This window comes from Oreochromis niloticus, linkage group LG3 (assembly GCF_001858045.2).
Source record: "Oreochromis niloticus isolate F11D_XX linkage group LG3, O_niloticus_UMD_NMBU, whole genome shotgun sequence".
Lineage (NCBI taxonomy): Eukaryota > Metazoa > Chordata > Actinopteri > Cichliformes > Cichlidae > Oreochromis > Oreochromis niloticus.
This window is the reverse complement of record NC_031967.2, coordinates 728,302-1,016,659: the sequence shown is the minus strand read 5'-3', so window position 1 is coordinate 1,016,659 and position 288,358 is coordinate 728,302. Positions and strand designations below refer to the sequence as shown.

At 42.2% G+C, this 288,358-nt stretch overlaps 5 protein-coding genes across 19 annotated transcripts; 2 read left to right on the top strand and 3 right to left on the bottom strand.

Moving 5' to 3' along the window:
• Nucleotides 1–33,603: 33,603 nt before the first annotated feature.
• Nucleotides 33,604–39,072, bottom strand: LOC100695893 (high choriolytic enzyme 1-like). The gene is made up of 10 exons (XM_005465203.2): nucleotides 39,028–39,072; nucleotides 38,709–38,808; nucleotides 38,412–38,439; nucleotides 38,269–38,319; nucleotides 37,829–37,960; nucleotides 35,932–36,049; nucleotides 35,083–35,261; nucleotides 34,675–34,756; nucleotides 34,313–34,437; nucleotides 33,604–34,225 (listed from the first exon to the last, which is right to left on the bottom strand). Coding segments are annotated over exons 2-10 (771 nt in total). The 5' UTR covers nucleotides 38,763–38,808; nucleotides 39,028–39,072; the 3' UTR covers nucleotides 33,604–34,223.
• Nucleotides 39,073–71,089: 32,017 nt separating this feature from the next.
• Nucleotides 71,090–167,361, top strand: LOC100695450 (calcium/calmodulin-dependent protein kinase type II delta 1 chain). 14 transcript variants are annotated; one of them, XM_013267229.3, is made up of 21 exons: nucleotides 71,090–71,246; nucleotides 71,323–71,481; nucleotides 74,315–74,409; nucleotides 124,246–124,305; nucleotides 130,720–130,774; nucleotides 133,967–134,032; nucleotides 139,353–139,425; nucleotides 145,056–145,158; nucleotides 145,967–146,050; nucleotides 146,661–146,755; nucleotides 147,962–148,084; nucleotides 148,170–148,253; nucleotides 148,368–148,410; nucleotides 150,184–150,224; nucleotides 155,283–155,342; nucleotides 157,750–157,794; nucleotides 158,966–159,014; nucleotides 164,418–164,493; nucleotides 164,585–164,679; nucleotides 165,361–165,589; nucleotides 166,001–167,361. In XM_013267229.3, exons 2-21 carry the CDS (start codon nucleotides 71,420–71,422, stop codon nucleotides 166,002–166,004), a joined length of 1,542 nt encoding a protein of 513 aa, XP_013122683.1. In that variant the 5' UTR covers nucleotides 71,090–71,246; nucleotides 71,323–71,419; the 3' UTR covers nucleotides 166,005–167,361. The 14 variants fall into 14 exon arrangements, with proteins under 14 accessions (XP_013122683.1, XP_025755652.1, XP_025755653.1 ...); XM_005465205.4 differs by having other exon boundaries at nucleotides 71,100–71,481; nucleotides 150,187–150,224; XM_019348648.2 differs by having other exon boundaries at nucleotides 71,100–71,481.
• Nucleotides 123,770–165,593, top strand: LOC112846512 (calcium/calmodulin-dependent protein kinase type II delta chain-like). Its single transcript, XM_025906063.1, has 18 exons — nucleotides 123,770–123,791; nucleotides 124,246–124,305; nucleotides 130,720–130,774; nucleotides 133,967–134,032; nucleotides 139,353–139,425; nucleotides 145,056–145,158; nucleotides 145,967–146,050; nucleotides 146,661–146,755; nucleotides 147,962–148,084; nucleotides 148,170–148,253; nucleotides 148,368–148,410; nucleotides 150,184–150,224; nucleotides 155,283–155,342; nucleotides 158,966–159,014; nucleotides 161,048–161,434; nucleotides 164,418–164,493; nucleotides 164,585–164,679; nucleotides 165,361–165,593. The coding sequence occupies exons 1-18, from the start codon at nucleotides 123,770–123,772 to the stop codon at nucleotides 165,591–165,593; spliced, it is 1,749 nt and encodes a 582-aa protein (XP_025761848.1).
• A 2,819-nt stretch (nucleotides 167,362–170,180) lies between the features above and the next one.
• LOC100696152 (ankyrin-2) lies at nucleotides 170,181–251,550 on the bottom strand. 2 transcript variants are annotated; one of them, XM_025899688.1, is made up of 53 exons: nucleotides 251,133–251,549; nucleotides 232,346–232,447; nucleotides 226,963–227,061; nucleotides 225,896–225,994; nucleotides 225,647–225,745; nucleotides 224,458–224,643; nucleotides 222,238–222,261; nucleotides 220,871–220,879; nucleotides 220,238–220,336; nucleotides 219,617–219,715; nucleotides 218,299–218,397; nucleotides 217,537–217,734; nucleotides 217,306–217,404; nucleotides 216,277–216,375; nucleotides 216,025–216,123; nucleotides 215,733–215,930; nucleotides 213,807–213,905; nucleotides 213,357–213,455; nucleotides 212,605–212,802; nucleotides 212,194–212,292; nucleotides 211,990–212,088; nucleotides 211,817–211,915; nucleotides 211,535–211,633; nucleotides 210,916–210,988; nucleotides 208,157–208,298; nucleotides 207,808–207,819; nucleotides 206,740–206,827; nucleotides 205,855–205,958; nucleotides 205,574–205,612; nucleotides 203,976–204,200; nucleotides 202,799–202,897; nucleotides 201,603–201,757; nucleotides 201,308–201,519; nucleotides 200,823–201,027; nucleotides 200,642–200,738; nucleotides 200,311–200,539; nucleotides 199,992–200,117; nucleotides 199,719–199,841; nucleotides 198,265–198,297; nucleotides 198,009–198,030; nucleotides 194,491–196,056; nucleotides 191,485–193,515; nucleotides 190,914–190,991; nucleotides 190,649–190,780; nucleotides 190,414–190,551; nucleotides 189,881–190,115; nucleotides 189,455–189,515; nucleotides 175,747–175,839; nucleotides 175,085–175,168; nucleotides 174,830–174,994; nucleotides 173,778–173,966; nucleotides 173,509–173,600; nucleotides 170,181–172,483 (listed from the first exon to the last, which is right to left on the bottom strand). In XM_025899688.1, the coding sequence occupies exons 1-53, from the start codon at nucleotides 251,259–251,261 to the stop codon at nucleotides 172,255–172,257; spliced, it is 9,606 nt and encodes a 3,201-aa protein (XP_025755473.1). In that variant the 5' UTR covers nucleotides 251,262–251,549; the 3' UTR covers nucleotides 170,181–172,254. The 2 variants fall into 2 exon arrangements, with proteins under 2 accessions (XP_025755473.1, XP_025755472.1); XM_025899687.1 differs by lacking the exon at nucleotides 175,747–175,839 and having other exon boundaries at nucleotides 191,485–196,056; nucleotides 251,133–251,550.
• LOC112842657 (uncharacterized) lies at nucleotides 175,846–189,448 on the bottom strand. The gene is made up of 3 exons (XM_025899684.1): nucleotides 186,948–189,448; nucleotides 178,271–186,758; nucleotides 175,846–177,881 (listed from the first exon to the last, which is right to left on the bottom strand). The coding sequence occupies exons 1-3, from the start codon at nucleotides 189,386–189,388 to the stop codon at nucleotides 176,937–176,939; spliced, it is 11,874 nt and encodes a 3,957-aa protein (XP_025755469.1). The 5' UTR covers nucleotides 189,389–189,448; the 3' UTR covers nucleotides 175,846–176,936.
• Nucleotides 251,551–288,358: the final 36,808 nt, after the last annotated feature.

The following is a 288,358-nucleotide window of genomic DNA, read 5'->3' as shown; positions in this document are numbered from 1 at the left end:
TTGCACTGAAAAGAGGTGAATGAGCTGAATTTCTGATGAAAAGATTACTTTTCTGAAAAGAGCTGAAAAAGCTAGGATTTGTGCTGAAAAGGGTTGAAAAACTAAAAGAATTTAGCTGAAAAGGGGTGAAGAAGCTGGAAATACAGATGAAAAGGGGTAAAGAAGCTTTTGAAATTTGTGTTGAAAAGATTTTAAAATTTTTTTAACTGTTAACTGAAAAAACTGTTGCCATAAGCGAGATTTGAACCCGGGCCTCCCATACTTTGAACATAGTATTTATACTAAAACATAGTCTTTCTTCTAAATCATAATATTTAAACCAAATGACAGTATTTCTGCCAAATCACATTATTTCTGGTAAATCACAGTGTTTGTGCCAAAGCACAGTGTTTGTACCAAATCATAGCATTTGTGACAAATCATAGTATTTAGCTAAATCATACAATTTGTGCTAAAACATTATTTATGATTTAGCAGAAAAACTGGGACTTGGTAGAAATACTATGATTTACATTAAATACTTTGACTTAGCAGAAATACTATAATCAAGCAATCAGTACTATAATCAGTACTACAGCATAGCAGAAATTCTATCATTGAGCAACATTACTAGGATTTCGCAGAAATACTATGTTTTGGCAGACACTATGATTTAGCAGAGATAATATGATTTGGCAGAAATACTAAACTTTGGCACAAATACTATAATTGAGTACAAGTACGATAAGATAACAGAAATACTATGAATTAGCAGAAATACTATGTTTTTGCAGAAACACTGTAATCTTGCTCAAATACTATGAAATAACAGTAATACTATTATTTGGCAGAAATACTACATTTTAGTACAAATACTATGACAAAGCAGAAATGCTATGACTTAGTAGTAATACTATAACATAACAGTTATACTTCAATTTTGCAGACATACTATGTATTATCACAAATACTATGATTTGGCACAAATGCTATGATTTAGAAGAAATACTATGATTGGGTACAAATACTGCTATTTGGCAATGATACTGCGTTTTAGCACAACTACTGAGATTTGAATGAAATACTATGACTTTGTACAAATACTGTGCTTTGGCACAAATACCATGATTTGGATAGAATATTATAATTTGAAACAAATAATATGATTTACCAGAAATACTATGTTTCTGAAAAAATACTATGATTTGGCAAAGAATACTATGCCTTAGTTATAATACTATAATATAACAGATATACCATGGTTGTGCAGACATTCTATGTTTTTAGACAAATATGGCAGAAATACTATGTTTTAGCACAAATACTATGATTTGGTATAAATATTATGATTTGGCACATATACTATATTCAGCAGATATATTATAACATAACAGAAATATTAATTGGGCACAAATAATATAATTTGGCACAAATACCATGATTTGGCAAAAATACTATGATTTAGCAGAAGTACTAAGATGTAGTAGAAGTACTTTGATTTAGCAGAAATACTGTGATTGAGGAGTAATACTTTAACATAGGGCAAATATTGATACACATATACTATATTCAGCACATATACTTTAACAAATGATTTAAAAGAAATACTATGACTCCATACAAATACAATGGTATTGCTATAAATACTATGATTTGGCACAAATACTATATTCAGCAGATATACTATAACAGAACAGAACGTCTACGACTTAGTAGTTATGCTATAACATAACAGAAATATTAACTGGGCACAAATACTATAATTTGGAACAAATATCATGTTTTGGCAAAAATACCATGGTTTGGCACAAATACGATGATATGGCAGAAATACAATGGTTTGGCACAAATACTATGATTTGCTATAAATACTATAATTTGGCACATATACTATATTCAGCAGATATAATATAACAGAACGGAACGTCTACGACTTAGTAATTATGCTATAACATAACAGAAATATTAATTGGGCACAAATACTATAATTTGAAACCAATACCATGTTTTGTCACAAATACCATTATTTGGCACAAATACAATGATATGGCAGAAATACTACGATTGGGTACAAATACTATGATTTGGCAGAAAAACTGCATTTTAGCACAACTACTGAGATTTGATTCCAAGTACTATGATTTAGAAGAAATACTATGACTTCGTACAAATACGATGCTTTGGTACAAATACTGTTTTGGTTTGAATACTATGATTTGCAACAAATACTATGATTTGGCACAAGTACTGTGATTTAGTACAAATACTACGAATTGGCAGAAATACTGTGCCTTAGTAGTAATACTAAAACATTACAGAAATACTGTGATTTTGCAGACATAGTACGTTGTTGCAAATATAGTACGATTTTGCTCAAATACTATGAAATTGCAGTAATACTATGATTTTGAAGGACTACTATGATTTGGCAGAAATACTATGCCTTAGTAGTAATACTATAACAACAGATATACTATGATTTCTTTGTTTTTGCACAAATACCACAATATGGCAGAAATACTATGTTTTAGCACAAATACTATGATTTGGCACATATAATATATTCAGCAGATATACTATAACATAACAGAAATATTAACTGGGCACAAATACTATAATTTGGCACAAATACCATGATTTGGCAAAACCCATGATTTGGTACAAATACGATGATATGGCAGAAATACTATGATTGGGTACAAATACTATGATTTTCAGAAATACTGCGTTTTACAACAACTTGTGAGATTTGATTGAAATACTATTATTTAGAAGAAATACTATGACTACATACAGATACGAAGCTTTGACACAAATACTATGATTTAGTACAAATACTATGATTGGGCAGAAAAACTGTTTCAGTACAAATACTATGATTTGGCAGGAATACTATGATTGAGCAGAAGTACTAAGATGTAGTAGAAGTACTTTGATTTAGCAGAATTACTATAATTGAGGAGTAATACTTTAACATAGGAAAAATATTGATACACATATACACAGAGCGTACAAATCAGTACAAATACTATGATTTAGCAGGAATAGTATGTTTTAAAATAAATACTATTGTTTGGCAGAAATTTCTGCTAAAAGGTACTATTTCTGCTTTTTAGCAGAAATACTGTAATTTGGCATAAATACTGTGATTTGGGATGAATACTATTATTTGGCAGATATACTATATTCAGCACATATACTATAACATAACAGAAATTCCTCCACTTAGTAATAATACTATAACATAACAGAAATATTCTGATTTGGCACAAAAGCCATGATTTGGCACAAATACCATGATTTGGCACAAATACTATGATTGAGCAGAAGTACTAAGATGTAGTAGAAGTACTTTGAAGTACTATGATTGAGAAGCAATACTTTAACATAGGAGAAATATTGATACACACACACATACACAGAGCGCAAAGTGAACTGGAGCTGTTAAGAGTCTGTGCTTGGTATATCTAGGTCAGTTAAATTAGCTGCACCTGCTGTAATCAGCCCTTACACACGCAGACACAGAGAGAGGTATGAGTTTTCTTCAGTGTATTTCTGACATTCAGGATTCCCCTCGAACAAATGGCCATAATTTCCTAACCATACACTGTAAAATATAACTTGTTGTTTCAACTTAAAAATATGAGGTAAAGGGCTGCCTTAAAATTTTAAGTTAAGTCAAGAAATAGAGTTTGTTCTTATAACACAACCAATTGTTATCTTAATGAAAAATCACATGTTGTCTAAACTTTCATCTTAGTTTAGTTGACTGAGATTTGTTAGTCAGTTCAACTCCTTTAATTGTCATCTTTACTTGGGAAAACCCTTTCAGCTAAATTAAAATAATCTATTGTTTAAACTCTTGTCCTAGTTCAGTTGACTTGGGTTTTTTAGTTAATTCAAATACTTTAGTAGTTCTTTTAACTTAGGAATCTATTTTAGCTTAACTAACATAATCTGTTAGCTAAGTTGATTTAAGTTTATTAATTAACTGAGCTCCTTAAGGTAGCTGAGTGAACTTGTAAATCAGTTTCATTTTAATTATCAGAGTTGATTGACTGGATGTAAAGAAAAATGTGTATTAAACATCTTAAGTTTTGTTTTGTTTTTTTTGGCTTTCTAACATCCATTTCAGCAAAACTACCTGTTAGGTTTATCTTAGATCTCAGGTTTAAATATCTACATTCCTTTAAATTAATTTTCTGTTGTTTACAGAAAAAAAATAAAACCCCACAGATTCCATTAAAGTCTATCTGATCATTTCATACAGAAAGTTTGTTTTAAGAACATGACAAGACAATTACTAATGAGCACCCAACATTCACCATTTATTGTGCCATCTTAGTCATCTGAGAAACAGAAAAATCAGTGACGTAGCTCATCAGGCTCACAATCCATCAAAACTCAAAGGCTGCTCCCTGTGAAACAATAAATTTGAACTTGGTCTTGAGCCCAGTTTGGGTGAAGATTAAATTCTGACCAATACTCTAGGAGCAGTAGTGATTCTTGTGAAGTAACAACATAAAGTCTGCATTAATGTAATGTATCAACGGGACACTTGCTATTTTAGAAAAGTTATTCTTTACATTTACAAAATTTTTAAACTTCATTGTGCTCAGTCACACCTGTTAGCATAAAACTTGAAATATTAAAATAGTACAAAACCTTTGATAAGTGACAGTAAAGATCAGTTTATAATAACTAAGACATCAAACTCTTGTATTTGTCTTCGTTTACAATTGCAACAAATTCCACAGAACCAATATCTCTGAAAATGAGTGCATGCTTCTGAAACATTTGATAATATGGATATTTCAGAAACATTAGTTTGAGTCTGCTCAATTGCAAAACAAAGGAAAAACTACTGACTTGCATGAGATAAGCATCTGCAAAGTCCAGCATTATATTGTTGTTCACATAAGTTTCTTAAACCATGAACAAATGAGTAATTGTCTAATCTGGAATGTAAAGTGTAGTCATTTAGTGACATACAAAAGTGAGAATGAGAACTTGCAAGAATAAAAAAACAAACAGTAAAATAAAAACTGTCCTTAACACTAAGGATCATACAATTACAGTTCTGCATGGCTTTCTGCAAGAGTCTGTTTCTTAGACCATGCACTAGTGAGATGCACTGCCTTCCACCAATGTTCATTAGGATGTTCTGAATGACTTCAAAGATGTCCTTAAGTTCCTTTGGATAGTGTATGTTGAGGGCAAAAAGAAGGCCCATCAGCATGGAAATGGCACTTGAGACATCCCTCAGATTAGACAGGATTACTGCCGCCTCAAGGACAACCAACACATCGATGATGTCTTCTTCTTTCACCATCGCAATGCCAACTTTCATCCTCTTAGAAAACGTGTCTTCAATACCTGTCGGCTATAAAAGGGTTCAAAGACATAAAAAAAATAAAAAATTACACAATTACAATTACACAATATCCCTTGTGCTTAACAATTCATGTCTTTCCAAAGAAGAGCCATACTGATGCTTTGGATGATGGTGATTGGCTTTGGGTAACACTTATTAGTTGTTAAAGTTTTTTCAGAATGAGATATGCACCCCCATGTTACAAATCCATTTCTTGCTTTAAACAAAGATCATGTTCATAAATAACTGAGCATGTCTTCAATTGCAGAATTCAAACAAAATTTTCAATTTAAATGGTAAATGGCCTGTATTTGTATAGCGCTTTACTAGTCCCCTAAGGACTCCAAAGTGCTTTACACATTCAGTCATTCACACACATGGGTGGATGACTGAATCGTGACTCAAGAGTTGACAGTTCGTCTTATAATTGGAAGGTTGCCGGTTCGAGCCCTGGCTCCGACAGTTTCAGTCGTTGTGTCCTTGGGCAAGACACTTCACCTGTTGCCTACTGGTGGTGGTCAGAGGGCCCGGTGGTGCCAGTGTCCGGCAGCCTCGCCTCTGTCAGTGCGCCCCAGGGTGGCTGTGGCTACAATGTAGCTTGCCATCACCAGTGTGTGAATTTAAATCTACTTATGCTAAATATTGGCTGTGCTCTAAACCAAATCTGGCTGAGAATACATGAAATGTGCAAACTGCAGCTACACTACAGGATCAGATTATGGCTCCATAGACAATGCTTCTTTAATCAGTTTATTGATTAAAGTTTATTTTTCCCCCTATATTAACAGCATGAAAAAAGAGCATATAGACATGGCTGAACAGGTTGCATAATTGGCACTGAATATCAACATCCACCTTTACCCAGCTGCCCAATGACTCTCGGCCAGTAACCTTTAATTGCTTACCCAGTCTACACAGTCTCTTTTCCAGGGTCCAGGACATTTCACCAAAGTATTGCCCCCCACAGCTGTAGCAGCCACTGCAGCCCCTTAAATATCCTAATATCTCTGCCATTACAATATACAATGTGAGAAATCAAACGTAAAGCTGAAGTGAACAGTACAGCAGCAAAATGTCAAAGACCCTGGTGATGACATGAATAAACACAAGACACTAATAATATCAATGCTAGCTTGCCAGTTAGTTTCTCTGAAACCCAGACCAAATCCAGTGTCAAAGATCTTGTAATAATACATTTGGTGAGGAAAAAGTACACATGTACTTTTAATTTAAAATCCACTGTGGTGCGTTAAGGAGATATGTCATTATTAAATTTACTAAAAGAAACAATGCTAACCTTCACAGTCTTGAAAGTGTGTGAGGGATCTTCCTTTAGAAAATGAGGTCCTCTGTCCTCTTCCTTTGTGTAGGGCTCTGGTCAAAGAAGTCAAAAAGAAAACAAAAACACTTTTTAAACAGTGTTTATGAAGCATGTAGACAGCTCCAAATTCACAGCTTTTTGATGCATAATTCCATCAATATATGATTATCATTGGAGATTTTGAATCAGGCTTATCAGGACATTCAAGTAGAATATGATATCCAACCTACCACCAATATACACAGATTCTGTAAAAGTTACCACACTAAATGTCCAGTTGTGAAATATGATGACAGACTTTACTTATCAGCTTTCTTTCAATGAGTTCATCAGTTGAACTGGATAACCTAAAACTTAAACAAAGGATTAGATTTCGCAGTTGAACACTTACATCATCTCCGAAGCATCTTATGAGCCTAGTTAGCCCTCCTATGCCGCTCTTGATTTTGTACAGCTCCACGAACCTCTCCATAATGGTCAAGCACAGCAAAAAGGAACCCTTTCAGGTCAACAGATGTAAGACGGGCAAATTCTGCTTCAACCTGAGCAATAGAAGAAGAGGGGTGGAGAGTACAGGCAGAATTAAAAAAAGATTCTTTGAGACCCAAATTTAAGCAAACAGTCATCTGAGGCCCATTAGAGAAAACACAAACACACAAAAGCAAACAAACAAAAAGATGCACTTTACCTGCCGTTCAGCAAACAAGGAAGTTCAGAGAACAATAAGCTCTGTCTTGAAATCTTTTAAAGTAGAATGATTGTGAAAATGACTTATGTGATGTAAAACTTTAGTAAACGTGCGATTAAAAGAACACTGAGTAAAAGGACAAGTAACAGTTTCCTTATTCCTCAGATGTTTACCTTGATGAGCAATACTGTTTTAGTCCAACTGCCTCATTAAAGTTACACAACAGGCTTTTTACATTAAAGCCAGCAAGTCCATTACATACTCCCTTTTTAGATCTGAAATACTGTGCAGATTCTGTGTATATGTAGTGGACAGCAATTTATCCCAAAGAGCGCAAAGTTTGCAAGTCCACCTCATTTAAATGACAAAGTCAGATGTGATCATCTAGACCTGTGAAAATAAATTAATGACAAACTTGCAGTTATGGATGTTATTACAACCACAAGAACCTAAACAGTCTGCTCCATTGCTTTTGTTAATGAATCATTTGTTGGTAACACGTCTGAATATTTAGTTTATGCCACCTGCATGTGATCATCAATAGTGCCATATTACTTCTTAAGAAGTACCCTGACACTACAATCTTTATATCATTTGTTCTACAGAGCTATTAAATTACAATATAATCTGAGGTGTTTCCAGTATGACAAAATGCACAAATTGTAACTTACCATTTGACTCCACTGACAAAAATAAATCCCCAGCATCAAGTTTGGCTTCACAGACCTAAAATAAGTAAAATAAAAATATATGTTATAATTATATTGTTTTCGCCATTTATTCATGTTTGCTAATTTTCTGACATATAAACAATGTTAGTTTTGTTACAATACAGAGAATGCAGTTTAATTAAAAGGTAAATTATGCAAAAAAAAACAAACTTCTGCAGTATACCATGCCAAAAATCAGTGTCTCTGATGCCAATTATTTTATCACTACAGCTCTTTTAGTATGGAAACTCACACAATCTAGTCATACTGATCACAAGAGTTCAAAAATAAGTTAAAATAGTGAGCTGTTGTTAAGCATAAAGCATTTCAGGGTAACAAATAACTGCACAATATAATTAAAGCAAAAAATAAGCACACTGGAGGACTATCTGATAAAAACTAATATAATGCTGGTTTGTAGACCATATTTTGTCTCAGTCCTCAGTGCACTCTTGCAGCTTAGCATGCAGCAGTTAATAACACCTTAAGTGATTACATAGGGATAAACAGATGACAACAAGCATCCGAGTCCTGCCAAAAGTTCTTTTGAACCCAGCCAGTTATTGGAAATATTGCCAAAATGAACTTCCACCAAAATACAACAGCCTGTGAACTTGAAAGAAATTTACAAGTACAGAGACAATATGAAATAAGCTTTATTAATTAGCTGAGTTAGCTTGCTAATATCGCAACAGGGTGAGTGCACAACCTTAAAGCTAGCGGCACAATACTTGTGATTTGCTCAGCGCCACATTAAACCCATAAAAAAGGCCATGTGTCAGTTTATTAGGTCAAGTTTGGTCATGACACACAAGCTGGACCTTGTTGGCTAAAGCTACATTAGCTAAAGCAAACATTTCGGTAAAAGAGAAAAACACACATCATGCCATAAATTCAAAACATGTTCCAACTTTTGTAGCTCTCTTTCCTTATAGTTATAACCAATGTTACTCACCTTGAAAGCATATTCCAAAGAAGACGATTAGAAAACGTCCAAGTAAAGTGAGCATGTCGTTAACCGCCAATTCCCCATGATGCACCTCGGTAGCAGTCACGTGAGGCAGTTTTGAATCCTGCTGTGCTCAACTTACCCGCATTGTCAAGTTCACATAAGTTTCTGATTTAGCTGGACATGAGTTTTCAAGTTAGCTTTTTTTGGTGTAATTGGGACGTTTTTAACTTGTAATTCTATGTTATAACAACAACTTCAGTCATCTATCGTCAAACTGATATAGAATAATATGTTGAAATAACAAACAGCTAGAATTACATTTTACAGTGTAGGGGCTAGAACATTCATTCTGACACCGTTTTGTTCAGAAGAGATGGGGGAATCTGCAGGTCTTCATAATTCAGAGATAAAATATAAATTATTAAAGATATATGACTTCTAATACACTGTAACTGAGTAGAGGTGAAGCAAAAACTGCCTTGACATGTCCTCAAACAACCTTTGCTAACTCTAAATGTATATGGAGCATCAAAATCATTCTTTCACCATAAGAAACAGCAGGCTTTGGTGAACAGTCATGGGAATTTTCAGGGCTCTGTTGCAATCCATCAAAAAGATATGACGAGAGAAAAAAGTGCCTCATTTCCAGAGTTTGAAATCTGAAGAGATCTGAGCGAGGGACAAATTTCCTACTCTCAAATATATGCAATTCATGGCCAAACGGTAATAGGTGAGAAAAAGATTCTTGAATTGTGAGCATCAGGTGTGTCTGAAGATATATTGGCACAAGCCTCATGTCTCAACTTTGTTTCGTTAAGGAGATATGACGATTTGAAAATGCCTCTCATTACAGAAATCCAGTGGTGATTTTGACCAAGCTCTCCATTGACTTTCTATGGAGAGTTTTCAGACTTTGTGTTGCTCTGAGGAGATTTGCCAAAAATCTGTAACTCCCACAACAATGATAGTGACATTTTCAGAACGCCAGCAAAGATATCTACGTTTTGATGTATAATTTGAAAAGTTTGAATGGAGTTTCTAGGTGAAAGTATAAGGAAGTAGTTAAGTTTCAAAAACAAGCAAGTTTTAGCAGAATTGTGGAAGTTTCCCATTCATTTCAATGGGACAAATTAAAGGAAAAAAGTGTAATATTTTAAAAAGTATAATAGTAATAAACACCAAAAGTCATAGCACCCATAAGCAGAAAGAGCAGAACAGTATAGAGTTTGAACGGAGAAAATCGGCTGAAAACTGAGGCAGTAGTTAAAGTCCAAAAAACGTACGGAAGCAACTTGAAAAAGAAAAATAAAGAATAAAGAGAAACAGGAACTCAATAGTGTGGAAGCCCTTTGAGGGCATTGAGGGCAATAAAGAACTAGAAAAATTTGCATTTCCTGCGAAAATGCAGTGTGGATGCTGGAACGCTGAAGCTGTCAGCTGAAACTAGCTGAAAAAGCTGAAAAGTTGCAGAAATTGTAAAAACTTTGCAGAAGCAAAGGAACGTTGCTAAAATGTAATAACTTAGCAGAACTGCAATTTCTTAGAGGAAACATAATACTTGGCAGAAATACAATAGCATAGCAGAACTTAGCAGAAATATTGTAACTTACCAGAAACACGATAACTTCCCAAAAATACAAGAATTTAGGAGAAATAGTATAAGATAACAGAAAGAATATATTTAGCCAAACATTCTTAAACATTACAGAAATACTGTGATTTAGAAAAACAGTACAACATAGCAGAAATGCTGTGATTTACCAGAGACACTGTAATATACTATTAATATTGTAATTTTAAATAAATACTATGTTTTAGCAAAAATACTCCAGTTTAGCATAAATATTATAACATAGCAGAAATACTACTCTATAGCAGAAATGATATATTTAGAAAGAAAAATATAATATAGTAGAAATACTATGATTTAGCAGAAATCCTACAATATAGCTCAATAACAATGATTTAGAACAGATACTATGATTGAGCAGAATAGTAATAACTTAAGTGAAAATATTGGAAAGGTAAAATGACAAGCTGAATAAAAAGGAACATGGTTAAGTTTGCTCAAAACTAATTTTTGTTCACCTGTGAAAAAATAAAATAAAAATACATTTAGAAATACAAATAAGAAAAGCCAACAGATACACACAAAATCAAATATGGATACACAAATGTACAGAGACAGAGACACACGGAGGGTCTATGCCAGTCAACCAGTCTGAATATATTATATTTTTATCCAACAATGAGATGCTGCCCTAAAAAGGGCTTTGTGTGTGTCTTTCTCTCTCTCTCTCTCTCTCTCTCTCTCTCTCTCACACACACACACACACACACACACACACTCAAACACTCACACACACACACACGCGCGCACACACACATAGCATCAGCAAGTGAACAGGGGCTGTTAACAGCATGTTTCTAGGTCAGTCAAACAGCTGTGAGCTTCTCAATTTGAATCCACCAATCAGAGGGGCTGTGTGCTTTTTCCTGCCAAAACTGGTGCACCAAGTGCAGGCTTTTACAGCACAGAGAGAGACAGGATTTTTGCAGTCTATTTCTCATAGTGAGGACTCCCCTCAAACAAACAGCCATAAATTCCTAACCGTAGGGGCTAAAACGGTCATTCTTAGACCGTTGTGTTCAGAAGACATGGGAGAATCTTGAAATGTTGACCATTTAAAATAAAAATATGAAATATCATAGATATATGACATAGATGATTGGTTGTCTTAGAAGCCATGAAGGTCCCAATATGCAAATTTGAATGTGCAAGGCCTAAGATATGATTGGCTGAATGGGAAGCCATGAAGGCAACAATATGCAAATTTGAATGTGCAAGCCCTCGGATATGATTGGTTGTCTTAGAAGCCATATAAAAAGCAGTAAAACTGTACTATGATTTGGTAGAAAAACTATAATTAATCAAAAATACTATATTTGGCAGAAATACTATTTTGTAGCAGAAACACTATATTTAGCACAAATCTGATGAAATAGAAGAAATAGTATGATTTAGCAGAAATGCTGTATTTAGCACAAATACTGGAAAGCAGCAGAAATGCTATGACTTAGCACAATAGTAATAACCTAAATAGAAAAACTGGAAAAGCAAAATGGACAGCTGAAAAAATCCTGAACATGCTAAGGGTCCCTCAAATGTAATTGTTAAATGAAAAAAAATCGGCAAAAAAATATATAACAGCCACACAACCACAAATATGGACACATATGGAAACACACATGCACAGACAGACACACACGCACACACACACACACACACACACACACACAAGATCCAATTCAGTCAACCAGTCTAAATATATTGAATTTAAATCTTACAATGAGATCATCCCATAAAAAGGCTTTCTCTGTCTCTCTCTCTCTCTCTCTCTCTCTCTCTCTCACACACACACCCACACACACACACACACAGACACTCACACATACACACACAGGGAGAGAGAAGTAAGTTTCTAGCTCAGTCAAGCAGTCTGGGAGCTGCTGAATTTGAATCCACCAATCAGAGAGCCTGTGCACTTTTTCCCGCCAAAAACAGGTGCACGCAGGACAGAGAGACACAGGATTTTTGCAGTCTATTTCTCATAATGACGACTCCCCTCAAACAAATGACCACAATTTCCTAAACGTAGGGGCTAGAACGGTCATTCTTACACCATTTTGTTCAGAAGAGATGGGGGAATCTTAAAGTGTTGACAATTTATCATTAAAATATGAATTATTAAAGATATTTGACTTCTAATGCACCATAACTGAGTAGAGCAAAGCAAAAACTGCCTTGACTTGCCCTCAAACAACGCTTTCTAACTCTAAATCTATTTGGAGTATCAATATCATTCTTTCACCGTAAGAGACAGCAGGCTTTGGTGAACAATCATGGAAATTTTCAGGTCTCTGTGGAAATCCATTAAAAAGATATGACGAGAGAAAAAAGTGGTTCATTTCCAGAGTTTGAAATCTGAAGAAATTTGAGCGAAGGACGAATTTCCTACCCTCAAACAAGTCTAACTCATTTCAGAACAGTAATAGGTGAGAAAGAAATTCTTGAATTGTGAGCGTCAGGAGTGTCTGAAGATATACTGGGACAAGCCTTATGTCTTAACTTTGCTTCGTTAAGGAGATATGGCGATTCGAATATGCCTCTCATTACAGAAATCAAGCGATGATTTTGAACAAACTCTCCATTGACTTTCTATGGAGAGTTTTCAGACTTTGTGTTGGTCTGAGGAGATTTGCCAAAATTCTATAAATCCCACAACAATGATAGTGACATTTTCTGAAAGCCAGCAAAAATACCTACGTTTTGATGTATAATTTGTGGAAGTTGAGTGAAAATTGATCAAGTAGCAAGAAGTTGTTCGGACATGAAGAGAAGACTGCAAAACCTTCAGTGGCACACTGGAAGCCAAGTGCATAGCAACCATAACAACGCATGTATTTTGTGAAAAATCACAATTTTGCAACTCAAAACTTTAAGAGGCATAAAAGTAAAACGGTAGAAGATTTGAAAAAGCTGATTTATTCCTGAATAGCCCAATAATTTGAGAACATTTTAAAGTTTGAATGGTTGTTCTACGTGAAAGTAGGAAAAAGTAGTTAAGTTTCAAAAACAAGCAAGTTTTAGCAGAATTGCGGAAGTTTCCCATTCATTTCAATGGGACAAATTAAGCTTAATATTTTAAAAAGTATAATAGTATAAAATACCAAAAGACATAGCACACATTAGCAGAAATAGCAGAATAGTTTAAAATTTGAACGGTGAAAATCGGCTGAAAATTGTGGAAGTAGTTAAGTGCCAAAAAGCGTACGGAAGTCCCAAGAGGAACTCAATAGTGTGGATGCTTAACCAGCATCCACACAATAAAGAGAAACAGGAAAACAATAGTGTGGATGCCTTAAAGCATCCACACAATAAAGAGAAACAGGAACTCAATAGTGTGGATGCCTCCAGCATCCACACAATAAAGTATAAAGAATAAAGAGAAACAGGAACTCAATAGTGTGGAAGCCCTTGAGGGCATCCACACAATAAAGAGAAACAGAAACTCAATAGTGTGGAAGCCCTTGAGGGCATCCACACAACTAGAAAAATTTGCATTTCCTGCGAAAATGCTGTGTGGATGCCTTAATGCTGAAGCTGTCTGCTCAAAAACTGAAAAAGATGAAAAGTTGCAAAAAGTTGTATGGTGGTGGAAAAAAAAATTTTGCCCTGAGCAGGATTCGAACCTGGCCCTCCACGTCTCAAGGCAGCCACTCATCTCACTGAGCTAAACTCACTCTGACAAAGAAGAGGTGGAGAGACGGACCATTCTGGTGAAATGAGCAGAAGCTGCTGAGAATTGTGCTGATAAGAGGAGAAAAGGCTGAAAATTTTGCAGAAAAGAGGTGAATCAGCAGAATTTCTGCTGAAAAGAGGTAAAGAAGCAGAAAGTTGCGCTGAAAAGAGATGAATCAGCAGAATTTCTGCTCAAAAGAGTTTTTTCTGAAAACAGCTGAGACTTGTGCTAATAAGAGGTGAAAAGGCTGAAAATTTTGCAGAAGAGGTGAATAAGTAGAATTTGGCCTTAAAAGAGGTGAAAATTCTGCTGAAAAGAGTTCAATCAGCAGAATTTCTGCTGAAAAGAGTTCTGCAGAACTCTTTTTAGAATTCTGCTGAAAAGAGGTTTTTGCTGAAAACAGCAGAAAAAGCTGGGATTTGTGCTGAAAAGTGGTGAAAAAACTGAAAATTTTGCTGAAAAGGGGTGAAAAAGCTGAAATTGAGTTAAAAAAGTTTAACTGTTAACTGAAAGAAATGTTGCCATAAGCGGGATTTGAACCCCGGCCTTCCAGTCTGAGAACGGATGCTCATCTTACTGAGCTAAACTCACTCTGACAAAGAAGAGGTGGAGAGACGGACAACTCTGCTGAAATGAGCAGAAGCTGCTGAGAATTGTGCTGATAAGAGGAGAAAAGGCTGAAAATTTTGCAGAAAAGAGGTGAATCAGCAGAATTTCTGCTGAAAAGAGGTAAAGAAGCAGAAAGTTGCGCTGAAAAGACATGAATCAGCAGAATTTTTTGCTCAAAAGTGTTTTTTCTGAAAACTGCTGAGATTTGTGCTAATAAGAGGTGAAAAGGCTGAAAATTTTGCAGAAGAGGTGAATAAGCAGAATTTGGCCTTAAAAGAGGTGAAAATTCTGCTGAAAAGAGTTCAATCAGCAGAATTTGTGCTGAAAAGAGTTCTGCAGAACTCTTTTAGAATTCTGCTGAAAAGAGGTTTTTGCTGAAAACAGCAGAAAAAGCTGGGATTTGTGCTGAAAAGTGGTGAAAAAGCTGAAATTGAGTTAAAAAAGTTTAACTGTTAACTGAAAGAAATGTTGCCATAAGCGGGATTTGAACCCCGGCCTCCCAGTCTGAGAACGGCTGCTCATCTCACTGAGCTAAAACACAGCGCAACCGGGCAAGGAAAACTAGTGACCAGACTGATAATGTGGCAGAAATGGGCAAAAAATATTGCATAAAAAAATCAATATCTCAAAAAGTATAGAACTTATGATTACCAAAAGATATAGCGCACATTAGCAGAAAGAGCAGAATTTTTTAAAGTTTGAATGGAGAAAATAGCATGAAAACGGAGGGAGTAGTTAAGCGCCAAAAAACGTACGGAAGCAACTAGAATAAAGTAGAATAAAGAATAAAGAGAAACAGGAACTCAATAGTGTGGAAGCCCTTTGAGGGCATCCACACAATAAAGAGAAACAGGAACTCAATAGTGTGGAAGCCCTTTTAGGGCATCCACACAACTAGAAAAATTTGCATTTCCTGCGAAAATGCAGTGTGGATGCTGTAATGCTGAAGCTGTCTGCTGAAAATAGCTGAAAAAGCTTAAAAGTTGCAGAAATTGTAAAAATTTGCAGAAGCAAAGGAACTTTGCTAAAATGTAGTAACTTAGCAGAACTGCAATATCTTAGAGGAAACATAATACTTGGCAGAAATTCCTCCACTTAGTAGTAATACTATAACATAACACAAATGTTATGATTTGGCACAAAAACCATGATTTGGCAAAAATACTATGATTTAGCAGAAGTACTAAGATGTAGTAAAAGTACTTTGATTTAACAGAAATACAATTATGGAGGAGTAATACTTTAAAATGGGAGAAATATTGATACACACACACATTCACATAGCCTAAAGGGAACAGTATTTGTGCCATGGAGTGTTAACAAGAATTTGAGGTCCATATTAGAAAAGCTGCTAAAAAGTTTGCAGAATTGTAATAAATGATGAATATGAATTAGTGGTCTGTGATAGTGTATTAATTTGTAGGGCAAAAAAGATGTTGACCAAGGTGGAATTGAACCCACAACCTTTGGGTTGCAGACCCGTGTCATTACCAGCTGCGCCATGGGAAAGACAGTGAGTTCCTGGAAAACAGGGTGATGAGCAGTCAGAATTAGATCGCGGTGAGAGGCAGAGAATGCCGTTTTTTGGAGTTACAAAATGTCGTGTAACTCAAAAGCTAGGTGGACTAGAAGCGTAATTCTTGTACTGGGTGAATCAGCGGACTTTGGTGTACTTTGACTGGGATTTTCATTGCTCTTTGTACATCCGTCGCTGAGATATGACGAGAGAAGAAAGGGCAGACCTCAGATATGATTGGCTGGCTGGGAAGCCGTGCAGGCCCTGATATGTAAATTTGAATGTCTCAGTCCTCAGAGGATTGGCTGCCTGGGCACCTGGCAGAAATATATAGTAATAGTATGATTAAGCATAAATACTACATTTAGCAGAAACACTGTATTAAGCACAAATCCTATAAAAAGCAGAAATACTATATTAAGCACAAATCTTATAAAAAGCAGAAATACTATATTAAGCAATATAGATATCCTATATAAATCCTATAAAAAGCAAAAATACTGTACTATGATTTGGTAGAAAAACTATAATTAATCAGAAATACTATATTTGGCAGAAATACTATATTTAGCACAAATCTTATAAAATAGAAGAAATAGTATGATTCAGCACAATAGTAATAACTTAAACAGAAAAATTGGAAAAGCAAAATGAACAGCTGAAAAAATGCTGAAAAGAGATGAATCAGCAGCATTTCTGCTCAAAAGAGTTTTTTTCTGAAAAACTGAGATTTGTGCTAATAAGAGGTGAAAAGGCTGAAAATTTTGCAGAAGAGGTGAATAAGCAGAATTTGGCCTTAGAAGAGGTGAAAATTCTGCTGAAAACAGTTCAATCAGCAGGATTTCTGCTGAAAAAGAGTTCTGCAGAACTCTTTTCAGAATTCTGCTGAAAAGAGGTTTTTGCTGAAAACAGCAGAAAAAGCTGGGATTTGTGCTGAAAAGTGGTGAAAAAACTGAAAATTCTGCTGAAAAGGGGTGAAGAAGCTAAAATTTGTGTTGAAAAGAGTAAAAAAAGTTTAATTGTTAACTGAAAGAAATGTTGCGATAAGCGGGATTTGAACCCCGGCCTCCCAGTCTGAGAACGGATGCTCATCTCACTGAGCTAAAACACAGGTCATCCCGGCAAGGAAAACTAGAAAAAGTTTGCATTTCCTGCGAAAATGCTGTGTGGATGCCGGAAAGCTGAAGCTGTCTGCTGAAAATGACTGAAAAAGATGAAAAGGTGCAAAAAATTGTATGGCATTAAAGAAACTGAAAAATTATGCTGAAAACAAGTGAAGAAGCAGAATCTTTTGCTGAAAAGAGGTGAAAAGGCAAAATTCTGCTTCAAAGGGGTACAGAAGTTCAAATTTGTACTGAAAAGAGGTGAAAAGGTTCCTTCTGAAATGAGCAGAACATACTGAGATTTATACTGATAAGAGGTGAAAGGCTGAAAATTCTGCTTAAAATGGGTGAATCAGCAGAATTTCTACTGAAAAAAGGTAAAGAAGTAGAACGTTGCACTGAAAACAGGTAAATCAACAGAATTTCTGCTAAAAAATAGATTTCTGTTGATATACTATAACAAAACAGAATGTCTACGACTTAGTAGTAATACTATAACATAATACATATACTATGATTTTGCAGACAGTCTATGTTTTTGAACAACTAGCACAATATGGCAGAAATACTATGATTTGGCACAAGTACTATGATTTAGTACAAATACTCTTATTGGCAGAAATACTATGCCTTAGTAGTAATACTATAACATAGAAGATAAAATGTGATTTTGCAGACATAGTATGTTTTTGCACGAATAGTACGATTTTGCTCAAATACTATGAAATTGCAGTAATACTATGATTTTGAAGGAATACTATCATGTGGTAGAAATACTATGCCTTAGTAGTAATACTATAACAAAACAGATATGCTGATTTTGCAGACACAGTATGTTTTTGCACAAATACTACGATTTTGCTCAAATACTATGAAACTGCAGTAATACTATGATGTTGAAGGAATACTATGATTTGGTAGAAATACTATGCCTTAGTAGTAATACTATAACATAACAGATATACTGTGATTTTGCAGACATAGTATGTTTTTGCACCAATACTACGATTTTGCTCAAATACTATGAAATTGCAGTAATACTATGATTTTGAAGGAATACTATCATGTGGTAGAAATACTATGCCTTAGTAGTAATACTATAACAAAACAGATATGCTGATTTTGCAGACACAGTATGTTTTTGCACAAATACTACGATTTTGCTCAAATACTATGAAGCTGCAGTAATACTATGATGTTGAAGGAATACTATGATTTGGTAGAAATACTATGCCTTAGTAGTAATACTATAACATAACAGATATACTGTGATTCTGCAGACACAGTATGTTTTAGCACAAATACCACGATTTTGCTCAAATACTATGAAACTGCAGTAATACTATGATGTTGAAGGAATACTATGATTTGGTAGAAATACTATGCCTTAGTAGTAATACTATAACATAACAGATATACTGTGATTTTGCAGACACAGTATGTTTTTGCACAAATACCACGATTTTGCTCAAAAACTATGAAACTGCAGTAATACTATGATGTTGAAGGAATACTATGATTTGGTAGAAATACTACGCCTTAGTAGTAATACTATAACATAACAGATATACTGTGATTTTGCAGACATAGTATGTTTTTGCACAAATACTACGATTTTGCTCAAATACTATGAAACTGCAGTAATACTATGATGTTGAAGGAATACTATGATTTGGTAGAAATACTATGCCTTAGTAGTAATACTATAACATAACAGATATACTGTGATTCTGCAGACACAGTATGTTTTTGCACAAATACTACGAATTTGCTCAAATACTATGAAATTGCAGTAATACTATGATTTTGAAGGAATACTATCATGTGGTAGAAGTACTATGCCTTAGTAGTAATAGTATATCAAAACAGATATGCTGATTTTGCAGACACAGTATGTTTTTGCACAAATACCACGATTTTGCTCAAATACTATGAAACTGCAGTAATACTATGATGTTGAAGGAATACTATGATTTGGTAGAAATACTATGCCTTAGTAGTAATACTATAACATAACAGATATACTGTGATTTTGCAGACACAGTATGTTTTTGCACAAATAACACGATTTTGCTCAAATACTATGAAACTGCAGTAATACTATGATGTTGAAGGAATATTATGATTTGGGAGAAATACTACGCCTTAGTAGTAATACTATAACATAACAGATATACTGTGATTTTGCAGACATAGTATGTTTTTGCACAAATACTACGATTTTGCTCAAATACTATGAAACTGCAGTAATACTATGATGTTGAAGGAATACTATGATTTGGTAGAAATACTATGCCTTAGTAGTAATACTATAACATAACAGATATACTGTGATTCTGCAGACACAGTATGTTTTTGCACAAATACTACGAATTTGCTCAAATACTATGAAATTGCAGTAATACTATGATTTTGAAGGAATACTATCATGTGGTAGAAGTACTATGCCTTAGTAGTAATACTATATCAAAACAGATATGCTGATTTTGCAGACACAGTATGTTTTTGCACAAATACTACGATTTTGCTCAAATACTATGAAACTGCAGTAATACTATGATGTTGAAGGAATACTATGATTTGGTAGAAATATTATGCCTTAGTAGTAATACTATAACATAACAGGTATACTGTGATTTTGCAGACATAGTATGTTTTTGCACAAATACTATGATTTTGCTCAAATACTATGAAATTGCAGTAATACTATGATGTTGAAGGAATACTATGATTTGGTAGAAATACTATGCCTTAGTAGTAATACTATAACATAACAGATATACTGTGATTCTGCAGACACAGTATGTTTTTGCACAAATACTACGAATTTGCTCAAATACTATGAAATTGCAGTAATACTATGATTTTGAAGGAATACTGTGATGTGGTAGAAATACTATGCCTTAATAGTAATACTATAACATAACAGAAATTTTAATTGGGCACAAATACTATACCTTGGCACAAATACCATGATTTGGCAAAAATACTATGATTTAGCAGAAATACTTTGAGCAGGAGTACTAAGATGTAGTAGAAGTACTTTGATTTAACAGAAATACTATTATGGAGTAGTAATACTTTCTGCAATCAGAGGTACTGCTTCTGTCTGCTTCATCAGGCTGTGTATTTGTATGTATTTCTGCCATGGAGCGTTAACAAGAATCTGAGGTCCATATTAGAAAAGCTGCGAAAATCATAAAACTTTGCAGAATTGTAATAAATTAGCAATATAAATTAGAGGTTTGTGATAGTGTATAAATTTGTAGTGAAAAAAAAATGTTGAACAAGGTGGGATTGAACCCACGACCTTCAAGCTGCAGACCCGCGTCATTACCAATTACGCCACCTTTCCAGGTGGCGGGCGGCTGGAAAAAAAGATTGATGAGCAGTCAGAAATAGATCGCGGTGAGAGGCGAAAAACGCCGTTTTTTGGAGTTACAAAACGTCATCTAACTCAAAAACTAGGTGGGATAGAAGCACAATTCTTGTACTGGGTGAATCAGCCGACTTTGGTGAACTTTGACTGTGATTTTCATTGCTCTTTGTACCTCCGTCGCGGAGATATGACGAGAGAAGAAACAGCTTCATTTTCAGAGTTTGAAAACTGAGAGGAGGACTGATTTCCAACCCTCAAACAAACGTAATTTATGGCTCAACAGTAAGATGACAGTAAAAACTGCTCACACTGTGAGTGTCAGCAGTGCCTGAAGATAAATTGGCAGCATGCAGATGAATCTTACAAAGAAGCTCAAAGAGAGGCTGAGCTTGTATTTACATCCCAAGCTGGTAGGGGGTGCTCTTTATTAAACACTTGCATGTGCTTCAAGGGTCAATAACAGCATAACAGAACTCACTTATGGTACTGCATTCTTCCTATAAACCAATAACTGTCAGTGACTTTGTACCGTAGTATAAACACAACATTCAAGACAACAGTTAAAAGTAACGTAACCAGAAACAATGAAACAAGAACATCTAAACAGCAGCACATGTCCCAAGGCATGATGGGAGAGAACTAGCTGCTCCCCCAACATGCCACATTATTTATGATTTATGATTTGGCAGAAACACTGGGACTTGGTATAAATACTAGATTTACATGAAATACTTTGACTTAGCAGAAATTCTATAATCTAGCAAAAAGCACTTCAGCATAGCAGAAATTCTATGATTGAGCAGAATTACTAGGATTTAGCACAAACACTATGATTCGGCTCAAAAACCTTTATTTTGCAGTTATATTGTGATTTGGCAGAAATACTGTGCTTTGGAACAAATACCAAGATTTGGCAGAAATACTATGAGCAGTAATAATATAACATAGCAGAAATACTGTTATTTTGTGGAAATAGTATGCTTTGGCACAAATACCATGATTTGGCAAAAATACTATAATTTAGCAGAAATGCTATGATTGAGCAGAAGTACTAAGATGTAGTATAAGTACTTTGATTTAACAGAAATACTATTATGGAGTAGTAATGGTTTAACATGGGAGAAATATTGATACAGACACACAAACATACACATACACAGAGCATAAAGGGAGCAGTGGCTGTTAAGAGTCTGTGCTTGGTATATCTAGGTCAGTTAAATTGGCTGCACCTGCTGTAATCAGCACTTACACACACAGACACAGAGAGAGGTATAAGTTTTCTGCAGTGCATTTCTCACATTCAGGATTCCCCTCGAACAAATGGCCATAATTTCCTAACCGTAGGGGCTAGAAAGCTCATTTTGACATCGTTTTGTTCAGAAGAGATGGGGGAATCTGCAGGTCTTCATAATTCAGAGATAAAATATAAATTATTAAACATATATGACTTGTAATACACTGTTACTGAGTAGAGGCTAAGCAAAACAGCCTTGACTTGCCCTCAAACAACGTTTTGTAACTCTAAATCTATATAGAGCATCAAAATCATTCTTTCACCGTAAGAAACAGCAGCCTTTGGTGAACAGTCATGGAAATTTTCAGGTCTCTGTGGAAATCCATCAAAAAGATATGACGAGAGAAAAAAGTGCCTCATTTCCAGAGTTTGAAATCTGAAGAAATCTGAGCGAGCGACAAATTTCCTATCCTCAAACAAACCTAATTCATGGCCAAACAGTAATAGGTGAGGAAAAAATTCTTGAATTGTGAGCATCAGGGATGTCTGAAGATATATTGGCACAAGCCTCATGTCTCAACTTTGTTTTGTTAAGGAGATATGACGACTCGAAAATGCCTCTCATTAGACAATTCCAGTGCTGATTTTGAACAAACTCTCCATTGAGTTTCTATGGAGAGTTTTCAGACTTTGTGTTACTCTGAGGAGATTTGCAAAAAATGTATAAGTCCCACAACAATGATAGTGACATTTTCTGAAAGCCAGCAAAAATACCTACGTTTTGATATATAATTTGTGGGGGTGGAGTGGAAATTGAGCGAGTAGCAAGAAGTTGTTCAGACATGAAGAGAAAATTCAGAATGGATGAGTGTACACTCTGAGTTAATTGCATAGCAACCATAACAACACATGTATTTTCTGAAAAATCACAATTTTGCAACTGAAAACTTAAAGAGGTATAAAATTAAAACGGTAGAAGATCTGAAAAAGCTGAATCAGACAGGAATAGCGCCAAAAAACGTACGGAAGCAACTAGAATAAAGTAGAATAAAGAACTAGAAAAATTTGCATTTCCTGCGAAAATGCTGTGTGGATGCCTTAACGCTGAAGCTGTCTGCTGAAAAGCTGAAAAAGATGAAAAGTTGCAAAAAGTTGTATGGTGGTGAAAAAAAAATGTTGCCCTGAGCAGGATTCGAACCTGGCCCTACCAGGCTCAAAGCAGCTACTCATCGCACTGACCCAAACACATTCTCACAGAGAAGAGGTGGACAGACTGACAATTCTTCTGAAATTAGCAGAAGCTGCTGAGAATTGTGCTGATAAGAGGTGAAAAGGCTGAAAATTTTGCAGAAAAGAGGTGAATCAGCAGAATTTCTGCAGAAAAGAGGCAAAGGAGCAGAAAGTTGCGCTGAAAAGAGAGGAATATGCAGAGTTTCTGCTGAAAAGAGTTTTTTTTTCTGAAAACAGCCCCAAAAAATGGAATTTGTGCTGAAAAGGGGTGAAAAAAATGAAAATTTTGCTGAAAAGGGGTGAACAAGCTAAAGTATACCAAATCAAAGTATTTGTGGCAAAACATATTGTTTCTGCCATATTGTGGTATTTGTGCCACAAAAGTTACTACATTACAACATGAATACGGATTAAAGATGAAAGAAACTGGCAACAAATTCCTCCACTACAAACCAGTCTGATACCACTTCTTTGCAGTGTTCACGTTTACTAAGGCACTACCCAAAAGGCGCCACAAGAGGGCACTCCAACACAAGAGATGAGGTGAATGAGCAGAATTTCTGCTGAAAAGAGGCAGAAGGTTCTGCATGTAGAAAAAGAAACACTGCTGAACCATGTGTGAAATAAATAAAGAAATGAAATGAAAGAACAACCTGGTTCTGCTCAAATTCACCAATCAGAGGTACTGCCTCTGTCTGCTTCATCAGGCTGTGTATTTGTTTCTGCCATGGAGCGTTAAGAATCTGGGGTCCATATTAGAAAAGCTGCTAAAATCATAAAACTTTGCAGAATTGTAATAAATTAGCAATATAAATTACAGGTCTGTGATAGTGTATAAATTTGTAGTGAAAAAAAAAAACGTGGACCAAGGTGGGATTGAACCCACGACCTTTGAGCTGCAGAGCCGTGTCATTACTGATTGCGCCACCTGGAAAGGGGGCGGCGGTCTGAAAGACAGATACTTGGGCAGTCAGAAAATAGATCGCGGTGAGAGGCGAAAAACGCCGTTTTTTGGAGTTACAAAACGTCGTGTAACTCAAAAACTAGGAGGGCTAGCAGCATAATTCTTGTACTGGGTGAATCAGCGGACTTTGGTGTATTTTGACTGCGATTTTCATAGCTCTTTCTACCTCCGTCGCGGAGATATGACGAGAGAAGAAACGGCTTCATTTCCAGAGTTTGAAGACTGAGAGAAGGACAGATTTCCACCCCTCAAACAAACGTAATTCATTGCTCAACGGTAAGATAATTGTAAAAACTGCTTCCACTGTGAGTGTCAGCAGTGTCTGAAGATATATTGGCACAAGCCTCATGTCCTAACTTTGCTTTGCTAAAGAGATATGGCGATTTGAAAATGCCTCCCGTTTCAGAATTTCAGCTCTGAATTTCAAAACCTCCCCATAGACTTTGAATGGGGAGTATTGAGACCTTGTGTCACTCCGAGGCAAATTGCGAAAAAATGGTAAATCTCACAATAAAGATAGTGACATTGTCTGAAAGCCAGCAAAAATACCTACGTTTTGATGTATAATTTGTGGGGGTTGAGTGGAAATTGAGTGAGCAGCAAGAAGTTGTTTAGACATGAAGAGAAAATTCAGAACGGACCAGCACTCACTCTGACTTAATTGCATAGCAACCATAGCAACGCATGTATTTTCTGAAAAATCACAATTTTGCAACTGAAAACTTAAAGAGAGATAAGATTAAAACGGTAGAAGATCTGAAAAAGCTGAATCAGACAGGAATAGCCCAATAATCTGAGAACATTTTAAAGTTTGAATGGAGTTTCTAGGTGAAAGCATGAGGAAGTAGTTAAGTTTAAAAAACAAGCAAGTTTTAGCAGAATTGTGGAAGTTTCCCATTCATTTCAATGGGACAAATTAAAGGAAAAAAGTGTAATATTTTAAAAAGTATAATAGTAATAAACACCAAAAGTCATAGCTGGAATTAGCAGAAAGAGCAGAACAGATTAGAGTTTGAACGGAGAAAATCGGCTGAAAACTGAAAGAGTAGTTAAGTGCCGAAAAATGGGGGAGCAACTTGAAGAATAAAGTTTAAAGAGAAACAGGAACTCAATAGTGTGGAAGCCCTTGAGGGCATCCACACAATAAAGTTTAAAGAGAAACAGGAACTCAATAGTGTGGAAGCCCTTGAGGGCATCCACACAATAAAGAGAAACAGGAACTCAATAGTGTGGAAGCCCTTGAGGGCATCCACACAATAATAAAGAGTAAAGAGAAACAGGAACTCAATAGTGTGGAAGCCCTTTGAGGGCATCCACACAATAAAGAGAAACAGGAACTCAATAGTGTGGAAGCCCTTTGAGGGCATCCACACAACTAGAAAAATTTGCATTTCCTGCGAAAATGCTGTGTGGATGCCTTAACGCTGAAGCTGTCTGCTGAAAAGCTGAAAAAGATGAAAAGTTGCAAAATGTTGCATGGTGGTGAAAAAAAACATGTTGCCCTGAGCAGGATTCGAACCTGGCCCTCTTGGTCTCAAGGCAGCTACTCATCTCATTCAGCTAAACTCACTTGCTCAAAAAAGAGGAGGAGAGACCGACAATTCTGCTAAAATGAGCAGAAGCTGCTGAGAATTGTGCTGAGAAGAGGTGAAAAGGCTGAAAATTTTGCAGAAAAGAGGTAAATCAGCAGAATTTCTGCAGAAAAGAGGCAGAACAAAAGAGAAAACTGAAAACAGGTTTTGCCATGACCGGGATTTGAACCTGGCCCTTCTGGTCTCAAGGCAGCTGCTCATCTCACTGAACCAAACTCATTCACACAAAAACAAGAGATGGAGCAACTGACAATTTTGCTAAATAAGCAGAAGCTGCTGAGAATTGTGCTGAGAAGAAGTGAAAAGGCTGAAAATTTTGCAGAAAAGAGGTGAATCAGCAGAATTTCTGCAGAAAAGAGGTAAAGAAGCAATAAGTTGCGCTGAAAAGAGATGAATCAGCAGAATTTCTGCTCAAAGGCGGCTATTCATTTCCCTGAGCCAAAGTCATTCTTACAAAGAAGAGGTGGAGAGACGGACAATTCTGCTGAAATGAGCAGAAGCTGCTGACAATTGTGCTGATAAGAGGTGAAAAGGCTGAAAATTTTGCAGAAAAGAGGTGAATCAGCAGAATTTCTGCAGAAAAGAGGCAAAGAAGCAGAAACTTGCGCTGAAAAGAGATGAATCAGCAGAGTTTCTGCTCAAAAGAGTTGTCTTTTTTCTGAATACAGCCAAAAAAGCTGGAATTTGTGCTGAAAAGGGGTGAAAAAAATGAAAATTTTGTGCTGAAAAGGGGTGAAGAAGCTGAAGAAGCTAAAGTATACCAAATCAAAGTATTTGTGCCAAAACATAGTGTTTCTGCCATATTGTGGTACTACTACATTACAACATGAATACGGATTAAAGATGAAAGAAACTGGCAACAAATTCCTCCACTCCAAACCAGCCTGATACCACTTCTTTGCAGTGTTCACGTTTACTAAGGCACTACCCAAAAGGCTCCACAAGAGGGCACTCCAACACAAGAGATGACCTATGTACACTGATGCACTTAGTAACAGTCAGCCTCCTTGAATTGGCAGAAATACTGTGATTTAGTAGTAATACTATAACATAACAGATATACTGTGATGTTGCAGACATAGTATGGTTTTGCACTACTCATTTGTAGTGAAACAAATTAGCAATATGAATTACAGGTCTGTGATAGTGTATAAATTTGTAGTGAAAATAAAAAACTTGGACCAAGGTGGGATTGAACCCATGACCTTTGAGCTGCAGAGCCGTGTCATTACTGCTTGCGCCGTAATCAGTATAAAGAAGAAAGAGAAACAGGAAAACAATAGTGTGGAAGCCCTTTTAGGGCATCCACACAATAAAGAGAAACAGGAAAACAATTGTGTGGAAGCCCTTTAGGGCATCCACACAATAAAGAGAAACAGGAACTCAATAGTGTGGAAGCCCTTGAGGGCATCCACACAATAAAGAGAAACAGGAACTCGATAGTGTGGAAGCCCTTGAGGGCATCCACACAATAAAGAGAAACAGGAAAACAATTGTGTGGAAGCCCTTTTAGGGCATCCACACAATTAGAAGAACAATACTGTGAATGCTTTTACAAGCATTCACACTAATAATAAAGATTACAACAACAATACTGTGAATGCTTTTACAAGCATTCACACTAATTATACACATCTCGCCATAACAAAATGGAGCCCGAAAGAAAAAGAAATGTTTCTGCTGTGTGGGATCATTTTGATCTTTTAACTGCAAATAAGGTAATATTTTGTCTGTCTTTGTTTCAGTGTAATCTATACGAATAGGAAAAACAGCAGTGTGAGTTGAAGTGTAAATTATTTATTTCATTTTATGCAGGTTAAATGTCGCATCTGTTCTGCGGCGCTTTCTTACACAAACAAAAGCACCTCCTCAGTGTTTAGGCATTACAGAGCCAAACATGAAAATGAGGAGACAAACACACCGAGAATGAACACAGGTCGGCCTATATTGACACTGAACAGCTTTATCATCTTTTTTTTTTTTTTTTATTAATATGTGTTTTATTATTTTGAAATCAAGCATCTAGGAAGACTGTTCTGGACCAGGCAGTCCTGAATTTTATTATAAGGGACTGCCTACCCTTAGTATTGTGGAGAGTGTCGGAGAGAAACATTCCAAGATCAGAGGATCCTTTAAGGTACTGGGGGAATAGGAAGACATCTTATCAGAACCTTTTCCACCTGGCTTTACAGTTTTTGTGTGCCCCAGCTTCATCTGTGCCTGTGAGCTTTCCAAAGCTGGGGAAATGGTGTCAAAAAAATGCAATAGACTGAATGCAAAAACATTGGATAAACTTATTTTTCTGAATAGAATTTTATAATAAACTCTGAGTCAAATGGGTAATATTACATTCACAATACTTTCATTTTAATTTTCACTTAGTGTCATTCACAATATATTTTATAGATATCTACAATATTTGAAATGTAAAAGATATAAAATGATTCCATGGAAAGTACCTTACAGTGTACAAGTATGACTAGGTCATTGAATCAGTGTCTGTTGCAAGTCTCAAGTAAGTTGCCTGCAATGATATTTAAGGTCCAGCAGGTGTCAGTATGGAGCAAAACAGCAACACTGTGTCGACACAGTATCGATACAGTTTGGGGAATGTGCTGAAACGCTTCACGAGGCCTCATCTACCCATCACTAAATAATAGTAACACAAAGCGCTGGGTCACCGACCCAGGACCATGACAAAAGATCTATCACTTTATCACCTATTCAGGTTGTAAATTGTGTTTTTAAAAAGTAACTAAGTAATTAATTACTTTTGAAAATAAGTAATCAGTAAAGTAACGGGATTACTTTTTTGGGGAAGTAATCAGTAATTAGTTACTGATTACTTTTTTCAAGTAACTTGACCAACACTGCATGTCAGTATCTTCTTTTACTATATGGCACAAGAACAACATTTCCTGTTTATAAAACACTGTTTGGTGTTTATCAGACAAACGCCCACATAGCAAGCAGGTCTGGCCCAGATCTGGTATCAAGCCGGCACTGCTGGCTGACTTCCATAAGACGTATGTCATCCAGATACGGGCCAGGCCTGGCATAGATGCCACTGTTTATGTGACTGCATGCCATATCTGGCCTGATTGTGGTTTGGGTTATGTGGCCCAGGCTCATAGAAAACAGGTCTTGGGAGGAGGAAGTCATCAGATCTAGGTATACATATTTCTGTATTAGTAGTCAAAATGACTCATTTAGATTCAAACTGAGACAGAAAACAGTTCCTACTTATAGAAGTGCAGCTCCTTCAGAGATGGGACAAAGAGGAGGTCACCAGTCTTGCTGAGGTCAAGTCCGATTTGATTTTCCAGTCAATGCTGAAAGACTTTGACCAGGAAGTCAGAGGTCAACTGATGCTGTTTTGTTTGCTCTTATTTATATTCATTATGTCCATTATAATGATGAGCCTTTGATATTAACAAGCACTTTTTCATTGACACAGAGAGGGAAATGTGTTTTCTGCGTCACTTCGTCACAGTAAAGATATTTGTACCGATTCTGTAGGTAAACTGTTGATGGGACAATAAACAAATTTCAGTTTGTAAAATGTTGTGCAGGGAGGTTTTGGTTGCTTCTTAGACTATCATGACCTGGATGACTGAGAACCTACGCAGACACGTTCTGAAGGATGGGCTCCACACTTATTGTACTGATTTAACTGTGCTTATTGTCATCGAGTTTCAAGTTTGGTTTAATGTGTCTCTATTGACAACACAAAGCATTTTTTTCACTATTTATAAAAAGCAGAAGTCTTAAAATATATCTGCAGTGCTTGGTGTAAATTCAATGATTCAAGCTGCAGTTGGTTGTCATCTTCATTGAAAATAAATATGAATAAATGATAATAATATATAATATTGTAAATAATAAATATCATGTGATGTTGGTGTTTTCTGTAAATGTCTTTTTAATGTAAACACTTTGTTCCAGACAGACAGGGAGTCGCTATCATGCTGTCCAAGCAAACCCACGGCTGTAACAGAGACTGAAGAAGATTGTAACGGAGTCCAACAGTCTGCAGTGGCCACCACAGCCCACCGTCTTCACATCACAAAGACACATGTCCACATGTCTGTGAAGTCTCCTTGCTCTTGTACTCATGCCTTGATGAACAAGTAGGTAGAGTACAAATGTTGGTTTTCAGAGAGTTTATCAAATCAAATCAAAATCAAATCACTTTTATTGTCACGTCACATGTGCAGGTACACTGGTACAGTACATGCGAGTGAAATTCTTGTGTGCGAGCTTCTCAAGCAACAGAGTTGTGCAAAAATACAATAACGTAAAACAAGCAATAATATAAGAATGGCTAAATCTGAGAGTAATAAATATATGTACAATATATAAGAGTATATGCATTATTGGATGTGTATACTAAATATGTTTTTCTACGTGTGTGTGTGTGTGTGTGTGTGTGAGTGTGTATATACATATTTTACAAATGAAATACAGTAAACAATAAAATAAGATATATAAAATGTGCAGAGGTTGGTAGTTGGACATGTGCAAAACAGTGGCATTAATGTACAGTATGGAGTGCATAATGTTGAAGTTCCAGTAGTGAGGGTGAGGTGTCTATGACGTGTTCAGCAGTCTGATGGCCTGGTGGAAAAAGCTGTCTCTCAGTCTGCTGGTACGGGACCGGATGCTGCAGAACCTCCTTCCCGATGGAAGTAGTCTGAACAGTTTGTGGCTGGGGTGACTGGAGTCCTTGATGATCCTCCCTGCTTTCCTCAGGCACCGCTTCCTGTAGATGTCTTGGAGGGAGGGAAGCTCACCTCCAATTATCCGTTCAGCACACCACACTACTCTCTGGAGAGCTTTGCGGTTGTGAGCGGTGCTGTTGCCGTACCAGGTGGTGATGCATCCAGTGAGGATGCTCTCAATGGCACAGCGATAGAAGGTCCTGAGGATGCGGGGGCTCATGCCGAATCTTTTCAGTCTCCTGAGAAAGAAGAGGCGCTGCTGCGCCTTCTTCACTGTTTTGTTTATGTGTACTGACCATGTGAGATCCTCAGCCAGATGTACACCAAGGAAGCGGAAACTGCTCACTCTCTCCACAGCGGCGCCGTTGATGGTGATGGGGGTGTGTACTTCCCTGCACCTCCGGAAGTCCACTATCAACTCCTTTGTCTTTGTGACGTTGAGGGTGAGATGGTTGTCTTGACACCAGTGGGTCAGGGCGCTGACCTCCTCCCTGTAGGCCGTCTCATCACCGTTGGTGATAAGACCCACCACTGTAGTGTCATCCGCAAACTTCACAATGATGTTGGAGTTTCTAGTGGCCGTGCAGTCGTAGGTGTAGAGTGAGTACAGGAGAGGGCTCAGTACACACCCCTGTGGAGCACCAGTGTTCAGTGTGATGGGGGATGAGGTGATGCTGCCCAGTCTGACCACTTGGCGTCTGTCAGACAGGAAGTTAAGGATCCAGCTGCAGAGGGAGCTGCTCAGTCCTAGATCCTGCAGTTTCCTGTCCAGCTTCGAGGGAACGATGGTATTGAATGCTGAGCTGTAATCTACAAACCCTGTACTCACGTTTTGCTGCTTTGATCGTCTTCCGGAGTTGGTAATGTGCATGTTTGTAGTCCGATGTGTTCGCGGAGGCAAAAGCGGTGCTCCGTGCCACCAGCGCCGTGCGAACATCTCCGTTAATCCAGGGTTTTTGATTTGGGAAGGATTTAACTGTTCTGGATGGGACGACATCTTCCACGCATTTCCTGATAAATCCGCAGACTGAGTCTGTGTACTCATCAATGTCTTTAGCAGCCACGTGAAACATTTCCCAGTCCGCGTGATCAAAACAGTCCCGCAGCGTAGACTCCGATTGGTCCGACCAACGATGCACCGCCCTCAGGGTTGGAGCTTCCTGTTTCAGCTTCTGCCTGTAGGCGGGTAGAAGCAGGATGGTTTATAAGTACAATTTACTGTTACTGCTGCTGTTTGTGTTTTGTCAGGTTTGTTTCATGAATATTTCTCAGACAGAAGAAGGTGATATTCCAACGGAGCTGAAAAGGAGAGCCGTCGATGCCTTACATTTGAAGAGCAGAGCAGCTGAAGAAAAGCTCTGACCCCACCGTGAGATGGACCCTGTGATTCATCAAGAGCAACACACTGACCTGCATTCATCCATAGATGACACTTAGGACCCTGGTTCCACAGCTGTTCTTGTTCACAGCATCCAGTTAGAGAGGAAACTGGATAATGCAATGATGTCTGTGAAGGTTCTCAGTCATCCAGGTCATCGTAGTCTAAGGAGCTTGGAAAGAAAAGCGTCTGGACTTCTTTGAGTTGCTTGAAGACGTTTCACCTCTCATCCGAGAAGCTTCTTCAGTTCTAAGGTCAATTGGTGGAGAGTCCCAGATTTAAACCCAGTGGGAGTTTCCCCCCAAAGAGGGACAAAAGGACCCCCTGATGATCCTCTACCTAATCACATGAGCCAAGGTGTGAAAGCGGGTGTGGGTCCCAATCAGCCAGAGTTTCAGGTGAGCTCATTGTGAAACCTGGCCCCACCCTATCATGTGATTTCCTGAGGTCAGATGGCCCAGGATGTGAGTGGGCATTAAGGCGTCTGGGAAGGATCTCAAAACTGGATTATAGATGGCAGAGAGTTGGTGTCGTAAACCACACCTCGTCCTGTTGAAGCATTACGCATGTATCTAGACAGGACTAAGGTGTTTAGGAAAGCAACCAGCTCTTTGTGTCCTCGCTCTCATAGAGGGAAGCCTCTGTCACACTAGCAGAGAGCACTAGAACTGAGAGCAGATATAACACCCCAACACAAAACAGATTAGCTTCTCTAACAATGGATATGACATGAGTCAGACATGGCATGTAATGAAGGAACCACGGTGAAGGTGGGTCACAAAGCAACTTGGAGAACCAAAGCTCTGGTAATATGTTTTGGGACTGCGGCTGAACGTTATTCCAAGATTTATCACTGCTCATTCTTTTTGTTCCCCAAGTGTCCTCGATGTCTAAACCTTTGTTATGGTTAAACCCAACCATCAGGCCAGATAAAACCATACCTCTCACTTATCATCAGACCAGCAAACAGGGAGAAAAGCTAAGCTGGCAGCCAGCAGCTCCTTAAACATCACCTTTGAACATGCTTGACAGCTTGCTCCTTGTATAGTTATTTAGTCAGACAGGCAAAGCCAGCATGAACTAGTACAAACAATTACAGCAACAAATGCCGGATCATTGTTCACGTGTGTGCATGACTGAGGTTTCAGAACAGTTTTTAACAATAGTTATGAAGAAACACATCACCAGAAACTAAATGGCTGATCAGATTACTATGTGATGCATCATGATGGTGGTGGGAATATTCAAATCTGTGGGTGTTTTAATCTTCTCAGTCTAAACACTTGCACTGAACTGACTCCACCCTACACAAGAAGAAGTAGCACTCTAATCTTGAGAGACATGATCCACTCTCTGGTTTCAGTTTTTTGATGGTTTGGTAGGATTTTAAATGCAGAACATGTATTTATGTAGTAGTATTTGTGCATTTGTTAAATTTGTTGCACATTAAAAAAGGCACCTGTAACATTCTGTCCAACTTTAAGCAAAACAGATATTTCTAAATAATTTCTAATAATGAAACAATACTGCCCCCTGTTGCTGGAAATATGGAATTTTATTTGATAGCACTTCTTACAGAAAGAGACAAACCAAAGATAAAACCCCTCGAAAAACAAAAGCAAGAAAAATTAGAAGACATTAAAATATCAGAAGAAAGATTCTTCTTCTTACACTTGTGACACTGGACTACATCGACACACTCTATCTTGTTGATACAAAAGAAACTGTTGGTCATGTATAGAGTAAGACAACAGTCATGATCATTCCATGAAAGATTTGACTTTTTGTTTTGTTCACATATTTTTCACTTTGCTGTTTTGAAACATGTCGCAGTCACAAGGTTTGGTTCTATGTCTACATCATTTACAGTTACAAAGTTAATTATCAAACTGCACAGATTGAGAAATCCATTAATTATAGTTTATAGTCTAACAAAAGGGGAGAAAACCTCAACAAAAAGAGAGATAACACCATCACCCTCTGGTATATAAGCCTGCAGTTTAGCTCATAAAACAAAGACCCAGAACTTCAACTCTCTAAATGTGATATTTGCAGCACATTTTATGTTTCTTTTGTCATTTTTAAGTATAGTGGATCCAGTCCCTTGGTGTAATGCTGGTGTTTGGGCATCTGAAGAATCTGGATGCAAAGTTGAAGGTTCTTGCTGAAATTCTGGTTTGGAAAAAAAAAACGATCAGTACTTGCTTCGTACAAAAAGGTAGCAAATTTCTTTTTTGTGGGTGTGTCTTAATTACTCACAGCATCCATAAAGCCTGTTTACACGAGCAATGTCATTGGCACTCATTCGGACAGCATTTCCAAAATTAAGATTAGGATTGGATTTGGCAACCATCGTTGGCTGCCCATTCTTGGAGAAGGCGAATCTAAAAGAATAAACAACAGCACACACACACACACACACACACACACACACACACGTGTGCGGTTATATTAGGAAAACAGAGGAGAAAATGGGCCCATAAAGTATTTAACATGAAAAATCCATTCCCCACTGAGTGTGTGCATGTTTTTGTTAGTCTGGATTACATTTTCTTGCAGAAAATGCAAAACATGTAAGGAAATATAACAGCTTACAAAGTCCACCTCACACAGCAACTCACCTGTCATACTGCATGACAGAGTTGAAGTCATAGGGAGTCTGCAAATTGTTGGTCTGCACTTTCACAAAGTTTTTCTCTTGTCCTAAACAGAAATTTCCAGAAAATATTACATGTTTTTATAAACTTCCCCAATGTTCCCCTTCAAAATCCACCTTCAGTCTCAGCTCTTTGAAGATGTATACATCGAAATGCTAGCTAATCTCTCCTGTGGTCATTTGTTTGATAGTCTTGGGACTAAAGAAATACAAACAAAATCTTCTATGCAGTGCTTGCTTGAACTGCAGTGTTTTATGTGCTGAGTTTGGAAAAGCACAGATTACATGTAATATGTACACTGCTGTGAAACAGGAGGATGTCCCATTGTGTACTAAGTTAGCTGTAACCAACGTTTTGGGTAGTTCAGCTGACCTGGGATGATGTTCCCGGTAAGGATCCTCACATACTGATCTCTGTCAGAGCGGACCTGCTCGTGGTGGAAGCCCAGAGCATGAAGAACCTCATGTTGCACCGTCGACTGATACAAGCAACCATTTCTCTGTAGGGAGATTAGCTGTCTTCCTCTCTGACGGCCCACGTATGAATAACACCTGATATACACAATGACATCACTTAAAAAATAGATGGAGTGTTCTATAGCCTAGCACTGTGCATCATCCTTCTTCAGCTAGTCATGCTAAGGCTAAAGTACCAAAAAAAGCAATGACAGTAATCATGTGACCGACTTTGACACTGTGGCTCTATAGACACTGCTCAAACCACAGTTTAGCTTTCATACTTTAATATCTTACATAATATTTTAAAATAAAAACACACATATCCATTATCAACTAAAGTAAATAAACAGATACCGGTCAAATCAATCTCAGAAGATTTTTAAACATCTGTCGTCCCTTAATCATCTAATAACCCACCAGATTCATCTTCTCACCTTACAAGGTGCCAGTCTCTAGTTTTGGAACTAGTGGACCAAATAGTATGTGAAATAATTAAGAGCAGATGAATAAAATGCTCTTTACACTCCTATGCAACAGTATAAATTTCATCTAGTAGCAAACAAAAATAAGACTGGACATTTTACAGTACAAGGTCAATGCAGAATGGTGCTTCAAGAACCTGTTTTGATGACACATACAGAATATTTGTAATGCAATCATTTTCAGAATTGCATTTTTGAAGGGTTTTGAGGGTGTGGGTGTATCAGTCCTGTCCTGCCATATAAATACAAGTACAGTCTAAGTACAGGAAGTGCATTCTCACCCTTGTCCAGAGAAGAAGTGAATGAAATCTGTCTGGCTTGTACGCCAGACAAACCGAATGCAGGTGGAAGCGTGGAAGGTGAGTAGGGCATTGATGATGAAGTTGAGCTCTTGGTTGCCTGCAGATTCAAATATGAGTCTGATGATGAGCTGCTTCAGTATTCAGTATCTTCAATATGTTTCAGCCATTTCAACTTGGAAGCATAAACAGTATTTACAATCTGTGCTGCTTCAAGGATCTCTGAGTTCCCATCGGAATGACAGGGCTGCTAAAAACACAAAGATCTTTCTATCTATCTATCTATCTATCTATCTATCTATCTATCTATCTATCTATCTATCTATCTATCTATCTATCTATCTATCTGTCTGTCTGTCTGTCTGTCTGTCTGTCTGTCTATCTGTCTGTCTGTCTATCTATCCGTCTGTCTGTCTGTCCATCCACATATATGAGAGAGAAAAATTGAGAAAGTGACATTAAATGAAAACATAATTTGAAAATTGTGTGCATCTGTATATGATATCAACTCAGCATACTTGTCCATGTTTACAGTTTTTCTCAGTTGCTTTGGTGCATTTCTCACAACAGAATTAAACTTTGCACAATAGTTAGTTCAACCTCCACAACATGTAGTCGTTTTGGCACAACCTTGTGGCGGTTTCATGTTCCTTTGGACATGAAGCAGTTGAGTAAGTACAAATATCTAAAGAATGGTCACTTTTGACTTGCTATTCATCACTATCTCCTTGCTTCTATCATGAATGTCACAATTATTTATACTTGTACCGGCTGAATAGTCATTGTCCATACAACTAATAGTCTTCATTTCATTGCTTGTGTCAGTGCACTCAAAATTGTTGAACATCTTGTCAAACAATTTGTACACCCATTTTGAAAACCCTATTTTTAAGGAGTTTCCATGAAAATCTCCATAAATTACTTTTCTCAGGTGAACCTTATCTCACACTAATGAAAATTGGTGTGTGTTACTCTTATTTGCAACCAATGAAAAGCCTCTTCTACCCAGTCATAGGTGAATCGCGTTACAGTAGCCCCTACTCTACAAGTATATATATAATGTAAACCAACAGACAGGATTGGCATGAGGTGCATACTGAATCTACAAAAGCTTGTGATGACATCACAGCAGAGTCCTGCAGAGGGTGGATTCGACACTCCAGAAGATACTTTCCCCGATGCAACGATAGAGCTGACATTCGCTGTGATGTTGATGCAAATATGTGGGCAGACAGACGGGAGCGTCTAGATATCAATGATTGATATGCAGCAGTGTCTGTTTTTCAGGGGGGTTTTTGTTTCATAACTACTGCAGTAAGGTTTACTGTCTAAGTGAGTTTATGTTTGCTGTAAAATGTTTGATTTACTGTATTTCCCCAGTTGCGCAATGCTGTGCACAGTTTCAATTGAATATTATCAAGAGTGCATATGAAGTGTCTTGAGTTTCCTTTACAATTTATGGTTTTCAGACTTGACATGTCATTGGGAAGCACCTACAAAGAAATCCGTCACAATGAGAACATGTTCAAACCATTTGATTTTGTGACCAAAGGTGCTGGTGTACTGACTTGTAATTGTGACAGCCCTGACACTTTGATTGATATAAGTACTTGCTTTTGATGAATATATTATCTGTTTTGATTAAGGGACTTGCTTTTGAAGCATTGACTACTTATTTTGAGCAACTGACTTGCTTTTGAACAACTGACTTTTCTTTTTGATGAAGTGACTCACTTTTGCAAGTTATCCACCATGTTTTGCAGTTTGCACTAATTGTTTTGAGAAGAGCCTTAGTAGTGGTGCAGAGATCAATTCTGTTGTGAGAAATGCACCAAAGCAACTGAGAAAAACTGTAATGGTTAAAGTTTGTACTGCTTACTATATTCAGTGCCAATGGAGACAGGTACATAGACATAGCTTCCAGTTTTAGGCCACTTGCAGCCAAAGGCTGTGCATGGATCAGCATTCCTGGTAGTAGTGGGTACAATGTCACCATGAACCAACACTTGTGCTGCAGAACAACAAACAGAGAGTGGTTCAATGCTCGATACTTAGGCTGCCATTTGCTCAGTTATGTCAAAACAAAGAGGTAAATGCTTACACCATTTACTTTATTGATGGCACAATTACAATGTTTGATAATAACACAAATAAAACAGCTGACTAAGACAAGCCAGTAAATGACCAAAAGGCTGATTGATCATTGTGACTGTTGGGAGTCTATTTTATGTTAACATGTCAGTTCTCAGGGATCTTTCATTTTCATCCAGAATCTATATGATAACAAAAAAGAGTTTTATTTTGTAAATCTTCACTTACTGGAGTTAGCATTGACTTTTTCAATGATCGCTGAGGCACCCAGAGACTCATCTGTGGATACAAGAGGAAACCAGCAGATTAACTTTAAGCTCTTATATTACAAACACCTCAATATGTTGGAAGTATTTCATCACTGAACGCACCACTTATATCTCTAATGACAGCAGCCCTCTGCAATAAAAAACAAGACATTTTTAACTTACTCTTAATCACATTTGAAATCACACTGACAAATGTTATTGTTGGCAAACAAAAACTATTATTTGAAAATACTTAAACTGTGTCAAGCTTAAACGCACATAAAATCTTAGATAAACACTTTCTGGAAGTCCATCGTCACCACCATGTTAAGCAGACATGGTTAGAATTACATGACTTTCACAGAACAGTCGGCAGTGTTGAACAACATTTAATGCCTTTGCTGGAAGAGTCAAGCTTACCAGACAAACGGCTGTCATTGACAGGCAGAGGTAGAAGAAAAAGGCTGGAGTCATGATGTTGGTCCTCTGCAGTTAACCTACAGTCAAAATCTGAACAGCACTGTTTTAAAAAAGAAACTTCAGTGAATGTAACTGCTGGAATAGAAAGGCAAATAAGTGGGATAAGGGCAACCCAACAGCTGATTCTGTTCATCTGGATGTTAACTTTTCTCCCAATGAAAATGCTGAACAGACAACATCCACATGAAGAGAATCAGATATCTGGGATTTCCTTACGTAGAGGGTTCAGCATGCATGGAGATGATATGAGGAGGCTTACCTGTTGTACCAGGTGTTTGCTGGATGCAGCAGGTGTTCGGCTGCTCCATCTTTATAGATAGCTCACACAGGGTGTGGCTGAGGTTTCAGGGATGTCTTTTCAATTATCAATCCATTAGTTTCTTTTTGCTGATGCAGAAACACTAAAGCAGCAGCAAATTTCCAGGAAGGAAACTTTAATCAAGGACATTGCAAACATTTTTTGAGGCTGACGTAAACATTCAAAGCATTAAATTATTGCAATTAAAAGTTGCAAAACCCAAAGAAATGCTGATGGAAATCAAATTTCAGTCAGACTGGAATGAAATTCTTTTAACAACATAATTACCTTTGGGCAAAATAGTCAATAACAACAACATTTTATTTCCTCACATGTACTCAATTTGCACCTTTGCCTCAGTTTGTAAAATATTTCATTGCTAGCTTACAAAATAAAGTTCTTCCTTCTGAAATTCAGTCAAGTATCACATAAAGGAAATACTCACATAAAATGCAAACACTGAATATGAGGTCTGAACAAAGATATGAAGTAAGGCGCTAGAGAAGGAAAACCAAACCAAACAATTCATCAGACCTTCTGGGATAAATGGGCCATAAATTAATTAATAATCATTTTAAATTCCTGTAACATTAGACAAATGGCAAACTATGAGTGATTTGTTGTGGGTTGCTGTGATGTTTTATATAATAGTTAGAGTTTAATATTTTGTGTAGATCGAGGTATTAAAAATAGCTATTTGGCTATGTTTAATACCTCGGCTCCTGAGTAAGGAGAACTGTCTCTATCAATTCTCAGTAAGCAAGACACGCATGAAAGAAGATTATGTATGAATAGATGAGAAATTTCAAGTGACAAAAGACTCAGTGCTACGTGAGACAAAGGGCTGGGATGGAAACCAGGAAACAGGTTTTTAAAAATTGTTTTTCTAAATGCAGCTTCCTTGTGTGCAACCTGAAAAAGGCTGTGCTTAAAACAATTTCATAAAAGATATAAATCAATAAATGGAGAAACAGTGTTTAAATGTTCATTTTATTTATTAAAAAACAATTTATTTACTTTATTTCTCTGTATCACTTTGGTTAATGGACTAATTTTTATGTAACTCTTTTCTACTCCCCTGGAGTACTCGAAGCGCTGTAAACAACATGCCACATTCACCCACTCATACAAGCACTTCTAAACTCAAGTGTAAACAAATAACATTTACACTCCGATGAACGCATCGTAGGGCAACTTGGGGTTAGTGTTTTGCCCAAGGATATTTGGCATGCGAACCACCAACCACCAACCTTCCAATCGTAGGTGATCTGCTCTACCACCTGAGCTACAGCTACCTTTGTAACCACAATTGGTCCACTTAGAAGATTCTTTTCACGTGGAAACCGAGGTTTTTTTAATTCCTGCTAGTGTCTGGGAAGGGAAGGATGGGTTACTGTAGGGACAGCCAAGCTGTAGGTGCTGCAGTGTTTCCTCAGTCAGACAAAAAAGACAGTGTCTCCCTGTTCTTGGATATATATGTGCAGGTGTCTCTTCGTAGCCATGGCCTCATGCACTACTCTCTACTGGAGAGCCGCACTGCGTTTCTCTATGGGAGGTTTGTACAGGGACCTCCAGCTGCCCATTGGCGACGACCCCAGAGTCAACACACCTGACCACCTCGACTCCAGAACACCAGCCAAAAATCCTCTGCTCAAGACTTTTACAGCCACCTCATATAAAGCCTTCTTCGGCAGGTCACCCAGAACAGGTGTTCAACAGGACAGAAGGGATCCTCCTTCCGCATCCTGCTCCCCAACTGTGGGATAAATAGACAGCGACGGAAAATCAAATAGACTTGGTTTATTACCTGAGCAGTGAGTCCCCAACACAGCCCTGATGAGTCCGGGAAGACCACCCATCACCTGTTCCACCAGCTTCTCCAGAAGGCGCAGAGATCTCACTCCAGTCTCTTGAGCCCACTTGGCAGTTCTTTTCCACTGCCCTGCTGTCCTCAGGCCCACCAGCTTTGTTAGGCCAGCATTTATGAGGAACCTCTAAACACTAACAGTGCTGAGCATCCTGCTTGATATCAAGGGATCGAAAAACAGAGGCTCCTCACCAACATGAGAACAGTCTCTCTGTACTTTAAAAACAGTCTTGGAAGCAGGAAAACCAGACTGGTAAAAACAGGAGGTCTGTGAAATGTCTATGCCAGTTAGGTTTATGAGAAACAGGTGCTTGTCATATGCAAGATCCAATACTCTGTGAAGCAACGTAGATGCAGTCTTGGACCAGGGTGGTTGTTGCTTATGATAAAGATACCATTGTGCTGTCTGAAGGCGGAACACTGTGATGCGTCTATGAAGGTCAACCAAACTCTGACCCCCCTCTGACACAGCAGATCTGATCTAGTGAAATCCTCCCCAGAAGAAATGAACCAATGTTTTTTGTACCTTCTTGATAAGTGTGTCTGAAGATCCAAGAACAGCGACATAGTGCCAGAGTACAGAAGAGGCCAAGTTGTTAACAGCCAAAGTCTTGCCCCTGTAGGACAACTGGGACTGGACTCAAGTCCATCGAGACAACCAGGCACTGATTTCTTTCAGCAACAGCCTCCCAATTTTCCCCCTGAAAAGCGTTGGTCCCTAAAAACACACCCAAACACTTCAATTCCTCCCAGTTCCACTGTAATTCTGCTGATAATACTGGCTCTTCTGTATTTACCCACCCTCTCAACAGGAGACCTTCAGATTTTGACCAATTAACCTTCGTGACACACCCTGGGCCATCTGACCTCAGGAAATCACATGGTAGGGTGGGGCCAGGTTTCCAGGATAACTGAGAACCTTCACAGACTTGTCTGAGATGGTTTAATAGACCAGCGTGTACAGCATACCAGAAAGGGGGGAGCCCTGCCTGATGCCCCTCTGGACTGGAACAGGCTGACTCGACCCTCCCCCTCCCCTTAACATAACAGCAGCATTTGAATACAACAGTTTAATCTGAGAAGTGAACATTATCCCAAACCCAAAAGCTTCTAATGTCTTAAACAGATAACGTGATCGACCCTATCAAAAGCTTTTTCCTGATCAAGAGATGAAAGATAAGATAAGATAACCTTTGTTAGTCCCACACGTGGGAAATTTGTTTTGTCACAGCAGGAAGTGGACAGTGCAAAAGTTATGTAGCAAAAATTAGAATGTAATAAGAATAAATACAGTACACAACTGTACAGAATAGAATAAAATAATAAAATACTATTTATTTTATTATTTTAAAGTTCCACATTTTAAAGTCCCACATCCAAGTCTCTGAGTTTGGACCGATCAATATAGTCCAGAATTTAAAAAAGTTGTCCATAGTTCGTTCAGGGACGCAGTATGCTTGATCTAACAATCACGTCGACACAATTCTTCAACCTGGTGGAGAAACTTTTTGCAATAATCTTGTAGTCCTTAAAAAGCAATGAAACTGGTCTCAAATTTTTGAGCAGGCCCAGATACTCTTTCTTTGGCAGTGGTGTCAAAACTGCTCTTGTACAGCTTGTTGGTAAGGTCCCAGTATCCATACAGTATGTTATGACTTCATGTATGTCTTCCCCTAGCAGCGGCCAAAATGAAACTCCACAGGAAGGCCATCAACTCCAGACGACCAACCACAGTTGAGTTGTTGAACAGCTGAAGTCACCTCACCAAACGTGACAGCTGACGCCACCAAAGCAGATTCTGCCTCACCCAGCTGTAGCAGCCCCTCCAGTATCTTTGCCACCCAGTCAGGGTCACACAGTCCAGCACTAAACAGATTGGCATAAAAGTCTATGGCCAGCTTCCTCATTTCTGGTGGGTCAGATGTTACCTTCCCATTTGGAAGCTTGAGGTGTATCATCTGGTTTGGTTCCAGAACATGTTTCTCCAACCTGAAGAACCTTGTTGGAGCAACTATTTCTTTAATGGGAGATATCCGAGTTCTAACCAGAGCACCTTCAGCTCTTTCATGGAGAAACTTGCCCAAAGCCGTCCTTCTACTATCCCAGCTACTGTTGTTACTATCTGTCCCACTTATAATCTTATCCTTTGGCCTTCAGTGAGTGATTGTTTATTTAATTTGTTTATTTGTTTGTTTAGTTATTGTCAACTGTATGTATTTGATAGGGGTTATTATTTCTACGTTTTATTGGTTTGGCTTTTGTTATATAAATGACAATAACATTTCTAATAACTCCAAACTGTGTTATCAAATGCAAAATAATACTATAGAATGGAAATCAAAGGAGTTTGCAAAGAAAAGCGTCTGGACTTCTTTGAGTTGCTTGAAGACGTTTCACCTCTCATCCGAGAAGCTTCTTCAGTTCTAAGGTCAAATGGCCGAGAGTCCCAGATTTAAACCCAGTGGGAGTATCCCCCCAAGGAGGGACAAAGGACCCCCTGGTGATCCTCTAATCACATGCGCCAAGGTGTGAAAGTGGGTGTGGGACCTAATCAGCCAGGGTTTCGGGTGAGCTCATTGTGAAACCTGGCCCCACCCTATCATGTGATTTCCTGAGGTCAGATGGCCCAGGATGTGAGTGGGCGTTAAGGCGTCTGGGGAGGGAACTCAAAACTGGATTATAGATGGCAGACAGTTGGTGTCGTAAACCACCGCCTCTGTTCAAAGATGGTCGCTCACAGTGGACATAGATGGCCTCTTTCACTCCTCTTTCAAACCATCTGTCCTCTCTGTCCAATATGTGAACATTGGCATCCTCGAAAGAGTGACCTTTATCCTTAAGATGCAGATGGACTGCTGAGTCTTGTCCTGTTCTTTCTAGAATGGAAAGAAAAAACTGAAAAAAACAAACAAAAGAAATGTATAATTTATTACAAGTGAAAAATAGTGTGATGTCCGCACAATGTTTGGACCCCTCTAGGGGTCTTCCTCAGGCGCTTGGCTCTCTCCTGAAAACCAAAAGGCTGGCTGGGTCAATCACAAAGGTTTGCTAATAACAATAGCTTTTTTGACCATGTCTTTGGCTCCTGAGTAAGGAGAACTTTCTCGTTCAATTCTCAGTAAGCAAGACACGCACGAAAGAATATTATGTATGAACAGATGAGAAATTTCAAGTGACAGACTCAGTGATACATCAGACAAACCAGGAAACAGTTTTTTAAAAATTGTTTTTCTAAATAAAGCATCCTTGCGTGCAACCTGATAAAACCACAAGCTGTGCTTAAAACAATTACATAAAAGATAAGATATAAATCAGTAAATGGAGAAACAAAGTTTAAATGTTCATTTTATTTCTTAAAAAACTATTTATTTAGTTCTCTATTCATTACAATTGATCCACTTTAAAGACTGTTGTTATGTGAAAATAAAGCGTCTTTTTTTTCTTGAATTATTATTTTTATTTATACAGAGAACAGTTGCAGGGGGGTGATTCAAAAATGAGGACGTAAAGCTGTCAACAACAAAAGTAGGCTCACGTGTAACAAGAAAAAGCACCTCTAAGCTGGTTCACCAGAGAATACCAATAACAAAGGACAGCATATTTTAGTAAGGAGGTGTATATTTGAATTCCTGACAGTCCCTGGGAAGAGAAGCAAAGGCAGGCATTACTGGACCTGCTAGTCTTACTGGTTCATGAGCATGAAGTGTGATGTGAATATGAGTGTTTACTGGAAGCTTTAGGGCACCATCGCAGTCATGCTGGCTTTGAGATGGGACTTAAAGAACTCATCAGATCTTTCAGCACAGTTTGTTAAACTTGCCATAGGTGCCATAGCTGCATGTGTGCAGGTTTTATTCTATGGATGCCTGACCTGACACGTCAAGGGTTTGAGGTGCTGTGAGGCCACAGTGCTACCCACTTCAACACTGTACATCTTTATACACCACAGTCTAGAGTATATTACCACATTATGCAATACATATAACTATAACAAAATGGCTGTGTGCAGGCAGGAAAAGGACCCAACCACAGACTCACGGAGGCGAGAACATGAACTCAAAGGAAGACACAGCTTCTCTGCTGGCAAAAGGCAATACTGATACATCCATCTGCCTCACACCATGGATAACCCTGAGAAGGACTTTACAGGTTTTTACAGAGTGGCAATAACAACTATTATTAAGGCGATCTTCTTCCAACAGGAAGTGATGGCTCCTGCGAATCCTCGCGCCCGTGTCTGACCTCGTCTGGTATCTGCTCCCTCCTCTGTAAGAGACAGAAAAGTAAAGCACCTCCCTGCTTAGCCTTGATGATATTATTATCCATTATTCTCTGATTCAAAGACCCAGTTTCAGGACATCGTGTTCCCCCTGACCAGAGCCTCTTCTGCTACTCATTATCAGTTGTGAAGCATGTTGCAAATGATGGTTCACAGGAACAGTTTAATTAGACACACGTTTACTATTTATATCCTTTTTTTTTTTTTTTAACCTGTCCCGTTTGGTTCTTTTGCCATCAGAATTATTGTCTAAAGGCGAAGAAAGATGCCCAACGGATTTACTTTACCAAATGGACCATCCCAGCCTTGCCGTAATGGTCCATCTGATTCACCTTTTATTGTTTATTTTATTTTCACTTGCTGAATACGGGACAGACTTGACTGGTGGAAAGAAAGGGGAGAAAGAAAGATAAGATAAGATAAGATAAGATAACCTTTATTAGTCCCACACGTGGGAAATTTGTTTTGTCACAGCAGGAAGTGGACAGTGCAAAAGTTATGAAGCAAAAATTAGAATAAAATAAAATAAGAATAAATACAGTACACAACTGTACAGAATAGAATAAAATAAAATACTATATACAGTAGAATAAAATAGAATAAAATATACAATAAGATAAAAATAGAATACAAGAGGGAAAGAAAAAAAAAAACCTGAGAAGAGGGACGGGGAAAAAGGGCAAAAAACAAAAACCAACAGAATAAGCAGACAAAAAATACATATCGATCACCTGGATCACCTGTTGAGAAAGAAAAAAGAAAGCAAGCAGAAGAAGACGAGAGTAATAAACAAGATCACAATGATATATGGGAATATGACAGTAAATACTAAATATTAAACATTATGGTGCAGCACGTGAGATCGACAGCGCACAGTGTGCTTTGAGGTAGGAGCCAAAAAGGGTGTAGTTTGTGTGTGTGATCACCCGTGTGTACACCTGTGAGCATGAACGCGCTTGTTTTTAAAAGGTTCCTTCATGTAATGATCTGCTAGAGGGTGTGGGGGCCACTGCCCCGACCTCCAGGGCATGAAGCAGGTATGGAGGAGATCAAAACTCCAGACATCCAGAGGCCCCCAGAACACGAGACCAAGGAAGACCAACAGAGGGGCAGCCACTATCCCAGAAAGAGCTGAGGAGAGTCCCAGATGAGGGGTCACTCAGCAGCCGCGGAGCAGAAGCCAGGGGGGTTGCAGTGACGTGCCCGTGAGCTCCGCCGGCAGCCAGCTGTGCCTGAGTGACCGAGCCCCGGGCCGAGAGGCCGAGGGCACCCCATCCCCGAAGTGGCCCGAGCGAGCCCCAGGCTCCATGCCCCGATAAGCAGCCGCCAAGGAGTGAGCCGGTGGGTACCTGGGCGCCCACCCCCGGACACAAAGAACCACCAATGCACCGATGTCTGAGGGCGTCTGCCACCGGCAGGGGAAGTGGTGGGGGGAGATGGGCCTCCAAACCTTGGAGGGCCTGAGATGTTCCCAGAGAGGTGGGGTCTGATACCCAACCTGACATATAGACACAGACAAACAGGCACACACAGATACAAACATCTATTCCCACCCTCATGCTCTCAACACTCACCCAACGTGGAGACAGACATAGAGAGACACTGTACACACAATCACACTCCCCAAGCGTACTCTAAGCCCCGGGTCTAGGTACCCTTGCCCCTGGAGGGGGAAACTGCGCCCAGACCCAGGTGGTGTTACCCTTTTCCCTGCGGTGGGGAGAAGCAGACCGCCCCGACTCCGCAGCAGCAGGGAGGCCCCACATTCCAGACCCCAGTCGGACGGCCAACTCCTCCTCCTAGCCCCCCCGCTCCAGCAGGCCGCAGAGAACGGGGGTGTAGGAAGACTCCAAACCTCCCTCCATCCGCTCATATGTAGTGTTGATGTATGTGTGTTCTAAGGTGCATTTAAAACCCAGGAGGGCATGGAGCTACCTGCCAGGGCAGCAGGTAAGCGTATAGCCCCTCCTGCTAGCCCTCAATGTCTACGTGTATTTAAAATTGAGAGGTGGGCAGCGACGCCAGGGGTGAGGTGTACACCCTGATGGTGATTGGAATCCGTGTAGCGTGCCCACCCCCAAGATCCTATATGTATGTGTAATGAGAGTGTGAGTAATGTGAATGTCTAAGTTGTGGGATAAAATTGAGGCAGAGGCAGCCAGAAGGGGACAGAGGGGGGGGGATGTCTCCTCTGCACTCTGCTGACACACCCCCACCCCAAGGCCCTGCATGTGTGGGTGATTGTGGTGGAGCGGGAAAAGGGAGGCAGCTGGAGATGGGGAGGGAAGGAAGGGAGGGGCAAGTGACCCCTCCCTGGGGTCAGCTCCCCCGCTGACCCCAGTAGGCACCCCCATACTCTGCAACCCGCCAGGGAAGGGGGGCCCAGGCCCATCCAGACCGGGGCCCAGTGCAGCAGCGCCACCCGGCTCCACAGAGCCCGGGACAGTCCACCCGACCCCACCACAGACAAAACTGCACCCACCCCATCATCCACTCATCTTCCAGACTACACAAGACAATAGACGCCCAGGCTGAGATCTTCCTCCACCTCTCCTGTATCTCCCCCTCCTGCAGAGAGAGTTCCTGAAGAGAGGAAGGCTCCTGCAGGATGTGACAACCTCCCCCACCAGTTGAAGAGCCCCCAGGTGGTTCGATGCACAGGTGGCACCCTGCGCCAGGACTGGGCCCCCATACACCCACCCGCCCACAACCCCGGCAACACACCAACCAGGACCCAAGCCCCTGAGGCTTGGCCAAGGCCCCAGCCCAGAGACGGAGTGCCCCAGAACCTCACGCCCATCCCGGACCCACCCAGGGGCAGCCAGGCTACCAGGTCAGTAACCCACGTCCGTCAGCACAGACCCTCCCCTAGCCCTGCTGCACGCAGCCACGAGAAAACCGTCACCTAAGAGCCAACAGAGCCCCTAATTGGCCATGACCGCTACCCCGGGTTGAGCCCCCCACGGAAGATGCTCCCGGGGAACCCCCCGATGCCCTAAGCCTGTCCCTACCCCCACACCAATCACAACAGTGAAGGTGGGACCAAACTAAGACCCCCCACCCCCACTAGGTGATGGAGCTGATCAAAGGAGCCCAGAGCAATTGATCTGATGTGGTGGCAGAGGCTGTATCAAGACTAATGTGATCTAATAGATAATTTCTATATTGGTTAGAATTAAGATTATTTTTATTTTTCCAGTTCATGAGGACTGTTTTCTTGGCTATGCATAGGGCAGTGAAAACCATATGGGCTATATTCTTTTCCGGAGTGACATTATCTAAGCTGCCCAACAAACATACTAAAGGGGAAGTTGGAATGTTACATTTCAGACACTTTGATAAGTCTTCACATATCTCGCGCCAAAACTTCTGAACTGGTGGACAGAACCAAAGTGCGTGGATATAATTGTCCAGTGAATTGGTTTGGCAGTGTGAGCAGTTGTTGGTAGACGTAAAGCCCATCTTGAACATCCGATGACCTGTATAGTGCACTCTATGTAGTATTTTGTATTGAATTAATTGAAGACTGGGATTTCTAATTAGATGAAAAGTTTTTAAGCAAATCTGAGACCAGAAGTTCTGGTCAAAGTTAACTGATAAATCCGCTTCCCATTTTGCAATAGGAAGTGATATTGATTCATCTGTTTTAGAAAGCATTCTGTATATTTTGGATAGTAATTTGGGGGTTTTAAGAGTAAGAAATTGAACCACACTTGGTGGTGTTTGTAGTTCAACTTGACCCGGTTTAAATCTCTTTTTTACTATGGATTTAATTTGTTGATATTCTAAAAATCTTTTCTTATTGATCCCATATTGTGTAACTAGTCTGTCAAATGAAATAAATTCTGTTCCTTCTAGTATATGTTCTAAATATTTGATTCCTTTACTACTCCAATCTGAAAAGTTTATCATATTATTGTTTTGTAATATGTTAGGGTTGTTCCAGATAGGTGTACGTTTGCATGGGATTAATGAAGACTCTGTCAACTTCAGAAACTCCCACCATGCTGTCAGAGAGGAGCTGATGTTGATGCTTTTGAAGCATTCATGTCGTTGGATGTTTGAGCTGATAAATGGTAGATCTGAAATCTCTAGATTATTGCAAAGTGCTTGTTCTACATCTAGCCAAGGTTCATCTAAGAGGGTATGTTTTTGCCATCCTGAGATAAACTGAAGCCTGTTGGCTAAGAAGTAGTGCTGAAAGTTAGGTAGTTCTAATCCTCCTTTATCCTTGGTCTTTTGTAATGTTTTTAAGCTTATACGTGGGGGCTTATTTTTCCAAAGGAATTTGGACATATATGAATCTAGAGATCTGAACCAATCTTGCGGCGGTTTAGTTGGGATCATTGAGAATAAATAATTTATTTTTGGTAATACCATCATTTTTATAGCGGCAACCCTTCCCATGAGTGATATGGGTAGACATTTCCACCTAGCCAGATCACCTTCTACTTTCTTTAAAAGTGGGATATGGTTTAATTTAGTTAGATCTGCAAGCTTGGGAGAAACATTAATACCTAAATATTTTATATTTCCCGATTGCAGTGGAGTAGAAGAGGAATTATGGAAGGAGCAATTAATCGGAAGGACTGTGGATTTTGACCAGTTAATTGAGTAATCTGATATTCTTGCAAAAGAGTTTATCAGTTCAATCACCCCAGAGATATTGGTTTGTGAATTTTGGAGAAAGAGTAACACATCATCCGCATAAAGGCTGATTTTATGTTCCACGTTCTTGCATTTTATGCCCTTAATTACTGAATTCTGTCTAATTGCTGCTGCTAGTGGTTCGATAAAAATTGCAAACAGTGAAGGGGAGAGTGGGCATCCCTGCCTGGTGCCCCTCAGGAGACAGAAGCTGGAGGATGTCTGGTCATTTGTTCTGACACAAGCTGTTGGGGAATTATATAATATTTTTAACCAGTTGATGAAAGAAGATCCAAAACCAAATTTATGTAAAGTTGCAAATAGAAATTTCCAGTTAACTCTGTCAAACGCTTTTTCTGCATCTAAAGAAAATATTGTAGTTTCAAGATTTTTACTGTATGAGTAGTCTATCAAATTAAGTAATCTACGTGTATTTGTTGATGAGTGCCTACCTTTTATGAAACCAGTTTGGTCAGGATGAATTAAGAGGGGGGTTATTTTCTCTAGTCTCTTCGAGAGAGCTTTGCAGATTATTTTAAGGTCTACATTTATAAGGGATATTGGACGATAGCTTGAGGGATATACAGGGTCTTTGCCTAGTTTTAGCAGGAGATTAATGTTTGCAGAATTCATATTTGATGGAAGTCTGCCCTTTTCTTTGATTTCCAACAACGTTCTGTAAAAAACTGGTGCTAGAATCATCCAGAATTCTTTGTAGAATTCTGCAGGAAAGCCGTCTGGACCTGGAGCCTTATTATTGGGCACACTTATCAGGGCTTCCTGGAGTTCACCTGATGTCAGTGGCGAATCCAGTGCCATTGCTTGAGTGTCTAATAATTTTGGGAGAGTTATGTTGTCTAAAAACTGATCAATTTCCTTTTTAGATGGGTTTATTTGTGGTGAATACAACGTTTTATAGAAATCCCTGAAAATGTTGTTTATTTGTTTCGGTTCATATATTGTGTTCCCAGATGAATCTTGAACAGCACATATAGTTGTTTTTTATTTATTTATTTTTAGCTGGTTTGCTAGAAATTGACCGGATTTATTACTATGTTCATAATTTTGTAAGTGTAGTCTTTGTACTAAGAATTTTGTTTTTTTATCAATTATCTCATTTAATTCTAGTTTTGTTTTGCGTATTTTGTTCAATGTTTCCTGATCTTGGTGGGACGCGTAGGCTTCTTCTAGTGATTTGATGGTTTTTTCTAATTCCTGAATATTTTTGTTTTCTTTTTTCTTTTTATGTGATGAGAAAGAAATTATTTTACCTCTCATCACAGCTTTCCCTGCTTCCCATAAAACAGAAGCTGATGTTCCGGGAGTGTCATTAAAGTCTAAATATGAAGTCCACTCTTTTTTAAAATATTTAATAAAGTCTTCATCTTTAAGCAGTGATGTATTAAATCTCCAGTTTTTACTTGGCGTAGTATTATTCTTGTGCATTAGTGTTAAAGATACAGGAGCATGATCGCTGACAGCTATAGGGTGAATCTCAGTGTCTGAAATGTCACTCAGCAGTGAGCTGCTGACCAAAAAATAATCCAGACGAGAGTAGGAGTGATGAACATGTGAGAAAAAAGTATATTCCTTACTGGTGGGGTGAAGGGAGCGCCATGCATCGCAAAGACCAAAGTCACTCATATACTGTTTGATTATATTTGTGGACTGCCAATTACGCTGAGTTCCTGCTGTATTGAGCCTATCCATTTCTTCATTTAGTCCAAGGTTGAGGTCGCCTCCAAGAACAAGTGTGCCATCTAAGTGTTCAGAGAGTGCACTGAAAAAACTGTGAAAGAATGAGGGATCATCAACATTTGGACCATATACACTTACAATACATAGCTTTTTATCAAGTATAGATAGTTTAATGATTAAGAATCTGCCCTCTGGATCTATAACTGTATCGAGTACTGTGAAATTAATATTTTTATGTATTAAAATTGCTACTCCCCTTTGTCTAGAATTATAACAAGCTGAGAACACATTAGGAAACTCAGGTGTTTTAAGTTCATTCGAACCTCTAAGAGGTCTGTGGGTCTCTTGTAAAAGGACAACATCTGCCTGTAGTTTTTTGAGTTGGTTAAATATTTTTAACCTCTTTTCTCTGGAGCCAGCTCCATTTACATTCCATGTAACAAACCTTAGTGCACCCATAGATGTCTGTGTATAACTAGGGGTGTATGCTGTGTGTGTCGCTTAGACAGGTGGAGAGAATACATCACTTGTTCATAAATAAAGAGAGGGAGAGAGAGAAGAAATGTGTGGCGAGATGCTCCCTGAGTCTGACTATGTGTGTGCATATTTACTAATATGAGTACGCTTGGCTTAAGTGTGTGTATCCTATACGACTGTGTGTGCTGTCTGACTGATGTAAATGTGCTGCCGTTGAGCGCATGACTGTGCGTGATCGTGCTGTGCGTATGTGTCGAAATAAAGGATGTTGTTTGTGGATGAGTGTGGAAGCAGGTGATCGAAGCAGTGAAAGAAAGAAAGAAGAAAGAAAGAAACCAAGGACAAGTGTGAGCAGCATAAAAACAAGAGGGGGAAAAGGAGAGAAGTATTTACTATTTATATCCTTGTTTCCATCACTGCCATGTTCAATATGATTACTATCAGAGGAGAAAATAAATCCTGTGTAGTTTAAAAACTTTAATGTGATCAAACTGAAATGTTGCTGAACTCTGAAGGACGTGTCTTTTAATCTTGTCCTTAATCATCTAAATCTGACATTTATCATCTTGTAAAATGTTCCCTCTGCTTCTGTTGTACATCTCCCCCGACACTCTCTGCTTCACCTGTCCTGTGCTGCTGGTCCAACCCCTGCATGCCTCCTTAAACTGGTGTGTTTCAATCTCTTTCCCTCTGTTGTGAACCAAATTTTCATCTGAAAATGTTGAATTTTAGTAAAAACAATGCTCTGTAGTTTGATACTGTCGTTACAGACAAAGTGGATGTTTAAAGCCTTTGAAATGCCATACGTCTCCTTATCAGCTGGAAATATTAAAGCCATAAAATGACTTTTGAGAGCGGATAAAAAGTATTGATCAACATTAATGTTGAGCCTGTTCCAAAATTTGAATGTACATGTGTTGAAGGTGCTGCTCTTGTTGAATTGTTACACATATTTTTCTTTCATCTGTAGAGCAACAAAATAAAAGTTTAATTTTCTTCAGCTTGAATATCGGCAGGTTCAGCAGGTTCTGAGGAAACTGTTTACAGGATGTTGTATCCAATCCAAAAGCTCTTTGCAATTTAACATTGATAAACATCATCCTTAACATATTTGACCCGCATAACGTACTATGGCCATCACACAGTCATTTAGAATTGTTTAAATAACTCGTGTCTTAAGTCATTCCATCACACAGAAAATAAAAAAAGTCACATGGTTCACTTTTACATCACAAAATTTTAGAAATATAAGTCGTTCATAACAACCTGATAGGTGGGAGTTTAAAATGCAAACCAATGGAAGCAGAAGTAGAAGACTATAATGTCACAGAGCACACGGCGATCATGGCTCAAGAGTTGGGAGTTCGCCTTGTAATCAAAGTGACACTTTAACGATGCTTCTGTTACGGCCGAGAGAGCCAGGCTGTGGGTGTGGACTCAAATGCAGACACAGAGGGAGGCAAAACGGGCGTGAACACAGTGCTTTATTTACAGTGCCTAGTTAACTTACAAAGCAGGAAACTATGAATGCTATGACCGGAGAATGCTATGAACTGTGGAAGCTATGAACTGAGAACTATGAGGTCAAACTATGAACATGAAACTGAGTGCTATGACTAGGTGCTAGACTTCATGGACGGATCCTGGGAATGGAAAAAGGGGCAGCGGCTTGGATGGAGGTATGCAGTCACTATAATGAGAGGAGACAAGTAGTCAGTGGCAGTCTAGTGGATCACAGCCGAAGGATTAGACTATGGTGGTTAGGGCTTATGTGTTGCAGGTTAAAGTGTCATGCGAGGAGGGGATGTCCAGGGGGTTCCGGGTGAGGAGTGTCCAGAGAGGGTCCAGAATATACTTGGAGCGAGGGACTTGGCAGGGAGGCAGGCAGGTGTAGTCCCATGATGGAAAGGAAGCAACCAGATGACAGAACCAGCGTCCAGGCGGAGATGTGAGTAGCTTAGCTTGGAAAGTGTGACTGCCAGGTGGGTCCTATGACAAAGAAAACACGGTGAGGAGAAAAGCAGTAGTTAAGGGCTCTCACAAGGGCTTGGCGGCCTAGCACTAACGTGAGTTAGCAGAAGATCTGGCAGAGGTCTGTTGTGAATGCTGGTCTTATATGCTGGTGACTTGATTGGAACCAGGTGTGGAGGCTGATTGGAGTCTCTACCTGAAGGTGGAGCCCAGTGGAGTGGAAAAACCCCGCACTCACCCAGACCATGACAGCTTCATATCACAGTTTATGATGACTTTATGATGATAAAACAGTTCTCTTATTAGCAGATGTCTGTGGCGTCACTTGTCATGAAAATGTCCAGAGCCAGGGTTCAAGCTTCCTCTTCAATCACCACTGATCATTATTAGGCCCACAAAAGATTTGCCACATTATCCCCATAAACAACCTGTTTTATAAAAATCATTGTGACACAAAGATTTAGATTCTTGTTTCACAATGTGCACAAACTCAAAATCTTTAGTTTCATACTTATAAAGTTTTAAAAAGTCTACAATTATTCAAATGTATGAGCTACGCTTATCCCTGCTTTCCTCAGGCACCGCGTCCTGTAGATGTCCTGGAGGGAGGGAAGCTCACCTCCAATTATCTGCTCAGAGCACCGCACTACTCTCTGGAGAGCTTTGCAGTTGTAAGCGGTGCTGTTGCCGTACCAGGTGGTGATGCATCCAGTGAGGATGCTCTCAATGGCACAGCGGTTGAAGGTCCTGAGGATGCGGGGGCTCATGCCGAATCTTTAGCCTCTTGAGGAAGAAGAGGCACTGCTGCGCCTTCTTCACTGTTTTGTTTATGTGTACTGACCACGTAAGATCCTCAGCCAGATGTACACCAAGGAAGCGGAAGCTGCTCACTCTCTCCACAGCGGCGCCGTTGATGGTGATGGGGGTGTGTACTTCTCTGCACCTCCAGAAGTCCACTATCAACTCCTTTGTCTTTGAGACGTTGAGGGTGAGATGGTTGTCTTGACACCAGTGGGTCAGGGCGCTGACCTCCTCCCTGTAAGCCGTCTCATCACCGTTGGTGATAAGACCCACCACTGTAGTGTTGTCCGCAAACTTCACAATGATGTTGGAGTTGCTAGCGGCCGTGCAGTCGTAGGTGTAGAGTGAGTACAGGAGAGGGCTCAGTACACACCCCTGTGGAGCACCAGTGTTCATTATGACGAGGGATGAGGTGATGCTGCCCAGTCTGACCATTTGGCGTCTGTCAGACAGGAAGTTAGGGATCCAGCTGCAGAGAGGGAAAGGTTGTAGGTGTGTGTAAAAACTCCAGCCAGCTGAGCTGTGCATGACTTGAGGACACGGCTGGGGATCCCGTCCGGACCAGTAGCTTTGCTTGCGTTCACCTGTCTGAAGCATCTCCGCACATCCTCCTCGGACAGTGTGCGCAATGGCGTCATCCATGATGCGTACACTGTCCGGTCTCGTGTTGTTTGCTGTGTCGAATCTAGCGTAGAATAGTCTTCAAATCAACAACATAATGAGATGTGTTGCATCTTCTGTGGGGACACATCTCCATACCTGCACTGCTGACAGACCTGCAGCTGTGCCTTGTTGTGGTGTCACTCTGCCTTTGCTCTTCAGCAAGGGGACATCATCATCATCATCTAACCTTTCAAGCTTTTTCTATCAAAATGCCATAAAAGTTCTAAAAACTATTCTGACTAATTCAAACTGTATATTGGAGGATGAACATGCTTATAACACTCAGACTCAGATACTAATGTTGTTGAACCTGTTAAAAATGTTCAGTTTCAACTGTGCAATCATGCATAATTACCACAGCAACAGGCAGCAGCTGCACTGAAATGAATCTTCCCACAGTCACAGTGAGCTGCAGTGCTGTTTGCCAAAGCCACAAAATTAGATTGTGCTGAAATATTTCATCAACCAAATCCTCATGGCTTTGAGACAGCTGAACGCGTTGTTGGTTTAGTAAGCAAATGGTATTTTTAGCATTTTGTCATATTTTTGTTCTTCAAAAATATTGATAAATTAATGTTGGACACAAATCCCATCATCTCTTAATGAGGGAATTCTGAGGCTCTCGACTTTAATATGTTTAAGTAGATTACGTCTGCATGCTTGTTGCTATATCTTCATTGTTCCCATCCATGCTTAAACCCATAAACATTGTGAAATATGGTCAAAAGTCAGAATACGTAAGGCTAAATCTCAAAATGATGGCAGTCTGTAGAGTCTTTGTTTTATTTTTCCACCTCTTAAACCAGGGGAGGAAGTGTGTGTGTAGAGGACCACATCTTAACACTAGAGGGCAGCACAGAGCAGGAGATAGCTGCTTTGGAGTCAGTCCTAAAAATAACCCATCGTCATGGTGATGCAAATAGATAGCTTGTGTGTGTGTGTGTGTGTGTGTGTGTGTGTGCGCGCATGTCTGACAACATGTAGCCATGTAGTTGTTCCTCAATGAAAAGGTCTAAGCGAGAGGAGATAATCAGCACCAGCAAGTCAGGCAGCCAACTGATGATGCCAATGCTTTCAGTACAGATAGTTAGAGTTGGTTCACACCTATAAATATCTGGGACTCTTAACTGATAACTCGCTCACCTTCAAACCACATGTAGAGAATCTTGTGAAACATCTGAAGTTAAAACTGAGAAGTTGTGTTTCTCTTTTAATACAAAGAAGCAGCAGGTTGCTGCAACATTTTTACCTGTGCTGGATTATGGAGATATTCTATATATGAATGCTTCTGCTCAATGTCTTCAAATGGTTGATTCTGTGTATCGTGCTTCTCTGAGGTTCATCACTAACCGTAAATTTCAGGCTACGTCCACACGTACACGGGTATTTTTGAAAACGGAGATTTTCCATTTTCTTTTAAAAAAATAATCCCGTCCACACGTAAACACAGAAATGAAGGAAAACGCTGCTAGGAACATGCCAAAACAACAGGTGGCGATATATTCCTAACCGTGTAGAAATGTTGGCCAATCAAAAGTCTAGAAGCCTCGGTGGGAAATAGTAAACAAAGATGGGGCATAGAAGCAGAACCGAGTCGTATGTGTGGAGGGACAGTAACTGTGTGTGTATATGTAAGCATTTAAACACTGCAGAGAGTACAATTAACAGTAACAGTATTGTAGAAATTCATTTCACCGAAACAATAACGTGGCGCACAGTGTGACGTCAAAAAAGGCGCACACCTTTGACGCTGCGTTTTCTCCATTTTCCTCGTCCACACGTAAATGCAAAAATGGAGTTTTCGAAAATCTCCACCCTGGCAAGAGGTTTTAAAAATCTCCGTTTTCAGTGACTGAAAACGCCGTTTACGTGTGGACAAAAGGTGCAAACGCATAGAAAAATCTGTGTTTTCAAAAATACCCGGGTACGTGTGGACGTGTCCTCAGACTCACCACTGTGAGTTACACTCTCAGGTAGGATGGCCTGCTTTGGTAAGTCGGAGGAACTCTCATCTATACAGTTTTATATATAAGGCAATACTTTGGTTGCTGCCTTCTTATATATGTTCCCTGCTTGTAATGAAACGTGCTGGTCGGTATTCTCTTTGACCTGAATTCATTTCAGTAAGTGCTTTTAAATCTAAACTACGAATCCTTGAGGCCAAGTCCATAACATGCAACTGTTTCAATTAGATTCATTTATTTTAACTGATTTTTTATTTTTATTTGAACTTTGCTCCATTGCGGTTTATTTCACACCTCAAACATTTTGTTGCAGGAATTGCCGTCTTGTGTGTGACTGGGTGCAGTGAGGAGTGTATGTGATGTGTGTGTGAGCATATGCGTGAAGGAAGCGCTGGGAGCGGAAAAGAAAAAAGAGAGAGAGAGAGTGTGACACGGGTAGAGAGGGTGACCGGGAGCAGCGTTCTAATGGGCTACAGCCTATGCATTGTGCTTTGAAGTGTGCAGCGCTGTTATTAAAGCCTCATCTCTTCAGTACTCCCGGGTGTCTCGGCTGATTTCTGCCTGCCTCACTACTCCACAAAAGTGAAGGGAGTTAACCCCGAAGGAGGACAAACTTCGGCCCTGGAGGAAGCATCTCCCCTCGCATCTCCCGACCACGGTCAGGGGACTGACGGCGAGGAATGGTTAACACTGGCGACCACGAAGGGACCCTTTCACGCTGTCAAAGGAGTGGTGAGCACTGAGAAAAACCGACAGGCTAAAGCGGCTAACGATAAAGCCGAGTGACCGTAATTACAAGTGTATTGGCTAATAGCTAAGCTAACTCGCAATGGCCGCTGCTCGCCATTCTCGGGAAAACTACGGACTTGAGACCAATTATTCCAACCCATTCATGTCGCTGACCAGTGTCTCCGAGGGTGCCGCGAGCATTAAGGAAGCTAACAGAGACAGAGCTGTGACTAAATGTGAACATATCAACCCATTCCTGTGTGCCGAAAGTTGTACTAACACACGCTAATGGAGAGGATGTATTCGCGCCGCCCGATAGTCCTGCCCAGCCGCAGTTTTCCCGCACGAATCCCTTCGTCGATGCTGAATGCCACAGCTACGGCCGTGAGGGAAACACAGGCAGCAGCATGAACTATTATCCAGCTCCTACTCCCCAAATGAAAATGCACTATCCAGACTCAAACCCATTTTCCTCCGCTCACATGGACAGTTTTGTACACAGCACACCGGCTCAATTTAATGCAATGTTAAATACACCCATGCAGTGTATGCCGTCCAGTAGCCTTAATGGAGCCATGAGCTATGGCCAAACCACTGCACTGCATAAACCCCACTCAAAACCAAGCAAGACCCGCTGTGTGCCCTGTCAGCCCCCATCTGACAGCGAAGAGGACGGTGATCCTAGGGAGAGAGTCCCCACCCTACGTAAGATAACCTTTATTAGTCCCACACGTGGGAAATTTGTTTTGTCACAGCAGGAAGTGGACAGTGCAAAAGTTATGAAGGAAAAATTAGAATAAGATAAAATAAGAATAAATACAGTACACAACTGTACAGAATAGAATAAAATAAAATACTATATACAGTAGAATAAAATATACAATAAGATAAAAATAGAATACAAATGCTATATACAACTGAGTAAAAATACAACGATGCCAGAAAGGATTATTGTACATTAGTGTTATTGCACATGTGTGGATGTGTGTGTTTGATCAGTTAAAGTCTTTGTTGTGGAGTCTGACAGCAGTGAGGAGGAAAGACCTGCGAAATCTCTCCGTCCCACACCGTGGGTGCCGCAGTCTCCCACTGAAGGAGCTGCTCAGTGCTGTCACAGTCTCATGCATGGGGTGGGAGATGTTGTCCAACAGGGATGACAGCTTAGCCACCATTCTCCTGTCACTCACCACATCCACTGGGTCCAGAGGGCATCCTAGAACAGAGCTGGCCCTTCGGATCAGCCTGTTCAGTCCCCGGCAGAGATGCTGCCGCCCCAGCAGACCACACCATAAAAGATGGCTGAGGCCACCACAGAGTCATAGAAGGTCTTCAGGAGTGGGCCCTCCACTCCAAACGACCTGAGTCTCCGCAGCAGGTACAGCCTGCGCTGCCCTTTCCTGTAGAGGGCGTCTGAATTATGAGTCCAGTCCAGTTTGTTGTTCAGATGAACACCAAGGTACCTGTAGCTGTCCACAGCCTCGATGTCCATACCTTGGATGTTCAGTGGTTGCAGTGGAGGATGTTTGTGCCTGCGAAAGTCTACCACCAGCTCCTTGGTTTTACTGGCATTGATCTGGAGGTAGTTCAGCTGGCACCAGTCCACAAAGTCCTGAGTCAGTCCTCTGTACTCCTTGTCGTCCCCATCAGTGATGAGGCCGACTATAGCAGAGTCATCAGAGAACTTCTGCAGGAAGCACTGGGTGGAGTTGTGGGAGAAGTCTGCAGTGTAGATGGTGAAGAGGAACGGAGCCAGAACCGTTCCCTGTGGGGCCCCCATACTGCAGACGACCCTGTCCAACACACAGCCCTGAGTCCTCACATACTGTGGTCGGTCGGTGAGGTAGTCCAAAATCCAGGTAGTGAGGTGATGGTCCACTCCAGAGTTCTCCAGCTTGTGCTTCAGAACCGAGGGAAGAATAGTGTTGAAGGCACTGGAGAAATCAAAGAACATGATTCTCACAGTGCTCCCAGCGGTCTCCAGGTGAGCGAGGGAACGATGTAGGAGGTGAATGACGGCATCATCCGCTCCAATGCCAGGTTGGTAGGCAAACTGAAGTGGGTCCAGTGATGAGCTCACAAGGCGCCGAAGCTGAGCCAGGACCAACCGCTCCAGGGTCTTCATCAGGTGGGATGTCAGAGCCACCGGCCTGTAGCTGTTGAGGTCCTTGGGGCGTGAAGTCTTTGGCACTGGTACAACACAGGAGGTTTTCCAGAGCTGTGGGACTCTCCCCAGCCTCAGGCTCAGGTTGAAGAGGTGCTCCATCACACCACACAGTTGGTCCGCGCAGGACCTGACGACCCTTGAGCTGATGCCATCTGGACCCGCTGCCTTCTTGGCGTTAATCCTCCTCAGTTCCCTCCTAACCTGGGTGGTTGAGAGAGGGTTTGGATGCTGTTGTTGGGGGTGGGGAGGAGTGAGCAGGGTGAATAGAGGAGGTGTGAAGTGTCTGAGGTGTCAAAGGTGGAACAGCAGCAGTGGGGGTGGGTGAGTCTGCAGCCGATGTTGGAGACTGCCTCATGGCTGAATCAAATCTGTTGAAGAAATGATTCAGTTCGTCCGGGCCAATATGACGGCACCACACCGTGGAAGGAATTTCTGCACAGGTTTGAGAGCTGCACTGAAGCCAACTATTGGTCAGAAAAAACAATGACAACTCAGCTTAAATTCTGCCTAGTTGGAGCAGCAGGGGCCATTATCCACAGAAATCCCCGCTCATCCAAATGGGATTACAGCCGCCTGGTGGACGAACTGGAAACTGCATATGGTCCTTCTTCTGACCATGCAGCTGCTGTTGCTGTAGAACTGAGGCAGCGAGTGCGTAAACCTGGTGAGGCCCTGCATGTTTTCAGAGATGACATTTATGGGAAAGTGGCTGTTGCATATGGTGATAGAGCAGAGATTGAACAAGACTCTATAGCTGTTGAAGTTTTCACCAATGGGCTGGGTGATGCAGAAATAGTACAGAAGTTGTTAGAGAGGCACCCAGCCACACTTGCCTGTGCATATGAAATAGCCCACTGCCACGAAACCACCAAAAGGGCTGCATCTTATGTAACCAGTGCCATGCAGCAAGGAGCCCGTAACTCAGCTGAACGCCGGCCCCGAGCTGCTGTGGTCAGAGAAAAGGACAAAGATGAGACTGTTGCTGAGAATGCACCTGCAGCTAGCCCCTCACCGAATCGCTTTGTTCCACATGCACCCTTGACAACACCGAAAAATCACAGAAACTTTAAAAGGGGTGGGGTTCACTGCCATAACTGTCAAGGTTGGGGCCATGTCCAAAAGCAGTGCCCTTCCCCTCACAAAACCACCAAGGCCTTAACATTGAACGGTAGCCCTTGGGACAGCCCAAAACCCACCGTGCTCCACCTTAAGTGCCAAAGCCAAGAAATGAGTATCCCCATGCGCCTCTATGAAGTGGAGGTATGTGCTGTTTTGGACAGTGGGGCCCGGAGGAGCGTGCTGCCGCTGCCCTACTACAACTCCATCCACCCAGACGTGAGGCCACCACTACAGCCCTCAGTTGTTGAGACCTTGCTTGGTGTGGGACCTGGGGACGTGCCGGTGCTAGGTGAAGCCCAGATACCTGTCAGTATCAACAATCGACAGGTGGATGTTGATTTCCTGGTGGCAGATATAGCAGGAAATGAGGTGCTGCTTGGGCATCCCTTCCTCACTCAAGCTGAAGCACGTCTTGATTTCGACAAACACCGCATCATCCTGTTCGGTGAAGAGGTGCTCTACTACCAAACCGAAGCTAGTACAAAGTCACACGCAGTGAGAATAGCTAGAACTGTGGTGGTGGAACCGGGGCAAGAGTATATGGTGAAAGGCAATGTGCAGCAGCTCGAGGTGACATGATGCTTAGTCCCACCAAAGGTTTCGTTGAGAAGCACAAAGTACTTATCGCCAGAGTCCTAGTCAACGCACAGCCTTCTAAAGCTGTCCCGCTTCGCCTTTTTAACCTCAGTAATAAAGCAGTAACAATTAAGGAAGGATCCATTGCCGGGCTCCTCCAGCCAGCTGAGGCCGTGGAACCCTCTATGGTCTCCCCAGCTGCAGACTCACTGACCAGCCCTCCTATGGTTCCTCTGCACCTGCAGGAGCTCTATGCCCAGAGCTCCACAGACCTCAATGACTATGAACAGCTCCAACTGAAACGCTTGCTTTGCACTTATGGACATGTGTTTTCTACAGGGCTTGCTGACCTGGGCCGAACCAGCCTTGTGCAGCACAACATCATAACCCGTCCTGGTGCCCCAGTCAAACAACATCCACGAAGAATGGCAGGGGAAAAGCAGCAACACACTGATCAGCAGATCTACGACAGCCTACAGAGCGGTCTCGCCCAACGCAGCTGCAGCAGCTGGGCCTCGCCCATCGTTATGGTGCATAAGAAAGATGGGACATACCGTCTCTGCATTGACTACAGGGCTCTCAACGACCGCACCATAACAGACGCCTACCCGCTGCCCCGCATCCAGGACACGCTGGACACACTCTCAACTGCCAGATGGTTCAGCACATTAGACCTCGCATCAGGCTACTGGCAGGTTGAGCTGACGCCTAGAGCACTCAGGGCCGCCGCTTTCTGCACTAGGACAGGCCTCTTTGAGTGGAACGTCATGCCATTTGGACTATGCAATGCCCCGGCGACGTTCCAGCGGCTGATGGACCACGTCCTGGCTGGCATGCAGTGGGAGACCTGCCTGGTCTACTTGGGCGACATCATTGTGCTGGCTAAGGATGTGTCGGGGATGCTGCAACGGCTTGGCCAGGTATTCTATAGACTTCAACAAGCTAACTTGAAACTGAAACCTGCCAAATGCTGCCTCTTTCGCCGCGAAGTTGCTTATCTTGGCCATGTGGTGTCCGAGCATGGTGTAGCTACCGACCCCACCAAAGTTCAAAAAGTTCAGATGTGGCCTGCACCTACGTCCATCCAGGAGGTCAGACGCTTCATCGGCCTGGCCTCATATTATCGCCGGTTCGTGAAAGACTTTGCCTCTATAGCCGAGCCCCTGCACAACCTGACCAAGAAGAACGCACATTTTCAGTGGCATGCTGAGCACCAAGCAGCTTTCGACAAGCTAAAGTGTCGACTCACCTCTGCCCCTGTTCTTGGCTATCCACTTGACCATGGTGAAATGATACTAGACACTGATGCCAGCGACACAGGCATAGGCGCGGTGCTGTCACAGATGCAACAGGGCGTGGAGCGTGTGCTGGCATATGGCAGCCGTAAGCTATCGAGAACTGAACAAAACTACTGCACCACAAGACGTGAACTACTAGCCGTCGTGGATTTCACGTCCCATTTTCGCCAGTACCTCCTCGGACGGCCTTTCAAAGTGCGCACAGACCACAGTAGCCTGCGCTGGCTAACAAAAATGAAAGAGCCAGAGGGACAGTTAGCTCGATGGCTCGAGAAGCTTGCCGAGTACAGCTTTGAGATCGTCCACCGTCCAGGTCGAGTGCACACCAATGCTGATAGCCTCTCCAGAAGACCCTGTCGCCAGTCCTGTCCATGCAGAGTGCAGGACCCCTCCAAGCGTCTCGGGGGGACCAGTCATCGGGTGGTCCAATGTGAGTTGGACTCTGACACCAGCTTCCTGTTGCTGAGTCCAGTGAGGGTGGAGAGACAACCGGCTACTACAGTGGTGTGTCCAGTGGGGGTAGGTCATAACACCCCTACACCAGACACAAAGACTTTAGACCAAACTGCTCTTACTATGTCGGACATTTTATGTCAAAACACTCCTACCAACACAGACGTCTCAGAACAGATAATTCACACTAGCACAGACATATCACACCAGAACATTTCCACTGGTACACACACCGTAAAGCTGACTGAGAAAGTATATGTGGCTAAAACTCTTGATACTGCTTCTCTGTTTCATGGCTGGACCTTGGGGGAGCTGAGCCAAGCCCAGGACGCTGATGCAGACATTGCACCCATACGCACCTGGATGGAGGCCAGCAGTGAGCGCCCCCCATGGACTACTGTCTCGCCATGCAGCCCGGCCACTAAGACATACTGGGCTCAATGGAAACGGCTCTGCTTCAGAGATGGAGTTCTGGTCCGTCGCTTCTACTGCCTTGACGAGACCCAGTTCTACCCCCAGATCGTACTGCCACACAAGCTACAACCAGAAGTGATGAGCCAGATGCACGAGGGGCCAGTGGGCGGACATTTTGGTGTCGAGAGGACGGTGACCAGACTACGAACCCGATTCTATTGGTATCACATGAGGGAAGACGTCGCTCTTTGGTGCTGTACTTGTACCAGCTGTGCATCCAGGGCCCGACCCCAGAAGACACCACAAGCTCCGATGGGAACTGTCCGGGTAGGAGCCCCAATGGAGCGCATTGCACTGGACATTATGGGACCACTGAATGAGACAGAGCGCAGAAACCGATATGTGCTTGTGATACAAGACTACTTTACAAAGTGGACTGAAGCCTTTCCTATCCCAGATGAACGGGCTGCAACAGTTGCCGAGGTCGTTGCATCTGAGTGGGTGTGCTGCTACGGGATACCTCAAGCACTGCACAGTGACCAGGGACGCAATTTTGAATCTGATGTGTTCCAGGGGGTGTGCAGTTTGTTTGGCATAGACAAGACTCATACAACGCCATTCCGACCCCAGTCAGATGGCCAGGTTGAACGTTTCAATGCCACTCTCCAAAAGATCCTGGCCTCCACAGCAGAGCGTTGCCATTGGGACTGGGACCTGATGATCCCGTACACTGTTATGGCCTACAGGGCGACCAAACACAGTGCTACAGGTTTCACCCCAAACTTCATGATGTTTGGCCGAGAACTGAGTGAGCCAGTGGACCTTGTCGCAGGTCTACCTCCTGATCCAGACAACTAACCCTCAGCTCCAGAGTATGTGCAGCAAATGCGTGAGCGGCTGGAGCTGGCCCACCTCATCGCCAGGGAAGCCCTGCGTGAGTCAGTCACACACGCAAAAAGGCAATATGACAAGAACTGTTGCCACACACAGTACAAGACTGGAGATCCTGTGTGGTATCTCATCAAAGGAACACGTCACATCAAGAATAAGGTCAAAAAGTTCCTCCCATCGTATGAAGGACCATTCTTTGTCCTGGGGCAATTGGATGACCTAGTTTATCGGATCCAGAAGAACCCAAGGTCTAAAGTGAAAGTTGTCCACCATGACCAGCTAAAGCATTATCACTGCCGCGAGCCCCTGGACAATACCTGGGTCCTTGATCAAGCTCATCAGTGGTCACCTACGGAGGTCCCACCACCAGCTTTAGAGGATGACCCAGCAGACCGTGATCTGGGTCTGCACAGTCTGTTCTCTACTGCAACTGGCAATGGCCCCAGCTCCTCGCAGCCATCTGTCTCTGTTGCAGCTGATCCCACTCCAGTTGTGGTGATCCCATCGTCCCCTTCCCATGTGGACCATGAGAATGGTTGGGGTGTGGTGGGTGAGCCAGACCACCTGGGCCAGCAGTTTCAGTGACCAACTCGTCGGCGCAGAGCACCAGGCCGGTATGGGGTGTGGATCACTTAGTTTGGTTTACCTACCATGGACAGTTCCAAGTAGGACTGAAGATTCAGTTCAAGTTTAAATCGTTTCAGCCTCCTACACTGTTAGCTACGATGGTTTAAGAGAGCTATATTTTTCATTGTTCCAGTGTTTACATTTTGAAAAAAAATAAGGGGAGTAAAGTATCTGAAGGACCTACGGGGTTATCTACATGCACCTATCCATTTGTATTTGTGCCTTCCTAGTCGCCATGTAATAGTTACAACTGTGTAATTTCTTTCCTACTTAACAATACTTGAAATGCTTTATTTTGCACATGTATGTACACCTTGCTTGAGCCAACGTTTTTGCCACTGAAGTGCACTAGTTGATACTATACCTCACCTTATATGCGGTAATGGCTAACACTTTTATCTCCTGTGGGCTCCAAGTGGTAAAGGGGATTGTGTACCAGTTTTATGCATTACAATGCTGGAGTGGAATTATTGTTTAATTGCCATCCAGAGTGGGGGTAGTGTTGCGGGAATTGCCGTCTTGTGTGTGGCTGGGTGCAGTGAGGAGTGTATGTGATGTGTGTGTGAGCATGCGCGTGAAGGAAACGCGGGGAGCGGAAAAGAAAAAAGAGAGAGTGTGACACGGGTAGAGAGGGTGACCGGGAGCAGCGTTCTAACGGGCTACAGCAGGGGTGGGCAATTCCAGGCCCTGAGGGCCGGTATCCTGCAGGTTTTAGATCTCACTTTGGGTCAACACACCTGAATCACATGATTAGTTCATTACCAGGCCTCTGGAGAACTTCAGGACATGTTGAGGAGCTAATTTAGCCATTTAAATCAGCTGTGTTGGTTCAAGGACACATGTAAAACCTGCAGGGACACCGGCCCTCGGGGCCTGGAATTGCCCACCCCTGGGCTACAGCCTATGCATTGTGCTTTGAAGTGTGCAGCGCTGTTATTAAAGCCTCATCTCTTCAGTACTCTCCGGTGTCTCGGCTGATTTCTGCCTGCCTCACTACTCCACAAAAGTGAAGGGAGTTAACCCCGAAGGAGGACAAACTTCGGCCCTGGAGGAAGCATCTCCCCTCGCGTCTCCCGACCACGGTCAGGGGACTGACGGCGAGGAATGGTTAACAATTTAGTAAACAATTAAGCAAATACAAGTAATCTGCAATAAATTACAGTTAGTCATAAAATAAACTACTAACTCTTTTACGCTACGTCCACACCTACACGGGTATTTTTGAACACGCAGCTGTTTCGTCCACACGTAAACGGCGTTTCGAATCACCGAAAACTGAGATTTTTTAAAACTCCTTTCTTGCGTATACGTGTGGACGAGGATTACAGAGTTCGTCAGGCAACGTCAAAGGTATGTGCCTCTTTTCACGTCACGCTGTGCGCCACGTTGTTGTTTACATGAGATGAATTGCAGAATGGCAGATAGAGACAAAATACTGTTAATCTGACTATCTTAGGTTTTACACGCTTACATATACACACGCAGTTACTGTCCCTGCATTTAGAAAGGCAGAGGCGTCACGGTGTGATTATTTTACGTGTAGTTGTTGTTTTTGTCCTGTGTAATAATATTCAACATTGCTGTCAATACATTTTTCAAAGAATGCCTCTCTGTGCAAAATGGGTTTAAAAACATAAACAGCTGTAGGATGCTGTTTGTCCGGGATTTCAACCGAGGGGACAAATCATGGCAGGATCAGCCTGATATTATTTGTATCCCGCTGTAACTTTACTGTATAAAGTATAGTGTGTATATCTCCAAAATGTCAGGAGTAGTTAGTAATTACAAGAAGTGTTTGTGAACTAAAAATCACCAGTCCTGCAGGGAGACCTACCTCGGCACCTGTGCAGGTGAAGCCAAAGGGAAGATTTGCTTCACCATATTTTCTAGTCTTTGGCTTAGAATGAAGTTGGTTTGGAAACATATTCAGCGATGCTTCATCTCCTGCTTTGCGTTTCTGTAGGAGCCCGTGCTAGCAGTGTCCAAGCGTTGTTTTTTTGGTTTTTTTCCCCTTTTCATCCCCCCGCCCCCCCCTCTTCTATGTTGTGCCATGCGCTTCACAAGCGCATGGCACAACATAGAAGAGCCACCTCCACAGGACAAGACTCAGCAGTCCATCTGCATCTTAAGGATAAAGGTCACTCTTTCGAGGATGCCAGTGTTCACATTTTGGACAGAGAGGACAGATGGTTTGAAAGAGGAGTGAACGAAGCCATTTACGTCCACTGTGAGCGACCATCTTTGAACAGAGGCGGTGGTTTACGACACCAACTGTCTGCCATCTATAATCCAGTTTTGAGATCCTTCCCAGACGCCTTAACGCCCACTCACATCCTGGGCCATCTGACCTCAGGAAATCACATGATAGGGTGGGGCCAGGTTTCACAATGAGCTCACCCGAAACTCTGGCTGATTGGGACCCACACCCGCTTTCACACCTTGGCTCATGTGATTAGGTAGAGGATCATCAGGGGGTCCTTTGTCCCCCTTTGGGGGGATACTCCCACTGGGTTTAAATCTGGGACTCTCCACCACTGACCCTTAGAACTGAAGAAGCTTCTCGGATGAGAGGTGAAACGTCTTCAAGCAACTCAAGAAGTCCAGACGCTTTTCTTTCCAAGCTCCTTAGACTACGATGACCTGGATGACTGAGAACCTTCACAGACGTATCAGGATATATCTTTAATAACGACATAACTGACGATATAATTCATGCTCCGACAATCCATCAAGCGGTGCGGCTTCATAGCTTACCAAAGTCCTACTAAAACATTTTATGACCGATGTTTGAGCGCCGTGTAGCACATAAAATCAGTTCGAGGTCAGTAAACGCAACCAGAATTCATACATAAGGCGCACTGTAGATTTTTGAGAAAATTAAAAGCTTTCAAGAGGGCCTTATAGTCTGAGAAATATGGTAATAATGACGGCCCGCTTGCATGTTCTGCAAAAATGTTCTTTGTTGTGTATCTGACGGATGAAAACCAAACCAGTTCCACACCACTGAAGTTGCAGCATTTTTACAAACCAGTTCAGGTTCATCTGTTTCATTCAACGATCCGCTTTTGCCCTTCTCATGATTTTTCCACCATGTGCGTAAACAAAGGCACTGCGCATGTGCATTTTACCCATATTCAATCGCGATATTTCATTTTCTTATCTTATATTAGTCTCATATTTCTTTTATATATATATAAGATGCATGTGTATCCCTTGAACTTGAGTCATTTTGAATATATTTGGTTGCTTTTATTTGTAGCCTGAACTCAGTGACTTTTGCACACAAGAAATAAAATCAGTGTCTGAAAACAGGAAGCTGGTTCTAACAACATGCTGACCTTTTGGGCCCCACAGGGCTTTTCAGTCTCCTGTACGTGGCTCCATGTCCCTTCAGTTGGTTCGAACAGTAGCGAAGGGCTTTCCAAGGCATTCTTTGACCACTGAATTGAATTTTTTGTGGTATCAAAAAGAACTTCAAAGGTTGTGACTTATTGATCCTGTTGACTGTGGTACTGAGTCATGGCAGTGTTGACCTAAAACACTCCGTTGCTGCAGATAAAGCAAATAACAGAACGAGGGGTTTTTCTGTGGCTTTTCCTTTTTTGTACACGTAACAGTGCAAACCTTGGCAAGTCTTAAATAAATATGTCCAAACTCGAGATAGTGGTGTCCACACAGCCATTCAGCTATAACACAACAGAAACATTTACATCAGTCTTTCTAATGGCCTCCTGTTTTTAGATTAGACTGGAAATGGTGCCAGTTCAGTTCTTTAAGATCTTACTGGAGCACTTGATTTTAAAGTGTCTTTTAAAGTACCTTAAGGAACAATTTGCCAAAGTACAGACCTTATACTTAACAGAGTCCTTTCTGTACAGATAGGAAGCTTCTTTTCCTGTCCTAGGTGGCCACTGATTTATCTCAGTTTTGCTTAAATTTTTTGTAAGCATAAAGTCTCCGAACACTTCCAAACTGACAACAGACAAATGTACCGTTCTTTTCATGTACTAACTGTAACTCTGTTGTTATGGCTTGGCTGTGGAACTGGAAAATCTGGGACTGTTTCTAAGTAAAGACAGAAGGGATTCTTTTTGGTCCTTACAAACCACAGTGAGTAGAAGTTTCCATTTCAAGCCCGTGGATTGAATCTTGGTATCATTTTTACTCAGGTTGGACATTTTACATGTTGAACTGGTTTTTAAAGGTTGTTTTTTTTTTTCAGCACAAGAACATTAATAAATTCCATCCTTTCACTCAATGACACAAAGACTGTTAGCACCACAATAATCTCCTCATGATTAGGTTACTGTAACTCGCTGTACTTGGAAATCGTTCACTCACATTTCGCTCGTCTGCAATTTTAAAACTCAGTTCTCAGGATACCCCCCCCCCCCCACACACACACACACATAATTAGTTATTTATTTTTACATGTCAGTCATACAGTTTGGATCAAGCTGTGTTTTAGTACATCACTCTATATTTTGTATTTTATTTCATACCTTTGTCCGGTTTTCTGGTCTTTATTTCATGTGGAAACAGAGCTCCTCCACCCTATTAAATATCTTCCATTTATCTTAAGTTAATTCCTGCCTTCAGCACAAACTTTTGGGGACCTTTTCAGTGGAAATAAGGGTGAATTAACCAACCTATAACACTCAATTTTGCCCAGTTGAGGATATAATTTTTTGTGACTTTTATTTACCATCAGAAAAAAGTTGTTTTATTCTGTTTTTATTCTGTTTATTCTGGATTGTCAAAACGAAAGTGTGTTTTAGGGACTTGTTGTGTTCCAATAGCCTCAATGTCAGCAGGGCAGACTTGCTGCCTGTAGAGGGAGCCCTTGTGCAGGATTTCCAATAAGGAAGCGCTGAGGTGAAATTGTGCTTCATCAGGCCCATACATGCGTACGCGGAAAAAAGCGGAAGTTGTGCTAGTTTCTTACAAAATAAAACAAAACGAAAGAAATAAAACGGTGTTTCTAACGATGGTGCTCAAACGTCACGTGAAACAGTTGGAATAATTGAAATATTGAAATAACATCAAATTTTAGAAGAAGGTTTACCCCATAAAAATACACACATCACACTACTTTGAGAGCAGTAAACATCTTGGAGTGAAGCTGATTACTTTAATAAAAATGGAGACTGTCAAATTATGTATCATGAACTGTGTGAACCTTAGTATAAGAATCACAAAATGTAAAAAGAAGAGAAAAAAATCACTTTGAGATTAAGATTAGTTGGTGTGACATAAATATCAGATAAACCCCAAATTCTAATATATATATAAAAAAATAATAAATATTTGCTATTATTTTTTGCCAAATATATTGACGTCACACGAGGACATGAAAGCGCGGGTCCAAAGTTGGATTTATTGTGGTTTCATCACCGGAAGTGTGTCATTGTCTGTTGCCTTGTCTTGACTGTGGTAACTAATCCAAGTGGCGGAGACAAACACAGCAGTAGGTCGCGACGTCCCTGTCAGGTCCAGGACTGAGCCGAGGTTTCCGAGCAGGACCGGGAGCAGAGACGCGGAGGTTTGGCTGCTTGCAGGACTCGCTTCCTACTACAGGACCTCCCGGCTGCGCTTTCATTTATCTCTGTTTCCCCAAGGCGACAAGTGGCACTTTGGGACTCGGAGGGATTTGTGGAGACTATTTAACGAGCGAGGCTTTCAGTTTCCGAGTCGGTCTCCCTCGTTCACCTTAATATGGCTTCAACAACCTGCACCAGGTTTACCGATGAATACCAGCTGTACGAGGAGCTGGGGAAGTGAGTTTGTGACTCTTTTTATCCAGAATCTTTATAGCTGAAATTACCTGCTGCTTCCAATTACTGTCGCTCTTTGGATTTACGGAGCGACCTCCGCCTACCTGACCCCACCTTGATGGGTGCAGTCGGCGCTGTGGGCAGACCCTTCATTGTACCTGTAATCTTACTGTCACCTAATATCGCAACAACAACAGCCGCAGAGATATTGTAGAATCCGTATTTGACTCCAAGTTTTCTGTCTGTAATACTTTGTGGGTGTTTCGGGATTTCATGAACCCCGCCCGTCAGTACCGAGCGCGTTAAAGGTGCCCGAGGAACCGACTGAAATGGCTCCGTGTTTTCATTGGTGCGCAGGAACGCATGCTGATTAGAAAACATGACTGAGGACAACTTCTGTCACAAGCCAAAGTCAGTCTGTCAAAAATGCTGGAAGTTGGTTTTGTTTTGGGTCAGTGGGGTCACTTCTGAACAACGACGTGTTTCTCTCCAAAGTCCCGCCCCTCTGTGCAAAGGAACCAAAGCCTTAATGGCAACAACTGCATGTTTTCATGCATTCGGTTCATTACAGACGCAGCTGAACTTAAGCTGGGTTTGGGAAGGTGTGGTTGAGCTTTTGGGCCTGATCTGGGGTCAGACTGTGAACAGTCATCACGTGGGAACATCACTATTATTAATTCAAATTATTGCTTCACTTTGTTTTCAGGATTGTGACATATTTGGATATTCTGACCCAAACAAAGACTTCATTTATTGAGGGCCTTCATTGAAGAACCATTAGATGCAAAGTTATGTGAATTATGTAAATTGGATGCTTTGCCACTCCTACAACGAGGCATTTCTTAGAAAGGGCGCCTGTTTGAAGCCTTTTCCAGTTTACATGCGCCAGCAAGGTGAGCAGGAAACGGGTGTGGCTGCATTTCAAGGAGATGAATCGAAGCAGTTTCTGACACTGGATGTTGCCGTTCAGGGATCTCCTGATGCTAATGCTTCCACATGTGCTTCAGGTGATGTCACCTCTGACCAGACCTTTAGTCTGAGCTCCAAGAGGATGTGCATGTATTTGCCTGACATCGGCAGTAGTTCCACCTGATGGGTCAGGTCACCTGTGTGTGGTTTAGTTTGAACCCTCAGTCCCCTGCAGCAAATAATGTCACTGTAAACTTAATTTGGTTAACCTGTATGTTGAGTTGTCATTAGTGCGGTCTGTCTATGTGGACACAGCCGTGCAGCACTGAGCTGTGGGTGACACACAGGCAGCATCATAGAAAGTAAAAACAGAAGACGTGGTGATAAGAGCCACATGAAAAAACACAAGGAAACTGTGTTACTCTGTAGCTTGGAAGTAAAACCCAAACCTTGATGCTGGACTGATTCAAACACGACTTTGCAAATCTATCTGATGCGTGTCAGACCAGCGTGTTCCCGTCCTGCCGCCTGTTCTAATGCTGTCTTCAGTGTTGCCTCCTTCATCTACCTCTTACGCACTAGGTGTCCTCTTTCTTGGTATCTGGAGAAACTGGTCACGGGCATAATGTTCCTGCTTTAAGTTCTTTGTGTAGATATGCAGAGTGAAATATCGTATATCAAAGCCTACGCAGACATGCTCGCATACAGGCCTCCCAAATACACTATGTGTAGCTAGAGCAGCGATTGGTTGAAAAGCGTGACAGTGAACGTCAGCACAAAGAGAAGAAGCGTGAAAAGGCAAACGAAACAAAAACAGAAATGATTCAAAACTTTTTAAAAAAGCATGAAGGTGAAGTAGACAGTTTTTACACTTTGCTACAACAAAGTTCTTTATGTATGATGACTTTGCATAATTTCATATGCAAAGTCATCAGAGTTATACCACGAATGATGTTCAACACAGTCCAGCTTTCGTTTGTGGAGTTTGGCTCAATAAAGCCTGTCACAGCGACGGGTATTAACCTGGGCTTTCTCCTTCAGGGTCAGGGTGCTCACATAAAAAGGAGCGTTGGCTCCGTTTGGGTGCTGCCTCACTTGATCATGTTAAACCGCTGATTAAAGTGCACCAACTATGTCAAGGCAGCGACTTCAAGCAGATGCCAAAGAAGTCTAACTGTCTGTGTCTGCAACAGAGTACAAAGCCTGGTTTACACTTCGCTGTGGACACGGACAGCTGGAGACCCGTAAGATGGATGTGGAAAGTCCGATTCCTACTTTGGGTAATGGCTGCACATTAGAGCTCTGAAACATTAACCTCGACTGTTCCACAGTCTACTAAAGGAGATGTGTTCATGTGCTGGCAGATCAGAGTGAATTTTATTGATCTCACTTTGTAGTGACACCGATCAGCTGTTCCACAGGTTTTTATATCGTGTTTTCAAATCGCCCTCAGGTGACGTACGTATAGATATTAAAGTGAATGAATATCTGTGAGACTGGGGATGTTTGTGGGGTGTTTGATTTGTATTCTCCCACGTGCTCATTTGTTACATGTTTCACTCACTTTACTATAGGTTTCACTTGCTGCTTGGGTTTAGGAACAGAAACCAAGAAGCTTAAAATAAACTGCTTCACAACAATTACTCTGCATGTTGAAAAATGACAAGTGGGAAGTTACAGTCTCTGACTGGTTTCAGTATTACTATTGAATGGTGCATGTTGTAAAATGGGCCTTGAAATGCAAACGTGTGGACACGTGACACCCAGACTCGACTGGGAATACCAGCTGGTGTGGGCTCACTTTGACAAGTCCTTGTAATAGAAAAACACTTTTAATAACAGGGTTTCTTTTCCACAGCTGTGTCTTTGTGCATTATGAAGAGTCTTGTTGTGCAGTGGCTAATCCCGACTTCACTGTGTCCTGTAGGGGTGCGTTCTCTGTGGTGAGGCGGTGCATGAAGATTTCCACAGGGCAGGAGTATGCTGCAAAAATAATCAACACCAAGAAGTTGTCTGCTAGGGGTGAGTACATGCTGGGAAACCTGCTCTGTAATGTGGCTTCAGGCCTCTCACTGGTGTGTCAAACACTCAGAGTGGAATAGTTTCTTTTTTAGCCCCATCACCCCTCAAACCAACTTCCTCTTTCTTTTTGACTGTATATGGTTTTTCATGCCATTTTTGCCCTTGTCATCTCAGTAGTAGCCAGATGTGGTCAGGTTTCACCTTGTAAGCTGCTGCGCTGCCTGCAGCTTCAAAATGCACTTTTATTTTCTGCTTTTGTTATTGCACTCATCGAAGTGGCACCGACAGGAAGAACTGCCTTTTTATGACTCGTTCTGCTGTATGAGCCTGGGATTTCTGATGAGCTGAGGTCTTCAGATTAAAAAACAGGATTATAGAGCATTGCCTCATGAACTTTTTTGTCTTTTTGTTCCTTCTTGTGATAGTGTCTGTCCAGAAGCTTCTCTTTTTTGTTTTTAAAATTTTCGTCTTCTTACTAAAAAAAACAAAAACATTCCCTTTATCATCATCCGTGCAGCAGGAGCTGAGGCTTCCGCTGCCAGGATGATGCCCTGCTGACTGATCCCTGTCAAAGTGCTAATCGGCAGAAGTGCACAGCACACAAACTAAAGGAGACAGGCTTGAATAGATAGGCGCGTGGTGATGGTGAGTGACTGCAGTGTAGCCGCTCATGAGGGAAGCAGGGGATTTCCTTGCAGCGTTAGCAGCTGTGTGTAGAAAGCAAAAGGTTTGCACATGTGGTTTTAAAAAGGGAGACTAACAACAATGAAACAAAAACTAAAAGAAAAATACGTATTTAGCTGTTGAAAGATTAGGAACTCATTTTAACCTTGTAGCCTTGGTGGGGGGGTGGGGGTCTAATTACTGCTGCTATATCTCCAGTGAGAGGAGATCGTAACCAATGAGAGGGGAGAGCAGGCAGAATACATGGTTTGTTGCAGGGCTGTGCAATATGACCAAAATCTCATATCCCGATATAAGACATTTATCATCCCAACAACGATATTTATCACCAAATTTTACATTTTCTGTAAATTCTGTGTGGTTATAATAAATATAAGAGAAAGAGAACTTTAAGAAATTTTACACTGACCATGACAACGATGAAAAAATATTGCCGTAAACAGTTTATTTTGCAACACCACGAAACAAATGATGGCGTAATATGAAACGACGTTTTCATATCGTCATCAGAGATGTATCGTTATATCGAACAGCCCTAGTTTGTCATAGGCAGGTCCACGCTTGGCTTATTTTGGCTGAGGCTCTCACCTCAATGAGGAGAAAAAGGTCTGTTGGACAGTGGAGTGTTTGTAAAAAGAATGGCATATAAATATGTATATATAACATTTTATGCTTATCTAATGGGACTGTTCATGCATTTGAAGTATAATTCCTGTTCTTTGCTGTTACTTGGACACATTTGTATTGTTTGTTTGTTAAATTGCACTCTAAGTTTAGGAGTAGGACAGGACCACAGTGGTATCATGTAGATAGTTTTTTTTTTTTCTCATCCACTTTTATATTCATTTAAAGGACCTACCTGACATGACCTGTCTGCTTGTGGCCCTTTTGGATTTGCCGTTACTGTCACACAGGGCTGTCGGCCTTTTCAGTGGAGCTTATTTGCTGGACATTTCTTGGTTGAACATGGTAGCTTCAAGTCTTGTAATTACTCTGAGGTTGTCCAGTAACCAACAGACTACAAAGTGACTGATTAGAGATGGAGATAGAACTTTATGATTCCCTCGGGTAGGTTCCTCCAGGAAATTCAGTTTCCAGTAGCAGAACACAGACAGAAATCTGCACAGTAAAAAATAAAGGGAAAAAAGAGAATATGAATATAAGCATAAATACAGCATTTATACAGATATATAAATAAGCAATGAAATATACTCATTAATGAGATATAGCAGCCAAATGTCTATTGCACAGTGATTAGTTCTTATTTAGTTGGTTTGTGCAAACACTACAGCTTAGTTGTCCCCGCCCTCCTTGTCCTCCTGTGTCCCCTCCCCCTCCAGTGAGGAGTTAAACAGTCTGATGGCGTCTAGGAAGAAGGACTTTTTAAGTCTGTTGGTCCTTTGGGAGAAGCAACCTGTCGCTGAGCAGACTCCTCTGGTTCTTTATGACCATATGCAGAGGATGCCCAGCATTGTCCATAATGTCCAGCAGTTTCTTTAATGTCCCCTTCTCTATCTGAACCGGCAGTGGACCTGCTCTGGACCTCCCAAAGTCCACAACCAGTTCCTTGGTCTTTGAGATGTTGAGTTGCAGGTGGTCTGTGTGACTCGATGTGACAAAGTTCCTCTCCAGACTCCTGTACTCCTCTTCCTGATCGTCCCAGATACACCCCATGATGGCCGTGTTGTCCCCAAACTTCTGAATATGGCATGATTCAGAGTTATAGCAGAGGTCAGAGGTGAAGAGGGGGCAGCACAGTTCCCTGTGGTGCTCCTGTGCTGCTGACCACAGTGTCAGACGTGATGTCCTTCAGCCTGACGTACTGTGGTCTGTCAGCCAGGTAGTTGGACACAGCCCAAATAAAGCCATCACTTTTACATAGTTAGTTATAACACAGACAAAAGCAGAGAATTAGAGCTTATTCTGGGGGTTAACTGTTCAAATGTTCAAAAATAAGCCTGATTTGAATTGGCAAATCTTATGGTTCACAACCTATTTGAGTCAATTAGCGAAGGTTTTGTAGCATCTGTCGTTCTGCGTTCATTTCAGGAGAGAGCGAGGGAGGCTGCAACAGGCCACCTTAGCTATATAAACCCCCCCAGTGGGTTTGAGTAGTTGCTCCCAGGTGGTAGTTTAACCACACTGAAATTGTAATAAATAATGTTAACTAACTGGTTGGCTAGCAGAGATAGTTGCAGCTTTACAGTAACGTCCCAGATTGTGTTTATAATACTTGCATTTATAACCAGAGGCAGAAGTATAATTCAGAACTCTTATATGAACCATTATGTTTCTCTTGTTGGTTAGCTTTGGTTTCACCAGCTGTTTGGTTAGGTGTTGGAAAAACAGCCATCCTAGTTTTAAATCATTGAGCTGTCTATCATGAGGTGAAAATAATCAGAGTTTTTGAAGCAGTGGCAGAGATACCAATGAGCCCTTTGGGTTACGCCTCTCAGAATAAGTGAAATCCCAAAGAAAGCAAGGTGCAGATATGATGCGATGCTGTTGTCATGGTCTTTTGGTCAGATCACCATCTGTTGTAGTCACATTGCTAAAACACAGCTCACCACTGCTTACACTTAAACACCGCGTTCTGGTTAACACGTTATATGGGTGAAAGCAGATTGGTTACATTCTGATAAATCACAGCATTTACAGTGAAATCTCTTCATTCATATTACACTTATTCAAATTGTGGAATCCCTTTAATCTGGCCTACAGCAGTTTTTGATGTCAGCAAGACAGATGGAGGACAGGAAGGCCCTTCTGTCTTCAAACACGTGCAGATCCAGTGGTATGCTGTTTGATCTGATAGACCAGGGGTGGGCACCGAGGGCCGGTGTCCCTGCAGGTTTTACATGTGTCCTTGAACCAACACAGCTGATTTAAATGGCTAAATTATTTCCTCAACATGTCCTGATGTTCTCCAGAGGCCTGGTAACGAACTAATAATGTGATTCAGGTGTGTTGACCCAAGGTGAGATCTAAAACCTGCAGGGACACCGGCCCTCGGGGCCTGGAATTGCCCACCCCTGTGATAGACACTTACACGGGCAGGCTGAACTGAAGGTCACATTCAGTGAGGGAGAAGCCAGAGTGCCAAAATGCCACCGCTGCTTTGTGATGAGAAATCCTAAACAGGAAGCTCCACCTGAGAGTGCTTATGTGGCTGTAAACACTGGCTTCATATCAGCAGTAGTTCTTTCTAGTGAACACGGATTAGTAACATGATATCAAAGGAAGGCTTTCTGACAGATCTCGCTGTGCTTTCAGAAAATCTACACGTCTGTGATGGGAAACTGTTCTGCATGTTAATCTGCTGTTACAGTGTGAAAACACTTCATTTACATTAGAATGAACAATAATTATGAAATATTCTTAAAATAATAGACAATGCTGGGAACGCACTGGCAGTAGTGTCTGCCCTGAGCTGCCAGCACCATGCCAGATTAGATTCTCACGGTCCCACAGCACCTCAGCAGGGTAACAACAGCCGAGGCAGAAGGACAGTTGTTATAGTTTTTAATTAATGGGATTTTAATTTTGTTGTTCACACTGGTGATTATGCAACTTTGAGTTGCCACCAGACCTGAAGACCCCCCCGACCTAAACAACCTGACACTTGTGAGCATGGCCCAGAGTGCATCCATATACCGCTTAATTTGAAAAGTCATCACTAGATTTATTAACAAAAAAAAAAAAGATTAGTGCAATGATAACAATGAATGTAACTGTTACAGTACTGCACAAAAGTCTTGAGCACCAAAGTATTGTCATATTTTGATTCACATGCAGTACCAGGCTACTGGTGGTCCCACGTACTCTGTTTAAAACAGGTGGGGATCGGGCTTTTCAGGCACCGAGGCTGTGGAACTCCCTGCTGTTGTCTTCTAGACTCTACTGACTCCTTTAAAAAGCAGCTGAAGACATTTTTATACAAACGCGCTTTTAATTAATTTTAACTTGTATGTCTGATCTTATTGTGAAGCACTTTGTGATTTTTATCTGTGAAATGTGTTATATAAATAAATTTTACTTACTTACCTTCTGGAAATGGTCTCATTGGCATTGGCTTCATTTTACACATTGCCAGTGTAGCAGACGCATGTGGATAGAAAAACACTGTCTTGGCCTGACCTCAACATTACTGAAGCAGTGCAAGGACTTTCCTTTCAAGCTCACTGGAGCTTAATAAACTGTGATCTTACCTTTTACACTGGACTTCTATGTCTTTTTGCAGGTTTCAAACATTTTTGTTTCCCTAGAAAAATGAGGTGGTTCGACAGTGCAGCTGTTGGGTTAGGTGCCCACTTATACTGTGCACATAAGCATTGTGTGAATTATGAAGTCAGCAAACTTGCATATGGAACATTAAAGTGAGAAGGAGTCATTTGTACTCTGCTGCAGAGCGGTCCTCCCAGTCTTCCTTGTCCGTTTAAAGCAGAGGTGTCAAACTTGAATCAGCTGTGGGCCCTGCTGGCACTGTCGTCTCATTGGACACTTTAGTGTTCAAGTAGTACAAAAACAAGAAAACACCCACAAATGTTTCCTAAAATGTTTTGTTTGTTTTTTAAAATTTCAAATATTGTATAACAAGACAAAACTGCAAACGTGAACACAAATTTTTAACTAACTGAAGCCTTTCATTGAACTATCAAATAAACACATTGGTCCTCTCTGTCTGTGCACACCCGTGGCAGCACCTCTGCTAACATTGTGTTCGTATTTAACAAAATAAAAATGCAGACACAAGTGTAGAGTTTGACTCTGTCACTGAACTAACACAGCTGATCCCTCAGCATCTTTGTACTCTTGTTACCTCGGCCATGTCCGTGGTAAAGGGACCTCTGGCGAATATGTCGGCGAGTATGTTCCATGTCGGGCTCGTAGCCAGTAACTAGCTTTACTGTCTGGGTCAACTTTGCTAGCGAGAGAGAGAGAGAGGCGTTGAAAGGCTCCAACGGAACTTATTGTTTTGGAGGAAAACATGAACACAGTGTACAGTCGAGTCTCCACAGCTTACTTACAGCTGGGCTCGTCAGGCCCTCTGCACCGGCTGCAGTGGTTATTTTACATGCTTCCATCTTCTGTTTCTTGTCAGTAGCAACTCATACTTTCTCCCTCCCTCGCGCTCACACAAACAGCGGGCGGGGCAGTCACTCACTCTCCCTGCAGCACGGACTACACTACCCATGAGGCTACATTCTTTAAGGGCCATGCCTGTAACATCCTGCTCATATTGCCTTCATAAAATCATTGCACTCAACAACAACCAAGTCCTCCCTAACAAAACGTCACTTCAAGGGCCAAATTACATTATATTTCTTCACGTCAATGTACGGGCCGCGAGTGGCCCCCGGGCCGCGAGTTTGAGACCCCTGGTTTAAAGTGTATCTGTAATCTCACTGCCTATTCAAAATAAAACCATAATATTGGAGCAATCCAGAACGTAACTGCAACATCCAGATCCAGATGTAGTGAACTGGAAGCCTGTCTTCACTGTCTTGTATGAAGGAAAAAGTAGGGCAGTGGTTAAACCCAGACCTAGTGATGCTTGGGCTCAACGGAGTGGAAATGATCACTTGAAAAACCCACCAGGCTGTGGAAAAGCTAGCTGTGGTTCAGGAGGCAGCCATTTGTTGTTGCTTCTGGAAAATACCCGAGGCCCCAGCCGCTCAATGTGAACTCTTCATTCCCATGGAAACAAAAAGAGATGGAAAGCTAAATATAGTCTGTGGGGTCATATAGGTGTTGAAGTATGTTATAGTGTTTGTGCTGTTGATTGTGTAAGATCAGTGCTCAGACACGTTTGGCTAAACGATGAACAGCGTAACACAAGTACTCCTAACACACCAAAACCCACAAGTAGAGACTGGGTATAAAGGACTGGGTCAGCAGCAGCACCCAACTCCCACATATTCACAGAGTGCCTGAGTAAAGTGCTCCATCAGAGGTGTGTGTGTGTATGTGTGTGTGTGTGTGTGTGTGTGTGTGTGTGTGTGTGTGTGTGGCGTGCCAGCAGTTGGCTTAGCATTTAATGTCACAGGCTTAACACACCAATTACACAGCACCTTTCCTAAGGCCAGACATGAAAGAGGTGGATAAAGAGAGATGTAGTGCGTGTGTGTTTATGTGTTACAAAAGGAAGATGATGTAACACAAAGCAGAGCCTTGTGCAGTGTGTACAGTCTAAGTGATGTGGTCTCCAGTGTGTCTCATTGTATCCACGGCTCATCCTTCAGGTCTGGACTGACCCACATGGTCTATGACTTGAATGACCAGTGAGCTGTTCATGTGACACAAGCACAAGTGATGACTCAGTAAGTGCATGTCCTTGTGTCTCTGTCATCACTTAAACAGTCAGCTTCTCATGCCGAGGGCGCCCACTGCCTGCAGTTGCTTCCTCCAAAGACTGCAAGCTGCACTTCATATATCCTAAAAAATAGGCATGTTATGGCAGCGGGCTGCTAGCGGTCTCAAAATCCTGTGTATGTATCCATGTATTTAACAATCTGTGTAGTTAGACTCTACATGCCCACCATGAAAGCAAAAATCAGATATATGAAGTTGAACCTATACATTTGTAAAATAGGGTTATGTTTGCACATTAGTTTAATGCTTTGCTTTGACTGGAATTGCTCCTGGTATAATTAATCTACCAGAACTTAAGTCACATTTTGTAGAAGAACATTAAACAGTTGAAACCTCCACCAAAAAAAGGTGAAATGTGAAACACACAGAAAGCTGTCGACATACATTCATGTTTGGGTGTAGGGGTGGGAGGATTCCATATGCAGGCACTAAAATCCTCGTGTTTACTAATCTGATTTTATTTAATGTTTTTATTATTTGTATTGATGCCTTTGCACGTGGAAACCTCTGTCTAACCCAGGATGGCACGTACCTATTACACCATTGTGATCTGTCCAGTGAGGGAGCCACAGTTGAGTTTGTGTATATTACTGTGAAATTTAGATTCTGCAGATCAACTCAAGTGTTTGTGTATATATTAGAATGTTGATGATTTCACCCCAGACTTCCTCTTCTTTTCAGTGAAGCACAGCTGTGTGCAGCAGGCTAAAAATATCTCATTAGACCTACTCAAGGGGGCATGAAAAACAGAAATGAGGCTGCCATGTAAGAGAGCTGCTGTCAGCGGGAATGAGGGCTCCCCAGTCCGTGGCAAAAGGCTGCCTAATTTATCAATCAAGCAAACAAGGGGGAAGTTAGGCAGCCTTTTGTTTGGGTTTGCTTTAAAAAAAATGTAATTAATGATATTCCTGTTTAGCTCTGACTGTATTGTACAAGTGAAAGAATGGTGAGGGGGTGGCTGTAGCTCAGGAGGCAGAACAGGTCATCTGCTGGTTGGACGGTTGGTGGTTCGATCCCTCGAATCCTTGGGCAAGATACTAACCACAAGTATGAATGCGGGTTAATGATGAGTACAAAGCATAGGAAAGAGTGCTTGTATGAGTGGGTGAATGAGGCACGGCTTTACACAACTTGTTTTTTGTTTGTTTGTTTTTTGCCCCAAAGCTTTTCAAAGTAGAAAAGCACTATATCAGAACCAGGCCATTTACCATTTGGGGGGACGGAAGATGATGATCGTGAGGTATGTAAGAGATCAACAAGAAAAATACACAAGCAGTAGAACGGCTTCTGTCCAACAGCATCAAAAGAGTCCAGGAAACGTGGCCTCAACTGTTCAGCAATGTAAAATATCAGTTTGCATAAGTTGCTCTGGTTTTAAGTGGAATGGATGAATCCTCGCAGGTCGTTCTTGTGTTTGTCTCGTCTCCCTCCGCCAACCCCGATCCGGTTATGGCAGATAGCCCCCCCCTCCCTGAGCCTGGTACTGCTGCAGGTTTCCTCTTGTTTAAAAGGCACTTTTAACTTCCCGCTGTGACCAAGTGCTTCTTCAGCTTTGTTAGTGTAACAGTCATTAGCCTTTACCTGTGCTGTGATATTGTAGAGTGAATATTTATATTTTGAAGACAAAATACACTAAAGATATGATTAATAATTTATCAAATTAAAGTTTTTCTTTTTCTATAAATGGGAAAAGTATTTTTATAGCACTTAGACTGTAGCCTTTCTAGTCAAAGCATTGCATTTTCATACATAAGCACTGAGATTGTCAATATTGAGCTAAAGCCACCCCAAGTTGCTCTCTGATGAATGTGTATGAATGTTAGCACTTAATGCTTAGAAGGACAAAGTGCTTGTGTGAATGTGTGAATGTGGCATGTTGTAACTCTATCAGACTCAGTCCATGATATTAAGAGTCACTTTTTTGTACACACAAATACTTTACGTTCCCACTTTGGGGGAGCCATACAGAACCAAGAACCTCCTTCTGAACATTGTGAGAAAATTATTAAGGCAGTAGAGGATTTTCTTTTAATTTTAAATTCAGTTGGTTCCTCTTGGCTGTCCGGGTGCCTCAGCCAGATACTAAGGGTGAATTCACCTGGAAAGAAGTCACTAAGAAGTCTCAATGTCATGGCTCATGTCTGTGGCCTGATTTTGCAGTTCATGACCAAAGGTTGGATTTAAAGGTTTAATTTAGACGGAGGAATTGGAGGCTTTCCTTCAGGCTCAGGTGCCACTTGTACAGACATTTCTGCAGGAAGTTGAGTTACTTCTTGGTGAAAGTTTGGCTCCAACAGCTTTTCCATCATTAAGATGCACCTGAGGTTTGGAGACAAATCTGAGGCAGGATTACAAGTAAGCACTTGTTGAAAACCATACTTTGGTCTTTTCTGTTTCACGTTACCCTGGAAAGTGAGCAACTTTTTTCTTTCTTACTTTTTGTCATTGGTCATAGCTCTGTTATAACTAAGGAATGAGAACCCTCCTAACTCGGGTGCTGTCTCTGCCTATCTCTCTGACCCACAGACACAAACTGGAGTAATTCCTTTGGGCTTCACTCTAAATCCTTATTTAGCCAAGTAGGGCAGCCAGTTGAGGGACAGGTGCCTATTTTAATTAGGGCTTCTTTGTCTGTCAGACAGAGACTGGGTGCTCCTGTCGAGTGACACCATCTTCCAATGGTGTGCTCCTCCGCCTTAATAAACTGCTCAGTTGGCTCAGTGAGGGGAGAGTCGTACTCTGTCCTTTTCTTATCTTGGTTTACTTTAGATTTCCTGGAAATGGAAAGAGGGAGGGCATTGTTCCTCATGACAAAGAGCTCTGAACTTTTCGTTCCGTTGTCCGTTGGTTGTGTTGTGTTCATTGGCGCGTGAATGTGTCCGTGACCCATGAGGGACTGTTCCCGTGCACCTACTAAACACCCTCCCTGCTTTGTATCATGTATTCATGTAATGCCCTACAAGTGGGTAGATTGTGGCAGTTCCCTCGTGCTCTTTAAAAGGAAAACTGGTTTTCTTGATGTCGGTCGTTTTCAGGAGTGACAGGAAATAAAAATATAAAGGAAGATGTACGCTCACTGAATACAAGGCTCAGATTCTGAAAGTTGCAAACTGCAACAAGCCATGAAAACATTAAAAACTGAAAACTGCGTTGGAATTTTAACCAACTCTGTCACTTAAAATAACACAGAGTTTTTATACCAAGTTAAAAACTCCTGGTTTAGGTTGAGTTTGATGAGTATATCCCTGCTAAACAGGTTTTGCTCCCTAGTGTGGCTAAATTCTACTCAGAGATTTAAGGAATAATTGTTTTGGTTCATCGCTTATCATTTGATGCAATAGAAATAATTATTCTTTTATAGCTCATAGATATGCTGCTTAAACTCACTTTTATATATCAAATTGCATCGTGTCCTTGGTGCCTAAGATACTCCCCCAGAAACACACAACACCAGCATGTAATGAAATCTAAAGTGTGCGATCTTCTCCATCAGTAACCATGGGAATTTATTTAGAACATTAATAATGAATATTAACAGCGTTGGCGTCTTGAGACAGCAGACTGTTTCATGGATTTTACTGTTGTGATGTCACAGATGTTAATCATCCTCATTCTGTGATCATTTTTGTCCTGTTAAAGATAATCTTGGCCTTCTTGGAGGCAAACAGTTTGTATGATGGGATTCAAATGATCTGTCCATCTGACTGAATAAAAAGGACTTGTCAATGCAGTTGGAGCTCATCCACAGTTTATTCAATGAATTCTGAATTACAATGAACATAGCAGCGACTTTCTGTATTCTCCTTACATTCATGGAAAAATCAAGCTGCATTTAAAACTTATAGAGCAGTCAATTACCTGGTTTTAATTATTGTATAGTTTTATGGTACGGTCCACCTTACAGTACAAAGCACCTTGAGGCGACTGTTGTGATTTGGCGCTGTATAAATAACATTGAATCAATCTATTAAAAGAGAAATGACCATGATTCATAAGTTAGTAATTGGTTGTAGCTTTACTTTGCTTCCATGAAGTTTGAGAAACAACATGAAGTGAATTAAAGAAAGTTCAGTATCCAAGGAGACCGAGGCTACGTCCACACGTACACGGGTATTTTTGAAAACAGAGATTTTCCGTTTTCGTTTTTTTAAAATCCCGTCCGCACATAAACGCAAAAACGAAGGAAAACGCTGCTAGGAACATGCCAAAGCAACAGGTGGCGATATATTCCCAACCGTGGAGAAATATTGGCCAATCAGAAGTCTAGAAGCCTGGGTGGGAAAGAGTAAACAAAGATGGCGCACAGAAGCAGAACTGAGTCCTGTGTGTGGAGGGACAGTAACTGTGTGTGTATATCAGGGCTCGCAAAATCGCTAGCCCGACGTCCCGGAGCTAGCGATTTTTCCAGTCGGGCTACCAGAATCTATCCCTGCCCTGCCCGTCGGGCTATCATAGGAAGGAAAAATATATGACAATGCTTTTGCATTCTCTCGGAAATGTAGCTGGGTAATTATGTCATTGGCGTCGGTGAGCCACTGTCAATATGTGACTAGGGCTGCTCAATTAATCGAATTTTAATCTAAATTACGATCTGGGCTTTCAACGATCATTAAAAATGACTGAGCCGATTATTAGCACCTCCCTCGTGCTTTACTCTCGCGCTGCTCCGTGTGGCAAATCGAGCGCACCTCTCTGCGTTTCAAACACGCGCCACAACAATTAAGAGGAGTTAACAGAGGGAAGCTCGGAAAGCTAAGCAGAAGTTATTTGGAGAGGAGAGTGACTGCCGTTGGTTGAAAAGAGAGGTACAAAAAAAAACCTTCAGTGGTGTGGAAACATTATGGGTTCACTAAACATAGATGTTTACATTTTATTTTTTATATTGCAAACATTTGCACTGTAATCAGTATTTGCACACTATTTTATACTATTTTTTGACAATCTTTAAAGCCATTATTCAATACATTGTTATTGTTAAATGAATATCGTCAAATAATCGAGATCTCAATTTCAGAGAAAATAATCGTGATTATCATTTTTGCCATAATCGAGCAGCCCTATATGTAACATATTGAAATTGCATTTGAATTTGCGTTTGTTTTTTGCTTTCACTTTGCAATCGTGCGAACTGTGTATAGAGAGCGACAGTACTGATTGGTGAGTGACAATAATTTGTGCACCAATTCCTCTGACATCGTCTTATCAATCGTTAGCTTACTATGCGAACATGACAAGTGAAATCTCCCGCAAGAAGCTTAAACATGTGAGAGGTTGATCGCGCAGAGAATCGCTGAGCGTTATGTGAGTGCGTGTGTAAAAGAAGCAGGATATATATTTTAGTTCTGCTGAGCCAAATAAGACCGGTCAGGGTGAAGAAGTGACAGCCAAAGAAAAGCCGACCACAAAACGGAAAAGTTATGACAAATCAGACTATAAGGCAAAAAGAAAGTGCAGCTTTATGGTTTCATGGACAAAAGAATTTCAGTGGCTGCAATATGACAAGCTAAATAACCAGGGGTGCATATAGGTGGTCCACAGGTGCGCATTCGCTGTCAAAATAAAAAACGCGCACTAGATAAGAAGTTGCAACGCGTGTTTGCGTACATAATTTTCTGGAGGAGGACAGACATTTGTTTAGAACTCTTAAAGATGTCGAAGAAGCTCCTTTAAGCAATTACTTTGGTGTTCCTCCACCTCCAAAGAAATGTCAGATGGAGAACCACAAAAGAAGCGCGTATTCTCGGAAAAATGGTTGCAGGAGGTGAGCTGGCTTCAAACAAATGATGAACGCACAGAGATTTGGTGCAGAATGTGCCGTGAAAATCCCACTCTAGCAGACAAAAACAGTGCCTTTTATATGGACGCAAACGTGCATTGCAACTTCTTATCTGATGCGTGTCTTTTATTTTGACAGCGAATGCGGACCACTTATGTGCACCCGTGTAAATAACATAATGTTCTGCCGGGTGTGTTGTTGGTTTCCCTCGATTTCTGAGTGGACAAGTGCCTTTGTTACTGGGACCAGTAATTTTAAGAAAGGCCCCCATTAGAACCCATGAGAAATGCAAGAAATGCATTATCGCTCAGTCTGCAATATCTTTCCCAGAACAAACACCAATTGCAAATAACATACTAATAATCAACCTGAAAAATCTGTTTAGAACAGCGTACTATGTTGCAAAGAGTGAACTACCACTGGCAAAATTTAGCAGTCTTTGCAAACTTCAAAAAGCAAATGGCCTCGATCTTGGTTCCACTTGCTTCTTATCCGTGACTTCAGTGGAAATTTCAAATTCAGGATCTGACACAGACTGATTCCTGTTGTACAGTTCTTACAAGTTCATAGAAATTTCTGTTCAATTAGAACCAAGTATTTGAGTTGATGATTGTAATTTTTATACAATGTTGTAATTTGTGTTTCAACAATTTTTTGATTAATGTTTTGTTTCCATTACAATATTATACTTTAATAATATTGTAACGGAAACAAAACAGGAAACAAAACATAAAAAAAATTGCTCCCTTTTTTATTCGGGCTACTTAAATTTATTTCGGGCTACCAAAAACTGAAGAGTCCCTGCCCGAAGGGCTACCAGGGATTTTGAAATTTTGCGAGCCCTGTATATGTAAGCATTTAAACACTGCAGAGAGTACAATTAACAGTAACAGTATTTTGTCTAAGTCCGCCATTGTAGAAATTCATTTCACCGAAACAATAACATGGCGCACAGTGTGACGCCAAAAAAGGCGCACACCTATGACGCTGCGTTTTCTCCGTTTTCCTCGTCCACACGTAAATGCAAAAAGTGAGTTTTCGAAAATCTCCACCCTGGCAGGCGTTTTTAGAAATCACTGAAAACGCCGTTTATGTGTGGACAAAAGGTGCAAACACATAGAAAAATCTGTGTTTTCAAAAATACCCGGGTACGTGTGGACGTAGCCTGAGAAACTTGGCATGCATAAGTGGGCAGAGTAACACTTCATTTCCCATAATGCAACTTTTCATTTCGGATTTGTAGTAAACGACCACATTTGATCTTTCTGTTATACACTGGTTTCTAAGCTTCAATTCATTTCAATTTCAATTCAGTTTTATTTATATAGCGCCAAATCACAACAACAGTCACCTCCAGGTGCTTTATATTGTACAGTAGATAGCACAATAATAAATACAGAGAAAAACCCAACAATCATATGACCCCCTATGAGCAAGCACTTTGGCGACAGTGGGAAGGAAAAACTCCCTTTTAACAGGAAGAAACCTCCGGCAGAACCAGGCTCAGGGAGGGGCGGAGCCATCTGCTGGTAGACAGGGTAGAGACTTGCTGTGGAAGAGAGACAGAGATTAATAACAGATATGATTCGATGCAGAGAGGTCTATTAACACATAGTGAGTGAGAAAGGTGACTGGAAAGGAAAAACTCAATGCATCATGGGAATCCCCGGCAGCCTACGTCTATTGCAGCATAACTAAGGGAGGATTCAGGGTCACCTGGTCCAGCCCTAACTATATGCTTTAGCAAAAAGGAAAGTTTGAGCCTAATCTTGAAAGTAGAGATAGTGTCTGTCTCCTGAATCCAAACTGGAAGCTGGTTCCACAGAAGAGGGGCCTGAAAACTGAAGGCTCTGCCTCCCATTCTACTTTTAAATACTCTAGGAACAACAAGTAAGCCTGCAGTGTGAGAGCGAAGTGCTCTAATAGGGTGATATGGTACTACAAGGTCATTAAGATAAGATGGGGCCTGATTATTTAAGACCTTGTATGTGAGGAGCAGGATTTTGAATTCTGGATTTGACAGGAAGCCAATGAAGGGAAGCCAAAACAGGAGAAATCTGCTCTCTCTTTCTAGTCCCTGTCAGGACTCTTGCTGTTCACATTATACATGGAAGCATGTATAATGTGAACAGAATTGGTCCTAGCACTGAACCCTGTGGAACACCATAATTGACCTTAGTGTGTGAAGAGGACTCTCCATTTACATGTACAAATTGGAGTCTATTAGATAGATATGATACAAACCACTGCAGTGCAGTACCTGTAATACCTACAGTATGTTCTAATCGCTCTAATAGGATATTATGGTCAACAGTATCGAACGCAGCACTGAGGTCTAGCAGGACAAGCACAGAGATGAGTCCACTGTCAGAGGCCATAAGAAGATCATTTGTAACCTTCACTAAAGCTGTTTCTGTGCTGTGATGAGCTCTGAAACCTGACTGAAACTCTTCAAATAAGCCATTCCTCTGCAGATGATCTGTTAGCTGTTTGACAACTACTCTTTCAAGGATGTTTGATATGAAAGGAGGTTGGAGATTGGCCTATAATTAGCTAAGACAGCTGGGTCTAGAGATGGCTTTTTGAGTAAAGGTTTAACTACAGCCAGCTTGAAGGCCTGTGGCACATAGCTGATTATTAGAGATTGAAGCATTAATTCATGGCAGGACTTCTTTGAGCAGTTTTGTAGGAATGGGGTCTAAAAGACACGTTGATGGTTTGGAGGAAGTAATGAAGTTAACTCAGAAAGATCAATTGGAGAAAAAGAGTCTAACTTAACATCGATGGTACTAAAAGTAGCTGTAGATAATATTACATCTGTGGGATGATTATTGGTAATTTTTTCTCTAATGATAAGAATTTTATTTGTGAAGAAGTTCATGAAGTCATTACTAGTTAAGTAAAGTTCTAAGCTTATATAACTTTACAGATGGCTCAGTTACGACTGTTGGTATATCAAACTAGATTATATTAATAAAAAAAGAGAGACCTATTTTCATGTTTGTAACATTTACCAGATTGTTAGCGGACCCTTAGTCCACATCTCTTTCTCTTTCAACTTTTCCTCACTATTAACTATTTTCTTGCTGCGTGATGTTTCCATGACAATGTGATCATGCAGATTTGGATCATCATTAAAACGTTGTCACCTAGAATAGCAACAGAGTTTCAGTTGTTTCTGGGCAGGTGCTGCTTCCACTTCCCAAGATCAGCATCTTGAGCATCTCTTTAAAGACCTTTGAATGTCCAAGTAGAGTAGAACAGTTGTTTTTAAGTACATTTACAATTTATAGTAGAACAGTCATAACTAATAAATAATTTAATTGGATAAACATGATTAGAAAATAAAAATGTGCTGTAGAAACACGAGCACTGTTGAGTCTGTGATCCAACAAAATAGGCTTCCAAGTCTGTCTGGGTTACTTTTTTAGTAACTTAGCCATTGTTAAAACTAAGGATTTGGTCTTCAATTGAAACAAACTCTTTCTTAAAGGAAAAGAAAATAGAAAGAATGAGAGGTAATAAAAGAAGGAACAGACTTGTAGACACAGGTTAATGATGCTTTTGTGTGTATGTGATTTTCTTATGAGCAGTGAGGCTATGACAGATTAAAACAACTCACAAAAGGGTAAGCAAATCTAGAGTGAATGGGAGAGAGAGGTTATCATGTGAAACTACAGAGAGCACTTGGTGCTGTATAGAGAAGCAGTGATGTCAGCCAGGAAGGAAGGATAAGTGTGTGGGTGACACTTAATGAAAGTAAAGTAGCACTGATTGAGCTGCGTAGGTGAAGTCACTGTGAAGGATTGCATCTTTGGTCCACCAAAGCTTTTCAAATGTTTACCACAATTACCTGAACATCAGATAACTCAGATACCCAAGCAACACACATTTTATCAACCAAGTGTGGCATGGCTCTCTAAAGACGGTAATGTCAGTCAGCCACCACTTTATTGCATGCTAAATAGGCAGCCAGTCCATTACATGGAACAGTAAGTCACAGCCTGATGGCTCCATTGGTAGACCTGGAACAAGTCATCAGATCATAATTGATAAATATCAGTGATCGATGCGGGGAGTGGGTGATCCTGGCCGCCCGTGATCCTGCTGCAGGTTCACCGCTGTTTCTTCTTTAGACCACATGTGATAGCTACTAACAAATGCAGACCAGGAATAGCCCCCAAGAGCAGCAGATGCTCCAACCCATTCATCTATCATCACAATGCGGCCCTCGTCAAAAACTTGCTCCAGTCCTTTTGCCCTTTTTCCTGCTGCTAACACATTAGCTTTGAGGACAAACTGTTCACTTGCTCCTTAATATACTGCACATGCTAATGGTACCCCGATAAAGACATGGTGTTGTTCACGTTACCTGTCAGTGGTCAGAATAATGTTTGTGTTTAATGAGTTGTACTTTGAGCTGACGGTTGTGATTTGGTGCTACAGACATAATTATGTCAGCTGTCCTGTTACTTTGTGCTTTGTGTCAGAGTGGTTGGAGTACCTAAAAGACTTTGAGGTACGTTTCTTAAACCCAATGAATCAAAGCTAAAGGTCTGCACTTGAATCCCATCTTGACTGGTTTAAACTCCACTGTGGTGATGTACAGAGGCAGAGTGACAAAAACCTGTGGGTCCAACTGTGTTTGCGTATCTGACATGTTTAGCTTGTAACTGTGACAGCATTTTTCTGCAGCACAGTATCAAATGATTGCATGTGATTGTGAGACAAACGTGTTGCTGTGGGAACTCGAGGGTCTGTTTGAACTTCTGTCAGGTGTGGCGGTCTGCCAGCATCAGCTAAATGACACCTGAACTTTTCCAGAGGATGTGAATGTTCTTTCTTTTACTTCACTTTAATAAATATTGTGCATGGACTTTGCTTAAAGGCCAGTGGAATCTCCCCAAGCAGATGATCTCTGCTCAGTGTTGCTGACCCGGGCATAGAAACAGCAGATTTGGCCCTACAGTTCCAGTAAGAACGAGGAGAACGGTGGAGTATTAGGAGTTCCCTATAAGCCATTTTCCTCTGATGGATTAAGTGTATTTTATTAAACTGAATGTATTTTTATGACAGAACTAGTTAGCCGTTTCCTGCTCCATTTGAATTAGCTGCTTCAGAGACGACTGGATTAGATTTGTTTGCTGTTTTTCCATCAGCACGTGCCCGTTCACAGACTTTTACACAGTTTTGCCGTGATGTCCACCAGCTATTAGTTTGCCTAAGTAAAAACACTACTATTTAAAGAAACATCACAGAAACGGTTATGAAAATGATACTTTTTTCTTTTCAAAATTTCAAAGACTTTAACTTTGTGTAAAGTGCTACTGATACTCTGCTTCTCTGTATTTGTTAAATGAAGGGAGCTCCGGAGAGAAGCATCTTCTCAGCGTCTCTACTCATGGTGGAAAGTTCTCCTGTTTAAGAGAACAAATCCAGCCGTGATACTGCTGAAGTGCTCTGCCAGCATTCGTCAGTCCAATAACTGATGCAGACTTTTTGATGGGCGGAGCAATGCACTCATGCACCGACTGATTTGCGCATTTAGAATTCATACGTTTTGTTTGGAGGGAATATCTGACCTTCTTTTGTTTGTTTCAGTATTAATATTGCTACTTTTTAGATTATTCATTTATTTATTTTAGATGTGCCAATCACACAAAAGACTTTTTTTTTTTTTTTTTATGTTTGCTGTTGGAGACATTTTGATTTTTAACTTGTATTTGTTGTTTGGTCGAGTGTGTGAAACAGATACGCTTATAGTGGAAAAAGAAGCCAGTTTCTCTTTTTCTCACTTCCCACCATTGTGGATAGTTTTTAAATTTCAATGAAATATATAGTTTTTTCTGAACATAGGCTACTGCCTTTCTTTCTGTTATGAGTTTGAGTAAATGAGTTGCTGCATTTGCTCCAGCTGGAAGAGCGTGCCATTAAAACAGCGCTATTATTTTTTTGCGTTGTCTGCTTCTCTTAGCTTCAACCAACATTCTTAGCAAACTTACTCATGGGCAAATAAATAAATCGCTCTTATAAAAACGATCGTTGAAAGGCTCGGCCTATCGTCCAATCTCCCAACCTTACTTCGCTGTAAGCACAAAGAACAGCATGACCTCTACATGAACTTTTTCTCAAAACCAGGTTAGCCAAGTTAAATCTGTTAATATTGGACATGATTTTCACGTGGCAGACTCCCAGCATTTCAATTCTCTTTCAGCTCCCCCGTTGACCCCTCTATGCTGTGACTCAGAGTAATTTAGATCTGCTTGGATTATCTCCCAACTGGTTTACTTTGGGTTGGAACGCAAGTCCACAAACAAAAGGATGATTAAATAGAGGGAAATTATGCATTTGATTGATTTGCCTTTCACATCTGTAAAACACGTCTGCTGTAACAGCGTTTCAGTGCTGTGACTGTTATCACCTCATGTAGGACTGCAGGTTTAATCAAAGGCTAAAACTCATTATCAGTTGTTCTCATATGAAACTAATTTCTTTTTCTACCCGTTTAGATTAGAGTCTGAGAACTGTCATGCCAGCTGCAGCCTAAGATAATTGAGGTTGTGTCACACCGCTGTGGAGATTGAACGCCTCCACTCGAGGGTGACTCACTTCTATAAACTGACTCAGTGAGCTACAGGAGAGAGACCAATGTGTGTTTCAGAGGTTTTGTGTGTGAGAAGTTTGAGTCAAATGCAAATCGATGCCACAGAAGACACCCTGTTAAACAAATGAGACAAAGATGAGCTGTTGTGGGAGATTCAAACGCACTCGTCTCTATTATTGAGACCAGTGTTCTGAAATGAAACCATCTGGCAGGATTAAAGAGAATATTTCTGATAACTCCTGTATGGTGAGGGATCTACAAACAGACATGTGTGATGTGCACCACTTAATGTTGTTGCAATGCACTGACTTTTGTCATTGTCATCATTTTGAGAAATGACAGTGAGACCTGCCACCTGTTTCCTCCCACACAAGCCTGAAATACAGCAGCCTGAACAGGCTCTGATGTGCTCTCACACTTTCCCTTCTCTTCTAATTATGACTGTGTGAAAGTGACGGCCTCATCGTTACTCCGTGGATTGCTTGGCCTGACGGTGTCTCGGTATCTGATATATGAAAAGCTTGGCCATCTCCTACACGAGTGATGATTGTCACTCTGCACTGTAATTAAAGTCAACTCTTTGGCCTTAAATATCCTGCATGGCTCAATATAGCCTCATTTCAGATCATGGCCAAAGTGTGTCAAAAGCAGAACCTGGGCCAAATCCTGTGGTGGATTTGTGTTTTTGTGTGCCTCTGTGTGTAATCCAGGGTTTATAATCCCACTCTCGTGCTGTCGTCACTGCAGCACAGCTAGAAACAGACACACCTCCTCGCTCGCTCGCTCCCAGCTACTTGGGATTATGTCCTCCTGCCTTTGTTTCCTCAGACAGTCCCTAAATCTGCAGGACAAGGACCGCTTTGGACAAATGACACCTGGGAGCAGGGAGGAGGACGTGATAGTTGCTCTGAGCATCACAGAGCAACAACTGTGTCCTATAACTAATGGTCCTGTACAGACCAACGGACTTTCTACATGAGTTTTAGTCCAATAATGACGATCAGCAGAAATCTGGAGAACAACGTGGAGACGCTTTAGAATTGTATGATGGATTTCTAGGATTTCACACACGCCTGTAACACACATGTGCTGCGGGCTAACAGTATGATCAGTTTCCTCTTTAATCGCATGAGATTAGAGTCCTGATCTAATGCGAGTTTGGCGTCAGGCCACGTTTCCTGCAGGAGCCATGTTTACGTGGACACAAGTAACCGGATTAAAAGCCTAACCAGAATAAAGGAGCTGAAATCTGTCACAAGCAGTAAGGTCGGAATAAAAGTCCAAATCCAGACACGCACCATGTCTTCTATTCTGTCATCACAGGTCATGTCATCATGTGGGATTAAAGTTATAACACATGTCTCACTTTTACCTTCAGGAACACAAATGCCATGGTTGTTATTGCAACTGCTGCTTTAGTGTAAATATGTCATCAAAAAGATAATGATGCACTCATGGGAAACAGAATATCAGGATAGACTGTCATAATCTGCCAATAACCATGATGGAGGATCATGAAAACATTGAACAGTCGGCTCCTGCTATTCGAACGCAGCTCTTTAAGGTTTCAGCACTATGATGTGAGGAGGGGACATTTGCTTTGCAGGAGATCTTTGTGACTTTACCTTGATTGTGATTGTTGATTAACCGTATGGCAAAGTACAGAGGAGTCTTTCGGTCAGTGGTTAGTGGTGCTATAACAATGGAAGCCATTGGAAATGACAGCAACTCCTCAGTTATGAAGTGGTAGGCTACATAAACAGTGGAGTGGGGTCAGTGGACCCTGGGGCATGTAGTTCAATTCAGTTTATATTGTGCCAAACTGCAGTCGTCTCAGTGCACAGAGGTCACCACAGTTTGGCGGTTGGTGCAGACTTTCAAACTTCATGTGGCCTCCAGATGAGCTGATGTGGAGACTCTACTCAAAGTAACAGGAAACAACTTTATTAAGTGACCAACGCGTTTCAGCTTGTGGCTTCATCAGGGTCATTGTGAAACGGACTATGTTTAAATAAAAACAGGAAACAGAGAAAAAAAATTTAATTGGACCAATCACACCTTCACAAATAAACCAGCTGACCAGTTGACATTTAACTAGGTCAACTTGGCTAATTGGTTAATTGGTTAAACTATTGCCCAAATAGATTTTGGACTGAACCATTACAGATTAAAAGGGGAGGGCAAAAAAGTCTTAATGTAAAACACATAAAGTAAAACACATAAAGTAAAACACACTCCAAATTACACAGAAAAATGCAAAGAAGTTGATATAAAAAATAAAAATACAGAATCATTAAAATGGAGAAACGATGCAAAAATCTAGTTAAAAACATAGAAACACAAAAGTAAAGTTGACAGAAGCTCAATAAGAGAGATCCTCATTCCTGCATGTAGGGCGTAAACTCTTTAAACGAAATATCCAGAGTGCTTCTCTTTTTTTCATGATAGAATTAATTTTGCCACCTCTTTGACTGGGTTTAATGGCTTCAATGCCTTTAAAAAATTATATATATATATATATATATATATATATATATATATATATATATATATATATAATAAAAAATAAAGATGAATTATAATGTTTTTCGGTAAAACCTCTTGCAAAGGACTTTTTAAATAATTTCTCTTACTCTCTTGAACTAATGCGTTCATTAATCCAATCTTTTAGAGGGCACGATGTTTCTCCTATATAAGTTATTTCTATGGGCACTATATCATGTAGATTACACTTTTAGTTCTACCAGTGATAAAACCCTTTATGTCAATGATCTTGCCACTAATAGGGCTTTTTAATGATTTTACATTTGTGTTTTGACAGTTTATGCAAGACCCACATTATCAAGGTTTTATCTGGAGTTTTAGGGTCCTGGAAAGCTCTCTAATGTTTTAACCTCTCTTATAAGTTATCGTTGGTGGTTCTTTAAAGGTCCCTAATAAGTTTGGATCACTTTGAGGTGGCTAAGGTGGAAACTTCCAGCATGAAGTAATGTATTCCGATCAGTAGGTCTGGAGTACAGAGAGGGGGACAGAGATTTGCCCTTTTTTGCTGTTACTTTTATGTCAAGGAAGTTAATTTCTTCAGTGCTGTAATTAAGGGTTAAACGTAAGCCTGCAAAATGTCTATTTAAGAATTTTACGAACTCCAGTAACTCAGAGCAGGGTTTTAATAGTTTTGCAATTTTCATTAGTTTTTATTTTTATTTCGTTTTGACTTCAGATTTTCAATTTTATATTAGTTTTAATTAGTTTTTACCAATTGTTTGCTAGTTTAGTTTAGTTTTTATTTTTTGGAAAATCCTTAGTTTCAGTTTAGTTTTGATTAGTTTCAGTTATAGTTTTAGTTGTGTTTGCAATAAAGTGTAACAAAATCCCAGTTTCATCATATCAGTCATTCTCTTCTGCTTATCCTTGGGTATGTTGCTATTCCAGCTACCATACCTGCACCCTGGACAGGTCGCCTGTCTGTCGCAGGGCTAACACGCAGAGACAGACAACTCACATTCCCACCTATGGGTTCTTTAAATAAATAAATAAAGGCAGATGAACAACCATTGATACCAGGCAACTATAAAATGTATATCTTGGCCCCAATGAGACTATTAACTCTTGCAGCACCGGGTGTAAAGGCAATTGACTCACACAGTTATGTAGACATCCCAGTCCTGTTGTCTCGGGATGCATCACGCTGCCTTGCCTGGGGTTAGCTTCTGTTTCTGGGGATGAGGGTTGGGCGTGCTCCCTTACCTTCTCCAGGTAAGCTAGGTTAGCCTTCTTGTGTGAGCTTTTCAAGTGCACTTTAAGGTTTGTGGGATTTTTCCCCTTTAAAAATGTCCCACATATTTTATCTCTTTCCATTACAAGACACTTGCTTTTATCTAAAACACAGTCATATTCGAAGTAATCCCAAATTGGACTCCGGCACTTTCTCCCGACTTTTGTTGACATGATGCTACGCGTGGACGGAGCGGCAACACAGACGACCCGACTGAGGTACTTGCCACCTGCAGGCATAATAAGGCACAGCAAGAACATAACCTGGAAAATACACTTCATTCTCACCCTAGACTAACGTATGACACATACACATCAACGAAAACTAAACACATTTTCTCTATAAATTCAGTTAATTTTAGTTAGTTTTGTGAACGGTCATTTCAGTTTTAGTTAGTTTTCCTTTTATTGCAAAGTCTCGTTTTTATTTTTATTTCCGTTAACGAAACTGTTTTTTATTCGTTATTTCGTTAGTTTTCGTTAACGATAATAACCTTGACTCAGAGTGACTGGTCCCTTCCAGAATAAAAATCTACATGTTCCAAAGACATAAGTGGTAGAAAGGGTTATTTTGGTGGTTATATACAGGGTGGGCCATTTATATGGATACACCGTAATAAAATGGGAATGGTTGGTGATATTAAAGTCCTGTTTGTGGCACATTAGTATATGTGAGGGGGCAAACTCCTCAAGATGGGTGGTGACCATGGTGGCCATTTAGAAGTCTGCCATCTTGGATACAACTTTTGTTTTTTCAATAGGAAGAGGGTCATGTGACACATCAAACTTATTGGTAATGTCACAAGAAAAACAATGGTGTGCTTGGTTTCAACGTAACTTTATTCTTTCATGAGTTATTTACAAGTTTCTGACCACTTATAAAATGTGTTCAATGTGCTGCCCATTGTGTTGGATTGTCAATGCAACCCTCTTCTCCCACTCTTCACACACTGATAGCAACACCGCAGGAGAAATGCCAGCACAGGCATCCAGTATCCGTAGTTTCAGGTGCTGCACATCTCGTATCTTCACACCATAGACAATTGCCTTCAGATGACCCCAAAGATAAAAGTCTAAGGGGGTCAGATCGGGAGACCTTGGGGGCCATTCAACTGGCCCACGATGACCAATCCACTTTCCAGGAAACTGTTCATCTAGGAATGCTCGGACCTGGCACCCATAATGTGGTGGTGCACCATCTTGCTGGAAAAACTCAGGGAACGTGCCAGCTTCAGTGCATAAAGAGGGAAACACATCATCATGTAGCAATTTCAAATATCCAGTGGCCTTGAGGTTTCCATTGATGAAGAATGGACCCACTATCGTTGTACCCCATATACCACACCAAACCATCACTTTTGTTGTTCCAACAGTCTTGGAGGGATCCATCCAATGTGGGTTAGTGTCAGACCAATAGCGGTGGTTTTGTTTGTTAACTTCACCATTCACATAAAAGTTTGCCTCATCACTGAACAAAATCTTCTGCGTGAACTGAGGGTCCTGTTCCAATTTTTGTTTTGCCCATTCTGCAAATTCTGTGCGCCGATCTGGGTCATCCTCGTTGAGATGCTGCAGTAGCTGGAGTTTGTAAGGGTGCCATTTGTGAGTAGCTAATATCCGCCGAAGGGATGTTCGACTAATGCCACTCTCCAGTGACATGCGGCGAGTGCTACGCTGTGGGCTCTTGCTGAATGAAGCTAGGACAGCCACTGATGTTTCTTCATTAGTGACTCTCCAAAAGTTGAATCTGTTCATCTGGACGTAGCGTTTTGTGGGAGAAACGTTTCGTCACTCATCCAAGTGACTTCTTCAGTCTCAGCTGTTTGGGGAAACCTGTCAGCTGAGACTGAAGAAGTCACTTGGATGAGTGACGAAACGTTTCTCCCACAAAACGCTACGTCCAGATGAACAGATTCAACTTTTGGAGATTTACTTTCCTGGATGATTGAGAATGCATCAAGACCTTCATTAGTGACAGTTTTCTTGCCTCCACATTTTGGCGAATCCAACACTGAACCAGTTTCACGAAACTTAGCAAGCAGTTTGCTAACTGTAGCATGGGAGATGGGTGGTCTCGTAGGGTGTCTTGCATTGAAATCTGCTGCAATGACCCGGTTACTGCGTTCGCCAGATATCAACACAATTTCGATCCGCTCCTCACGTGTTAACCTCTTCGACATGTCAATGGCTGTGAACAAAGAGAAACTTGTAAATAACTCATGAAAGAACAAAGTTACGTTGAAACCAAGCACACCATTGTTTTTCGTGTGACATTATCAATAAGGTTGATGTGTCACATGGCCCTCTTCCTATTGAAAAAACAAAAGTTGTATCCAAGATGGCCGACTTCTAAATGGCCACCATGGTCACCACCCATCTTGAGGAGTTTGCCCCCTCACATATACTAATGTGCCACAAACAGGACTTTAATATCACCAACCATTCCCATGTTATTACGGTGTATCCATATAAATGGCCCACCCTGTAGAATTAGTTCTTCCAGGTGACCAACAAATAGTCAGGCAAAACTGGGCGCCATTTTTGTTGCCGTTGTAGAGCCAGATTAGTGCAAGAACAGTGTGGAGAGAGCTTCATGGAATGGGTTTCTATGGCTGAGCAGCTGCATCCAAACCTCACATCACCATGCACAATGCAAAGCGTTGGATGCATACAGATGTGGAAAGCACACCACCACTGGACTCTAGAGCAGTGGACCAAGAGTGACCAATCACACTTCTCCGTGTGGCAGCCCGATGGATGTGTCTGGGTTTGGCTCAGTTGCCACGAACACAGTACTTTGCACGTTTGGTGGAGGGGGGATTATGGTGTGGGGTTATTTTTCAGGTTGGGCTTGAGCTCTTACTTCCAGTGAAAGAAAATCTTAATGTTTCAGCAAACTCAAGACATTTTGGACAATTTCACACTCCCAATTTTGTGGGAAAGGTTTGGGGGTTTCCTCTTCCTGTTCCAACATGACTGTGCACCAGTGCACAAAGTAAGCTGTTGGGATGAGAATTAGCACCTCCAAATTTGAGATTGTGCTGCTCAGCTGGAAAAGGGTGAAGGAGTGCTGACTCTGGGCGAGGGACGAGTTGAAACATCTGGGCGTCTTGTTCGTGAGTGAGCCAAAAGGCGAGAGATTTATAAAGGGATCGGTGCGGCCTCTTCAGTGATGCTAACACTGTAATGGTCCATCTTGGTAAAGAGAGAGTTGAGCACAAAAGCGAAGCAGTCAATTTACACCCTTACCCTCACCGATGGTCAGGAGTAGGGCGGCCACAAACGATTATTTTGATAGTCGACTAGTCACCGATTATTTTTGCGATTAGTCGACTAATCAGATCATCATCCATTGGACGCAAAACGTACAGCTTATTGCACCAGCATGCATCTGCTCTTAAATAACTATCATTGGCTTACAGCTTTAAGTGTTTATTTTTAGTTAGCACATACCTTAAAGACAAGATGATAGTTTATTAAATTTTAATGAAATTTCCAGATTGTTTTGGTGAAGCTTAATAAACTCCTTGCTATCTAAAATATAACGGGACACCGGAGTATATTCTCGAGCATCTCACACTTCTGATAATCAGTTGTCTGCTTGACGTTTATTCAGCTGTGTAAAACTATAACTTTAATCTCAGCCAAACCGATTTACTCAGGAACAAATAAAATACTAAAAAAAAGCCAAACAATAACATTTTTAAGTTATCTAAGTGACTTATATATCATGTTTAACCTGAGTAGTGAAAGACGGCGGTGGTTGAAAACGATTTGCCGGGACTCCGGTGTTCTCACCGGCTCTAGTGAGCCTAGAACCCCGGCTAGCTATCGAGCTGGTGGGTAACAGACGTCTCCGAAAACGTTGGAGCGCTTTTGAAAATATGTGGTGTCTTGATAAACTGAGCAGATATTTGAAGTTGAACATGTTAGACATTTATTTTGTGACCCAGAAAGAATAATAAGAGTAATATTAAAACTAATTAGCTGCCGCCATTGCTGGAAACTGAGCTGGGCCGCGCTATGAATTCTGGGACACAGCTGCTTCTTCTTCGGGGTTTAACGGCAGCTGACATCCTTGTACATGCAGTGCTGCCATCTTCTGTTTCAGTCCGTTATTACACTCTCAAATCCTACTACTTATTCCTGCGTCTTTTGTGATCTTACAGAGCTTCAAACGACGCGTCGACTATTAAATTAGTCGTCGACGATTTTGATAGTCGACGTAATCGTGACTAGTCGACTAATCGTGGCAGCCCTAGTCAGGAGCTCTGGGTCAAGGCCCAAAGAACAAGATTGTGGAAGCAGCAGAAAATGAGCTTTCTCCAAAGAGTGGCTGGCCTCTCCCTTATTCGAGCAGAGCTCAGTGGAGAGCCGTTACTCCTCTATGTCAAATATAGAGGGTTGAGATGCTTCGGGCATCTGATTACGATGCTGGAGATATATTTCTCGGCTGACCTGGGAATGCCTCAGTGTTCCCCCAGAGAAGCTGGAGGAGGTGGCTATGAAGAAGGTGGTGTGGGCCTCTCTGCTTAGCCTGCTCCCACAACCCAGCCCTGGATAAGTGGAAGAAAATGGATGGATGGAATCCACAACCTTCAGTTAAGTGCACCATCAAGCAGAGAGAGGTCTTGTCAAAGGACACAAAGAACACTAGCAGGAAAACCCAGCACATCTGCTGTTGGACTACATTAAGTGTCTGTTTAAAAACCATATTGATGTTACTTACTGTGTGCATGCTAAGTAAAGCTTTTTGTCTGTGCAGCTTTCACTGCGTGGCATCAATGGCACACTTTCATGAGGCCATTCACTCTACAGTGGAAGGTGATAGCATCAGCATGAGGACAGGCAGGTGGCATCATCAGTGGATACTGCTGTCGGCACAGCACACGGTCCGCTTTTACCAACAGCCGTCCCTCCAACATCCACCCTAATCCCCCCGATCGTGGCTCAAGAGTTGGGAGTTCGCTTTGTAATCGGAAGGTTACCGGTTCGAGCCCCGGCTCGGACAGTCTCGGTCGTTGTGTCCTTGGGCAAGACACCTCACCCGTTGCCTACTAGTGGTGGTCAGAGGGCCCGGTGGCGCCAGTGTCCGGCAGCCTCGCCTCTGTCAGTGCGCCCCAGGGTGGCTGTGGCTACAATGTAGCTTGCCATCACCAGTGTGTGAATGTGTGTGTGAATGGGTGGATGACTGGATATGTAAAGCGCTTTGGGGTCCTTAGGGACTAGAAAAGCGCTATATAAATACAGGCAATTTACCATTTACCAGTTGATGGTGTAGAGTGCTGACATGCTTTACATGTTTATTTCTGCTTCAGTGCACTGAGTGGAGGAGGATGTGCTTCTAATGAAAAAGTACCTCAGAGTTTTGGCAGTGAATAAAAAAAAAAATAACGAAGTGGAGAAAGACATTCATCTGCACAGAATTATTGGCCAAGTATTCATTGGTTTCTGTTCTATCAGCTCCGTGGTCCTTTGTTCACGTTCAGAGCTGTAATACTAATAACCAGCGTGCACGCTCATGGCTTTGGCTCTTTATGTGATGGAGTTGCTGTAGTGTAAACAGGAAGAGGACAGACCCAGCTGTTAGAGAGTGGGAGGAGGAGGAGGAGGAGGGGCAGGCTGCACCGACCAGCTGGGTTTCGCTGCTGCCTCCCCCCACCCCCACCCCCCAGGGGCAGTGAACTACACACAGAGCTGCTCTTTTTATTTATTTCAATATTTTTAGCCAACACAGTTCAGCATTTTTAATGTTTGTTGTTTTTAAACATAACATAGAGTTTAGATTCTAGCAAAGTGTTTCTCTTCATCCTCAGGTACCCACAGCACTGAAGCTAAAGCTGGGCTTTCAGATACAGATTTATGCTCCTGTGTCGGTGTCTTTGCTCACTGATGTTTACTTGGATTAAATGTTGTTGATGTTAAAAGATGGAACAGAAAGCTAAGCACATCTACACGGGACCATTGAACATGGTGTCCGACTTTGTACCAGATTAGGCCCCACCCACACAGGCCTACACACACACACAGTTGATAACCAACTGGTCACGAGGAAAAAATTCCACAACAGGTTGCTGGAGGGTGCTGGGAGTCACTTTGAGATCAACTCGTAAAGCCCGTACTCAGGTCCAGTGACTGGCCAGTGACCTCCTGGTAACCTCTGGTTGCTAGGTAAATATGTGCATTCCCTGAATGATTGGTTGGTAGTTGTGGCAGGACGCCAAGTGACATTAGTTACAAAGAGGTATAAGTTGCTTTTAAAACCTGGCAGTGTGTGTGTTCTTCCTCCTAAAGCTGGTGTGCAGATGCATGGACCTGCAGCCTCCTGTACTGCCTTTAACCGAGACCTCAGCCTGGAGTAGGCTGACTGAAACAAGGTGTCAAACTGTTTTAGCAGCTTTTACCTCAGCGTGCCTCACATCCTCAACCCAGTCATCTCTGTACCGACCATTCAAGCCTCACACAGGCACAGTGTGAGTAATACGTCTTCTGAACAGTGCAGCTCAAAATTGACTTCCAGCAACATTTAGGACTCCCACTGGACTGTTGGGGTATTTATATAATCAGCAACACTTCAATTATTGTTAGTAGCATATGGATGATTGTAGCCATCTGCTTTTATTCAAATACAGGTGACCTCTAGTGGATACAGGCCTATATTCAAAGTGAATAGTTTCAGAACATACTCATCAAAGTACTCTGGTACAGTTTCAGAATAACTGCTTCATGATTCATATAATTGCTTTGTTGTTGACATCAGCTATGACTTGTTGTTTATTTTGGTTTTTTCAAACATAAATTTGAAGTGTTTTGCACCACAATCTTCAACTTAATCTGTCTGATATTTACAAAGGTTCGCTCTCTGTCACTGGGACAAATTACTAAAACCAATCCATGCAGCTGTCTCTTCAGTGAGTAAGAAACTACCTTCTTTGGTTAAATGATCCAAATATGTCACTGCGTTTTGTCTGCGTCACACAACTAACACCAGGTCAAACAAATGCAATGTGTAGTTGAGCTTTGATTAGCAGGAGAGCTGTTTAGTACCATGAAGCCAACGAGAAGCACTCAGCTGGTCAGCGGTCAGAGTCTGCTCTGGAAGGACTGTTTCTGAGGTCAAACACCAGGGTGTCTCTGTGCTCTCTGAGGAGCAGTATGTCACCGTTAGCAGCACCGATACAGCCATTACTGACAAGAACAGCAACGTTTCCACTCAAAATGCCTTAATCAGTTATCCAGCTGCGCCAGGGCAGTGATTTGATTTCAATTCACCCCGTGAGGCCAAGGCTGCATCACTTAATGACTCTATTGATTTTCTGGACAATATATATCCCCAACTCCCCAAAGTAGTGTTGACAAATGTGAGAGGATTGGAAGATTAAGAGGTCCTTTATTTATGTAACTTAATGCTGTTTATATTATTTTATTGATGCCACTTTAAGTATGATCCAACTCATTTAGCCATCCATCCACCCAGCCTCCATAAATGCTTACCCAGCTCGGGTTAATCTGCAGGTTACCACAATCAGGTGTCATTCATTCACACGCTTTGAAAAACTGACAGATAACCACACACTTGTACAGTGTCCACTACTGTGGATAACTGCAGGACGTGAAGTTTGAATTGGTAATCAACCTAGCAGGCATGTCCTTGGATCATCCCAAAGAAACCCACAGAGACACAGGAGACACAGGAGAACATATAAGTTCCACACAGCGAGAAGCTGCAGTTGCCCAAACAGATCGAAGGTCTTAGACAGCCGACAGCCTCCTGAAATGTTGCTTCCTCTGTTCATAGGCTGCAATTCTTCCACTACAAACTTGTACTTGTGACAGTCATTGAGCCCGTCTGCACTCATTACTTTCACTTTGTGTGGAGCAAGCATGAAAAAGTGAAGCAGGCTGAAAGCTGCAGGGCAAGTTGAGCTGGATGCTGCCTGTAAATGTAACAACAGTCTTTCCATCATCAGTCGCCTGGATGAAAGGAAAGACGACATTTTCAGCATTTGATTTCATTTAGACTCCTCTGGCTGCATGTGAACTTTTTAAAGTTGCATTTTCACTAAGCACATGGCAGCTGACTAAGAAGATCAGGTCAGCAGTGCAATCTAGCAGCCTTTGAACCTCCTGAACACAAGCAAGAGGAAAGTGCTCATCTCCTCCTGCACAAATGCATCTAAAGCTTTTAAAGTTTCTCTCAGTAGTAGATGATCAAAGAGGGCAACAGAAAAAAACCAATCTGTTTATCTATTTAATAAACCAGAGACCCAAAAACAGGTAGATGTGAAAGGAATGAAAATGAAAGGCTGTCAGCTGAAGATTTTCAATTCAATTCAATTTTATTTATATAGCGCCAAATCACAACAAAAGTCGCCTCAAGGCGCTTTATATTGTACAGTAGATAGCACAATAATAAATACAGAGAAAAACCCAACAATCATATGACCCCCTATGAGCAAGCACTTTGGCGACAGTGGGAAGGAAAAACTCCCTTTTAACAGGAAGAAACCTCCGGCAGAACCAGGCTCAGGGAGGGGCGGGGCCATCTGCTGCGACCGGTTGGGGTGAAAGAAGGAAAACAGGATGAAAGACATGCTGTGGAAGAGAGACAGAGATTAATAACAGATATGATTCGATGCAGAGAGGTCTATTAGCACATAGTGAGTGAGAAAGGTGACTGGAAGGGAAAAACTCAATGCATCATGGGAATCCCCGGCAGCCTACGTCTATTGCAGCATAACTAAGGGAGGATTCAGGGTCACCTGGTCCAGCCCTAACTATATGCTTTAGCAAAAAGGAAAGTTTTAAGCCTAATCTTGAAAGTAGAGATAGTGTCTGTCTCCCGAATCCAAACTGGAAGCTGGTTCCACAGAAGAGGGGCCTGAAAACTGAAGGCTCTGCCTCCCATTCTACTTTTAAATACTCTAGGAACAACAAGTAGGCCTGCAGTGCAAGAGCGAAGTGCTCTAATAGGGTGATATGGTACTACAAGGTCATTAAGATAAGATGGGGCCTGATTATTTAAGACCTTGTATGTGAGGAGCAGGATTTTGAAATCAATTCTGGATTTAACAGGAAGCCAATGAAGGGAAGCCAAAACAGGAGAAATATGCTCTCTCTTTCTAGTCCCTGTCAGTACTCTTGCTGCAGCATTTTGGATTAGCTGAAGGCTTCTCAGCGAGTTTTTAGGACTTCCTGATAATAGTGAATTACAGTAGTCCAGCCTGGAAGTAATAAATGCATGAACTAGTTTTTCAGCATCACTCTGAGACAGGATATTTCTAATTTTAGAGATGTTGCGCAAATGGAAGAAAGCAGTCTTACATATTTGTTTAATATGTGCATTGAAGGACATGTCCTGGTCAAAAATGACTCCAAGGTTTCTCACAGTGTTACTGGAGGCCAAGGTAATGCCATCCAGAGTAAGAATCTGCTTAGATACCATATTTCTAAGATTTTCAGGGCCGAGTACAATAACCTCAGTTTTATCTGAATTAAGAAGCAGAAAGTTAGCGGCCATCCAGGTCTTTATGTCTTTAAGACATTCCTGCAGTTTAACTAATTGGTGTGTGTTACCTGGCTTCATGGATAGATAGAGCTGCGTGTCATCTGCATAGCAGTGAAAATTTATGCTATGTCTTCTAATGATGTTGCCTAGGGGAAGCATGTATAATGTAAATAGAATTGGTCCTAGCACTGAACCCTGTGGAACACCATAATTGACCTTAGTGTGTGAAGAGGACTCTCCATTTACATGTACAAACTGGAGTCTATTAGATAGATATGATACAAACCACTGCAGTGCAGTACCTGTAATACCTACAGCATGTTCTAATCGCTCTAATAGGATATTATGGTCAACAGTATCGAACGCAGCACTGAGGTCTAGCAGGACAAGCACAGAGATGAGTCCACTGTCAGAGGCCATAAGAAGATCATTTGTAACCTTCACTAAAGCTGTTTCTGTGCTGTGATGAGCTCTGAAACCTGACTGAAACGCTTCAAATAAGCCATTCCTCTGCAGATGATCTGTTAGCTGTTTGACAACTACTCTTTCAAGGATTTTTGATATGAAAGGAAGGTTGGAGATTGGCCTATAATTAGCTAAGACAGCTGGGTCTAGAGATGGCTTTTTAAGTAAAGGTTTAACTACAGCCAGCTTGAAGGCCTGTGGTACATAGCCGATTATTAGAGATAGGTTGATCATATTTAAGATCGAAGAATTAATTAATGGCAGGACTTCTTTGAGCAGTTTTGTAGGAATGGGGTCTAAAAGACACGTTGATGGTTTGGAGGAATTAATTATTGAAGTTAACTCAGAAAGATCAATTGGAGAAAAAGAGTCTAACTTAACATCGATGGTACTAAGAGTAGCTGTAGATAATATTACATCTGTGGGATGATTATTGGTAATTTTTTCTCTAATGATAAAAATTTTATTTGTGAAGAAGTTCATGAAGTCATTACTAGTTAACGTTAAAGGGATGGTTGGCTCAGTAGAGCTCTGACTTTTTGTCAGCCTGGCTACAGTGCTGAAGAGAAACCTGGGGTTGTTCTTATTTTCTTCAATCAGTGACGAATAGTAAGATGTTCTGGCTTTGCGGAGGGCTTTCTTATAAAGCAGCAAACTATTTCTCCAGGCTAAATGATGATCCTCTAAATTTGTGACACGCCATTTCCTCTCCAGCTTACGAGTTATCTGCTTTAGGCTACGTGTTTGAGAATTATACCACGGAGTCAGGGACTTTGGATTTGAGGCCTTAGTTTTCACAGGAGCTACAGTATCCAGAGTCGTACGTAGTGAGGAGGTAAAATTATTAACAAGATAATCGACCTCTGTTGGAGTAGCGTTCAGATAGCTGCTCTGCTCTATGTTGGTACAGGGCATTGAAGATGATAACAGTGGGTGGATTATATTCTTAAACTTAGTTACAGCACTTTCAGAAAGACATCTACTTTGATAAAGTCTACTCTCCACTGCTGTGTAATCAATTATTGTAAATGTAAATGTTATCAGGAAATGATCAGACAGCAGAGGGTTTTCAGGAAACACTGTTACATGTTCAGTTTCTATGCCATATGTTAAAACAAGATCTAGAGTGTGATTAAAGTGGTGGGTGGGTTCTTTTACATTTTGAGAGAAGCCAATTGAGTCTAATAACAGATTAAATGCGATGTTGAGGCTGTCATTTTTAGCATCTACATGGATGTTAAAATCACCCACAATAATTATTTTATCTGAGCTGAGCACTAAATCAGATAAAAAGTCTGAGAAATCAGAGAGAAACTCTGTGTAAGGCCCAGGTGGACGATAGATGATAACAAGTAAGACTGGTTTCTGAGTTTTACAGCTGGGGTGGACGAGGCTAAGCATCAGGCTTTCAAATGAATTAAAAGTCTGTCTTGGTCTTTCGTTAATTAATAGGCTGGTGTGAAAAATTGCTGCCACACCGCCCCCTCGGCCTGTGCTTCGGGATTTCTGGTAGTTAGAATGACTCGGGGGTGTTGATTCATTTAAACTAACATACTCATCCTGCTGCAACCAGGTTTCTGTAAGGCAGAGTAAATCGATTTGTTGATCAATTATTAAGTCATGTACTAACAGAGACTTGGAGGAGAGAGACCTAATATTTAATAATCCACATTTCACTGTTTTACTCTTTGGTTCAGATGTGGATACTGTATTGTTCTTTCTTTGTGATTTTTTATGTTTAAGTTGTTTATTGCTGGTTTTTAGTTTGTTTTTTGTCTTTTTGGGAGCTGACACAGTCTCAATGGAGATGGGTTTTTGGGGGGGTAGCAGGAGGAGAGAAGCTGCAGAGAGGCGTGTAAGACTGCAACTCTGCTTCCTGGTCCCAACTCTGGATAGTCATATTTTGGGGGGTTTAATGAATTTGTCCATATTTCTAGAAATGAGAGCTGCTCCATCCAAAGTGGGATGGATGCCGTCTCTCCTAACAAGACCAGGTTTCCTCCAGAAGGTTTGCCAATTATCTATGAAGCCCACATCGTTTCTGGGACACCACTCAGACAGCCAGCAATTTAAGGAGAACATGCGGCTAAACATGTCACTCCTGGTCTGATTGGGGAGGGGACCAGAGAAAACTACAGAGTCCGACATTGTTTTTGCAAAGTTACACACCGATTCAATATTGATTTTAGTGACCTCCGATTGGCGTAACCGGGTGTCATTACTGCCGACGTGAATTATGATCTTACTGTATTTACGTTTACCCTTAGCCAGCAGTTTTAAATTTCCTTCAATGTCGCCTGCTCTGGCCCCTGGAAGACAATTGACTATGGTTGCCGGTGTCTCTAGCTTCACATGTCTGAGAACAGAATCACCAATTACCAGAGTTTGACCCCCGGCGGGTGTGTCGCCGAGTGGGGAAAAACGGTTAGACACATGAACAGGTTGGTGGTGTACCTGGGGCTTCAGTTTAAGACTATGCTTCCTCCTCACCGTCACCCAGCCGCCCTCTTTCCCCAGCTGCTTGGGGTCTGCCGGGGAACAGCTAGCGGGGCCTACGCTATCTTCGGCTGCACCAGCTACAGGGCCTGGCTAGCTACGGGTGAATGAAGGGTGCGAAGCCGAGTCTCCAATTCAGTAATCCTGGCCTCCAGAGCTGCAAATATGCTACATTTATTACAGGTATCATTACTGCTAAAGGAGGCCGAGGAGTAACTAAACATCTGACACAATGAGCAGGAAAGTGCAGGAGGGACAGGTGAAGTAGCCATGGTGCTAACGAGTCGGCTACGAGCTAAGCTAAGCTAGCGAAACAGTAAAGAGACAGTGAGTGAATACTTTGGCTATAAATTAGGTAGTGAGTACACAGAAAGGGTGATTCAGATGAAGCACGTTAAGATTATACTATGAAAAAGGGATGTATCAAAAGATTTAAATTAAATTGCTAAGCAGAAAAGCTACTCAGAAACACCACTGTGTTTGAGCAGGAACAGGAAGTGATACTATACCACAAAGCGAGCGAACACCAAGTGACAGCGCCACCAAGATCAGGTGAATATACTGAGGTGGCAGAAAGACACTTCAGGGGGCAGGTGGGAGTGTGAGGTGGAGTAACTATGCAGAGGGGGAGGGGGTGGGAGTGTGAGGTGGAGTAACTATGCAGAGGGGGGAGGGGGTGGGAGTGTGAGGTGGAGTAACTATGCAGAGGGGGGTGGAAGGAGCGGAGAAGAGCAGAGATGCTTTCAGGTTTCTGGAGTTTCCTTTTGAATGTATTTTCTGTGCTCTGGTTCAAACTGGAGTATAAACAGGTGAAGAGAGGAGCCAAACACACCCTGTCTATCGCTGCCTGTTTACAGTGCAGATATGAAATATTTCAAACACATTTTTCCACTTTGTTGCTCCTCAACAACCCTTCCATTCACAGCCTCTTCAGATGTCTTTGCTTTGTTTGTATTTTTAGGGGAGGGAGATGGTGGCATAGATCAAGCTGAGAGCAAGCAAAGCAATACAGGACTTTTTCTTTTTCTTTTTTTTGTTTGTTGCAATGAACAGGACATCTATATCTGCAACTCTATCCAGCTGCCAACCACGTCCGTTTGGCTGTCCGCCCAGCGTCTCTCAGTGTAGAGTCTGCAGAGGACACTGGCTCTTACTAGTGAAGTGTTGCATCTAAGTTGTACCTGCCTAGATTTAAACTTTTGCCTAAACAGTACAATGCAAATGTTTTCATATATTTGACATTCTTTCCATTGGTATCCATGGTATTATCATTATCATTATCATTAGAGATGATAGTGATATGAAAAATACTATCAATGTTCAACCAGCCTGTGAAGTCACAACACAACAACAAAGCTACCTGAGTGACCTGCTTCAGTTTGATCGCACCAACAATGGATGTTGGATGGGCGTAGTGGCTCCATAGTGTAGTTATTAACACGAGAAAGAGCCTTGGTTCAAATATGGAGGCGATGCAAATCCATGGGTTGCATCACGAAGGGCATCCAAATCTAATATGTGGTATTTGATTTTAGACTTTGTGTAAAGTTAACCAAACTATTCATGTCGTAACTGTTGTTGTACACAGCTGATTACAGGAAGTAACAGGAAGTAAGGTTGTCAGGCATTTTTTTAAACCTATCGTATAAATAAAAAGATAACTCAGGATTAGCTCAGAGCTGACTGGTGCCTGGTGAAAATAAAGTATAAATACACTTTGAGACTTAACATAAATGGCTTCAGCAGAAAGATATCTGGTAAACAGACCACGCTGCAGGTGTGTGCAGGTGTGTGCAGGCACGTGATACTGTAACAGATGATTATACGATCCACATTTTTGACTGTCTTGCTATAATTTACACTTTGAGTCATTGCAACAGTAACTGTTTGCAGCACTCTGCAGACAGTCTAGATTAGTACATTTGGCTTCATGTGATTGTCACATTTAACTCTAGTGCAGCTCATTAAAGGCACAAATACATATTTAGTCTTCATTATAGATCAAACTTTTTGTGCAGCGCAGCAATTCATTCTGGACACACAAAGTTAAACAGTATGATAGCTTGTTTTTCCTGTACACAGCTTTTAAAAAACTCATGTAACGAATGTGTCAAAGAATACAGAGCTTTGGTTTATAGTAACATCTATTTTTAGCCGTCTTCCTCCTCCTCTGCTGCTCATGCAAATGTGTCTAGGTTATGCCAGGCTCATTCAAATAGGAGCTTGTCTATTGCAGCAGCAAGATTAGGTAGTGGTCAATGAGACTCATACTTCTGTTTGACTGCAGAAATAAATGTTTTCATTAAAACTATGTTTTTAAAAGATTAATGACATTTCAATGTGGATGGTTTAAAGTGTCAAAGACATGTTTGTGTGGTTGTTCAGGCTTGGATCCCAATATCACAGTCACATGCAGGACTAGTGGCCAGCAGCATCACACACAGCAACATATTACCGGACACAAGTTCAGATGAATTGAAGGCAAAAGTGTGAACTGAGCACCAAAGGATGGAAAAAAAATATAATTGAAAGGGAACATTTTGACTTAAAAAATGGTCATTAAATGTATTTAGTGTGCTTCTGGCCTCCTGTCACATAATGCTGGAGCAGTGACAGACTTCAGTAGTTTTCACTGCATGACTCACAGACTTGATGCATAAGAAATAAACGTGGATTACTGAGGAGGGAGTCCACATCCTCTTCTGTCTGCTCCCAGCCTCTAACTGCAGCTGCAGCAATCACCTCATAACAGCAGCTGTACCAGTTGTGCCGTTTTTGAATTATTGCTGTATTTTCTTAGAAACTTTCATTCATTCTCAATAACTGTCAATCACAACATTTCTTCTCAACGTCTTGTTGCTTGGAAAGAAGAGAAGTTATAAAAGGGTAACAAAGTAACAAAGTAACAAAGTAACGTGTTGTAAGGTACTGGTTGGCCACAAGCCACCATTAAACTCTGAGTGTGTTCAGTTCCAGAGCAGTCAGCTCTCAGTGTGTTCATGTTGGGCACATGTGTGAGTTATCAATGGAGCACCACCAGGACTCGCCATAGCAACAGGCAGATAAAGTGCAGGGCCTCCATTTTAATGTTAAAGTTTTAATTCAATTTTTAAAAATTTGGAGGAATATCAGCGTCTGTCACTGCTGACTGTGATGTTGAAAGAACATCATTAGATGCTTGTCATTTGGCCAACTGGAATTAGATGACGCTGGATTTCACCTCTGATTTTAATGGTAATTCTTCACTGTAAGCTGGCAGGGACAAAGCGTAGGTGACAGAAACTGAGGAGATCAAACACACGACTGAAGCACCGGTCATGTTAGTTCCTCAGGTAGTGGCTCTGGGACAGGTCTGCACTCAGCTCAGGTTTTTGGTCTAACAAAACTGGTTTTGCAACAGTTGATGGTCACTTAATTCATTCCAAATATTGTTCACTAAAAACTTCATGTATTGATGAGATGTACCAATATTATTATTTTTGCCATTACTGGATACAAAATACTAAATGGGACTTTTAGCATTAAATCTCTGTTGCGATGCTCCGCAGTGCATTTCTCCTGGGATCTAATATCAGTCTCCACTGATGGGTGGTTGCTCTTTCGCTCAGTTACTGTTAACAGTAAGACTTGGGCAGTAAAAAAAAAAAATCTATGTCACTTTCAAAGTCTGTGATGAATATAAGGTAACATAACATAAGTTAAAAGTCACCGTTATTATTGTCCGGCCGGAAACAGGTCGGGGTAGTCCAAATTCGGAGGCTGCGTCCACCTGAGGACCCGTCCTTCACGGTCTAAGTGGGCGGGTCCTCCCAACGCCGGGTAGAGCAGAAGTGAGCGTCTGTGAAATTGGACGGTCCAGCCTTCAGAATTACGTCACGAGCTCTCTCGCTGGAGTGAAACTCAGCCGTCTGCTCCTTGCTATCTAAAATATAACAGGACGTAAATTCTCGACCGTCTCACACTTCTGTTTAATCAGTTTTCTGTTTGACGTTTATTAGGCTGTGTGAAAACCTCGGAGGAACCCACCCGAGGGATTAATTAAGTTTTATTTAATCTAATCTAATAACTTTATTTTCTGCCAAACCGATTTACTCACGAACAAATTAAACACTGAAAAAAGCCAAACAATAACATGTTTAAGTTATTTAACTGACTTATTTATCATGTTTAACCTGAGTAGTGAAAGACCGCGGCGGTTTGAAAACGATGTGCCAGGAGTTTGCTCAGCACAGTTTACACAGCGACATTCTCGCCTGAAAATATGTTAAAAATTTATTTTGTGACCCAGAAAGATTAATAAGAGTAATATTAAACTAAGTAGCTGCAGTAGTAGTAGCCATTGTTGGAAACTGAAATGGTCTGGGTCAGTCTGGGATATGGTTTTTCAATTTTGTTGTCCGGGTGGAAAATCGGGAGAAATTGGGGAGAATGGTGGCTCCAGGAGATTTTCGGGAGGGGCACTGAAATTCGGGATTCTCCCGGAAAATTCGGGAGGGTTGGCATGTATGGACTAAATTGTCATTTGAAACTGACAGACTGCATTTGCTCTCGAGATCATGGCTCATGTAGATATGCTGCCCAGACTTGCTATCGTTGCCATTTGATCATGTAAAAATTTTACATGAACCATCCAGATACTTTGAAACTGAGTGTAGTTTCTCTTTCAGAGGATCTAAGCGTGTGAGGTCTCAGTAAGTGTGTAATTGTGTAATTTTCTCTCTATTTTATGGCACTTTTACTACTAAAGATTTATTTAGAAAATATTTTCCATAAAATACCATTTTGTAAGATGCCAATGATTATTAATAAAAATAATAACTTGAACAACAACAGCATGTTTGAGTCAATATAAGCTTCTTACCTTAAAGACACAACAGGTCGTGACAGGAACATTTTCCAAGTAATGTGACAGCAACCACAAACAGCTGGAGCGAACACCTGCCAGCCAATCGCAGAGCAGCACATTCCTGCACTGTCTGGGAGTCCATGCAAGCCTGTACCTGCTTTGGCACATGTGCAATAGCTCTAATTGCTCCAGAAAATGCAAACAACTGTGTGTGATGCCAAATCCTTAGAAACTTGCAAAACAGAAGGAAAAAGAAAGCCAACCACTGCATGCACACCATACTGTCTCTGCAAATATGAACCTACAGGGAGAGTTATCAGCCTGCAATGACTAGTTACATCAGCCAGGGTATAAGAAGACCAGCAGAAGGCTAAAACGAACCAAACCCTGCCCTTTGAAAGTTTGACCAATCATTTTCACATCTGCATGTGTAATATTGTAAATGCACACGATTCTGCCAGTTTCTATTTCCATACTTAATCCTACCAAAGTGTAGACAGATACAAAGGAATCTCAGTACATCTACCTGCCTTCTCTGCAACCATTCATAACATTCATAACTTGTCACTAAGCATAATGTCAGACAAGCTGGAACAGATATCTGTCAAAACAACAAAGTATATGCCAACATGAGCAGACACTTCACTACTGTAGTGAAGTCTCCACGGCAATAAGCAGGGCACCGTTTGCCAGAGAGGGATGATCCAAATCCTTCTCAGTATGTGACCCTGCAACCACTGCTTTAATAGGAAAACTAGCACACACTAAATATAAGAGAAATGATGAGCAGAGCCTCAAACAGATCCTAGAAGTGTTCCTACTGAGCATCAAACATGCGCTGGATCCCTTACATCAGAATTCCCTCCATAGGCGACTTCTGCAACTTCTTTTTTCAACTTGCTCAGTTGTAATTATGCAACAGAGCTGCTTTGTGTGCCATCCCGCAGTGAGAAAGCTGTGTTATCAATGGTGTCTAAAGAAATATTACCTGAATGGTTTGTTGGCTTTGAAAGTCAAAGTCAAAGTCAGTTTTATTTGTCAATTTCTTCAGATGTACTTGCCATACAAAGGAATTGAAATTATGTTTCACACTGTCCCATGCGTAGACATAGACAACAATAAAGTGCAGATGCACAACATTTAGGTAACATACAGGATATAACAAGACAGGACCTACACATAACATATAATAAAGTGTTCCACAGTGCGCCCTGGAAAGTAGTGTACTAGTCTACTTGACGTAGTCCCAGGTTGTGGTTGGTAAGTGTTTTTGTTTTAATGCAGCATAAGACTGTAGCAGCAGTAATAGTAATATAAATAATATAAATAGTGCTAAAGAAAATACTAAAAATACTAAAAATATATAGCAGTGATTGTGCAGCTGCTGTGATGGGCTGATGGAGACAAGCAGCCAAACTCCTGAATAACAAGACTAAATCCAAACAAAGAGCATCATCAAAAGCAGACTGCGTACTCAGGAATCCACTGCAGTGAAACGTTAAGTTAAAGTGCACAGGTGGACAAAGGGGATTTAAACCATTTGTTTTGTTGCATTTGACCGTAGTTTAGGACTGAAGTTAATTTGCCAACTGTGACCCTTGTGTCTGGCTAATGTCTCATTGGCTGGTCAATTATCTCTTCACTTTTATACAGAGATAAGTGCTGAGTTTAGTAAGCGTTCCATCAATGAACTTTGCAGCTGGGGGGACATGTTACCTGTGAAAAACAGGTTTGAAATATCCATATAAAGCATTTAGAGTTTGTCAAGCAATCTCTGTCCTTACCAAACCTGTATCAGCACAGACTAAAAGGTGAATTCTCTCTCTGATTATTGTTTAAGACGCTCCAACTGCAGTCAGTCCTGCATCGAATCAGTGGATCTAAGAAGACGTCGTATTTTCTGCACCTTCTAGAGTCAGTTCATATTTTGGAGGTTAGCTTGCTCGTGAGCTGGGTCAGGTCCTGCCCTGCAGACGATGACTTTTAAGTCTATTAACATCTCTAATGTAATAAGTGAGTAGAAGAACCCCACCATATGTGCTGGTACTGTATGGATGAGCCAGTTAACCATAAAAATACAAACCTGTCACTCTTCACTGCTTTTGGGATTCATTTTTTCTGCCCAGATTGTCATAGGTGTTTATACTGTGTACAACAATAGGATCCTATCATTATTACTACTGTCAGTTTATCCAGTTTTCATTGTTTTTTTGTGTTGCATAACAAAATAGGATTAGTCTCCCTGGATAGATTTCTATTAGTTGGTATTTTATGCTCATGCAAAATTCCCTCTTTCCTGGTTTTTGCTGCTCGTGCTGTTTATTCCTTTAGTCCTACAGGTTAAAACATATAAAAATGAAATATCAGTTTTCATTGAAATTAATGTAATTGGAAAGATCAAAACCTGCCAGATTTATAATTCTCACCTGAAACTGTGTCAAAGCTGCTGACTCGACATTAATCTCCCCACGTTTATGACTATAAGACTGAACAATCATTTTGAATGACTGAGTGTAATTTAGATGACTTCATTCTGTTGTGAGATTGAAAACTGATCCTGGATCAGAATATTGATACAGGGTATATTGTGCATATGTTGTGTTTTGGATGTTTTTTGTACTTGAAACTTGTGAGCTGTGAAACTCTGAGAGCAGAGACAACAGACCTGAACCTTTGGTCACATTTTCACACAGTTCTTATTTTTCTCTGATTACTGAAAAGCAGTAGAGAGTTTGTCATGCAGAAAAACTCACTGATGTTATTCATCAGTCATTTATAGTCAAATGATCAGTGTTGAGTTTTATGACCAGATGGCTAATTCACCTGTTTGTAGTCAGAAAAACACAGTGATGAAATGTTGCAGCAAATTAAATGTAACTTCTTCTTCTGTGGTGGAGGACCAACAGCAGTGATGTTTTCTACAGTCGTTTCATCATAAGATAAGATGATCTTTATTAGTCCACATGTGGGAAATGTGTTGCCTGAGGACTCTTGCAGTGGTTTCCTCTTTTCTTTCCTGAGGCCAAACTTCTCTTCCTTTGACCCTCTGGCAACACTCATCGCCTGCTTTGGGCTTTTTATTTTTGCTCTTCTGGCTGAACCGAGGCGTGTGCGACCTTAGAGAGGATGCTGTCTATAGTCTACACTTTTTGTTGTTGCAAAATTAGACTCCAGGGCAGCAGGATGACACGTAAATGTTTACCTCAGAAATATGTCAACTCCAATGGACCTGTGACGTTTTTCCACCATCTCTCTCTCTCTCTCACGCACACACTCACGTGCACTCACACGCACACACACAGACACAGACACGCACACACTCACGTGCACTCACACGGGCGCCATGACAGTTTTTTTTTCTAAAATGTGAGTCACTGTTGGCACGGTGAACAGTTTTTTATGAGTCAGCGTGTTGGCTTGTAGTCAGCCGCACAGAACAGCGACTCTGTTACAAACTTCCATGAAGTTAACACACCCGAATTGTCCGAGGCTTACAAGTTATTCCTGAATCCAGACGCGAGCGCTTTCCTTACCTGGTGCAAAGAAATTGTTTGTAGGAAAGTAAAGGAGTCCACTTGGACCCGTACACCTCGAGCACTAAACAAACAGATTTAGGTTCAATGAGGAATATAAAACATTTGAACTTGTGAGGCTGCAAATCACTCAAGTTCCACCTGATTTAAATGTAGATGTGTGTGGAGTTTACAGCAGCGTCCTGGGGATGCCCAGACTGAGGTGGTCTGAATGAATACTGACACTCACACTGGGGACAGACTGGAGCTGTGGTTGGATGAAAGCTCACAGGTCAGTGGCTGACTGCAGGTTCACTGTATATAGTCTATGATTACCTTTCTGTTTCTGTTTCTTTCTAAGAACTACGACTGATTACATAAACTAGCAAAAATCTACTTTTCTTCAAAATATTTTCACAATAAAATAAAATATTAAAGTTTACAATTTCCCCTAAAGTGCTGTAAGTTACAGGATCTCCTCTCAGATAACTGGAAGAAACCCCTCTGCTCTGAAAGAGGTCCAAATAATAAGTGCCAGGAGAGGCTGCATGGCCTCTACCATTCATGCGGTAACGTGCTGGGTCAGTGGGGACCAGTATGGTGACCAATACTGGCAATGGTGTGCGTTAGGAACTTCTGAAAAGTTGCATTGTACGTTGAGAAAAGTAATTTTCTCAGAGCATAAATATACATATAATACCTCAAAGAGCTGACTGTGGAGTATTTGTTAGTGAGGAAACGATTGGACTGTACAGGAGGCGTCCTGTATCAGCACCACACTGAGCTCCTGAGAGACCCACTCTTTCACAGATGCTTGCAGTCTGCATGCTGAGGTGCTTGATTTTATACGCCTGTGTCTGTGGAAGTGAGTGGAATACCTGGATGGGGGAGTGAGTAGAGCTCAGCTGTAAACATTTGGCATAGAGATTGAGTGAAAAGCTTCAGGATCCAGCCAAAGCGCTGGCATCATGGAAATAGCTTTCAGTTGCATTTAGCACAACTTGCAATAAATTGTCTGCTGCAAACCTCAGTAGATGATATTTATATGCAGGGGTGCACATATGTGGTCCGCAGGTGCGCATTCGCTGTCAAAATAAAAGATGCGCACCAGATAAGAAGTTGCAACGCGCGTTTGCGTTCATATAAAAGGCGCTGTTTTTGTCTGCTAGAGTGGGATTTTATGGCATATTCTGCACCACATCTCTGTGCGTTCATCATTTGTTTGAAGCCAGCTCACCTCCTGCAAACACTTTTCCGAGAATACGCTTCTTTTGCTGTTCGGACTCCTTCTGACATTTCTTTGGAGGTGGAGGAACACCAGAGTAATTAAAGGAGCTTGCTAAATGGGCAGGATTCTGTGACTGCTGGGCAGGTCAGCATACTGTTGCTGGTTTATCAGTACTTTACCATAGAAAAGTAACTGTGTCCCATCACCTCTGTCACAGTTATTCTCTCAGTACAGTTTGGCTCAAAATCACAGAAAGAATAGAAATGTTAAAAAACATATTTTTGTAGGTTGTATGTTATCGTTGCCTTTGTAGAAAATAATAATAGAAACGTGTAAAGTCTTCTTATGAACTCAAATATCAAGTTCAAACATGCAGTTGAGTCTGTGTAACATCTGTAGTGATGCTGGCTGCAGCAGTGGCTGTGTTTTACGCGGGTCAGCCAGCTGCTGAAGCTGTGTGTGTACAGCTGAGTCGTTGGGCGAGCGCTATACTTGTGACCTCAGCTGGACCACGCTCTGTGCTCCATCGACTTCACACACCGCAGCACACACAGTGTCTCACTTAGATGCAGCTAACTGCATTTTGACGGGGTCATTGTATTAAATTGCTTCCAATTACACCTGCACAGGAGAGCCTGAGTGCATCTGCAGCTCCACCACTAAATAAAGCTCATGGTTATCATGAGCGCTAATAAAGAGTCTGCCATTGGAACAGACGTGTGAGACAGACGTAGTAGCCCACGATCAGCCTCGATACACTGACAGCGACTGTTTATGTCCCTGACGTTCTTATGGTGAGCCTGTGTGGGCTCCTCACAGAGGAAATATGCTGGAAGGCTTGTGTTTAAATGCTTTCTAAAGAATGCTTTCCTTAAAGGAAGCCTTATCTTTCTCCCAAGTCTTCTAAGAATGTCACTTCTTTTATTTCCAGCTTACTCCCCCAGGCTGCTGGTGCTCCTCAGGGGTTATTCTCCCAGTTATACCAGTGTGGGGTCTTTTTTCTGTTTTGAAAAGTCCCTAAACTTTCAGCTTCATGTCCTTTAGTGTTACAGCTTCACACCTCTTTGGTAAATACATGTGGTAAAGATAAATAAGAACAATAAGATAAATAATCACATGTCTTTTGACAAGATTTAATAAACCACAGGTGTTTCTCTGTGGATGAAAGGTCAGAGGTCATTGGTTGCAGCCCGCTCTGTAACTGGAGCGATGCTGCTGTGGTGCGAGGCCGGATCGTTTGTTGTGCTGCTTCACAGAGCTGTGGAGGCGGCTCCTTCCATCCATTGGACACATTGAAAATAGCTGTCGGCCTCATTTTTGGCGCCTGATGACGATGTTCAGAGGCTCATCTGGGGTTTCTAAATGGGCCAGCTCCAGTGTCACACCGTGGCCTGATAACTTTCAGTGAAGCCATTTGACATTTTCTGTTCATTTTATGAAAACTGTCACTGTTACAGGACTTTAGAGCTTTTTCATTATTCTTACAGCTCGTTTGATCTTTTATAACGTAAGTACATGAGACAAACACAGAGCTGATAAAGCACGTTCATCTTCATGGTTTACTTTGTCACATGTGACTGATTTTAAATGGATGACGCAGGAGTTTGGCTTTGATTCTGGTGGTCGAAGCAGCCGGCAGCTCTTAGAGGAGGACACTTACACTGCCACGGGGTCATTTTTACCCTCGCGTGTGCGTGTGTGTGTCCATGTGCGCGCGCGTGCGTTACGAAGCCGTAGCTAAACTGAGCAGAGAGTGCAGAGTACAGTCTACTCCTCCAAGCAAACATGGACAATGACTGAGGACAAGACCATAAACTGTCCCTGTTCTACGTCTAGAAAACCTGAAATGAGTTTCTTGTGTTGCTGAGGCCAGCTGTGATATTAATGTCTGCTTCACACTGCTGAGTTGTTTGTTTGTTTGTTTGTTTGTTTGTTTGCAGTACCGTCTGTAGTTCAGGATGTCATGTGCTGTGGAAAAGCATTCGCTCCCTTCCTGGTTTCTTTTTTAGCTTCATATTTGTTACACATGGTTCAGCTCGTGGTCACATTTTAATATCAGACAAACCTGAGTGGATCCAAAATGCAGTATTAAAATGCTGATTTCATGTATCAAAGAGAAGAAGCTGTCCAGCCTGCCTGACCCTATGTGAAAAACATCACTGCCCCCTAAACTGATACCTGGCTGCCAACGAGACGTCTTTTAATTCAGTCCCAGCTGAGTGTTTCTGAGGATGAGCGGGCAGTTCAAGTCTGATATCTGATGTGCCAATCATATCGCAGTACCTTTTTTGCCCTTGTTAAATTAAATTATGATATAAAAACTGTTTTGTATGTACTTGGGTTATCTTTGTGTAATACTAACAGTTTATAGGAAATCCATCAAATATCCAACAAAGCCCTAAGAAATGAGAAAGCTGAAAATACTTCTGCTATCACAGCACTGTAATACTTCACATTATGCTAAATTAATGTTGAACGATCGTGTTTTAAACACCTCACAGGAGGTTTCAGTCGACCCAGCTTGGATGTTTTTCTGTTGCCTACTCCAGCTTCTCCATGTTAGGTTTGAATGGTGTGAATCAGAGTGTGGTTGTCCGTCTCTTAGCCATGTGACCACGGCCTTTCACCGTATGACAGCTGGAATCGGTGGGATTGATGGATCAGTGCTAATGTTAAAGAGCTGTTTAATATTAGTCCACATAATCACTGAAAAGAAACGTGAAAGACGGCACGGCAAGAAGAGGTCTGCCCCCCCCCCCAGTGTTCGGAGGTGGTGATGCTCAGCGCATCACTCAAGCTGCAAATCCTGTTATGTCACAGATTAGCAGCGTGCAGCCACACGGAGAGAAAGGGTGATGTAGGGAAAAGAACATTCCCCCAGTGAGCAGCATCACAGCCCATTGGTCTGATTAGGATTACAAACTCATGAGACGAGGTGTGATTGGAGACTGTTTGCTCACATGTGTTTGGAACATACACCAGATTACAGCAGCTGGAGAAGCCACTGCTGCACAACATCTGTATCAGTCTGTAGTCACTGTAGATTAGGGTTAGTGTGGAGTATAAAGAGATGACAGCATGTGACTGAATGTACAGTTTACTGCTGTGATGTAGAACCACCATCCACATTTCCATAGAAACCAGTTACCTCCTCCAGCTGCTTTCTTTCTTCATCTTTCCAGCACAGCATGATGCACAGCAGCAATGTGTGCACACGTTTACTCAGAGTTGCCCTCCAAAGGTCACTGTAAAAAACTAAACATACCCTCCTGTATAAGATTTAAAGATTAATGGGGCCTTTTTCACAGTTTTAACAGCTTAATGGTTTCATCAGAATAACGATGGCTAATGAGCACAATAAAGTACAGTAATGACTGGTGTGTAAGATGTGCCAGCGTCTCGCAGACATGTTGCAGCTGAGCCTGATTTCCATCATGATAACTTCCTCTGGAAGGAGATAATTGCACTTTAGGATGATGAGAAGCAAATCAGGTGGGGGAGGAAGGAGATGCATATGTAACACAGTGATGTGTAAATGCAGTGATTTCATACTGGTAAGTACAGAGTTTAGCTGATGATGGGCGCTTTGGTCAGGCCTTCATCACACTGGGTACAGTAGCAGTTTAAGTCCTAACAATATCTGGACCATTAGAAAGGCAACAGGGATGTGTAACATCCTGTGTGGTGCAGCTCATTTGAGCCTCATATTTATGTTTATTATCACACTGATCAGCCTTTAAATCATAAGCCTGAATATCTTAAGTGCTTCTAAATTATGACCCAAACTTTAAAACTACACGTTTATACAGTCGCTACAAAAAGGAAAGGGCAGACACTTTAACCCTCACATTAATGTTTATTCATTTATTTATTTTTTGAATAAATAAATGAATAGATTTGGAAATCATAGCAGGTAACGTGCTTACATGAAGCTTTCTAAACCATATCTTATACAAAAGGCTTCTGGTGTTGAACAGGAAACGGTTTGTTGATGCTGCTTCCTGTTGTGCTGTCAGACTGACCCTAAGAAAGAAAACATTCAGTCATGTGGCCGCAGGTTTGTGTCAGCCCTGTGATAGGCTGGTGATCTTCGGGATGTACCACGGCACACTCCCAGGTTAACGAGAACCTTCTATGCCTAATATTATGGCTGTGATTGACAACCTTCAAGAAAAAGACTGGAATAAAGATTAGAACAGATTAAAAGGAGCATGTGGAAATGAGTATGATTGTTTAGTTGTCTGGTCCTGAAACTAGAACATCTGTTAATTTGCTGTAATAAACGTCTGTCTTACAGCTGTTTCTGTCACATGATGCACGTCGGCCTCTTTAGTGCCATGAAAGGGCAAGAATGGAATATTGTCTCTTCAGTAGAGCAAAGCTTGGCTTACCTCACACTTTGCTGCCATCATGCTTGTGTTTGAGGTGTCAGATGTGCCAGAGCTGTGCTCACATTTACTCGTCTCGCTGTAGCACCCCTCCCAGGAGGGGAGGTGCTATTTATGTAAACTCTATACGCTGGTTTGAACAAGGTTGGCTCACACAAATGTTGTCTCTCTTTGTTTTTTCAGATCACCAGAAGTTGGAGCGCGAGGCCAGGATCTGCCGCCTGCTGAAGCATTCCAACATCGGTAACTAGAGCTCCTGTTTCATTGAGGATATTACAAAGTCACACTGTGACAGTTTTATTTATTTATATCAACAACGAACATGAGAAGTTAGCATTTAAAAGGCTACATGGGACGTCACGCTATCATAGGAGATCTCAGAGGATGTTAGCCCATGGAGCTAGCAGGCCTGATGATGTCTAACAGCAGCTTTCCTTAAATAACTTCATTTACTTCAATGAAATCACAAGAGCTGTGTCTTAATCTTAGCAAAGCTTCCATGGCTGCCACAGCTTTGCTCTGTTGAATCCTCAGAGTGAGTACAAGAGCACATGTATATCCCCACTGCCTTATTCCCCAAGCTACCCACTACAGAGACTCCATCCACTCATCCACTCATCCACCCGTCCCTTACTGCAGCACATACACATGCACAAGGATCCCTTTTTTCCCCTCTGGAGCCACAAAGAACTGCAATTATCACCTCAGTAATGACTTTGCCACAGTGAAAACTGTCATTTGTTTTTCAGTCCCTCGGTTCTTTCACTTCTTCCTTCTAGTGAAAAAAGAAAGGGATGGGGGAAGTGACAAATGAGTGGATGATAGGGGGTTATTTGGTTTGCTGGGCTATTGTAAGGTTGTCTGAAACTGACTAAGCAACACATGAAATTGGAGGGTTTAGTCTGAAAGTGATTTGTGTTTCCGTCCCTGCTCACAGAACGAAACAAAGCTTTACTTGAGCAAACGTGCTGATTTCATTCTGAGCAGAGGTTACTTGGTTGCTTATGCTTTAAAGCGGTCATAGTTTAGTGTCACACAGAGACGTGTTGGCTGTGGCTGTTTGAAGTTACAGAGACATTTGAAGCTGCTACTAAAATACAGTCTACTGTATCTGATGTATTCTGAAGGGTTGTGTGAATAAAATGACCTCAAATCTTAGGCCTCAGTGATTTCTATGGTTTCTGAATTGTGTGGCTGGACACTAAATATATGTAAACACATTTACAGAGTAAGAGTAAATATTCACTCACTAATTTATGTATGAGGAGTTATTTTTTTAGATTTATAATATATCCATATTTGTTTTTTTTAACATGACTGTTGCTGTAGCTCAAACAACGACTCAAGAGCACAGTAACATCCAGCCACTCTTCCTTTTCTGCTTCCAGGTTAGTCTGGAATATTATACAGTTCATGACCTCTGGGAATGCGGTCAAAGCTAACGGTGTTGTTAGCCAAATTAGCCATGCACCATGCTAGCTTTGGCTTTGTTCTCTGGAGCTCCTGTGGAGAGTGTTTGGGGTGGAGCTGAGATCATTCAGAGGTAGAAGAAGCAGCTGGTCCAGCAAGAAAATGTTACTGTAACTGCTTGTTTGGAATATCTGTCAGCTACAGGTTTGCTTCTCCAGTTTTAAAATGACATCTGAGATTTTGGACTGTGGAGATTGGCATTGCCGCTGGGTGCAGAATCTCATCTCTATATATGAATAAAGGACTAATAACAATACATAAGTAAATCTCTCTCTGCAACTTGGTTCGATTGTCCTTAAAGTTTCGAGGTGGCATCGGCCCTGTGCAGATCACGCAGGGTCCATGCCACTTCTGGGGTCAAAACAAGTCCAAAGGGGAACAAGCTGTTTGGCATGGGTGCAGCATGGGTGCAGCATGGGTGCAGCCTACATACTCAGCTCTGAATCAAATCAACAGAATAACAGAAGTAAACAGGTTTTCCAGCAGTTTACCAATCTGCTGTGAAGAAGTGTTGTTACAACAAAGAAATAACCAAACAAACACAGATATTCTTACTTTTTTCTCCGAAACTAATCATTCAAACATTTCTGTTTGGAAGGAAAGTTAAAAGGACAAGGCTGAGATGGTCTGGGTGTGTAGAGCTAAAAGATTAAGCATACATTGGAGAAAGGATGCTGAATATGGGACTGCCAGACAGAAGGAAAGCAGACGACAGAGGAAGATTTGTGGATGAAGAGGAGGGAGGAAGGTCGTGAGGTGAGATGAAGGCCAGTCATCTGCTGTGGCAACGCCTAAATGGAGCAAATGGAAAAAAATGGATGAGTCAGACGCACGTTTGTTCTTTATGGGAAAACCCTAAGAAGCAGGGTTTGATTCCCTGTGTATAATTCCATGTAAAAACAATGAAAATGTGGGTTTTGCATAATAAGCTCACTGTCTTGTTGCTCAGCAACTGTCTGTGTTTTAAGGCCTGTTCATACACCTGCAGGCTTTCGGTTTTCCCCTTGAACACAGTTTACAATATCATCAGGATGTCTCGATGCATGCTCAGTCATCCAAATCCCAAAAGGTTCATCCTGTCCGTCTGGACGTATTGTTTTCCAGGTGAACAGCTTTTGGGAATACTGTTAGGAGATTTCGAGTTGAAATTGTCGACTACATTTGAAAGTTGGTCTGTTGGTTTTGGATAGAGCTGGGCGATATAAGATTTTTTCATATCACGATATGTTTTTTTCATTTCAGGCGATAACGATATATATCACGATATAAGCCAAATAACTATATATGTAAGATTTAAATGTGATGTCGCTCACAAGTAAAATGTGAAATAATTATCAGCTTGTTTTGATTTAAATATTTATTTCCCATAATCAGTTCAACAGGGCAGATGTACTTAAGGAACATGAGACTTTTTCAGATAAATAAAGGCAAATATTGCAAACTACACAAAAGGCAGCCGCTAAAGCGTTTAAGTTTCAAAATAGAACAAACAAAACAGACTACTAAATTGTCAATTCCACTTAGAAACAAAATATTAATTCTAAAAATAAATCTTAGTTTATTTTACAGAAAAAGAGACACAATTGACCAACTTGCATAATATTGCTTTGGATACGCTGTCTGAGAGAAATGTTTACGTCCAGGGAGTCGGTAACAAGGATCCATTACCCTAATTAGCTGCTTGAATCCTTCATTTTCGACCGTGTTTATTGGTAGCATGTCTTTAGCAAGACAGTAGGCTATGGCATTCGTTATGTTGCTATGTCTCTTAGCTTTCTTGTAATATGGTAAGACGCTGGCGAAAGCCGACTCAATTGACTGTTGCTGCTTCACAGGGATTCCCCTGGTTGTTTTCGATGCCGAATTAGCGCTTTGGTTCAGAGCTTGAGCGTGCTCCAGTGGGTGGCACTGCTTCAGATGATTTAAAAAAAAAGGTTTGTTGTATTTCCAGACTTCGTGGGAACTTGCTTTAGGCACAATTTACAGTGCGCGTTACTCTGTTTTTTGTCAGACTTCAAATAGCCGAAATACCTTCACACTACGGAACTTCTCTGGCTTTTCCTTTCGACAATCTCTCTGGCATTGGAACCATCATCTGTGTTCTCTTCGGTAACCTGGTCACCCAAACTCTCGGTTGATTTTTCTCTAGTCGGTACTCATTTCCTCCATTACCCGGCCGGCACGGCGGCTGGCTGCTTCCCAAACAAATACACATGTGCGGCTTGGCACTTGAGCTGTATGTAACAAGTTACGTGACGTGACGCTGCGGATGTGATTGGTTCGGCTCTGCGCTACTTAATTTGTATTGGCTATTGATTTTTTTTATAAGAGGAAGAGAGAGATGAGGTCTATCGCAATAGTTTCATTTTTCTATCGAGAAAAAGTTATTTTGCAATAGATATCGTTATCGTTTTATCGCCCAGCTCTAGTTTTGGACAAAGACAGAATTTCCATATATAGCCCACCTTTGTCCATTTTGCAAGTGAAATGGTAAATGCAGCTAGCAGCTAAGCAACGATAATGTCCTCAAGTTTCGTTATGATTTCAACGTTTTCATGTCCAGGGAAAGTTTGCAGGCTTCATGGCCAAGGACAGAAGTTTACATATCCTCATCATGAACGTCGCTGCAATATTTATTTCTTTTTACTGTTCATCTCAACATCTCGCTGCATCTCTGCAACTTGAGTTTTGCAGAACATCAGCTTGAAGTCAGTTAAATTTGCAGGTTGGCGACAGTATGTAGAATAATCCATCTTAGAATCTGGTGCAAAGGTTTGAATTTATTTGAAACTTTCTTTCATCTACATGTGCTTGTACATACAGGCTCAAGTGTGGACACTCTCATTGGAAGGCCGTTCCAAAAGTGTCATATTTCCCTTCTTTATCCAAATGGGAATGAACTCCTAGTACTTGTATCCCAGTTCAGCGGTGTAGCTGTTGATTCATGGTTAAGTTGAAGGCATTTAACTTGTTCATGCAGATAGGTTCAGTCAAGCCTAAAGGTGTTGATGTTGGAGCAGTTTCATTGTGCAGTTTTCTCACCTGAGCGTGAACGTGTGGGCGTTCTTCCAGGCGACACATCAAAGTGGGCTCAAGCACGATTGTCAGAACTGCTGATCTTTAGCAGATAAATGGCAGCTGATTAAGATCAAGTTTGAACATGTAACCATACACTTACCAGTATCATTCCAGCAGCACCCAGCTCCGGGGAAGCCCTCTCCACTGTAAGGTCATTGTAGTGATGGAGCTCTCTGATGTCAGTCATGAGACGAGCTGATCCCCACAGGGAGAGCGTTCCCTTTTTCCCTTTAGTCTTTTCATCCATCAGCTCGTGTGTTAGACTGTCTGACCTTTTTTGAGTGCTGATGTTAGAATGAGTCTTTTATAGAAGTCCATTATTTCTCACAGTAAATGTGTCTCTTCCATGTGGAGCCAAATATATTCATGAAACAAGCATGTGATCTGTTGTTTGCTAAGCTGACTTCAAGCCAAACATAAATGACATTTTTATAAGACAGAATCAGTTTTCATAATAATGAATAAACCTAAATCGTCTGCAGTTACTTGTAAAGTCTGTTTTGGTTCAGTTTCCAACTTTCCTAAATGTCCACAGGTAACATTAACTCTGCCAGATGATCCCAGACTTGCAAGCAGTGTGTTTAAATTGGTGCTGCAGATCTCTACATATGTGCCAGCAGATCTGAAGTAGGGTTTGAGTCTCAATAAATAAATACTACTATGCAAAAAACATAGCATGCAGTTTTTCAGACGGCTATCAGTCAGTGAAACATCTGGAACTCGTATGGCTACTTGGCTGCTGTCATTGGGGCCTAAAGCAAACCGTAAGAATGTGTTGCACTGTAGATGCACGTTCTTTGGTAGCTGCACAAACACTATTCATTTAACACAACTGTGTTTCTCTGTGACTGTAAGGAGTTGTTTTATAATTTCGTTGGTAGTGACCGGGGACGGAGCTGGAGATGGCAGAGGTGAAGATACTAAGAATTTGATTGGGTGTGACCAAAAGGGACCAAAAGAAATATATTAGAGGAAAGCTCAGCTTGAGTGATTTTAAGACATGTGCAAAGGAGGGATCATAGATATCCTGGGCAAAGGAGGCTGAATGTGGAGCTGCCAGGTGGGAGCAAAAGCAGAAGACTACAGAGAAAATTCATGAAATGTAGTGAAGAAGGACCCGCAGAGAGCTGGTGTGACCAGCGTTGGCTAGGATTGGCTGAGATGGAGCCAGATGATCCACTCTGGTGACTTAAAGGGAGCAGCTGAAAGAAGATGTTTGTTACATCTGTGCTCTGAATAAGTAGTTAAACTGTCAGATGCTCTGGGCACAGAGACATTAGAGCTGGGGTGTCAGACTCTGACTGCATGCTGAGCTGGCAGCCCCTAACCCCGCTCAGGGAAATTTGAATCAATGTAAGTGTTTGGAAAAATGTACTTTTATTGCATCATGTTCATTCACTCATGAGCTGCTGTAACATGAGTCAAATGGCTGAACTGCCTTCTCAGCATGCAGTCAGGTTCTGTACATTGTTGCTAATGACCCATTAAATGTATTCAGGTGTGTTGCAGCAGAGACACATCTGCAGGTTTCAGGACACCGTTTGGCACCTGAGCTATGAATGTTAAGCTTTAACACCAAAATCAATAAAAGCTGTTAAACTCACTACCAAACATAAGTGACAGTGTCACTGTATTAATGAGCTAACGTTAGTCTGTGTGCAAGCAGCAGCATGAACACATAAGCACAGTGTGTGGCACCGTTGCATACAGATTGTCATGTCGGTCTGCAGCTGCAGCTATTTCGCATCTTCTGAAAAAGCCTTCCTAATAGCATCAGACCGTGCCATCACTTAACCAACCGCATTTCATGAAACTCCTACAGTAACAGCCAAGCCTGCCTGTTTGAGTGTGGTTGATGACTGTGATGACTCTGTTTCATATTTGTGTTGTTTTTGATCATTTATTGTAACCTTACGTTAAAATTCACCCACCACGTGTGAAATGAGGGCCAATGCTTCCCCCTGAATCAGCAGCAGCATCCAGAGCTCGCCTCACACAGGAAGAGAACGGTTCAGTCTGCGATTACTCATCAGCTGTTGCGGTGGTCACATGGTGCACGGGACAACAGTGAAAAACTTTCTTTTTTTCTGTCCCCTCCCTCTCCCACAGTGCGGCTCCATGACAGCATATCAGAGGAAGGATTCCACTATCTGGTCTTTGACTTGTAAGTGCTGGATTTGATTTTTACACATTCCATCAATGCACCTTTCACACAAATGCAACATGAAACAGCAGCTGTGCAGAACACACCCACATCTCACAGAACACAGGTAGAAACCTCACAGCTGTCGGTCCGATGCACCGTCGCAGAGGCCTCTTGGGAGAATAAATGCGACATGTTGCCTCTGCTTTACTCCATCTGTCGTAGCAATGCTGAGTGCTCAGGCACTACACACCCTGTTGACACACGTCTTATACACACTCCTGCATCATTCCTGCACATGCTGGGACCAATGAAAATGAATCTTGCTGTATAGGATCATATAAACACGCTGAGATGTACCGTTGGCTCACACAGATGGAAGGTTGAAAATATCTGTTCAAAAGCCATCTGCTAAATGTCTTTGAGCTTTTTTACAAAGTGATAACCATGTAAGAATTCCAGTTTTCCCTGAGTGTCCCGCCTGAGTAGGATGGATGGGTTCTCTTTAAAAAAAACGTATAATTTATAAAGATATAAACATGGCTGTTACTTTGCTCGATCACTGGGAAGGAAAAGGAGAGATTTTACCTGTAATTCAGTATCAGTCTACAAAATCCTTACTGTAGATGCAGCTATGGTGTCAGTTTGAATATCTTATGTGGCCTCGTTCTGGAGTTATTGTGTTCACATAGCTGGGTGTCATGAGAACTCCAGAAGGAGGTAACGTGGGATTTCCAGGTTGATACCATAGACACATCTCCCTAAAAGGTTCAAATCTTGGTGAGGGTCAAGGTTTCTGAAAGTCTGGTGAATGTGAGAACCCTACAAAGCTGTCGCCTTTCAAATCCGTTCCAGAGGTGCGTGTACTGGGAGGCTGAGGGGTGCCACTGGCGTCTGCCAGCATTTATGATTTTGCTTTTGAACTTGGTACCAGAGTCATGCTAACGACTGCACTGCACCTCCAGTTTTAACAGAAGTTGAAGAGATCTGTAGGTGTAGTTTTTAAAGCCAGATGTTTTCCATTCTGGCTGTATATGTGATTTCAGCTGCTCGGCAGTTTGTGGCAATGCTGTTGTGATGTGATCTGGCACTGTCTTGGTGAAATAAGGAACAAACTGTTTGGCAGCGTGCAGGCTGTTCTGCATTTGTGGATGGTGATGCCATTTTCACAGTTTGGACTGTGTAAGGCACCAAGAGTTCAGATGAAACAATCAATGTGCAGACTGTCAGTTTTAATTCTGCAACAGTCTTTAATTATCTCACCCCAACCAGTCGCAGCAGATGGCCCCGCCCCTCCCTGAGCCTGTCGGAGGTTTCTTCCTGTTAAAAGGGAGTTTTTCCTTCCCACTGTCGCCAACGTGCTTGCTCAGAGGGGGTCATATGGTTGTTGGGTTTTTCTCTGTATTATTGTAGGCTCTACCTTACAGTATAAAGCGCCTTGAGGTGACTGTTGTTGTGATTTGGTGCTGTGTAAATAAAATTGAATTAAACTGAACAATCCAGACGTTACCAGTAAAGTAGACAAACTCCAATTTGTAACTGGACAACAGCAGGAAGCTGACAGGGGGCCTGTTTTAGAAAGTTTAATTTGGAGTTGAGGCCCATACGAAAAAAAGTAAGGAAAGGGTTCTCGTTCATCCAGGTCATGATGGTCCAAAGAGCTTGGAAAGAAAGCGAGTGGCCTCTTTTGACCTCTCATCCAAGAGGCTTTTTCAGTTCCACGACTTAAGATGTCTAAGGAGCTTTCTTTCCAAGCACCTTAGAGGTTTTGGGGGTTTTGTCATTTTTGTTGGGGGCTTTGTTTTTTTGTTTGTTTTTTATAATTTAGCTTTCGAGTCCCAGAGTTTGGATTGTGGGAGTGCATCCCTTTAACTGAATGAATACAAGGAACATCCCATGAGACGGTTGTACACAGCCTCTCTTGTTAAATTTAGCAGCCTCTTTTGCTGTAAACTTTGCGTAGGAGTCAGGTTTGTGAGAAAGGAAGGATACTAACACCCTTCTCCTCCTCTCCTGTGTATCATCAGCTGTTGTTTGCAGTCATATCTGGCAGCCAGAAAGGAAATGGCGTCAAATGTATTTTAAACTCGACGAGCAATAAAAAAATAAGATCAGAGGTGTGTCTCCTTCCTGGCTACAAGCATCTCCTCTCTTCCCTTAACCCACTGGGAGTGTTCTCATGTCCTGTCATCCATACTGGCAATGATTCAGTTAAACCACAACTTTAATTGAATGTTAAACGCTGGGTCAGAGAAGGGCATAATGCACTCTCAGTGCTGGCAGCAGCACCATCGTAACCCTGCAGACCTTTTTACACCTCAATATGTGTCGACGCTGCTGTATGAAACTTTAATATGGAAACCCCTGCAGAAAAAAATATGTTTTGGAATATGCATCAAGCTTTAGGAAGAACGTCTTTCACCACTTTAAAGGGCAATTAAAGTAATTTTACCCGTGGTCATGCGCTGATGAGGCACATCAGCCTGGACTTTCCCCCTTTGCCCTGTTCAGATGCTTCCAGGTGGAAACACCAAGTTAATCCCTCTGTACTCCTGTCAGTCTGCAGTGCTGCTTGAAAGACTGTGGCAGTTTCATGGTTTTCTGTATTTCTGCATAAATATAGACTGAAAACATCTTATGTTATATCACGTTAACAAAAGTTGTAAAAGAGCATTTAGCTAATTTACTTGGTTTAACATCCGTCTATGATGAACATCTCCAAAGACTCAGCTGCAACATGATTTGTAGTGCTCAGTTGTTAGTGCCACTTGATTTGATCTGTGTTACTTGGAAAATCTATCTGGACTTGAGTCATGGAAATTTTTTCAGCTGGAAGGAATTTCCCCTCCAGCTGAAACAATAATATTGGTGCAGTGCCTGGATGCATCTGCCGAAATCAGGGTTTTCCTAGGATTTGCTGGGCCTCGTGTTCTTCTGTGTTCGCAGCCCTACAGAGAGATGGAGTTTCTGCTCTAATGTGTGAGACACTGCAAACACATAGCTGTAGACACTTTAAAGTAATCACAGTAATTTCAACATACCAGTCCAAACGGGACGTACCAGTAAGCTGTTCACTGTCAAAGGGAGAGAGGTGTTCCTGCTCCTGCTTGAGCCACAGCGCTGAAAGGCAACACATTCAAACTGTGAATAAAGTCGTTCTCAGTGAAGTCAGTTGGTTTTTGTTTCACTGTGTTTGCTGGATCTCCTTCCCAGAGTCACTGGTGGTGAGCTGTTCGAGGACATTGTTGCCAGGGAGTACTACAGTGAAGCTGATGCCAGGTCAGTGTGAGCTTTGGCTCATATAATGTATGCATGTGCTTTTTTATTACTGCATTACTGTGGAAATGCCATGTGACTCTCCCTGGGCAGTAAAGGCATATTCATGCACCTACAGTAAACTATAGCAGATACACTAAATTGACAGCTGATCACAGTGGATGTTTGCAGAACTTATCATGCAGTGAGTCCAGCAGAGCCTGTTTCTCTGCCTTACACATGCATGTATGCCTTTTGTGCCCCACATCTCTCTCTCTGTACCTTTTCTGTTTCTTCTTTATGAGGAGGCTCCTTTCTCAGTTTCAGCTTCTGTTCTGTTTATTAAAAATCACCCATAAATCAAACAATCCAGACTAACTTTTGTCTAACATTTTAAAGTTTCCATTGGAGATTTTTATTCCTTCCTTCAGGAGTTATGGGACAGTTTCTAATGCTCTGGATTCTGTTTTGTGGTGGATTTTGTTTTTGAAGAAATGTTTTTAAAGTTGACACGTGAAAGTGTTTTACATGAAGCAAACATGTGTCCTTGGTTTTTTCTCTTAAGGAACAGGTCAACAGTTGTCTTTCATATGTGCGTTGCATTGATTTCATGTCATTATAAAAGGAGTGGGAGTGGTTCATCTAGTTTAGCACAGAGACTGGAAGCAGAGGCAAACACCTCACAGAGGCTGTCAAAGAATACAACTACCAGCACAGGCTGTGTGCACGGGTGGAAATGGCTCTGTGTGATTTCCAGGCAGCTTCAGCACTTGTTTGTGGAAGCTTGAGGCTTTGACAGGATTTTACAGTCTAATGCTTGATGTTCTGTCTGTGATCTTACCTCAGCCGAGCTCACGTCTACTCTGCAAATGCTTTGGTTTAACCTCGAAAAGACTGCTGCTGGTATCTGTGCAAAAATAATTACTGAATATTCCAAACACAGCACCGTGCAAAAGGTTTAGGCGGGGAGGAAAAATGCTGCACACAAAGAATGCTTTCAGAAGTGTTAATCATTTATTCTCATCAGTCAACAAAAAGCAGTGAAATCTAAATCACATCAGTGTTTGGTGGCACCGCCCTTCGCCTTCTTCTAGGTCCACTTCCACACAGTTTTTGAAGGAACTCTGGCTTTTAGGTTGTTCCAAACATCTGGGAGAACTAAGCACAGATGTTCTATGGATGCCAGCTTCCTCACATCCTTCTGTCTGTAATCCCAACCCCCTCGATGATGTTGAGATCAGGACTCTGTGGGGGCCGGACCATCCAGTACTTTTCTGGCAATGTGACATTTTTGTTTATTTGCTGAACATGTCTCCAAAAATGCACGTCATTGTGGAGAAACTGCTCAGCACAGCAGTGTTGCATGCGTGAGGTCGGGTCCAAGATCATCTTTTTGATCTTGGACCCGACCTCACGCATGCAACACTGCTGCGCTGAGCAGTTTCTCCACATACTTCTTGTTCTTCTTTACGCTGAAGATAGCTCTTCATGACTGGCTCTGTGTTTGGGCTCGTTAAACAGTCATTTATATTTCTGAAAGCTTTCTTTGTTTAGAGCATTTTTCCTTACCTGCCTGAAACGTTTGCACAGCACTGCATTATCCACATTTTGATTGTGAAACCTGCACAGTTCAGGCTGGTTCTCAAAAGGCACAGAGATAGAAATGGCTCCATACATAAGGTAGTTTCCTTGAGCCTGGACAGCAACAAACACCTGTGTCAAACAGCTGTACCTGGAATCCTGCATCTTAGCCTAATGCTGACAGCTCTGAGTGGCTCTGTCACTGACTTTATACAGCAAGAATTGGATGCACATGTTTGAATTTATTTTGGATTTTCTAATCCTCACAGAGCCAAAAGTATACATAAAGACTTAGTTCTGTATATACACTCACATCTCTGAAGAAGTGGTGCAGAAAGCTCTGCAATGACATGTTAATGTGTTGTTAGTGATCATGACTGACTACAGCCGGTAGCTTCTCTTTGGATTTGTTTGCTCGGCTGAATCAGTGGTGTCAGTGCTCACAACACTGGCAAAGTCCAAGGAACCCAGTGAAGATCGAAGAAGGTGATTCTATATTTACACGTGACGGGAAGGTTACTTGAAGCCATTTCTAACAACTGCTGATTCCAAGCTAAAACAATTGAAACAAAATGCATCTTGTTTGGATGTGTTCCTGTTTTGACCCGCACTGTCACCCTCAGATGAGAGGAAATCAGTTAGGAAGTTCAGGACCAACCCGGCAACCATTAAGGCTCAAGACGCATGAGGCGAGTTTTCCACCACCGTGGATTGAGAGGTTGCTGACCACGAAAGAAGCGCATTCACACTCAGCTGAAATTTGCAGTTGCCCACATGGATAAATCTTCAAAAGCAACGTTTTACGGTCGGACAAGACAAAGAGCTGTTTGGCCCCAATGACAAGAGGTTTATTTTGAGTTTCCTTAACCTGAGAACACTGTACTAACTGTAGGGGCTGTTTTACTGGTCAGAAGCTGATGGAACAGTGAAATACAGTTGAAACCCAAACACAGCTCAGCCTCAGCTTCAGCCCTGTTGAAAACGTGTGGACTATGCTTAAAGATGGGCAACACGGGAACCAACGTTTTCAGATCAGTGACAGTGGTCAAATATACCGACAGAATATCCCAGAATCTTGTTGATGGCAAAAAGCATCATTTTAAGCCTGTGTGAATTTAGAGAAATCCCAGATAAATTCAGGCTTGTGCACTCACGTCTTGCTTTCAGAGTCCTGCATGCTGCACAGTCCTTTCCCAGGAGAAGGAAGGTACATTCAAATAAAAAATTCAAAGCCCCGTAAATATGCCCAGGACGAGTCGATGGAAACCTCTGACCACAGCTGAACTGTTATACCGTCATACAGTTCTGTCGTGCAACCATGTATTTGCATTTTCATATTGCAGTGTATTCATCAAACGCTCATAGTCACTGCTGTGCCTGTTTAGTCTTTTGTTGCTTGTGTTTCTAGTCGTATCCTGTCGCTTGGTGTGTGTCTCACTCTGTCTTTGAATGCATTCCTCGTCTCTCTGTTAAACTTACTTCCTGTTGGTTATTTTAATGTCCTTGTGTCTGTCATGCTTCTTACCTGTGTGTTTTCACCTTCTCTGCACTTGGCTGCTCTCCTCTGTTGGCTGTACTGTTATCTGTTCCTGGTTTCTGTATTTATAGTCCGGCCATAGGATTCAAAATATTTACTCTATCATGTTGTGTATTTAGCTCCTGGCAGTGAGCAAAGTAGTGACCTGTTTCTGTACCAAGTAGCTGTATTTTTGACAGTTGTGCTGTTTCCCTGCTTCAGTCTTTAGGCTTAGCAAAGCTCACCATGACCTGACTCTGAATCAGCTGCACTACAAAATCTCATTCATGCCATTGAAGACTGAACTGTTCCTTTTAGATGTTTTACTTTGTCAGTGCAGTGCTACTTCAGGTGTTGGTGCATTTGTCAGCCTTTTCTTTGTTATCTGACATTTACCCGTTCTCCCTCTCCTCTCTGCTTCTGGCCTGGTCTCTCTCCCTCCACAGTCACTGCATACAGCAGATTGTAGAAAGTGTAAATCATTGTCACATAAATGGCATAGTGCACAGAGACCTAAAGGTTAGTAAGTGGCTACGTGCTGCACCTTGTCTCTCACATCCACTGCCTGATCAGTCAATCAATGAATTAACCTTTCACCGAGTGCTGCCCCCTCAGAACCACACCCCCTCCACCAGTCACCCTCGCACATCGCCACTTGACAGGACAGTTTAAAGATGCGCCTGCAGCAGCAGATGCGCCTGCAGCAGGGCGTTGTGGGCAGGTTGGCTGGAGACGAGGCGGTAGGTTGTGTAGTGCAGGAGGGGGCAGGTAGACCTCATCACAGCCTGCCTCCACTGTACGCTATGGCCCCAAGTGCATGTAGCATCTTTGCAAAATGGTGCGCTGACACAGCCGCTGTGAGGCTTCGTCAGGGGATCAGAGAGGAGGGCAGAGGAGAAGGATGGTGTGGTTTAATTTAATTATTATAATAATGTGTGTGACCCTTTATAATCACGTTATGATTCTAAAGGTGGCACATCATTACCTAGCACTAAAGTTCAATTCAGATTCATTCAGTATGTTTACACATAAATAAATAAATCAGAGAGAAAGTTTGAAGCAACAGAATCGCTTGTTAACAATTTTTTAAATAAAACTGTGTTTAAGAGATGAAAGAAGGAGCAGACCGAGCAGTACCTGAAATCTTCTGTCCTCACAAACAGAATGTGCTACATGAGTCCGCCAGTAACACTTTCAGTATAACACAGTCATTATATTCTTGGACTTAGTTTGCCTGTTAAATCATATTATGTAAGCGTACAACAATTTAGCACCGTGTGTTACATTTCCACAATTCAGATATTTGTATCTGTCTCTAAGCACACACTCACACTGATTCACTGCACTGGGAGCAACTAAGGGCTTCAGTGTGTTGCCTGAAGGATCGATCCTACTGTCCAGTCACACACTGACCTGAGCCGGTCACCTGGTTTAATCTGACCCACACGGGTCAACTAGCATACTTTTCTTCAGCATTGGTAAGTTAGCATTGGCTAGTGCGTCATAGATGGTCGAGTGATGTCAGTGATTTCATTAAATATCACGTGTTATGGTTTTTAATTCTTTACTGCATACATCCATACATCTTACTATGTTCTCATTTTTAAGTCTAATTGTGGAAAATAAAGAAGAATGTGGTGTAGACGAACGTTTAGTGTGAAACTCCAGCATGTGTACTTTTCATTTAAGTAGCAGATTTGGTTTTTCAAACCAGGCTGTTATCAGTCACAGGTGCTTCAAACTTTAACTGCTTATATGTCATTTATATGTCGTCTTCTTTACAACATTAGAGTTTCAGTAAAGTTCGTAACACTGTTCATACATATGTTTCAACTCCTGTAATAAACCACACTATTCTGTAGCTCCGCCTCTCTCAGTCCTGCCTCCAGCTGCTCAGATCTAACACCACCTCTGCTCTGAGACTCGGGCAGAGTTGGCTGTGTGTGAGTAGAGGATGATGATGAAATTCCAGTATGTTTTTCTTCTTTTTATTTTTTTAACTCTCTTACAGAAAACAGTATCTAACTGTGGCAACACAGAAAAAGCACTATTGAGTGAACGGCCCATTTTCAGCCAAAATTACCTCAAATTGCTCCTAATTTTAGCTTCTGGGCCGCCTTGTTGCCACATTACTCTGTCTGCCCACTAACACGGCCGCTAGCTCCCCGAGGGTCAAAGCAAGCTCACAGCTACAAATATGAGTGTTAGCTTGTCACTAACCCATGGCCCCCTGGTGTTTGCATGCAGTCATTGCATCCAGCAGATCCTAGAGGCTGTGCTCCACTGCCACCAGATGGGTGTGGTCCACCGCGACCTCAAGGTAAGTAGATACGAAATGAGGACAAACAAACTCCAGTCTCTCTTTGTCTTTTTGTCCTGATGGTTTCCAGTCTGACTCTCTTTGTTACGTTCTTTCCTTTTGCGTGTCAATATTCTGAACTAAGTTTGTGTCAAAACACTTGAATTGATCTTCACTAGCAAAAGTTGGAACATTTCTCTAAAATACAAGGAACCAGTTCCCTCGTCCCCAATGGCTGTGCCCCCAGTTTGCTTTAAAGAGCAGCGTCTGCTTAGTGTAAAAACTGTTGCTGGGTGTAATGATGGGAAAAGATGATGTGCTAAGTTCAAATGTTCAGGAAATTCAATGCGTCCTTCCAAGAACGATGCACTCTTTTTCTTATAGTCATGAAACCATCAGCTCTGGTATCTTATAACCAGGTCAAAAATACTCTGCGTTACATGGAGCCGTTGTCACTTACTGAGACTGAGTACGTTTTAGTGTCTCATTGTGGTTAATTGTACTAATACATCCACAGTGGTCTTTCTTCTCCAATGCTGCTCTCCTCACTGTGGTTTGCTCCCAAAGCTCTAATTTGTCAATCAAATGAAGCGGGTGTGTCTGAGGTTTGCTTTACGTTCAGCAATAGTAAGCTGACGTTTTGCATCTGTCGACCGCCCTCTCCCCGCACTCTGATTGGCTGTTGCCAGGCAGCTGCCACAGTTCGCTGCAGAAACACAAAGAAAACCAAATGCAGCCAAAACAAACAAGCGAGCGGGAGCACGCTGTAGAAACACCCACATTTTTGTGTTTGTGTACTCGTGTGATTTAATTCCTCCACATGATCATTTTTGCAAACACACATCTGTGGAAGTTGATGCAAAGCTCTCTATGTAGTGATGTAAAGAGTCCTAGATCACACATACATGTCTGCACTGTAGGACAATGACCCGGAGATGTTTGAATATAAGAAAAAGGAGTGTAATGATGAAGAAACGCTGCTGTAGTCAATGGAGAGGCTTAAACTGTAAGAAATGAGTCATGTAACAGAAAAAGTTCTGTTTTTTTCATTGTCCAGACTGTCCTGTAATTATCAAACATTTAACAGAATCTGTTGTTTTTGTTTGTTTTGACATTTATAAAATAGAGAAAAAAAAAACAGGAACTTTCAGTTAAATTTAGTCTATTACTTCTTTGCTTTGGTGCTGTGTGAGTGGTCAGAGGGGACGTCATTGTCAGTCGAAGCTGAAAATACACTTAAGTCTCAAATTTCTGCCCATCTTCACGAGGACCAGATGGAAGTTCTTTGGTGGGCTGACTCTGGGCCCCTGGCCTTATGTTGACACCCCCGCTCTAACGGTTTATCTTTACTCTGTTGTTTCCGTTTATCAGCCTTTATAATATCAACATTATCCACCCATATATTCTCCAAAGACACTAGAATAGAAACCACTTGAACAATTATGACAGAGTTTTGGTGATCAGTCAATATCAGCGCAGCCAATGAGGAAACACGGTGAGTTTTACCCTCAGAGTCACAGGCTGACAGTATTTTGATGGCTTTCTGGATCTAATCTCATTTATTTGTCGCCTTTCTGAAAACTTTGTTCTGCGTCTCCCAGAAAATCTCAGTAATTTGTTGCGTTTGTGATAAAGCTGTAAAACATGTCCCAGCTTTATTAATAAAGCACTTTATGGACCCTGGTTTTATGTTAAAGTGTACATTTGTCACAGAGGGAGTCCTCCAGACTGAGGAGGCTCTGATTCAACAGCACAGTAATTTTATCTGCTTTTTGACTCAGTGTATTAGACACAATCCAATTACATCTATTACAAGAAGGGAGCATAAATCCTGCTGTGAACTGTGCACACATGCAGAAAGTGCTTGTGCATTAGTGAGAGTGTGTGCATGCTAAAGGCACATACACAAACCTGACGGCATCCTGCACGGCTCCATCAGTGAAATGTTTCTGGGGATTTATTTGTGTTTATCGCCCTGCGTTTGACTATGTTTGCATGTGTGCTGTCTTACCCAGCATCCAGGCCTGAGAGCCGCAGTAGGTCAGTTAGAGACTGTGGCGGCGCTTCAAGGGTTCAGTGACTGGATTCATTGTAAAAGGAGAAAGAAGGCAGTGATTCATTAGCAGCCCTTAAAGCACACTGGGTGCCTTCCATCCATATGGCCCCATCTGAGCGATCATAAATAGATTATAAAGCACATTTGCAAATCTTCGGGGTATGCAGCCCAATATCCACCATGAGTGAGTGTCAGCGTTCTCTGTCTACGTTTCAGCTAACCAGGAGAGGAAGCTCTCAGTGACTGAGCGTTAGCATCAGTCTGGGAAGAAGAACAGTGCAGACAGCACTGATGCAGTGTACTACAGTGTTACTACATTTAGGAGTGTATAACAGTGGGCATGTTACGAGGACGGTGATCTTGAGTCATTCATGGCTCTGGCACCACAGTGACTTTTATCTCTGTCGTGGTTCCAGGATCTGTCCGTCCAGTGAGAGATAAGATAAGTCTTTATTGTCATTGCACAGTCATACATAGTACAATGAAACTGGAAACCTGTCCCACGTCGGCACTATGTACAACACGACACCGCACAACAACTTAATAAAAAAAGAAGAAGTGTATGTTTATTGCACATCATTATTATTATTGCACCCTGTTATAAATATTGTTGTTGTTGTTGTTGGTCCAGGGAGGTATCCAGTCAGGTCAGCTGTTAGCATTGATTAGGGCTGTTGTAAAAGCCGTCCTTGACCTCAGCAGCCTGAATCTCCTGCCAGACGGCAGCAGCTTAAAGACCCGGTGAAAGATGAGGCCCACTCTAACTGTCTGTACACGGTCTGACAGGAAGTCTCTGATCCAGCAGTTTCACTATTAGTCTGTCTGGGAGTGTCATATTGAAAGCAGAGATAAAGTCACCAAAGAGCAGCGTGGTGTTGTTCCGGTGGGAGATGGTGGTGTGGAGCGTTGTAGCAATGGCGTCTTCAGTAGGTCTGTTCGCTCCAGTTCACATACAGAGCTGGTCGAGTGTGGGCGGCAGGCAGGACGTGACGTGACGTCGGACCAGTTTCTCGAAATACTTCAGTTTAGAATACCAGTGTGCACTGATGACAGGAGTAAATATACTGACAGGAAATTCTCTCCAGGTGTTGCTAACGACCCATCTAGTCGACACATGCAAAGGAATCAAACTTTAGATGTCCACAAGTTAAGACACCAGCTGAAATCTGCCGGTAATTAGAGAGCAATCCCACCATTTAGTCCAAATCAGCTGGTCCCAACTCTGGCCTATGAAAAGGAGTCTCATTGCCAAGGTGTCACACGAAAAGCATCTCATGTGAGTGTATTTATAGTATATATAACTCAAACCAGTGAGCTCTCAAGACCTTCACCAGTTTCTTGTTGCCAAACTTAGTGGTTCCAGTGAGCACCGTGGGCGCCATCATCCAGAAGTGGAAACACCTCATTTTACCAGGGTTAGGCTGACCAGGTGTTTGGAGGTCAAAGACACGGCACATCACCCCAGAAATGCCACACCAATATTAAAGTTTGGAGGTGGGAACATCATGGAGCGGGGCACTGGCACGCTCAAATAACTGAAAGAAGGATAACTGGAAAAATGAACCTTCTGTAAAAGATGAAAGTTCAGCATTTTTACACGGGTCACATAAAACTCCACCATCTGAAGACTGTGGAAGAACACACCTGAGCACTGCATGTGAACGGTCCAAGCAGGACGCGTCCTCACCAACAAAGGCTCCTGTACAAAGTGTTAAATACATTTCAATAAGTGTTCAATCATTTTTTTATATTATATTTATATTTTTTCTATTGGTTGTTACCAACATTGATGAGAATTTCATATCAGTTATTACCATTGATTAGAAACCATTAGAAAAATATTTACTTAGAAACCTGGTGATGTGCTCAATACTGAGTTTACCCGCTGTGTATGCCGTGTATGCTGTGTATGCATATAAGTGGGTAGCTCTTTTATTGGATTGGCTGAGAAACTGGAAAGGCTTCTTGTACACTTACCAGTGCTGCATGAAACAACAGATAAGCACAAGTACCACAGGAAGCAGCGCAGGGTTCCTGATGTGATGCTGTGGTTTCCCTTCATCTGCAGTCAAGAAGAGTTACAGAGTAAATGTTGAAGCGACCCAGGCTTGGCTCTGCCTGCTTTTAGTCAGCCAAGAAAGAAGCGCTCTGATGCGACGACAGTTTCCCGAATTTTCATTCGATTCTAGGATTGATGAAGTTTGAATGTGATTGCATATTTAACGATACAGCTGAACGTGGCTTCTTCTCTGTCAGCGGGAGGCCTGTAAGGAAAGCTTCTGAGATTACAAATTCAAAGACCGATTTTGGATTCGGATCATTCTGAAAACTGAGTACATTTTAAAATGAGCCACACCGCTGGCTGCAGCAAAATGGCAAATGCATTTAAAAAAGTTCAACTTTCTCAGCTTTGACAGGAATGATCTGCCTCCTGTTTCCAGCCCGTTCTGCAGCCTTTCATCAGTCTGTCTGATGCAGCATCATTTAGTTGCTTGCATTAGTTTTCAGCAGATATGCACGTATCTGTTCTGTCCTCAGTCTGTTGGCCCTGCTGTAGTTATTCAACCTTTATCACAGTCCAATCCTCAGCACACACACGATGATAAACCCCATTTAGGAAAATTCACGGAATAAATGTTGTTATTATTATTATTTAAAGTTTTACTTTAATAGTCATACCTATAGTTGTTTATTCTAAAATGTGTGTTAATGTAACAGTTAAAGGGTTAAGCCGTCCTTTAAAGCTATGATAACAGAGCAGAAGAGAAGAATGTACGGCCAGTGTACCTGTAACAGACTGTGATGGACATGGTGATGTCATCATCCAGGTGAAGATGAGGATTTGTCTCTAAAGCGTTTCTGCCTGTTGTATCTGCCTGGTTCTGATCACAGTGCAGGTGTTACTTTCATGTTTCACCTTAATGTAGGTACCATCCAAACACTCAGTCTGGCAGGAACTGGATTTTTTTATGTCTACATGAGAGTGAGAATAAATGTGTGTGATAGGATGATTGGCTGAACTCCTAATGAAGCTCACACTGACAGTGAGGTGTGGTTGGAAAACAAACCTAGCTTCCATTTTGATCAACAGCAGCTTGTGTTGTTGGTTGTTGTGTGTCTGTCATTTTGACTCACTTCCTTCCATCAAGGAAGCTGCTTTGAATATGTCAACAAGCGCTTCATGTGTCCTCTCCGACCCTGCAGCCCCTCACACCCGCCTGGCTCGCACACTCAGTTTTTATTGAAACGCATCCAGTTGTGCAGCTGGGCTGAAGTCGGCCGTGACCTCAGACTGAGCCTGATTATGATCAACATGAGTCGGTGCTGAGTTTGTGTGCAGAGGCTGGCCTCTGACTCCCACGTGCCTTCCTCCAGTTACAGCTGGCCTCCAGCCCAGCGATTAGTCTGATGCCCGAATGCCTGAACGCACTCTGACATCAGTCCTTGATGATGCTGTGCTCTGTGATAGCCCCTCCTACTAGCTGCTAGTAACCAAACTGTGCTAAAGTCTGTACTTGGTTCATGTTGAGTCTCATTTTAAATTCATGTCTTGAACCAGTGCAGGATACTGATGTTACCTTTTCTTCACTCCAAGCCGGAGAATTTGCTTCTAGCCAGCAAGTTGAAGGGGGCTGCAGTTAAACTGGCAGACTTTGGCCTGGCCATCGAAGTTCAAGGAGATCAGCAGGCATGGTTTGGTGAGTGCATTCATGATCTCAGTCTGGTTCATTTGTTTCAGTCATTTTAATTGACTGTCCTTGTTAGCATGACTTCACCTGTGTCAGAGCTACAACCTTTATATATCAGGTGATTATTTGAAAGCCTAACACAATGTTTTAACATGAATATGTCAAGAACTATTAAAGATGAAGTTGTCAGTGTGCACTCATACCATCAAAGTGATGGGGATCTGTAATTTTGGGATGTGTCTAAATACTGGTGAGTGAAACAACTGAAGCAGTAATGATAAAACAAATGACACAACATATAGGTTACCTGTTTTTCACAGGTACAGTCTGTCAAAATGCAAATGTATGTTTTCTAATAAACATGAGCCGGTTCATTTCTGTCATGCTTTTGTACTTTGTCTCTCCGACTGTGTCATGCTGTCATCACAGCCCTAATAACCCAGCTAAAGAGACTAGGTGTTCCACTGCTGCCGGCTCAGGTTGGATTAGGATGGAAGTCTGGCCTACTTGTCTCCATCTACTCTCTGTGGAGCACTGAGATAATTAGTCTGCTCCCCCAGCACCAGCTTCCATCTGGAACCAGTTCATTTGATGTCCTAACTTAACTACTAGCTGGATTTCCCCCATGAACATGTACGAGTGTGTGAGCCAAACCACACACCTGGTGCAGAGTGCTTTCACGCCTCTGAGCTTGTTGATTACAGCTCTTAAACCTAACTTTACGAGGCCTCTGGTCCTAACCTACTTACTGAGACACGGTGGTAACGAGCTTCGGATAGTCTCGTACAAGCTTCATATTTATGCGTCTGTGTTTCAGGGTTTGCTGGGACACCAGGATACCTGTCTCCAGAGGTGCTGAGGAAAGATCCTTATGGCAAGCCAGTGGACATGTGGGCCTGTGGTGAGAGACACAACTTGCTGCGATGACGTCGGGCGACAGTGTTTGTAGTGTAGCAGCATTTGGTCCTGAGTGTTGCTGTGCTACTCTTTGGGAGTCCAGCCTCTTGAATTAATCATGCTTATTGCACACATTAGTGAAAGCAGGCCATCTGGTTGGAGCTGTGGGAAACACATTGTGTAAAACACACATTGGTGCACACCTGTGCTGACTCACTGAGACCACAGCAACAATGGGCGGTGTTGTGTTTGTGGTCGCACCGTCTTATCGTCAGATACAGGCCCTTTTCATCTTTTCCAGGCAGATGGCCAATTAAAAAACACCGTCCCTGTAACAGCAGCAAACAGAAGCGCTCAGTGTCCTGGGTTCTTATTTGTCTACATGTATAACATACAGAACCTAACATGCTCCTGTTTTCTCCTGCTCATTTAAAATCAGCTGAATGCAAAGTTATCTCAAACAGGTTTTTTGTTATTCTCGTGTAATATTAGCTGACGTTCTTATTCCTGAGGTTTGGTTTGCATTGCTTAATGTTTGTTTTGAAAGAAGTGAGCTCTCAGTGCAGGTTAACTTTGACCAGAACATGACGGTGTTTGGTTTCGCCTGCTTGTAGGAGTGATCCTCTACATTTTACTGGTGGGCTATCCTCCCTTCTGGGACGAGGACCAGCACAGGCTCTACCAGCAGATTAAAGCTGGGGCGTATGATGTGAGTCGCAGCCACACACAGTCATGCAGTCCTGTATCAACTGTTTTTGACATTTTTCCACATTTGTGTAGAGAAATATCTTACTTTTCACAATAACGGTTAGCTAAACTTTTACTTAAAAATTCAATTCTTGTGGCTTCTATCCTTTGTGTTCATCAGATGACATGTTGCTCTAACAGTGCTTTAGTTTTTAGGATAAAACCACATCAGACATTAGTGTTAAAAAAAGTATGATATACTATATGACTTAAATAACACGCTCACGCTTTGCCAAAAACACATTTTTAAAAGCCACACTGACTCCTTATCCAAGATCAATGCTAGTTCCTTTCTGCATTTTCAGTGTTGTCAGTATGTTGAGCACAGACATGAAGCCTTAGCCGGCCGTGGCTCCTCCAGCTGGTCTCTTGCCGGTCTGGTTCGTGTAGGTTTACAGATTCTGCTGCTGTGAGAGTCTGTGCAGTCTGTCAGTGGCACAGGGATCTTTACAGAGCTGCATTTAAAGACTAAGTCAGAGCTGATCTGAGCTATTCAAAGGAACAGTTCACAGTTTTTGGCTTGCGTGTTAAAGCTACATGAAGTCTTGTTTCCTCTGTGTTGAAAAGCCCTCCGCAGTAAACAGGCAGCAGTTCTGTAAAACATGTGTGATCCTCCCTGCTGCACTTCTCAGAGGAAGAACAGAGAGACATACTGTTAATATCAATACATTTTAACATTTGCATTACACAAGCATCCCTTATCCACAGCCCTGCCCCCTTTTTCATGACTTACACAGGAAAAGCCAAATGAATCGTGTAACATCTCCCGTGTCTTTAATGCACCGACAGACTCCCTTAAATACACTCGCATGATCAGTTCGTCCGTATCAGCCGTGCCTGGTTTCTTCACCAAACCCTCAGATGACAAAGAGAAACACAGTTACACATTACATCAAACCAACACAATACAGAGCAGTCCCTAAATCTATGTTAATTAGTACTACAAGCATTTTGAGCTTTAGAACATTCAACTTCAAGATTTGACCTACACAAAGGAGAGGAGACACTGTTCAGTTAGTTTTTATTGTGCTTTCATTTATATCATTAATGTATTATTTTACATCTAAAAGTGACAAAGGCTTCAGGATGACTGCTGCACAGCAGGCAGAGGAACCAGGACAGTGTCAGAGTTGACCAAATGGGTTTCGTTGTGTCTGTCGTTGAACAGTTTCCCTCTCCAGAGTGGGACACAGTGACCCCTGAGGCCAAAGACCTGATCAATAAGATGCTGACCATTAACCCTGCCAAGAGAGTGACGGCCACCGATGCACTCAAACACCCCTGGATCTGCGTAGGTGTCACACACACTAACCCTGATCAGGGCAGGTTGTGTAACAGCGTTTAAGCTTTGTGACACTGCCTGTGTGTTTTCACAGCAACGCTCCACTGTAGCATCCATGATGCACAGACAGGAGACTGTGGAGTGCCTCAAGAAATTCAATGCTAGGAGGAAACTCAAGGTAGGTGTTGTGGTGCACATCCTTTAAGAAAGTGAACAGAGTTTGTGGTTGTCACTAAAAACATGTAATATTCATCCAGTTGTGACACACCACTGTCCATTTCTCTCTCCTCAGGGTGCCATCCTGACCACAATGCTCGCCACCCGTAACTTCTCAGGTAGGCCTTGGAATAAAGACTGACAGCTAATCATGGCCCGTGTTGTACTGATTCCCTAAAATGCCGTTAAACGTTGTTACCCATGACACTAGTGGCACCTTAACCCCGTGGTTCACATGTCCTGGGTTACTGCTGCCTCTGAGTGCTGCTGTTTCCTGATGTTCTGGCCTTTAGAGCCCATTAAGCTGTCTGTGCTCCCTTTAAGCTGCCATTAACAAAAACTGGAATGAGCGTACAGATCGATACCATCCCATCTACAGGTGCCTTTAAAGGGCAAAGCATTTCAACTTGGTCTGCAAATATTGATTTTTGTCTTTATGACTAATGACAGGAAAGCTGACGTTTGCTCATTTCACTTCTGTAATGTCTCAGCTGTGAGTTGATCCCCTTTGTTTACCTGTGTTTTTCTTTCTTCCTCCTCTTGTGTGGTAACTCATGTATAAGGTAAGAGTCCTCGCTGTAGCTAGCACTTCTCTGCAGCGCTAAGCTACACTGCCAGGTTTGATTCCGGGCATGTCGTGTCTACTAAAGCTCCACTGTGGGACTTTTCAGCTGACAGCTTGTGCATTAGCGGTCATTCTAGAGGAATCAAAAGCTGATTTGCTTTACGATGCACAAAATAGTTTGGACAATTTTGTTGCCTTTGCCGTCCTGCAGACTGTACTGTGAGAAACGGCCTCAGTATTGACTGCAGAGGGAAGCAGACGTCTCTCACTTACAATCTGCAACTAGCTCTGTGTAATACTTCCAGTCAGAGGTTATATTGTTAAATATACATATAAAATATATTAGACCCACTGACAAAGCAGAACTATCACATGTTGGAATTAATCCTTTCAATATGTGTAAATATGTCTCAAAGACAGTTTATGTTATGATGTAATTTTACCTTCAATAGAAAAACATCACACGGATTATAAAAACAGTTAAAAACAAGTTTGATGTATTTTAATAGAAGTTTGCTGTATGTAGACGGAGAGCACTGACTTTGTGATGGAGCGTGCTCTGTGTGTTTCTCACAACAGCAAAGAAAGCAGTCGAGCTGCTGTTGAATGATATAAAGTAGTGATGACATGTATCTGTTGGCTGTATCGATGGAAAGTCAGAGCATAGAAAAAGTTATTAAAATTCCTGCTTTAAAGCTCAGCTGTTCCTAAATAAACTCTTAATTATATCAAACTGCATCTCCTTTAAATATTGGCCCAGAAAGACGTTTCTCTTCAATGGCCGCTAAAAGATAGCTTTGGTCACTGCAAAGCTTCCATCAGTTACTCTTCATGCACACGTCTGTGATTTAGTCTCACCCTGACAGACGATGCACAAAACCCCAAATCTGCACCACACTGCTTCTCCCTGCCACTACAATCACCTGCTTCATGTCTCACAGCGTCCGTGCATGTCAGCTGTAAAGTAGGTGTTAATTAATTGGCCACAAATACGTGAACAAAGCAATCCGAGCTGCTGCTCAGTCATTACAAATTGCAGGTGTTTTTGCTAAAAGAGCAGAGTTTCCTCTAAATGTGCTCCGTGTCTCCTGAGGTTTTATCAGGTGAATCTAACCGCATGCTCCCGTCTCATTTACGGTTTTCTTTGGGCTTTTTTTCGTCTCCCGACTTTATTTGCATTTTTCTCTTCTGCTTCCAATTCTAGTAGGGCCCACTCTGAGCCTGCTGGTAATTGGCCGGCCTTGAATGGACCCGGTGCATGTGCCTGTGTAATTGTTGGTTCCAGCTGGCATCTGATTTCCTCCCATTGTTATCTTTGTTTCCACAGCAGCCAAGAGCCTGCTGAATAAAAAACCGGATGGTGTCAAAGTAAGTACCGTCACACTTCAGGTTTATTTTACAGCTGACAGCAGGTAGTACTACACACCCCACTGACCCCCGTGGGTTTGCTCTCATGTGTTGATGTTTGAATACTGTCAACAAAATGGACACTAATAGAAGAAATGCATCCTTCCCACCAGGCGTCACACATATTTTCCAATAATGATTCCCTCGTCTGTGTGTGTGTGTGTGTGTGTGTGTGTGTGTGTGTGTGTGTGTACATGAAGATAAACTCTTTAGGTCCCTTTTATGACTTTTTGGCGTATGTGCGTCTGAGACAGCACAGTGGTTAGCACTATTGCCTCACAGCAAGAAGGTCCTGTGTTCAATTCCACCATCAGGCGGGTGGAGTTTGCATGTTCTCCTGGTGTATGTGCTGGTTCTTTCCGGGTACTCTGCCTTCCTCCAGCAGTCCAAAGGCATGCAGTTAGTGGGGTTAACTGGAAACTCTAAATTGTGAATGGTTGTCTGTGAGTATGTGTTAGCCCTGAGACAGACTGGTGACCTGTCCAGGTGTAGCTTGTACCTCTCGCCCTAAGACAGCCGGGATTGGCTCCAACTCCTGAGACTCTAGCATTGATGAAGATCAGTAGTATTTATGTCAACGTACATATATGGACAGTTGACCGTTTGCAGAGTCATCCTCCTTGTTTACTGCTGGTATGCTAGGTTATGCTGCTTTTCCCAGTATTATATTTGCTATTGGACTTGCAGGTTCTGTAGGTTTTGGTTCTGTGCATATAGTTGTATAGTAGATTGAACAAGATGGGCTTTGAGGTCATTTGCTTGCCTGGCAAACAGCATGTTTAGAAATCCCAGAGAAACTATTTTGTGTGTGTGCTCAATGATCAGAAAGAAAGAGGAAGAAAAGCTCTGCAGAGCTCCGGAGCATTGCTGTTGTTTGATTTGACAGTACTGTGAAATCTGCTGCATCATCTTTGAGGCTCATTAAATTTAGCTCTGGTTCTGGTTTTCCTTTCAAACACAGTCTAGCCTCTCAGAGTGACTCATGTGTTTCCGCTGGTGGTGGCGAGTTCCTGCCTGTGGTTGTCCGCTTGTCTTCATGACCTGTTAAAAACTTGTTGCTGGTTTTATGAATTTGACTTGTTGCATAATAGAATTATGTGAAAGGAAATGTTTTTGCATGGTTTGATTTACTACTTTGGACACAAATGCACATGCAGTGGATCGATGTGAGTTCACCTTTCACGATGAGACAAAGGTGATGTTTCCTGTGTTCATGCAGAAAAGGAAGACGGACAGTGCAGAACACGTGAGGGTATGTCTGCTGCTTTTTAGCCAGACCAGCTTTTGAAGTAGTCGTTGGCAATAGAAACCTCACTGTGTTTGGTCTCCACCACAGTCACAGTGGTGCTTGAGGCTGGGGAGGCTCTGCATGACTAAAGACAGAGAAACACTATAGTTTGGGTTTACTGGGTCAAAGTGGCATTATCATTGTTATTATAACAGTAAGAGATGCCTTTAAATCTGTGTTAAACATTTTATTCAGAAAAAGGTTTGAAACCTCAGAGCACTGTGTCTTCTGAAATACTAATAATCATCAGTGTTGACGTTTTTCCATCATGTACTATTCTTTCTAACTTTAACTCCAAGAAGTCCGAATCAAAAATAACATTTTAAAGCTTTTCTGTGTGAGGTCCACCTGCTCTGACCTGAGCTCATAACCACTGCGGCTGCTCTCCTGCATGTTTGATGACCAAATACCCACTTATGTACAGTCAAAGGTACAAAGTCTGTAGCTTTCTTCTTCTTCTGCATACAGCAGTGTTGAAGAGATTAATGCTCAGAGAAATGCTAGTTTCACGCTGAAAGTCCAGTAATCATTTTTTTTCTGTGTTGCATGGATCAGTGTAACAGATTCCACTTCCTGATCCATGTGGACTTTAAAACCAGGAGTTCCTCTGTCAGTATTAAAGTCATGTAGTTTGTCCCCAGCCCAGACTGAACCGCAGACACTGACACAGATGTGCAGATCTGGCTCTACAGCTTGACCCATAGATGCTGAATGTGTCCATAGTTGTGGTTTAGATTCTTTGAATCTCCTGATTTTCATGTCTACGTGGAGTTGATGTGATCACATATATTCCTTGTATAATTTTTTCGTTGTTTGGGTTTCTTAAAGTCGGCGTCTCCATGGTGTGTAAATGTAACACATGTTCCACATTTCTAAAACAAAAGCATTCAGAAGGAAAAGAACATGCTGATGTGACTGTGTGCTGTTCAGGCACAACTATAGATGCAGTTTAAAAGGAAATTAAACTGGCAATAATGCTATCTAAATATCTGAATCACACTACACTACATCAATAACTCTGTTATCTCTTCATCACTCCTTCTGTTAGTAGGCGGGGTATAGTAGGGCGTGAGTGAACAGGAAAACGTGTAACGGTTGGAGCGACACTTGGACAGAGTATCTCCAAAACTGCAGCTCTGGAGTGTTCCCAGTATACAGTGGTCAGTATCTACTAAAAACCAGTGGTGAACAGGGTCATGGGCAGCTAAGGGTCACGGATGCATGTGAGGAGCGAGGCTGGCCTGTGTGGCCCGGGGGCTCGGTCATCCATGATAGTTCCTCTTCCTGTTCCTTATCCCATCTGTCTTGAGTTGGTGCTCTTGGAGCAGCACAGGTGTACCCTTGTGCAGATCCTTCACAATCAGCCCTTATTTGTCCTGTCAGGTGATCAAGCAGCGCTGTCAGCTTCTTCAGCCTGCAGACGGGGCTCACGTCGGGTCCTGGTGACGTCCAGCTCTTCGTTCCAGACACGTGTCGTTGGATGTCTGCCTTTGTGATGCTGACTGGATCTTGTTCTCTGGTCTTATGTCCACCAGCCACTTGGTGTTTGTATTTTTCTCTTTTCATTTTCTCCCAGATGTTCTTCGAGTGTTCGAGCTGTGGTCTGTCTGCCTCTGATATGATTGCCTTGTAGCCAAGAGTACCATCTGGATATATCCTTAGAGGTCAGGCGTTGTCCTGGTCTCTGCTTGTCTGATATCTCTTTAGGCTTCATGACCAAACCTGTGAGCCTCTGGCAGTTTCTACAGCCTCAGTTATTGTTGTATTTCTTCTTCGTCTGATTGTTTTGTGAGAGACTTCACACCAGTGGCCTGTTGGGGTTGTGCTGTAAGGCGCTGGCAGTCCTCATCCTGTTCCTCCTTACACAAAGGAGCAGATATTGGTCCAGCTCTCCTAGAGTGACTGCCGTCTCCTGGGCTCTCCTACATTTCTGAGACTGTGATACAAGATACAGCAAACTTTCTGCCAGTGCATTTCTGAAACACCTGTGCAACCCCTGTATGGCCCAGGTATCGGACCATGCTACCAATAGTTACACTAACTCCAGCCAAATGCAAAACTAGTGGGGAGAAAAAGATAAAAGGGGAGGAAATGTCAGTGGGCTCTTCCTGTAAAGTCCCCTCAAGTGCACCTGTTGGTTTCATGAACACCAAAACAGCTGAAACTGATTAGCAACCCACACTGTGGCTCACCGGGTCAGATCAGGACGTCGAACGCATTTAAAAAGTGTTCCTTTTGATTCTTTTTAGCTCTGTGTGCGTGTGTGTGTGTGTGTGTGTGTGTGTGTGTGTGTGTGTGTGTGTGTGTGTGTGTGTGTGCGTGCGTGTGTTTATATAAAATCATTCACACAGTGATGTCTGTTAAAATCTCCTAACCTGCTGTAGCTTTAATCAAAGTAATCACAGCAACGGTTTGATGTATTGAATAATCAGCAGCAGGACCCGAGTCAGCACTGATACTGAGAATCTTTCTCCAGGAAAAACGATGCATTTTATCAGCTTTTTGTCTGACTGTCTGTGCTGCTGTCTGTGCTGCTGTCTGTGCTGCTGTCTGTGCTGCTGCTGTCTGTGCAGTTGTCTGTGCAGTTGTCTGTGCAGTTGTCTGTGCTGTTGTCTGTGCTGCTGTCTGTGCTGCTGCTGTCTGTGCTGCTGTCTGTGCTGCTGCTGTCTGTGCTGCTGTCTGTGCTGCTGTCTGTGCTGCTGTCTGTGCTGCTGTCTGTGCTGCTGTTGTCTGTGCTGCTGTCTGTGCTGCTGTCTGCGCTGCTGTCTGCGCTGTTGTCTGCGCTGTTGTCTGCGCTGCTGTCTGCGCTGCTGTCTGTGCTGCTGTCTGTGCTGTCTGCGCTGCTGTCTGCGCTGCTGTCTGTGCTGTTGTCTGCGCTGCTGTCTGTGCTGCTGCTGTCTGTGCTGTTGTCTGTGCTGCTGCTGTCTGCGCTGCTGTCTGCGCTGCTGTCTGCGCTGTTGTCTGTGCTGCTGCTGTCTGCGCTGCTGTCTGTGCTGTTGTCTGTGCTGCTGCTGTCTGTGCTGTCTGTCTGTGCTGCTGTCTGTCTGTGCTGCTGTCTGTGCTGTTGTCTGTGCTGCTGCTGTCTGTGCTGCTGTCTGTGCTGTCTGCGCTGCTGTCTGCGCTGTTGTCTGTGCTGCTGCTGTCTGTGCTGCTGTCTGCGCTGCTGTCTGTGCTGTTGTCTGTGCTGCTGCTGTCTGTGCTGCTGTCTGTCTGTGCTGCTGTCTGTGCTGCTGCTGTCTGTGCTGCTGTCTGTGCTGTCAGCCCAGCCAGTGAAGGGAAGACACATAGTTGAATAACCAGTGTCTTGCAGTAGACAAAGAGAGAGTACGACACTATTGTTGTAGCCTGGTTCATGCTGTGTGTCATTTTACTTTATTAAATTCTTGACAGCATCTGGGTCATACTTTCCTCTCCATGCTCTGTTCGCTGTCTAACTTTGAACTCTGGGGATCTAAACTCTTTGAATATTCCACGCTCTATTAACTCTTGTCCTAATAACATTTCTTGATCAGAGGTTTGATCAGAGGAAGTTTATTTGATGAGCCTCTTTGACCTCTGAACTGATGCTGAAACGTTCCCGATGGGGAGGCACATGTGACGGCGACTCCTGAGCACAATGTTCCACTTTTCCTTCCACAGCAGCTGCCTGAGGAGTGAATGTTTGGACACTAAGCCTTGTCACTTCTGCCCTGTTCCATCTACCTGCCTGTCTGTCCACTCTGTCTCTCCAGATCAACAACAAGGCCAATGTGGTCACCAGTCCTAAAGAGCCTGTCCCCACTCCTTCTCTGGTACACTGTCTGCCTGCCTTGCTGCCTGTGTTTGCATGACTCTGTCTCTAACTATAGATTTTTTCATTACTTCTGCTCTGTGTAATATTTTACTTTCTGTTGTCGATGGTCACTTTTGTTTTCTTGTTCTTTCCATTTGAAACGTCTTTATTGGTCGTGTAACATGAGGGTAGCTTTGTACATTGCTCCATTGCTGCACGTGGGCTACATTCTCCTTTGTTGTTGATGCCAGCTGTAATGGTACTGGGACCATTGCAAGCTGTGGCTAATACACTGTTGGTTGTTATTGCATTGAGACAATTAAGGTATGAAGATGGAGGAGTTCCTCGACCTACAAGCGTGTCTCACCGTAGAAGACAATTATTGTTTAAATGACGTTTTGCTGTTCTTGAGAAATCACATTTCTGGTCCACATGAGGTGTAACCACAGTTACTATGAGACACAAGCGTGATAGAGGCCGGCAGGTACAAAGGTTGCTGTTAGTAACACAGAAGGAAAAAAGATCAGATTCATAAAACCAGATTTATGAAACACACTAAAGTCAAATCACAAGTTATAGTTTTTTCTTCTTGCCCAGCTGGATGCCAGTATTCACACCAGGTTGGGCTTAGTTCACCTCCCTCATGAACTTAATATATACTCACCAGAAAGTCTGCTAGGTGCACCTCAGTAACTGCTCGCCAACACAGGCACCCAATCAGCAAGCTACTTGGAAGAAACCCACAATCTCCTGGCTTTACAGAGAATAGTACAAAAAGAGGAAGTATCCGGTGGGCGGTAGTTCTTTGGGCCAAAGACGTCTTTTCGGTGCCAGAGGAGAACGACCAAACTGCTTCGAGTTGATAAGAAAGCAACAGTAAGTCAAATAGATACTGATTATATCCAAGGTCTGCAGAAGAACATCCCTAAATACACAAAGTGTGGAACCTTGCCATAGATGGCTTCTGGTAATGCTGTGATGACATGGGGCCTGTTTTCTTTGGGCACTCTTTAAACAGCACAGCCAACCTGAGTGTCATTCAACCATGTCCCTCCATAACCATGATCTCGTGACTGCTGGTTCCAACTGGTTAATGTCCCATACTGAGATCAGCCCAGACCAGAGCACCACTGGGATGTGGTGCAGCTGCACGATGCTGTCGTGTCAGTCTGGACAAAAAGCTCCAAACCTTGTTGAATATATACCACAAAAGGTGTACCTAATAAAGTGTCTGGCCTAAGCAGAGGATAACATAAGTAGATTTTCTATAAAAAATAACCTCACGTGGACCTGAAATTGATCCCATCTTCAAGTCTAGAGAACAGTTATGAGGTATTTTATTTTGGGACCCGTTCATGTCGAGGCTGAACTTTAAGAACAATCTGATTGTGATCATCAGTTCATGAGGAAATAATTGCCTGATTAAAGCTGATGTTCTAATCAGGGTGTCCAGTTGAAGCAGAGTAATGTGACAGTACTTCCACTATTAAAAGATGCTGGAAACCATTGTGGAAGAGAGAATGAGCGATGATCTCCCAAACTTGAGTTTTTTCCTTTGGGTCAGTAGTTTAACCTGACAAACCCGTAACATGTGCTGGAATTACAGACGTGATTTATGATTAAAGCTCGTCTTTAAATAGATATCAGACTTTAGGGCTTTTTGTTTTTCCAAATGAACCCCAGGTTCATGAATGAGATGACATCAGTCACCAAATCCACATCCTTCTCTAAATGTTCCTAACTGAATCCTGCAAGTCTGCTAATGCAACAATGCAATTCACATGAATATTTCCAGGTTCTTGGAAATCCTTGCATGTATTTATTTTTAAACATGTGGGGTATTTGCACAGCATTCATAGCCGTACACTGCTTCTACCGTCAGCTGACAAATCCAATAACTGCACCAATATAATTGTGGGTGGGTCCCGTACCTCTGTCACAGTGACAGAGCTCACTCACAGCGTCACCCTCACCTGTGACAGGAGTTAGTCTGCCTCAGGTTAGCAGCTGCAGTGAGTTTTGCATGTGGAATTTATATACAGAGGGAAACCGTCCTGATCATGTGTCTTTTGTATCTTCTCTTTATAGAAGCACTTTTATAGTATTTGGTCAAGTTCCTGCCTTTTCTTTAAAGCCTTCAGTGAGCGTTCAGCTCTTTAACAACATATATTACACCACCATGTCTGTTTCTGTCAGTCGTTGTCATCCTGTCGGCAGCACTAAGTAGAACCATCTGTGGGTGTTGTTGCAGTGCAGAATCATCTCGTGTCTACAGTTGTAGTCACTGCTGTAGTCGTAGTTTTGTTTTCCCTAAATAGCAGCTGTTAAATCCCAACTTTCCTTCACTACTTTCACTTGAGTCCATTTTGCTGAATGCCTGTGTGCCAGTCTGACTAATCCTCCTGCTCTTGGTCCTCTCGAATCAGGAGCCTCAAACCACTGTTATCCACAACCCAGCTGATGGAAATAAGGTATACAGCTGATCACCTGCTGGTCTGAAGCTGTAGTTGCTGCTGCTGTTAGTCACCATGTAGACTAGAAGCTTAATGTTGCTTCTAATGATGGTGTTTGTGTGCCGTTGTTCTTATTCAACTTCATGCAAGAAAACAGTGGGCTTATAAATCTGTGAAATGTTGCACGTTATAAACTGTTGCATGTAATTATTTTGACGTAATCTTGGTTACTGTTACGAATATCATGTTTAATGTTCAAATTGTTCACAACATCGTGCTGAGATTGTAGCGGTGTTTGGAGAAGCATTGCCATCATCATGTGCTGTTACAGCGTGTGACCAAGGAGCTGTGCATGTTGTTGGCCACAGCAAAGAGACAACAGCATGGATACCAAAGCCGTCCTCAGCTCAATGCTTCTCAGTCCACTGTGTTGTGCAAACATATGGATCTACACCAACGTGTAAATCCATAAGATGACTTTGTAGCAAAAAATGCATGCTTGTATTATTTGCTTTGTGGAGTGAGGATATTGTGATAGCTCATATGGTATATGTGCATAGTCTGCTGTGTAGATGCATATGCAGGTGTAGGCGTGTTTCACTTGACCAAGGAATGCAACATATTAAAGGGATGAAGAGGATGCTGCTAAAGATAAAATTGCCTTAATGGAGACAAAATATTTCAGGAAACCCACTTTAATCACATTTAGATTAAGTGCCACTGTGAAACCTCAAAATGATAACACAAAACAACAGTTTGGTCCATGAAAGAAAAAAACTATTGAATATATGAAGTTTTAAAGGAAGAGATTTCAGCTTTCGTAAGACTTTAAAAAGGAAAAAAGGGGAAAAACCAACGTTGGTAATGAAGTGACCATGAAGAAAGTCTAAAGTCCTGACAAGGTCATCTTTTCTTGTCTCATCCGATTTTAAACTATCATTTTGAGCTACACAACACTGAGAAATGATTTCTAGATGCTGAGTTCTGAGCAAACCAAACTGATATCCCACCATGTCTTCATTGGCTTTGCCATCTGGTCACTGCTGAATATCTAACTCCAAGTTGCTTTGTAACAGGTGTTCAAGTAGGTGATGGTAAAATGCCTGCGAGTGAACATGGAGCATAGTGATGTCAGTGAAACTGGTTATACTGGTTATACTCAGGGTTCCTCTTGTTTGTCCTTCTGCAGGAGTCCAGCGAGAGTGCCAACACTACCATCGAGGATGAGGACGTGAGAGGTAGGAAGGTCCAGCATGATGTAAACTACCACCTTGTTAGCAGGCTGACACTGCACCAATCAAACTTTGTAAAGTTTTTCCATTAGTCAGTGAGTTCAATGTCACCATCCACACTCGGGTCTGAGTATGGCATGTCAAACACACAATGTGCCATCATCTAAAGAAACACGAGGACAGACGAGAAGCTAAATCTTTGTGATTTATCAGTAAGGACGGGAACTGATGAGATTCTATTATCAAAATCACTGCAGATTCAAATTTATCGATTCTCTTATTGATTCTTATTAATTCCACTTTGAGAGTCACCACCATCACTGAGCACCGTGTCAAAGACATGACATTGGTGCAAAGTGACTGCATGCTGTAGGTAAACTGTAGTTACAGGTTGTTTCTCTGTAAATGAGCCATGAGGACACACACAGCGTCTTTCTCTTGGTATTTAGAGAGTTTGCATGCTGTCTGTGCAGAGACTCACAAAGAGCCAAGGTGGTGTTAACAACTTGTTTGTGTCCTGCATGATTTGTGGATAAAAATAAATCAAATAAAACACACCAATGAGTTTCTTTGTATCTGGCTTCATAGACAGAGCTGGGTGTCATCTGCATAGCAGTGAAAATGTATGTTTTGTATGTGTTGTGTGTTCCCTACAGCAGTGACCTTTGGATACAACAGATTTCTCAATAATTTACAAACTTTGAACATTCAGATGTTTCATGCTGATGGGGTCGTTCATGTTGCATAACTCACATTGGTGCTCAGTAGCTTTCCTCTTAGCTTTCTGCTCATTCAGAGTCTTGGTTCAACTGAAACACTCTGGCTGCTGTGAGGCTGGAGCCTCTCCCAGGTTTTTGATTTCACTGGGGGAGTTTTTCTGATCTTTATTTTTCTTTTGATTTTTAATACGTTTAAAATACAATCAGCCTGTGTCTCTATATACAGTTGCCATGGGGACAGGTGTTATGTTTGTCTGCCTTAGCTAGCAATAGCATTACCTCAGCAGTGTTGTCTTTGCTACAGAGCAGGAACATTTAGGTGACCCGCTCACCTGCACACACCTGCCTGCTCAGCTCCAAAGAGTTGCCAGGTGATTTTATATTTTGATGCTGGAGGAGCATGCAGATGGAGAACCGTCAGTAATCTTGGATTTGATTTCCATCTGAACTAAACTTAGTGTTCGTCACCTCATTATGTCACATCCACATTCCATCAGTGCTGCCAGCCATGAGGAGACTGTTACACGTCCTTCTAACAGCTTTATTTTATGTGGTTTATCGGTGTGATGGTAACCATGTGCACCCTTCACCCAGAAGAACTTGTAATGATTGACGTCCTGTAGCCTCCATGGACTGTGATCTTCACAGATGACATTATAATTTGGAGAAAAGAGAAAAGAGCCTGGAGAGCCAGAGATATGCTCTGCACATGAGAGCAATGAAGGTCATTAGAAGACAGAATACACCCGTGTAAATGAAATCAGATGAAGATGCGTATAAATACCCGGGGCCAACACACGGTGAGCAAGAAGAACAGAGTGCAGGCAGGGTGGAGTGGGTGGATGATTGGTGATCTAAAGAGTGAAAGGGAAGGTGGTAGTGGCAAAACGACAGGAGGAGGAGCTGGAGGTGGCAGAGATGCTAAGATCTTATCACTGGGGGTGACCAGGACGAATAAGAAATGAGCATATCAGAGCGACAGCTGAGAGTGAGGGGTGGCAGACAGAGTTGGAGAGCCACAGCTGAGGTGGACATGTGCCGGAGAGGGATAGTGGACAAAACAGGGTGAATATGGAGTTGCAAGGCAAGAGGAGAGGAGGAGCACAGATGAGATTCAGGGATGTGGTAAAGCGTTGGATGCTGGGCACCGGGGTCGTCTTACTGCTGTTCATCGTTACTTCCATGAACATGTCTGTACACGCTCTGTCACTGTCATTTCCTGCATGCCTTTCATCGTCAGTATTCTTCATTTTTTGTTTTCCTTTCTCCATCTCATTCTCCTCTTCATTCCTCCTCCATCCTCTGATTTCTCCATCTCAGCACAGTCTCCCTGCCCCAGTCCGCAGATCTACCACCTTAAGCACTTAGACCCCTTTGCTTCTCACCTGCCTTCATCCAACTGCCTCTTACCCACGCCTTGCCTTTCGTGCTCTTTGTCATCATCGTCTTCTGCTTCGTCCTTCTCTTCTTCCGTCTCCTCCTGCTGGTACTCTCCCAGTGTTTGGCCCAGTGGTGAGGAGTGCTGCCAGTATATCCTGCGGGCACTGGCGGCTGCCTTCGTGCTCCTCTTCTTCACGTCGTCCTTTTTGATCTTTTTCACTGACCATCACACCATGTGTCACTGCGGCCCCTGTCAAACATGCTCAGAGGATCCTGGCCCCCAGAATGGTGTGCCTCTCAGCAACTGTGCCTCCATCGACTCCCAGTGTAAGTCGCACTCCTTAATGCCCGACGCTGTGCGCATCACCTGATTTTTGATAATAATAATATCTGAAAGTTAAATCAATGAAAATGCCAGATCAGCACTTTTCTCTCACGCTCTGTGTTAATGTTATGACAGCAGTGTTCCCACAGCCTCAGAGGAGTGTGTGTCCTTAGCTCTGCTGCTTATAGACGCTTGCTTCAACTCAGCTCCAACAGGTTCTTTAAAAACACAGAGCGAGCGATAGATGTTTGGTCACCAAGCTATTTAAGCATTCAACGGACCTGCAGCTGTGTGACAGCGCCACTCACTGGCCACACACTGTCATGACAACACGTAGTCCTTAGTTTTTGCTTTGGCAGTTTTTGGATTTGAGGTTTTGACTTTCATATTGCTTCATTTAAAATAAGGAGTTGTATCATTTTCTTTAGAAAGCCACTGAGTTTAGACTCAGATCCTTATTTTTCCCTGTCAACATTGTGACTGTTGATTTTCTTTCTTTCATGTTTTGTGCTTTATTCAGTGTTGTTGTTTTTGACCAAAGTCCTGCCAAAACCTGTTGTTTATTTTTTGATTATAGATCAAATGTGACTGATTACCTGTAAACAAATGTTGGATTTATTATTTTGCAAAATTCCAGAAAGAAAAGGCAAAAAAGGGGCATTTAGGTGATCGTGTGATATTAAAGACACTGACAGGGTACCTGTGTACTTCCTGTGTAGGGACCGCACATTTGCTGCATTTGTTAATAAAGTTAACAACAATAATAATGATAATAATGGTGAAAAACCACAGCAGGCCCCCTAAGCTGTGTTTTCTATTTTTGTTGTTGTTTTTTAATCATCAATATTAAATTAGACTTCTACATTTTCAGTTACAAGCCTTAGAAGTACATGGGAGTGGCTCAGCATCCTGACACCTGCCTCACCTCTAGCTGTGTCCAAGTACTTGCCAAATGTTGCCTTTAATTTTCTTTTTATTCAGTGAATTAAACCCATTTCCTTCATATTATTTTGGCTGCTGCCTTTACGAGTCATCACATCTCCGTCCATCTCACCCCGTCCCTAGCATCCGCCCGTGTCTCGCCAACACTCGGCGTGTTCTCCTTCACCACATCCTGAATCTTCTCCGTGGTGTGCCTCTGTTCCTCCTGCCTCCATGTTCACATTTCTAATCTTGTCCATGCTACAGTCTTATCACAACATCTTCAGCTCTGCCAGCTTCGCCTCTTTTCTTTTTGGTAATGTGATTATCTCCAAAGCGTACATGATAGCAGGTCTCACTTGCATCTTGTAAATCTCGCCTTTTCCTGCTCTCCTTCTGTCATAAATAGCCCCTGATAATCATCTCCACTGGCTTCACCCTGCCTGCACTCTACCTACTCTACCCCCACTCTTTGCAGCTTCAGCCTCATGGCACCTTAAACCCACCTGCCACCCCTGACTTCCTCATGCAGTACCGGTTCTTCTCTTGGCACGCTGTGATGTGCTTTCTATAGATGCACAGAGACACGTTGCAGCTCCTTCTGATCATCACCATCAGTGTTTTCAAATCAAACAGCACATTGTTAGTGCACAAGAAGCCATGCTGCTGCTCGCTGATCATCACCTCTCCTAACCGAGCTCCTAACTCTGTATCCTCACGGTTATCTCCCGTACTGACGAACTTATGAGTGATCAGAAATATTGGAAATGATCAGCACCAAACTGAACCCAACCCTGTGTACTTCAAGGGCCTGTAACTCCTTCTTTACATGATGGTGAAATATTGCATAGTTTCATTGCATGTTGCATGGATGGTTTTAATATCTATGCTATTTTATTAGGTAAGTGTTAGGTACCTTAATGAGGTACCAACAAGTGAAACAACAATGTTGTTCCACATGTGGCAGAGAGTCTGAGAAACTTCTCCAAGTTTAATATCCCACGACACTTGCACTAGCAACACCCTCAGAGGTACAGAAACAGGTTCATCAAAAACAATGAGCACCCAGATGTAAGGTGTTTCTGTGCGATCTGTGGAAGACTGTGGAATCGACACAGGAGTGACCAAACAGCCAATCCATAGCACAAAGTAAGGAACCCATCTCTTCACGGCAGGACGGACAGGAGAGAGGAGTGACACATGTCGACCTGGAACAGTCATCATCAGAGGTGGTGGCTTACAGCACCAACTGTCTGCCGTCTATAGCACAGTCCTGAAATCCCTGCATTGATGGATAAACGGAGCAAACATGAAAACGTCCCGACACATAAACCTGCCCTGACATGATCGCCTCAGAGATTATCTGGATTCCCATCAGCAGTTAGAACTTAGTGCTTCTGGATTGGAGGTGAAAATTGTTCGAAAGCACAACAGCAGCGTGTTATTAGTCGTGGGTTTGGTGTTTGATGGCCGGTTACTCACTCAGTGACATACACGCTGAGCTCCAAGCTCTGCTTGTCATTTAGGAGAAACATCGTTGGCAGATTTTAGTCTGACAAGAATAAACCTTGTTATAAAACTCTCGTTAGTGCACAGAAGAAAACTGGCTGTGAAACTGGTCATGCTGGAGTCTAACTGCCAGCTTGAGCCTGTCACAGCAGCAGCCAATGAGCAGGTGGAGTTGTGTTGAAGACGTGTTCTTTGGGTTATGTTGTGCAGTAACTTCAGATTCTTGTTACGTCTCTACTGTTTGACTTGATGGTGTTGTGTAACTCTCTTTCAGTAGTGCTTGCATGTAAAGCCACATCAGTACTTATTCTGTCCATTCATTGTTTCCTAGCTAACCTTCTTAGCACGAAAGGTAATGTTATCGAAGCTGACGACACTGACCTCCCAGCTTTTCCTCCATCTCCATGTAACATGGTGCTATTTAAGGTGGATCCCATGCTCATGCTGTGATGATGAATGTTGTCTTTGTGTCCCTGTTTTTGACCTTTAACTGTTTTCATTATATCAAAGCTGTCCCGATATCCCAAACTAAAGCCATGTGCCTCTGTCTCTCAGCTCGAAAGCAGGAGATCATCAAGGCCACCGAGCAGCTGATTGAGGCCATTAACAATGGAGACTTTGAAGCCTACACGTTAGTCAATCATTAAAATACTTGTCAGTAAACTCTCACATGTTCATATGTTTCCATAGAGCTAATGGATGTGTTTCCTGTGTTCTTTCAGGAAGATATGTGATCCTGGTCTCACATCCTTTGAACCTGAAGCTTTGGGTAACCTGGTGGAGGGCACAGACTTCCACCGCTTCTACTTTGAGAACGGTACAGTGTTCCTGCGGCACATGGGCTGATGAAGCATCGTAGCTGTCCAGGTTTAGGCTCATATTTCCTGTGGCGGCCACAAGAGCATTTTTTATGTCTGATACATTACAACAAGTCTACATTTGGGTATTTGTCAGTCCCATCTATTTGTTTTTACACAGCAAAGTATATTTTATGTCTGGGTGCATAAATTATTTATCAACACTCAGATAAATGAAAAAGCAGAAATGTAAAGCTGTTATATCCATAAGCCATAAGAAAGACAGAGCATGCAGAACATGACTCAGTGACCCACTGTTGAGAGTGACAGCATCACTGTGTTGCAGTCCCTCCTGTTGCAGCTCTGACTCCTCTGTTGTCTTTATTACACACTGGCCTGTACATCATGTTTGGACATGAAATGCTGGTTGGGCAGCAAAACCAACATTTACCACAGCAGAAAATGAAATGAAATTTAATTCATATTAACAGAGTTAATAGTTAGTTTCTTAAACAAAACAGAGCCACTGAAGCCTCTTTCAGTTGTCATATACCTAGCAATTTCACATATTTGTAATTATTAATAATGCAGTGGATGCTATAAAGCTAATATGTGGTAGATAAGCTCTGATTGCCAAAGCTGTGCAGTTCATGGTACATGTCGAGAGTTTGGTTGTGACACAGTGTTGTCGTCCTCTGCAGCTCTGTCTAAGGGGAAACAGCCCATCCACACCATCCTGCTCAACCCTCACGTCCACCTGATTGGGGATGACGCCGCCTGCATCGCCTACATTCGCCTCACCCAGTACATTGACAGTAACGGCATGCCTCGCACCATGCAGTCAGAGGAGACTCGCATCTGGCACCGCCGTGACAGCAAGTGGCAGAATATCCACTTCCACCGCTCCGGCTCTCCCACCGTTCCCACCAAGTAAGGTCACCACCAGATTATAATATTTAGACATTACACACGTAGGAACAGTTTTTAATGAGGGTATAGGATCAGGTCAGTTAAACTTCTGGGATATTGATCTGGTCAGTTCAGTGGGAGAGAGTGGGCTTGTGGATCAGGTACAGCTCCTTTGGTGTTGAGGAAAATTAACAACAGGTACGCTAGAGAGCCAACAGTATGACCCCGCAGGTTTTAGATGTGTCCTTGATCCGGCACAGCTGATTCATATGACCTCCTCAGGATGTCTTGAAGTCATCCGGAGGCCTGGTAATGAACTAATCATCTGATTCAGGTGTGCTGACCCAGGGTCAGATCTGAAACCTGCAGCTGTGATTTGGTGCTATATAAACTGAACTGAACTAACTGTGCTCCACTTGTGACTAATTTCAGCTGAGACGACCGTCCTTGACTACCTTCCAGCCTACAGCAGTCAGCTGACCGACTTCTGCCTACCGTCTTTCCATCAGATCCCTAAGCCACGCCTCCCCCTTGTTTGCTCGCTCTGCCCTCTCAGTGTGTTGTTTACATATTGTCGCTGCTGAACTGAAGTTTATAGTAAATGTAAAGAAAATAAGGAGTTCACACTTTGACAATATCATTTTGTAGTGAGAGTGCAGGGTGATCATTTCAACATATCTCCGTTTGCAGCATTTTTATTACTGGTTTCTTGATATATATCTTTTTTTAAATAGAAGTGGACTTTAATGGTGCCACTGGTTCCACTTGATTTTAATGGGCTAGTCTAACATGTGAAACTCCCAGTCATGACTTTTTCATTGAAATATTACACATGTTGTGCTGTTGTGACATTTTTACCTTTGGGCACAATGACCAATATAAGACATATCTACTTTTTAATCACGGTTTTGCTTTGTTTTGGTGATATGTAGGTTTTGGTAATCGATGTAATTTGCTCTTTTTTGCTTGATCTTCAGCAACATCCATATGAGTTGACTTATCTTACAGATGTATGTTTACTAGGAACTGTAACATGTTTAAAAGGGAAAACCATTTGTTGATTTAGTCAGTTTGGTCATCACGGAGCATCATGGGAGAATGTAGAGTGTAGAAATAGATCTGATTCTCAAAGGCCATTCTGTGACTGCTGCCAGTCAAATCATATTTTCATACAATAAGAAGTTAATCATGTGAATTTTATCTGTTTGTTTACATTTTATAGTGTGATATTGATGCTTGTCCCTCCGCTTCTCATTCTCGTTACTTACCTTTAAGAACATTTTAACCGCTCAGATTTCTCACCTTTATTTGACTGGTGTATGCACCACTGGTTAAATCCACAGTCGAATCCTGTTTAACTGTTGAAATCAGTTTGCTAACCAGTCTTTCATCACTGACCGGGTTACTAAGCAGGAGATCAACACTCATATCCCCATTATGTTACGCTATAGTTATTTTAGTGCCACCATCTGATTGAAAGGGAAACGGTTGTTGTGGAGCTCACACAGGGGAACAAACTCTAATTCCAGAAGTGAATTAAGTGCAGAGGAAGCCGCCGTTAAAGAAAGTCACAGGTGTGTTTTTGTGTATTAAATAATGGCATCATTGAAATATTTAGAAAACTGCTTTGTATTGATTTCTTTAATCACATTTGTCCATTTCACAGGACACTTTGGGTTTGTCTTTGTGAAATGCATTGAACTGTATGATGGGATGCTGGTATTTAATGTTGCCATGATGGGACAAGCCTGATGTTTAAGAAATCTCAAATAAAATGTGATTTATGCCGATGAGCAATTATGTTTTTTCATTCCTTATAAGAACTCTACATCAGTGATATTGAATTTCTGAAGTTTTGCTGATTTTTAGCTTTGACATTTCTTGTTGTGCTTCGATGCTCAAAGCTGCTTATAAAAAGTCCTGCTGAACCTGCCCGCCCCTTCATCCTCACTCGGTTTCAGCAGATGGCCGCCCCTCCCTGATTTATTCCTGTTAAAAAGGAGTTTTTCCTTCCTCCTGTCACCAAGCTCGTGCACGTAGGGGGTCGTCTGCTTGTTGGGGTTTTCTCTATTATTGTGGGGTCTTTACCTTACAGCATAAAGCGCCTTGAAGTAATGTTGTTGATTTGGAGCTGTATAAATAAAACTGAAAACAAAATGTTGACCTCAAGTTGAAATAATTTGATGTAAAAATAACCAAGTGCTCCGATTACCACGGGGACCACCGTTACCTTCACCCTCCACATCCTCTCGAGCTCTTCTCTGAGCCCTTGGTATTTCTCCAGCTTCTCGTGTTCCTTCTTCCTGATATTGCTGTCATTGGGAACCGCTACATCGATCACTACGGCCGTCTTCTTCTGTTTGTCTACCACCACTATGTCCGGTTGGTTAGCCACCACCATTTTGTCCATCTGCATCTGGAAGTCCCACAGGATCTTAGCTCGGTCATTCTCCATCACCCTTGGGGGGCATCTCCCATTTTGACCTCGGGACTTCCAGGTTATACTCGGCACAGATGTTCCTGTACACTATGCCGGCCACTTGGTTATGGTGTTCCATGTATGCCCTGCCTGCTAGCATCTTGCACCCTGCTGTTATGTGCTGGATTGTCTCTGGGGCATCTTTACACAGCCTGCACCTGGGGTCTTGCCTGGTGTGATAGACCCCAGCCTCTATGGATCTTGTACTCAGAGCTTGTTCTTGTGCTGCCATGATTAGTGCCTCTGTGCTGTCTTTCAGTCCAGCTTTGTCCAGCCACTGGTAGGATTTCTGGATATCAGCCACCTCCTCTATCTGCCGGTGGTACATACCGTGCAGGGGCCTGTCCTTCCATGATGGTTCCTCCTCTTTCTCCTCTTTCTTGGGTTTCTGCTGCCTGAGGTATTCACTGAGCACTCGGTCAGTTGGGGCCATCTTCCCAATGTATTCTTGGATGTTCGTTGTCTCATCCTGGACTGTGGTGCTGACACTCACCAGTCCCCGGCCCCCTTCCTCCCGCTTAGCGTACAGCCTCAGGGTGCTGGACTTGGGGTGAAACCCTCCATGCATGGTCAGGAGCTTTCTTGTCTTGATGTCAGTGGCTTCTATCTTCTTCTTTGGCCAGCTTATTACCCCAGCAGGGTACCTGATCACGGGCAGGGCGTAGGTGTTGATGGCCCGGATCTTGTTCTTACCGTTCAGCTGACTCCTCAGGACTTGCCTGACCCTCTGCAGGTACTTGGTGGTTGCAGCTTTCCTAGCGGCCTCTTCATGGTTTCCACATATATGTAAATAAAAACATCTATATATAAACATGGTGACTACAACCTAAGACTAAAAACTGTCCTGTATATTTGCGAGTTAGGCAGATTACATAACCAAAGTTTGTGAAGAAGAGTTTACAAAGACTCCTCAGGCTGTACGTGCATGTCAAACACCAGGAATACACCTACTAACGTCACACACTAACAACACACACTACCACACAATCCCAATTCCAAAAAGTGGAGACATTGAGTAAATAAAAGCAGAATGCAATAACAGAAAATATATCAGGTGAGCAGTAGCAGCAACATGTCTCAAAAAACGTTGGGATGGGTCAACAAGCAGCACCTTAGAGGGGCAGAGGTTCACCGGTTTGCAAAAGCACTGCTTAGAGTATCTATAATTTTACATTATTATTACACATAATTATGTTTATATCCCTAATTATGTTTGTTGCTCATCATGTTTTGCACCTACAATACTTTGTAGACATTGAATTGACCACAAACTCCTCAAGTTCAATTTCAATTTTATTATAGAGCACCGAATCACAACAGTCAACTCAAGACGCTTTATATTGTAAGGTCATACAATACCTTATTATAAACCAAGCTGGTAATATAAAACCTCTAATGTGTTAGCTGAGGTCCAACAGCTAAAGCAGGGGTGGGGAACTCCAGGCCTCGAGTGTCCTGCATGATTTATCTTATCAGCTGATTTAAATAGGTTACCAGAGGCCTGGTAACAAACTGCTGTGTTGACCCAGGGTGAGTTCTAAAACCTGCAGGACACCGGCCCTCGAGCCCTGGAGTTCCCCACCCCTGAGCTCAAGCCTGGCCAAAATCCCAAACACGTGAGCAATAATCGAGGTTTTGCAATAGCCCCATATTTATGAGCTGACCTCATGTAAAGAACAGAGGGCCAAAATACCTCCACAAACTCTGAGCTTGATAAAGTCCTACACAATGTGAATTAAAAAGCTTATCTGACCCTCCTCTTTGTAACTAAGGGCCTGTAACTCGTAAAATATTCGTAGTGTAAAGATCAAATTTTGCATGGTTTCATTAGATACACTAAAATTAGCGTAAGATAATACAAGTGAATATTTGAAGTCTTCCCAAAGCTACAATCATAAAAAACGTGTGTATAGTTGGCACTTTCTTCAGCAGCGCATCATTAACCAATTTACAGAAAACTCACCTGCTGCAGGCTCAGCTCAGCTTTGACAAGGACAACTGTGTACCCAGTGTTCCCAGTGTTCTCCCAGAACTCCCACTGCACAGAAACATCCACTTGGTACAACCTCTCTGGAAGTTATATGTGGTGGTTATTCTCCCGAACGGCTGCTGATTGAAAAAATGACAATGGTATCATTTGACACATGTACAGTTTTATTGTCGTGCCACAAACACACTGCAGCTTTTACCTCATTAGCGTTTAGGTTTATTTTTTAAGTCATCATTTGATAAAGTCATACATGCCCGCATAAATATTTGCACTGTTAATATGTATATATTGTTATCACCATGGAATTAAGATGCTCAGTTATCAAATCAGTTTGCTCTTTTTGACATTTCTTTTATTCTTCCATCACACTCAAAGTAAATGGCAACACGTGGATTGTATTATTACACGGAAAATACGTAGATGAACACCAAACACACATGTCTGAATGCGTCGTAGCCACCTTATAACAACACAACTGTTTGTCTGCGATGGCAAAGAAACAAACAAACAAAGGTTTACCTGTAGCTTTAAAATACATCCAAACTCTCTCTCTCTCTCTCTCTCTCTGTCTCTCACACACACACACACACACACACACACAGCAATAAATAAATAAAGAAATAGAGGTGTCGTAAATGAAGTTGGTAAAGCTGGCCTCGGCCTGGATTTAAAGTGGCTTTTAAGTCAAACGTGATAACAGTGATGACAAGAAACAGTCGAATACACAACTACATTATTTATCTGTTTTTAAAAAACAAAACTAAAGGACAAGCCTGCTGTTACGTGTCTACAAACCTGACGAGAAGCCCCAAACCAACAGTGTTACCTTCCAGCTCTGCCATCACTTTCTGACTTGCTCACTGGGACCATAACCAGACTATAAAAGGACCCACTGGTTTCTGGAGCCTTGTTTGACACCATCGTCTTGGAGCATCCGTTGGAGCGAGGAGTTGATCTAATTAGAACCTGTGGGCTGTTCATCGTCTCTTTATGTTTCTTAATTACTACCAGAGGTCTCTTCCTGTTGATAGTGAGTTCTTCCTTCCCACTGTTACCAAATGCATACTCATAGGGTTTTTGCTCCAATGTCTATTTCACCTCAGTGGGTCCATAATTTACTAAATGAACTTGAAGAACACTTAAAGGCTGAGACTATGAAACCTGTGGTGCCATTTTTAATAATAAATCAAAACCAAACTGTCCATTTTCTCACAGACTCAACACTTCATTTTATATTAAACTCAGTGTTGCAAGCTGGAGGAAATGTTGTTGAAATGTACTGGGACTATTTTCAGCTGCGTGTCCATATGCATGGCCAATGACAGAGCTCTGTGCAGCAGAGGAGTAAAAACAGAGGTGGTTTGGGGTTTTTCTATAGATTAGTTGACAATGACACAGTCAAACCTGTCCTTTAAAAGGTGTGAAAACAGCACGTGTAGCTGCAGGTAAGGAAAAGCACCAACATGAAACACGAGGAGATGAGTGCTGCACCAACACATTCATTATCACTACTTTCTCTCTCCGTAGACGCTCTGTATACACTCCACACAGAGGTGGCAGCCGTGTGACACACGTGTGAGAAGGACAGACACGTAGATAAAATAAGGGCAGATGCATTGTGGGAAGACAAAAGGTGTGAGCACACAGCCTTTGTAAACAGATCGGCAGGTTGATGTTTGGCTGAGTTTCTGATACGCACACTTTCACTCTCTTCACTTTATTCTCTGTCTGACATTAATCTCATGTGTACTGTGGCCATTCTCCAGCTGCATCGGTGCATGTACAGCAGGTTTAGGTGGGCTAACAGGGTAAATGCTTTGAATTTTCCAGTCCAAGCGTGACTCTTTGTTGTCAACTCCCCTATGTACAAATGTTTACAAGAGTTCTTCAAGAAGAGGCCGGTGCGTGAGGCGACACATCCGAGATGCCCCTTTTATTTCTAATCCGCCTTCGGTGCATCGTACCTAAATCACATCAAAGCAGCCACAGGAAGCGAAACACCAACAAAAATCATCAGGACAGTGAGGGTGGCTATCTTTGGTCACAATCAGAGCGAACATCTATTGTTAAAGCACAAAAATACGGTTCCAATATCTGACAAACCAAAGAAGAAGAAAGAAAAACTGGACTCCAGTGATGAGCAGGGGCAGTTTGATCTGAGGAAGTGTACGTCACCAAAAGCTTTAGTGGAAAATGTAGATCAGTGGAAGCAGCTGCTCAGTTAAGGTTTTCATCCCCCTCCTCCTCCCCCTCCTCATCCTCTTCTTCATCCTCCTCCTCCTGGGTGTCCTCACAGTAGCGCTGGAGCAGTCGGTGCAGGTGCTGCTGCAGTGCATCAGGCTGCAGGGCATCTGCGGTGTTGTCCAGGCGCTCTAGGTGCACATGCTTCCCCTGAGCATCCCTCACCACGGTCCTCTTCTGGGTGCGTGAATTACGCATCTGGCTTCTGCAGGAACAGGAAACGGTGAGAGTAGTACTTCATCCAGGATCACAATAATGTGGCTACAGACTCTGGTCTCTGCCAGGGTCCACATTTGTTTTATAGCGTCATAAAGAACAATTAATGCATCACCTTCATTTCCATATTAATTAATTAGATCGTACCACATGAATTCCCCGAAAACTACCTGTGACACCCGGAGCTTTCTGCCAGAGTAAAGGAACAGAAAGCGCTGATACTTTAAACGCTGCTGAAATGTTTTGCATCATGATTTGAAAGTTGAACCTTTTTGTGCCTTTTCTGATATTTCAGATTTCCAGAACCATCTATACAAACTCTTTGCAGAAATATTGTGTAGTTTCCTAAATTCCTAATAATTTTAACTGTATTGTATTTATACTCATGTGGTTACATGGTGTTGTTGGCTTACACGTCTGCTGGTTTGATTCCAGCTGGAGACACTTTGTTGTTGAATCAAATCAAACATGTGGCGACGCCTTTTTAAAAGAATGATGTCATACATCATGTGGACTAAAATGAAAAACAGCAGTTGGATTAGCCAAGTTCATTCTTACATTTGCAGCCTGTTCTCACGCTCTAGCCTGGTAGAATAAAATGTGGCTAAAAGAAGTACTCGCAGACGAGCAGAGCATAAGTAGCTGCAAATATTAGCACATATGTGAGAAACAGAACACACGTCATGCAACTTTGCTGCCACTTTGCTTTATTTGGATGACTCACTGGTTGTACCAGTAATGGCGCCATTGTTTCAGACCAAGAATGCCAATAATTTGAAATATATGTCTGATGATTTGGTACATATGTCTCTGTGTGTCTGCATCTCAGTGCTACATTGCACATCTCAGGATCTGATGAAAACAACAAGTCGTATAAATAAGAGCCAAATGTGTCTCTTTTCTCCTGCCTTGTCTTCTCAGACAATAAAGGTTAGGACAATCACACAACATGCTCAGGCTCTATTAAATACTTAGTATTTGTGAGGTCATTTCTACACTCTCATGCAGTCCAACCTTTTAACCACAGAACCGTCATCCTGCACAATCTCTTTCTCTACTATATGCGGCATTAGCACTTTCCCAAATCCTCCAGCATAACTCATTGCCTGGAGGGGGAAGAATGAGGAAAGACAGATCAAAAGTTGGAAGACAAATGCTAGAAAGCTCTCAGAAGGTTTTCTCAGCTCAGTAATAAAATTCCCTGCATTACACCACGAATTTCAAACTGCCCTTTCAGAGACGTCTAAAAACAAATATTATTCATGAGCTGAAATCCTACTGACCTTCTCAAAGTCCTCTCTGGCTGAAGGGAGATCTGCAGCCAGTGACGGGTCTCCTGTATGCTTCTCCATCCTCTCGCCTCTCACCACAGTTGTCTTGACAACCTTGCTGACCTTTCTACCCTGCACTGGCTCCACTTCAAACTCTGACGCTGTGGCAGTGCTCGGAGCTGGGGACTCTGAAAAGGTCAGCTGGAAAGAAGATACGATTTCATGGTAACTATAGTGGACTAAACTACACCAGAGACATGCCTGCAGGTAACTGGATGACGTTCAGTCTCAGGGTTTACTCAGGATGGCATTACTTGGACTTTCCAGCGTGAGGGATCCTGTTTTTGATGAGGGTATGTCCTTCAGTGTGCACATTAAACAAATATGTAGGACTACCTTCATTCATTTATGCAGTATCATCACTGTCTGCAAAGCTAGATCAGGCTGGACAATCTGAACTCATTGTTATCAGAATATCTCCAATATCAGCCTCTCTTCACTCGCTCGCCCAAACACATCAGAGAGAAAGAGAGACCATCAGAGACATTAACTTGGGGTGAATATCTTCCCCAAGGATATTTGGCACACAGACTGAAGTAGACAGGGATCGAACCATCAACCCTTTGATTAGTGGGTGTCCTGCACACGCTGCTCTACCTGAGCTACAGCCAGACCCTCTACTGTGGAGCCAGGGTCCAGTTTGGATTCAGGCTTAAAACTTTCACAGTCACAGCTGTATCAGGAGACCCTGAATGATCCCTTAGCTGAGTTTGTATGATAGACTAAGCAGTTTGTCTTCACTCAGTCTCAGTGTCTGTGAGTTTATGCAGCACTCCTGTATTTAATATTAGCAGTTATTAAACTTTGGCTCTCTCTCTGTAGTTTACCTCTCTGCTCTCTTCTCTTTCCCCTCACCTGCAACAGGTTGCAGCACTTTGAGGCAACTGATGTTGTGAACTGGTAGTATACAAATAAAAGATTAAATAAATTGAATCTCGACTGCAGCAAAATAACTCTCCTCATTACCGGAGGAAAGTGAAAGCAGACTCTTCGAAGGCTCTCACCTCTTTCTGATCGCCTTCACTGTGAAGCACAGTTCTCTTCACCACTTTTGAAACAGCATCTCCCTCCTCTATCTGGATCGACTCCTGGCGAGAGCCTTCGACGGTCACTTCCTGTGTTTCCATGCCATCTGGAGACACATATTTACGAATGACCTTCCGCGTGACCTGTTGGAGAAGAAAGTTACTGTAAAAGTTTTCTTTATGAAGGAGCAGGTTTTAAGTGTAATACTGATTTTAGTGTTGAATCTTCCTCACTTTCTTAACTACCATGTTGCCATCTTCATCTGTGTACTTCTCTTCTGTCAGGGTCTGCAGTGGGATGTCTGGCAGATTATCGGCCTGCAAAAAACACCAAACGCTTGCTGTTGGGTCACACCTTCACTCACATTATGCACACAATCTACACAGTTTCCCACGTCAAAGAACATTTGGCAATCAATATTTGCAATCCAACAGTAATGAGCAGTTGTCAACTCCAACATATCTCTATATTTCAAGTCCGTCTGACAACAGTGTCGACGATTGCTGAATCCCAGTGTCATTATGGGTCCAAAGTCACAAAACATTTAGGTTACACACAGTGCAGCTTTCATTTTTCAATGCAAAATGATCACTTCCAGTAACCAAAGAAAACCTAATGGTGACACAACAACATGTGTGGAAATATAACTTTAAAAAAACAGGCAAAAAACGCCAAAAATGTAAATCTAAAATCAGTGACATTGGAAAGGACCAAAGTTTCTATTCGACTCTCTGAAATATGATGTTCTGCATTACAGGAAAATTAATTTGAGCCAAGTGTGTTACATAGGATTAATCTGAAAAGCTCAGGCTGAGCACCAAAACTCTATCCACTAAACCTTCATCACTCCACAGGCGCACTAGCACTGCACAGTCACGCAGTCATGCTCGTTTACCTGAATGATTACTCGGCGTCGGACCACCCTGGTGGTCAGTACATCCTCCTCTGAGCTATCAGAGGACAGCATCCCTAGCTCCTCAGCTATCTCCTGCACATAACCAGCATGGGTCAACATAGCATGGGTCTAAACAGTGTCTACAGGCAGCCACTGCTTCTTTTCTCTTAACTTGACTTCTACAGCCACAGATCTCTGTGATATCCTGTGAAAAACTGAGTACACCGTTACTGCTTCCACAGGAATTAAGACAGTAAGTAGCAGTAGCAGGTTCTGCTAATCAAATGCATGTGATTAACTGCATCAGCAGCAAATGTGAGCAGAAGTTTACAGCATTCAGCTGTGCATCAACACAAGCAATGAACTGCCCAGATTGTTGGCCAGAAATTGTTGCTGTCCATCAATCGGAAGTCCAAACAAGTCAACAGTGAGAAAATAATTCATAAGTGGAAACACTGTTAGTGGAAGTTAGAGGCGATGAGCTGCACTTGGACCTGGGTACATGCAGTCAGTGAGTTGAACATGAAGTCCTGAATCCCAGTGTTCTAGAGTCAAATGTAAGGCCACCTGTACCGAAGACACTACTGAAGAAATAAAATGGGGGGTCTGAAGTACCCGAACAAATCTGCAACAGAATGGCTAAAAAAATAAAAGAATCAAGCAGGGCTAACAGCCCAAAGACCAGAACTCAACTCTTTACCTTAAGAGAGCTGTGCATAAACAAATGCATAACTGCACTGGGTCCCATGAAAAAACCTTTCCCCATATGACTGTATCCTTCATAGCTAAAAGACATTCTCATGCATATATCTGAGGAGGGCAGATATCTGTACATATTAGTGGGATGAACTGCAGTGCTGGCAGATTTCAGGGTTACTGAAAACTGTAGAAATCGTTTCTGACAGAGGTGCAAATGTCTCCACACAAACTGTTAAAGATTCTTTACAGTAGCTCATGCATTTCATCAACAGTTTGAGATACTGCAAAAAAACAAACCCAAACAGCACACTGATGTGAGGAAGAAGTGTTTGTGTTATGAAATTTGCAATATTTCTAATATTTATGCACACGCAAAAGCATTTTTCAGTGTCTTTTAGTCTCCAAAGTACAGACTGTTTGTTTAGTCTCTTGATTTGGGAATACAGATCCACAGCAATCAGCTTTAACGAGACACAGCACTGTGCTCATGCTCAACCTCTTACCCGTCCCAGGAAGTCATCATCGTCATAATATTCTGCCTGATCTCTGGAAGGGAGCTCCTCGAGTATGGGGAGGCCTCTCTCTGTCTGATACGCCTCTACATCATAAGCAAATTCACAAAGACTTTCACTACTGGAAGACAAGAGGTTTTTATCTTCTGCCCACAAGAAGAGCTGGTTTGCTTGAGTAGCACGCTGAGGGCCAGTATCAAGACTACTCCCAGGTACTGGTGAAGGGGGTTCAGAGATATGATAGGTAATCACATCTTCTGGTTCAGAAAAGTCAGAGAAGGCTTGTCTGCAGTCAAAGAATTCCACATCTGAATCCGAGTGCTGTGGAGATTCAGAGCCCTTCAAGTGTTGCTTTAGTGGGACATTCAGTTCACCTAATCCAAATTCAGACACTAGTTTCTCACTAGTTCCTGTGAGGACCTTCTTAAAGTCTGGTGAAAAGTCTTCGGTGTCTTCAAGGGTTTCAGACTCTTTCTTAGTCAGAGCTTGGCTCTCAAGCTTAGCTGAGGTAGAGTCGCTGAACACTGGCAGCAGGAGGCTCCTGTCATTCAAGGACACCTGGCTATATTCAGGAGCTCTCAGGGTTTGATGTCCTGAAAGTATTGCCTGGTAATCTCGATCACGAGTTGGCGAGGGTGAAGAGTGCTCACTAGATTGTGCTTCCTTCAGGGACAACTCCCACTCAGAGTACCTGTGGGATGCAAATGAAGCTTTCTCATGTGAAGGCAGAATTGGAGTAACAGCCCTGTGAGTTGTGTATGTGCTGTGTTCAGGTAGCTGTAGAGGGACTGATGCCACCAGCTTGTCTTCACCAAAGAGCACACCTATGTTACTGCTATGCTGTGTTATTGTTGTAGCAGACTGAAGCTTCCGCCGTGTGTCACCATCTGTTTGAAACTGTGTCTCCTTCGGTGTGTCAGGAGCCTGGAAGTGAAATTTCAACATTACCTCAGTAGCTAACTAAAAACACCAGAGGGTGAGCTTTAACATCACTATGTAGGCAAGGCTTTTTTTATCCAGATAAAAACAAAGCAAGTTTAGGAAATAGGTTTATTGCTTAAAAACGTGCAACAGACTGCAAAAAATGCCCCTCAATAAACAACCGTCTGTTATCAGACACATAACTGAACGGAATAATTAGTAACTCAAGACACATTCCCAGCATTAATGCACTCCATTTTGTTGTTAGTTCAGCAATGTAGTTTTCCTTTTTTTGTCACACAGAGTTACACTTTTTTATGTCCAAGTGACATAAAATGTTACGTTATTCAAAACTAGTTACTCTCTGCTGGATTTCATGCTTTCAGTCTTACCCTTTGAGAGGCTAGCTTGGTCTTTAGTTCTTCAACACTAACAGGCTGGGTCTTCTTCTGCTTTCCTTCACCATCGTTAACGTGTACTGGTTTCAGAGACAAGTCTTCCTCACAGACAGTGGTTTGTAAAGTTGAGAAGCTTCCAACCTCAGATCCGGGCTCCATCCATTCTTTGTATGACCAAACTTCTGGTTGTGATTCTTTCATTTCTTGCCACTTAGGATGTTCTTCACCAGACTTATCCCCAATTTGAATTATTAACGGTGACATCGCTATTGGGCTTTTGATAAGTAATGATGAAGATGGATCTAATTCCTCCTCTGATTCCGCAGTTTCAGGGCTCAAAGGTCGCGAAATATCATTAATCCAACAATCAATAGGCAAGGCCACAAACTCAGAGTCTGATGCAAAAGAAACTGGAGAAGATGATCTTTCTACTGGAGTAGCATTCATAAAATAAGACGACAGTATTCTCATAAATTCAGGTACTGGTGAGTCAGGTAACAGTTGTTCAAACTCACTGAGAGACGATACAGATTCAGGTGAGGATGGTCTGTTACTACCAGCAACTTTTGATGATTTGACAATTAACTCGTACTCTGAGTCTGAACTCTGTGATTCAGTTGATGATGACTCACAAATAGTGCTGTACACCTCCAATGACTCTGTAAACTGAGGGATGGGAGAGTCTGGAGACAGTGGCCTGTTCTCATTGAACTCTGGCATTGATTCTGGAGATGATGCTCTTTTGTCAGCCAGGTGTATGGCAGATTGAAATGACACAGGTATGTATTCAGTCAGTGACTCAGAGGATAATGGCCTGTCTGTCTCATTCTGATCATCAAACAGTGGAACTTCCAGAGATGATGGTCTGCATTCTACACAGTCAAATTCTAAACTCAGTGGCATATGATCTGAACCCAATGCTAAAGTTTCAGGCGACGATGATGATGATCTGGGAAACTTTACACATTCTGACAATGCCACTGTAAGTTCTGGTACGGGAGAATCTGGTGAAAGTGGTCTGAACTGACTGACTGATGTCACAGGTTCTGGTAATGGTGCTCTTATGTCTAACACCATGACTGACTTAGGGGACATGGGTCTGTGGTGTATTAAGGATTCTGGTGAATCTTCATCCTGTGTTTCTGCCTCAGCCAATTCAAATATAGACTTTCCCTGTCTGTATGGAACTGCTTGTGAAGAGAAAATGTGTTCAGTCATTGGTGGAGGTGACTCTGCCTCCTCTGAGTTTGGTAGTGTGACCGTCACGTCTTGCTTATTTTTATCTTTTTCTGTCTGATTTTCATCATCTGTTTCACGTCTCTCGTACTCTATTGTGCTGTCAACAAACTGCGTAAACCTTTTTTTACTATGCAAAGTTTCTCTGCACTGAAGATGACTTGCTTGAGAATTTGGACTCCACCGTTCAGCATCATCAGCGGGATTATACTCAGTTACCATAATTAGTGATTCTTCAGGTTCTTCGTCAGGTGGGTCTTTTAATTCATTTAAAGATGATCTGGATGCAAGTGTTTCCTCCATATCTAATACTAAAGATTCAGGTGATGTTGTTCTTTCTTCTGTACAAAATGGAGCTGAAGCATGGGATAAACTGTCAGAATCTGAAAATGCTAATGGTGACATGTTTCTCACACACGTGAAACTTTCCACAAAACTCTTTGTGAAATCGGGCACTGGTGATTCAGATCCCAGGAGTTCGTCATATGATTTTTCGGACTGAGCTGATAATGCTCTCTTGGTAGTGACTTTTGCATTAAATGAAGGAGAGCATGTCAGATCACAGGCCAGATCTGAAAATAATGATGAAAATGATTCAGAGGATGAGCTCCCATAAAGTGTTCCTGCTGCTGGAGCCTCAAAAACATTTTGTGTAAACCAGGGGAGAGGTGAGTCTGGAGAAAGCTTCTTGTGTTCATCAAATGACTGAGTAGATTCTGGAGATACTGATCTAATGTTTCCAAGTAGCACTAATGTCCCAGGAGACATGGGTCTGTATTCTGGTATAGATTCAACAGAGAGCGGCCTTTCTTCTGTTTCTGATTCTACTGATTCAGGAGAATCTGGTCTGTTCTCAACACAAAAAATTGTGGACATCAAAAAGTCACTCACAGCGTACTCAACATCTGATTCGATGGATTCAGGAGAGGATGAGTGATACCCAACATTTACAATGACACGATCCGGCATGTAATCGGGTATTGGCGAGTCTGGTGACTGCACTTGGTACTCATCTCCAGATGCTAACGAGCCAGGTGAAGAGGATCTCATGTCATGAACTAGTGAGCTTAAACTTATAACAATATATTCATCGTCTGAGCATGTTGACTCATGAGATGCTGATCTTTCTACAAAGACATTTTTGGTTACTCTAAACAGTGTTTTCACAAAGTCAGGTACAGGTGAATCAGGTGAAAGTTTATCTGATGATAGAGATTCAGGAGAAGGTGGTTTACCTTCCATAAGTGTTGGGAGGTCTATTTCTACATCTGAAAGCGCTGACTCAGGGGACATGGACCTTAAAGCACTGTGAGATACAATAGACTCATGAGGTAACTGAATGGGTGAGTCAGGTGAAAGGGGTTTAAAATGATCTTCTGATGGAGTTGAATCAGGAGATTCTGCCCTGTCCTCAAAAAGCCATGGGATACACAAATCAGTCTCTAAATCCTCATCTGAATATTCTGATCCAGGTGATGGCGTTCTGAATTTTACTGCCAACATAGTGGGAGCATTAATGGTGTACTGCGGAAGCAGAGAATCAGGAGACACGAATCTAAGGTCCAAGTCAGACACCTCTGATTGTCGGGATTCTTCCCTGTCCTCAAAATCAAACATCTGTAAAATCAGAGGAGCATATTCTGTATCTGAAGCCACTGATTCAAGTGATGATGACCCGTGAGCTTTGAACTCAACATTAGTTTCTAGCAAACCCCGTCTGAAGTCAGGTACAGGGGAATCAGGAGAAAGACTTCTGTATTTGCTCACAGATGGTAAGGATTCAGGAGATGACTGCTGGCCTTCTGGGACCATAAGAGAATATAACTCTGTTTCAAAATCAGATAACACAGATTTAGGTGAACAAGACCTGAAGTCTGTATATGATATCGATGATTCTAGATCTTGTCTAAATTCAGGAATTGGTGAGTCTAGTAAAAGTTTAAACTCTGATGCAGCTGATTCACAAGATTCTGCTCTGTCCTTAAAAAGCCCTGTGGCACACAAATCCCTCTCTGAATCTTCATCTGAATATACTGATATGGGTGATAAGGGCCTGTATTTGACTTCTAACATAGTAGTGTACTGGGGTAGTGGAGAGTCTGAGGACAAACATCTGAGGTCAGAGTCAGACACATCTGATTGGCAGGACTCTGGTCTGTCCTTAACATCAAACATCTGTGAAATCAAAGGAGCATATTCTATTTCTGAAGTTACCGATTCAGGTGATGACAACCTACGACCACTGGCATCAACATGAGGAAGAGTGGAATTTGGTAAATGACCTCTGGCTTTGTTTAGAGAACCACTTGATTCAGGAGAAGATGATGTGACATTTGCCATTAGTGATACAGGTGAGGAAATTCTATTCTCTGATTTAGAGTCAGGTAACAAAGGTTTCTCTTCAGTTTCTGATTCTAATGATTCTACAATAACTGGCCTATCTTCAGTATCAAGTAAGTGGTTAGCTAAAGATGAATACTTAACATCAGACATAACTGTTGATCTAAACTCAACAAATGATGGGTAACGTTCAACTACGCTCGACATGACCTGAGGTTCAGATGAATCTGGTGATTGGGTTTGACTTTCGTCTCTAGATACTACTGAATCAGGCGATGGATGTCGGTGTTCATCCATCACTGATACAAATAGACCCTCTTCAAATTCTAAATCAGAAAAACAAACAGATTCAGTTGAAGTGGACCTGCATTCAGCATTCGAAATACTTGGGGGGTGGAATATAAAATGTTTGAATTCAGGTATAGGTGAATCAGGGGAAAGTGTCCTAAATTCATTTTCAGAATCTGGTGTATATGATCGCCCCTTCACCTCAACAAATTGCATGTCCAAAACTTCTAAGTCATTGTCCAACATGAGAAATGTAGGTGATGATGACCTGCTTCCAAAAACCAACATAGCTTCTTCTATATCTGGGTTAAATGGTGGTGGTAGAGGAGAATCTGGAGATAGAGGCCTAAACTCAGTAATGGATGCCCTTGAATCAGGAGACCATCTTCTTATTTCTGTCACTAATTCTTCAGGTGACATTGGCCCATATTCCATTACTGACTCTGGTGAAAGTGGCCGCAATTCAGTTTCTGAATTGGAAGACCTTAGACTGCCAAGGATGCAAGACTCAGCAGGACTAAACTTTGATGAAACTGAAGGTTCAAGAAATAAAGCAGAAAATTCTCTCTCTTCCACATCTGAATCGAGTTGAATACATTCTACATTGGTCCCAGTATCATCAACTATTTCAGCTCTGTTTACAAAACTTTCTCCTACATAATGAGGATCATACAGCTGACATATCATCTGGTGTGCCCTGAATGTTTCATCAGCTGCTGACACCTTGTCTTCAAGATTGGAAGCTGATTGAGGTGAGTCTGTTCTCTCATCTGTAAAGACCACTGAAGTTGAAAAGCCATATTCAGTATCTGAAAGCAATGACTCTGGTTTGGAGGACCTATATCCAAAGGCAGCTCTGTGCAATTCAGGTACTACAGGTCTGAAGTCTTGTAAGGGTGAATCAGGAAAAAATGGAATGCTTCCATCTGCAGATATTACAGAAACATGTGATAAAGGGCTGCTTTTGTTGTGGTCTGATCCATCAGTTGACACATCTGATTCCGGTAAATATGAGTGACACTCTGAAATGTTAGCAAAGTAAGGGAAAATCGGAGGAACTGGGGAATCTGAGCAGATGCCTTTCAAAGAATCTGGACAATCTAGAATTTCCTCCAGCAATAAAGACCTGTTTTTTGACTTAGAATCAGGTGACAATGGTCTGTCCTCTGAATCCTCCAGAACATACTCAGTTTTTGTTCCAGCATACTCAAAAAACCCAGTTTTACTTGTCTCTCCGACATAGTGATGATCATGTATTTGAGAACTTAACTTCCAAAGTTCCGCACCATAAACAAGTTTATAGATGGGAACTTTGACCTTCTTTAAAGACTTACCACTATCAGCAGTCTCTGTAAACTCTGTGATTCCTGATTCAGGAGATTTGGGTGTCTGTTCAGTACAAGTTATGTCTACACTTGATTGTTGAAGCTCAGAATTTGAAATCAGTGACTTAGAAAGTAGTAATTTATGATCAGTACTTGAAATTGAGTCAGTAAGACCTGTTTCAAATGTTGGTATTGGAGAGTAACCAATGTTTTCTGCAGAAATTTCAGAATGAAAAGATGATGGTTGAACTGCAGAGCAAAATGATAGAACTGAATACTCATTCTTTGACGAAAGAGAAATGGGTGATGAGGGTTTTTCCAGAGTAGCTGTAATGGCACATAGCGGCCTGTCTTCATCAACAGAATCTGGAGATGAAGCTCTGTTTTCAGAGAATAATGATTCCAGAGACACAGACCCATATTCTAGATAAGAGCAAATTGAATCAGGTGATGAGGACCTTTCCATTGTAGCTGTAACATAACCTTCTGACAAAGCTATTTTAAACTCTGGGATGGGTGACTCAGGTGAATACGACCTGTCTTCATCAACAGAATCTGGAGATGAAGCTCTGTTTTCAGAGAATAATGCTTCCAGAGACACAGACTCGTATTCTAGATCAGAGTAGAGTGAATCAGGTGATGAGGACCTTTCCATTGTAGCTGTAACATAACCTTCTGACAAAGCTATTTTAAACTCTGGGATGGGTGACTCAGGTGAATGCGGACTGTCTTCATCAACAGAATCTGGAGATGAAGCTCTGTTTTCAGAGAATAATGATTCCAGAGACACAGACCCATATTCTAGATCAGAGCAAATTGAATCAGGTGATGAGGACCTTTCCACTGTAGCTGTAACATAACCTTCTGACAAAGCTATTTTAAACTCTGGGATGGGTGACTCAGGTGAATGCGACCTGTCTTCATCAACAGAATCTGGAGATGAAGCTCTGTTTTCAGAGAATAATGCTTCCAGAGACACAGACTCGTATTCTAGATCAGAGTAGAGTGAATCAGGTGATGAGGACCTTTCCATTGTAGCTGTAACATAACCTTCTGACAAAGCTATTTTAAACTCTGGGAATGGTGACTCAGGTGAATGCGGACTGTCTTCATCAACAGAATCTGGAGATGAAGCTCTGTTTTCAGAGAATAATGATTCCAGAGACACAGACCCATATTCTAGATCAGAGCAAATTGAATCAGGTGATGAGGACCTTTCCATTGCAGCTGTAACATAACCTTCTGACAAAGCTATTTTAAACTCTGGGATGGGTGACTCAGGTGAATGCGACCTGTCTTCATCAACAGAATCTGGAGATGAAGCTCTGTTTTCAGAGAATAATGATTCCAGAGACACAGACTCATATTCTAGATCAGAGCAAATTGAATCAGGTGATGAGGACCTTTCCACTGTAGCTTTAAAATAACCTTCTGACAAAGCTATTTTAAACTCTGGGATGGGTGACTCAGGTGAATGCGGACTGTCTTCATTAACAGAATCTGGAGATGAAGCTCTGTTTTCAGAGAATAATGATTCCAGAGACACAGACTCGTATTCTAGATCAGAGTAGAGTGAATCAGGTGATGAGGACCTTTCCATTGTAGCTGTAACATAACCTTCTGACAAAGCTATTTTAAACTGTGGGATGGGTGACTCAGGTGAATGCGGACTGTCTTCATCAACAGAATCTGGAGATGAAGCTCTGTTTTCAGAGAATAATGCTTCCAGAAACACAGACCCATATTCTAGATCAGAGCAAATTGAATCAGGTGAGAAGGACCTTTCCATTGTAGCTGTAACATAACCTTCTGACAAAGCTATTTTAAACTCTGGGATGGGTGACTCAGGTGAATGCGACCTGTCTTCATCAACAGAATCTGGAGATGAAGCTCTGTTTTCAGAGAATAATGATTCCAGAGACACAGACTCGTATTCTAGATCAGAGTAGAGTGAATCAGGTGATGAGGACCTTTCCATTGTAGCTGTAACATAACCTTCTGACAAAGCTATTTTAAACTGTGGGATGGGTGACTCAGGTGAATGCGGACTGTCTTCATCAACAGAATCTGGAGATGAAGCTCTGTTTTCAGAGAATAATGATTCCAGAGACACAGACCCGTATTCTAGATCAGAGCAAATTGAATCAGGTGAGAAGGACCTTTCCATTGTAGCTGTAACATAACCTTCTGACAAAGCTATTTTAAACTCTGGGATAGGTGACTCAGGTGAATGCGGACTGTCTTCATCAACAGAATCTGGAGATGAAGCTCTGTTTTCAGAGAATAATGCTTCCAGAGACACAGACCCATATTCTAGATCAGAGCAAATTGAATCAGGTGAGAAGGACCTTTCCATTGTAGCTGTAACATAACCTTCTGACAAAGCTATTTTAAACTCTGGGATAGGTGACTCAGGTGAATGCGGACTGTCTTCATCAACAGAATCTGGAGATGAAGCTCTGTTTTCAGAGAATAATGCTTCCAGAGACACAGACCCATATTCTAGATCAGAGCAAATTGAATCAGGTGAGAAGGACCTTTCCATTGTAGCTGTAACATAACCTTCTGACAAAGCTATTTTAAACTCTGGGATAGGTGACTCAGGTGAATGCGGACTGTCTTCATCAACAGAATCTGGAGATGAAGCTCTGTTTTCAGAGAATAATGATTCCAGAGACACAGACTCGTATTCTAGATCAGAGTAGAGTGAATCAGGTGATGAGGACCTTTCCACTGTAGCTGTAACAAAACCTTCTGACAAAGCTATTTTAAACTCTGGGATGGGTGACTCAGGTGAATGCGGCCTGTCTTCATCAACAGAATCTGGAGATGAAGCTCTGTTTTCAGAGAATAATGCTTCCAGAGACACAGACCCATATTCTAGATCAGAGCAAATTGAATCAGGTGAGAAGGACCTTTCCATTGTAGCTGTAACATAACCTTCTGACAAAGCTATTTTAAACTCTGGGATAGGTGACTCAGGTGAATGCGGCCTGTCTTCATCAACAGAATCTGGAGATGAAGCTCTGTTTTCAGAGAATAATGCTTCCAGAGACACAGACTCGTATTCTAGATCAGAGCAAATTGAATCAGGTGATGAGGACCTTTCCATTGTAGCTGTAACATAACCTTCTGACAAAGCTATTTTAAACTCTGGGATGGGTGACTCAGGTGAATGCGGCCTGTCTTCATCAACAGAATCTGGAGATGAAGCTCTGTTTTCAGAGAATAATGCTTCCAGAGACACAGACTCATATTCTAGATCAGAGCAAATTGAATCAGGTGATGAGGACCTTTCCATTGTAGCTTTAAAATAACCTTCTGACAAAACTCTTTTAAACTCTGGGATAGGTGACTCAGGTGAATGCGGCCTGTCTTCATCAACAGAATCTGGAGATGAAGCTCTGTTTTCAGAGAATAATGCTTCCAGAGACACAGACTCGTATTCTAGATCAGAGTAGAGTGAATCAGGTGATGAGGACCTTTCCATTGTAGCTGTAACATAACCTTCTGACAAAGCTATTTTAAACTCTGGGATGGGTGACTCAGGTGAATGCGGCCTGTCTTCATCAACAGAATCTGGAGATGAAGCTCTGTTTTCAGAGAATAATGCTTCCAGAAACACAGACCCATATTCTAGATCAGAGCAAATTGAATCAGGTGAGAAGGACCTTTCCATTGTAGCTGTAACATAACCTTCTGACAAAGCTATTTTAAACTCTGGGATGGGTGACTCAGGTGAATGCGACCTGTCTTCATTAACAGAATCTGGAGATGAAGCTCTGTTTTCAGAGAATAATGCTTCCAGAGACACAGACTCATATTCTAGATCAGAGCAAATTGAATCAGGTGATGAGGACCTTTCCATTGTAGCTTTAAAATAACCTTCTGACAAAACTATTTTAAACTCTGGGATAGGTGACTCAGGTGAATGCGGCCTGTCTTCATCAACAGAATCTGGAGATGAAGCTCTGTTTTCAGAGAATAATGCTTCCAGAAACACAGACCCATATTCTAGATCAGAGCAAATTGAATCAGGTGATGAGGACCTTTCCATTGTAGCTGTAACATAACCTTCTGACAAAGCTAGTTTAAACTGTGGGATGGGTGACTCAGGTGAATGCGACCTGTCTTCATCAACAGAATCTGGAGATGAAGCTCTGTTTTCAGAGAATAATGCTTCCAGAGACACAGACCCGTATTCTAGATCAGAGCAGAGTGAATCAGGTGATGAGGACCTTTCCATTGTAGTTGTAACAGAACTAGCTGGAAAGATCCTCAGTGAGTGGGAGGAATCTGATCTAAAAATGTCTTCAAGCAATACCAGTTCTGGTGATACTGGTCTACATTTTGTTTCAGAATGAAGTGATAGGGACATGTTGCAAAAATCTGATGGAAAATCAGCAGCTTTATCTTTAACAGTCTCCTCTAAATCAGCTAGATAAGATTGCGGCCTGGTTTTATAAACGTGGCAGTTTGCCACTCCTACATACTGTGGGTCACAGATTTGAGAAATGAGCTTGCAGTGGTCTGCATCGAAAGCTAAACTACAGACTGGTATAGAATGTTGTGTTAAAGATGAAGATTTGTCCTGATGAGGTGAAAATGCCAAAAACTGTTTCTCTACGTCAGCACTTTCATATGCTGCTGTTTCAGGTATTTCAACATTTCCCTCTTCTACACTAACTGCTGTTTGAATCCCCTCAAGTCCTTTTGGGTTTAACAGCTGCTCATTATCACTTACAGAGCCAAGAGAATCAGGAGATACTGTTCTTTTCTCAAAAAGCAATGGCATAGCCTCACACTCTGTATCTGACAGCATAGATTCTGATGATGATGAGTGGTAATTAATGGTAACAGGATGATTCACACATGATACATATTGTGGTATGGGAGAGTCTATGGACAAGTCTTCATTTATTGTCACAGACTCAGGGGAGTATGATCTAATATCTAACATTGCTGAGTCTGGAGACATTGGCCTGTATTCAGTTACTGACTCTGGAGAAAGCGGTCTTTCCTCAGTACCAGACCGTGAAATGATAACCCACTCGTCAACATATTCAGATACTAACTCCATCGGTGTTGCTGCTTTGTTCTCATTTTCAGGTACATTCTGTCCGAGCGACAGCATTTTCTCAAAATTATCCTCATCATCAGGATGATCAGCTAAAGTCTGATTTGTATTTTGGGTTTCACTCACGCTACTCATGAATTTCACATCAAGACTGCCTGTATAAGAAGTGTGGTGCACATCACTCTGAACCACAAACTCTGAAATGTCTTTATCAGCCTTTGTTTGCCTGCCATCTGCATGAACCTCATTGTTCCTGACTTCTTGCTTTGTGTAATCAGGAGAGTAAGTTGTAGGTAATAAAGACACATCCTCACTATCCAAATCCACAATTTCAACATCGCTTCCATACAGGACCTTATAAAGTCGGCATGAAACTTCATCCATGTGTTTTGTGGCCATTTGTTTTGCTTGGGTGCATTCTGCCATCACATTGAGGGGATAGGAAGGGAGTACAGAAGTAAGTTGAGTGGGAAGCATTTTTTCACCAGTATGTTGTTGTGTAAGGCATAGTTCTTCATCAGTTTCTGTAAGCTCCATCAACAGTTTCTGAAAGTCTTGCTCCACTTGCTCACACTTGATCAAACTGTCTCCAAAATCAGTCATTGACAACGGTCGACTTTCGCATACACCTGTCTGAGAACTGTCGGATGTCTCTCCCCAAGGCAATGGAGACAAATGATGAGCTTTGTCTCCAGAGTGGGTTCTTTGCAGACACTCTAAGCTCCAATCCTCTCCTCCCTCTGCCCCCTCATTTTCAGCAGCCCCTTCATGGTCACATCGTTCAAAAGTGGGGAAGGCGGACGTTGGGGTAACTTGGGCACATAACTTGGGTGCCCCTTTGTACATAGGGTGTAGCACATGGGATCGGAGATTATAGGGAGAGGTGCAGTACAATGTGAAGAAAGGACTTACTTGTTTAAAACTGCCAGTGTGTACCAAGTCTGTCATTTCCTCATATATTCTTTGTGATAAGCTGCAAAGAAAAGAAAATGTAGAAATGCAGTGCTGAGACAAATGACCAAAATAACACAGTATCGGCCTCTTCACTCATATTACTGTAAAAGAATATATTTCATAAATTTAATTAAACCAACAATATTTAATGCATAGTAGTAAAAACCTTATTAAGTTTGCAAATCTGTGTCAAAACGATCACTAAAAGGAAGTAATAAAGGAAGCATCTTAGCAAAGCGCTTTAACCTTTGCAATGTGTTCCTTGTTTCTCTCTGTTGATATGCACTTTGTAGCAACCATTTGCAAAACATGTCCACAGCTGTTAATGAACTATTAGATAATGTGGATGGGGTGACATTAAATGAAACCTTCAGAGTAACTTACTGTGTTGTCTCCATCTCTTTTTGTGGCTTGTCTTCGTGAACAGTTCTAAGAAGGCCTGCTGCTGTGGAGTCTGTCACAGACCGTCCTGTTGTCTCATGAAGTGATGACAAACTGGATGAAAGGTCTTCTGCTGACACTATAGGTACCTGTTGTCCTGAGCATGGATTCTTTTTTGCAGCCTCTGTACGCTTGCTAATCCTGGGGCTGTCAATGTCTTCATGAAGAGCAGAGAAACCTGATTGGGCACACAGGACAGGAAGCCTTAGTGCATGTAAGGGAAATTTTAACCTCTCAACATCCAACAGCTCACTGTCATATCACTTTGAACAGAAGTTTTACATGTATTTGAGCAAGTTTACTAGATTCTGGTAAAGTTGTTCACTAAATTACTAGATTCTAGCAAACTTATAGTAACTAGAAGACATCGCCTAATCTTGTGCATGAATCTTACAGCTTTTCTGTTTTAGTATTGTATACTCAAAGTATTTGGTTAGATGTGAACCTAAGCCTCAAATTAAGGCTAGCTTGTGTACCTTCACTATGGTCCTGTGCTATGGTCCACTCAATTTCTGCATACGTATGTGAGGTTTCTTCATCAGACGTCCTGCTTTCAATAAGGTGAACAATATCCATTCGATTGATCTTTGTCAGTCTTTTGATAAGTGTTGCTTCTGTTGAAACAGAAAAAAAGTTTAACTTTAAAGCTGACAATTCTTCAAAGCAATCATTCTGAGAATTGTGTACCAACCACAGGAACTAAACACTGACCTGTGGCAAGATTTCCCTCCCTCTCTGTCCAGATTTTCAGAAGAGCATGACTTTGGTCTTGAAGTGAGTTGGGATTTCCAGTTCTTATCTCATTGATCCTCTCCTCACTGAAGTCAAGCTCCTGTGCTAACTCTGTTGGTGAGAAGATGATATAGTAACAACTGTGAATATTTGAAGATACGTTTGAATGTCTGGTGTATCTTGAGGGCCTGCCAACTATGCATTGAGCTTGAGGGCTTCATCGCTGTGATGAGGTGTCACTCACCCGTCCAGCTGAAGCCAAGGTGGTCAGCTATAATGGCCAACCGTTGTTCTTTTCTCTCTGCTTCATCCTGTGGATCTACTGCAAATACCACCAGACAGCCATGAGCGGTCAGAACCGCAATGTGTTCCAAATGATATGTTCACAAGTATGAAAAAATAAAACACCTTCACTGGCTTTCTTTTTTGTGTTCTACTAACGATGTCTTTACATAGGATTAATGAAGGATCCAGACCTATACCCTAGAGCATAATGTGTCTGTACAGTGTTCATGAGCATTTTCATCCATTTTTGCCATTACATTTAATTGTTCTGGATATTCTTCACATTTTAATCTTTAAGGTTGTTTTCACAAGTTTGATAAAGCCTTTAAGTCAATCTTGAGATTTTCAGCACACATACAAGGAAAGTGAGACATCATTACAAACAAAAATACAGTTCAAGTAACACAGCAACATGTTTTTCTTTTTACTTCAAGAAGACATAATCATAAGAGACAGAGAGGCAGCACCTTTAGCTATTGTACTAATGAGGCACAAGAGATAGAGAATAGCCCCTTAAACTGGGGGGATACCTTGACTTTGGACTTTATCGTCTGGGATTCGCTGCATCTGTGTCTCAACAGGTTCATCCCACAGTGGTCTAATGGGAAAGATGTCTCCTGAGGGAGGGAACTGCATCTCTGGGAAATGTTCTCTTTCTATGACTGAAGGATCAATGAGACTGCTCTCATCATCTGAGATGGTGGCTGCAACCTCTTGCTCTTTGTCTGCCTCTGACTGTGCCAACCTTGCCACCAGTTTTGCTGCTTCATCACTTATCTCTTCAAAGAACTCAACGGGCTCTTTATACAGCTCCCTTTTTTCTTTAGTGGGTGTTGTTGAATGTGACGACTGACCACTTTTGCCTCGGACTGGCAATCTGGACTGAAAACCCTTAGATTTTGCCGACTCTGCACTCAAAGGACGACCCTGTTCTTTTTTAGAAGACGACCTGGGAGACTCCCCCTCACAGAAACTCTTGGCTTTGGAAGATGGAGTCTTGGTTTTGACATCCACAGAGGGACCTGCATCTGTCTCAGATTTTCTCCTTGTATCCTTTTTCACAGGGACCTTAAGTTTTTTGTCTTGGTTATTTTCAGCACGTTTGACAGTAGAGTCAGGCTTGATAGTGCTAGCTTTAACTGGAATTCTAGATTTAGATTCAGAAGTAGAGATGGCCTCTTTTTTAAGAGTGCTTGAAGGGGAAACTGCATGAGATGGAGAATGAACTGTTGATTTACCGCGGCCTTGAGAAGAAGTAGGCTTAGCTGGTGCTTTGACTGGAGTCTTTTTAACACTACTGGAAGCGCTTTGTTTGGATTTTCCTGTTGTTTTGGGGGCTTCTATTACTGACTGTGGTTCCTCTGGAGAAGAATCAGAGGACTCTTCCCCCTGCTCAGAGTAAACTGATCTAGTGATAGTAGTATCTGCTGTCTGTACATTTGTTATCATTTGATCAAGGGAACTTGTGTCTAAATCTAAGGATCTTTCAGTTATCTCTGTTTTCATCTCTAGAAGTTCTGGGGATGTCTGATCTTTCTTTGTAGGTTTAGTTGAAGCTGAAATGCCCATTTTGGGGATTTTAGATTTGGAGGCATCAGCTTTGCAGCTTGGCTGTTCATTTTCAGGCGAGGACTGAAGCTGTGAATCAGCTGTTTCTTTGGATTGCTCACTGTTATCAGTCTTAACCTCTAGTGTTAAATTGAGACCAACTTCCGGTTCTGTAGCAGATCTTTGACTCTCTTGTCTGGCCTCTTCTAAGACAGGCTCCTCTAAAGGCTGTTCTCCTATCTGGAAAAAGGCAAAGCCAACAGCCTCTTCCTCGTAGCTTCTCTTTGTCATGTCAATAGCACCACTGCGGGTCATCTCAAATAGCTTCCCTTCTTGGAATAGAAAAGGATTGGGCTCACTGGTGGGAGTGCTCTCTTCTGTTGGTGTCCTACCAGGTGTGGTGTCTGGAGTTGCTTGCTGAGACTGACGGTCAACAACCAGATTCAGTATCTTCTGTTCCTCCTCTTTTACACGAGCTTCAAATGTGGCATCATCCTCCCGCATTGCAGACCAAGAGTCTGTATCTACCCTTGCAGTGACACCTTTTGACTCGGTCCTGGGAAGTTCCAGTGTCTCGTCGTCCTCCTCTGTGTCATCATAGATACAGACCTCTGGTTTAAACGTTTCCCGTGTCTTACTTGTAATAACAGTTTCACAGAGTCCAGCCTGATCTCCTTTAACTTCATCTGTTACATTACTACATCTTTTCAGCACACCTGTCTGTGGCTCACTAATCTCTAACTCCTGACCATGCGTATCATCTCCTCTACTTTCCCTTGACTTCCTCAAGCTTTCTTCCTTCTGCTCATCAGTCCTATTTTTAGTGTTTGATGATGATGCCTTTGTGTTGCTATTGTCTTTATCGACTTTTCCAGATAGTGGGCAACTTTCTTCTTTTTTCAGTTGGGATTTTGAATGATGCTGGTCTGAGACAGAGTGAGGTCCCTCTGAGGTGACACTGGCTGATGATGTGCTCTTGGCCTCTTTGCTGTGGGATCCATCATTCAAACCTGCTGAAAAAGGAGAGGGAGGTTGTACTTTAATAAGGGGATCAACAAAAAGAGCTAATTTTGAATCCTCTGTGGGTGTACTGAACCCACATTCACTTTGCGATAGCTTCTCACTTTCACAGCTGTCATCCCCTATTTTGGCATCTGCTGGAGAAAACAAATCTTTTCTAGACTTTGTTTTGCTCTTCACGTCTTGTTCCATTTCATTAAATGTTTTTATTTTGGCTGCCATCTTAAACATCTCTTCCTCAGGAGTGATCTTTCTCCTAGCTTCATGGCTGTCTGATGTATTATCTTCTTCTGGGTCTTCAGGGATGACAGCCGGTTTTGATAGAGCAAAGAGGAATGAATGATCAGGGGGTTTGGTGTTTACCTCATAACTTACCTCTTCAGAACTAGGAGTGTCAGGGGAGAGGGGGCTCTTACCAGAACTTGTCATCTGAGACGTCTGCTCACAACTGTCATCATCAGCACTAGCCTCATGGTCTCGAAGAAGCCTACTGCGCACAGTTTCCTCAGGGAATTCTGCATCTTTGGGAGGCTCTGGATGGCTAGAGGATTTGCTAGGTGGACCTAGTGGGAATATTGGGCAGCTTTTTAGCTCTACAGGACTGCTCTCTAAGGAGTCATGAGGAGGTGATTCCTTAGTTGGGCTGGGTTCAATAGAGTCTGGGGATTTGTGGGAGGAATTTTCTTCCATGAGAGGACTACCCTCTAACGAGTCTCTGTGGCTTATTGTTAAAGAGTCATCAGCTAATGGACTGAGAGCATCTGCGTCTTGCTTTAAAAGTAAATCTAAGCTTTCGTGATGCTGAGACGAGGATCTAGGGGCTGAAGACCCAACTAAAGACAATACTAGCTGACGATCAGGGCTTTCGTCATCGCTAAGAAAAGTTTCTATAGTCTCTGAAATTTTTTTTGTAAGCTTTTGTGGTTTAGATGGCTTTGACTCACTCCTCTTAACAGATATAGACTCACTTGTAGTGTGGTCATCTGTAGCCTTGCTGGAAGAGACAAGGAGGGTCAATTCTGGAGAGAGTTGGTCACCAGTGGTCCCTATACCAGAATCCCCACCCTTCTCTGTGTCTTTACTCTCTTTCTTTACTGTTGTGGCAGCTGGTGCCGAAGTTGTAGAGGTCTGCTTTACAGTTTTGGGAGAAAGACATAGACTTTCAGGGCTTGTGCCCGGAGTGGCTAGACCCTCATGTTTGTAACTGTCTTCAGAGCTCAAATGAGAGGTTCCATTTCCAGAACTTAGGGAGTCTGCCACACCCTCATGTTTAAAGCTGCCAGAGCTATCATCAAGGCCACCGTTTCCAAAGTCTACAGTGTCAGTTAGCTCTGAATCAGCAGAGGGTTTTATGTCTTTGTCTTGCTGACTGATCAGTTTCTTTTGGGGTTTGGAATCCAATGACACTTCTCGCTCTTGAGAGACACGTGAAGCTGCTGCTTTCGTCGTGGATTTTGTGTGGATAGTTTCAGATTTAGTGCTTTTTTCTGATTTGGATGAAGAGGATGTTTTGAGCTCAAATAGCCCAGACTTTCTCTTTGAGGGGTCTTGACCCGTTTGGAATGCTTGCATCAGCTCTTTAACTGACATGGTCTCCTCAAGTTTTTCAGAATCAGCTTTAGGGGATTTAGGCGGGGCCTGCTTTGACTTAGCGGTTTCTTTGGCTTTTGGGGAGGATTTGCTCATTACAGGCAAATGCGTAGGTTTGCTTCCAGTGACCTTTTTGCTCTTTTGCTCTGCCTCCACTTTCTGTTGTAAGGCTTTGACTTTGTCCTTTATTGATCCGATGGGAGTTTCTTCAATCACTGGGGATACAGGGGATGCTGGGGCATTGGCCGTGGGCACGCTTAGATGACTCCCTGCTTCTGTCGGTTCCTCTGTCTTCCCCTGGTCTTTTCCCTTCCGTCTCACTGGCTTTTTAACATCACCAGTGGTGGGTTTGTCATGTACTTTGGTTGGAGTGGTTGGTTTTGTACTTTTGCGTAGTACAACATCAGTGAATCTTTCCTGGAAACTTGTCTCTTTTTTGGCTTTAACTTTAGAGCTTATTGGTACATCCAGCAGGTATTCTTTAAGGTCACCACTGTCCTTGATGGCTTTAGGTCTGGGAGTCCCTCTGTTACCTCTACTTTCTCGTAAGACGGGCTCTTGATTTTCTAAAGCTGCCATCTTTTTGGCTTCTTCTATCTCACTGTCTGAGAGGAGAACCCATTCCTCAGCCATTCTAGCTGCTTTCGCTGCCTCCTCTGCCACCTCACCCTCATACGTTCCACTCCTCAGTATTTCACTGACTTTCTCTAGGTCCTCTTTGACTTTCTCTAAGTCTTTTTCCATTGTTTCTAACGCTTCTCCAGAAACTTCCTCGGTCCCTTTCTCTAGACCACACCCTCCTAAGGAAGGAGATTTCTCAGCGGAGTCTGCAGTCAAGATGACAGTCATTTTGATCAAATCTTGTTTCATCTCTGACACGTCGGATAGAAGATCTGGTTCTGGAATCAGCTCTGATTTCAGGACTGATGTCTCCGTCTCTTCATCTTCCATACGGAAGAAGAACAAGTAAGGAGTAAAGAAAATTAAAAATTTAAATGAAAGGAGACAGACATTGGAGAATGTGGTCAGGACAAGATTGGAGCACACCGCAGGGATCATAGGACAAGAAACTCACAATGGGTTCTACTGTACACCAGGGAATCAGAGGAATTAGGCTGTAGCTTCATATGTCTGTGTGGAACTGTGGTAAAGCAAATGCTAAAGACATACCAATGGGAAAGGATATGAGCAGGAAATAACTTGCTTTTACACTTGCATCCACACTCACAAGACAAAAATACTGATCAAAACTGGAATTCATAAAAAACACTAGCATGTGACGGAGAAACCAACAAAAGAAAAAACAAACGAAACAGAAACAACATCAAAACATCTCAAGATTGCTCAGATGTATGGGAAATGTCACTAACTATGAAAGAAAGCCAGTGATAATGTAAATGGCGTATGAGGATTTGTCATGTTTAGCTCTATTGCAAAGCTAATATTTCATTTCAAAGAATTTAAGCAGGAATTAATTCTATTTCACTCCATTCTGCTTTTGCCTAAATCAGCATTTGAAAGACAACCATAATGAAAACTCACAAAAAAGGAACACAGAAGCAAAAAAACTGTGACATAAAGAACAAACAACAAAATGAACTCTCACTAAGAAGACGTTACATATAATCACACAGACACACAGCACACGCATTCATTTTTAAGTATGGCAAGTTATTTCCATGCAAAGTAAAGGGAAATGATGATGGAGCGGTCATAGAGAAGAGTGAGTAATGAGAAAGCTGGTACTTGGTTGCTTGTCTTCATTCAGTAATGTGGTGAGTTCTGGGCCCATTCATTTAGCGATTCCAGTTTTTAAAATGTCAGTGACATTTATACTGTGTGAAAAGTCCTTTGAAAATACAAACGGTCCATAGAATTTTAATCAGTAACAAATATGAGCTGATTTGTTATAAAGTGAATTTTAAAATGTATCTAATTAACATGTTTTGTGATTTTTTTTCCTGAACGTTCACATTACCACGCGACAAGCCATGGTGGGAGGGGAGAGGGGGAGGAGCCTGACTACACTAGTAGCCAACTTGAGGAACTTAGAGCATATGATACCAGCACAACCCTAGTACAACATGGCACAAACTGCACCACAAGAACAGTACTGGGAAGAAAAAGGAAGTTCAGAATTAGGAAGGTGGAGTCTGGATGTGCTTCACTCATGACGAATCACATTTTGTCCTCTCTCCTTTTAAAGGCCATTTATTCCATGTCTGTCATTATATAATGGCTACAGTTATTTAACTCACATCCCACAAGCAGCTGTGAATAATTTTACTGTTGAGAGTCTCTTTTTGATCTGACCAATGCAGACTGAAGTGAGAGTGTGGAAATGCAGAATAAAAGCCCAAATTATACTGCACAACACTAGCTGCACCTCTCCACCCACCTGGCCAATCAGGGCCAAGTGCAACCACATCAGCAACCACAATTATTACAGTGTTAGCGCTATGCTGGCTTTTAGGCTAGCACATAGATATATACATGTATATATAGGCCATCACATAAACATCACCACAGTATGAATGAAGATCATATTTATGTACATACTTAAGTTGCATTGTTTAACTCTTTCCTCGTATCTCCAATCTCGCATTGTCAAGGTAAAAGAATGAAATTGGATTAAATTGAAATAAATGAGGTGCAAATCATTACAAAAAAAGTAAAGTATAGAGAAACATAACTTTGAAAAGATGGACTTAAGGGCGAATGTGTCAGTGTATGAGTCTGGTTATTCCTCTGCATTCTCATTACTAATGTTAGACTTATTCACACCATTTATGAGATATATCATTTTGATTGATAAATATATGCATTTTTATCAAAGAGCAGCAACCACGTTAGTACAAGCTGCAGAGCAAATTATGTAAGTAAAAGTATGTCTTACATTTCTCGAGCAGTCTGTTGGTCTGAAAAAGATCACATGGAAAATACAACAGTTAGGATGTTTTGATCGGTGCACGTGCTAATTATTTTTAACCCCAAACTATCACTACACCTATTACTAAGGGAAAGAGCACATGTAAGAGCAAAGATAAGCTATGTCACTGCTGAATCACAGTCTAAACTACAGACAGAGGAAAAGACAGATTAGTGGAGCTAATGGGAAGACAAGGGAAATGAGAAGCGCTGGCTGCCTTTACCTCTTCCTCTTGTTCTTGGTCTGAATCAGACTCCTTTTGGGAACAAGAAGCAGCAAGAAGCAGAACAATGTACAAATAGAAACGAGAGCAATATTAAGGTCAGACAAAGGGGAAACCAATGGTTACCATAGCAACAAAAACAAGAGGTCAGTGTGGATGTCAGTGAAAGTCAAAGTGGTCTTCAGAGATGGACTAGGTAAATATATTACATATGTGCTAGAGCGGTGGTCAGACGTTTACATGCACTAATCATGGGCATGGATGTTATGGTCATTTTGGGCTTTTTTAATCGTTCTTTTTCCAAAGGGGGAATAATTATGCAACATAAATCTTTAATTACTCTAAAAAACACAAATCGGATGCACAAATTTTAAGTTATTTTGGATTCTCTCTAATCCACACAGGCTCAAAATTACAGATGCATATTTGGTTAAATGTCCCTTACCTTTGACCAAAAGTATCTTCCATAACTCTCTCCTTGGCAGAATTGATAGAGTTCATTTAAATTAGCTGGAGTCTGGGGACTGAGGTTTGACCCTCACCAGCTTTTGCCATTGTGGCCAGATAAGACCAGCACCAAATCATACCAGAAATTAACACAGAATATTTACAATTTCATGCTGTTTTAGTTCCTTTACCAACTGCATACAGTTTATTCAGTTAGTTGTAATTTTCTTAAAGGGCGAGAGGATATTATAGTCAACTAACATCTTTTTTCACATGTAGTATTTGTTTTAGGCTCAGAGCCTATCATCACCTCTGACTGTAGAACCTTCAGCACCACACATATATTTCAGTCTGTATGCACAGTTTTGTCTGTCTGTGGATTAAAGAAAAGCTAAAATAACCTTTGTTATTTAAAGCCATTAAAGATGTATTTTGTACCATGAATCCACCTTGGAACAAGAACAGATCATACAATGACCGTGATATTCACGCCCATCATAAGTCCATGCACACTGCTGACCACAACTGTATATTCTATGTAAGAACAAACAAATATTTCACGGTGCTTTAACATGACACCACACAGCATCCATGACCACAGTCGTTAAAGTAAGTTACTATCACTGCAATGCTGGCTAGTGCTTGGAATCTTAAGCATACATATGGAAAAATGATACAGAAATCAGTCATTACATTTAGATTTAGATTTAGATGCTCAATCATCCAGGTCAGTAAATCTCCAAAGTTGAGTCTGTTCATCTGGACGTAGCGTTTTCAGTGGGAAACGTCCAGATGAACAGAGTCAGCTTTTGGAGATACATTTAGATTTTGTTTAAGAAGTTGAGGGAGTTGATAAGTGGGACATTAGTATGTAATATGTGTTATTGCAACATGGTCTAGAGTTTCAAGCAACCAGAGGACTTTTCATGTTAAACTACTAAAACCAGCACGCAGCTTTTACTCATAAAGACACGCGACCGCCAGCAGCATCGGTACAGCGTCCTTACCTTGCAGTATGATGGAAGTGTGATGTTGAGGTTGCATATAGCATTTTGTGCAAGTGACCTGTAGTTCCTCGGTTCTTTCATAAATGACAAGCGGCCACATGGCTCCTGAGTGTTGTCTCTGATCTGCCAAAGCCAAGTGGGTCAACATTAGCCAGCTGCTCATCAGTAAAAACTAATTCCATGTTATACAAAGAAAGAACATTAAAATACGATGAACTGCGGCTGACGCTTGCAACACTTGCTTAAATGAAATAAACGATGAACAGCGCTCACTTTGATGAAGAGTGCTAATCGGTTCTCCTTAAAGGCATAAAAGCTGAAGAGGTGATGTTGGCCACTTTTCGTGAGGGGAACAAGGTTACCAAAGCAGTCTGCATAGATAGGTTTGCCTTCCAGGACCTAATAAATGTAAAAGATAGATGATGGAAGATGGAATAATCAGGAAAACACTCAACCGTGATTTCTCTTTTCCAGCCCCATTTATCGCCTGACATCCTCCATGTTTTATTAAGTTTTATTGGGGTTTCAGGTCATTTCCTAACACTTTCTTGTATAAGTTGGTGTTAGAGCTCCCCCTGCTCTCCTTTCTCACCTCTACATCTCGGCTGCGTGCCACCTCGGTGAAGTTCTCCTGCTGCTCCAGTGTTTTATCAATCTTGTCATCAGTCATGCAAAAGCAGCGCAATCGGGCCTCAATGGGGTCGTGGGTCTTGGCAAAGATTACAAACTTGGCCATGTAAGGGACACAGATGATTTCACGATACACCTGAGTGGAGAAGTTGACCGATTCCTGGACTTGGCGACAGTCTATGAGCCAGAACCTAGAAATCAGAAGAGGGTTAGGAGCGAGCTGATGTCTGTGGCTGACTGCTGCAACTTAGACATGTCAGTGAACAGATATTTGGTTCAGCTAGTTATTTTACCTGGCAGACACATTGGTGGTAAAGGACACACAGTCATTAATAAAAGTTAGCGGAGTAGTTCCTGTTATATCCTCCCACTGGGCTGGCGTTGTTCCACCTGCATGTGGACATGAAATGTTAGAAGACGCGTCTCAGCTTAATCCATTAAGATTTGTGTGAACTTTTCTACAGGTTCTCTAACCGGTGATGCTACAAAGCAATCGTAAGGTGGGTGTGTCCCCTCCAAAACCGTTGAGGACCGGGTCGGAGTTGCTCTTGGGGACAGGGATCGTCATGGTGATGGGTTTATGAAATTTTCTCCTGCGGGGCTCCAGAGTGACAATGGGACTGAAGCTGGCCTTATTCCCCAGGATCTTCCTTACGACATCTATGCTCACTGGCTGGGCCTGCGAGACAAAGAGGAAAGCCTGGCTATCAGGTACACAGCAGACAACACGTGTGCTTTAACACGTGTGCTTTAATCCACCTCTTTTGATTCCACTTAGTAAAGACATCGATGATCACAGACACATGAATCACAGCAACTTAAGAAGGTCGAGTCTTTTTTATGTCTGCATGGTTTAAAACTAACGTTTTGAATATTAAGAACAACATAACGACAGCAAAAACAGAGACTGCATATATAAAAGGTAACCACAGATGATATCAGTGCTCCTCTCCGTTTACCTGCAGTCCAACCCTGATCCTCTTGGTGAGCGCCCCCTCAGGAAAAACTGCCTGAACTTGTGGTACAACAGTGCTGCTGAGGATGCCTCCTTCAGGACCAATCAGATTACTGTCTTGCTTGATGCGTGACACCACAGCAAAGTATTGTGGGAAATCTCTGGTGATGATACGGCAAATGCGTTTCCTCTCCAGCTCTTCAGGAGTTTCCAGTTCTGGAGAAGGTGGGACAGAAAAGACGTCATCAGGCCATTATCGTTTGACACCGCGGTGTCATCAGCTAGTATCGGAGACTGACCCTCGTCCATGCCATTGAGTATCTGGTTGAGCTCCTCTTGAGTGTGTTCGCAGTGATGCTCCTTCCAGCTCTCTCCTGTTTCACTCCTCAGAATCACCAGCTCCCGCTCCTTCCCTCGGAGGGCAGCGAAGTGAGGGATCTCCACAATGACAGGACTGGAGGAACAGGACACGTTGGGTAAGTCCAAGTAAAACTAAGTACATGATGTGATGGAATATAACAGATAAGAGTGCATTTGTGCATGTAGTGAGGTAAGTCTCCTGTTCTTTGACTGTTCATCTTCTTTGTATCTGGATATGAACCCTGCTATGTAACTTAAATTTAGGTTTCATTCTTTCTCTAGACATTAGACTGATGTGTTGACAGGTCAAACGTGGTGATACAGACCATCTCAGATAAACATGTAGAGCTGTGCTGGATAAATGCATCTGCACGAGCAAATCTTAGGTGGATTCACTTGAATCACAACAATATTTTCAAGTTGATTTATAATCAGTGTATTGTCCATTTTTAATACTTAAGTTAGAAAACGTCACTCTGACACTTACCTGATGAGCATAATCACAAACTAGTTACAACGTATCTACAAGAAGCGTCCTGCAGGCTGAGGCAACATCGGGACAAACACAGACATAAAAGCTGAAGTGCTGATAGTCTTATGTGATATTTATATGGTTACTTGCCCCATGTCTGTCAGTATTTGTTTCTTTTTCACTCTAAATACTGTTGATGTTATTTACTTTGACCACCCTGACAAAAGGCAGGAGAAACACATCAATTTAAAATATATAGTGGAAAGGCTTCATGTCTGGTGAAAACATCAACATACCAACATCATGTGATTTTTTAGGAACTCTAAATAAAAACCAAAATCATACAGAGCTGATCACTGAAGCATGCACTCTTCAGTGATCAGCTCACTGGTTCCCTTTGACTTACAGGCCACACAACCATTTAAATTTCACACATACATGAGAGAAAAATCTTCCCCCAGTCATGAAACAGAAGAATGAGAAGAAAAGGGAAACGGCAAAGCAGGAAGGAGAGAAGTGACAAGCAGTGGCTGGAAGGCATAAAGACTAAATGAGGTGGATTATGCAGCGTTAGCACAAACATGACAGCACAATGACAAAGAAATGGGACTGGCATCCATGGATTGTTTCATATGCACAACCACAGACTGGTTTCCACCCTACCCAAGAAATCTGGTCCCCGGTGGACCAAGCTGGAGGATTCTGGTAACCAAACTCTCTCCCTCATTTAGAGGTGGAGGGGCACTGGGGAGGTGAAGTTTACTGTGTGATTGACCGAGCATCCGCACGCAGCAGTGAGGAAGAAAGAGCACACACAATGTTTGGGTTGGTTTGAAAGCCTGCGCTGATTTTTTTTTTAGCTGCACATTTAGGAAGTCCAATAGAGCATCACGAACAAATGACAGATAAAAACATTCAACATTTTACCCCAAAGTTGTGCTTAATTCCATATTTTTTCTAAACTCAAGTCATTCTTTTCATAATAAAGAAGACTGACTCTGGAGTTCTTTACATTTTCATAACACGCTTTCTATCACACTGTGTTGGTCACTGAAGAAGTCCTTTAATACAGCAAGTTTTGATCTGTTAGACTATTATTTTGCATACATTTTTATTCAAATGAAATATGTATACAAAGACGTTTGATCCTTGGGTTCATTTTTGCTAAAATGATCTCATTGTTTGCTAAACAGTGACAAAGCTCATCATTATGGCAGTGTGGGGCTAGTTTCACTGCAGAGCTGCAGAAACATTTCACATCACAGTAAAATCTGCAGCAAATCTACAACTGTGATCATCTCAAACATTACCAGTAGAGGGCAGAGTTTCAGTCCACATATCAAACCAATCATGGTGCAAGACACTGCAGTTGGAGTTAATAAGAAAAGCTGTTTCATCAAGTGTTAGGGAGAAAGGTTAGAAAGAGTCGCACTGCAGCTGTTATGAAAGTAAACAGGCCATGCTGGCAGATCGCTGGCACTGGGAGAAAGCGAGAGCAAATACAGAAACAGCTCGAGTCAGGCAGAGGCTGGGGAACTTAATCTGAAAGAAAAAGGGCAGCACTTTGTAACCTTTGCATCTATAAGGGATACAAATTAATAACAGGATAGATGTTTGAAGAAAAGAAGCACTTTTGTCCTGCTGTTCTGACAGCTGTTTTAATCATCTCTCTTGGAAACTTATTGCCATAAAATACTCAAGACTTTGCAAAATACTTCCAAGATACTAGTAAATAATATTATATCATATGTATGTTGTTGGCATTTGGTGCTATATAACTGACTTTAACTGTTAACCCCCATACAACCACAAGCGTCTACAATCATTATTCCTGTCTTACCCAAGGAACTGGGCTCCAGAGGGTCCCACCTCAATGAGCCTGCTGGCCAGACCCTCCCCCTCAACCATCGGGGGCATGGTGGCCAGACGGTGCCTCTTCACCAGTCGGCACGTCACTCTTGTTGGGGCACTGCACTTCCTGGGCGGGATGATGATGCGGAGGCCATTGTGTCGACAACCGCGCATGGCTCCGCCCCTGGCATCTACCATGAAGCTGACCAGGAAGCTGAGAGGGAGCAGGAGATACAGGCACAAATGAGACGTACGCCAATATTATCCAATTCAGTCTAATTCAGTTCAACTCCATTAAGTGGTGAGAAAGCAGACAGCAAAGCTTCAGACTGTTTGATTTGAACAGTTTTTAAGATGCTTATTCACTGAGTGCGCACACTTACACAAGGACCAAAGTTGTTTACTTGCTCGAGTTTTTGAACACAAGCAACAGTTAAGTCGTTAACTACGTATTTCAAAATGAAGAAGGCACCGTTAAGAGAAGGACTGAAGAAACTGCAGCACGATACATGAGAACTATGAGACTATGAGACTTTTTAAAATATTCCAAGTGAACTTATTCATCTCAGACCATGTAGCAACAATAGTACAACTATAGCATAGTCACAACTTTAGTGAACTGATTCAGCGATGTCAGTTATTGCAGGCAAGTAACAGTAAACTTAAGCTAGCTCACATCAGCTAACATTAGCTAATCTATGCTTGTGGAACAGAACTGGGAAACAATGCATTTTCTTCATTAGGTTGAATTTTCAAATAGAGATGCTACAAAAAAGGATAGCTGCACTTTAAGGCAAAGTTAGATTTTGTTACAACAACCATAAAGACTATGATTACAACAACATTGACTACTTATTATCACGGGATGGACAGCTCTATGATTGTAGCATGGTAGCTAACGTACGCTCAACCTTTGGTTTCTGTTTTCTCAACACTGAATGGACGAGAGCTCCTCTGCATTCAGGTTTGACCTTCACTCTCCATGCAAAGTGACAAGTATGCGTATGGACCACACATCGCAGCGGGCTAAGAGACTGACTGTGATGAAATGACGATATGACACTAAAGACAGTTCTTAAGTTCTTGGCTCAGCTTCAGTTAAACAAACAACCAGGTTAGAAAAACCCAACAACAGACTTGAAAACAGCTGTTAAACTAATGTTAGAAGACAAGATTAGAGTAAACTGTAATAGTTTATTCTAATAGTCCCATACAGTGAAGTATAATAATATGCCAACGTATTCCACATAAGTGACATGGCATGTTAGTGGAAATGCACAATTCACGAGACACCGCATGAAGTCAACAAACATGTCCTCAACCTTCAACGCTGTCTAAACCTCGTTTTCCTGAACTTGCAGTGTCATGTGACCTCTCCACGAGGAGATGTCAACTTTGGGAACTTATTTAGAGAGTTTATGTTTAATTTACGCTCAGCCTGAGAATACAGAAATAGATACGAGACGTTGTCTGTCGAGGACGGTGCAACACATACACCTCTCCAATGGGAGAGCACACTGTGAGCGGAGAAGGACAGTGATGAAGTTGAAAAGGGGAATGAGGTGCAACCAAGGTGCAGAAGGTCACCTGCTGTGGTCTCCATGATCATGGCACGGAGAGGAGTGGCTAAAACAACAACCACAACAGACAGAGAGGAATCACAAGTCAGGCAGGAGAAATCAGAGAGAGGGAGAAAAAAACCAGCAGAAGGAAAAATGCAAAAACAGGAGCGTGTACGGCGCTCAGCAGCATTTCCATCTGCAAAGATCCACAGCAAACTGTTTATTCACAGAACTCAGGCAGTGTAAATGCTGTTTACCACTTCACCCATTGCTGGCAGAACTTTCCTTCAGTGTTACTGTGCTTACCCTGAATGGACAGGGCTGGAGGACAAAGCCACGTTGTCCAGGTTCTCTGTGCCCCAGCTCAACCGGTATGAATCCCTCTCAGCCTCCCTGGCAAGTGATGAAACCTGGAATGAAACAAAGATCTTATCAGAGACCAGCTAAACAATAATGTCATCCAGGGTATTAAGACGATCATGGCTAGATATACTTGCTCCTGAATTTGACAGAAATATAATCCCATACAAAACAGCAGAACAGTGGGTGGAGGAGTGGGTCAGGTGGGGTTGCAGCTCTACTGAATCCCGAGAGCTCAGATGGGCTCTAAGTGTTAAGTCTGACAAACAGAAGGCTCACTCGGCCCTTCTTTCATTGATCCATCCTCGTCTTTGTCGTACTCACATATGAGCAGCATAGAATCCCCAGTGAACCTAACCCCACTAACTGCATGTCTTTGGAGTGTGGGAGGAAGCCGGAGTACCCGAGAGAACCCACGAAGACACAACATGCAAACTCCACACAGAAAGGCCCCGGTTAGATGGCTGCTGTGAGGCAACCCCGCCTCCAGGCTGGGTAAATGCACTGGTGCTTACACAGAACTCCTCTGCTCTAACTGGGAACTCAAAGTGCTTTTTTACCACAAGTTTCATTCAGCCAGTCACACACACATTCATCCAAGTGCTGAACATCCTCACACAACATCTTACTCACAGATTGATGTGCAGACTGAAGTAGCTGAGAATCAAACGCCTTCAGAGTGGTAAGCTGCACCTCCTGAGCCACAGCCACCCAACACGAACGTCAGTTCACTCGAGTGTCATAAGTTGTAATTCCTAACATTTAGGTTAACATCGTCCCACTGTTTTAAAAATGCACCCAATTAGTGATCTGTGTGATGATGCAGCGTACCTGGTGACTGGTGAGCATCTCCTCCATCATGCCTTCATGTTTAGAAGAGTAGTAGCTGTGGTGAGTGGGCGTGAAGGACCTGTCTGAACTGAAGCACAGAAAAAATACAAGCTATGAAACCAGTGAAGCTCATGATATCAACACAGCACAGCAGGAAATTAAACAACACCTTCTGTTCTAGTCGGGATCAATGTCCAGTAATTAGGTGGTTAATAGTATGTTCAAATGCTAAAACTGCCACATGTACCTAAAGTGTTGGTTTAACATGAGCACCATCACAGCAGCACTGCTACACACACAAACGCAGCAGCCAAAGCCAAAGTATCTGATCTGCTTATGACATACGGCTGGAAGGCCGAGCCAAGCTGCAGGGAGCATTTACAAACACGTGTGCATGTGGTTCCTAATTTTCCAGGGTTCCACCATTCCAACATTCCTATGGTTGTTATGGGGATGAGATTCTGGTGTACCAGCTGTAGTCATCAGTGCACTCCCAGCTTTATAAAGCACCTAACAGGAATATGAAGCTCTTCATCTGCTTAAAGCGACCTGGGTTTGAGATATGCATCCAAACGCAATAGGAGGATGAATGAGCTGCAGCAGAGTTTCTCAGAAACAGGGTTCCTTAAACGCAGGACTCTGGGAACACAGGACCATGGAAAATCAGGCATATAAAACAGGGTATAACCAGATGCTTAAATCAGCAGATATGCTCCTGCTGACGTTAGGTCTCTGGCTGTAATCTGTTCTTTAAAAAACTGCTAAAGGTCAGGTTGTATCTGAACAGGAAGGTAACATGAATCCTCTGAATCTGGGACAATTTCTCAGAAATGTTTTGTGTTATTTTCCTCAGTGTCAGAGGACATTTTCATTCCTAAGAGCACACTGTTAGCAGCAGCAAAGCTCTGCAACCCCAAAACTTCGGCTGAAATGAATAGACGCATATCTACTCATTTAAATCCTATTTAAATAGATGGGCTTCAAAGTGAATGCAGACACTGTCACACAGGTTATTCAGTGGTGCTGAAGACTTAAAAGTCCAGATATGTGGACGGAGTCAGCACATACCTTTGCATTCGACTATGTAGATATGAAAAGGCAGACCAACCATGAAGTATGAAGAGGAGAGGTTGCAAACAGACACAAAACATACACAGTTAGTTGTTTGTGTTGCCCAGACAGAGCAAATGTGAGTAAAAAGGGTGGGAAGGGAGGAAACGCATAAGTAGGTTACATCAAATGTCATAAAAGGGAAGAGACTGTGTTATTAAAACAGCTGCATGAGCTCCAGCTTGTAAAACTGTATAGAGAGCATATGGAACAACTGTGCATGAATCATTTCACCCAGAAATACATCTCACAGCCAGTTTGTCAGGCTCTCTGTGCTGCTCAGTAGCTTTGGCAGAGTATGATGCACCTGTCAGTTCGTCCTCCCTCCAGGCTGAAGCGCAGGTAGTTCATCCCATCCAGGTACTGTCCTGGCAGGGAGTCATCTCCCAGCTCCCGGAGATCCTCAGCCCTCAGATACTCCCCTCCGTCACCTGTCATTGTGTCGTCACCTTGAGCAAGCAGAGAAATGAAATTATCAATGAAAAAACCCACAACTATAACCAACCACTGATGAGAAAACACAATGATGCAGCTTGATGTTGGAACATTGTTAGAAATATTTGGGATGATGTAAACAAGTCAACAAATCTATACTTGTGCTCTGCTTGTTTTGGTTTTGATATTCTCATGTGGAAACATCACATCCAGTTACTTTAAAAGCTGAAAGTGGAAAATGGCCAAAGGTTCACTGTCAGCCTTATTTCTGAGGTAGCCGTTTAGTCACAGTCATACTTCATTAACACGCTTCCCTTTTTAAAGGTAAACTAACAAATCAAATGTGTTTAGTGAAGCCAGTGTTTACTTGGCTGCTCCGTCTGCCTGCACAGGAAAACTCAACGTGTTGTCAGTTTTGTGTCTCTAGTTAAGAGAACCGGAAGGTTGCCGGTTCGATCCCCAGCTCTGTCTGTCTCGGTCGTTGTGTCCTTGGGCAAGACACTTCACCTACCACCTCCTGGTGTTGGCCAGAGGGGCCGATGGTGCGATATGGCAGCCTCGCTTCTGTCAGTCTGCCCCAGGGCAGCTGTGGCTACACCTGTAGCTGCCTCCACCAGTGTGTGAATGTGAGAGTGAATGAATAGTGGAATTGTACAGCGCTATATAAATGCATCCATTATTCATCCATTATTAAAACCTTTCACAGTTTACTGGCTGCAAAATGCTGATGTGTACTTCACATTTAGCTCCTCGCTACAGGATCTCTATGTTCTACTGTATTCTCATGCTTTGATTAAGGACTGTGCAAACCAACTGTAAGGCTGGTGTTAACTGCATAACTGCGATTTAGCACTATTACTGTTCCACTACTGCACAGCAGGGTTCAGCATCGCTGTTGGCTGCAGGATACCTGTTCACCCCGACTGTACGCAGGGGAGCAGTGGAGTCAACCCTCTGACTTCTCTGTGTTCATGTATTCTAACAGGGATCGGAGCATATTTCACCCATGTGCACACACATTCACAGAGCACGTTAGTTGTACATGTTTGACATGTTTCGATGTTTGTGAGCTGGAGGAATCAAACCACTGATGTTCCCATGGTAACGAGCTACAGCTGTGCCAGCGTTACTGAAACAGTTTTTAATTCATACTTTACGTTTAGAATAAGTCTGGTTTGCAAATGTTGGTGCACAAAAAGATAAATCAATATTATTGTTATTTTTTAATATGCAGCATCTTTCCAAATTCATGCAAGCTACTGGCCAACATTATCCAAGCGTTGAACATAGCTGACTCTTTTTTGTTGGCATGGGATGGGCACTAACAACAGTCTCTTACTCTCTCCACATTCCCAGAGCAGTGTAAGCTAATGATGGTGTCAGCTAATGTTGCAGCTCTGACTCTGGAGCAGGTACAGCAGGAAGCTTTATGCTAAAAGACATACTGCAGTTAGACAGAGACGCTCTGGTGCCAAATGTAAACTGGCTACCTGCAGAAGATGCAAGAAAATAAACGTGATTCAGTGAGTTTTCAGCATATTTCCTTTAAGGTGAAGATGAATGTAAGAAAATCTGACGTTTCCTTAATTCATTCCCTCAAATTCTGTGACGATATAGTTTTATAAATCCACCAAAGATTGTTAGAAATGACTCTGGTATGTACGTGAATCTTGAGCTGAGCTGGTGATCTAGTCCGTATCTCCTCAAGTGTTCATAGAAATAAGCTTCAAAGACATAACACACTTTTGTTCTGCTTTTCTCCTGCAGAACACAACCAGGCACAGCAGCAGGAGACTGAGTTAAGGGCTTAAAGGAACAGTTTAATTGTACTGATACTGATTCCACTCTCGTGAGTACATTGTGTATGTAGCTACAGCTGCTGGCTCACCACTGTCACGTCCATGAAGCAGTTTTGATGCATACTGAGCACTGCAGCCGGGAACACCGCACACAAACTGCAATTCAGAGATGCTCTGTCCATTCCTGCTCGTAACACATCCACTCTGAGGACGAGATGTTCACGTGCTCCCTGGTATATCTCACCCACTAACAGGTACATAATTAGTTAAAGTCTGTAGCCAACACACTGACATGAAACAGCTGTTAATGGTTTTCCACTTGAACTCGGAAAGACAAACGTTTTCTAAACACTGGCAAAGAGTGCACACAGTGAACACTCGTGTTATTCTCTCAGTAACACACGAACGACTTCATGTGGCATCATAGACGAGTTAGTACAGCACAGGCTTATTCACCACGCCTTCACTCCTACAGCAAACCTGCACACCATCATGCTGACTACCTTCATCATCCATGGAGTCGTCTGACATAACATCATCATCAATGGTTTTCCACGCTGTAGGTAAACAGCACAGTCACAGGCTGATTCTTAGGGTTGGTTGATGGTAAAAATGGTCAAAATCATTTGAAGCCACAAAGAGGGACGAACAGAAAGGTCCAGCGTTCTCGTCTGATCTCAACAGTATCACTTTAGCTGCTAAATGTTACAGCTGGTGTGCAGTGGCTAAAGATGCCAACTAACTTAAATGTATGATAAATGAGCACATGGCTGCAGGACCACAGAGAGGGAGTGGGCTGCAGGTTTCACGCTGTAGCTGCAACATGACTTACCCTCTTCATCGGACACGTCGAGGACCTCAGTCATGGTCTCTGGCACATTCAGCTTGTGTTTCTCCGTCACCGTCTGCCAGATCAGAGCAAACAGACCCCGTTAAAAATACGACAGTAAGTTTATTAGGTAAAGCCAGATAATACAGTTTAATACAGAGCAGTTAGCTTTGTTGAAACAATTTTACAGAAGTCTTAATTCAACTGTGTAATCATTTTAAGAAAATAGAGATTTGTACTGACGTAATGGCACGTATCTTTTTTACTGTTGTGTTCTCACATATGCGGCACCTCAGCCAGTGTTGTATCATTACGCCAAAGTGATGTGTTATAATGGACAGATAAAGAAAAGCATTATTTTTATGAAGACTAAAAGGTTATGTGAATTTCTAAACGTAACATATAGAGGGAGGTTAGTGTCGTGGTAGCTTTATAGGCTCATAAAGGACAGAAGGGTCCTAACTTGACCCTGCAGGTCTGTGGAGGTTTCTCTGTTTTCCTCCAGCAGTTCAAAGCCACACCTGACAGTTTTATCTCTCTGCCACCTGTCCAGGGTGTATCCGGCCTATCGCCCTATCACAGCTCTGACAGGCTCTAAGAAACGTGCAGGTGTGTGACATACCGTGGTGGTGGTAATGATCTCTTCAGTGACAACCCTCAGTGTGTCCACCACAGAGATATAACCCAGCCTGCGAGCAATTCCCAGAGCTGTGTTGCCATTCTGCACAGGAAAACAGATCATTATACGTGTGTGTGTGTGTGAGTGAGTGTGTGTGTGTGTGTGTGTGTGTGAGTGAGTGTGTGTGTGTGTGTGTGCGTGAGTGTGAGTGTGAGTGTGAGTGTGTGTGTGTGCGTGTGTGTGTGTGCGTGTGTGCGTGTGTGTGTGTGTGTGTGTTTTGCGTACCACAGTGGTAGCGTTGGGTTTGGCTCCGTACTGCAGCAGCACATTGATGATGTGTGTGTTTCCCTGCTGTGCTGCCTGATGCAGGGGAGTGTATCCGTTCTGAAAGGCAAAGCAGAGGTGAGTAAAAGTCCTGTTTGTTCAGCTCTCATAAACACTGCAGCTGCTTTCAGCACCTTAGTCTTGGCATTGACACTTGCGCCATTCTGAAGGAGGAAGTTGACCATCTTTGCGTTTCCATAGTGACATGCTACAATCAGCGGTGTGTAGCCCAACTGTGAAGCAAAAACAGATCAGTTACATTTCTTTAAGTCATGAATCGTGCACAACACCAGAAACTGTTACTGTTATTAAAGAGAATAAAACCCTTTTTTTCATACCTTGGTCTGCTGGTCCAGGTTGGCAGCGTTTCTGGACAAAATCTCAGCAACGGCCACTTTGTCCTCCTGAGCTGCCAAATGAAGGGCAGTCAGGCCGCTCTGCAGGAGCAACACACAGACCAGCATTAAGGCTATTAGCCGATAGTGCCTCATACCAAACTATCTATCAGAAATACTTCTGGTTTAATAACCAACACAGATTCTGCTTTACTCTCTGAGATACTGGAGCTGTGCACAGACTACTTTATTTATTATCATGATTCATATTTATTTAATTCCATTTATTGTATGAACCTTTTCTTTTTTACTGTGGACATTTCTAATTGTGGACACATTAGTAGCGTTATTAACAGCAGCAGGGCTAAACAGGGCAAAGATGCATCACATACTCTGGGTGAGTTTCTACAGTACCTTGGTGGGAACGTTGATTTGAGCTCCTTTGGTTATAAGCAGAGCGGCCATGTCCGCATGACCCTCCTGGGAGGCCAGATGGAGCGGAGTGACCCCCTGCTTGGTCAGGATGTTAGTCTCTGCTCCGTAACGCAGCAGCACTGTGGCGATCTCCATCTGGTTCTTTTTAGCCGCAATATGCAGAGGAGTGTAGCCGTTCTGATTGGTGCAGGACACACACGAGAGTTACTGGTCAGCAAATGCTGAAAATCATTTTCACTTTTAATACGACTGTTTATCAGAGACCCTGTTTGGCAGTGAATGTATACTGATGCTGATGTCGCTCACTCCTCACATATGAGTCAGTCACACCGTCACACATGTGCTTTTATTAGCATGAATGCACAGGCTGTGCTTTACTGTGGCTCAATGACACACAGACTATCCTGCAGCTTAATGGATTCATCTGCAGCTGAAACAGCAAACACTCTTCATCCTCCTGAGGGTCAGAAATTATTGAGGCTTCAGAGACTTTTCTGAAAGCTGTCTTTAAAAAACAGGACAGAGCCGTCAGCTGTGAAGTCCCTCTGGCTCTAGCTGGTAACTAGCTGGTTAAGAACACTCCTATTATAGGTGTGATTCCATCTTCCAGTGCAGACAGTGTGGCTCCACAGTGTGAGGCCAACTCTGCAGCCACACTGGCCGTACAGCTTAAACATCCACGACAGCCTTCCTGCTCTGAGCTCATCTACATCTGTGCGCTGTTGAATCACCTTTGCCATCGTGTGCGGTGACGCTCCTTTGTCCAAAAGCAGGAGCGCCACGTTCTGGTTATCATAATGTGCTGCAACGTGGAGCGGGGTGAGGCCATTCTGTAAGGTATGCAAGGATTAGACAGAAGCTTTAGAAGGTGAGATGAGTTAAAGTAATATTAGACAGCATCAGCAGCAAGGCTCTTATTATGAACACAAAAACATGCATGAAGGAGCAAAAACAAGATCCCTGATGTAAAACGGCACCTGTTAGCGTTTTGAGTCAGGGTTACTCTAAACGAAGGGAAGGCTCATGTTATTTTTTAAACTGTACCAGCATCCCTGCAGTGAACTTGTAGTTAACAGGAAATTCAATAAAACATGGAATACATTTCCTTTTACTCACATCTCATTATTTTACAATACATGCCATGAATTTTAAGGATAGCACGTTTCTGTTTGGATCCATACCTTCCCAGCGGAGTCAGGAGGAGCGCGACGCTGTAGCAGAAGTTTGGCTACATCCAGGCTTCCATACTTTGCGGCCACATGCAGCGGAGTAAAACCTTTCTGTATTAGGAGACAACCCAAAAAGTGCCACTAAGAAATCTGTTAGAAGGCACCAAGTGCAGGACCTCAGTATACAGAAATGACAGGTTAGGCTTTAATTACAAACTTTGCACAGAAAATACGGATATTTGTGTTGGTGGATGATTTCTTTGTTGCTACAGTGTTAACAGCACATCTTACTTTTATTAAAATTGTGCCACATTCATAAGCAGAGTGCATGTGTGGGTTGAGCAGCAGAGTTGAGTTTGTGGGCATGAAAAACTTGCCAGATGTAAATTATTAGATTAAATATTGTTATAACATATTAAGTATTGTGAGCCAACAGAAATATTCTTACTTTTTGAATTATGTTTTTTTATTTACTTTGCATTACTATTGTCGTAGTACTATTTAATCTTTGTATTTAATAAAAGAGGAAAAAACCTTCAGTTATTGCCAACGTCTGTGTAATGCTATAAACAGTTCAGGACACCCATAGTAGCATGCTGATGCAACTGCAGGTAACCCGCAGGGAGCGTCCATGTTACATAAAGGCCAGCAGAGGGGGCACTTTAGCTGTAAGGAAACACTGAAGCAGCTTGTTTATGATGCAAGCCTGTCCATGGAGAGAACAGCCTTTTGTCTCTTAAAGGCAGAGTTAAATTTGATTTAATAGGTACACAAACAATTAAACTGAGGATGCAAAGGAGAAAGATGGAGGAGACTTATTTACTTACATTGCATTGTGGAAAATACTGATATTATGAGAAAATAAAGACAATTATGCACATTTGATGTTTGTATGGATGGTGCTATAGTTGTGTTACACTGTAACAGCGACAGCCACACCCCTCGCTCCCCAGAGAGAAGTCTAGGCGAGAGCAAAAGCACTGAGGCCTGACAAATGCAGCCTCACACAATGCTTTGTCTCGCTCTTCTTATTATACGAATAGATTACGAGGTTAGTCTGTCTGGGATGGGGCACAAAGTAAAGATCCTGACTGCACAGCCTCCTCTGTTAAACAGTTATGGTGATAAATCACTCAGCTGTGCTCAGACTTCATGAACAATTCAGAGGGACGCGGCAGCTTTACTGCCTCATCAATCATTCATCAGTGGGTCACACAGACAGACCAGGAGATACAGTATCACAGTAACCTCTCTGTCCCAGCCTTCAGCAGAGGATAACATGGGGTCAAGACATAAGAGTCAACGTTCAGAAATGCAGGCAGGTCATGTTTAAGTGTTACACACTGATAGCAGATGTGAGCGTATACCTGCTGATTTTAAAGGCTACATACACTGGTGTGAAACATTAATGTCAGCTATCATGTGGTGTGGAGACAAAGACAAATATGTTTTCTTTAAAATATGTTTTAAGTGCAATAAAAATGCTGTATTTGTTGGTGATTTTTCAGTGATATATTACTTTACATGATTTATTTTAGTCTTTTTGTTGACTTTCAAGAGCCTAAGTTGATATTTTAAAACATTGCATTTGATTTATTACATTATTGTCTATAAAGCTGTAAAATACACAGCTCCTTCCAACAGACACACAACACACACAGCTCATGGTTCTGTGTATTTCTATATATGAATGAGTGATTCACAGCAAAGTGAATCTTATGCATCGACAGGTGTGACACAAACAGCTTATAGGAGGAATAAAGTGAACTTCAAGTGTTCCTGCAGGACAGGAACCCTGAATGTTTTCATGTATTCACTTTTTGCAGCTGCCATGTTGGAAATAAAAAATTAGAGCATTACATGAACTGAAAATGTCCGTTCCACTGCTCTGTGCACGAAATCACTCCATGAAGATCCAAAGTCTTCTCCCACACTCACCTTGGTGGCTAGTGAGTGTGAAGCCCCTGCCTCTAGCAGCACTGAGGCAGTCTCCACCTGCCCCTCCCTGGCAGAAATGTGGAGGGGGGTGTAGCCATTGGTTGTGGCAGCATCAGGATGGGCCATGTGCTGCAACAGCAGCTGCACAATCTCAGTTTTCCCCAGGCGGGATGCAATGTGAAGGGGCGTCTGCTCCTCCTAAACAGGACACGCAGTAGAAAAAGAGCTCAGTGATCATCAGAATGAAAACGTTTCTTTATCACGTGTGCAAATGTGACGACAGCAGTCTTACACGTGCCCGTGCATCTACCATTGCTCCATTCCTCAGGAGACATCTGACGACCTCCACCTGACCTGCGCGGGCTGCCATGTGTAAGGCCGTTTCTCCACGCTGTGCAAACGACATGCAGCAACACACGGTTCAGATGAGTCAGTGCACATTCTGAAAACCTATCACTGTCACGGAGTGTTCATTTGACTTTCAGAACCAATGGCTGCAGTCTGCGTCACTTTTGCTGCCTTCGGCTCGTTTCACATCACTCACAATGTTGCTGACGTCAGCCGAGGCCCCGTTCTGCAGCAGGAGCAGGACGATGTTCAGGTGACCCATGAAGGCTGCCACATGGATGGGCGTCAGACCCGACTGAACACGGAGAAAGCACAACAGAGACGATAATATAGTGCGTTATGTCTGTGTGGTATGCAGCATTAAATGCTATAACTGCAGGTGTAACAGGTCATTGTGGACAATCAATTTTTATCTTTCATTATTATTTTATTAGAAGAAAAAGAAAAGAAGAATAAAACTGATACAATAAAACCTTTAATTTTGGTCTTTATGACTAATTTACCATCATTTTTTTCAATTAGAAATCAGCACTATGGCTCTATTTGTAATTATATCATGGCTTGTACTGTGCAGCAGTGCTGTTTATAGCAGGGGTGGGGAACTGCAGGTTTGAGATCTCATCCTGGGTCAACACTCCTCAATCACATGATGAGTTCATTACCAGCCTCTGGAGAACTTCAACACATGTTGAGGAGGCCATTTAAACCAGCTGGACACGTCTAAAACCTGCACTTCCCCACCCCTGGTCTATAGATATGTTCAATAACAATTTCATTTAACAATAATAAACAGAAGTTAACATATTGTTCCGCTGAAAACAAATGAGACAAATGTACAAATGAAAAGTTGGATTTCTAAGAAATAAGCCTCCCTTAATTCTATTGACGACACCAAGAGGATTTACTTGGCCTGATTTTATTAGATTACTATTTAATGTGTTCTTCTGAGTCAGTTTGCTCACTTTATGACTCCAGTTATACCCGTGGGACGTTGTTGAAGAAGAGCCTGCTACTGCTAGCATGATGTAACTTTAGGAGGGTTTTTGAAGTACCCTTGCATTTAGATTGCTACCTTTGCTACATGTAACCAAATACAAGTCTGCTGCATGCAAAAATTAAAATCATGTCACAGATTTGTTTCAATAGTAACATTTTCACCGTAAATGTACAGAGAGTAATAAGAAAAGGCATTTTTGCAGTCCGATTATGCAGATGTGTAAAGCACCTCTGTAATGGCCTGGATTGAAGCTCCATATTTAACCAGCAGCTCCATCACCTTCACGCGGTTCTTCTTACAGGCGATATGCAGCGGTGTGAAGCCATTCTGTGGAGCAAACACATGAACTGTGACCACAAATAGTTCAGAAGAATTCCAGGTGCATGTAGACAGATTATGATCCTTCTGACTGGCTGAATTTCCACTGCTGGATCTATCCGTGTTCTCTTTGGGACCTACCAGCGCCCTGGCGTTAGGGTTGGCCCGTTTGTCCAGCAGCAGTTTGGTGACTCTGTAGTGACCGCAGTGAGCCGCCACATGCAGTGCTGTCAGGTAGTCCAATGTGACATCATCAACAGGAGCCTTGTGCTGTAGAAGGTGTTTGACGCATTCAATGTGGTCACCTTGTGCCGCCATGTGGAGAGGGGACAGCCCGTTCTGTGGGAGAGGACAGGGAGCTCAGCAGAGGTGAAGAGAGCTGCAGGTGAAATGCATTATTGGTAATGTTTGCTGGAAGTGTAAATAAACAGCTGCAATGTGTTTCAGCACTGACTGATAGAAAGTGCGAGTGCCATTCACTCCTGCCAACACGCACTGTGCTGCAGCTGAGTCGTTCCCAAGTCTGAAAGGATGAATCTCTATAGAAGTAAACTATGTGTTGCTGGTATACTGAACACTGTACAGCAAAGCCACATGTGATGAAACAGTTATGGCACTGGATCCAGCAGTTACAGACTCATTCATGCTACCATATGAATGACTGCCTCCAAAACTATCGGTAGTTTTCAGAGAAGTGTGGATGATGGTTGCTGTCACGTTAAAAAATCTATTTCCAGAATCTTCTAATGTGAAGACGCAGGGTTGTTTGTCCTTTGACCTATCCTTCCTCCCAGCTCATAGAAAAAGCTCCTACTGGTCACCAGCAGACATCACCAGGCCCTTATCTTCACACTGACACGTTACACAGGACACAACCATGACTTTAGATGGTGGATGTGAGACCTTGGTCCTGGCCAGTAAAGGCGCTCCTCTCTCCAGCAGCAGCTCTACAGCCGTATCATGTCCGCTGCGAGCGGCACAGTGAAGCGGAGTCAGGCCGTCCTGTGGAACAAAGACAGTAAATATGTGTCGACTCTCGATGCTGCAGAACAACGATGACTTAACTTTAACTCATAACGGGACCTTTTTTAAAAAAAGAAAGAAAAAGAAGTCCTGATCAATTGATCCTCATATTTATTTAAAAAACAAAAACATACAAGATATTCGAACATTCAAACTAAGGATTATTATTCTTTTTTGAAAAGGATCTATGTATTTTAAACTTTGAGTCAGCATGTATGAACAGAGGCTACAAAAGATGCAAAATACACAGATAAAAACAAGTCAGGCAGATGTTTTTCTTTGAGTACCGACGGGGAGACTGATGGGCAACAACAACAGCAAAAGAACAGTTTCAGTGCAAAACTACAAACGTCACTTCTAATAGCTATCATGAAATCATTTAGAGAATAGGGAGAAATCTGTGTGTGAGGGATGATGTCAGACACTGTCAGTGAATACACCTCGTGCCCACAGATGCAAACCAAACAAGCCTCCAATGGAAAAACCGGCCATCTATAAACAAGAGTCCGACACTGACGCCGTCCCTGTGCCACAGATAAAGCATCGTGATAGGACCAGCGTCCTGAAGCTGACAGGGAAGAAGCAACCTTGATGGTATATGAGGTGATACAGGGCACGGCATCTGTGACAGCACTATTAATGCTGACTGATACAGTATGTGCAGGTTTCAGAGCAGCATGTACTCCTATACACATGAAGTCTTTTACAGGGAAGGCCATGCATGTCTCAGCAAGACAGTGTGAAGCCTCTGTAGGTATCACAGTGCAGTGGCTGCACAGTGACGGGGTCCAGGTGGAGTGCTGGACTAACTCAGTGGTGACCACGTGCTCTGAAATATGGCATCACATTTCTAAAATATAGTATATGGTCCATCATTTTATTGGTTTGAATATCTGTATTGGATTAAATACACGGATTTAAAGCATTAAAAATGTCATTGAACTTGTATTTTTATCTGAGCAGCAGTTTAGTAAATAACAGATCATGATGCCAAGTGATCAGTGGCAGAACTAAAAACAACCCCCCATCATATCTGTTGTTAGTAATGGACGTGACCATTTGTTACTACTGTGGATGTAACAGCTGCACCACTGTGGGAGTGTGCAAGAGGAGACGTGGAGTTGTGCTGTGGTTTAAAGATAACTAGCTCTAAAGCTCAGCCGCTGTTACATTAGATGTGTGCGTTTGAGGTACTCACCCTCGTTTTAGCATCGATCTGAGAGCCACGGTCTAATAACAGGCGAACCATGTTTGTGTTGCCACGCTTAGAGGCCACATGCAGTGGAGTGATTCCATTCTGCAGACAAAGACACACAAAGACAACAACTCGTTAAACACGTTGGTTCAGAATCCAAATGTTGGTATATCTGTGTGTGAGCAGTGAACAGGGAGCTATTTTTATCCATCCTGCTTTGGTGATTAAAAATAGGAGATGTGACTGTGTTTTGTGGAAGGCCTCGTTTAAACAGGCGTTTGTTGCCTGACGGTGAGGAAGGACTGTTGTGGTACCCAGTGCACAGTCCAAACATCGTAACACAGGATGGCTGACTTTGGTTTGTAAGACTACATTAGCAGATTAGCAGGCACATTAATTAAAAATAAAATATATATATAACTGCCAACACAACACTGAGGTCAGTCAGTCGTAGTCCTCATCACTGACTGACCTCAGTCTGTTCGGGTTATAGAGTTATACCCACTGACCTGTTATTATTTTAAAGTCACTGTCAGTCTGCTTTCATCCACTAAAGCTTGTTTATAGTCTTCTGCTTATTTTCATACATTCAGACCCAAATAACTTCTCAGGGTTGTTTCGTACCCTCGCTGTGAAGTCAACTGCTGCCCCTCGGTTCAGCAGGAGCGTGGCCACATTCACGTTCCCATAGTGAGCAGCTATGTGCAGGGGGGTGAATCCACTCTGCAGGACAGAAGGATGCAGACAGACACACACAGGGGAGGACAGAGGACACGCATTAGCTTCACCGTCAACTTTGCCTTTGACCTTTAGTCTTCCCAGCATGCAAAAGTTGCATCAAGAGTAAAAGAAGTAAATTAAAACAAAGGACGATGAAAATCATGTATATTCATTGGTACTAATATGACAGTCAGAGTAAACAGCATCTACACACAACCCCAAACACACACATCACTTCCATGCAAACTGTGTAAAGACAAAGAGACCGAAAATGCTTTTACCAGGTGTGAAATGAAAAAAAAGATCAGAAGCAAAGAAATATGCATAGAGTGCACGCAGACTGTCATCCAGACTGACACAGACAACACAGACTGTCATCCAGACTGACACAGACAACACAGACTGTCAGTAAACCATAAACCATAAAGTTTCCCATCAACACCAAAGTGCACTATGTTAGCTGCCATAAAGTTATTAGAGTTAGCACAAAGGAAAGATTCAGAGTAGGTTGGAGTAGTTGTGAAATTCTTGCCTTACCTTTCCATTCTGTTAGTGTTGGTCCGATTTAATGTGAAAAAGGTGTTTACAGAAGCGTGAAGAATACAGTGACTAACGAGATGGTTTCACAACTTTACACAGTCAAAAGCTTCGAATGGTGCAAATAAAGGAAGCATGGATGCAACATGCTCGTCTATGCTAACATATTAGCTTTATACATTTATATATATGAGCTTGACAAGCTTCCCATGCCATTACTGAGTTGCACTGTTTACAGCAGTACAGATTCTTTTGCATCGACTGGAAGGTTGTTTAAAGAAGAGCATGCACTGTAAAAGACATGTTGTCTATAAGCTGTAAAGTATGGAAGACCACGGGTGGAAAAAACACAATGAATCAGCATGTGTTCAATAAGAAGAAGAACAGTTAAATGCATTATTCTATTAGGAAATTATCAAAATATATATTTGTTTATTTGTTCATCCTTCTGCAATCTGCATTTTTAAAGCTGAACATTTATCATAACATAACTGTCTGAAGCTGAGACGAGGCAGCTGGATTTATTTTTCTCTGGTTTCTGGGCAGATGTGACGGGAATAAAAAACACAGTTTGTTCTTCTAAAATGATCGAGGTGACACATCGTCCGCCCAGTTTAACATAAAAACAAAAGTTACTTATTTTGAATCAAAAAAATCATCTTGGTAGTGTTTATCCTATTTCAACCATCACTTGTATCTCAGATGTCAGCATTGTTCGTCTTCACTGGCCTTCCATACTTAAGCAGCGATATATTATAGCATCTTGTCTTGCTTATTGTAGTACAGTGTGTTATGTTATATGGACGGGCATTGTAATACTATCAGTCAGTATGTAAACTATACTTTAAACTGCTGATCAGAGTGCATTTCTAAAACATGCAACACGAAAAAGAGGCAAAATTACGAGACAGACTAACAGACGGTGAACATCACACACATTCATAATCAAAGCTTACAGAAAGTAAATACAGTTATTAAAAAACAACAGTTCACTGTTCTTATAATCAGTCTAAATGTATTTAGGGCCACATGGGGAAGGAAAAACCAAAGGGTGATCCTGAGCTGATGATCAAATATAAATAAATAAAAGAAACAGACTCGGGTGAAAAATCAAACTAAAAAGCTAAAAGTCAGAGATAAGCAGCAGTGGCTTGGCCATTCCTCTCAGCCATGCACGGTGGCCTCTTATTATTCAACAATATCAAACTGAAACTAGGAGAAAACAGACAGAATGGATCAAATGATAGTTCATGTACACCAGCAAGTGCTGTGGAAGTGAGAGAAATAAAGGCAGTGAAGAAAAAAGGAAATGACAAAGGATGGGACTGTGTGTGAGTCTGTGGAGAGTTACAGGAGTGTGTGTATACCTCAGTAGTCCTATTGACCATCATCTGTTGCAGGAGGAATGCAGGAGGAAAGATCAGTTTAGTTAGGACGATGCTGCAGTCACAGACATTAGCTCAGGACGTGGCTGGAGTGGACGCTTCTCAGTCCTGTCAGAGTATAACTGACAACGCTCTCAGTTGTGTCTTGGCTTACTGTAGCTTCACATAGTTAAATGATCTGTTTCTTCTTTACTACTTCGTTAATAAAGCACAAATTCTGGGAACGAACTGGAATTAATATGTTTTAATAGTTGAAAGACCTTAATGATTGAGGAAAGGTTGGGAGGGTTAGGAATGGGAAACTGAACCAAAGGCTGCCCATCCCCCTATCGGGTCGCCCCGTCCGACCCCGGAAAACGTTTTGGGAAGCTTCCTGGGTTAGTGTTGGTAAATCAATACTCTGGCCTGTCGCTGCCTCTGAACTAACAGGTCTCCGTTTACATTCAGTTTGTATTATATTACAATGTTATATAATATTCTCTGTATATTAGATATAATATTATATTGTATTGCTGCCCAGATCACACAGTTGTACTCTGAGATCACAGTAAAAGGCATTACTGTAAAATAATGTACCGCTTTCTGTTACACTTAGTTGGCCCTAAACTGTTTTCATAGCATATTTAGTAATAACTTACTTTAGTTATAACTATATATGTAATCATGTGAGTCGTGTTTTTCAGTATCTGAGTAACTGTAACTACTCCAGCTACTCTCCTCTGGGGCTTCTTCATGACTCATGTTCAATATGGCTGCATCCCAGCAGCAGAAGCACATTTCAGTAAATGTGTGTGTACCCTAAATAGACTCTATAGTGTTTTGTTACATAACAAAATCACTGATGTTTCGCTGAAATATGAAAAGATCATTTTCACTCTAGCCACGTCACTTAAAGCTGCTAGCTAGCATCAGAGGAACAGTCGTAACTATGCATTACAGATCCATCCACAGCAGTGAATTCCCATCAATAGCAAATGGACACTTTAACCCTTCCAATCTCTTGCTGATGGTCAGAACGCAGCCTTAAAAACCAGCCCCACCGTGTGCATGCAATCTTAGATATGACCACCGTACAACCTGCAGACAGTGGCACACTCCATGCAGTGGACAGTGCTACACTTAGACACCGGTGCAGCGAGGAGGAGGGGTGATGAGAGGAAGAGTGCAAGAGGTGGTGTTTAAACAGAGAGAGGGGAAAAAAGGGAGAGAGCCAGTTAGTTGCAGGACCAGGAGTGACGTGGCAAGCACAGAGACACTGAGTGAGACAGAGGACAGGACAGACACACTGATGGAAACACAAACATCTGACACATATTTATGCAGCTTCGCTGGAAATATCACAACAAGGAAGGTATCTGTCATATCGTGGAATAGCAATGATATCTGTTTACTAAAGTGATCAGTGTAATGTTGATCATGTGCACAGTGTTGTCGTTACACAGCTTTGTTTTCTGTGTTTGTTCCCACATCAGGATATTGTTTCTGTGCTTTCCAACATTGACCTTTAAATCTAGGTGACTACAGTGAAGAGCGGTCAGCTCTGTGACACGAGTCACTGAGGACACTCTGCTCTCTCACTAACGCCTCAGGGGTCAAAAACATTACACCTTCGACTATTACTTGATCTGATACAATGGTGACATTAACTTTAATAATCACTGTCACTGTATAACTTCAGAGTGGATCCTGTTTACACATCATACTTGAGGTCACGCACTAACAAGCAGAAAGTAACAGGAGGAAGAAAAATCGCTGTTGTGGGAAGAATGATCACGGTCTGGGTCATCATCAGGACCCCAGGCAGGTAGGAGCATCATGGCTGTGGGTTCAAGCCTCACTTCAATTATTATTTGCAGTAATGCCAGTGCATCCCACACATCACATATCTGCATTATTCCACTGTAACATCGCCTTGGATGGATCTGCCACATTCCCACCTACTCATGTATTTGGGACAATGACAGAAGAAACAGGCCCCTGTGATTATACAGAGAGGATATAATGAGACGTCTCTACTCAGACGTGATGCTGATCAGCAGGATAACTGAACATGTGAACAGGTCTCGTTTAGGTTCAAACCTAGTGTTAGAAAGCTAAAGCTACTGTTACACTGTAACCTTCATGGAGTAACCACAGAGCACCACATTCACTGGACTTCTGCACATGGCAACACTTGCCGAGCATAATACTGTATGGCCGTACCTTCGACTGGACGTCGGCGTTGTGGTCGTTCTGGAGGAGCAGGGCTGCTGATTTGGTGTCATCTTTACGAGCTGCAATGTGCAAGGCAGGCAGGCGGACCTTGCCTTTCGTATCATTTTCTAATAAGACAGACACAACCTGGTTGTGGCCCTGCTGGAGCGCGATGGCCAAAGGGGTGAAGCCGTCCTAGAAGAAGGCAGACGGACGATTGGTTACATCTCATTTAAAATAAAAGACTTCTGAGAATCTGAGAAGGATCAGTAAAGTTTAAAATACACTGCTCAGGAAAATTAAGGGCGCTTAAACTTCAGGAATATCAGCCTGTCCAGTTAGGAAGGAGAAGTGATTACGAGTCCATTTCACCTGCTCCGGTGTAAATGACAAACTGAGACACCAAAACAAGTCAGTCCTACAACAGTGAGGGTTTCACAGGTGGTGACCATTTAGCTAATGTCCTTATCCAGGCACAGGAACACTGACATTACACCTGAATCACATTTCAGCTGCACAGGTAGACCAGCTCCTCCTGGATGCCGTGACTCCCAGCACAGTCGAGTTGGAATTAAGAAATACCCTGAGACGGGACCTGTTCCTCAGAAATGAACTCATGCACACGTACAGTCTCCAGCACTATGCACCAGCTGGCATTGCTCATACATGCGCCTCCTCAACCATCACAGAGCCAAACTTTCTTAATGGGTGATGTTGAAGCACAATAACATTTGATGTCACCAGACTCGTTCATGTCACACATGTTCTTAGTGTGAACCTGGTCTCATCCTTGAAGACGCCAGCAGCAGACCTGCCAGTTCTGGTGTTTTCAGGTAAAATCCATCCACAGTGTTTGAAAGTTCCTGACTGCATGCAGTGATATAATGAGCTGATCAGGAGTCATAATTCTCATGCAGCCAGGGGAGGTGGCATTAACACACTGTGATGTTATCACCTGCATTCAAATTCATCTTCATTAAATGTATTTATTGATGTATTTTGTCAGTAGTTTGGAAAGAGGTGTATCAACAGGTGGCTCCATGAACACTTTGAAAGCCTAATAGGAGACATGAGTGTGATTCTCACTGAGAGATTTCATGTGGAACAGCAGAAAGTTCCCCGAGCTGATCAAAACAATGGAAACATCACATTAATGTCTTTTTTAGATTACTGCGTGATCTAAACACGCTCCTCTTACCTCTGTAGCAATGCTCTGGTTGCCTCCATTCTCAAGCAGGTACCTCACCACGTCCAGATGATTTTCTTGGGCAGCCATGTACAAAGGAGTGAATCCATTCTGTTAACACACAAAACCAAGCATATGACAAAACCAGTGAACACCACAGCTGAGAACCCCCTGACCATCTAACAGTGATGAGTGGCAGAATAACTCTCAGGAGGATTACACAGCAGTAAACGGCCTCAGCAGCAGAGTGTGGAGGCTCACCTGAGACTGTGCGTTGATGTCAGCACCACGTTTGCTCAGGATCTTCACCACGTCAGCCTGGCCAGCCAGAGAGGATATATGCAGCGCTGTGTTTCCTTTCTGGAATTAAACATGAATGTTTCTGTACATATAAACTCTGAGTGCTCGTGACTTTAAGACTTAGTAAATGCTGTTGTGTCCTTTACTAACACTCAGTTTGTTATGTGCACTGAGATCCAAATAAACACAATATTTACACAGCACAGTGCACTGCTGCTTCAGAACAGATCTGATTACTTTATGAATAAATATAAGCAGCTAAAAATCTATAAATATATATAGATTATATAGACTCTAATCTAATCCTGATAACACAGCATAGACCAAGGTGAACACATACCTCACATTATGTGTTTATTGATCATCAGCTACACTGTAGCACTGAGGTTTAGAGTTTAGAAAACCATGTTTCCACTTTCTCTGCTGTCCAATAAATCACATGTAGAAACGGGTTTTTCTCAATGAATAAATCATAACTTTAAACTAATTTTTCTTAAAAAAAAATTGAATCTAATTCCCAAAACACATACAGATTCTCCTTATTTTAACCTCAAGCACACACGCACACACACACACACACACACACACACACACACACACACACAGACTGAGTGAAAGCCTGTACAGTGAGTGGTCTGTGGGCGTCATGCCTGCCAGGCTTAAAGTTTCAGTGCAGGGTGTCAGAGCCCAGAGAAAAGTTCAAAGGTCATGAAGCTGTAGGTTGAGGATGGTTGAAGCGCTGTAATATGGTGTTCACAACACTTTAACACACGTGGGGTCCGAGGACAAACATGACTCACACTCTCATTAGTTATGTAAATTTATCTTTGTGTTTAATTCTTTGTTCACTTGAGTCAACCTACTGATTGTTTATTATCTGACCTTCTGAACTCAAAGTAATGTGTTAAGATTTTAGCTTTACATACACACATACTAACTCAACCATACAGACTCCACTGAGACTCACTGTGTGCTGTATATCTGACTCCTTTCATGTTACCCTGAGTGGGAAAATGAGAAGGTCTTACCTTTGTGGCTGAGTCCACAGCTGCACCCCTGTCCAGCAACTCCTGGACCAGGTCTATGTGCCCCTCCTTGGCTGCCAGGTGCAACGCATTAAGACCATTCTGCAAAAAAACGTGGGAGGCAAACGTCAGACGTGCAGACCCGAGGACAACAAAGAGACACGTTTCCAAAGGGAAAGAGAAGGTATTACCTCCTCGTCTAGGTCCCCCACTAAGGGTGCCTGCCTTTCTTTCTCTGCCTCCATCTTTTGAAAGTGTGAAAGGCTTCACCCTCACATGTGGTGCAAGGACTGGCTGACTCATAAGGTTGTGTTAGATGTTGAGCCATGTTATGCTGATGTGGATCAGGTCCAGTTCTGGGTATAAAGTTAAAAATAGTTGTGTGTGTGTGCGTGTGTTTAAGTTGTAGGTGTCACTGTATTAATACTGGTTTGTGATGGAAACTGTAGATTCCTAGATTACATTTCAACTTGTAAATCACTCCTGACCTCTGTTAATATCTGTATTGCACAAGTGCACGAGTGTCATGGGTGAAGCAGCTGCGCAATGACTCAACAAACCTAGTGGGACAAATGTGGGAGACTGACCATCAAAACTAAGGATTAGAAAGTGACACAAGAGCTAAAGGTTTACGGGGGTTCGTTATGTTCTTCATCGTGTTTACTTACAGAAATGCTCATCATGTGAACACAAACACATGTTGCACACTCTGACTCGTGCTGAGACATTTCTAAAAGCAAACTTGATTTCTACAGTGTCTTAAACACCACAGCTGTGGTTTAGATGCAGTTGGGATTCGTGTGTATTTGGACAAAGTCCGAGCAGTTGGAGTCACATTAGGCTAAAATAAAGTTCTTAGGAAAAGCTTTCTATAAACATAAAGCTCCGACTGCATCACATCAATGGATGAAACAAGCTACAGCACTTCTTTTGTCAGGGTAGGTTAGTAGTTGAAAATAGGCAGCATAGAGGAGGAAAGAACACATGCTCAAAAAGAGAGAGAGACAAAGTGAAGTGCCGGAAAAGTCCAGACCTGAGCTGGGTCTATATGTACGCAGTTAATGTGAAGAATAAATGAATACAGTTTCTGCAGTTACGCTGGCCTACGTGAGCATCACTGATCCTGGTGTCTGCTATTCAAAAGGTTTGCCTTAAAGGACACAACAAGACACGTACTGGACCACGCCACTACTAAGTGTTAACAAAGGGAGGTTCTCAGAACTGAATCCACACTCTGAGGGACTTACAGGTACAGGAAATCTGGTTTGAGGAGCACCCGATCACACCTAAACACACCTTTGGAGGGCACTGAAATGTAAAGCGGTTGTGTAAATCACATGCCTTCAGTGTGTTCACCATGGTTACACAGGGACCAAACAGCTCACAGTCCCAAAGCACCCACCACAGGACCCACCGTGGGACATGGTCCAACGCCTCCTCTAACTCTACAAAACAAATGTACACTTCATTCCTCAGAACGCGTGAATAAATACAGACAGAATAAAGAGCTGGTCCACGACCAGGACGAAAACCTCACTGTTGCTCCTGATGCTGAGGTTTGACCAATGAGCTAACTCCCCTGTCCAGAGCCCTGGGTCAGACCTTCCCAAGGAGGCTGAGGAGTGAGACCCCCCTAACCTCCGCTCCCCCTTTTGTTAAAGGGTCCACAGACAGCTTTCTATACAAAAACGTATAGTCAGTGGGATTAAGGAGGTCAAGTAAGTATTCCTTCCACCACCAGGCGATATCCACCTGAAGTCAGCAGCACCCTGTTGACCAGAACAAGCCTTCCCTCCTGATTAGCCTGACAGCTTCCATGGTGAGGAAGTCTGAAAGTCTTTTTCAGTGGCCTCACTGACCTCCTCCTCCAGCACCTGAGTGTTTGCTTCAACTACTGCTCGAGCTGCTTTTGCTTTGCCTGCTGGGACCCACTTGGGTTCAGAACAAGCAGGCCATTCCTTCCAATCACACCCCTCCAGGTCACCAGCTCCTCCAGGGTTGCTGCCCATGTGAGGATTGAAGGCTCTCAGTAGGACAACAGAGTAACCAGATGGATCACCCTTGAGCATCCCACCCAGAGGCTATGAGAAGGCCGGGTACTGTCCCCGACCCGAAGACACAGGGACCAACTCTCTAATCCACCAGGAAAAACCCCACTGTAAATGTTGTAAACATTTATTCTGAAAGGCTAAGAATAAACACTCCATTTTCAACCCCCACCCCTATCATCAAATAGCCCCCTGAAGCTAATGGCCATCTGGTTATATAGGTTAAAGGTGAATGGTGAATCTGACTGACTGTACTTGAGTTTGTATCAGCAGCTGGTTAAGTAGCAGAGAGGAATATGCATTTCAGCCTTAGTGCTGTTGCCTTTGGATCAGTTGTTATGTCTGAAACTCGGCTCTCGTGTAGCTCTGGATTATTACAACTAGTGCATCTTCAGCTCTAGTCCAAAACAAAACTATTGATCCCTCTCTTTAGTCTGGACTATTGTATTGCATATAAATGTAAGAGGATTGAGCAGCAAACAGCTTTTCCTTTTTTTAAGACATGCGACCAATCAGATTGCAGAGATGAATGGTTTTAGGTTTCCTTCGGCCTAAAGCACAATAACAAAGTAAAGGATGTCAAATAGAAAACAGTTAAAGTTCTCTGAGTCAATAATCTCCTGTGTACAACCTTTTAATTGCTCTCATGTATTATTTGGTCACCTATGCAAAAACCTGTCCTGCTACATCTGCTCTCTTCTTTGTGCACTTATGTTGAGCATAAGCTGATGTTGCAACAGTCCATCACCTCTGAGAGCCCCTTTCCTCTTGTTACACCCACCCTTCATTCACTATCCCCTTTGTCCTGCTCCATGACCGCTCCACCCACTTCTCCATCACATGAACACAATACTTAGGAGGAAATTCACAATTATCGGTCCGATCTATTACACAAGGATATTTAACGCAATGCAAGTGTGATGAGGTGAAAATCAAATTTAGGCCTGCAGTCGTCTCAGGAAACTGAAGCAGTTATGATCAGTGCGCCTCATCTATGCTGCAGGTTTGGAGCTACAACAAGCATCTGGACACAGCAAACACTGATGCCACCACTCACTGTGGGGAAGTCTCATCATTATTAAAGGAAATGTTGAAGATCATTGTTCTTAACTATTAGCATGATGCTGAATTTAAACACAGTTAAGTGACCAATTCATGTATTGATTGTCCTAATCTGTAAGCTACACTGTGTTTATGTCTTAGTTTACCTCATGAAAAATAATAGTAACATGAGCGTTTCAGTCTCTGAGCCATAGACATGACTCTTTAAATTAACTGAAGGTTTATGGTGGCAACTGTTTCTCATCCCTATATCAGAATATATCAGAAGGCTACAGTAACATGTCAGCATGTGACTGGTTGGAGGAGAGGCCGAGCTCTGTTGTTGAAGATGGCACATAAAAGCAAAGCACACCATGAACATTAACTAATAATCTGATACCTGGTTAAGAGACAGGTGTGCCATCAAGCTTCGTTAAATACAGTGAGATCCAGAACAATGAACTAAAATATGCAACCAAGTTTTATACCTTTAGAGTTGGGTGATAATTCATGGTGGGTTTGTTGGAAAATGTAATTGTGTCAAATCCTCTGAATGTTAACATGAGTGAGGCTGAATGTTCAAATTTGACTGTAGAATTGGCAAAATCAGCCGTAAACGTTACCAAGGTCCAACCCTGACAGTTGGCTGGTCACAGCACCCAACGCCCAGAAGCTTTCAGTTCATGAAATAAATATAAGGTTTGTGACTCGACGCCAAAAATCACACAATCTTTTACACAGTGACACATGCAAAGTGTGACTGAGAGGAGCAGACAATGATTCAGCAGCATGGTTCAGTGTTTGATGCTTCAGCCAATGACTCATTTGTAGAAAGTAAGAGACGAGTAGCACAGACTGGGACAAGCATTTGCTGCATGTCTCTGTTGCCTCTGGCTTGACATTGATACACAGATGTTTAATTTTGTGTATTTACTTCAGAACATTGAAGCTGCGTTTAACCTTTGCCACTCAGTTATGTTCTCGACAGCAGCACACGGTACGAGAGAGACACAGTTTAATGTCAGTGCTCAGAATATCTTCGAAACACAAAGTGATCCACGCCAACGTCACTCCACCCACAACACTGAAACAGCATTCACAGCATTTCTACGATGTTAATAACAGAAACATCTTCACACACCATGGACACCAGCAACTCTTAGATTTCCACTTCGTGTGACTTCTGTTTACTGTGTTGCTCATTATGACTGTTGCCAGGGCAGGACTATTTACTTCCTATCAGCTTTCAGTGTCCCGTCTCATCCACGGCTGGAATTCTGATACATGAGAGGAGAGCAGATAATGACTGGACCTAAGTAAAGCACCTCCCTTCAATCAAACAGTCTTCGCCCTCACAGGAATGAAGGGACATTGTTTGATTATACAATAACACAAGAAGGATTACCCATACAGACAAAGCAGTAGGCTCAGCTAACAGGTACATTTGCAGACATCACTTTTGTTTGTTTGTTCAATGCTTCACCTGCAGTGCTGAGACAACACGGGCGAGCAGGGAGACTCGTGTGGGAGCAAACCAGACCCAGGCCTCTGCAACACCCTTCATAACAGCTCACCTTTTCAACCTAATGAGCTGTACATGACAAGTAACACATGATCTGGAACCAGACTGTGTATAAAAAGGGGCGTGGCCACTGGATTTGGAAATGCTGCTGTGACTGTGAGGCCTCAAGCTTTTTCACAGCAAACTGTTAAGGCAAAGATACGTGACAGTATGCTAACTCGCTCTAAGCTTACATAACATCAACAGTCTCAGGGTCACTGACAGGTTACTGTTGTAGGGCAGGGCAGTGGTTATGAGTCACCACTCACACAGTTTCCTGTGAAATTTACAATGTTTATTTGCTAAATAGGTGAATATTTCTGACCTAAGAGCCGCGGCAGAACAAAATGGGTCATTATTGGAATTCTAAAGTCACCTGACAGAAATAAAGAGCTCTGTCTGCCTGATTACTACCAACTATGAAACTGTGTATTGTTAGTGCTGCTGAAATTCTGATTATTTTTAGAGACAAAACCACAGAAGCTACTTGGTAAAGTTTCGTGTTCAAGCTTACAGACTCTTGCCATTTTTAATTCTTACACAGAAGCCAAATCGATCAGAAACACCAATTCAGAAGAAACAATCAATATATTGGCAGTTGGACAAAAAGTAAAAACTACCCAGCATGCACCGAGGCAAAAGCCCAATGGTTATTCTTTGTGGCCCATACTGTGCAGCCATGAGTGTAAGACTGACAGTAGGTCTGGATGTGTACTGTGTAACATTGTTTTCCTACCTGATTGCAGGTACTGATGTCCACGCCCCCTTTCAGATATTCCAAAACCTTGTCGACGTTCCCCGCTCTTGCTGCTCGCAGGAAACTTGTGTTACTGTCCGACTGGAAGAAACAGAAAAGAAGCACACTTTACAAAACACATACTTTCTTTAGCTGTCTGAGAACATCGCACACAGACTCCTGTTCATTTCTAATGACCACACACAGAGACGCCATCTTAGAATGTCCAGTGTTACCTGGTGAGCCTTCAGTCATTATGTTTGCATTTAAAGAAAAAAAGTAGTTCTGCAAAAGGAAGCTTTTGTGCCTTCATCAATAGCAATGATCTATTTTTAAGTTTTCCATAAAAAGTCTAAATTAAAGTGCCAAAAATCCCACTGCACAAAATATCATCAATGCATTTGCACCACTGATCCTCCTCAGTGCACAGAAACGTCCCTGGCTGTGAAGGACATTCCCTGTTCTTGGATGCTGATGCAGTTGGAAACAGACCAGGACTGTGAGGAGAGTGATTCAGCGTTTTCCTCCAAACTTAAATCAAGCTCTCTGCTCCTGCTGCAGAAAAACACTGCGTGATGCTTACTGCACTCAGATTGTGTTAGAGGAGTTCGGGGGTCAAATACAGCAACAACACTGCTTATTTTCAGGAGGAGAGATCTATTATTAGCCATCAAGGTCAAAGTTTGCCAAAGAATTTGAATGATAGCCTTTCATGTAGACAGACAAGCACAGAGAGAACAAGCACTGACACTGCAGCAGCGATACTTGTTTCAGACACGCAGCCTTGATCTGATGTTTCCAACTCACCTGCAGTCAACTACCACCTGGCTACTGCAGGGAACTGCACTGCATCACTTTATCCTTTTCCTACCGACGCCGTGCAGGCGTCCGATCTAGAACTAGTCCCCTTTTATTCAAATCAAATATTCATTAGTATATACGACCCAGAGTTTCTCTCCACCACAGGGAAATTAAGCCAACTTACAACAATCTATCACTAATAAAATTATACTTTAAAATATATTGTTAACACTTAAATCTGTGTTGCTGTAATATCCCAGTTTAATTTTCTGAATAAAAAAGAAACCACATTAAAGACAAGCTTAGATACGTGTCTTCATGTTCACACCACAGTGGAGCCTGATAGTATCCTCACGTTCCCCTTTGAGCTGCCGAGTCACATTACGCCCTAATCATCTCTGCCACTGGCTGGTTGCTATAGCGACATAAAGACCAACAGGACCTTCAGACAAGCGAGGCTTTGAATGAGAAACACCGGAGAGAAGGTGGGAACTGCAGCAGCCGTCGTCCTTCGAAAACTGAACACAGACATAACTCCTGGTTAGAAGGAGCACAGACAAACCTGCAGCTACATGAAGCTGCTGTCTGTGAGAACATCATGGACACAGTGTCCGTCTGTTCTCACTGATGCTTCCGCTTGTGTCTTTACTTCATGACATCATGAAACCTGACGTTACAAAGGGCTGTTCATGCTCTTCACCAACACATGACCTCAAACCTGCAGAGCGCCAGGAGCTCTCTCAATGATGCAAACTGTCCCCAACACGAATACTGTGAGGTACTCGTGCTAAGGCTGGGAGCATCCATACCCCTTCCAGTTACCATGGAGACAAGCATAGTGACATGGTAACCATAGTGACAAGGCTGTGTCAGCCTACCAGCAAAGCTAGCAAATGAAGCCAAAAACACTTCTTTTGAACAATTTGTAAAGGTTGTGTCACGCTCTCTAACTCATCCTGTCATCTTAAAAACTTTCTAGTAAATTCTTCAAACTGTGGCTGCACAGTTCTTTTTCCAAGCCCTGCTGATTCACTTTGGACCCTAAAACTAACTAATGGCAACTGAAAACGAGATATTTTTACTACTTTTTAAAAAATCCATTAACGAGTTTGGCCTTCATGTGTGAGAACAGACCATGTTAACACTAAAGTTAGGCAGTGAAAAACAAAACAGTTATAAAGACAAAGTCATCCAGTAACTCTCCTACTAACCAGCAATTTAACCTAAACTGACCCAACTAACCTCCAGATTCTGATTTTTTAATGAGGACATTTAGCCTGGATTAAAAACAACATAAAATAAACAAACATTAGCTTGACATTGAATGAAGGAACATGTTCTATTTCTAGCTGGATGGAACAACAGTATCTGTGTTTATTAGCAACTGCACTTCACCTGTTGGTGCTGCTCTGTTTGTGCCACTGACAAAAAAACACCTTCATGGTGGTCGAGTTGGCATAAACGGACCGGCATTAAATTCTGACACAGTTACCAGTCTGATGTTTCATTACTACCATGATTAATGGTAGCTGAACTAAACACGACTGTTTCCAGCCAATCAAATCTTTGCCTAGACGTGTTAACATCCGGATCACTGATGTAGGACCTGGAGCATAAACTGCTCTTTGTTAAAGTAGCAGGAGGATGTAGTCGGACCTTTCAAGCACTTGACTGCAACACGTCAGAGTAAGAGGAGACCAAAGTTCACAGGTCGAGACACTGAGCTGTCCATGTCTAAAAACAGGATGTGTGTCACAGACGAGGGAAGGTTGCTGTTATATAAAACACATTAATGAGACAAACAGAAAGTAAACAGCAGTGTCGAAGCTAAACAGCAACGATATTACACCAAAACAAGGCGCTCAAAGATGCTAAAAGCTTGCAGAGTGGAGGTGAGTGTTGACTGGATAGATTCATTGTTATCATCATGTCCATCTGTGAAATGTCAAAGTGTGATTTCCATCATGGAAAGAGTGTCCTTCTCCTTCAGGTGTGGATGAACAGCTGAGTCCTGTTCGGTTGAGGTGGTGCTGTGAGGTGGTGCTCTGCAGCGAGCAGCAAACGCTGTTTCAGAAACTGACCAGAATTTGCCAAATAAATAACAAAATTACCAAAATGGTTCCACGCGAGCATAAATGGTAACTGGCCTGTATTTATATAACGCCTTACTAGTCCCTAAGGACCCCAAAGCGCTTTACACATCCAGTCATCCACCCATTCACACACTGGTGATGGCAGCTACGTTGTAGCCACAGCCACCCTGGGGCGCACTGACAGAGGTGGGGCTGCCGGACGCTGGCGCCACCGGGCCCTCTGACCACCACCAGTAGGCAACGGGTGAAGTGTCTTGCCCAAGGACACAACGACCGAGACTGTCCGAGCCGGGGCTCGAACCGGTAACCTTCCGATTACAAGGCGAACTCCCAACTCTTGAGCCACGATCGCCCCCCTGTTGCTGTAGTTCCGTCAGCCATGCAAATATTCTGTGTCCTTTGCTCTGTGACAAAGCTGAGGAAAAACACGAACCCTTGACACCTAAACTGAGGGGACCAGCAGGAATGTTCTGCTATGAAGTGTAGTTTGCTCTCATGCTTTAGTCCACTTGTGCTCATGGAGAAAAAGGTCAGTGTAAGGTCATACCTGAGTGATTACCTTAATCATAACATGAAACGTATATATCAGGAGGGATCACTCGATGGCTCGACAGGGGTGAAAATATTAGGAATCATGTGTTTATAGGAACTCAGCTGATCTCAATCTGAGGGATTACCTTTGGAACAAAGGGTGTCAACAGAGCTCCAAAGACTTGTGTAGTCACCTACTTACAGCTGACCAAGTGAGCCTCTAATGAATTGAATCCAAACTAAATTTCCACTGTCAGAAAATACATTAGGAACCAGAGTGCATTCATAGAGCGCTCCAAACTCCTGTGAGACACACTTATTGCACTGTCAGTAACTGAATTAAGACCCAAACAAACTGTTTCACTGACACATATACTCAAATGTTCCTCCGGGACAAGCCACGCACTAAAACTGACACCAGACTAAAGAAGTGATATTTTCTGGTCTTGTGTTCCCAACAGCGTGCTGCTGAAGTGATTAGATTGCTTTTCAAATTAGATACAAGAGCCCACATGCTGCTGTGCCGGGACACTTTAGTAACACAAATGTCACACTGGCCTTTGAAGAGAGGGGAGAAAAAAGCACACAAAACCATTTAGACACCAACATAGATACATATCTGTTTACATCGAACTCAAAGGCAAACACAAAGTCTGCTGTGAATGCTTTCAGTAAAGAGCTGAGGAGCAATAAAAGTCAGACCACGTTGATGCAAAGGCAGCTAATGTAATGAAAACACTTGGTGACAACAAACAATCCTGACAGAGACCAAAATAAAACTTCTGAGTGCTTCAAAGAAGCTACTCGAATCTCCTAAATTACTTTGGAAACAAAGAGGAGCGTCCTAGCTGTGTGTACTGCACCTGTCAGTGTGAGCTCTTACCAGATTCAGAGGACGCTGCACAGGAAAATGCTCCATGCAGTAGAAGTCTGGCAAAGCATTGTGATCTAGCTGAGCCGGGCTCCCAGCGGTCCTCAGGCCCTTGTCTGAGCCGCACACCTTACACATGGCTGTGTTGCCCATGGTTCAACTTATTTAAGTCTCTTTCATCAGAATGTAAAGGAGTCTAAGTGAGTTAATCAGGCTGATAATCCACTCCCTGTCCCTCCTTCCCTTCCCCTCCCCCTAAAAGCTTACAGGCTACCATACAGCAGGGATGAGGTTCAGTCCTTGTTGCACCACTTGACTGGGTGCCTGTAAGTACAGGCAGCAGAGTGCTACTGTTTCCTCATTACAAGTTCCAACTCAATGACCATTGACTAACAACCCCTCGTATTCCACCCCCTCCCAACCCGGCTATTTTTACACCCACCAGCCCAGCTATGCATGACGAGGGAGGAGAGGGTGGTGGTGATTGGGTGGCATGCTAAACAAGGCAGGGGCAGGACCACCGCAGACACGGCAGGCATTATGAGGCAAACATGGGCCTAATTTTTGTTAATATATATATTTGTTTTCCACTAAAAGTGATAAAAACCCTCTGCAGCTTCCACTTGACTGTGTTTGGAAAAAGCCTAAAACAACAACATATTAACGTGGCGTCATGAGGGCGTCCGAGCTTCGGTGTGCTCCACGACAGCTACAGGTGTTTATCATGTGCACAGCTGTGTGTCAAACAGCGCTCTGTGCTGACATTAACTGTTCCTGTGAGTCAGTGTCACACAACATTTCGCTCCTGTTCTCATACAAAGACGGATTTTTCTTTGGACATTGTGAAGCATCAAAGAAGCTCCGCCCACTAATCTCTATTGCACTACATAACAGCGCACAGTCAGATTCAAGGCCATAGATATTGGTCTTGTTGTGTTGCAGCACAGCCTGCCCTCCTACATACCATCATCCATACTGGAAATTAAACTTTTCCAGTGCATGCTGGGAGGACGTGCTAAAGTGCTGTCCTACATCTCCTGTAAAAACTGTTGAGGGCAGCACACTGACCATTTGTTACTATTTAGATCATCGGGATTTTTTACACTCGTCCCTCTCAGTGACTTTTCTGTGGCACCGTGGTCTCCAACACTTACTTCAATCACTGTTTAATGGAAGCAGACGCAGTGTTGTCCTAATACAGATCTATGTCACACTGTAGCCCAGAGCAGGGGCGTATTGATCCTGATGGACTGAATGCAAATTAAAAGTCACACAGACCTTTTCATGGCAGCACAATTAATGGTGTGCTGTCTAACATTAGCTTCAGACGTGAGGTCCCGACGTGGCCGTGTTGTGTTCTCCGTGTGCATATGTGTGTCCTTGTGTGGGACATCAGGGAGGTAAATGTCCTCATTCTCTTTGCACTCTTCTAGGTCATGACTCACACAATAACCTCACTGTTAAAAAGATCTGCTAAACCACACTGAATATGTTAGCGTAGGGAGAAAGACCTCTCATTGTGGAGAGCCAGTGCAAGCCCATGAGAAAGGAGCTCTGGGGTTTTCTATGAATGAATGATTAGAAACTGACTAGAAATAAATCATTTAAATGAATGGTGAGGAACATGGTCAGTGAAGTGGATCCTTCAAAAAGTGAAAACCAGTCCAGTCTGAGCAAGTCCAATCCAGTACTACAAGGGACAAATCCATGAGTACAGTTTGCTATCTGAGGTTGTGGTGGAGGCTGTTAGTCTCCACAGCAGATGTAGAGTAAGAAGAGTGATGCTTCCTATGTGAAAACACCAGGCCATCTTAACTGCAGCTGGGTCATGTGTAGTACCTGTATCTGTATGAACAAACAGACCACTGAGACACTGTAGAAAAACCCAAACTATACTGTAGAGTACAATGTTTGAACAGTAAGGTCCAAAAACTTTGTAATACCTCTAAAACCTGTTAAAGTATGATGTGTTCCTCCTGTAGCCATTGCATCAGATAACACAGAACAATCTTAAATTTCAAACATCAACCTGAAGTTTCAGCCTTTGATTTGATAGCTGGAGCAGAGACAGGCAGGGGAAGAGGCGACTGAGATGTGCTGGACCATACTAAATGGGCTACATACAATACTTAAGTACATATTATTACACTGTTGTAATGGTCATGGTGTAATTCAGGTACAATTATAAAAAAGAACACTCATGGCCTTAATCTTGATTTCCTTTTGCTTCAGTTTCCTTGCAAACACCTCCCCTATGCCTCACAGGTGAGGGGGAGGTGCTAACTCTCCTTCCTGCTGCTTCACACTCGTCATCAAGTATTTCGATGAGCGGCCGATGAAGAGTTAAAATCATAAAAAAGTGACAAAGCTATTTATTATCAGCTACACCTGGGCAATGGAAGAACTCTGACATTTATCACCAAAAGGCCTTTTATTACCGGAGTAACAAAGAGTAAGTTAGAAACCACCTGTGGACCGAGCACACTCGTGGAAGTGGAAAATTAATCCTGACCTTATCGACACATCTGCACTTAGACTGCTCTGGCATCCAACACACTTCTTCAGTTTCACTTCTCCTCCTTGTAATTTACTTAATGATGGTAAAAAAAAATTTCACTGTCATTTGCCAAAACGCTCATTCATTTAGGGGGGACAAAAAAATTACTTAATGGGTAAATGTGTTACAAAGAAACAAAGCCAGAGTTACAACTACCTGTTCAAGGACGCTTAAACAGGCCACGCAAGAAAGTCAGTACTTTTCTTTATCTCTAAGGTCTGCAGAATCCCCCACCCCCAGTCTCACACACACTCATACCCCATTAGTGGGCTGGTAATCCAATGGGCAGGGCAGGCACAAACATTTTTAATCTGTCATCCGCCATATGGCTCACTATCTGTGGGAGGGAGGAGGGACGGGGAGTAAAGCCACTTGTACTACTTTATGTTACTGCAGTGGGAAAGATGTAATCTACGTGTTTCTGTGTGTACGTGAAACACAGGAACACTTGGTCTGCACAAAGTGTAGCCATTAAAAATCCTCACACACCCCTCTTTAATCCATCCATTCATCCATCCATCCATCCATCCATGCATTCATTCATTCATTCATTCATCCATGCATTCATCCATCCATCCATCCATGCATTCATTCATTCATTCATTCATCCATGCGTTCATTCAATCATCCATCCATGCATCCATCCATCCATCCATGCATTCATTCATTCATTCATCCATGCATTCATCCATCCATCCATCCATCCATCCATGCATTCATTCATCCATCCATCATACATCCATCCATGCATTCATTCATCCATCCATACATCCATCCATGCATTCATCCATCCATCATACATCCATCCATGCATTCATTCATCCATACATCCATCCATGCATTCATTCATTCATCCATCCATCCATCCTCCATCCATCCATCCATCCATCCATGCATTCATCCATTCACCCATCCATCCATGCATCCATCCATCCATCCATGCATTCACCCATCCATCCATCCATGCATTCACCCATCCATCCATCCATGCATTCATCCATCCATCCATCCATCCATCCATGCATTCATTCATCCATCCATCATCCATCCATCCATGCATTCATCCATCCATCCATGCATTCATTCATCCATCCATCCATGCATTCATTCATCCATCCATCCATCCTCCATCCATCCATCCATGCATTCATCCATTCATCCATCCTCCCTCCATCCATCCATCCATCCATGCATTCATCCATCCATGCATTCATCCATCCATCCATCCATGCATTCATTCATCCATCCATCATACATCCATCCATGCATTCATCCATCCATCCATCCATCCATCCATCCATCCATGCATTCATTCATCCATCCATCCATGCATTCATTCATCCATCCATCCTCCATCCATCCATCCATCCATCCATGCATTCATCCATTCATCCATCCATCCATCCATTCATCCATCCATCCATCCTTATCCAGTTCAAAGTCACAGTGGGACTGGAGCCTGTCTCAGCTGTCTTAGGGTGAGGGGCAGGCTACACCTTGGGCAGGTGCTGGACCGTCACAGAGAACAATTGTTCACACTCATATTCACAACTACAACCAAAAATCAGTTAACTCCAAAAAAAATCTAATAAAGTAGGAGCACTCAGAGAAGCACAGGGAGAGATGCAAAGTCCAGGCAAGAGGTGGACTCCCAACCAGGGCTGTCTCTATGATAAGAGTGGAAACCACCAAACTGGTCTCAGGTAGAACCAGCATCAGGTATCATCAGTGTGTTGGCAAATGAAAACAAACACAAGAGACGCAGCAGCTTAATGTCAGCTCATAAATGAACAGACAAACGTGATGCAGTATAGGGTGGAGTCAGTTATTGAAACAAGTACAAATCTGGGATTAAATATTGAACATATTCAGCTTGTATCCATCAGTAATAAACAGATCTCAGTTAGAGGTGTGGACGACACTGTGTGTGTCCATAAGAAACAAGCTACACTATAACACAACTGCTTTCAAAATAAACTATGAACTATAGACATTGGAGGGTTGTGTTGCTATGGAAACAAAGATGTAGATAAGGTTTATCCTTAGATTTTGCTTCAAAATGAGAAACCTGCAGAAAGTCTTCTGCAGTGTCAGACCTTAGTAACACTGACAGATATGGATGTCTCCTTTCCCAAAGACAAGTCTGACAGGCTGGACCGACATCTGAATTAAACAGAGGCTTCACAGCTGATGGATGCCATCTTGGTTTACATACTAATTCCCATCATCTATCAAAATCATGGAAAATGTGTTTACCTCCAGATGGTTTGTAGCGTATGACAAATGTGAGATTTATTTCAACTGAAGAAGTGAGCCATTGCTGATTCAAAGTGAGTTCCTGATTAAACTATCAGTGAGAGGACACCACTGAATGACTTATGACAGTGTGGATGATACTGGTTTCCTTGGCAACTGCAAGTACAAAGCAAAGCGAGGACCAAATTTCTTCCAGCGTAAGCAGCCTTTTAGAGTTAATAAGAAATGAACAAAGTCGGTATAAATGCAGTGAAAACATGAACAAAACAAACAAGTGTGGGTTGTTTTATGATACGCTGGAAGAAAACACCAGTGACCCTGAACCAAAGTAGATTGAGGCCTTGGTCCTGGAGGTGCTGCTGTCACTGTCTGGTCACAACGAGGTGGTTTTATGGGCCAGATGTTGTAGAATTAAGCATTGGGCATATTCCTGCAACATCTGTAAAGCCTGTCTGTCCAATCAGGAGTCAGTGTTGGGGAATTCCCGCTGGGTAACAAGAGGGCTCAAAAAACCAGCTCAGACTGTTAATGTTACTGGGTGAGCTGTGCCCACCCTGTACATGCCATATGTCACATTTAGCCAGTAAGAAGTATTACTTTTTTCAGATAACACTGTACACGTCATTTTTTACTCTGAGTTTTCTCTTTTTTCTTAATTCTGCTACAAACTTTTAATATTACCTTTCCACAAGTACGTCTCCTCATATTTGAAATATAAATATTTCAAAGATGTGTAAAAAATCGACAACTACAACACTTCAAACTAAACACATATGTCGTCACAGGTGTCGTCTAATGGAAGCCCACTTTCTCACATACGGTTGCAAACAAACAGGATTCAAACTTCTTGCCCTGGTTCATGTGGATCACTTCTGGTGCTCCCAGCCTGTTAAACATCACCTCCACCAATGTGTTTACAATGGTCTTGGTGTCTACTGGTCTGGCAGGCTGGACATCTCTGGCCACTTGGTGCGATAGTGTATATCTGTGAGGACATAGTGGTTTCTCCTCTCTGTGGGACCTGAACCTCAACCCACCCAGTATCTGAGGTGAGTATCTTCCTCCTGTTGGTGCCTCTACTCTGTTGCATCCACAGCAACCAGCCCCTGATTGGATGGTTGCTTTTCCAAATCTGCCACAGCGAGTGTCTCCTCCCTGACTCTCCTTCCTCTCAGCAGCTCGGAGCTGAACATGATCCAAATGCACGCTGCAGTGTAAGAGTACCTCTGCTTTAAGCAAGTGGCAGTTCTGACACAATAACGTTAGAGTTAACTTGTAGTCCAGTCCATTGCAATGTATGACACGGTCACAATGCAAACGAGGATAAAAACCACATTATGTATGGTGATAAATGATGCATAACCAAAAAGCAGTCACACACACACACACACACACACACACACACACACACACACACACAAGAACAATATATATCCACTTGTATGTGTCAGTGCTGCTGCCTGGCCTGCATCCAGACGGGGGGGGGATTAACCTCAGTGGGTTTTTACCCTTGCTCTGTTTAATTAAATATGTCTGAGTACAATTTCATGTTAGCAAGGCATCTCAAAAAAAGCACAACAGAGAGGAAAATGTTATCTGAGGGAAGGTGAGCTTGCCTAAAATAACAGGCCAAACGCCCACAGCGCTGTTTAAGAGATGAGAAGGACAATGTGTTTGGTGAAGGTAGAGAATCTGATGGAGATGCAAAGGAAACACCCAGCCTCCAGGAAGTAACACTAATATAACACCTATTGGCACCCTATTGCTTTGTCTGGGGTCCACGTCCTCTAGTTTTTAGTTCTTAGTCCTGACACTGAATTCAAATTATCGCTCATCTCAGCCGTGACAGAAAAAACTCCCACTGTACAGCAGCTAATAGCAGGAAACGTTAGGTGCTAAATGTTGAACACATATTTAGCTAGCATCTAAAAAAAACAGACCTATAATAAAAAAACTTTCAAGCAAAATTTATTAAGAACATTTTTCAAAATCAGCAAAAATGCAGACCTGGAGATATATTTGAAAATATTATTATAAACTAGCAAAACATGATAAGGCGTATGATGGTGATAGTAAAGTTCATGTTACTGCAGCAGATTGTGTCTCAGTTGGTTAGCTCACTCAGTTTACCAGCTGTCTGGTTAATTTATCTGATGATTAACATTAGTACGATAAATCTTATGAGTACAAATGGGGACCAGTTTGCACTAACTCAGATAAGTGGTTCAGCAGTAAAGACGTGTCAAAGAAAACATGGTTATTTCTTACGTCTGTAAACTCCTCTGTGTTCTACAATATAAGCTTTCTCATCGTCTGGTTCGACAGAGCATTAGAGGGCTGACTTCTACATCTTGTCACGTCCTCGATGTTAAACAGAGACTCTCAAAATACAATGAAACAGCACAAACTTCATGGTAAATATGCAAACAACCATCCCTGGATCACTGCCACACATCTGTAATGATCGTATATCACACAAATACATTTGTGCTTCTACCCCATTCCATTCCTGCCATATGTGTAAAAAAAACAGTACGCAGCACAGGTACGTGATAATATGTGTTTGGATAGCAGAAAGAGTGGTCTGTGGTGGTCTGTGGTGGCCTGTGGTGGTCTGTGATGGCCTGTGATGGCCTGTGGTGGTCTGTGGTGGTCTGTGATGGCCTGTGGTGGTCTGTGATGGTCCGTGGTGGCCTGTGATGGTCTGTGGTAGTCTGTGGTAGTCTGTGATGGTTTGTGGTGTCTGTGGTGGTCTGTGGTGGTCTGTGATGGTCTGTGGTGGTCTGTGATGGCCTGTGGTGGTCTGTGGTGGCCTGTGGTGGTCTGTGGTGGTCTGTGATGGTCTGTGGTGGTCTGTGATGGCCTGTGGTGGTCTGTGGTGGTCTGTGATGGCCTGTGGTGGTCTGTGGTGGCCTGTGGTGGTCTGTGGTGGTCTGTGATGGTCTGTGGTAGTCTGTGGTGGTCTGTGATGGTTTGTGGTGGTCTGTGGTGGCCTGTGGTGGTCTGTGGTGGTCTGTGATGGTCTGTGGTGGTCTGTGGTAGTCTGTGATGGTTTGTGGTGTCTGTGGTGGTCTGTGGTGGTCTGTGATGGTCTGTGGTAGTCTGTGGTGGTCTGTGATGGTTTGTGGTGGTCTGTGGTGGTCTGTGGTAGTCTGTGGTAGTCTGTGATGGTTTGTGGTGTCTGTGGTGGTCTGTGATGGTCTGTGGTAGTCTGTGGTGGCCTGTGGTGGTCTGTGATGGCCTGTGATGGTCTGTGGTGGTCTGTGGTAGTCTGTGGTGGTCTGTGATGGTCTGTGGTAGTCTGTGATGGTCTGTGGTGGTCTGTGGTGGTGGGTACAGCCAAAGATGCTTTTGATGCGAACATCATTGAGCAGATTCTGAAAACGGTGCGACTACATCATTAAGGTCTTAGTGTTGACTTCTGTGAGACGACATGGTGGCAGACAGCTTCTGTCTCAGGGCTAAGCTTCTTTGGGGGATCTTTCCTCCTTGCATAACTAAAGCAAACTAACATCTGCTGTACTCTGGCAAGCTTCCGACTTTGGACCACATCACTGTGACAACACAGCCTGATGTCAAGTTGACCCTTTCATGATTATTTGCCCAGGTCAGGACAATCAGATTTACTAATGAGTACCAACTGCTTTTAACGTACAGTCATCCTGTGTCTGTTTCTACTGTGTTACTAACCACTGTGTGTCACTGCGCATCCAGGGGAGACCCTGCCACGGATTCCATCAGTGGATTCTCCTGGTTACCATGGTGATAGGATTGGCATCTCTCATGAGCACCCCATAATACCACAGCAACCAGATTATAATGCTCTAATCTAGGATATTACTAGTCCCAGTTCAGCATCAAACAGCAGTGCTTACTCAACATCCATGTACACTGGGTCTGTACTGGAGCGAGTGGTAATAAAGCTGTTTCAGTTTATCACAAAGCATTTGCTTGTTCGGTTTACCAAAACACCAAAACACCTTACTATATCGATTACAGACACTTGACTGGGACAACCAATCAAATGTGTCAAATTGCTTAGTGGACTTTGCAGAATAACCTTTACTATAAAGAAATTGGCTGGAAAAAGAATAATATCAAACCAACTGATTATTAAAAGATTGACTGTGAAGACAATGACAGTAAAATAGTAGAAATGCAGTAGCATACTGTCAGCATGAACACAGAGGGATGCATAGATGTAGAGCTGGTTGGAGGGGGTTGGGAGATTAACATCAAACATCTCTCCCTAAACCCCATCAGCTGGGCATACAGCTGTGGATTGAGATTAAGCATAGGAATAGGAGAGTGGCTTTAAACAATGCAATTCTCTGATGGAGGTGAGAGCGTCGGAGGAACATCCAAACCAGTACAGTCAGACTGTGCTGTGGATTTACTGGAAATGAGAAGTATATGAAAAGCAATGGAGTCTCTCTAACGTGGCTTTTTTGGGATGTCAACTGGGCTGTAATCAGGAACATTATGTGTTTTTATCATTACGTATTAAACTGCATAATAATGAGTTAATTTGGTCATGTTTCATTAATATGCTTAACATTCAGGAAGATTAATTAAGTTTACAGACTCATGAAAGACATTTGAAGCATCTATTCAAAGCCTGCCAGGACACTGCTGAGTGCCAAATCAATTTCTAAAAGAGCCATCGAGCATCAGCCAATATTAGCTTTTTGACAATCTTCTGGTATTAGAATTTATAATGCCCGATAAATTAAAATTTAAAAGTAAAGAAGAGAGAAGAGAAGCACCTGTCAGCCATGTTTTGGGTGTTAATGTTGGTGAAACCTGTTTGGAGCACCACAAAGACAGAGCCGGGTAGACACCTACTCATAACAAATGTTAGGAAAGTCTATGTATATTTCCTGGCTTAAAGAACAAAAATAGACTGATAAAAATATCTGATTTTTAAATCACCAACCATCAAATGAGTACTCCTAAACACCCTCTATTAGTCAGGATCTGATCTCTAAGAATGATTTGATTTGTTGATTAACACAAAAGGTTTTTCTGTCTTTTGTCTCTCTGCACGACTCCATGAAATCCTTGCACCACTGTGTACTATTGCAGGGTCTCCATTATTGTAGGGTCTTTGCCTTACAATATAAAATGCCTTGAGACAACTGTTGTTGTGATTTTGCACTATATAAATAACACTGAACTATCATCAGCTGCTGTATGACCCAAAGGTTATCTGTCCATTTGACCCATAGACATGTATTATTACTGTTAAGGGTGGTTGAAAAAGCATCAGTCATTTATCAAAATAGTGATTCAGAACTTAGTTGGAGATTATATTTATTTCAAGTGTTTTAATACATATATACGTGTATATTTGAATGTGGGCTATGAGGAATTGTTAAACCAATGAAAAACAAGCACAGTTCACTGCATGAAATAGCCCTGCCAGTGCACACTTCACATGAATGCTTCCGACACTTAGTGCTGCCCACATACTAGGGAAAAACCTAGAAAAGTGCACTGAGACAGAGAAGCTACTTGGACAATCACAGGTGTTCTTATGAGTCACATATCTATAAAGTCCAAGTTATATATGCAGTACAAAGCTCAAGCTCACCGCTCAGTGTTTGTCCCTGTAAAACATCCCTGATAATATATCGTCTCTGTGTATCACTGTATCACTCTTATATTTCCGTCTGATTTATCAACCCAGATTTCAAACCTTATGACATTAAAGCTCTAAATGATGTTCCAGCTGAATTGCTCTTACTTAACAACTAATACCTTGAAAACTCTAAGACTGAAATGTTCAAAACCAAATGGCCATAAAAATAACCATGACGAAAAGGGCAAATGGATTACTGCTGCAAACAGGGCCCTACTGTGGATTACACCATCAATATCCTGCTATATGTTAGAGATAGAGGCAGAAAGACCAAGGGGAAGATTATGGGGGGAATTTATGTCATTGTTAAAATTCATTTCAATTAGTCTCTGGCAGGAGATTCTTAATACCTCCTCTGGACAAGTCGATCAAGTCATTAAGCTTGAAATGTGAGAGCCAAACAAGTTTGTTGATAAGGTTTCAATCACAGAGCTGGCACTGTAGTCAACACTCTGCTGATCGTTAAGCTGCACAATTTTGGATGAAAGATGGCTGCACAATTTCCTCATTGCTTCTCCTTTCCAAGAGTTTTTTCAAAGGGGTTAGTCACATGGGGGAGCAAGGAACAGTCTGAGTGACTTCAACACGGTTCAAAACTCAGTGAGTTATAATGATGCTGACCTCTCACTGTCATAAATATTCATTAGAAGACATTGCAGATGTCTGACAATGCTGAAGTTCTAACTAACACCTAAACTGGGAAAAACTGACAAACGACATGAACATGATTCTGCGCAGGAGTAAGAGAGAAACCATGAACATGAAACATGAACGTGACCTGAACAGAATCATGGGATATCTGAAATCTGACATGACATGGAGGGAGGGAAACAGACACCAACGCTGAACAGAGGAGGACAGAGGACTTAAATACCTGGAAGGGTAATGAGGGAAGTGAAAACACCTGGGAAACACAGCTGACACAAATTAACATGAGGCTAGAGGGGGAAGTGAAACTAAACACACTGAACATGGAAACACAAGACCTTATAAATAAGGAAACATGGGATGATGTAGACATGACAACACGAGCTTGACGATGGAACGTGGAACATGCAGACATGAAATACATGACAGACTGGGAAGCATGGAACACAAGGACGAGGGAACAGAAAGGGACATATGGACATAAACACACAGTGAGGGATACAGGGGAGAGAGACACAAGGGCAAGCTTCATAGACAAGGAGGCATAGAAGAAACATAAACCAAGACAAACTAATAATAGAACTTAACTTTATGTCATAAGTGATCCCAAATACAGAACAACTCAACTACACCCTAATTTAAGAATAACACATGAATTTAACATTATTTTAACATAAGAAATCAACAATACAAAATAAGTCAACACGCTGGGTCATGACCCAGCCCCTGGCAGAAATGGAAGAATTGTTGTGTACTGAAAAACACAGTTTGCTCTGCAGAAAAACACACAGACTGCAAAAAATTGAACACACATATACATGATGGATTTTCCAACTGTAATGGCTGTGATGGAGGTGAAAGCAGGTGTGCTCAGTTCCACTTAACACACACTGAGAGCAATCATTATCATAGTCTTTCCTTCAGGTCGTGCACCAAATTACCATTTATTATGCATACCAATGACATATCAATGACAACTCTGCAACATCTATATCTCGCTGACCTCCAGTACACCACATGAAACCATCAAAAATACGCTGTGGCGTGAGGCTGCCAAGTTCATCTTGTCCCTCGGGACACCCTTTACTATTGACAGAAAGATGGAATCATGTGTTTGAGTGTGTGTAAGCAGAATGCTGTGGATATAAAGTCGCTAACCTTTTACTGTACTTTGCACATAGCTTTGTTATGTAACTAGCGATGCTAGCACAAATGGTAAATGCAAACGGGCTGTTTCTATACACAACTACGACGATGTATTCAGGGGGAAACATATCTAATGTTGTGTGCTCGTTGTGCTTCAGCGTTTCACAACAATATACTTTGAGCCATTCAGTGTGTAAGCCCAGCCTTCTGATAGCCACTTAGTGCTATTCACAGATGGCTGTTTATTTTCCTGCAGGACCTGACCACTGTTAACATAAGTGCAATTTTACAGCAGCATGCATGTGGCTGTGATGTAAATGTCTGTCCTTAGGCGTCTGCTGAACAATCCACCAAACTGAATCTACGAATCACTTTTAGGTGTGTGTCCGTGTGTGTGTGCTGGGACAGAATGAAAGAGCGGGCCTGTCAGTAATCCTATGTGATAATCTCCCTTGAACTTGGGTCAATAATGACAGCAGTGAAGGGTGGAGGGGATAGAAACACTAAACCGGCACAGAACAAAGGTCACAACTCTGCTCTAGCTTTGGAAGTTGTTACTTTGATGCCGAGTGATAACCTGCTGCAGAAGCATTAACCATCACTCGGAGGAATATGAGTGCAGCCTCTTTTCTTTTGTAAGTCATTGAAATTGTATCTACATAACTATGCAAACGTCTCGAGCCACTCCTGTATTTACTATATGAATCAAGCTAAAATCAGCATATGCAGTCAAATGTAATAGACCTGTGTTCTATCCATCCAGCTCCTTAACACACAGGCCGGGGTTGCTGGTGGGCTGACACTGGGTATGAGGCCAGTACCATTCTGCTGTGAGTGCTAGCCACTGCACTCCAGCAGTAATAATCACAATCAATTGTTATTACATGTAATAAGGATTATCAACAGCCAGATAATCAAATACAACAATTATTTACATTGTTCTACCTGGACGAGTGTGTGAGAGGGGGAACTACACAGTTCACACCAAACAACTGACATCCATTGCTTTCTGGGCTAGCCGGTCATGGTGTCTATTTAGTGCAGTGTGTTAAATGTATCACTGCCAGACAGATGTCAGTAACTTTGAGATTTATTAGAAATGACACAGCAGTAGTAACAAAATCCACATGGTTATTTTTTCTGACAGTATGTCTGTTCAGTGTTCTTATGTCATCCACTGCTTCCATATTGTACGATGGTAGCATGGAGTGATCCAAACTCTCTTAATCAATGTTCAATAAAGACATGCCATGTTTGCCAGCGGGTCACCTTTACAGAAGCTCCACAATCAGTCTTTTTATGTCATCCTTCTGCTCTACTGTAAACTTTACAGCAGCCTTTCAAGCTAAAACACATCAGTGGTTCATTGTGTTTCAAACGTTAAATATCACAGGTTACCATTAGGAAGGATTTCACTGTTAAGACATTTTGCTTGCACCAGTGCAGACAGTGGTCCACTGTGTGCTTACATGTCGTGTCCTGCTGAGAATGCACACATTATGAATCATCTTCTTGCTGGAATAAACCCTTTGTTAAAAGCACATCTCACAGGTACACAGTAGGAGCATGTTGTCTCCGCCTGAGAGACTGCAGACAGCATCCCTGAGCAAACACACTGCACTGCACAGGAATGCAGCAGACACCTATCTGCGTAGGTACATCTACACACAGCAGGGCTATTTGTAGGAAGATTGTTTTATGTGTGTATATAATGGTAACCACACAAGGAAGGAAGGTATAAGGACACATCAGTGCTGACTGCGTATAATCAGTGGTCATATTACTGATGACAGATTATCAGCTGAGTCAAGGATGGATTGAGGAGGATCCTTCAGCTGGTTTTAAGAAGTGACAGCAGCGAGGATCAATATTCCTGTAAAAGCTCAGTGTGATTTGTGCTTCATGTGATTTATGTGTGAGGGTTTCAGTCTCGTGCAGCACACGGGCTCCTGTGAGTGGGATGTGTCGTAAATAAAATGCATCTTTTTAAGAAAAACGTGTCCTTGGTGGCAGCACTAAAGACAAGTTGATGATGATGAGGTGAAAATGAGTTTCAGTGGCCTTAGATGTCTGGTGAACTTCTGCAGTTCGTATAATGATACAGTCTTCTTCAGTGCAACACGGTGAGATGACACCAGACGATGACAATGAAGTAGAGGGGTGACTGGATGGAGTAACCAGTAAAACTGGTTACCGACTGGTCACACGAGAGCGAGAGGGGACAAATGGGTCTAGCCTGGTACCTTGCGCTTGCGTTCAGCCCGTTCCCGGGAGCGCCTTCTCCTCTCTCTGGCTTTCTCCAGAGCCTTCAGATCCGGAGGTTGGTCCATTTCAGACCTGGCCTTCTTAATGTGAGCCGCAGCGTGAGCCATGACTGTCCTCTCACTGTTTCCACACGCAGAAATCTACAGCTCTTAGATCACTCAGTGGTCCTCTCAGAACGCTTGCCTCATTAACAAAAGAGACCAGCCATCCAACGAAACACGCCCCCTCTCCAGGTGACAGACGGCCACCAGCAGGCAAAAACGGGAAGAAAACAGAGACAGTTCTGGAATCCTCTAACCCACTGTCTCTCTGCACCCATGCAAACACTGTGAGTGTCACTAGCAAGCCTTCCTCCCTGCTGCCTGGATAACTGCATCTGAGCTCAGGATGGAGAGAGAGGAGGGGTGGCCTGGTACACGCCACCAAGAGGTAAGCCGGAAGACCAATAGAGAAGCCAGGAAGAGGCAGAGAGACAGGAGGAGAGCTCCGCCCCTCCCTCCACCACTCGGGCTGCAGAGGTAGCAGCAGATTCTATGGGAACACTCTGCTTTGGACCACACTCTCATTATACCACCTCCCTCTCCCAGTAAACCAGACGGGGAGGTAAGAGCAGGGGGCTGGGGGAGGAGATGGTAACAAGAAACGGGAGGAGATACAGAACACGGAACCGTCAGTGTGTGTCCTTTGGAGAAAGAGCAAGGGAGGTACCATTTCAGCAGAAGTCAGAGGGGGGTCCCTTCCCCTGTCAGCTAATGGTATAGTCTGCTTGAGCAAACACACAGGCACACACAGAAAAACACACGATAAAAAAATGTAATAAATGTCTGGCAGACCTTTAAATGACATGAAGTTCATTTAAACCCGACTGCAGACAGAGGCAGCGCTACCATCACAGGCACCACTGAAAAGCACTCAGTGCTACAGTTATGTCAGTATGTGCAATGCTAAGCATCCTGTTATAAATGGTGCTGTGATGCAAGGCAGTGTTAATGTATTCAGTAGCTTTATTAGCATTTATTAGCAGCACATCAGCCACGCGTTAATATTCCAGTACGCACATGTTGTGTTCTCATGTTTAACCACAAATAATCCTCATTAACACCACACGAAGCATCGACTGCAGCCTTCGTTTCCACTGTGGCCTCACCCTTTTTGCTTTTTAACACAATGGCGCCACCTCATGTTCTGGCCAAACACTGCAATTCAGTGAAAAGTGACACTATGATAGCCCACAGATAGTCAAATGTGTATTAAAGTTATATTTAGAGACTACATATGATCTCCTGTGCCTGATTAGTGTACCTGTGAAATGAGTGGCTCCTAACCTTATCAGCATGTTACTCACAGTTATTGTATTAGCAGTGGGCATCCAGCAGTGTGGAGATTCATAGGAAACCTGGAGTAAATCTGCCTGGTTACTAATCTTCTCCAAACCTCCACTAACAGAGTGGGCAGGGATGGAAAGGCTTTTGTATTATGCTGATAATCTGCTGAGGGTCTCATACTGGATACAACCAGCTGCCTCTCAATGCTAAGAATCCTCATTGTGAAATATACAAGAACAGACATTCCTTGATGGACTGTGGGAGCTCGTCAGGCTCTGACCCTGACAGAGCTGTGACCTCTGACCTCTGTGAGTCTCAGGAGGCGGCAGGTCGGTAACTGCTTCAGAGAAGACCAGGCATTGGAGCACTTATTGAACCTGTGCCACAGCCATGTGTAATTATGAACGCCAACATGTGCATCTGACACATGTCAATTATAGCTCGTTATCTGTTTCTATTGTGTGTGTGTGTGTTTACATGTGTACATTTGTGCATTTGTTGGTGCCTTGCTCAGAGGCTCTGGGGCAGGGTCTTTAATTTATCAGCACTGCTAATACAGAGAAATGACTTTAAATCTCATCTTTGAACAGATTTGTATTCACTGGCTTTTAATACAGTATGAGAGTTATTTGGTGTTTGGTACTAATATTAGAAGTTATTCAGCACTAGTTGTTTTGTATTTTTGTACAGCACTGTGTTGTAATTAAATGTGTATATAAATAAATGGCTGTGCTGCTGCTCAGACTGAGCTGTACTGTGTGTCAGCAGTAAATGTTCCAGCTTCTTCCAGCTGATTAAAGCCACCCGAAGGTAAAATACACTCTGATGAGTCAGACTGAGCAGGTGTCACGGTACAGCTCTAATCTCAACAGCAGTAACTTCATGAAATATTCATTTTAATTGGTTTCCATGTTATTCACTTTATGGCATTCCTTTCTATACTGTTGCCATTATTGACATATTTGAATAAGCTAATGTTTTCAGTTTGAACATCACATTTTCATGGAAGTTGATTTGCCTTCATGTGGACAAGAATTATTGGAAACATATGTTCACACGACCGCTCCCTCACTCAAACATCTACGCCGTTTTGGAACAAGACTCGCCGAGCTGTTGACATCATACAGGCAGAAACACGGCCGACAAACGAAGGTAAGAACGTGAAAAACACCAAAGTTGGACGAACAACTCCCTAATTTTCGACACATTAAAGTACACATTCTTGTGCTTGAATCAAAAGACATCTAATTTTCACACAGATCATTTAAGTCTGATCTGTAGACAGAAACTCACTAACAGTCCCTCCCCTGTTGCCCTTTGGCTGCTAAATGCTCCTGTGTGTTTACTGCAGTCACAAGTTCAGGGTGCTGTTAGCGATTTACAAAGTAGAACACAAAGTTGAACTGAAACGGCTCCCTTGTGCAAGAAAGATGAAATATGAGCGTAGTAAATGAAGTGTAACGTGGAGGATTTTAGCTCCTTCATTTTCCTTATGTGGCCGACAACCCGATGATCATTGGATTCACGTGGGTTAACTTATCATTTTGACATCAGAAACACTCAGAAAACCAGATTATCCCAAACAGTGGAAAAAAAGGAGGACACAGGAGTGACTGAAGCCAACGACTGAAGAGGCCTGGAGTCTAATCCACATCCACAAGGTCTTCATCCAGGACACAAGGATCTGACTCCAGCATGGAATCATTTTTAGGTATTATTTCTTCATATCTAAGTTTGACTTTGTTAGATTGAGGAGAAGAGAGATTACATTTAGTTTGAAACAACCTTTTCTCAAGTTCAAACTCCTCCCAGATTACACGTCCTCCCTCAGCTAACATACAGCACAAAGCTGTCTCTCTGTTCTAACAAAGCTTTCAAAAATACATCACTTAAAGAAAAAAGTATCCCATTTTAAAGCTTTAGGAGCCAATCATTGAAATACCATTAAATATCATCCCAGTATCGTTTGTGCTTAATGGAGGCTAATTAGAAACAATGTTACCACCAAGTACACGCTTTCATTTACAACAAGCATTTATTTAAACTGAGCATTGCCTCGGCTTTGCAATAGTAATGCTGCTTTCCATCAGCTATTGCCTAGCAACAAGGGTGTGGGGCATCGTCATGGTGACAGTGAAGATGCCCCACACCCTTGTGCGGGGTGTGTGCGTGTGTGAACGTCTCAGATAACCACATCCCTTGAGTTTCATTAACAGACTCTTCTGAGGTCACACAAGCGTAGAATAATACAAAGCTGTACTTGTGTGGTTAACATAGAGAGTTTTTCCTAGTTTCCTTTATCTGTGTGTAAGATCATCAGAATGATCAGGTGTCCTCATCTCCCCTGACAGTGGACACAAAAGGACAACAGAGCATCACAAAGAAAGAGAGCGAGCGGCGGGTGTGCCGAGGACGCTCGATTCATCGGTCCCATTGAGCCAAATGAGCCATCCCACAATTCCCCTGAGGCGGTGATGACATCACCCTCCCTGCTTCACATGTAATTCATCTTTACACACAGACGCTGCTCATCTTTACTGTGCCCCACTTTCTGCTGTAATGTGGCATTAGAGGGCTGTACGTGAATAATAACACCTAGCTGAGAACAACCCCGTCCAACAGCTATCAGAGTCTGCCCTCAACAGGAGGTTCCACTCAGCGCAGCTGAGACTCCATCAACGGCCCCGAATACAAACGCAGAGTTTACACATCGAGAGCTGACGAACACACGACAGCTGCTCACAGCAGTTAAGCCTTCTGTCCAAGCAGTCTCCAGTCTAAACCCTACATGCAGAGTTTGTTTTGACTCTGAGAAAACCACCACACTCACAGCTGACAGGTTTCATTAGAAAGCCACGACTGCTACACGAAACTCTGCAAACCTCAGCTTTATGATAAAGTCTGGTAACTATGTGCATGCTTACATAGGCAAAGACAGCAGCAAAGCATATAGTTTAGCTGAACAGTTAAATTATGAATTAAAATTAATTATTTTGTTTGTTTGTTTTATTTCTACATTTCAACAACAACCAACTGATTCAAAACTCTTTGGGCCAAACCCTGTTTCACATTTATTTACTGAATGTGAATGAGAAAATGAAACATTTCCATAAAACGTTCTACATGATCTTTATTAATATTACTTTACATTATTTTGAAGTGTAAATGGGTCATACACAAAGTTTTACTAAAAGTTCTCTGATTTAAAGCTGTTTTATGCCAAATTCTAAGCTAGTACGTGCTACATGAAACCAAATCAACAGTCAAAGTCAGTACTCTGTGTGTCACAGGTGAAGACTTCATCCACAACATTAAATTAAAGACTATATGTCTTTACATTGATTCAATAAGAATTCAGTTCCAGTACAGTATACCTGTCATACCTGTCATACCTGTCATGTTGTCAGCATAACAAACCCGTAAAGCTTAGTATCACTGTCCCAGTCCACCATCACCGCTTACCTGGCCTGTTGCTCCTACCACCATGCCTGCACTCATAGGTGCTCCACAGAGGCCACAACACGCCGGGGTGAAATATATCCAGTGTGTCCCGGCCACTTGGGGTGTCCAAGCCAAGATAGAAGCGTGTGTGTGCGTAAGACAGGGAAACGAGGGGGGGGAGGCAGGGCGGTCTTGCCGACTGTGTGAGTGGATTAGTGTGTAACACGCTAGAGGTATTAACACACTGCAGCTGACATACACACAGACACAAATGGATGCACGCACACTGCAGGGTGTGTGCATTCTTACAGGGGATTATGGGACAAAAATAGAGGAGACTTCTCTGCTGACCTAGAATCAGAATGTTGTGATAAAGACACAATAAAGAGGAGACTAGCTACCCCCACCCCCACTCCCACCACGCACACACACACACACACACACACACACTCCCACCACGCACACACACATACACACACAGATATTGCGTAAATACAACTTGTTGCAGTATCACTTGCAGACAGAGAATAGTTATTTAGTTTGTTCACAACTATTTTCTAAGCATGTGCCTGAAAAGCAAACCTGCAAATCTGGTTTGTGTTGATCTAAAGAGGTTCAGTGTTTTGCTGCAGTACTGTTCATTGGCACTGAAGGTCACTGCAGGACGTGGCTACAGACACAGCAAAGCAACCTTTGGACCACTCTAGCTGCCACAAAGGTTTTAAAAAACCATCACTTGTTCTGCTCCGATACTCATGAGAACAAAACCGCCAACATACAGACAGATGTAGCTGCACTGGGTGTTGAAAATCTAGGAAAAAATGACACCATCCACCACCGTACAAACAGGCCATCCATCCATCCCAATTATCTGGGGCCATGGTGTGGAGGCAGCAGAATAAGCAGAGACCTTGCTCTGCCAGCCACCTCCTCCAGCTCATCCAGGTGAACACTGAGGTGTTCCTAGGACAGCTGAGAGATGTAATATCCCCAGCATGTCCTGACCCTACCACAGGGCCTCCTTATGGTAAAACATGCCAGAACACCTTACTCACTAGGTGCCCAAGATTCTGGCTTCTGGTGCCCCAGGTATCTGAACTGGCTCAACATCTGCTGCTCCACTGCTCCGAGTTCTTCCAAGTGACTGAACTCCTCACCCTACCTCTAAGAGACCAGCCACTCTCTGGAAAAAGCTCATTTCTGCTGCTTGCTTTCTGTCACTACCCAAAGCTTGTGACCATAGGTTAGAGCAGGGAAGTAGACCCATTGGTTAATCCAACATTTGCACTTAGCACTCTCTTCACCACAACAGACTGGTACAGTGTTTGAGCGACTTTCCATGCACACACAAAACTCTTTGAGAGATTAAAGACGTGGTCCAGATATTTCTCAATCACAGCATAAACCACACTTTTCACACTAATCCAGGAAGGCTGAATAATGTGTTCCCCCTGTAGGTGGAGCATACTCTCTGCTCCTCTTCTTAAAGATGGGAACCAACATCCTAGTCAGCCAATCCACAAGCTCCGCCCCAGATCTCCACCAGCCATTGCAGAGGGCTAGCAACCAACACAATCCTACAACATGCAGGGTTTTAAGGAGCTCAGGGTGAATCTCATGTATTCCAGGGCCCTGCTACCAAGAAGTTAGCTGCCTCAGTGACCCTGCTCCTAGCCAAGGGGTGGGGTCACTCGTTCCCCTCGACCCCAGACTCTGCTTCCACTACGAAAGGTGTTCGAGTGAGACTGAGGAGATTCTCAACACATTCCTTCTATTCAGTAGAACAGTAATATCCTTAGCAGCACTGCGTCCACCTGCTACAATGTGTGAATAGAGCACCACATTGCCTTTCTGAGGTGCGTTGAAGGACACGTCCTGGTCAAAAATGACTCCAAGGTTCCTCACAGCATCACTGGAGGCCAAGGTAATGCCATCCAGAGTAAGAATCTGCTTAGATACCATATTTCTAAGATTTTCAGGGCCGAGTACAATAACCTCAGTTTGATCTGAATTAAGAAGCAGGAAGTTAGCGGCCATCCAGGTCTTTATGTCTTTAAGACATTCCTGCAGTTTAATTGGTGTGTGTTACCTGGCTTCATGGATAGATAGAGCTGCGTGTCATCTGCATAGCAGTGAAAATTTATGCTATGTCTTCTAATGATGCTGCCTAAGGGAAGCATGTGTAATGTAAACAGAACTGGTCCTAGCACGGAACCTGGCAAAACACTGGCAAGGTTCAACATGCCACCCACGCCGATTACCAGTCATGACTCACCTGTCAGTGGAGCCAGAATCCAGGAAAAGGTCACCAACATGTAGCCACACATCTGAAAGCATATTGATTTGCTCTCCTGATATTTAGACTGTAGTATTGATATTTGAACCTTTGCCTAATTCTGGCAAATTATGAGGCGCCTCATAATTTGCCAGAATCACTTTAGGACCAAACGTCTTGTTCACCAAACTTGTTTTTGGTTCAGCTACGCCCAGAGTCAAACTCTGCTTGGCCTTCTGGTAACTGTCAGCTGCTTCCCACAGGCTAACCAAGCCAGATGGTGCACACCAGGAGGTGAAGCTCTAACTTCAATGATTACCACCATAACAGGCACCAACCACCTTCCAGCTCCGTGCAGCTGCTTCAACGATGCAGGTTTACAATATTGTGCATTCTGACTCAATGTCTCAAAGTTCTCCTGGAGGCAGGAATTGAAAATGTTGTGGTCTGGGCCCTTTGCCAGATGTTCCCAGCAGACCCTTAAAATATGTTTGGGTGTGGCATGTCTGCCCAGCATCCTCCCTCCAGGTCTCACTGTCATTGCCAATGTGAGGGCTGAAGTCTCCCAGTAGGACAATGAAGTCAATAGCACCCTTCAACACACATTCAGCCACTATAAGAAGGCTCAGACCATTAGTGCAAATGATAGTCAGGGCCTGTTGCTCAACCTAAAGGTGCAGGGGAAGCAACCCTGTCATCCACTGGAAAAAACCCCAATGTATGGGCAGCAAGCTGAAACAAGAATACCTCCACCTGCCTGCTTCACTGGGGTCAGTTCCGGTCCAGGAGACTGGTTCTTGACCCCAAACAAGGCACTGGGAGACAGTGCTTTCTAATAATAATTATCTAATAAGCATGCTTCTTTAACTTGAGGGAGCTTTCTTACATCAGGTTAGTCAGCCTACGTTAGCTTGTTCATAGAGCAAATAAACACAACCAAACTGAGTAACAGATAATAAGTACAGGAAGTAACATCCTGCGTTTACATACAAAGACATCGGTAAACTTTACTGCTTTTGCTTTACAACTAATAACACTAATTACGTGATGTTTTTTGTTAGTGTGCTTCAGATTTTCATATTAAATATTTTTGTCTAGCCAATTATCACCTAGTAAAACGCTCACTGGAACTTTAAACTGGCACTGAGCACTGAGTGGAGACTAAATTGTCTCCCATATCTCAGATATAACAGATTAGTGTTGAGGCTGCCAGTTAATCAAAACCAATCCATCCAGAGGATTTACTGGCTTTATGAGGTTTGTTGCATCATTCTGTGCATCTGGGACTGATGCACTGCAGCCAAATGTTCAGCGCTAACATTTAAAACGATGGGTATGGTAGCAGTTTGAATGTTTTACACAGATATATACTTTTACTATTGCCAATTAAACAAAGCAGGTTTCACACTGAATCTGACTCGTTGATTATAGCAGACTAGAACTTCTATCTAGAAGTTGGCTGTTACAGGATTCAATATGCTGTTCCATAGGATCCAGCAACTCTGAAGTTCTGCTCTGGACAGGTGTAACGCTCTGCTTTCTGTTCTGATACGTTTTGGCTTTCTGTTATAGTAAAGGAAACAATACATAGTCAACATTTAGATCCCAGTATCAAAGGGATGTGTCTCAAAAGTGCCTCATTAGAAATGCATGACTATGAAAAAAAAAAGAAATGTGATAAAAACAAAAATATGTCCCTGATATCGATTTACTTTCTCCACAGCCAAATTCCTTAAAAATGCAAACGACAGTATAACAAGACAAATATTAATGTGCACAATTAAAAAAAATTGTATTCTAGTTTTTAACAATAATACCCAAACCCACGAATGCTTGATTGCCCCAGTGTGTGCTACTGATGGATGTAATAACACATCTTAGTCACTAGGTGTGGTCGAAACTAAAGCAGCATCACACCACAGTCCAGCGTGTTATTGTGCTGAAGGACTACAACACAAAAGTGTCAAACAGGCAAAGCAGCTACACAAGCCTGCAGAATCCTTCACTGTACATCCAACAGTCAATCCTCATACAGAGGCTCCACTGTGGCTCACATCTGGCCCACCCATTCCCCCACAGCATGCATCAGTGTTCAAATAACACATGCACATCGTAACATACAGCAAACAGTATGTTATACATATCCAACACATGCACATAAAAACTAGACAGTACAGAAAACATGTGAGACACACACACACACACACAGCAACCTCCAAGGGTAATGAATAATGAATGAGGAGGAATGGGGTGATGGTGGTGCTGGTGGTGGCGGAGGGGCGTGACCTAAACTGGGGGGTCAGCTGGTGAACTGGGAATACAGGCTGAGCAATGACACATGAGGTCATTTCACTACATGATAACACATTTTCATTCACCACAACTTCTGAATCAGATTTTGTTGTGACAACCTTCATTTTTGCCCAACATACTGTGGCCTGTCAAAGCAGCACAGGGGGTTAAAACTAACTGCCTCAGTTACTGACATTAAGACAGGTACAGGTGATGTGTGTTTATGTGTCTCAGACCGAGGTCATTGGTTTGACATGTTTGGAGATGAACGGTGTCTTGACAGAGATTCAGAGATAAGGAAAGGAATGGACGGGCAATAACCAAAGCAATTACTTCAGAATACAGTTCCTGCTCAGTATTTCCTGCAACCATTCGTGAATTATTGCACTAGAGGAGAGAAGACGAATCCACTGATTAACTCAGCTGTGTCAGAAATGTTCTCTTTGGTTTTAGGAACCACTAACAACATGTGAACTCTAAACACACAGTGTGCAAACCAGTCTGTTGTAAAAATGCAACGTGTAGATTTATACTGGATCTAAATTCTGAGGAAGCCAAGTGACATTTTGGTTCATTTTAATATGAACATATATACTGTCCTGTATCACTGTATTATAATAATAATTGTAATCTACACATCACATTTGCTCATTTTTGCTTTGTCTACACGCTGACTCCCTTTGCATTAGTAAGAAAGGGTATGTATGTATGTACGAGTATGCTGAAATTCTTTCTTGTACAAATATTAGTATGGATATTTAAGGTGGACAAATGAAGCTGAGTTTGAGGAGATAATGGTTGATTTTGGATTTTGTAGCTATTATGATGGTGAACACTGAGCTAAAGCTATTTTTTTAAGATTAAGTTAAAAGATAAATGAACTGGACAGGCTGTTCACAGATCAGATCCTGAGCTCCTCCACTCTGCATGTTGACGTATCCTTGGGCAAGACACCGACCCCTGTTTGAGGGATCAGTTAGAGAAGGAAGGATCTATATAAGTAGCCGTCCATTTAATTCTTAGATAATTAAAATTGTTAGACATTCTCTGCAAAAAGCAAATAAATACAATAAAGTAAAATAAATTACAATGAAAATTCAAACCAACATGAATGAACTCTGTAAATACAGTCAGGGTTAAACAGACTGAATGAAAGACATTGAAGAGGGCAGCCGAGAATATAAATCAAAAGGTTAATGTGGAAAAATGTCTTGAGTCGACCGTCTCAGTCTAACCAATTACACTGTCAATACCAAACCAGAGCTGTTACCCTTCGACCTCTCGACTGTAACTGATTAAATTATAATCTCATGCCTTCATCTGAACTCTGATAGAGACCAAAACATCAACAAAAATCTCCAAGATACAGCATTGCCTTGTATTGTGTTCCCATCTGTCACTTCTGGGAAGCGAGTGGAGGAAGAACATGAGGTGCAGTGGAAGGTCTTGCGTAACAAGGAGATCTTTCTGTGGCGATGAATGGACTGGCCTTTCTGCCATTCATTCCTGGTCTTCAGTGTCTGCAATGCTCCTTTCTTATGTATGATGGGCCTTGTCATTTCAGTTCATCCTACCAGCCATGTCCTCAGTGTAACCCAGTGACACACACAGAGTCCAGAATGTGAACACCCAACAACACGAGTCAACACACACACAACTGTTTCTAAGAGATTTTGTTTGCAGGGAAGTTCTTAAAAATGTTACTGATCGGCTCAGTGAAGCAGGGTGAAAGCTGTAGTCTAAAGGGCTTTGACTGCACAGTAAGCCTAGAAATGCAGTCAGTGGTGAAAAACTGTAATATTTTCATGTTCATTATTGGTGATGTGACTCAAATTTTATGGTGTTTTAAATGCAATAACTGACTTGGTTGGGTCAGCACAGTGGTAGCACCTTCTCCTTCATCTTAACACTACAGCAATCACTGTCAGCTGATGGGGCCAGACTGGCAGTCGTACACAGTGTTGGGGAGTAACAGAATACATGTACCGGCGTTACGTATTTAAAATACATATATGAGTAACTGTATTCTGTTACAGTTACTGCTTAAATAGGTGATAATATAGGTGATATAGGTGAGAATACAGTTACGTTGTTGAAATAAATGGGTTACACATCGGCCTTTTCCCGTGTCATATGTTAGGCTATGCCCTCTCTAATTTTGGTAATTCCACGCCGGTAGAAACCCAAACAAAACACACAATAAGAGGCTCTAATGTAAGCGTCCTGCTAATGTTGATGGCTCCAGTTACACAGTGGACCCAGAGCCAGCACAAACAGAGCGAGCAGTGCATGGGCAGGAATGTTTTTCTTACTTGGAGATTCCGACAGCACTTCACATTTAAAGAAGAAAGGGATGGGCCAAATCTAAACCTGCAATGCAAACTCTGTTTGTCAGCAACCAAGCTGCTCTCAGCGTCAAAAGACTCCAACCTAAAGAAACATTTCTTTTTAAAAGCTAACGTTAGCCTCCTGCAGCTACCTTGTTTTAGTGTGGTAGCTAGCTGGGTCACGTGCCACTTCAGTATCTTCGATGTACTACTGCTGTGTGAGTCATTACTATTACTGAAGGCTACTCGGCACCAAGCTAACTCTGTTAGCTGGTGTTAGTTGAGGTTAGTTCATAGACTGCAGACTGTTAGACTTGATGGACAGCATTAACAACCTGCTTTTAAGAGAACAACTGTTAACTTACTTGACCTGAAACATTGCCTGAGCTACCACATTAGATTTGATTTATAGTAAGTTATCTGAAGATTATGATGACCTTAATTATTAAGATTAAGAGTCGGGGCAGACCCAAGACGAACAGCTTCTAAGACAACCTGTCGATGAACTCCTCAACTTCAACACTGCGTTCATGAACACTGGAGCAGGATTGTTGATTCAGTGTCCTCTAGTTTCATCTAAGTAACATGATGGAACAACCTCATACTGTCAACTCAGCAAGATTCAGTCACACCTCAATGCTTAAACTGGCTCTGTGGTGTAGTGGATTATGTGGTCGCCTAACAAGTGAACGCTCCCCAGTTTAATACCAGGAGGAAAAACAAAACCCACTGCGGTTGTTTCACAAAGGGCATCTGGTGTAAAAACATGCAGAGCTGTCCACTGTGATGAGGCAGCAGAAAGCAGCTTCTTATGACTCCGTATAGAAATACTTTAGGTGTAGACAAATAAACCAAATGCATGTGGGGAAAATTAATATCAGTGGTGTTTCTGGAGGAGTTTTTTCCCCTAATCTGGACGTCCAGCTGTTAGCAATGGCAGTCTCAGCAGCACCCACATTTAATCATTTCTTTTTTTTTGATCAAGGTCTTTTTATTGAACAAAGAATTGCTTTTAACAACAATTACGGCAGTATTAACAAACAGTTGTGTATCCCCCCATACAGAACAATATAACTAAAACCCAGCCAGAGAGGAAGGAAGAGATAAGATAAAAGAAAATTACAGATAAAAAGTCAATAATAAAATAAATGAATAACAGCAAGGGAAAAAAAAAAAACAACAACAAAAAAAACAAACAAAAAAACAAAACAAAAAAAAAACCCACACACACATTAAGCGATAGTATCTGGACTTAGCTTTTCAAAGTAAGTAAGAAAAGGTTGCCATGTGTCATAAAACCTCCGAGTTGAACCTTTTACAGTGTAGCGGATCTTTTCCAGCTGAGTATAGTACATGACATCCTTAACCCATTGGCCATATACAGGTGGAAGTGGCTCTTTCCATTTCAATAAGATCAATCTACGGGCCAAAAGAGAACTAAAAGCCAGAAGATCAGAGTGTGACCTGGAAAGGCTGGCATCATAAAGTGTCACCCCAAAAATGGCTATAAATGGGCAGGGTGCAATTGGGACACCAAATATGTTGGACATAGTTTCAAATATACTTTTCCAAAAGCTGCCCAGTTTTGGACATGCCCAGAACATGTGAAACAGAGAAGCAGGCTCTTGTTTGCACCGGTCACATGTGGGGTCAAACCCATCCTTGACTTTACTCAATCTAGCTTTGGACCAATGGAGACGGTGAACCACTTTAAACTGAATCATCACATGTTTAAGGCAAATAGATGACGAAAAGATTCTACTGATTATCTTATGCCAAGTCTCATCCACAATCTGTTGGCCAAGGTCTCTTCCCCATCGTTCCCTAAGTGATTGCAATGTGGACAGCCTAAAATTACTTAACAGCTCATAAACGTCACTTATAACCCGCTTGGCATTTGGTTTAAAATCAAAAATATCATCCAAAAGGGATGGAGGTGGACAGAACGGAAAGCACCCAGTATTAGAAGCAACAAAATTCCTGAGTTGTAGATATCTGAAAAAATGTGACTGAGGGACCTTGAACCTGTTCACCAGCTGTTCAAATGAGGAAAAGACATTGTCCGTGAAAAGAGCATTCATTGAAGTTATTCCAAGCTTTGTCCATATATTAAATGCCTTGTCCGTTAAGGATGGAGAAAACATGCAATGTCCATGCGGTGGCGCATTAAGAGAGAGTTCAGTCTGTTTAAAGTGCCTTCTGAGCTGGTACCATAGTTTCAGTGAATGGATAACAAGAGGATTCGTGGTGAAGCTGGAGATCGGTCCCGCCAGAGGCAATCTGGCACACAGCAGAGACATCAGGGAGGATTGACTCACTGACAACTTTTCCAGTGTTACCCATGATGATAAATTATCATGGTCCTTTATCCAGTACAATAATGCCCTTATATTAGATGCCCAATAATAAAACAAAAAATTTGGGAGTGCTAAGCCTCCTGCGCTCCGCGGTCTTTGTAATACACTCTGTTTCAGCCTAGGTGGCTTTTTGTTCCAAATGAAGGAGGAGATTTGACTATTTAGATTATTAAAAAATGACTTAGTTAAAAAAATTGGAAGACATTGAAAAAGATATAGAAATTTAGGAAATATAGTCATCTTAATGATGTTTAATCTACCACCCAGCGAAAGAGGCAAGGACTCCCACTTTCCAAAATCCTCTTTTAGCTTAGACAATAAAGGAAGATAATTAGTTTTATACAAGTCTTTATGGTTCTGCGTAATCCAAATGCCCAAGTATTTGAACTTATTATAGCTGAGTTTGAAAGGTGCTAAAGTAGACGAAAGTTCCCCGGTTATTGTACCTAAAGGCATTGCCTCACTTTTCCCGAAATTCACCTTATATCCGGAAATTGTCCCAAATTCCTTAAGTATATCTAAAAGTTTAGGGAGGCTATTTGAAGGGTTGGAAATAAACAAGAGCATGTCGTCAGCATAAAGAGAGACTTTATGCTCGACATCCCCACGACGTATTCCCTCAACCTCAACACAATGTCTCAGAGCAATAGCTAGCGGTTCAATTGCGATGGCAAAAAGAAGAGGTGACAAAGGGCACCCCTGTCGTGTGCCACGCTGAAGCTGAAAAAAGGGGGACAGGCTATTGTTGGTCCGAATAGCCACTACAGGGGCACAGTACAATACTTTTATCCAGGATACAAAATTACTTCCGAAGCCAAATTTTTTAAGCGTATAGAAAAGAAAGTCCCATCTCACCCGATCAAACGCTTTCTCTGCATCAAGCGAGATTACGGTTTCCAACACATTACCTTTGACATGGCTATAGATTATATTTAATAAACGTCTAATATTAAAAAACGGATACCTGTTTTTGATAAAGCCTGTCTGATCGGGTGAGATAATGGAGGACAGATGTTTCTCTAAACGGCGGGCCAACACTTTAGCGAGGATCTTGGTGTCCGTGTTCAGCAAAGATATTGGACGGTATGAGCCACAATCTAAATGATCCTTATCCTTTTTTAGAATTAAGGAGATCACTGCTTGACGCATTGTTGGAGGCAAGGATTGTGAGAGGAAAGATTCTTCAAAAGTTGACTTTAACAATGGATTCAATTGGTTAGAAAACTTCTTGAAAAAATCAGAAGGATACCCGTCGGGGCCAGGTGATTTTCCAGACTGCATACTCCGTATAGCCATTTCAATTTCAGCATTAGAAATGGGCTCCTCCAAACTGGTGGCCGCATCGTCTCCTAAGGACGGGATATGAAGTTTCTCAAAGAACTTTTCTAGTGCCAGGTCATCTTTAGCTGGGGGGGAGCTGTATAAAGTCTGATAAAATTTTAAAAAACTATCATTTATACCTTGGTTATCCGTACACCTTATTCCCTGGTCATTTCGGATCTCAGGGATAGCTTGATTAGCTGTTCTTTGTCGTAGCTGATGAGCTAGCAGCTTGCCTGTTTTTTCTCCATGTTCGTACGAGTAGCTACGCAACTTCGAAATTAGATACTCGGCCTGTTTTGTAGATATAAGATTATATTCAGTTTGTAATTTCAGCCTACGTTTATATAATACCGGATCAGGTGAATGGCTATATACAGCGTCTAGTTTAGTAATTTCATCAGCTAATTGAGAGAGTCGCTCAGTATCACGCTTTCTTTTGTACGCACAAAACGAGATTATCTGGCCTCTCAGATATGCTTTTAGGGATTCCCAAACATTTGATGGAGACATCCCTGGGGTTTGATTGATAGCAAGGAAGAAATCTATTTGAGACCTAATATAATTAACAAACTCGTCGTCTGCTAACAATACTGGATTGAGTCTCCATGGTCGATAATTAGAATAGGCATTGGGAATACGCATTGAAAGAACAACAGGTGAATGATCTGAAATCACCATGGCCTTGTAATCACAGTCTGTTACTGAAGGGAGAAGTTTTTTGTCCAGAAAGAAATAATCTATACGAGTATATGTTTTATGGACATTAGAAAAAAAAGAATATTGACTTGAATTCGGGTTACGGAATCTCCATACATCAGCTAACCCATAGTTATGAAGAAAACGCTGAATAACACGTGCTGATTTTGAAACAGGTGTGCTTTTGTGCGAGCTGCGGTCCATAGCAGATAGTGAGCAATTTAGGTCCCCACCAAAAATAATATTATGTGTTGCCATGTTGGGAAGTCGTGCAAAGACGTTAGTGAAAAAACTATGATCGTCCCAGTTAGGGGCATAGACATTCGCTAGAATCAAGGGGAACCCATATAAATGTCCTACAACTATAATAAAACGGCCTGCAGGGTCTTCATCTATAGTTGTGGCTATAAATGGCAGAGTTTTACTTATCAAGATCGCTGTCCCCCGAGCTTTAGAATTAAATTTAGAGTGATATACCTGGCCTACCCATCCAGACTTGATTCGAAAATGATCAGAGGTACGCAGATGCGTTTCCTGGAGAAATGCTATATCTGTTCTAAGTCGTTGTAGATGAGTAATAACCTTTTTCCGCTTGACCGGATGGTTAAGCGATTTTACATTCCAGCTTACAAAATTCACTACCCGATCACTAAATGATCGCGCTTTACTCATCTCTGCTCAAATAGTAAAATATGAAAGCCCCAGATGCAAGACACGCGTAGAGAAAAAAGAAAAGAGAATGAAGAAAAAAAAAAAAATGAAAAAAAAATGAAAAAAAAAACAACAAAAAGAAAAAAAAACCCCAAAACACAGTGATAAGTAAAATAAACATATCTGGCTGAAGCCCAAACCAAGAACATAATGAGCAATTACACCAGATTGAACATGGTGACTGCCAAACCCCCTGCAAACAAATCCACACATATAGCCTAGTGCTTGTTTGGTTTACTGTAAGCCAGCGCCTTAGGCTCCCGCTGACCGCGTGACATAACATATCCTACAGAAAATAACAATAAAAATCGACGTCCATACAGGGTATAAAACTTTTCGAAACCCAATGGTATTGTCATGAAATAAAATGAACCAACATGTGCTTATGAGATAAGTTTAAATGTCTTAACAAGAAGTGTCTCTGTAAACTTTTCATCACAGTGCGAACGCTACAATAAACAGAGTCATGTATACGCAGCAGTAACTGAAATAACCAACCGTACCGCTGAACTTAGGCACGGCGCTCCCACACAGGGCATCAGGCGCAGCCTCCTCATATGTTAATAATATGTTCTTTAACATATTCCATTGCCTTCGCCGCATCCAGAAATTCTTTCTCCTCCCCGTTGTGCGTGATACAAAGTCGCGCTGGGAACCTGATCCCAAAGCGGACACCTTCTTGTTCACGAAGAAGTTTCCGGACTTCTGTGAAAGCAGCCCGAGCTCGGGCCACCGAGGTCGTAAAATCCGGGAATATTGCAATTGGTTGTCCATTGAACCTCAGCGGAGCTTGGGTCCTGGCACGGCGTAGAATTTCCACACAATCCTGGTAGTAATGAAGCTTGGCTATGATGGCGCGCGGGTTACCACCCGGCTTCCTCGGGGCCAGACTCCTGTGTGAGCGGTCGACAATAACATCTTTGTCCATACCCAGCGCTTCACGTAATAGCGCGGATACGGCCGTGGTGGAGCAAGAATCTGGGCCCTCCGGGACCCCTATGATACGGATATTAGATCTCCGCATCCTGCCCTCCATGTCATCACATTTGTCCTTCAGGTCAGACAGCTCCTTCCTTAAAGTCTTCACTGTAGATTGCAAAGTGACCACCTCATCGCTCCACATTGACAGCCCGTCCTCCACTTCTTTCACCGTGGCCTTAACTCCATCAATTTCAACGCGCGCTGCCGCCGTACTGTTAGCGATCTCATTTCTCACTTCTTGCACGTCAGCCCTAATGTTATCAAAATCTTCTTTCAGTGCATTCCTGAGTTCTTCTTTTAACACCACACTGATATCGTCTTTGATGGATTGAAGGAGCTCCAATTTCAGGGCATCAGTATCCACAAAACGCCCATCGCTCTGCTGAGCCTGTTCCTCAGTGGTCGCTGAGCCGGGCGCCGCCCTTGGGTCATCGTTAGTACTCTCGCCCGAGGATGTGCCGGGCCTAGCCGCCGCTCCTCCTGTGTACTTATATTTTCTTAGATTAGATGCCATTCTGTCTCGGATGGAGCTGTAATATGGTATATAAAACTGTTAGCTTCCCCTGCGACACAAAATGAGATTTTGTAGGTTGAAAAAAAAAACAGTTTCTGAAACTCAGTCAGCGGGAGCCTTCACGAACGCGTCTTACTCCATTGCTGGCTCACTAGCGCCCCCCCACATTTAATCATTTCTAACCTCATATCCTGCACCAGGATCAGGATCTATGTGCTTTACAGTATGAGTCTCTTTGACTGTACAGATGGTTTCAGATTAGATTTGACTTGATATTATGAAAGTCAGTCACTGCTTTATAACCTTTATAACATCAGTGACTTACATAAGCGATTAAAGCGATCACCTGTGCTAGAGAAGAAGAAGACTGACCAACAACATCAGTCCTCTAACTTTTCCTCTAACTGAGGTCTAGAGGGCCCAGCATGGTTGGTCCTGTGCAGAGCCTAAACAGAGCCAGACTGTTACTGTCACCGTTTGCTCTCATCAGAGAGGACTGGTATCTTACCCAGGGATATTTGGCCTGCTCTGTCTCTGGGCCACTAAACCAGTATAATATATGATCAGTTATTTTCTCCATCCGGATGCCTTTTTGGAATTGTAACATTTTTTCATAACAACTCAGATTATTATAAAAATGTTATCAGATACAAGTCCCCAAAGCCATGGAGCCACAAGACCCGCATGAATAAAAACGAATGAAAACACATTTGAAGCAACACAGAATCTCTTTTTATCTCTTTCATCTCTTTCATTGTTGTCCAGTTTTCAGTCCTAACAATGGTGATGAACATGAGCACATCTGCTACAGAAACATGCATTGACTGATGCCTGATTGGCAGGCTGTGAACATGACAATCAAACAGGAGTGTAACTCAGTCAGACTGCTGTTTTATCACAATACACAGCAAGAGGTGCTACTCAAGCATCCTTAATCCATGAGCAGAGTGACTCAATAATTCAATATCATCCCTTTGTAACCCTTTATTGGCCATTTTTAAAGGCCAGCAACAACCTGTTTTCTACATAATGTCACATTATGTAGACAACAGGTCACCTGCACAGGCCAAATAGAGTCCTTGGCTCTGCAGGTCAGAGCTCTTTTTGCAGTAATGTTTTGGCATATATTTGAATAAGGGTGGGATCACCTGGGAGGGTGGGATTTTACCTGGGAGGGTGGGGTCACCTGGGAGGGTGGGATTTTACCTGGGAGGGTGGGATCACTTGGGAGGGTGGGATCACCTGGGAGGGTGGGATTTTACCTGGGAGGGTGGGATCACTTGGGAGGGTGGGATCACCTGGGAGGGTGGGATTTTACCTGGGAGGGTGGGGTCACCTGGGAGGGTGGGATTTTACCTGGGAGGGTGGGGTCACCTGGGAGGGTGGGATTTTACCTGGGAGGGTGGGATCACTTGGGAGGGTGGGATCACCTGGGAGGGTGGGATTTTACCTGGGAGGGTGGGATCACTTGGGAGGGTGGGATCACCTGGGAGGGTGGGATTTTACCTGGGAGGGTGGGATCACCTGGGAGGGTGGGATCAGGTGGGAGGGTGGGATCAGGTGGTAAATTCTTCCCAAGACTTTTTTTATTATCTTGTTGCTTTACCCAGTCTACTAAGAAAACTCAAAAACTGACTGACATGTATGTGGCATTTTTTCAGTGACCACTCACTTTGAACTATAAACTACATTTAATGTGGATTTTAGACACTTTGTCTACCTCGCGTCCATGGCCATTTTAGAATCACTAATTAACCTGCCTCTTTAATATGCCGTCTTCAAAACTATAGATAAAAAAGTCATGTACAGCTTGCACATACTCTACCTTTTATTTTTTGTAGTAAAATTGTGGGGGGAAGCACACTTACATACTCACCTCTGCACCTAAGCTCTCAGTCTCAAGCCAACAAGATGAGGCCTTTGAACAGAGCAACTATGGCTTTAGTAGTAAAGATGCACACAATACAATACAATACAGTTTTATTTATATAGCACATTTACAAACCCGAGGGCACACCAAAGTGCTTCACAGTAATACGGAGAAACAACATGAGTCAATAACAGGGTACAGATCGGGCACTATCACAGACAGAATGGAGGCACTAACAGACCAGAAGAGTTAAGTAAAATAGGTATCAAACCTCAATACAGGAGGAAGGTCAGATCGTGAATACAAAATATCTACTAAGAAGAATAAAAACAGCAGTAAAATTAATAATAAAATAATAAATTTAATAAAAAGTTTAAAAGGGTATTAACTGGTCAGGAAAGCCAGGTTAAATAAGTATGCTTTCAATCTTGATTTAAAGGATTGGATAGAGTCCGAGGCTCGAATAGAAGCAGGGAGGCTCTTCCAAAGATTGGGTGCAGCTGAAGCAAAGGCACGATCGCCTCTGGTCTTCAGTCTAAACTTAGGTTGGGCCAGGAGTAACTGACCTGATGATCTTAATGCACGACAAGGAGCGTACAGATTGAGGAGGTCAGTGAGGTAGCTGGGCGCAATGTTATTCAGGATTTTAAAAGTGAGTACCAAAATTTTAAACTCAATACGATATTTGATAGGTAACCAGTGTAGATCAACAAGAGCTGGAGTGATAGGATCAAATTTCCTAGCTCCAGTACGAAGGCGAGCCGCAGCATCCTGAATGAGCTGCAGCCTTCGAAGAGAGAAGGCTTGGAGACCACAGTAGAGAGAATTACAATAATCTAACCTGGAGGTCACAAAAGCGTGGATAAGTTTTTCCAGGTCCCTGTGTGGTATATAATGCTTAACTTTAGAAATCTGGCACAACTGAAAGAAGCCAGATTTAGCTACAGATGATACTTGCTTATCGAGCTTAAAGGAGCTGTCCAAATAGACACCCAGGTTACGCATAGAATCAGACAGAGAGTTAGCTAGGGGCCCCAGCAAGGCAACAAGCTGGTCTCGAGGAATATGACTATTGAACACCATAACTTCAGTTTTCTTCTCATTTAAAATGAGGGAATTATCTGACAGCCAATCTTTGACCTCTCTCAGGCAATCCAACAAGGAGCGCAGTGATGCCGACAGATCATCAGTCAGTTGACAATAAATTTGAATGTCATCAGCATAAAAGTGATAAGAAATATTGTATTTTTCAAATATGGTGCCCAGGGGTAGCATATACAAAGAGAATAATAAAGGGCCCAATACAGACCCCTGGGGCACACCACAGCAGAGAGGGGCAACAGAGGAAGAGTATCCTCCCATCACAACAGAGTAGGATCTATCTGAGAGGAAAGAATTAAACCAGTTAAGGGCAGAACCCTTGATGCCTACAACATGCTCTAACCTCCCTAAGAGAATATTATGATCAACCATGTCAAAACCTGAAGACAGATCCAATAAAACTAAAACGGCAGAGTCAGCAAATACAAGAAAATCATTATAGACTCTTAGCAGGGCCGTTTCAGTACTATGGTGTGGCTTAACGCTAGACTGGTATTTGTCAGTGATATTATTTGCAACTAAGTAGGCCTGTATTTGGAGAAAGATGGCTTTCTCTAAAATTTGTACTCTACAAGTACAAACCTGTCAACACACACAACTAACAGGTACAGTCAGGGATGTGTCAATCAACTCAATGCAGCAAAGTAACAGTAGAAAATAGAAATATATGCAACTGGGATCAAATCAAAACACGACTCAGCAGAACGTCTCTTTAAAGGCTGCTGACCCTTATGCCTAGTCCTTTAGTTAAAACAAAGCACCTCAAACTACACATCTTAACAAATCCCCGGTGAAGCCAAAGGTCAGCCTTCAATCAGAAAGTCAGGGGGGAGGCAAACTGCTGCAGAGGTCAGACCCACAAAATGAACGTCTTTTGAAGCCGGGTGTGGGTTGTGTGTGGTGTTCATGCCTGCTGAGGCTGAGGTCAAACACTCGTATCCCCAGACACGGCCAGAGGCTGATTTAGCTCCAGTGGTTACATAACATAGTACAGAGCAGCGAGGGATTTGTGCATTCGTACTGTATTAAGCCCACATTATTATGGAAACTTATATCATATATGATTAAATACAAATAAAGTACACTCATGTAAATAAGCTTTTTGTGTTTATTCTTTTGGCCAGAGCCGCACTCTGAGAGGACAGTGACAAGTCACATGGACCTGAGGCCACGCCTCCTACAGTACAACAAGCAGTCCCAGTTCAGTTCACACAAACACACATCTCAAGGCGCTTTATATTGTAACCCTGTGAAATCACACAGCCCCCCTATGAGCAAGCACTTGGCAACAGTGTGAAGGTAAAACACTGTTGCAGGACAAAACTTCAGAAGACGCCAGAGCTGGGAGCAGAGACACAGGACAAAGGCAAGCTATAGCAGAGAGAGCCCGACTTTAATAATTACTAAGGATTAGTAAACACAGAGGTAAGAGAGACGAGTGAAGAAGAACATTCAATGCATCACAGGAAGGCCCCGGCGGCTTTTTATTAAAAGTACCATTAAAGAGAGCGAGGAATACCTAAACAGGAAAGCCATGATGCTAGTGACTGAGCTAAGAGCTAAACTAGCTAATCCCATGAATATGTTTTGCAGCTGATTAAACAGAAAGTGTGCTCTGATCAATCACATGTAGGTTACAGTATGAAGTAAGCTGCTATATAAAAGTCTGTACTTCATCTGTATGGGGTTGATTAAGTAGAGAGAGCTAAAGAAACACTATACATAGCAGCAGGAACAGGAAGTGATGCTGCAGTGAGAGCCAACACAAAGGCCCTGCCATTGCAAATTAAAATAGATTTAATATTTTTGATGTTCAAATGTATGCATCAAAAAGCACTCCAGCAAATACTTCTCAAACAAGTGCTCAAACCTGCAATATCAGGAAAGTCAAATGCAGTTTGACAGATGATGCGTGTGTTCTAGATCCAATCACAATATGTGTGCAACAGCCAAACCCGTCACACACTAAACTTCAGCCACCTTAAAGTGATAAAAGATTTGTGTATTTTTTCCCATCAAAACAGGAGATAAATGATGGGCTCGTAGCACGCCACACGTAGACTATGGCTTTTTAAGGAATTATTCTGGTTACTACAATGAATATGACGGGTCCTATTAGTGTCGACCTTTTAAGTCAACTGTGTTAAAGTTAGAAGTTATCTGCAACTTGTTTTCTGTGTAAGTCAGATGTGATACTGCTGAAATCTGCTGAACAGCAGCAAAGACAGTCGCTGCCATCAAGCTCATATTTGTGCCAAGTAAACTGAGAAAAGTCTCTTTTAGCTCCAGAACATCAGAACAACTTCACTCACACTGGAGAGCTGTCAGAAAAACAAACATGGCTGAAGTTTTTGGCCAGACGTCCTTAAGTGTGTCATTTTTGAAACAGCATCCGATGTGACATTTCTCTGGGACACAACAGTATTATGTAGCTGCAGCCATGCTATCTTTGACATGTCCAATGAATCTTTGTCCTAACAAGGCCAAGTATTGTCACAGGGCAATGAATAACCTATCTTTGTTTAAAAATGGCACGAAAAGCTGTTTAAAACTGAAAAATGTGACAGTGTTGCCTGAACTGACAGGATGAAACAGATCAACCACACTGGTTAAGCATCTGGGATGCCAAAGGTGTATCTAAGTCCTTAGAAACAATTCACATCTGTGAGGACAAATATGAAATCCAGCTAGTCATTTCAAATACATCCAGTCACTCAGTTACCTGTAAAGTCTCACAGCTTTATGAGAGGCTCAGTCCAAACTAGAAACACATTTCATTTTCAAGTCAAAAATCTTTGTAGACTCACAATGAAAATATAAGAGAATGTGATAATATTTCAACTTTAGATATTTACACAGTTGATATGTTTAAGATAAATTTGGCATCTCCCAATATTTTTTATTTGTTTTTTTAATTTCTTACTTTTACAAATTTGTTTTTAAGCAGCAAACCTACAAAGACAAATGATCATAGTAAAGTCTTTGACTTTCTCCAGAACAGTACAAAATGTTGCTGCAGCGCTTCAGCACAGTATCCATACGACTCAATGCCAAAGCAGCAAACACAGAGTGAAGTAATGTCCCCGTCACTGAGGGCTGTTTGTTTCAATCAGCATTCAGATCAGAATGTTAGCTTCTAATCATGTCACATCATGCCATTAAAAACCAATCTGCCATGTTTCAATATAAATATCAATACGCAAGTTCATCAGTGAAGAATGATCATATATCACAGCACTGATATTATTCTAACCAGCACACAGCCAATAGTTAACTCGCACCTTCAATGGCCTTAAATGTAATGCACCATGCTGGTTGGTCCACCTTCTTAAGTAAAAACAGAAAGAACATTATCTTCTTAGAAATGAAAAGTTTCATTTGAAGTTGAATTTATAAGCAATAAAATACTCTTATAAAATATACACATACATATTGCATTGTTTTGATCTGGTGTTACCATTAGCTATGATAGCTTCCATGTTCTCACAAAGTCAAAGTTCCATCCAATCAATTCTACAGTCTCCATCCAGTTAGTGTTAAGCCTACACACGTAATGTGGATCAACATGACTCGTGGGAAACACTCGCCTAATCCTGATGCAGATTCACAAAAAATGTATGAAACTGCATTTTGTGCTTGAATGTACCGTGATCACAGCTAATCGAGGTCTCAAGGCACACCAGGTTACATTTACTGCTGTTAAGGGTGATGGAAGCACAGCACAGGGGAGCATCTTTCATTAAAGATCAGATTTCCTCCAGTTAGTGAGCGTTAGATTCAATATCAGAGAAACAACAATCTATCATTTTATGTCCAGCAGCAGCAGCAGCAGCAGCAGCAGCAGCAGCAGCAAACAACTATCAATCTGGTCAATCTGGCTTTTTATGGTTGAAATAAAAGCAGAACATATATGTTCCATGGACCATGAAACAACCTAAAACAGGCTGTTTAATTATGGCATTCTTCAGTATCCTGGCCAATTTCTGACCCCCAAATCCTAACATCTTATATCATCTGAACCAGAGACGCCCATTGATCCATGTGCTGCCTCAGAGTCCCTGGCCATCATTAATGGATAAATCCTCATCGATAAGTTCAGTAATCCTTTGGATTGGTAGCTGAGATAGAAGCTGTCACATTAGAATCCGTACTCCCGCTGCAGCTAAGAGCTGGTTGGGCAGGTTCCATTAAAAAAGATGGACACAAAGATGAAGTCAACAAATAGCCTCTGAATTCAGTAATGTGTTGTGTGCTTCAGTGTCGTTTAGTTACTACAGATGATGTGCTAATGAAGCAATGAGGCGGCTCGCCAAAAACCCGCTGCCATAAAGTACATATCTGCTTCCAAGTTTCTAACCTTTGTAGGATCGAGTTTTGTCAGAATTTAAAAGCAATAAATAAAAGGTCATCTGGACCTTTGTGTCTTTAAGACATGCCTGTAGTACACTACACACTAACCTGCTGAGGGGTACATCTGACTTCATTGATAAATAAAGATGTGCATTGAAAATGTATGCAGTGTTGTTTTTATTATAATGTAATATATTTATCCCAGCACAGAACTCTGTGGAACTCCATGACTAACCTTAATAAGACTTCCTGTTTACACCAGGAAGGTCTGTCAAATGATCAGTTAATTAGTGGATGACTTTTTCAAGAATTATTTTAAATTAAATAAAGGCTACAAATCAGCTTGTAATCAGCTGAAACAGCTGGTTCAGGGAAGAGTTTTTAGTAGTGGTTAATTACCATTACCTTAACACCCTGTGGTCTGTTAATTAAGACAGATTAATCACATTTAAAACTGATCAATGATGAAACTTCTTCGAGCAGTTTTGTAGAAATCTGGAAACGGGCACACTAACAGTTTAGAGGAAGACATTGTTGAAGTTAACTCAGAAGTTAACTTGAAGAAAATATGTACCACGATAGTCTCAATACACTTCAAATGAAGTCTACATTCATTCTTCAATACAGACTTTTAGCAAATGCTGCTCGTGTCACTGTTAATGAAACGACCAGTGTGCAGACAGAAACCAGCGCTGGCAGTAAGAGACGATGCTGCCGTGGCCTGAGATGTCGTTTCAGATGTTTTCTTTTTGGCAGCAAGGCTCTTGGTTGCCATGGTGATGCCTGGGTGTCAACCTCAAAGACCATCTGTGTTGTTGTTTGCCATCCAAAAAGAGGCGGCATGGACGGGTCAAACACATAATCACACACACTTATTGGAGCATGCTTTGAAACACATAAAATACTCAATATTATTTGACTGAGAGTAAAAGTTATGCATAAATTCCACTGAGACAATCTGTGGCTTCTTCCTTATCCAAAGAAAAACAGACTAAACAAAGAATCAGTCTGAAGTTAAAACACACGGTACATGCAGCTCACCAACTTTTCCTTGTGGCCACACACAGAAGCTGAAAACATGCTTCATTGAATAAAACAGCTGATCCTGTGGAATATTAGTCTGTCGGGCACTTTTGCACCAACACAGCACAAACACACATGCTTAATCTCAATCCTGGCTGTGGCCTAAAACTAATCCTAATTCTCCCCTCAACCCTTGGCTCAGCAATTATGCAAGGCTCAGAATCTAAATGAAGAGTAGAAAAAGTATCCATAAGGATTTGTATTTTGATTCATTTACATCCCATTGAGATGGATGACAGTGGGGAGGTCCCCAGATCAGCTGGGAATAATGTGCTCTTCCTCTGCATCCTTGGGAGTTATTTCCAGACAAATCAGCCCAGACAGGAGAGAATTAACTCAGTAAGTGTGTCAAGCTGGTCCACAGCAGCGCCTATTAGAGTGGTCCTCCAATTAGAAAGAACTTCTCCAGCAGTGACCGCGATCACCCAAGAAAATACATTTTGAATCATTAAATATCATCGCTAACCACACCCACCACATCCCAGCGTCCTCTTTTAGTACAAAAGTGTTGGATGAACAAACAAAAGGTGTGTGTAAAAACATCAATCTGAGTGTGAAACTAAAAGAATAACATCGGTTACATTAAACTTCGCCTGAACATTGATGGTCTGTAAATAACAGTCAAATGTGTGACTTTGTATTTGTGCTGTAAAGACTAACAGGGAGGAGTTTGGGTGAATCACACTGCACCTGACCTTTTTACTGATACTGAGGTACTGAGTGTATCAATCACAGTGACTAAAACATCACAAACAAGTTAGGAGAACACGTTTGCTAACCCAAACCTTTAGAGATAACTCAGGTTAACAAAATAAATATGGCATCACAACAAAGGAGCCCTGAAAGGTCAAAAAGGATTACTGAAGAGATGACTCAAAACTAAGTATGAAACAATAAGCAGATTAAAATGAATGCAGAGGAATGGGGTGAACAGGATGTTGCCAACATCACAGCATTCTAGAATGTACGGTGATGTAATCAGAAGTCATCTTTGTCCAACCAAAGAAGAGTAAAAATGGTTACATAGAACGCCTTGATTCAGACGCTGCTTTGAATTTTGACTGTAAAAGGACAAAAAGAAAGATTTGAATTGCTAATTAACTAATTATTGGCCCTGTGTAGATGTTGCTGGTTCCACTGCATTTACTTTAGTTTTAAAATAACAATCATGATCTTTCTCAAACAAAAAGAAATAAAATCATATTAATCACAGAACACTTATTCATGAGTGTGGAAACACAAGAAAGAAATCTTTGCTTACATAAAGTTTACCTCATAGGAAAACAACATCCCAATGCAGACTCTTTTCTAACAGTCTTTGTCTGGAAATAATATATAAAACAGTTATTTATGTGTTTAGATGTTTAAGCTTGACAAGGTCAAGGGACCAAACCCTGCTGTTCACTGAATACTGTGATTTATAGTGTTTGCTGTGAAAGGAGCATTTCTGCCCACCACCCTGGTGGGTAGATCGTCTGTAGAAGAAGCCCAGGAAGTTGGTTTTAACGACTAAACTGATCAGCGATGAGTCACGTATGCCATTTATAGCCCTGCATCTGAGAGCCAGACCAATCTGGAGGGACTCCAAGGGAAAATTAATTGAATTAATACGATTTATTGACTTGTTAATTATTAACTGTCATTAACTGTTGAAGTTGTAAGTCACTATCAGTAACGGCCCTTAATTCAAACCCTGAGCTACAGTGTTCAATCACTATCATGGATGATGACTCAGACCTCAGAGGGTTACATGTTACCACGTTTTGTCATCATATTATAGACATGAAGGAAAAAACAACACTGTATCACCTTCTTCTTCTCACAGCTGGTCTCTAAAATGCTTTTTTATACCCGATCAAAGTTCTTTGTGAGAGCGTTGCTGTTTTAGCTTTCTGTTTTCATTGTGTTTAAATTACACATGTCAGCATTAGTCATAGTGTTTGTGTCCCCGTCAAATAAATACTGGGTTTCAGTTAAATCTGTTTCATTTACAAACACATTGTTTACAAGCTTTCCTCACCTTCAACACAGTCATATAACAAACAAGCATGGTTACATTAGCGCCGTGTTAAAGGATAAGCAGCAGTGAAATGTTTAAGCTTTCATGAAAGAACACATTGTAACAAACAGAAGCTGCAAATATCAAAGTCAGCTGGAAAAAATGATGGAGTGCAACAGCAAACATAAGCAAAACACCGACCTTTAGTTACCCTGCACAGCACAAATCTCAGCTCCCATAGGTCCCCATAAGGGTGGGTGTGTGTGTGTGTGTGTGTGTGTGTGTGTGTGTGTGTGTGTGTGTGTTGCAGTGGGCCCGTGCTAGCATGGGGGAGGGAGCATATCAATAATTCATCCATTGATTCTAAATGACCCCCCACTGCCAAATGCTCGCCTCTGCTTCCACCATCACTTTACATTTGTAGGTTCAGCACTACTGACTAGACTGAATCATTCCAGCAACAATACACAAAAACACAAATTCAAATAAATAAAATCAGTAACATCTATTCCTTTAACACTGGTTTGTTACACAGGAGAACAACGTCTGAGCTCCAGGAGTGAAAATGACAGTGTGTTGGGTTCATCACTGCTTCACTACCAGCATCAGGACATTTGAAACAGGTAGTTTAGTGAGTACTTAAGATTCACTGCAGATAAACTGGAGAACAAATGAATGACTTTATGCATTAATAGAGATTTGGACAGGTTTGCACATAAAACTGCTGCGATTAAAATAGACATTTATTATTGGTTTCTGACCTCCTCTCACAGACTAATATAACATACCTGTGTTAACTGCTTCTTCTATCATGCTGGTATAGTTTGCCAGGTTGATCATGTAACATAAGCCTCCAGTATCTCCTGGAATATGTTTCAAATATGAATTGTTTCCTTTGCCCCCTGAGAGCGTCATTACTCCACTATGAATGTACAGATTTTAGAGGTGCTTATTGAAGTGTTGCTTTACATAAAACCAAACAGTAAAAATAAGAACAACTAACTGCAGATAAGAAACTTCTTAAAGGATACAGACCACAGATTTATGTGTTAATAATAATGATGTGTAATTACTCATTGTCACAGGATACTTCCTGCAATGATTCATGCAGTTCTTCAGCGGTGGAGGAAACAGACTGATGCTTTTCTTTGATAAGCAACCTCAGGATCTTTTCCTAACAGAGACACTTTGGTTTAACTACTTAAAAAATCAAATTGATACACAAACCTCAGTTTGTCTGACATTCATGAGTCTGATTAAACTGCTCCTGAATGTTGGTTCTGTTTACCTGACTTAGCTAATTACATGTTAGTCTTAAATGTAAAGTTTGTAAAAAGTTCAGGCCACACGAGTTCAGTGGTGACACGATCGCACGACCAGCCGCCAGATAAAAGGCTGATGCGCTCACTACCTTTGGTTAAAGCGCTCCACAAAGTCACTCTCAGCTCACACAACATACACAAAAATAATGAGGCTGGATTTGATCCTTCTGTGTCCTCAGAAATACCAGATCGCTGTTCATGAGAGAAGGATGGAAACAGAGTGAGACATGGAGTAGAGAGTGAGAAACTCCCAGCGGACACACAAATATGAGCTGTGCTAATTCAGGTTTGTTTAAAACGGAGCTCCTGAGTTCTGTTGCTGCTGATTGAGCGAGCAGGGCCGAGCTGGAGTGCTGGGCACACAAAGACGCGCTGTTAGACATCATAACGTTTGGACTGACAGTCAGCGTTAGCCTCTGTAACATGTGCACAGTTATACTTTTACCTCTGTAGGACGTCACTGATACGTAAACACTGATCTGCGGTTTACTGAGAACGTTCTCGTACAATCCCAACATTGGTTTCATCTGATTATTTGTATTGTGCGGTTTCGTTAACTTTGGTTTAACGTTATATTAAGACGAGCGTTTTAGGGATGTCAACAAAAGGATTTCACTTGCTGAGGTCATATTTTTATGACTTTAAAGATGAATCTGAAGAGCAAATAGCTTATAGTTTACCTCTTTATTACATAATATATATGAATACATGTTATAGTAAATTAGTCCAGTGTGTATGACACTTCACATCTTTGCATAAATCTGTACTGTCATTATAAACAGGCATACTTGCAGGCTGATGGGTGTGTGTCTGTTTATTGTAGTGTTGCAGAAATTTAAAAAATGAGAATAATGATAATAATAATAATAATAACGGGTCATAAACGTCATAAACACTTCTTATATCAGGCTGATAGAATAACAAAAAGCTCCTGATAGCTGCAAACACCAAAATCCCAACGACAGGCACACAAAGAGCGAGCGGAGCGGTGCAGGGACCCACCCTGACAGCATGTGAGCCTCCTACTACTACTCACTATGTAGCAACAACACACCAAGAGATGGAGGATATGAGAGAGGATACAACTGCTGTGAGGGAGCAGTGGGCAGCAGCCATAACACTCCACAGGAGACGATGGAGTGAGAGTGTGGATGGTTCATGTGGACGCTCCTCTGCAACACAAACAAACCTCCAAACAAGGCTGCTTCACCTAACCCCACCTCCTCCTCCTTTCTTTTTTTGCAGGGTGGAGAGAGTGTGAGGGTGGGGCGCTCCATCCTTACACACTTTGTACCACGTGGCTCTCCATCTATTCATTTACCTTCTTGGGTCTCTTTCTCCTCTGTCCCAGTCCGTTGAGGCGATCGCTGGGATCCAGCCTGTAGTGGGAGTGGTTGTCCTCGCTCATCCTGTCCCCGTCCACTCCGGGTTATTCCTTTTTCCCCTCTTCTTTCTGTCTCCTCTGTGAAGTGAATCGAGCTGACCTCTCTCCTCTCTGGTCCTCACTCTCTGAGCCAGGCAGAGTATGAGAGAGAGGAGTGGTTGGGGAGAGGGAGGGGGAAGAGCGAGGGAGGGAGGGAGCACAATGGTGTTGCCATGGCAGCAGCTGCCACCAGTGTTTATCTGGAAACCTCGCTGGCAAACCAAAATAGTCGCCACACGTTCACACACACACTCGCACACTTAGCATCCATATGTTTGTGTGCGAGAGCTGCCCTTCTTCTTACAGACCTGACGGGCTCAAACACACCGACAGCAAACACACTCATATGTAAATATATAAAGTGTTTGAAGACAAAGGCAGAACATGAATGAACACTGAAGTGTGTGTGGGAGGAACAGGGCACAAACTCCACGCTGTCATTAAAGATGGCGTGTGTGCTAAATGGAGCTGAGCCCGCACTAATTGATTAGTCAACTGAAAAAAACAAGGGAAGCTATGTGGAAGAGATGGTTGCATCACAGTTGGAGCATTCTGTTGATGGTTGATTGGTTATACTTATTTAGGTGTCTAAGTATACCTGTATCTCATCACAAACCCCTCCACACAGCACGTGATGATGTGCAGATTACACCGTTAGGAGTTAAACGACGCCATCGTGCTACAGGCATCGCCTGTATTGCACGAGGGTGTAACCATCCTCGCGTCTGACCACTGCCAGCTGTTTCACTTTGCACAATCCCACCAACTCTTCCACATTTGCGTGTTTTCTTTCTGTTGTCAACATGCTTACACTGATCCCCACACTGTGTTCATGAGCACAAAATAAAACAACTTTACCACCAATCAAACACAAGGAAATAAATCATATTATGAGTTCAGCAGTGGGTCTGTGACCGGTGTGAAGGATTTAAAAGGAGGATGGATCAGTGGGCGTTTGTAGAAATGTGAGACAGCAAAGCATCAAACAGAAGCTAAATACTTCCTGTAATATGAAGTCACTTTAAGGTCAGTCAGTGAACCTCTACTCAGTGAGTGTCCCACACCCACACACACAGATCCACACAGACCCACACAGATCCACACAGATCCAACACAGACCCCCACACAGACCCCCACAGATCCACACAGACCCCCACAGACCCACAGAGACACATACAGATCCACACAGATCCACACAGACCCACACAGACCCACATACAGATCCACACAGACCCACACAGATCCACACAGACCCCCACAGACACATACAGATCCACACAGACCCCCACAGACACACACAGACCCCCACAGATCCACACAGATCCACACAGACCCACATACAGATCCACACAGATCCAACACAGACCCCCACAGATCCACACAGACCCCCACAGACCCACAGAGACACATACAGACCCACATACAGATCCACACAGATCCACACAGACCCACACAGACCCACATACAGATCCACACAGACCCACACAGATCCACACAGACCCCCACAGATCCACACAGACCCACACAGATCCACACAGACCCACAGAGATCCATACAGACCCACACAGATCCACACAGATCCACACAGACCCACACAGACCCACATACAGATCCACACAGACCCACACAGACCCACACAGATCCACACAGATCCACACAGACCCACAGAGATCCATACAGACCCACACAGACCCCCACAGATCCACACAGACCCACACAGACCCACACAGACACATACAGATCCACACAGACCCCCACAGACCCACACAGACCCCCACAGATCCACACAGACCCACAGAGATCCATACAGACCCACACAGATCCACACAGACCCCCACAGACCCACACAGACCCACACAGATCCACACAGACCCCCACAGATCCACACAGATCCACACAGACCCACACAGACCCACACAGATCCACACAGATCCACAGAGATCCATACAGACCCACACAGCCTCGTCAGTCTTTGTTGTTTGAAGGCAGCCAAGTCTTAAATCCACATGTACCCAAACACCCCTCCCACCCTCTGTCTCACACACACACACACACACAGATCTTAATGATGGCCCCCGGCTTTGAGCTCGCAGTAACAGCAGGTCATAGCAGCATCCCATTAATAGTGATGAAAAATGGAACTATAGCTGCTTTTCCACTACTGGAAGTTAATTAGGTCAACGTGGAGGTTCACCATGTTCAGACTGAACAATGTGAGCCGGCCTCACACCACAGAGGAATGACGTGGTCATTATAGAGGCCAACAGCTGCTGTGACGTCGTGGACGTGTCAGTGTTCTTTAGTTTGTTTTTATTAAAACAATCTCAGCAAACATGCCAAAATCGTCTTCAGTGAAACTGTGACACACAATCCAAAAACAAAAGAAGGCTGAAGGACATGCAGTCCCAGCACTCTGTCCTCTGAGTGACCCACAGACTGATCCACGGTCTTTGTCTGCTGCAATCACACTGCAACCAATATGGGAAATGCTTTGGGCTACATTACGTGTTCCTGTTTCCAGTCAGTCCCTGGCCTCTGATATAATGCAGCCCCAAGACAGCTCAAGTTATTCTGGGACCTCTCTTTGTTAAGTCGTGGCTCAAATGTGGGACTGTGTGGTCTGGTGTGACCTGAACACTGTGGGAACCTGAGGGGACAATCTGAGGATTTCATTTGGCTTTTTCATTAGAGATAAGATGGATTATGTGAATGAAAAGGCAACACACACACACACACACGTGCGCACGCACACACACGCACACACACACACGCACACACACACACACACACACACACACGAACGTGCGCGCACACACACACACACACACACACACCAAGGGTAGCTGTATCTGCTAATCAGAAGGTTGCTAGTTCGATCCCTGGGATCCAAAGTGCAAACTCTTGGGAACGAGTCTACTCTGTGTGCTTCTTGGGTTGAAGCTGGTTTCTATAATCTGCTAGTCTTCCTTTCATACTCCTGCACCACTGAAGGGCGTTCCTCCCAAAGGGCAAGGCAGCATGTCTGTATGTTCTCAGTCATCCAGCTCAGCGTCGTCTAAGGAGCTTCTCAGAGTTTCACCTCTCACCCGAAAAGCTTCTTCAGTTCCAAGCCCAGTTAGTGTCCCAGATACATGCCACTGATTGGCCAGGAAGTGACATCACTGGATCAGTTATGAGAGGGGAACCTTCAAGACTCAAAGCTGCCATTTTTTAAACCTGCCAACGAGGGAAATGGCTACAGACGAACCAACACCAAGCCCAATGACGAGGTGCAGATGTTGACCGTCACCGTGATGTCATCGGTTGTTGTGTTGTGTTTGTGTCACATACAAATGACATCACAGGACTTTCGAGTTGTGTTGCTGTAACAGCCCCACCCACACTGAGGTGGTGCTCAACTGTAACTGAAAAACAGAGTAAAGTAGAGTCAAGTTGAGCTGAGGCAATTATGTTCTACTGGAAAAGTGGCATTTGTGATTGTGGTGACTGTGGCCCAGGACGTCAGTTGGTAGTTCGATCCCCGGCTGCTCCAGTCTGCATGCCAAAGTCACCTTGGGCGGGATACTGGCCCCTGTTGCTCCCAGTGCTTTCATTAGATGCTCTGGAGCTGGTTCAGTGCTTAGGGACGGTAGAAAAGTGCTATATAAGAACCAGTCCATTTACCATTTACCATTACTCTGGTTGCCAGTTTGCTACAGTCACCAGCTGTTTGTATAGAGGACACAGACCTGTATGTGAACAGAAATGGAGAGTGTTTAACTTCAGAGGAAAAGTACAAGTTGGTTTGGGCTTTAAGGTGCTACTTTTACTGTGAAGACACATTTTCCATTTGTGGTGTGCACATCTGCAGCTAGTAGCTGAGGAGTGGTTTCCACACACGCGACATCTATACCCCCTCTGTCCCCCACAGGGGCTGAAATTTAGCTCACAACCCCAACCATCACTTTGTCTCTCACACACAGCACCTGCTCCTGTCAGCTGATTAGACAGCTCACTGTGTGTGTGTGTGTGTGTGTGTGTGTGTGTGTGCCTGCGAGCCGCATTAAGGTTATTATAAAGGACATAGAGATTTCATCTCTCATCTTGGAGAGCAGCCAGCAGCCTGCAGTAGGTGAACATCCAACGACTTCCAGCTGAAAAACATCTGTATGTCTGATGAACTCAAAGACTGCAGCACAGCCACCCAGCAGCCAAACTACAACTACGAGTACAGATTACAGATTACAGTTACAATCTCTAATCATCTGGATTTTCTACAGTTTAGTATTTAAGAAAGACATCAGTGAGTTCAGACCAAAACTGCTCTGCAAACTTCAAATTTACTACACAACACAGATTTACATGACAAAAACAGGACATTTCATCATAGCACCATAGCACCACCCTGCCATGCACTTCAAATAGTACAAATATCTTGGGAGAGCCTCTGGAGGAGATTACATCATTTCAATTCCAAACAGAAGGAAATGAAAGATCAAATTTAACCTCTGGTTGAAAGTTACAGGAACACTGGAATCATTTCACACCGTCACATTCCTCAGTGTGTTGGAAGAAGAAGCATGTGACAGCAGCAGATGGAGGAGAGGAAGAGGAGGGCGACGGTGCTGTTTGCATCTGATGAACTCTTCTGATCAAACCACGGCCGACCAACAAGCCCGACGTCATTCTGATCAAACATGAAGCTTTACATTTCCATCTGCTTCCATCTGTCACAGTTCATCGCACTGTGGAAAAACCCCACAAATCTCAAAGCCAAGTCATCCTGTTCAACCCATCACAAAATAATAATAATAATAAAACAAAGGCAGGAAAACGGCGTGCAGCGTTCACCACGAGCTTCTACAGAAGTACTTTGGAATAAAACCTACACACTGTTCTAATCACTGACATCCTAAAGGAGAAAAAAAAGCCCAGAATCAGCTTCTGCTGTATATCTGAAAATGTCATTAAATCCTGCAATCATGGCTGTAACACGTCTTACTGATTATATATAAAAAAGTATAAAAAGTTGTATTTCTGGCTCCGTCTGATTGGCTGTAACCACCTATGACATCACCAATGTCTACGAGACGTCGGACATTTAAAATGAAACAGGACACAAACAATGCTGAATAATATTAAACTCTATTAATCAGATTACTTTATGTTATCTGCCTCCCAGCAGCAAAGAAAGCAGGTTTGTGAAACGCTACAAAAAACAAGAACTCAATGTAATGTCCTCAAAGATTAAATCACAGTAAACACAGTATCAGTTATAGCGTACTTGTATGTGATTGATAAAACAAATCACATTAAATTATAAATGTAGAATCAACAGAGACTGTTTCATATCAAAACATCAATAAAACAAACAGCCTTTGAATTATTAATCAGTGAATGAAGTGAAAACAGAATAATATTTAATAAATGAATAAGAATTATGAGATAAATCTAAATAATTATTAGTTGAAGTGACACTACAGTCCTTCACAATCATTAACTCTTGGTGGGAGAGTCCCAGCACTAAGCATCACAGGTCAGATTAACATGGACGCCTGTTCGGGGTCTGCAGGCCCCTTTGTTCAGCCCTGCAGACATTCAGACCTGTTACTGCACTCCTTGCATATTTTCTTTCACTGCATGTGCAAAGAGACGAGGCAGATGGAGACCTGTGACCCTGAACACATCACCAGCCCATCACAGGACAAACACTCACTGCTATAATCTACTTCAAATCAGCCACGTCTCATTTCAGCTGCAAAGAAAACTGACGCATTGCTTTGAAATATTGCACCTGAAGGTATCACGTAAACAGAAATCGCTCATTTAACATGA

Coding starts and splice junctions, on each gene's coding strand:
- LOC112846512 (XM_025906063.1), top strand. CDS start 123,770: ATGTACCACGGCACACTCCCAG. Junction 148,411..150,183: donor CGCCACCCGTAACTTCTCAG/GTAGGCCTTGGA, acceptor TTGTTTCCACAG/CAGCCAAGAGCCTGCTGAAT. Junction 161,435..164,417: donor TGCCTCCATCGACTCCCAGT/GTAAGTCGCACT, acceptor TCTGTCTCTCAG/CTCGAAAGCAGGAGATCATC.
- LOC100695450 (XM_013267229.3), top strand. CDS start 71,420: ATGGCTTCAACAACCTGCACCAGGTTTACCGATGAATACCAGCTGTAC. Junction 155,343..157,749: donor CTGTCCCCACTCCTTCTCTG/GTACACTGTCTG, acceptor CTCTCGAATCAG/GAGCCTCAAACCACTGTTAT. Junction 164,680..165,360: donor CCGCTTCTACTTTGAGAACG/GTACAGTGTTCC, acceptor CGTCCTCTGCAG/CTCTGTCTAAGGGGAAACAG.
- LOC100695893 (XM_005465203.2), bottom strand. CDS start 38,762: ATGACTCCAGCCTTTTTCTTCTACCTCTGCCTGTCAATGACAGCCGTT. Junction 36,050..37,828: donor CTCCATTGGCACTGAATATA/GTAAGCAGTACA, acceptor TTGAATCTGCAG/GCAACCAAGAGCTCAACTTC. Junction 35,262..35,931: donor CACTTCTTCTCTGGACAAGG/GTGAGAATGCAC, acceptor TGTGTATATCAG/GTGTTATTCATACGTGGGCC.
- LOC112842657 (XM_025899684.1), bottom strand. CDS start 189,388: ATGTACAAAGGGGCACCCAAGTTATGTGCCCAAGTTACCCCAACGTCC. Junction 186,759..186,947: donor GTTACAGCTACAATGGAAAG/GTCCTCATCACC, acceptor TACAATGGAAAG/GTCCTCATCACCTGATTCAA. Junction 177,882..178,270: donor CCAAGCTAGCCTCTCAAAGG/GTAAGACTGAAA, acceptor TTTCACTTCCAG/GCTCCTGACACACCGAAGGA.
- LOC100696152 (XM_025899687.1), bottom strand. CDS start 251,261: ATGGCTCACGCTGCGGCTCACATTAAGAAGGCCAGGTCTGAAATGGAC. Junction 208,299..210,915: donor CGACGTGTCCGATGAAGAGG/GTAAGTCATGTT, acceptor TGCTTGCTCAAG/GTGACGACACAATGACAGGT. Junction 205,959..206,739: donor AGATGCTCACCAGTCACCAG/GTACGCTGCATC, acceptor GTTTCATTCCAG/GTTTCATCACTTGCCAGGGA.